This window comes from Strix uralensis, chromosome 2 (assembly GCF_047716275.1).
Source record: "Strix uralensis isolate ZFMK-TIS-50842 chromosome 2, bStrUra1, whole genome shotgun sequence".
NCBI lineage: Eukaryota > Metazoa > Chordata > Aves > Strigiformes > Strigidae > Strix > Strix uralensis.
Window position 1 is genome coordinate 68,531,286 of NC_133973.1, and position 288,358 is coordinate 68,819,643.

At 40.5% G+C, this 288,358-nt stretch overlaps 2 protein-coding genes across 2 annotated transcripts; one reads left to right on the forward strand and one right to left on the reverse strand.

Moving 5' to 3' along the window:
• Nucleotides 1-27,563: 27,563 nt before the first annotated feature.
• LOC141939431 (pinopsin-like) lies at nucleotides 27,564-115,814 on the forward strand. Its single transcript, XM_074859135.1, has 4 exons — nucleotides 27,564-27,900; nucleotides 54,027-54,352; nucleotides 89,829-90,062; nucleotides 115,587-115,814. Exons 1-4 carry the CDS (start codon nucleotides 27,564-27,566, stop codon nucleotides 115,812-115,814), a joined length of 1,125 nt encoding a protein of 374 aa, XP_074715236.1.
• ST6GAL2 (ST6 beta-galactoside alpha-2,6-sialyltransferase 2) lies at nucleotides 108,195-164,349 on the reverse strand. The gene is made up of 6 exons (XM_074859134.1): nucleotides 164,290-164,349; nucleotides 136,880-137,882; nucleotides 132,179-132,276; nucleotides 128,913-129,014; nucleotides 127,620-127,794; nucleotides 108,195-113,225 (listed from the first exon to the last, which is right to left on the reverse strand). Exons 2-6 carry the CDS (start codon nucleotides 137,823-137,825, stop codon nucleotides 112,957-112,959), a joined length of 1,590 nt encoding a protein of 529 aa, XP_074715235.1. The 5' UTR covers nucleotides 137,826-137,882; nucleotides 164,290-164,349; the 3' UTR covers nucleotides 108,195-112,956.
• Nucleotides 164,350-288,358: the final 124,009 nt, after the last annotated feature.

A 288,358-nucleotide genomic window follows, 5' to 3' on the forward strand; every position in this document is an offset into this window, starting at 1 on the left:
TGGAATGTTAAATAAATGGCTACTGAATAAAAATATGAAAACTGAACAGACACACCAGCAGCCAAAAGTCCCTCATAGTCAGATAGTGTAGGATGATGGCTGACTGTGCATTGTTTCATTTAGATCTGCTGAGGAGTTTTCCATCAGAACAATTTTCTGGAAGAAAAATAAAATTTACCTGGGGGGATTTTCTATTTGCAGTTTGAAAACAACAGAAACAAAACTAATTTTCCAAGAAAATATTCTACAAAAAATAGCAAAATCTTTCCAATCATGCAGCTCACATACCCCAAGAGTTCCAGTTCAGAGCTGAGCCATGCTTTTTAAATGTGCAGACTTTCAACAGGATGAATTTCCATTTTTACAGAAGCTCTAGAAAGAACAAAGCATTATCAACACTTTGCAGAATAGCAAAGCAATTGTCACATCAGCTGAACCTGCAGACTTCACTGATGCTACCATCTCTAAACTGCTTCTGATACTTCTGTGGTGCTGTAGCACACATTGCAAGGTACAGAGAATTATCTTGCCATTTAAATATGTGAGAAAGCCAAAGATCTCAAAGCTTTTTTAAAAAACTGAGTGGCACTTACAGTAACTTTGAAAAGTACTTCTTGTTTTTCAAATAAAATTTTTAACGTAGCAAAAGTGATTAAATCTACTTATTAGCAGCCTTGTCTGCAGTGAAAAAGTATGCATTGATCCAAACATGGTTGCTTACTCAGCTGTTTCACGTAATTAGAAACCAGGAGGCTGACTTTCACTTTAATTGGGTTTAATTTGGTTTAATAAATTGGCTCACATTCACCCTGATATAAGTCAATAGTACCTTCATAACTATTAGATGGAAACCCATATAGACCACCAGTATGAGTTCTCCAAGGCTGGTGGCTGAAGCTACAGCAGAATTCATATTAGTCTAACAAACCAAAGGATATGTGAGATCAAATCTAAAATAAGGACAAGACAGTTCCAGAAGAAAATTAGCAACAGTGATCAGATGTCTTAGACAAAAGAGATAAGGACTGAAGATATTAGATTGGAGAGGAGTTGGTACACATATGGGATGAGACTCACCTTAGCTCATGTTAGGTATCTGTGGTATTGATGTCCTCACCTGACCATATTCTCCATGATAAATGGAGACAAATAGACTTTTCTGGAACATAATTTTTCTACTGTAGATAAATCTCAGATTGAAATGAATAATTATCTACAACTACATCTGTTGCTACTGCTTTTATTGCAGATGTGTAAAGTGAGATGAGATATACCCTACCCTGAGTACTCACATTAGAGTAAAGGTAATTTATAGAAGTAAGAGAAAACACTTTTCATTCAAATACTACAGAGAGTACCAGGCTACTTACTGGTACAGGATTTTCTCAAGATACTTTTCTGAGTTTGACAGGATTACTTGTAAAACATTTTCTTAGACTTCCCTGTAAAAGTTTTCCTCAGATGAGGTGCGCTACCATATCTGGGTACTCTGGTGTAGATTATTGTGTTGATAACCCTAAACTTCCTAGTTTGGGGTGGGTTTTAGGTGTTGCAAGCAAGGTAGCCAGAGTAGGGGACACCACAGTGGAAGCTAAGCATAAATAGCCAATATACTTATGTTCAATCTGAGCCTCATTTGGCCCCAGATACACTATAAAGAAACCAAGGAAGATATACTTGAAGGAGAAGTAAAGGATACAAACAGCCTTCAGACTATGTGCTCTTCATGCCAGTTTTTACCTGTGAGTTAACATCTGTTTTTCTTTATTTCAGCTGAACATAGATCCCTTACGGTATGAGCATCCAGATGAATTACAAAGTATGACTTCTCTGATGTTTGATACAAAGAACAGCCTGAATTTAAGAATGCTTTATTAGCTTTTACTTTCTATTTTACGTTTCTGTACTTGTCTCTACATGTTATTTTTCTCCCTGCTCTCTCTTTCTTCTGTGTTCCTCTTAATTTAGTATCAGAAAGCAAAACTTTGCAGAAGGTTCGTTGCAACAGGTGACACCAATGGATGATCTTACCTTTCATGAGATTTCATACACTGACTTTGCTTTGACAGATGACAAAGTCTGAATATCCACTAGCTTTTGATTGCTCTAATGAACCTTCCTAATGAGCTCATCCTGAGAAAAGAGGACTGGAGAGGAAAACCAAATAAAATAATAAAAAAAATGGAGTGAAAAGGAAAGAAGACAAGATATGATTAAAAATGGTAAAGTATTTTAAAATTATTCCTGAATTTATTCTGAATTATTTTGGCCTGAAAATTTCCTCTTTCCTTTTTTTGCCTATGCCACTTTGCATTTTTTGTGGCTTCTTGCACATTTGACCAAAGTTCTGCAAAAGGTAATCTCATGGGACGGAGCTCCAAGGAGCTTCCCAAGTTTGTTTCTATAATAAAGCTACCCAAAGCTCCAGCCTCACACAGGTCCCTCTTAACTGGGGTTATATTGCTAACATAAGATCCTGAATAACGACTGATGCACATTTGTGCCAAACTCCGCAATCTACCTCAAATGGGTTCATGGCTTTACTTATTGCTGGTCAAAGCCAGATCAATATGCAGCTTACAGCTGTTAGATAACAAGATATGCACTATGTCCTCCTCTCTCTTTCCTGACTCCAGACTTTTATAACTCTCATAAAAATGACTTTCAAGCAATCTCTTCTCCAGTCACCATTTGCTATATTCTCAAGCGTATACAGTCCTGTTAGAGCCTATAAGCTACAGTTTCATGAGTCCCATGTGCCTTTCTACTAAGGAAAGACAGTTTTTTCTCTGTTCCTTTCCCTGCTTCCCCACGGAGACAAAAACCTGAATATTTTAGTCTCTCACCTCATGCAAGGTCATATCTACAGACTCTCTTCTACAATGCTTCATTGCTGAAAAAAGACAAAAAATGCAAAACCTGGCCACAAATGATGCTGGGACAAAGAAGCAATGACTGTTTTTCTGTATTTATGGCTTTTTCTCACTTTTGTACAATCTGAGAACTGTTCTCTTTGGTATGTTTATTGGAGTTACAACTTGTGGTGTTACATTTGCATGTTTAATTAAGTTGTCTTGAGGGAAGCTACCTAATACTCTGAACAGAGACTGCTAATTGAAGAAATACACTCAATTTCATGTGTGTGTATTCACCTGAGACAAATAGAAAAGACATGGTACAGAGAGATGGGTTTTTTGGTAAAAACAGCTGACAATCAGAAGGGCACTTGCTGTGAATTTCAGGCATCAACTCCCTGCTGCCGGTAAGCATGTGGACAGACCCTGCCCTCTCAAGAACCACCTCACACCACACATCTCAGTGCAAAGCAGCTGACTTTGTAATAACGCTGAGAGCCCAAGTCTGCTCTCCAAGATGGCAATTTTCTAATTCACATCAATAACAAGGCAAATTTGAACCAGACAGATTTATTTGTACGGGTTAGTAAAGACTTCTTATGTGTGATAACTTTCCCACAGGAACAGCTTTTGAGATAGCTGCCAAAGGAAAATTGAATGCCATGATACCATGTTTATTTATGCATGTTATCACTGCTCTTATTTACATGATCCTGGTAATTTTCTATGTGTTTTACAGTGCAGACACATTTTTATTGCACATTTGAAGCATTAAGTTCATATTGTTGCAGATGAGTGGTAAAAAAGCCTTCTGTTCAGCCTTTCTGAACAGAAAATGCGTTTTCACACATTTCCCACTAGAGATGAGAGTTCACACAACTTCAGAAGCTCTGGGTGCTCTCCTAGTCACATTTCAGAGATCATTTTCATGAAAGCCCATCCGGAGACACACCCATATCTGCAGCCATATTCCACCTCGGGATGGTGCCAGAAAGGTGAACAGGAGCGAGATATCAAAGCCATCATGTCAATACTGCAAATTGTTTATGATGAAAATTTAAAAACTCTTTGAAAGATGTTATGTCATAAGAACATGGCAGAAATTAATCTGACAAGGGCAATAGTGCCATCTGAGAGACTTAGTAGGTCAGGCACAGCAATCCATGAACGCATCTATACTGCTCTTAGGTTCCAGCAGTTCAATCTTCATCCTAAACAGTTTGTGTGTTTACTTGCTGCAATCAGCACTAGAAGTTATCCATGATAAACTTCACTGAAGGGATTGATATGCTTTAAATATCCACAGTTTATGTAGTCTAACAAAGCAAAGGCTGAGGAAGAATACAATTGCTCTGTTAAACTACTTCAGTGGGGTAAATATCACGGGAAGATGAAATATTTATGTAAAAGAGGAAAGCTGGCATAAGATCAAATGCACAGATGCCTAGTCATGAAGTGGATTTCTATTCAGCCTTCTGAAAGGGGCAAAAGAATTAGTTTGAAGATAGAGTTATACCAGATTATGAGAGAGGCTAAAATAATAGTTTTTTTGAGGAAAGCAGGAAATAGAGTCAACAACCTAATAGGTTCCTTCTAGAATGATGTTTTTAGATGGTTTTGGTGCTGGTAATTTGTTTTCTCTGTCTCTCCAGCATTATTTGTCGTCTTGTGTTCTAAATGGTTTCCCATGGTTTAGTGGGAAAATATAATGACTCAATTAAGGGAGGCTTATTTTAGACAAATAAAATTAATAGCAATATTGCATTGGTTAAAAAAAAACCACAACAAAACAAAACAAATCCTTTTGGCTACTACATAGAAGACAGAGAAAAAATTATCTACAGTCTATCAGATTTTCAATTATGCATTTTTTTCCTGTATTTTAGAGTGCATATTATTTCAACAAGTAGCTATGAGATTGGCTATTTAGATTAAAAAAACCCCTCTAACAGTAAAGACCAAACAGGGTTCCTAAACAGGTGTTTGTCTTTTCTGTACAAAACCAGAAAATCTCATTACTTAGCTTATGGATAAAATTTTGGCTGCTAAAGTATTGCATGCAGCAGATGATTTCTTCCTATACAAATTGTAACCCATACAGAGCTCCTTCCTGATTTGGGAATTTTCCAGAATTTTTCAGGATGAACAAGTTTGTAACATTCATTTTAATTGTATTTTTAAAGGCTGTAAATGGTCCTCATGCAGGGCTAGCTCCAGCAGAATCCACATGTGAAATCCCCATCCAGTACCTGTTTCACACACAGAAAGGGGCAGAGCTGGCTGGTGGGAGAGGCTGAGCGCAGGGTTGGATGAGGACTCCCGTCCCCAGGTCAGGGCTGGGAGCAGGCATGTTAGCAAGGACAGTCTGTGGCACAACGAGAAGAGTCCTGCAGAATGAAACAGCTGGATTTGAGTATCTCATATTCACAACACTTGCAATTTGCAGGCTACCATGGACTAGGCATGCTAGGTGTGCTCTGGCTGTGTGTCTTTTGTTTTGCATCATCTGCAAGAGTTCGTTTTGAGAGATCCCTCTGCAGTGCAAACTGAAGTGCAGTTAAAGTAGTGGTGATTGAGATATTTCCTCGAAAAGTGCTCCCCTGACATGAAATGAAACACAAACATAGACCTCCTGTAGGCTGGCACCCATTGCTATCATTTGAAGGAACTGAGGAATGTGTAAAGTTTTCTTTTCAAATTCAGAAAAGAGAAAATGTTGGTATCCCATTTCTCTTTGCCCAATATTCTGCGAGTTGCCCATGTTCTGAAAGCCCATATTATGCCAGAGTGGAGGTTTACAAGCAGTAGCACATGTTTCTCTGCTGTGTCTTGGAGTCAGCATCAAGCATATAGGAGAGCACCTGGCAGGAGCTGCTTTTTCACAGTGGCAGGATGCTGTCAAATAGGTGACACTGCCAGCAGGGTGGGAAGTGGCATGAAAGCAGGCCAGTGTGCCTCTGCCTGAAGCAATAGCTCCAGCTTATGCAAGAAAAAGTAGTGGTACAGACTTAGGAACCATTTGCCCTTTTTCACCTGCTTCAGGCATGACCTCATTCAGTCATGGATGGTCATGAGGTCAAAAAGGAATCACAGGGAAGAAGGTGTGAGAAACTCCAGCTTAACACAACACCTGGAGTTGAGCCCTCCACCACCAAGGAAGGTGGCAACAACTACCACACCATGCACCTGCACCTTCCCACTGAAGCTCTGTCTCTGCACCTAGGGAATACAAGAGAGCACCCTCTCTTCACGGCATATGAAGAGAGGGTGCTCAAAGGATGCACATTTCATAGAGGAGGGGTTTGAGATTCTGCTTTTGTTTTAAACCATACTCCATTCAATGTAAAAGGCAAAGATGTCCTTAAGGATGAATCCAGGAATCCAAGGCTGGATCCAGCATGGATGAAGACTCCTCCTGTTGAGTTTGTTCAGGTGGGAACCACTATCTTGTACCAAGGCAAACAGGATTTGGCTTCTGTGTGAGTGTCTCCACTGCAGTGAGGAATTAACATGTCTAACTCAGCAGTGCTAATATGGCTATAATAGCGCTGCTGGTGTGAGAACTAGCTCAGATATCTCTGCTTGGCTCTTCACTGCACTGTGTAAAGTGACTACTAGCTTCTGAGACATTGGCCAGCGTGAGCCACTCACTGATTGGCACCGTTCCAGATGGATGCAGAAACAGAGCCACAGACAGCTTGAGAAACTTCCCATCAAACACAGGCGTCTGAGATCCTGTTTGGAAATCTGATTTTGGTCAATATGGAGCAAAGGTCTCAGATTCACACATTTGGATGTTGCAGCTGAAGTCCTGTCAAGCCTTTATTTGGATGGCAACCTTATTTTTTAAAGCATACTCAACTGCCCCCATCCAGTTCAATGGAAGTGGTAGCACTGACTCCAACAGAGTCTTGGAGCGGCACAGTGCTTCTAGAGGAGAATAACAATTGTACAGGTGATGTGAGCTCACCCTGCTCTGCTGGCCAGCACTAGCAGCTGGAGTCACACAAAATCATCAAGTCTACATCTGACTAATTTATAGAAAATTTTTCTTAATAGAAATGTATGACTGAAACATGTAATTTGTTTTAGTGCCCATTTTAGCTGTACTGCTAATGAAAGCACTGGGAGGAAAGCTATATGCAGAGTGTCAGCAAAAGAAAATGTTATCTTCTGCTAATCAGATGGGATTTAGCAATCTATGGTAGGTATTTACTTCTCAGCCACTTAACTGGAACAGGATTCTTTCCCCTTTTTATTAGGAACTGCAGACATCTTTCTGACGGTCCTCTTGAGAAGACCAAGAGAAAGCAACTATTATTCTTTATGATAAATGGAAGTCTTGGAAATATTATCCTGGATGGATAAACAAGTCTGTGAATGAAGTCAGTAGGACTTTCAGGTGGAATTTTAACACTTTTTTTTTTGGTAGCCCAATATAATTAGGGGTGAAGTAATGGAGAAATGAGCACAAACAGTGAAGTTCTGTTATGCAATGACACCCTGTACACTAATTTTCACATGAATAAAAAATGGTTTTCCTTCTGTTCTAGTGGTGAAAACACTCTAGGTACAATAGGCTGCGAATGAGGAATGAACTCTGCGAGCACTGAAAATCTTAAACTAAATCTACTGAACTTCATGAACTTTCAAAACTTTCACTTTTCTCCAGTAGTTCTGAGACTGTATATATAAAATAGAAATGCTTGTGACAAAATGACCAGTTGGAACATATGCTATAAAGCTTTGGGAATGAGAAAAACTGCATCAACCTAGTTTCTTTTTTCAGATGGAAGAAAATCAGGGTCTTAAATCAACACCTCAGTGACACAAAAACTAGGAAAGGAGAAGTTCATTTATTCATTTTTCTGCCCAGTTGCCTTGGTGGCAGACTTGGAATTTCATTTAAAAATACCAAGTTTTTTGGATAAATGACATTTCTTAGGACTTTGGGTCCCAATCAAAGTGATACAACTCTGTAGAAATATACAGGCACAAAACTGTGGCATACAAAATTGTTTCAGAATAATTGTATTTCCCATTTTTTAGCTTCTCAGACTGCTGCCCGGCCAATGGATCCTAGGGGAAGGCTCCCAATAACTATGGTGTAGGAACATGGAGGCAAGTTGCATCCAGTGTGTTCTCCATCAACTCTGGTGTGATCCCTATTCAGGACAGGATGGAATTAGGTTACAAATAGAAGAAAAAATACGTTGAGAAGAACAGTTCTGCAGTCTTCAGAAACAATAATGTGTGTTTTCAAACCAGCTTTGCAGAAAGAGGTGGATCCACAGCTTTGCATTCTTTCCAACTATTTGCAGCTGGAGATGTAATGATCCTAATCCACACCTTCATTTCCATTCTCAGTGGTGACTGTGACTGGCAGAATGGACAGACTCTATACATTCACTGGCCATAAACTAATCTCTAAACAATAATTTCTGTGTTGAGAATTATTTTCAAATGGATTAACTCACTCTGTGTACCAAGACCTTATTTTGTGAGATTGCAATTTCAATGTAACTAACAGACACAGCTACTCTCATCTTTACTTGGACAGTTAAAAATAACCAAATTAAAGCAATGGATGGCTTAGAAAACTGCCTAACATCTGTTTTTTGAGTTTGATTTATTAACCCTTTTGGAACTCATAACCTTGCTTATTTTCCCTGGTATCCTCTCAGTAGTCCACAGCTTGACTACTTAACCTCACATGGCCAAAGCTACGTACACCAATGACGTTATTTGCCATTGCCTCAAAGATAAGTGAGGGTGCAGCCAGGCCCCCGAGGAGTGAAGAGCACATGGTTATCTCATCTTGGGTGGGTCACAAGGTAAGGGATGAGGACCTCCAGATCTCCCTCATTTCTTCTGCCTACAGGGCAGCGATTGCTCACACTATTGATCTCATCTGCCTTGACAATAGCTCTTTTCAATTTCCCTATAGCAAAGATGTAAAGATCATGTAAACTTGAGCAAGTTTTACCAGATTATAGTGACACACAATACTAATTTTTAATGAGGCTCAGCTATAGATAAAGTATGAAGAACCTTTTTGGTAGTGTGATCTGTCTTTGTAGCATCTTGTGAAATGATTTCCTGAAAAGCTTGAAACCCATTGCTAGTTAGTGTCAGCAATTTATCTTCTCTCTCACACTCAGGCTGGATTACCTGACCATCTTTAAATTTCCATGCAGTAATTTTGTCCTACACTGCAGAACAGCCTGCCGTTTGTTTAAAGCTGAAAACATTTTTCCCAGCTACAGTGTTAAAAGATGATGAAAACTAGCAAACAAAAAGACTTACTGCATGGTGCTGGTGACAGCCTTTTACCCACAGTCTCTGTGGGGAGTCTGTAACGATAGTGATGGATAACCTATGGCTCCCTTGAACAGTTTTCATCCAAGTGCTGTTGCTGCAAGTACAGACACAGGTTCCAATATGCTGAGAGCAGGCACTGGTGCATTGATCCAACAGCAGTTAGTGTGGACATCTACCAGGCTTCAGGGATGAAGTATTCAGCACACATCGCCCAGCCTGCATTTACAAATTGAAATTTCAGCCCTTCTAATTAGGCTGATAGGCCTCAAAATGTCAACCAGTACCCAGGAGGCTTTTTGAGCCTAAAGACAGACAACAGATTTAAGAAGGCCATTTTCTGTCCCTTCATCAGAATTAGCTGAGTGACTGGGAAAGGTTTTAAGACAAAGTGTCAGTAATGTACTGCTATTGCACACTGATACCCTTAAATCCAGTGTATGTATTTACTTAATCAAGTGTATGTATGCCAGGCACTGATTAGCTGTTTTACCTACATGAGTTTGCAAGATATCATCTGGAAATTAACTGCAAGCACTTTAGCAAATCCATTTCCGTTCATGAACTTGGGGGAAAAAAAACCAAAGCAAAACAAAAAATTCATAATGTTTAAAAAAATAAATATATAAATAACCTGATGTTTTTAATAGTGTCAGCTAAGCTACCTTTTTTTAAAGCTACTTGCAAGGTTTTGAGAGAGCTTCCTTTATAATGTGAGCCAGCAGCAAAGGCAATTATGTACATAAACTTTTAGTATAGCATCATGAGTCACTTCAGGATGGGTTTTAAAATGTGTTTCTCACCTACAGATGCAGAGGTCTTTGTGACATTTGTAAAAACGTCTGCAGATACCCAAGAAGGCACTTGTTAAGAAGTCAGAAAACTCTATTTGCCTCACTTTCTACACACCTGTGACTGAAATAATGCTGATCTACATCTCACAGGAGTGGAAAGTTAGCTGGAAGTGATAATTATTAAAAAATCTTTATAGGTTTCACTACAGAGAAAGCTATGGACTTGTTAAGATTTCCCACGTCTCTCCTTTCACATGTCCAAAATTAACTGAATTTCAGGTCTGACTACAGCTGTGACTTGGTGGGAAACACAAAGGTACGCAGAAAATAAATCTGACCACACTAAAAAAAAAAAAAAAAAAAAAAAAAAAAATAAATTCAACAGTTTTACATAAAATTATTGAACAAACACATTTCCAGGATAGTCATTATTCTTACTTATGGTATAAAGGCATTTTGGTATAGTTTATATTTAGCAAGGATTATAACGAAATACTGACTACTCCATTGGAAGTCGCATTTTTTGCTTCATCTCAGAGAAGGTGTTGAGTTGCAGCCTGTAAACAGTTGCAAGGCTCACACATCGATGCAGAGTTGAAATGCTGCCATCTTTTGGCTGTACTTGACAGAAACAGGTAGAAAAGACCAAGATTTTACCTTCAGAATGACAAGCAGCCGTTGCTACCTTCACAATAGCTGCTCCTAAGAGCCAAAGATAACCCTGTTATCTTTGTCCTCGGTCATGGACTGTAACTCCATAAGTGCTGTGCAAACCCTGAATAAAAAGTGGCCCTGTTCCCAAACAATGAAAAAAAACCCATCCCAAAACCCCAACAACAAAACCAAAAAACAAGAGAGAGAAATAGGGACAGATAGATACAGAAGCACAGCAAACCAGTGAAGGAAACACACAGGGATAACAGGCAGTGGTTTCAGTATACCTGCAGGGTTGAGGAAAGATTTGTAGACACTAAATGGGTTCTATCAGCTCTAAAAATAATCTTCATGGAGTTTACTTTTTCATGGCCTTTAAAAAAATAATTGCCCACGTTAAATAAGTGGTGGAAGGAGCATAACTCATTTTGATAGGAATCATTTTGAGGAAAGCATACCTTGAAATTCTAAATACCACCACTGTTAGATTAATTCCTCCCCCCAGCTTCTTACTGGTTGCTTTACAGGTAAAGTAAGACTAGCACAGACATGTGCCTTGCCTCTGAAAAGAGTATTTTTTTCCCTTCCTGAAGCGATCAGGAAGACGGAGCAGTGGAGCTGCTAAAGAGAGCTCCCTGCCTAGGTGCTCCCTGGGGGCTGCCTCTGCAGGTGAAGTCACTCATGCACTTGCCCTTGAAGAATAAATCATTTACAGTTTAACACCTTTCCTCTTTCAGGAAATTACCTTCTGTTTCTTTAATTTAAATGACATGATACAGGAGAAGCCATGCAACAACACAAAATCCTAGGTTACAAGTAAAAATGCAAGGGTGTTTTTTTCTCTCCTTCAACATTTTTGTCTTTTATGTTAAGTATAGCCCCAGGCTCTTCCCCTTTCCTACTGTACACAAATGACACCGATCACATGCAGAGTTCTGCAGCATGCTACAGCAAAAATACATGTTTTCATAACACAATAATCCATAAATCCAGCTTGTGACAAAGAACTACCATTCAAATATTTGTTACCCTTTTGCACAGTAATGAATAGAAAAAAATTTAATTGCCTGTTCTGTTGTTAAAATGTAATTGCCAGTTGTACACCCAGCAGCAGTTAGCATCTGCCCAGCACATAAATATTTCTCAACCCTCCTTTCACATTCTAATACTGTCCAGGGACTCACTCTGTCAGAAAAAAATAATGTCTATGCTTTGCCAGGATTATTGCTTATTAGGTTGAGGATTATTCCTGCATGCATACACTTGTATTTGCTTTTGTAGAATTTAGCTTGCTACAGGTTGGGTTATATGCATTAGGCATTGGAAAATAACTGCTCATTGGCTTCCTGAAAGCATTCAGGGATCCTGTAGGCTGGTGTTTTATGAGAGAGACTCAAAATAATATCCACCTAGAAAATGTATTCATATCAAATGTACATAGCTCAGATTAAATATATGAATTGTTAACGCAGGTATTATTCTACAGATATATATTTGTCTTGTCCATATTTTTACCAAGCTGAGCCTAATCTTAATCATAATGGCTAAAGCTAAACTTTACCACCACTGAAGCTGTAAATCAGAGACAGATGTGCCCTCTCAGCTCATGGAAGCAGTTGCATCTGAGGAAAGACCTATTCCAGGGGGAAATAGCTACTGTGCTGTGCTTCCACGTTCCTGGCAGAAACCTGGGTAAGAGAAGCTATTCGTCCTTCGAACCCTGGAGCCTGATCCCATTTGCCTCCCTGAGCACAGCTGTTTCTAGGGTAACAGCAAAAAGAAAATAAACTCGGTTCTGGGAGAATGATTCTAAATCAAACCCCAAAGATGTCTCTTCTCTTTGACTCCCAAAACCCAAAGACCCCAACATTTTATTGCTCTGCTGCACTGAAGTAATGTCATTGAAATGGATCACAGAAGCAGTAGTGTTTTGTATAGTAGTAATACCTTCCCTTGCATAGTCCTGTTCTCTCAGTCTCTATAACCCATCGACTGAGAGGAGTTGACACGCTTATTTCCATCATAGGTGGAACAAAAGAAAGCAATATAAGCAAAGCTGACTTTCAAAAACATCTGAGTCCCAAATCCAGGTGCTCCTGGATCATTAGGAGAGGAACCAGTGTCTGAGGACACATCCTGAAACGTCAGAGCGATCCTGCTGTCATGTCTTCCAGCAGATCCCAGTGCAAGGAAAGCATGTCCCAGCATCACACTGATTCATTGAGGTGAGAAGGAAGGAAGGAAACACTGGGCATTTACAATTTTTACACATACACCCCTAAAACAAACTTTTGCATAATGAAAGTAAACACCTCAGTAGCCCTTGCTCTATTGTTCACCTTGGTCATTGCATTTGGCACTGAACTCTTCACCCGGTGTTTACCACATGGGTATTCATGTGGCTGGTTTCCCACCAGCCAGCCAATTCTACTGCTGGTTGCTGTTAAAGTTACAACATGTGCCCAGCAGCCATTTGACTGAGTTGTCTGTTCTTGTTTTCAGAAGGTGGTAATGCTAACTATGGAACATGACAAGTATTCGGCAAACTGGTTTTTGTGGAATGTGAATGTTGATCTCCTCATTCAATTACATTTTTGGCCAGGATTGTCATAAAGCCTTCAAAGTGTTCTCTTAGGGGTTTGTAATCACTAATGCCAAGACAAAACAGCTGTCATCTTGCTAAAAAATCTACTGAATTTTGTAAGAAACCTTGCTCTTGTATAACATGGCTGCTCTTGTTGGCAGCACATATTACATCTGCTGCAAAATCTTGTTCTACAACTAGATCTAAAATGGGAAATAGAAAGCAAATATATATTTTACAAATGATTCCTGGTTAAAACATGCTTTTGAATGTGTAACACTCTGAAATCCCTGTAATAACTGAACATGGTTATTCAAAATTTTTTTCTTCTAATTTAAACACAAATCATGCCTTGGGTACATCTGAGTGCAGATGTGAATTGTATGGGCAAATGTTGATGGGCAATTCATGTCAAAAGATGACCTCAATGCATGGATGTATTGTTCATGAAGAACGTTAGTGAAAGACAATGTTAGTTTCTGTAGGTATTTAATGAAATTGGGGGAGAATATATATTCCTAATTTTGGAATCAAAGAAATGATAGCTCTCTCAATTTCTCATAGAACAAAATGCATGATTAACATTGACTTTTAATTTAATTAAAATAAAGAGAACATCAGTTTCACAGCTCAGCATGTGTCCACAGACCAGCTGCAAAGCCATCATCTACTACAGGTTCACAAACGAGTAATTCAGAAGTATGACAAACATTCTAGAGTGGTGAAAAATGTCAGGGAGCTGATATTTTTGTGGAACATCATCTGACTTATATTTCTCAGCGAAACATTCTGAGAATGAAACCATCTTCCTCCTCCATTTGCATAAACTTTATTTTTTAACCACTAAATTCTCAAAGAATAAACTTCAAAAGATTTATTTTTAATTAAGCTTAATTGAAATTTTACCCTGAAAATTGAAAGTCAGATTTTAGTCCCACTCCATCATGATAGGATTAGAAGATTTGAGATTTTACCTGAGGAAGATTTACACAGGAAGACTAAGAAAATGGAAGCTTGGGAGAGACCCTAGGAGAAAAAAAAGAGGAGCTAAAGCAACAGAAAGACATACGAGAGACGCATTATCCATCTTTCACTTATATTTTTGACAAGAATGGAATCTGTCTCCAACTAGGATACAACATTTTTCTAGCAGAGTAGCATTTTGCTTGTAAGCAAGGAAGAAAGATGGCCTTCTTTTTCCATAAGGATAGACTGGAGTGTTAAGTACATGGGTTGGAAGTAATCCCAATAATTATAATTGTGGAGTTGAAAATATTCTTTCTCCTGCTCTTAAGGAGTTCAGTTTGTGTTGCATGGGAAATCTTGTTACTATGCTTTGACAGACTGTGCTGTGCTTTAAATGGATGGAAATCATTTTCATCCTCCAGAAAACAGAATATGTTGATGGTAAAACTACCCCTCCAGGACCAATTGCTAAGAAAGAGGCAAGAATAGGACAGCACTTTAGAAATATAGATTCTGCTCCAGACTTATATAGACACAAAAATTCACTAGTTAGTAATTTTGAGTCCCTAGACAGATTCTTTGAATATTAATGAAACTATCAGAATGACACAAAATGTGTCTTTTTTTATGTGTGTATAAATCAAATGAGTTGCAGATTATTCCATTTTAAAATCAACAGTTACTTCAACTTCATTTAACTTCTGAGTCTTCCAGATTTACTTACATTATTTGACTTTTTTTAGTTACCTTTTTAGAAAAAAAAAGCGTAGCATATAAAACCAGTAACTCTGAAGTTCTTTTCCTGTACTTTATATGGGTCAGTTTTAACTGGGGTCATGTTTGAACCATCTTTAAATAAGTGAAAGCTTTTATAAATGAAATTTTTAATTCTCATAGAACCAAATTAATCTAGATACTAGAGACTTAGGTAAGGAAAAAAAAAAAGCCCAACAATAACCTTCTCCTCTTACTAAGGAGATCATTATAAAAAATATGGTACTCATCGTCAAGGATATAAGGAACATAAGGGAAAAGTTGTACCTTTACTCCAATTCAAGTCCTGATCATGGACTTTATATCACCCAGAACATAAGCAGTAACAGCAGCTGGTAAATTCTTAGGGACAGCTCCCAAAACCCTTGTGCCCTTGTTCCCACCATCTCTATTACAAAAGTTCTACTCAGTCATAGTGCTGACATGCATCAGCCTGCATCTCAGCTGATCATCGCTTGCCTTCTGGCTCCTGGTTGTCCAGCTCAGGGGTGTGTATGGGGTAATTCAGGACAAGCAACTGATTTATATGTTCAGTTCTCCTCTTAAACCAAGGTACAGGAGAAGTCAGAACAGCTGTGGGCTGAGTCGCAGCCTTGAATGGATCTGGGACTTCAACAAGGTATACTCTTGGACCTGACATAGTGGAAGGTCTCTGTGGCTCTGTAGCTTAGACAGACCCAGAGAGCCCTGTCCAATGTTGAGAAATAATGGACTTGGCTTTAAGCGCATTAGCACAGGTACCTTTATCAGTGAAACCATAGCAGCAAATATTTCAGGGCTTGTGCAGAACCAGCCAGGCCCAGATAGTTGAAGCTCATGTCAGTGTCACTTACAAAAAGCTGTTACCCAGAACAGCTAGGATGACAGGAACAAAAGCAAGTGTCCACAGGGTACGACTACATTTCCCAGTGTAGTATAAAAATAACCTTCTAGCTACCAGCCATTCTCCATGCTGCAAAACAAATATAAGACTTGTGCCAATCTTTTAAGACATAAGTTCATCCTCCTCTGATCCTTTTCTTCACCCCAGTTCATTCTTCTTCTGTAGATCTAATTCTGATCTTGGTTGGCTCCACAGCTGCCTCTTTCCTTCTGCTGAAAACAGATTGTTGGTTGAAGGAAGCATAAGTCTCACATCCAGTATGAAATGTAACTGCTGGAAAAAAAAAAAAATCACCTTTGATTCAAAGGAACTGCTAAGTGGTTGCTAAGAAAAGTAAGATGTAGCACTTTGGCAAGAGCACGTTCAGAAATATGAAAAAGCTCAGTGCCCTACCTTTTCCCTGTGGCAGATCTGACATTTGTGTGCATTGTTAGGTTGGACTGACAAATTACCCAGTATTTTCCATTAACATTTGTGCTGACAGGTCTTGTAATAAGTAGGGAGCTACTAGATTTCACCTGAGCTGAAGATAATGTTAGAAAGCACACTACCCCAGTCATCTATCAAACTACAGTCAAGCCCTGACTGTTACCCAGTTGTCTCAGCCACTGGTGAGGGGCAGGATGGCCAGACAGGGCAAAGCTAGAGAAAAATAACGCTTCCCCTTCATCATCTTAAGAGATGGTCTCCGAATAGCAATCAGGAGACTCTCAAGTTTTGTTCTCTTTCTATTGTCCAGAAGAAAATCTTTCCTCAAAGAAAAATCAGATCAGAAAATGGTGCAAGGTTGAAGAGCTCTGGGTCTATGTCTTAATCTCCTGTAGCCCCTAGTACTTTGATAAGGTGGATCCAAAACTCCTTACGGTGCAAGAGGGACTGACGTGAGAATTTAGGAAGCAGAGGTGGTTGATGAGAACTGTTGGGTTGTAGGATGTCTCTGAAGAAGCAGTTGTAGCAGAGTCTGTTAGGGAGGCTGTTTAGGGATAGCATTAATTCCTGGGTACACAGTGAACAGATGTGCTTGCAGCAGCTAAATATGGAGCAGTGAGCATCACAAATATTCCTCTCTCTCTCTCTGTCACTTACATGCATACACAGGCACACACCTATCTCCAGGAGGGTAACGCAAGCTGAGGGCTCAAATAAGCAAGCCTTTGTTTAAAAAGTCCTTTTTGTCAGAGGGAGTCTGATGTGATTTTTGAGCCTTTATTATTTGGCATACTGCAAAATAACTATCCAAAATCCTGTTTGTCTCTGAGCCACCTTTGTTGTGGCTAGACAATGAGGGAAACAGAAGGTGCCTCTGGGTGAGGCTGTGGCCCATCTGATTTCCAGTGGGACCACTGGGACCGGTGGAGTTGACAGAGTGTGGAAGGAAAGAGAAATGCCTTTAATCTGTTTTTCTAGGGTACACCCTGGCAATGAGGCAGGATGGAGAACATCTCTGAGGTACTTCTGCTGAGGAAAGGCTCTGCCAGCCAAATGCAAATATGTGAAGTGCCTCTCCTGTCTTCTATAGTCCTTTGATCTCTTTTTCTCTGATGTTTTTTGTCTTCAATTGGCAGATGCACTGAACATCTGTCTTCCTGAGACCAGTGTCAGCAATGCATGCAGTGACCTCCCTTGGCTACCCAAGGAAAAGAGAGAGATGCCACTAGTGGTTTGGAGGATGAAACTTGTGCCGTACACTCTGGACAGTCCGTGCAGCTTTCCCACCCGTAGTTTGGCTCTGGTCAGCCCTGTTCTTCCTGAGTGACAGCAGGCCAGAGAAACACACGATCCCCAGAGGGAACAAGAATATAAGCTAACTCCCATCTTGCATAAAAGTAAGGGAAGTAGGATAAAGCTCAAATAACAACCTGAGCTTCCTCCATAGTTCCCACTCTGTCTTTTTGAACAAAAAGTTCCTTCTGCTGCCTTGGTTTCCCCTTTACTAAAGCAAATAAAAGCATTCCTCATATATCCCCCATTACCAACAGTGATGTGAGTCACAGAGGTTTGTGTTACCTGAAGTCTCATGCCTTCTGAGGGCAGTTCTAGCTTTGTGCCTAATTTTCTGAAAGCTTTCCTGTTGCCTTCCCCTCAGCTACTGATGGCAGAAGACTCTGGGCATGAGTTGGGAATAGAAAAGGCACAGGATCTTCTTTGGCATAGGATCTTCTTTTGGCTGTCTAGATCCAGACCCTGGGAAAAGCTTTACTGTCTCACAGCTTAGATGTGTCTTTAGAATCTGTAGGTAAATTAAGTACCAGCTGACTACGATTTAGAAATTCAGATGAAGTACGAAAATGGGAAAGAAGTTCATGCAGGCTTTTCAGAGCCTTGCAGAAGCCTAAGCAAAAACTTCCCTCAGAAACAAGACACCAACTGAAAGAACTGGGTTACTGAATGGTCATGTTGCTCTTGCTGTGATAGTCAAAGAGCAGAAAAGACAAAGCTTCTAGACAGAGCTGGCGTCTTTTATTAGGCCGGATAGTATACTTGGAAAATTAGATAAGCCTTATGCACACAAGTTCTTGTCTCCAATACGGATAATGTCTTTTATTAGACCACCTTTTGGGGACCCACACTCCTCTGGTTTAGCAGAAAAGGGTTGGACAGGATTCTCAAGGATGTCTCAAAACACATTAGATACCTCTGTGTGGGTAACTGAACCCAACGATTGTTTCTAGGTAAAGAAAATCATGTTTGACTCACAAATTCTCTCTTAGTTTACAAGAAATAATCTTCCTCCACACTGTTCAGAAGGCATTTCAAAATCTTCTGATGGTGGTTTTATTATGACACAATATACTCCTATCTCTTAATTCCAAAACAGGAATGACTTAATTTTTGTATCTAACCCTAAATTTTCATAGCTGCTTTCAGAGTCTTTGTGCAGAATAAGGAGACTGTGAGCAATTTCAGGCCTGGACTCACATCAACTGTTCTATCTCCAGACTCACAAACTGTGAAATCTGTGCCATCCAAAACACCGACATGGAATCGAGGTCAATGCATTTGTTATCTGCTGCCATTTTTCATAAGTAATCAAGTAGTTGGATTTCAAGGTATAGGCTATGAGATGTTGTGATAAATCTGATGGTACTTTGGTTTTGCTTCCAGTATTCGTTGGTAAATACCATTGCAGTAAGGATTTCAAGAATTGTAAATGTTTGCAGCTGTGGACAGGCAGGAGGGAAGAGTTTCCCTCCCTTTCCATTATGGTTTCTCCTTATTTTATCACTGTCATGCAAAACAAAATGGTTCCACTGTTAACGAAACAACTACTTGGCAAAACTGTGTAATGTGCCACTATTCTTTCATATCTCAGGGTATGCACAGTATGTCACTGAGCTAAGCAATCACTCAACATCATATGTTAAACCAATGAAATTATGATGACTGATGCAAATTTGAAGTCTTTTTAGTAAAACCAGGGAAAGAGTCAGGAAAGTTGTTTTTTTTTTTTCTTTTGAGAACATCAGAACAGATGTTATCCCTAGTGCTAAGCTAGACTAACAGTGTCTTTCTCAAAGAGCAATGGGAAAGTTAGAGATATTATAAATGAGGACACTAAAAGTAGTTCCCATGGGAACATGACAAAGTAGCTTAAAGATCTCTTATGTTCTTTCAAATTTAAGGGCAGCTTCTCAAAGCAGGATATAACTAGCAGATGGACACAATTTCAACTTCACACATGAATCCTCATCCCTCATCTGTCCAGCTGGCTTACATGTTGGTGTACACCCAATTTTCCACCTTGCTATGCATCTTCAGCTGCTGCAGCCAGGGAACGGGGGTGGTGAGCTGTTGGGCATTGCTGTGAAGGGACTACAGATGCAGCTATTGACTGCTGCACTGGGGGAACACAACAGCAGGTGTTCTCGGTATTGCTCCCCACTTGATTCATTTACCATCCCTTCTTCTGTATGCTATTAGAGACTTCACTAAAACTCACATTTGGAGTGTTTGGAAGCAAGACATAAGCAGGAAATTCATGGGAGATGCTGGAATTCCCTAGAAACTTTTAATTTTTATTAAATGAAACAAGGAATTAAAACCAAATGGCCCAGTTTCGTTTCTGAAGCACCACCAGGACCTCAGAATGACAAACCCAAATGGATGCCATCCAGAGCATGGCAGCCTGCCTGCTCTTCACTGACACACACTGGCAGTTAGGAATGGTACCAAACTGCTCTGAATCATAACCTGTGCAACAAAAGGAGATTCATTGCACCAGGTGTGTAAACTGCCTGACAATTTGTTTGTGTTGACAAGTTTTTTTGCTGATACAACCCACTTCTTGAAAACTTCTAAGTTCATAACAGGTAAATGAATTTCAAACCATTTTTTAATCCAACTATCTTTAGTAAGCAGTTTCATCCGACTTCACACCAGGTAATGAAGTATAATTTAACACCTACAGAAGCACATTTTCATGCTGCTGAAAAATTATTAGAAGTATGTGAATTTGGTAACTGTGGTTGTTTTTGTAACTAGATGCCATAATGGAGAATTTTGGAGGTTCACATTTTATAAGTGACACTGAAAAAATGACCCTTTATATTTTTATTTCTAGTTAGGCATCTCTGAAGGAGGTACACTCCTGCTCTCTGAATGTGACATCAGCACACTATTTTTGGGTTTGTTTTTATATTCTGGGAGAAGAAGTTCTTTGTTTACAGTGGAGGTCTAATCAGCAAAATTGTGATATCGTGTATTTTTTGAAGATGATGGTATTAGGGGTATTCCTGATTTATTTCTTCAGAAAATTCTTACTTTGTTTAATGAAATAGTTTTGCTTAAGCTGAATTTTGAAACAAAATCTTGTTATTAGACCTAGACAATTCTGTGATTCTGTGAAATAATACGTAGGAGGTCTGCCTTTAGGCTTCCACTGGGGAAGAGATTTTATGAAGAGACTCCACTGCATCTTTTTTTGCTGGGCTGTTTTTCTATAGTAATAGGTGCATTGGTTTGTCTGTCTTTAAGCCAGAGAAGATGAAAAAGCTGACAAGTGTGATCAGATAAAAGGTTAAATCTAGCTGAGGCAGAATAATATGACTATTATGATCACTTTACAGGCTTTAACTGTGAGCTACACATTTAAAAGAGGTTCTTTTTAGAGGTTCGGTAAAAAACAGAGCTAAGAGGTGTTCAACAGAGCAAGGTATACTCCTGAATATTTTTCCTCTAGTCTTTTTATCTACCAATTCATTCTCCATGGGCTTTTTCTCTCCTGTAGAAAAGACCAGAGCAGAAGTCTAAAAGAGTAGTAGGTAGTAGTAATAACAGAAAGACACAGCGTTACACAGTTTTCAAGCCATACACTATTTCTGTGACACACGTTATTTCTGAAAACACAGATTTCAGCAGACAGTAACCACCGTGCTTGTTTGATCTGTAAATACTTAAAATGTAAAGGTACATGTGGAAAATACAAAGCGGACGACCGATAGATTACGCACGAGACATGTCTGTGGCGTTTTTGACACATTTTGACACATTGCATTCCCGATCCGCTGCTGAACAGGTATTTACACCTGCTAGCTTACAAAAAATAAAAAAGTCTTTCAGCGCAGATGCCCTGGCAGACCCTGGGAGGGGTGCAGGAGGGGAGCACCCCTGCAGCAGGGAGGGGGCAGCCGCGGGAGGGGAGGCGGATAGGGGGGGGCTCCCAAAGTGGGGGGCGCTGAGTGCACCCCTCCGTCCCCCGCCCCCGGTGCCCCCTGTGCCCCCGGAGCAGGGCGGGGGGCGGCCCGGGCTGCAGCAACGCCCCGGCGCGGGCGGAGCGCGGCGGCTCCGCGGGCTGCGGAGGGAGACGCCGGGCGGGAGCGGTGCAAGCCGTGCCTCGGCATTCTTATGATTATTTATTTTTTTAATTTATTTTTTAAAAAAATTTATTTGTTCTCCCCCGCCATCCCGAAGTTGGACGTTTTCTCAGCCCGCCTGGGAGGGGAGAAGGAGAAGGCAGCGGGCGGGCAGGGCGAGCTCACCGCATCCCTCCCGCGGAAAGTAAGCGCCCTGCCGGCAGGCAGCCCCGGCTCCGCGGGCGCGGAGCATCCCGCGGGGGGGGCCCGGGGCACTGCCCCGCGGCTGCCGGCACTGGGGCTCCTGCGCGGCTGCCGGAGGCTGGGGGGGCTTTTTGCCCTTGGGTTGCTCCGGATGATAGATGCAGGTGGGTTTTTCTTCCAGTTTTCTACGCCCCACCCCCCCCTCCCAAAAAAGTGGAAAAAAGTTTGCGAAGGAGAAATCATAAACTGAAATTGGCCGAAGGGGCTTTGGCTTGATGCAGCGTTTACACCACTGGGGAGAGCCGGGGCGCCGAGGAGGTGCTGGCTTCCCTCGGATGCAGCCACCCCGGCTGAGGCTCTGGAGAGACGAAGGGGTCCGGCTCCTTCACTATTAGCACAGACATTTCTGTGCAAAAAATTTCTCTTCACACGCAGGAGGGGTTGGCTTAACTTTTAAAATACTATATAAAAGTAGCTTTTATTTCATAAAGCAGTGGTTCAGGGTTTTCTCATGCTGTTTTACCACACTCTTAGAATTTTCCCTGGAGAAAATAGCATGGCTTCAAATGTGTCAAATGGTGGTGGACTTCATCGCGTGTATTCTGCGCTTATGCTGCTCTCGTTTTCATGTTTGTCTTTTTCATGAATGTGAATTCCAATAGGTAAGTCTGTAAGTCTGCATGCAAGGGGTTCTCCCACAGTTTTGGGAGCTAGGAGATACCTAAACATCTGGAGCGTCCGCCCAGTCTTCTGAATTACTTCTAAAGACTTACCTCTGGGTGTCTTGTCATTTCATGGTGTGACTTAGGGCATGGAAAAATAGTCCAAGAATTGTGTCTTTGGTGTTGCAAAGTCCCAGGCAGTCCCCCATCTTTCAACTGTGTTTGAAAAAATTATTTCAGGTAATACCTCTGGTTGTGGTTGGTTGTTGTTAAGAATAATTCAGTTTCTCATCTGGAAAACAAGGTTTAGTGTATAAAAACTTAAAAATAGAGTATTCCTGCCATAAATCTGGAATCAGGTAAAAAAATTGATTCCTCCCTCATAAAGTTTCAGGTGGGAATGTCTTTGAAATTTTATGAATATTTAAAATTTTAACTTTTTGGTAGAAGGCTGAGTTCATAAATGAAGGAAAATCACCATTTTAAAATTGATTTTCATATGAACTCAACAACAGGCTGATTAAGGCTGTGTGCATATGTAAATATAAGGGGTTTTTATAGCTTCTCTATATCATGAGAGAATAAGTACAATGTAAGAGTAATGTAAATTTTTTAGCAAAATTATTTTGAAGTTTGATCTTATTTATGTCATTTTATCAGCTGTTAAATATTTAAAGTGAATTAAGCATCAGCTTTGGCATGTTGCACAACTTTGCAAGGGAAGGCTGTGAAGAGTCTGCCAATTAGAAATAATGAATTATTTCATTTAAGAAAAAACCCAAACCAATCCTAAACCCTTAAAGCTAATATGTTCAATAAGTTAGTACTTATTTTGGGGTAAAGTGAGAAAGAAAAAACAACTTCACTGGTGTAGGATGCTGCTCAAACTAATGTGTGGTGGCAAGTGCAAAAAGAAGCCTTACGCTCTCAGTATTAATGCCCGTGTCTCCAGAAGCTGATATAACATCTTTTGAAACCTTTTTTTCCAACAGACTGCATCAGAGAAAAATGCAAGCAGTGATAGCTGTCTGTTTTGCTGTATCTTTAGGTTACTACTGTCAGAACCAGTTAACAGATGAAGCATTTAATAATTGGTGACATTAAATTAACTTTTGGCTTGTTTCACCTGGCCATATGTTTTGTATCATTTTGGGTATGTTTTCCATTCCATGTCAACTCAAACAAATTCAAGGAGATGAACTGGATGCGTATTTATTTGTCTTAAATGCAATTGTAGGCTTTATTGTAGTTTTGTTTTTTCACATTTTTTGAGAAACAGAATTGTCAGAATTAGATAGAGTTCAGTCCTGCAAGCTCCTGAGTTTGCTAGAAATTGGTAGGGTTCAAGGGTGTCCTGCTAGATCACGGAGACCTGGGGAGCACAGAGTGTCACCTGTAAGACAGGGTTGTCAGAGTTGCAAAGTAACTTCTATTAAATCAAGCTGTCTGTCTGGAGAAAAAAATCAAGCGAACCTTCAAGCACACAAGCCCATCTTCAGGTGTTTTTCAGCAATAATGTATATTATTCAGTTAAATGCTAACATTAGGTAAGAATTAGACCCATTTTTTAATGGATATATATGGGAGTTTAGAATCTTTATTGAAATCTGAATTTGGCTTGTACTTCATCCAAAGATGTAAAAAACTTAGCACTTTATACATGAGCTACTAATAAGAGACTTACTCCTACAGCCCAGATCTTCAGACATTTTCCTCTGCAGACCCCTGGCTCTTAAGTTCACCCCAAAATTCTCAAAGCGTGTCTTCATTCATCCTTTTGTCATCTTTTGATTTCAAGTGGCTGCATGGCTTGAACTAACTTTTTAAAATGTATCTTACACTGAATTGCCAGGGCCTGCTCCTCTTGCCTGGGCACTGGGGCATCCTTGTCCGATGCCACTGAAGCTGGGTGGGTTGCGGCCAGTGAAAAAACAACCTGGTCACTGGCATGTGCCTGCACACCTAGTGTCGGACTGCTAAATTTTAGTCAGCTGAATCCCATCCAGGGAGTAAATATACTTTTATAAATGTGAACTCTTAGTATATCTTTAAGAATGCTGGATATATGTGACTGTGTATAAAATATCTGTATTTTATTATTTATATTTTGAGCTTAAAAGAGATATGTAAATAAAGTTAGTCATATTTTCTAAGGGGATTACAAACTTTGGCTTTGTCTAACACCAAAGCTATGATGCTTTAACGATAATATTATTCACACCTTCTGTCTGTGATTATTCTGGTGAAGTTAATACCCACATAGAAACATTTATGATTGCATACTATAATCTGTGCTACAATTATCTAGGTGTAACCAGTTCATCTTGGAAAAAAAATTTGCATCTGTAACTGGAATTAATTTGCATGTAAATCAGACTTAAGTCTCTTCAGATTTTGAAGCCGGATTCTGCAATTTGCTTTTGCAGAAGGGCGGAACAGATAGAACTGAACTTAGTTGCATTCCTCAATCAACAGACACGTGTGAACAGATTAGACAAAACTGTCTTTGAAGAGATGGAAAAAGAATAAATTAGTTTGATAGAAGCTAGGGTGTAAGCAGAATTATTAAAAAAAATCTACAAAAGATTACTTATTGAGTTTATTTCACTGTACATCTTGTTTTCCTGTGAATTCTTCCTGTTTAAGGTCTCCTTCAGCACACTACCATGCTTTTTTCCTACCAAAAAAAAGTGCAGCTATTTGCCTTTTCAGTTATACAATTAGTGACTGAGAAACGCTCAGCATCACATTTTTTTTAATCGTTATTTTGTGTTTTGTTCCACTGAACTTAAACTCTGTTCCTTTAAACACAACTATGAGTAAATTGAAAGTATATTGACTGTTAGTCCCAGTTAGTTTCCTTCCATAACCTGCAGCCAGAATTGGACAGGGGATAATTTTTGTTCCAAATGGTAAAAAGAGGATTTCAAATGTTCTTTTTCTTAGATACCTGAGACCTTTACCAATCTAAATTACCACGTACCTCCTAAATGGGGGGAAAAAAGCAGAAAGCATCAGTGTTTCAGATTGTCAGTGACCAAACAGTAGAAGGTCTGCAAAGTGTACATAATTTACTCATCAGAAGGGAAAGTAAATACAGGCTGTACACATTAGAGTTCAAAATCACTGCAATAATGAGACATATTTAGCACAGTGGGTTTGTGAAATTAGGGAAATAGCAAGAAGAAATACTTGCCATAAACATTCACCATGACACAAAGATATGATAAAAGAAAAAAAAAAAAATAAACAACCTGTGCATCTTCAGTAAAGTCTGAACTCTCATTTTTCAATTGGCTAACACATCTTCTCCTACAAGATAATTTCCAAAAAGCAGTGGTTAGGAGTAATACAGAAGATGCTCCATTTTAAAATGTGTGTAATCATTCTAGGAGCACATGACTCATGAAAGAAAAGTTTTCATATTTTGTAGGTAAGCAAGCTACAGGTATCATGCATTTTGCGCTGAGGAGTGGAAATTCTTACATATATACGTGTATATATATATACACATTATATATATTCATCTCCATTTTTATAGACGTGTCTGTGTAGAATTTGCCTCCAACCATGCAGAAGGCTGGCTAAGCAGTTGCGCATCCACATTAAGCACTCTGCTGTTAGCTTCACAACATAAACACAGAGTGTATTTACTGCATGCAGGTATATAAATTCATGTCTGTGGTGGGATAGAGATGTGAAGCTTTCAGTGTTTGTCTGCTTTATAAATAACGAAGGAAAACTTCTGTCCACTGGTAAATGTGCGAGAAGTGAAATTGATACCGCAGCTCTGCCAACCTTTGTAAGCACATGAGAGCTTCAGGGACTGTACTTGAAATTATTCTTTCCGGCTAAAGAGATACTTTCTCCTTCTCCTAAAATTTTCATTTTAATTAAGGTGTAGCCAAGACTGAAGCTTCACTTGGTGTGGATTGACCTCATGTGGAGGAAGATACAGTTCTTCCTCTAGAAAGCTGCTGCAAAAGATAGGTCTTAACCATGCATTTTCTCACCTGAGGAACTTTGCTAAGAAGGTGCAAATAACCTTCTCCATGATAAACTGTAAGGTAGGGAAAAACTGTTTAGAACAGCCAAGGAAATGTCAACAAACTGATTTTTTTGTTGAAAATCAGAGAGGAAACTGAAAAGACTGAGAAATACAGTTCAGAAAGGGAGGAACTGTTTGCAGTTATGTGTACCTACTTTTTGGTCTTGTTATGGAAAGAGTTGTTTTGTTTTTACCATTTGTTTTCTTCTGTATTTTCAGAAAGACACCCATTGTCAGAGGAAACAATGGTAGCTGCCCTTTTGCTCTGGAGGAAGAGACCATGCTGAAGCACCTTTTTAATGTACCTTCCATTCTGAGCCTCAAAAAAGATCATCTAACATGATCCTGGGTTTATATAACAAAGATGAATTTGAGGTGATTGTTTGCTTGGTTTTGCTGCCCTGGAGTTAGCTGCAGAGCTGACTACTGGAAAGGCACAGTGCAGGGAAATATTCCTGTGCTGCAGTGTGGGGATTCGGAAGGAGTCCCTGCGAGAAAATGGACGTGTGAGCAATCCTGCATATGAGCAAGACTGGCAAAGCCTCAGCTTCGGCGAGGATGTGACGAGGAGATGACCCTGGAAGAATGAGGAAGAACCCAGGAAGGTAAACAACTTCAGGGTGTTGGTCTGGGCAGAGAAGAAGTTTGTACAATGTCGATGTGGCAGTTCTCATCCAATCAGAAGAGAGCTTAAGGAGCATGTGCAAAGCTAACTGTCCAATCAGAAAGAATTGTACCATGTGATTGTATCTTGTGATTTTCACCTGCATTATAAAAGGCTTGTCCACCATATTAAAGTAGGCATTGCTTAATCACAGTGTGATCGTTCACATGTCTGTATCTCCCACACGGCAATACAGTATTTCACACCTGAATAACCATCTAAGAGGTGTCTCAGCTGAGTGAAGATCACAAGGCTCCTGAGATGATTTGACCTGTGATGGAGGGATGCTTCTGGAAAGCTGCTGGAGGACTTCAGCGCAAGGCACCTGGCATCTCTGCCCTCACCGATCTGTGTGAAAGTCCAGAATGAACCACACTTGGACATACAACGTGAGCTTTGGTGCACCTACAGATCCTGTTGAGGCAAGGGCTGGACTCTCACGATACGGGCACACAGTAGTGGCTGTTTTTCTTGGATTTATTTTTTTTTTTGGTTTCTTGAATAACTTGATTGTCCTCATCCTCTTCTGCAAGTTTAAAACCCTCCGTAACCCAGTCAACATGCTCCTCCTGAACATTAGTATCAGTGACATGTTAGTGTGCATCTCGGGCACTACCCTCAGTTTTGCATCCAACATCCATGGAAAATGGATTGGAGGAAAGCATGGTTGTAGGTGGTATGGCTTTGTCAATTCTTGCTTTGGTAAGAATTCAATGACAATTCTCTTATCTTATTCTTTTTAACACTGGTGCATGAAGCAACTTGATCAGTGAGCTCACTGCTGCTCTATGGTAAACAGAAAGATGCTTTGATTGCCTTGTTATGATCAAACACAAGTGAAATGCATGTTTAAAACATTTTGACAAAAGACTTTATGAAAGAGTAGTAAAGATCTGATAAATATTTCCTAACATCCCATTTTTTGAAATTACTTGTTTCTAAGAGCTAGAAATGGCATCTAGAAAGAGGCAAGCCACTGGAAGGAGTTTGACTAGTGTATGAAAACATATAATACCCTTTTTCAGGAAAATACTTACTAATGCTGAACTGCAGGCCCCTCAGTGCTGCTTCTATCATGAAAAAAACCTCCTGAAAGTACTCCATTTACCATTTGTAATTATCTATCAATCTATAATATGAATTCTCTTATTTCCCAGATAATGACAGTTTTCATCATAAGATTCTTTGAGTTCTCCCTCAAGGCAAAACCTTATTTTAATATTACTGCTTGCAAATTCAATAGCAAATTAAGTCATAGGAATAGATTTGTTGGAAATAGTCAAAGTGTGCATCAAAGCCGTGGTAAAACAGTGTTCAGCATTCTTCTCCTGTCCAAACAGAACTTTTCTTGCAACCAGATTTTGTACTGCTAGATTTAAGTGTTTTAACTGAAAATTATTTTCATTATTAAAAAAAGTTAAAAGCACAGTCAAGAGAGCAGCCTTCAACCCTCCAAGGTGGCCCATCACTTTAAGAATTATATCACCAGATAGTGACGCTCTCTGCATTTATTCCTACGTTCAAAAAAACCATCCGCTAAAGCATAAACTGGCCTGTGGGTGCACATCTAGACACGATCCTTATCTCACCCAGACTGGGAGACCTGGCACAGCTCCCCACTGCTGTACATCCTTGCTTTGGTGCCTCCAGGCCACCAGGACAGGGTTGAGTACATCCCTAGCTCTTCTCCCACCCTGGAGTTGTGGTATGTCTCGTGCAGGTAGGCTCCCACAGCCCTTGATGTAGAGTCAAGCTGTGGATGGATGTGGATGAAAATCCACATTTTCTACCTGAAGTATAAGCTCTTGCTGTTTCCAGTGGTGTGGTCTCTGGTACCCTTCCCTTCCTCAAATGTGTGCTCCACTACTGAGAGTTATCTCAGGCTGGCAGCTTCCCCTGGAAAACTGCTGCTTTGCTCAGAGTGAGCTCTCAGGAGTTACTAGTGTTGTATAGTATAAAAGCACCGACTTCGGCCAGCCAAAAATATACCCCATTACCAACAATACATTGGCTTGTTTTGGCAGGGTGTTTTTGTTTTCATCTGTGCAGAGCAGAATGACATGTCATCTTCCATGTTTCATTTCCATCTTTGTGAACGGTATTAATTCAAGTATTTCAGTAACTAGTTTTCTCAGGGAGGAAAAAATTAGGACTGGTTTTTCTCCATCCTTTGATTTAGCCTTTTTTTTTATTATTATTTAGGGATGGGAGAAACATTTGAACATTTTAAGGGAGGGGAAAAAAGGTATGTGTTTAAGGGATTATAAAAAAAAAGTATGTTGAAGGTGCCCTTCAAGCCTGATGGCTTCTGTCAGGATACCTGTGTGTTACCACTCTGGTAACTGTGGAATCAAACCAGCAAATGGGTAAGTTTCTCCTGGGGTGACTTGCTTGTTGAATAATTCTTCTAAGTCAGATCTTCCGTATAAATCAGATAGATGGCAGGAGTGCAGATTTCTGTGCTATTGTGATAACTGTGTTAATGTGAGAGTTTCTGGTATAATTCTTAAAACTGATAAGATCATCAAGGAACAAGCAAGCAAACAAAAACACAAAACCCAGAATGCCAAAGGTGACGTCAGCTCCTCCGAGTGGTGTTGGTGCTATTAGCAGGGTGTCCAGGGTGGCTGAGGCAGCCTAAATGCAGGTAGTTATTGAACTGTGCACATCGAAACTTCTCATGACAGTGTTGAACAAATTCTTTTGCAATTCTCTTCTTGAGGTCTTGCAGTGATGACAACATTTTTTTCGTTCACTAGTGTGTATAAAGAGCATACTGAAGAGTTTGCTTGCTGAGTTAAAAAACGTTTGCTGAAAAATAATATGAGTAAAAGCAAATAATGGTAGCATGTTGCCTAGCATTTATATATCTCTATGGACAGATTATGTCTGCCGATATATACCATTATTCATCAGGTTTTTTTAATTTTTGTACTCCAGAGTGTGCTAAAAAGAGAGCTACTGTAGGTGTGCAGCATGTTGACGGCTTTTCCAGGTCTTCATAGCACTTGAAAACAAAATGCTTAGGTATATGTTTTTGGGGTTTTTTTTGCATTCAGTGTGTGCTGTAATTATCATAGACTGAACAATGGAATGGTTATTTTTTTTAACGGCTATTGGAAACTGACATGAGAGAGTTGTGGGCTTTTTATTGAGATTTGCAGGTGTTACTGCTAAAAGAAGAAACAGATATCATCTCATTCATTGTAGGACTATTTTCCTTGTCTTCTGTCGACTTTGGAAAACATATATAAAACTTATGAAAGTGATTCAGAAAGTCAGGAGGCAGAAAATCAAGTATATTTTCTGTCATAAACTGGTGGCTTAAGACCTCACTGATTGGTGCAGTGTAGTTACTGAGGGTAAGGAAGCTTTTTGTCAGCAAGAGGATTTTTTGACACCTAAGTAGTCCAGTTGAGATCATAGCCTTTGGCCTGATAACAGTGACTACCTTGTGAGTGGCAAAGCTGATTAGATTTATAAACATAAATGCAAAAGCTGCAGAGACTACAAAATACTATATGAGGCTATGGTATAAAAGGAACATGTAAGAACATGGAAATGGCAAAACTGCATAGGCTGGAAGGAGAACATTTCTTTGTTATTTACATTATCTTGCAATCCCTTAGCTATTCGGAAAAAAAAAAAATTATATACTTCCTATTTGCTTAAAAATTAGCTTCCCCTCCTTTGTGCCTCATGTCTGATTTTGGTCCGTCAAGATTAAAAGGAAAGGTCCTAATGCTCAGGGTCCAGAATAGAGATGTGTAGTAGGAGAGGTGATTAAGGAGAACTGAAGTTCAACATCAAGCTTTGTAAGAATAAACACTTCAATATTCTTATTTGTTCCTTTTTTTCTCGTGAGATAGATCCTATCCTACTAGGAAAAACATCAGTATAGGGCCAGGATTTCAGGTGAGGTTACAGTAAGTAAACTGGCTTTAGTAGAATTGCACTTTCTTGTACCAAATGAAGAGATGTACAATGATGTACATTTTTTTTTTTAAACTGCAGTATTTTCCTAAATCATGAAGAAATTTTAAGTGGGCAACTAATCTTCATGTCTTGGTGAGTATTTGATGATGTGTAAAGCACACCTAAGGGAACTTCAAACTGTTAAAATATTTTTAAATGCAATTCATTCTTAAAAGGCTTCTGACAAGGACTGTATTTTAGTGATTATTTTTTTCCCCTCCCACTTAATTTTGTGATGCTGTGAAAGCCTCCTTCTTCCTGTTTAAAACCAAATTGAGAGTGAAGGTATTATCCCCCAGGTCTGTGGCCTGGATGAAGGGTGAGCCAGTGAAAGTAGGAAGCTGAGATTTGTTTCAAATGTAAAGGAATGGTGAGAGATAACTTTTTTTTTCTCTGAAGTGTCTTACCTTTTTTAAAATCATGTAATTGTTGCCCTGGGAGGTGATTTGGAAAGCAGTTCTAATTCTCCTCCCAGCAATATTGACAGTGCAATGCACATTTGTTGTTGCTTACTGTGGAATCGAGCTGTAAATTCTTTACTGGGCAATCCATTGCCTGCCTCAGGCACTTAAAAACCATGACCCAAGAACCAGCAACAGTGGGTTGGCATGGGCACAATGGAAAAAAATACTGACAATGTGTAGGTGTTTGGTTTATTTACCTGCTGCTTTTCACACGTCTGCTTTGTGATTTCAAACTATTCACAGAAAGCAGAAGTTGTAGAAGCTAATGGGAAGTGCAGGTGCTGATCAATAAGCATGTAATGGGGATTTAAACGAGAACATTAAATATCACGAGACCTGCTGTGGAAGCATAAGAGCTGTTTGGTATTGATGTGGGGGAGTATTAGGGATGGAGCTAGAGGAGGAACAGCATGGGCTGCTCCCAGCATAAATGGTTTTACCCTGGTGCTTGTGCATGTTTGCAGCTCTGTCAAGTAGGTCACTGCAGTGGAAAGTGCACGTGTCAGTGAGCTGGGGAGATTGATGGATTTGCTAAATTTGCTCCCATTACCCACCACTTAGCCATGGTTCGGCAGGCTCATGGTTATACATTTAAGCAAATGTGGAAAGGGACACAGGGACAAGGCACATTTTCTCATCTGAACTCTGAGTAAACTTTGCAAGAAAGCTGAAATAAGAACTGTTGAATATATCATGAAATGATTAAGCATTAGATTTTCATTTAGGAAAAAAACATTATTTAGTAACATACTCCCATAGAGACCATATATACCCAAAGTGATAGGCCATCCTAAAATGAAGTTTGTCATGCAGTTTTGACCATCTCACATGTAGTCTCTTCAGTGTCTTATTAAACATTTCAAATCTCTGAACAGATGAAAACTTTCAGTAATATTTCGTCTTTTCCCAAGATACTTGCACTAATGCGGACTTCCAAAACATGTAGGACAGGCAGAATTTGGGCTCAGATTAAGTTCTGGAGTTCATTTTCAGAATTGCTACTTTATACCATGCCATATCAGGATTAAATATGAAATAGATTAATAGATAAGGGAAAGACGAAGATTTCCCTGCCTCAGGAAATCCAACAGTAGATTCTAATGCTGAAAAAGTTTCAAGGCATATCACTAGCAAGGATATTTTTGTGACCGTTGAACTCTTAGCTCATGTTTTCAGGTGTCTGTTGGTTGTGCTGGTTTTCTCTTCCTCAACCTTCATGGTAGTTAAAATACCTGGCATTTTGCCTGAGAAGTTGATTACAATATTTCATTTTAAAAAATGAATTCAGATTAATGTTGTGTAAGTGAACATCACCATGCAAGAGGACAGAGAGATGCCTATGCAATGGGAAAGCTGTGTCTTTGTGTCTTTATTGATGAACCAAGGTCCTATCTAAATGAGGACTTTAAAAATAATCTTTTTAGAAATCCCATAGTACTCAGCTTTATGGGGAGATAATCTTTTCAGTCACATTAAAGCAGTTATTGATTTATTCCCTTGTAAACTGCCAGAGAACACACTGAATGAGAAATGGAGCTGCTCATTATTTTGGTTTAAAGTTCAGCTGCCTTGTGACCTTAAACAAATAATTTTCTTCTTAATCCTTTACCTTGATTTTATATGCTATGGCTTAGACTCACTGCAGTAAACTAACGTATTTAGCGTACAGACTTCTGACATACTGGAAATGCTCTGCTTATGAGATGCAGTTGAGACCTCAGGTGAAATGAACTCCCAGACATAAGCCTCAGGGTAGATTACCACAGTTTGTGGGCTGTTGTGCCAGCGATGACCCTTACCCTGCCATCTCAGTGGAGGCAAGGGATGGAGACATGCAGCGCAACAAAGATGCAAGGGATATTGATGGATCAGTAACTGGGGTGGCATTGTATGTTAGGGACTATTATGATTGCTTTGAGCAGAAGTATAGTGAAGGTGGAGTGTCTTTGTGTTAGAATCAGGGGGAAGCCCAACAGCGCTGATGTTGTAGTAGGAGTCTACTATAGGCCACCCAACCAGGACAGAGAGGTGGATGAAATATTCTATAGGCACTCAGGAGAAATCTCACGATTGCTTGCCCTTGTTCTTGTGGGAGACTTTAACTTCCCAGACATCTGCTGGAAATACAACACAGCAGAGCGGGACCAGTCCCGGAGAGTCCTGGAATGTGTGGGAGATAACTTCCTGAAACAGCTGGTGAGTGAACCGACCAGAGAAGGTGCCCTGCTGGATCTCATCTTTGTGAACAGAGAAGGACTGGTGGATGATGTGGTGTTTGGAGGCCAACCAGGGCACAGTGATCATGAAATAATAGAGTTCTCTATTCTGAGAGAGGCCAGGAGAGGGGGAATCAGAACTGCCATACTGGACTTCTAAAGCACTGACTTTGACTTGTTTAGGCACCTGCTTGACAGGATCCCTTGGGAGATGGTCCTGAAGGGTATAGGGGTTCAGGAAGGCTGGGCACTCTTTAAGAAGGAAGTCTTAATGGCACAGGAGCTGGCTGTCCCCAGGTGCTGTAAGAGAAGTCAGTGGCAGAGAAGACCACCCTGGCTAAACAGGGAGCTTTGGCTGCAACTCGGGGAGAAAAGGAGAGTTTAAGGCCTTTGGAAGAAGGGGCTAGCCACTCACAATGATTACAAAGATGCTGTGAGGCTATGCAGGGTGGAAATCAGGAGGTCTAAAGCCCATCTAGAAATTAATCTGGCTTCAGCAGTTAAGGATAACAAGAAATATTTCTATAAGTATGTCAACAGCAAAAGAAAGACCAAGGAGAGCCTCCATCTCCTGCTAGACGCAGGAGGAAACATGGTAACGAGTGATGAAGAAAAGGCTGAGGTGCTTAATGCCTTCTTCGCCTCAGTCTTTAATAACAAGACTAGTTGTACTGAGGGAATTCAGCCTCCTCAGCCAGAAGACAGAGACTGGGAGAACGACGCCCCCAGCAATCTGGGAGGAGATAGTCAGTGACCTACTGCATCACATAGACACACACAAGTCTATGGGACCTGATGGGATACACCCGAGGGTGCTGAAGGAGCTGGCTGGGGTGCTCGCCAAGCCGCTTTCCATCATTTACCAGCAGTCCTGGCTGACCGGGGAGGTCCCAACAGATTGGAAATTGGCCTGTCAGCTTGACTTCGGTGCTCGGGAAGCTGATAGAGCAGCTCATCCTGAGTACCATCACACAACACATGCGGGACAACCAGATGATCAGGCCCAGTCAGCACGGGTTTATGAAAGGCAGGTCCTGCTTGACAAACCTGATCTCCTTCTACGACAGGGCGACCTGTTTATTGGATGAGGGAAAGGCTGTGGATATTTAGTAAGGCCTTTGACACTGTTTCCCACAGCATACTCCTGGGAAAACTGGCTGCTCAAGGCTTGGATGAGCGCATGCTTTGCTGGGTAAAAAACTGGCTGGATGGCCGGGCCCAAAGAGTTGTGGTTAATGGAGTTAAGTCCGGTTGGCAGCCAGTCACGAGTGGTGTCCCGCAGGGCTCTGTTTTGGGGCCACTCCTGTTTAACATCTTTATTGATGATCTAGACGAGGGGATCGAGTGCACCCTCAGTAAGTTTGCAGATGACACCAAGTTGGGTGGGAGTGTTGATCTGCTCGAGGGTAGGGAGGCTCTGCAGAGAGATCTGGACAGGCTGGAGCGATGGTCTAAGGCCAGCTGTAGGAGTTTCAGTAAGGCCAAATGCCGGGTGCCGCACTTGGGCCACAACAACCCCCAGCAGCGCTACAGGCTTGGGGAGGAGTGGCTGGAGAGCTGCCAGTCAGAGAGGGACCTGGGGGTGTTGATTGACAGCCGGCTGAACATGAGCCAGCAGTGTGCCCAGGTGGCCAAGAAGGCCAATGGCATCCTGGCTTGTATCAGAAATATCGTGGCCAGCAGGGACAGGGAAGTGATCTTACCCCTGTACTCGGCACTGGTGAGGCCGCACCTTGATTACTGTGTTCAGTTTTGGGCCCCTCACTACAAAAAGGACATTGAATTACTCGAGTGTGTCCAAAGAAGGGCAACGAGGCTGGTGAAGGGTCTGGAGCACATGTCGTACGAGGAGCGGCTGAGGGAACTGGGGGTGTTTAGTCTGGAGAAGAGGAGGCTGAGGGGAGACCTCATCACCCTCTACAACTACCTGAAAGGAGGTTGCAGAGAGCTGGGGATGAGTCTCTTTAACCAAGTAACAAGCAATAGGACAAGAGGTAATGGCCTCAAGTTGCACCAGGGAAGGTTTAGACTGGATATTAGGAAGTATTTCTTTACAGAACGGGTTGTTAGGCATTGGAATGGGCTGCCCAGTGCAGTGGTGGAGTCCCCATCCCTGGAGGTGTTTAAGAGTCGGGTTGACATAGCTGCTTAGGGATATGGTGTAGTTGAGAACAGTCAGTGTTAGGTTAATGGTTGGACTGGATGATCTTCAAGGTCTTTTCCAACCTAGATGATTCTGTGATTCTGTGAATGGCTCTTCTATGAGAAGACACATTTATTTCCAGAAGTAAAGATATATTCTCCCTTGGCTTGGTCCTGCAACAGCTCAAGCCTGAAGTTTTCTAAGCCCTTATAGAGCAAGTACTCATCTCCCAGTGCAAAACCACTCTTAGCAGCTCCTCACCTGCTCACTGAACAGGGATGACTCCTTTTACAGTGGGCTTGGGATGGGATTAAAAGAGATATTTCTATAAATAAAGCTGATAGCAAGCACAACTACTCAGTAATGTTTAGGAAGACATAGTTCTGCATCAGCCCCCAAAATGTTCTCTGTTTGAAGTGTATAGACTCTGTTATGCCTGCAGTCAACATGACCCATGCAAGCTTTCCTGGGTAGTTGTTCAGTATCAGAAGTAATCTGCTGGTTCAAAGAGAGGGGGAAAAAAAAAAAGGGGGGGTCTAACTAACGGGAATTGGTCAAATTGTGCTTACAGTTCCTTTATCTAAAAAAGGAGAAATTATGTTATTATCTAGAGGGCTTTGCTTATTTTAATACAGTGTTACAACTCATGGTTTGTCCTGAATTTTTATGCTCAATTTCAAGCACCTGATATGCTTGAAAGTATACCTGATATATACCATATATATATATATACACACACCTGAATTTATACCTGATAGTATACTAAATGGAAACACAAAAGTACTTATTTAGGAGATATGTAATCTGAATTCCTCTTTGGCATCCCCCCTCTAGGGAAACTGAAGTTAGCGTGCTATTCTTTTTATTTAAATAATTAATCAATGAGATAGGTGGTATATTATTAAATACACTTCTGAGGGCCATATTTACATGGGAAAATGAAATGCTGAACCCCTTAGAGACAGAGGGGAATCATCTGAGTAAAACCAGGCATTTTCCAATCTTCCAGGCTTCTTTTATAATCATTAGAAAAACAAATTTGTACTGCCAGCATGCAAATTGTTTGACATATTTGAGATGTTCTGTTTGGGGTGAGATGATCTGTGCCCTACAAGCACCCCTTTATCTCCACCAGCTATAAAGGGAGCCCAAGCTCAGAGGTAGATGTTCGCTCTGTACCTCTCTGGAGTCATGAAATGACCCTCACAAATAGGGTGCGTATTGCTCCTTCTGTCTTTCTGTCATTTTCTTACTTTTGCTTATCATTAGGTTAATGGTTGGACTAGATGATCTTCAAGGTCTTTTCCAACCTACATGATTCTGTGGTTCGCTCTCCATTTCAGTGTCCTCTTCCCCGATGTTGTGTTTATTTCTTAGTTTATTTCTAGTTCCTATAGGCATTAAACACTGTACAATGTTGAAATCACTTGGAATAGTTGTCCAACAGTGAGTATTTGGAAGACTTCTGTTGAGTTTCCATGAAGAGGTGCCCAAGTTCTCTTTCAGAGCTTGAGATCCCACATTCATCATGTAGGGAAAATGCTGTCTGCTCTTCCTACAGATAATTTGTAGAACACAAGTATTGGGCTTCTGTGTTCAATTTAAGTGCCTGAAACTGAGAATTGTCTTGGGCAATAATTTTGGAAAACCTGATAAAGAAGGAATCATGCCATGCAGAGAAAGTCACAATGGAAGACCTAGTGTAGTGCTTTGAACATTATTCCTGAAATCAGAGACTTCTCTCTGGTAGGCGCTTTAACACTGGTTCAGGGTAAGGGAAGGTTTTGCCTTCATGATGGCAGAGCATCGCCTGAGGTCTCATTCAATTTGCCCATGTCTTTAAGTCGCTGCAGACCATGAGTGTTGGTGTTAACAGTATTAGGTCAGATTCTGTGGTGTGCAGAGGCATGGTTGCTTCTCCCTCCCCTAGTCTGAGCAGCTCCAGCTGAGCCCACTCTCAACACCGTACTGCAGTGGGACTGCAGGGTGCACCAGAACCCCCCACTTCCCTCTTCCTCCCAGCTTTCAGCACAGCAGAAATTCAAGCACATGGCTGAAACGGGAGCTGGGGCTTGCTCTGAACAGGTCGCTGATCCCCAAGTGCCCTCAGCTTACACCAACATGTAGGTTGAGTCATTGTATTTTCCTTTGGCTGCCATCCTTATAATTTTCTGCTGTGTTTTGTTCTATTTTCCTACTGCCTGACCAAAAGGAAACCTCAAAAAACATGCAGAGATATCAGCAGTGAGGGGTGGACAGCAGCTTGTGTACATGTCCCTGGAAAGAGGGACAGAAGAACAGCAGAATTCTGTAAGGAAATTGATAACTTTGGCATTTTTTGTGTATAGGTAGCTGCCCATGTATTGCCAGTTTATGTTCTGTAAAAATGTTCTGTCCGTGCCTAAAGTCTGTTTCTGTGCATGTGCAAGTGACTACAAATTTCTGCCAATGTTTGATGCTTCTTTTTTGAGCAGCCATGCATACTTTTGGTTCTGGGACATCACTCTACGTTATGGCCATGTGTTGCAGAATGCTGAGGACTTTATGCAAGGAAGTACACAAATAACATCACTTTACACAGAGATCTGGAATGTGAGCTTAAAGGCAAAGACCACATCAGATTTCTTGCAAAATTACCCTGATGGTGAATTGAGTCTAAAAGGTCAGGGCTGTAAGCTGTGTTTGAGGTGGTGGAACAGCATTTCTGTCAGAGTTAAATTTAATTATTTGCATTTTCAGGTCCTGTTCCCTAATCCTGGGTCATGGCATTAACCCAGGCAATGCTATGCCTGATGTTGGTTTTCTATTACTTTAGGAAAAAGCAGAAACCAGCTGTGCTGGTAGTCAGGCCACACAATGTGAAGAAGTATGTTATTAAAATGTAACTGGCTTTCTGGTCCTCAGTGGGTAAAATGAAATAAACTAGAGCTCAGTAAATAAGCAATACTCAATCCAAAAAAGTATATTAGAGGGCAATGGTCTTTGCTTATGAAAGGCTATTAATCATACTCTATTTAACTATTTGTTTAATAATCTCTAGTAACTCTTAAGGCCATCTGTGTGCTGACATACCTGAACAGAATTCAGTAGTTTTTTGAAAAAAATTAAAATTTCCTTGTAGCACCTGCTGTCTACCAGAGACAGATTTTCTCTGGCTATTTAAATCAAAGTTATATACCTAGTGGCTTTTTCTTAACTGATGACATTCATTTTCTGTGACTGTTTCTTTTTAGGAAGCATTTAAGCAGAATGCTACATCTTCCAGTCTAGTAAGCAAATTAATACTTACAGGCTTTTCAGTAATAAAAGGGGTACAGGACCATTGGCATAGTTCCAACTAATGACACAATAATAGGTAATAACTATCAATTTCATTTTTCCCCTTTTTCTCAGCAGTGGCCAATACTTCACACTTAAAGTTTTTTTTTTTTTTTTCTGGTAGTGTGTCTGCCACTTTCTCATTAGAAATTAAGATGAGAAAATAATTTGCAAGTTTGTTAAGAAAGTGTGCTGACATGGAAAAATAAGTTTCTTTAAAAGCTAGAGCTATCCTGTTCACATCTGCATTTTTCTAGGTATTAACACTAGCTGAGAAACCGTTTCTGAAACTGGAGATTCGGTAAATGTCTCATAAGTTAATAAACCACAGCCTCTATTGATTTGCACACCACATTGTTTTGGTTGATTTCACAGCTAACATGATGCACTATGTAAATAATTAAAATGCCTCCTATTACTGGAAGGTTTGTGGGTTTGGTTTGGCTGTGGGTTGTGTTTTCTTTTTTTTAATGCTAACTCAAAATGACCTCTGGTTGCTGTAAATTTTTCCATCACTGATACAGGTAGGAGGAACATTTGGTATCTGCAGACAGCAAATGCAAGGGAGCACCACTCCAGGTAGCTGCTTCCTCCCCTTGAAATCCCACCATTACTTTTCTGTGAAATGTCCCTGTGCTTTGACTCCTGAGTGGTTTGGGACCTGGTTATCCCCCTCTCTACCTGTGCTGTGATGGCCCAGTGTGGATCAGCAGGGCAGCTCAGCGAGCGATCACCCCATACAAGGATGAAGCCTCAAGTTCCCTGGGGCTGCTTGACTCCCCTCTCATCTGTTGGTGGTCCAGGTGATAACGCTTCTAATCAAGGTCACCTGGGCACCATCTTTAAAACTGCTGTTTTATAACAGTGCCAGACTTCATGTGCTTCAGCTGAAGGTTTCTTATGCTAGCTATCAGCATCAGGCTCAATCACTCTCAGCAATTTCAGCCAAGAAGTCTTCTCAAAATGTGATAAAATTAACACTACTTCTCCTGTTTGTGGTTTCTTAAACCTATCTCATAGATGGATGCTAATATGTTGGAAGTACAATCTCATCCTATAGCTAGATACAAACTTCTACTGTTCCTTATGAAAGTATACCAGCCACAATGTAGAAGGCTAGTGACTCACTGGGGTAAGCTGTAAACTTTTATATATATTTTGCAGTGTTTTATTAGAGGCAGTTATTCACTATATGCTTTCTAGTGTTGTTTATCAGTTGTATTTTCAATAGTTTCTCCCCCCGCCCCCCCCCCCCCCCTTGTTCTACTGTTTCTATTGGTTTCACTACTGTAATCCAGAGCAGAAATAATTGATAACTATGGGAAGAAGGGATCAAAGTGAACAGGCTTCAGGTGAGTCAATAGATGGAAATTGGTTTATGCTGAATTTTTTTTAGAGATTTATAACAGTAGAAATTTGTTCAGGACCAAATAGCTATTGGAAGAAAAGGGCAGAAGAAAGCAGACTTGATCGTGAGAATTTTTCATAAGGAATAGTTTGATCATCTCTAAAAATCAACAGCAATGTAAAACTGCTTAGATTAGGACTCTAACAATTTCTAAGATTCAAAACCATTAGTTAATTCACATATGTGGTGTTCTATTGCTTGATATCTAAGTGTTGTCTGAGTCTAGTACAGACCTCTGAGATAATACTGAAATAGTACACTAACATCTGGCAAGATTTGCATATGGATAATCCCTTTTAGTTTGTCCTTATGAAACTTTTAGAACACGCAATGGTTGAATAGGGCTGGGTCTGCATTAAGCTTAATGCTTACGTGCATATGCACACTGAAGCATTATTGTTTGCCAAATTTATAGTTTGTGGGTAATTTCTGTTCTGTGTTCAGGCTGTTTATGAACTTACCGGGGGACCTCTTTACACTGACACATTTAATCACCCTAATGAAATTATGTGAGCTGTTAGCATGCTTGTGCAGCAGGCAGCACCAGGCAGAGTATTCTGGAGCGGGGATCTCATGCGGTGGTCGGGAATGCTGCCTTCCTCTCCACCTCTGGCGGCAGAGCAAGCACTGCACAGGAGGCTAATGGCCATCCCCATGGCTGAGCCATCTGCGTGAGTTCAGCAGGAGCTAATTAGAAACTGTTCTAGGGTAGGAAGTAATACTGCAGGCATGAGGAGTTACAAGTTCTGCCTCTTAGTGAAAGGGTGGAGTATCTACATGGTATTTGGGTGTGTATTATGTTCTGTACACTGACTACAATATACAAAGCAGCTCATCTCCATGAAAGTCACTGTAACAAATTCCAGCAGTTTGCCTTAATTTATCCAAACTGCCAAATTTTGCTCTGTTTTTGGTCTGCTCAGTTTTCAGAGAAAGAGCGTGTTGTAGTGCAAGAGGGCTGAGGTCCAGCAATGGCTGTATGAGGATGTTGAGGATTGCTTTATTGTGTGTACTTCTTAAAATGGAAAGTGTATGTCTATTTAATATTCTTGTGACAGGCAAGAACTGTATCAGAGGAGTAGGATGAAAGGCTGCCAGATAAATATGCCAGTCAGGATTTAAATGGGCTTTTTCTAATGGGTAGAAAGCAGGTTATGAGGCAAGACAGAGCCCTAGCTTAATATTCTTTGTGGTAAGAGCAGTAGACGTACAGCCATCTGGTTTGCTCCATATAACAGTTTTTCTCTGTTGGTCAGTGCATCAAGGGCTGTTTAACAAGGAATTTGAGGATGAGCATGAGTAGGAGTTTTACAAGTGTTAATCTCTTTTCTGGGGTTGGGGGCACTCAGACCTTTGGGAAAGTAATATTAATAGTAGAAGCAGGTAATGGCCTCTTACTTTGCTGTAATTGTTTCTTCTTATCGTTTCAACGACTAAATAATAGTTGTGCCTTGAAAACCATTGTGTATATACATACTAAGTATTTGCCATTCAAAAATATGTTGCCCAGCTATGCTTCTAGAACTCTAAAAGTTAGGATGACTTTCAGCATCCAGTGGTATTTATCCAGTTTGTGATCCCAGCAGCTTGTCATTTGTGGTGTAGGGACTTCAGCACTGAAGTAGTACTTTTAAGTCTAACATATCTTCCTGGATTTATCTCTCAGGCCGCTTGGTCTTGGGAACCTTGCAAAATTTCAGTATGCACAATACAATATGTCAAGGAATTCTACTTATTAACTATGTACTATGAAAAGTACCTTCTCCTGTTTGTTAATTCTGAGTCTGCAACCTGACAATTTCAGTTGAAAACCCAGTTCTTGTATTATGAGAAACACTAAATAATTTTCCCCCACCCACCTTTTCATGTTTTCTCTTTTCTAATAAGCCTTGATGTTTGGCTTTCTAAATGCTGCTGAGCATTGCTGCTTAGTGGAAGCGGTTTGCATGAAGCTATCTATCATAACTCTCTTTGCAGAGCAGTAAGTCAGTCAGAAACAATCACTGTGTATTTAAAGCTAGGACTGTTTTTCTCTACATATGGCAGTTTACATCAATATTGCATTTCATCTGCTCAGTGACTCAGTTTTCATGCGGTTGTTCTGCAGTACTTCACAGTCAGCTTTTGTTGATTTTGAGTTATTCAGCATAGTATAATCAGTAAACTTCACTCTTTACAATCTTTTCCAGATCATTTATTAATGTGATGAATAACCCAGGGCCTAGCACAGATTCATAGGGGACTCTGCTGGCCACAGTTTCCACTGAGAAAACTAATTATTTTCTCCTGTTCTTTATTTCCTGCTTCTAATCAATTATTTATCCATGTGGAGATTTCTTTTACTGCAAGGCAGCTCACTATCCTTAAGAGCCTTTGGGCTTGTCAAAGTTGTTTGGAAATCCAAGTAGGTTTTATTGAATGTATCATCACCCCTGTCTGCATAGCACTGCCAAGGACCAATAATGAATTAGTATGGCATGGCTTCCCCTTATGCTAGCCATGCTGGCTTGTCCCAATATGTCATACCTCCTTATACATCACTACTATATTCTCTAGTGCAATTTCCACTGATCTATCCAGTGTTGCAGATTAGATTTATTGGTTGGATGAAATGTACTGCAAAGAATTTCTGTCTACATCGGTTACAAACCAGTTCTTAATGGATGTAGCAAAAGATCTCTTCTGAGGTCCTTCTGGCGGGTTAAGTAATGCAGAATACCACTTCTCCTCACTGCACATCCTTCAGCCAGGAAAGTCACCTTGGACAGAGATAGGAACAGCCTTCTCTAGTGTTTCATCCCACCTCCATAGTATGTGAGGTTGATGGGTTGCAAAACTGCGCAAGAAACTCTTGGCCCAAGGGCAGTGTAAACTTATCTACATATTTTGAGACTGCATTTGTATTATCAGATATGACTAGTTATTGACCCATTGATAGCTAGTTATTATAAAAACCAACTCGACCACTAGACCTTATGACAGAAACTTGACTCAGAAGAGTAAATATTTGCAGCACATTCCATCTCTAGCAATGGTAACTGCCGAAAAAAGCAGGCTTAAATCTCTAGAAATATACCTTTATTATTAAAAATGCGCAGTTGCATTCAGTGGAAAAGCGGAGGCTCATAGGAGGGAAGTTAGCTTGGTGTGCTCTGGTGGAAGTTCAGCTCCATAGCTGGCAGATGATAATACAACTGTAATTTCACTTCTTAGCTTGGTGCTATATCCCCTATGTAGAAAAACCCTGAGACCACATGCTACCTGTTACATCTGTGCAGATGCTCAGCATGAGGGAAGGTTCTGGGGATCTCCGCCCGTTTGGGAAGCAAAGGAGCAGTCTTGGCAAGAGATAGGAGTCCCGCAGGACAGCGTGGGCATGGACATGGAGATGCTGCAGTGAACCTGGCCACCCTGAGAGCATCCTCCTGCTACACCAGCACTGTACATCCATCTCTGCTTCCACATGCACACAAGCCCCGAAGACTTCTCGAGATGTTGCTGTACAGGAGCTCCATCTAGTGCTGACATTGTTTCTGATTCCCTAGGGCGGGTGGATAAATACACTGATGGATGCAGCCAATTTAGGAAGCTGAATTTGCAAGTGCTAGCCTGCTTTCCAGATTGCAGAGGGATCCTCCCTAACATATGGAAAGTGAGACTGAAATTAATATTCGGGTTTTTATATTGTGCTGGTATCAAGATACAAAAGGGAATTCTTTGCTATATTTATGCCACTAGAAGTAGTTGTTTGTTGTTTAGTTGGTTGATGGATAGACATATTAATATCATAGCAGAAAAGCATAGTACTACTCAGTGATGCACATTAAGTCACAAGATACAGCTAAGAAGCCCACCCTTAAAGCACAATGTATACACATTTAAAAATTCAGCAAGGGGGAAAGAAAGAAAAAAAATTAATTCTTTACTATTAAAAGGGATACATACTGTCTGTATTGAAGATATCACCAAACACAAAAGGAAGGGTATGTTGTACAAAGGAGGAAACAGAGAAATGACTGTTGAGAAAAGAGCAGGAAAGATTTACTGAACAGGATCGGTAACGCTTGCTGTCAGATTTGTCCCAGCAGGTTTGGACGCAACAGTGATTTTGCAGTGATTTCTTTCAAGCGCAGAGTTAAACTGTGACTCCCATTAGAGTTAAGCAGTCAGAAAACTCTTTAGGGAAAGGAATGATTGCTTGCTCTAACAGACTGAGGACTACAATCATCTAATCAAAAGAAAACAAATAATTACAGACATTTGATAAATAGCAATTGGTTCATTTATTTCTATTCCAGGTGAATTGTTGATATTTGAAGTAGCCTGTATTTTGAAAGTCGAGATTGCCAGCATTAAAAAACTGGTTGTAACTGCTAATGTGTAACAAATGATTGTGGGAAATATTTTTCTCAATTTCAAATCAGTAGAAGTGCTTTTAATGCCTTAAAAATCAGATGGAAATGGTGATCTGATCACTAACACATGGGAGCCTTCAACTAGAATAAAGGTCACCAAATGCGAGAATATTTGACTGCTTTGACTGTTTATTTTATGTTTTAATATATAAATACTTAATAGGCATATCCAAATACAACCAATAGTGTTTTGGAAACTGCTTCTGTCAGTTATTGAGGCATCCATGCACTCCTCTGCAGTTCATATCATTTATATTAACACTGAACTTATTAGGAGTTGTTATATTCACATTGTGACTTTGCTATATCATAAAAAGATTTTTTGTGACTTGTTTATTTGCTGAAGTGTAGATACTGATCTGTAAAGTTCAAGCAAGTCAGGCTAGCTGGTTGGTTGTCCACCAAAGCCAGTGCTCACTTTGAGTCTATTCACCTTAACTCTGGAAAATCTTCTAGGTTCAGTGGGCTTTCTTTCTAACTCTGGAAATGTTTGGGGTCTTCTGCCAAAATCTGTTGACAGCTGAATTGTGGCCCATAAAATATGTATTTCATTTTTGTTTGGGAGGGAAAAGGAAAAAGTGGATAATATTCTGGGGCCTAGTGAGGAAGGAACAGCAGCCACATATGGCTGCCACTCTCCAGACCTGTTTGCATCCTTTCTGAATATTCATTTGTGCTTCTTGTCTCAAAAAATGAAAAAGAAACCCCACCAAAACATCTTGATAAAAATGATTTTGTGAAATTCCATATTCACAATCTCTCACTTGTTTCTCTCTCAGATTTGCTTATTTGATACTACTTTCCCACTAGCACCAGCGGCTGTGGAAGTTAACTAACTTAACTGTGTTCTGTTAGTTTAGCTGAGTTTCATTCTGGGCTGCCTATCTGAGATTTTGCAGGCTGATCAGCATTCTCATTGCCACTTGTGGCAATTCTGGTATCACAGAAGAAGAGGAGATGTAACCTACAGAACCTCACTGGAGACTCTATATGAGAGAGGTTTTTCCCTATCTTGGCCACAGGAGTGAAGTGTGTGTTGTAAGACTCAGAGCTAGAAAGCAAAATGGAGTAAGTTTGGGTTTTTTAAACAATTAACAATTTTGTTCTTTCTTCCCCTGTGATGCTGTGCCTCAGTAGTTTTTGATTTTTTTACAAAAGTGCATGTGCTCTGAGAAGGTTAGAGGTCAGGTCAACAAATCATAGAAGTGCTCCCCTCTTTCTGCTCAGTGAGTCAGCTTTTGAAAATTTCTGCTTTTAGCATTATAATATTCTTACCTCCTCACCTGCAAGGAAGTCCCTGACAGCAGCAGCTACTGTGGTAGAAATTATTTTGTGGAAGAAATGTTTTGACTTTAAGGTAAGCAGAGCCCAGTAGTTTGGCATATTAGTATTAACTAGTACATAAAAGATGGAAACAAAGCTGATGATAGAATGGATTGCCCCATGTGCATTCTCATAACATCTCTGATGTTGTGGCAGGTGTTAGGTAAGGTACTTTGGCCCAGAGCTGACAAAATTTTGCCTGAAGATTAAGCTAAGAAAGAGAGCTTGTTGCTTTTTTTTTCCCCTCTTGCTGCTTCCAAACCTCTCTTGTGAATACTAGACCTACAAATTGTTTCATGCATAGTCCCTGAGGGATGATACTAGGATATGTTTTCAGAAAGGCTTCTAAGGAAATACAGAAGTGCAAATATGTAGAAAAGGTCATGTCTTTTAAGTTGCTTAAATTGTTTATGTTTCATTTCCATGTGTGGAGCGTTTTATTTCTGTAGAGAACTAATAGAAATACTCTCATGTAAATTCAGGAAAGGTAGTTCCCTTGAAAACAGCACTGAGTCACTGATCAAACTAGTTTTGTATAACTCAATAACATATTAATGTACTACCATTCAGTAGCACAACTTGGAATTAAACTTGAAACCTTAAAATTGAGGTAGTAAGAGCCTTCATTTGAAGAAGGGTGTTTCTTACTGTTGTTGTTCTGTGTTTACCTCTAAGTCCTTGGGCACGCATGATGAAAGATGTCAGCCAGAAGAAACAGCAGAAGAATCCCTCAGCACAGGATTCCCTGATAATCCCAATTTGGGGTGCATTTAGTCACAAAACTCTTTTCTTCCTTTTACATCTTATCTCCATCTCATAGTGCTACAGAGCATTTTAGCATATTCTCCAGCTAACGGAGGAGCAGATTTAGCAGCTAAAACCTGAGGGACTAGAGGGAAGGGAACATCGCTCTGTTAGAACACACAACATTTCTGAGGAACCTACCTGTTCCTCATGTTAGGTATTTACCAACACAACATTTCTAAGTGGAGACCAGAGCATGCTTCTTCCATCCCTGCAAATGTCCTTACAGCACTGTGCGCTTTCTTGCTTGCTGTCTCTCTGAATTCGCTGTTCACCATTGCACAGTGGCCTGGCTTCAAAAGGCCTTTTGCACCTCTAAAGATAACTTTTGGTGAGTCCCAGCCCACCAGCTGCTGGTTCATGCTCCTCTTCCACTTCCAGGTGCATGATGTCCTTACCAGGATATTAGGTTAAAGCTGCCTTATAGGAATAGATATTATGTATACACATGTATATGTATGGAGTCTTGTAAATGTATGAAACGATACTGTTTTCTCTTCCTTCAGCAACACGTTTAAGCAGCAGAGGCCGGAGTTGTTGTTGGTTATCCTCTGCTGCTGGCAGGTCTCTCTGGGGTTAGCATAGGGTCTGTAGGTGGCATGTGGGAACCCCAGCACTTACTATGCCCTTGATTTCCCCTCTGCATTTTGTATGTGGCTGGCAGAGGTCTGATGCACGCCCAGAGGTGCTCAGCTGTCTCTGTCATGCCTCGGGTCTCAGCAGCAACACAGCCAGGCAGACTCTGGTTCCCTGCCTCGTACCAGCCTTGCAGCTGGGTCTCGCCCTGGCTCAGTCTTGGCAGCTGGGTTTGGCCTGGCCATGGGCTGCAGTGGCGTCAGGAAGTGCAGGGACCTGCTGTGGAGTTACTGAGGTTACTATGGCTGATGTGTGAGGGGAAAGGGGTGTAAATGCTTGAAGAAACCATAAAAGAATGAGAACAGCCTGCGCAGGTAATGAAGAATGCTTCTCCCAGCAGTAAAACTAAGCACATGTTGGCTTGGGATGGCCTGAAGGACTGTGTACTAAGAGCAGAGCACAACAACTCATTGTCAGAGGACCCTGCACCCAACTGAGAGGAGCATGGCATCAAGGTACAGCACATCACACCTGCCATTTCCTTCTGTGGTAGCTCACCATGAAAGAGACTGTGCCTGTGCAGGTGAGTATGTTCCAGGCAGACTTACTTTCCCAACAAGAAAATGAAAATGGGGAGCTGCAGCCTTGCCTGAGACATACCAAAGTTCATGTGGGCAGGATTCATAAGCAATGGACTACTTCATAACAACAGTGGACTCCTAAAGTGTATGAAAGCTCTAACCAAAACCCATTTTTTTGCCAGGGAGGTACCCATAAACAAGAGGTTTGACAAATTTATAACCAGAGTCCCTTGTTCTCCCTCTTTCACAAAAGACATCCTGCACAGACCTCTTGAACGCAGACCTTTGTGCTTGTGGCTGTGAGAGTGTGAGAGGATGAAAGCTATGACAGAATGAGTATTGGTGGGTAATATCAACCTGCATGGAGGTTGGGTGTGATAAAATCATCTTGGCCTTTTGTGACATCTTGCATTTAGTTTTAATCCATTACTGTCTTGTTGAAGAAGGTGCTATTGCATTCCTCCAAGCTCAGGGGCTTCTTTTCATTGCCCCTGGTCCTTGATAACCAGAATACAGTGCAGAATATACATTACATCATGCAACTGTGATGCTCCAGGACTCTAAGCATGATGTAGGATAATGACCTTCAGGAGCTTTAAGAGGGCAAATATACATGTTAGTTGTCAAAACATTTACCCAGTGTAGACTGAATCTCTAAGATTCTCAGTTTTTTCATGACCTAGAGACCATCAGCAAGCTGCATCCCATTTGCAATTACTACATCGGTGAGCAGTGTAAACCAGCAAAAACTAATACGAAAATGTAACACTTTTAGTTGAGACTTGCAGGAACAAAACAGTGATTTGCTGTGTCCTTCGCTTAGAGCCATATGCTGTGCTGTTCTGCCAGGAAGAAATGTACAAATCTTTACATAAAAGTAAATAATAGATAATATGGCAAGATGTAGTCCTATAAATGGATGCCTGTCCTGGTTTATGACTTGAAATTGAATTTCTTGTGCTCACTGCAGCTAATTGCTCTGTAGAAAAGGCTCATGCCTCAGACCCAGCTTATCTCAAAGTCACTTATTTCCATGGTTAATTTCTGCATAATTTTTTGCAGAATTAATGCAATCTGCAGTGGATTTTTATGTTGTCTTTCAGTACTGTTCAGTGAGAATCTCAGTTTTGTTCCTGTATATGCATCAAATGTTGGGGGAACAAATTACATTTCTCACTGTGATTGACTCCTGTGGAGTTATTTGGCTAGGTACCAGCTTGAGGCCCTAAACATTTGTTGGAGGCAAATTCTGTTTAGATATAAAAGTCCTGAACTTCATTTTGTTGCAATTTTAGAAAACATTACTCATTTGAAATTAAGATATGCAGTCTACACAGACATAAATGTTACTGCAAAATAAGAATGAAATGTTGGCATAAGGCATTGTGATTAGCTTTAATTATAATTATTTTCTTCTTTTTATAACTTACATTATTTTTTTTAAATTTGTTTTCTGGTTCTTAAGACTATGGAGATTACATTCAAGTCTTTTTCTCAGACATAACTTAAAAATATTTAATTGCTTTTTGTTTTAAAGCCAAGATTCTTGCTAATTCCTATGACTGCAATAGATAGGGCATGAAATAGAGTACCAGATAACAGGCCACAATGGTTAAGTGCATGACATTAAGAAAACTCTGATATACAAAACCAAGAGGCACAATGAAAAGTGAGGAACTTTATTGTACGTTATCTAATTACAAGAAGGTCATGAAGGAAGACCAAGGAGACTACAGACCTGTTAGTCAAACCTCAGTACCTGGAAAAATTACAGAGAAGATCATACCGGATGCTACTGAAAAGCATGTAAAGGGCAAGGCAATCATCAGTTTTCTGCTGGAAGCTCATCCACTAACTCCTGCTCCCTGTTTTTCACTTCCACCTAGTGTCAAACTAGGTACTGATGCAAAACCTGGTTTTGCCTTTGTTATGAAATTGTGCTGTTTCAGTCCAACAAATTAGGCCTGTGTATCTGCTATAATTGACCATATGATAGTGGTACCTTCCTGGGATTCAGCTATTGAACTGATAAATGAGTGAGATGAAAAAAAAGTTACTATTTTAAATCAAAAAGCTGAGGATATTCCTAACAGAGACATTTGAGCTGTTAATCTACCATAATATCAGAATAGGGATATTTCTTGATGTGCACCCTATGCTGATTTTGTCTAGTCTTGGGTTCTGTGTTAAGGTGAAGGCCCTTTCATCAGCAAAGTTGAATGGAGCTCCAGTGTTGGGGCATAGAGGGTCCGGGCACATCTTGTGACTTTGTGTACAGTGCTCAAGGTCATACTAAGTATACTGAGAGAGGGTTGCTATGGCCTCTCTTGGTTTTTTCTTCCTCGCCTGGCTAATAGGTGTTTTCATTACTCGCAGCCAATTCAATGGAATGTATCTGTTGGAAAAACATTTAATTTTTTTTTAATGTCTCAGTTTCATCATTTTCTGTCTTTCAAAGCACCAGTTTTATTCTTTCAAAGTATTTGTAATTTTTCTAAATAGTTAGCCTGGTTTAGTGTATTTTAACCACATGAGCCACACTGAATTCTTTTAACTTTTAATATCTCTTATGAACTATTCCTTCCCCTTTTCCTCTTTTTCCCTTGTTGCTTGAAAGCATCTGAAGTCAATGCACAGTGATGTTAGTTTCAGTGATATTAAATAGTTCAGGTACAGCACAGACCTTAAAGTCTTACTGTGACAAAAAGAAAAAGATAAATATTGATTTTCTTTTTCCCGAACTTCTGTGGTTTGGGATTCCATATATCATAGTTCTTGTCCTCCAGAGAAAAATGTATCTTGTGTCATGTCAGTGGAACTCAATAATAAAAGGTGAGTAAAGATGAAATGGCCCCTGCCAAGGTGTGTAATTAAGAGTCTCCAATCTTCTTCTGTGTAGAGAAGAAAAATGATTTGCTATAATTTAAAGGAAACTTTTGTAGTTTTGTCTGATTGCTAATATTTGATTTATTTTTTACTGACATCGCCATGGTCCTAATTTAGTAACTGAGCATTAATTTTGTGCCAGTTAAAAGACAGGACTCTTCTCTGGCTCAAAGCAAACAATACTGCACTCATGGACAGTTATTTTCACATCCCATCCATAAAGCTGTCCATCATAAATACCAGCGGGAGAAAAGCTGATCATCTTTCTCATATTAGTCAGTAGGCAAAAATGTGAAGTGTAAACAAATGCTGTAAATTGTGACAATATAAACCATGAGAAGCTGCTGGGCGGTGGCAAAAGGACGAGCAGACAGATCTGGCAGCCAGACTGGACCTGAGAGCCCAATGGCTAAAGCAGACAGCCAGGAAGCAGAGCCCTGAGCTAGGGCAGTTTGAATACCCTGTTTGGGTTTTCTAGGCAACACTGCACTGACAAGACTGTAGGATATTCTCAACAAAAGTACGTCTCACTTGCCATCTTGTCAGAATACAAACATTGTTCCCTCCATTGCCATCAGAGGTACAGCAAGAATAATACAAACTTGCTGTAGAGCACTCAGCTGGGAGGGGAGAGATTTCTTGTTCCCAAGACTGTTTCTGTTAGTCCGTGATGGTCTAATCTGAAATGTATTAATGATCTATATCATCTTACTGAGGCCTAAGTTTCAAATATAAAAATCTGGATTTTTGCCATCTGTACCTACATGAGCTAAATGTTTTTGATAGCAAGAAGCTCTTTAGTCAAGCAGATAAAAGCACGGAAAAAAGCGATGCTATGAAAGTGAAGATAAATAAGTGTGGGCTGGAAGCAAGAAGAGAGTAGTAGATTCTTTGTTCTTGAGTCTGTAATTCAGAACCCACTATTTTTTTTCTATATTGAGATATGTGTTTAATGCAGGAATTATGGCCAAGGGCTTTCAAGAGCTGTGTTACATAGCAAATCAAGTTGGATGAGGGATGATCAGAAAGCCTCCACTGCCTCTAAAACAGTCTAGCCTTAAAATAGGTTTAAAGTTAAACTCTTAAACTGTATAATTCAGTTGAATTTAGTGGAGCTGTGTCATTTTACAGCTGTAAGTGTATCTACTTTTTAGGTCTGACTTCCCAGTAATATAAAGGAAATAATTTAGTAGGCTCTTGTAGCAAGAAAGATGTTTTCTTCATCAAAAGTTGTCTTCTCACACCCTTTTGCCTGCTCTTCCCCTGAGAAATAAGGCATCTGATTGCAACAAACAGTGCTTGCTTTCTCTCTGGGTCCTTTGCCATATCCAGCTCTGCACACAGTAACTACAAATTGTTGTTGGGATGGCAGGAATAGCTGTGCCTGCATCCAGCTAACTAGGAAATGAGTGACTGAGTTGTGGGGGAAAGAGAAGCAAAATGCTGTGCCTGGGGAGAGAATCTTGCTGTGCCCTGTGTGGGTATGTGTAGGGGTTTTGCCCTGGTATGGGATAGAGTAGTGCTATCCTCAGGGGAGTCTCTGACTTAGCTCCATCCCACACCTGTGAAGGAGCACTAGGAGAAACTCCTAGTTAAACTGGGGGGAAAAAAGGATTACAGCTGTGGATTCCCCTGAAGATCATCTTTTTTGTTAACAAATTTGCTGGAAGTAGGTACCACTCAAATCCGGAGAATTTTGACAGACTAGTTCTCAGTGCTGCTGTGTAGTTGGCTGTTACTACTGGCAAGGATCAAGAAAAAAAAATCCTGGAAAGACCTGGACTGACATAGGTCTATTCAGGTTTTTCATCTTACAGGACTAAAAGGAGGCCTGTAACCCATGGGAAAAGATAGAAATTTCTTCCAAGAAGTTCCTTTGGTCATAAATCCTGGAAAGTGGTATCCAGTGTTGTGTCACCAAGAAGTGTAAAGGAAGCTGCAAGTAGAACAAAACCATAGGAAATAACTAAAAACCCCACAGAGTCATGACTAAGAACCTGCCATGCAATCCATAAAGATTTGTGAAGGGGGTTAGGACCCTGAACCTTGAAAGAGAGAAATGTCCTACAAGCCAGATTTTTTTTTTTTTATCTTTCACTGGAGGATATAACTGGTCTCTGACACCTAGATCTCAGTATTAACCTAAATCACTTTTTGACTGATTATGTGACGTATACATAAATAAAGATAAGACCTGCCACATCACACTCATGCCAAGGCTTGTCTGGTGTTCCCATATACAAGTGGTCAGAACTGAAGATATATCTAGCTGATGGGGCAGAAGTGCAAAAAGTTCTGTCATTTTTGGGCTCCCAATCTTGAATATAAAGCCTTCTGCATGTATAAAAGTCAGTGAAATATTTGACAATGTTCGTGGATGTTAGAAGTTGAATCCTTCAACATTTTATTAGTTCTTGTAGAAAATGGATTTCCCCTGGGTAATACTAAAACAGCTAAATCTGAAAACCTGCCTAGAAGAGGAATAGCTCTCAACTATGAAAATCTTCCATTATAAGATAAATACAAGTTAAACAAAATTTGACATGATGGACAGAGCAGCTAGGTCCAGTGGGGTTTTAAGCGTAGAGAATAGTGGAAATAGTTTTCACTGTTGCTTCAAATATGTAATAGTGAGAAGAGCATCTTATTTCGTGGGGTTTAAAATGGATACTGCACAAAATAATGAAAGTAAACATTTAAATGGTTTGGTTCATTGCAGGCATTGTGTCCCTGATCTCCCTGGCTGTCCTGTCCTATGAACGCTACAGCACTCTCACCCTGTGCAACAAGCGCAGCGCTGACTACCGGAAGGCGTTGCTGGCAGTCAGTGGTTCATGGATTTATTCCCTGGTCTGGACTGTGCCACCTCTGATCGGTTGGAGCAGTTATGGGGTAGAAGGTGCGGGTACAAGCTGTTCAGTACGCTGGTCCTCGAAGTCAGCTGAGTCCACATCCTATATCATCTGTCTCTTTATATTCTGCTTGGCCATCCCTGTGATGGTCATGATGTACTGCTATGGCCGCCTCCTTTACGCTGTTAAACAGGTAAGCTGGTCTATGCTATTGATAGTGCGAACTGCTCTGAGTTATATGTTGCATTTCTCTTCTATCGAGTTTGGAAGCACTGATGATAGAGAGCAAAACAACAAAGCAGAACCAAGTGGAAAAGACCACAGAAAGCCTGAAGGAAGGGACAGGAGGTCTTCAGCAAGCTTTTTCATACTCCAGAGCTCCAAACAGTTAGAACAACCAGATAACATCCATATAGATACTGACTTTATGGTTTGTAAATATTATATTCTAGGAAAACCAGCATATCTGGGTGAAGGTCACATTTGTAATGAAGCCAACACACATGTTTACCTGTCTATAAATAAGACATCTGTGCAAAGATTTCTTCCTCATTTTTGATCATGACATTTTAATAATTTCTGCTTCTTAATCTGTGGAGACCTAACTCTACAGTAATGCAGTTCTATTGCAATTTGCAGAGTTATCACAGGGATCAGCTTCTCTTTGTAATTGTAGGCCACATTTAAAAGTTTCCTTAAGTAGTACTACCACCACTACTACTGTGACTGCTACTATGCCGACACTCCTCTGACTGGTTTAAGGGGTACTGCAGATACTACATAATGAATGTTTAAAAAGACTCTGCCAGAGGCTGTGATATTGTGAAGTTTGAATACTCTTGGGACAGTAACGAAATAGTTTAGCAATGAATAATGAGAAGAGAATGAGTGTATATGTGTTCTCTAAAATGTTTGGATGAATTAACTAAAGTTGTTAATGGGGGGGGGGGGGGAGAGCAGTATCCCTGAATAGGGGCTCTCATACAGAATTAAAGTGGATATAGTTTTCATTAGTCATAAGGAATTAAACTCCTGCCTTTTACATGATTTGTCAAGAATTTCAGAACACTTGAAGGCCAAATCGGAAATATTTTCTTGGTTGAGTGTGCCGGGGGGCCAGTAAAATCCCTTTGATTAATCACACATTAGTATTCCTCTTAATGCTGTGCAATAGTAATATGGGAAAAAATTCTCCTGATTGTAAACTTACAGTGAAGTTGCAGATCATATCTGATCCCTGGGCAGCAGTATACTTTACCATCACCTTAAAGAAAGGAGCAGGATCTTGGAACATGTGTTACTACTAATATGTAAAAGATACAACATTCTTAAGCTTTTGTCTCTTCTTTCCTTCAGCCCTCACTGTCATTCCTGACAACAGACATCACCCACAGCATACAAATACTTGTATGGATGAAGCTTCTGTAGCATGTGCTTTAGCTTCTAGTTCTAAATGTAGACTTATGTTGTTATAGTCACCTTTTTTTTAAATTCAGTTATATTAAAAATAGTAGTAGACCTGGGTCTACTGTTGTGGCAAACATGCTGAGGGAACAAAGTACCATAGCAAAGGTATGTGCAATCTATAGCCATTTTGTATTTAGTCATGAAGACTGAGTAGACTGGGTGGAAGACTAGGTTGATTGAAAAAATAGGAGAAGGAATAGCATTTTCCACAATCCTCTCTTGTCTGTCCTCCATGTGCTTTCAAGAGTGATCAGGAAGCCCCTGGGATGCTGAGGTTAGAGAGCCCTGAGAAGTTTTGTAAGTGGTGGAAGTGAAAAAGAATTGAAGCAGATCTTACATAACCTGTTGGAGGACAGGTCTTAGGGAACTAATGCTTGTGAAATGCAAAGGAAATCCAATGAGTTTGTTTCTCCTCTCTAAAGTTGTTATGACTCAGGGTCATAACAGCTGCTGAGCATTTGTGAAGTCTTGACTAGCTAAACCCTAAATTTTTACACAAAACATCTAATGCTTTCCTGGCGTTTGTAAAAGATTTCCTTTATAAGTTATATTTCAGCAAAAAGAATGCCAGTCAGAAAACTCATCAGTCCTTTCTGTGATGTATATACCTCCAGTACCATAATCCTGAAATTTTGCATTTCATAAATTTCCTGTGACATATATATAAATTTCCAAAGACTGTATCATGACACAGTCACTGAAATACAGACTTTTTTCCTTTGGTTTGAGGTCCTCTAATTATTCTGTAACAAACAGGGTAGATTATGAAATTCTAAAGCATGTCATGTTTCAAACTGGAGGAAGAGATGAGCAATATGCAAATAAAAGTATGGTAGTTCTTGCATAAAACTACAAAGAGTAGGTAGGGTAATACAAAAAAAAAAAGTTGAGAGGTTACTGCATCAATTGTAATGCTTTTACTTTCTGGTGTGGGCAAAAAATTCATTGTCTTGAAATATTCTGGCCTCATAGATTAAAGTCCTTCTATGACCCTCTCTGTAATATATTAGAAGAAATGTGGGAGTATTGCAGACATAAGTGCATTATCCCAGCTTCAGCTGCTTGGTAAATTTTCTAAAATATGCATTTCATATTTTTGTAAGACACATAGAAGATTTTATGTTAGAGCATTGTAGCATTAATGGTATTGAATCCTGAGATAAAGAGTGTAGAAGTTACACCGTTATTAATACTGAAATGTAAGTTAATTGAGGTGGGAGAAATATTTTAATAGATTTGGGACAGTTAATGCAAGAATTGGTGCAGTGCCTGCATTTTCTCTTTGCAGGGACAGTAATTATAGGTCTGTTTTTCTCTTTTTCTTCCCTAAATTTAGTCAGGTGCTGTACCATTCTGTTGTTCGAGGCATTAATAGATCCTATGAATTCATCTGCAATCTGTGCAATGGTAAAAGGCACGAGGGTTTCAGTAAGACAGGTTTTATGAAGAATCGTCTTTTCAAGGAATTACAAGTCAATAGCATTGCTGTATGAATAATGTTACCAGTAGATGCCATTAAACAGTATTGCAACATGACTGTACTATTATCTCAGAGCTTTTGCCGTTTATCAAGTGCGAAGACCCTTAGGAAGGGAATTGTTTAAGTTATTTTCTTTAAAGGTATGGGTTTTTTTCCAGAATGGCTTTATCTGGACAGTTGAGTTTGGTTCTGTGGATGGTCTTTGCTGTCATCCTTGTGCGACTCGCTTGGAGGAGGAAATACTAGCTCTGAATAGTGAGAGCATTTCAGAGATGCTGAACAAAATAATGCTCAAAATGAAGAGCTGATAAAAAACCTGTGACTTCAGAAGCCATTAGGGAACTTGGCAATGCATCAGATTTTAAGGCATAGAGAAACAGAAATATTTTATTAGACTTTTCTTCCCTCTGAGTCTGCATTTTCACTCATGCTGATCTTGTTTCCTGTTTTTATGAAACCTGTTTTTCTGTTCCTGCAGACGCAGAAATTCAGTTTCTTCTTTAAGTTTTCCTTTAGAGATGATGTGTCTGGTACCTGTAAGTAGAAAGGGGCAAAGGTTTCTCCCTCACAAAAATTATTTACATATATTTTATTCATGTACTTTATACAGAACAAGGGAAGGAAACTGAGAATGGTTTATTTCTTCTAGTGTAATTAGATATTTTTTTTTTTTCAGTTTTTGGCGCATGATGCTTCCCTATGACTCTACCATTGCATTCCCTCTGGAAAAATGTTCTTTATAAAGTCAGTGTCAGTTGTTTACACTTTGAAAAGCAGGCTCCCAAATGTGGAATTACAGAGATTAGCATTGTGATCACTGTAGCACAGAAGGCAAAATATGATTAAAATCCTCCACTGAGGGGCCCAGAGAACTCGTATGAACCAGCCTAATGAAAATCAGTAAAACTTTTAAGAGATCTCTTCAGTCTCCATTATCTCCCACTTGCACACAGAAATCCTGTTCAAGGACAAGAAGAGTCCCAGAACATTATTTCAGGAAAAGTTTTCAGATTGATTTTGTGGAGACTCTCACCTTGGCTCATCTTATTGCCAATCTTCTTTCTTCGAAAGCTGTGCCTGAACAAAGCTCAGCAGCTCTTTATGGAATGTAGCTAGGACACGGAAAACAATAAAAAGGATTGTAAGCAGAGCACGAAGACTTAAACACATAGTGTAATACACCTCTGACCATGTAATTCTTCCTCAGTGCAACAGACTGTGTGTGAAAGTGGGCAAAGGGCCAATGGTTACAGTGGCTCATGGGGTTCTGGAGTAGATGGATTTGTGACCTGGCCTGATAGTACTACCGTGTTAATTTTTAATGTTTTACTTGAGAACAGCAAGGAAAAAGTAGAGATGGAAAACATTCATTACATTCTTTCACATCATTACCTCTGTTCTACTTTGACTTGTTTTTTGACCAAAAAAAAGCCAAGAAAAAATATTCAATTAATATTTTAAGACTAGCCCATATGAGATAGAAGCTGGCCTTACCAGTATGCCTTGTCCTCCACCCTGTAGTGCACCTGTTAATGCTTAATTCCTCATAAACTGCAGTTTAACTAGTGACCAAAATGTGGGTTCAGGTAGTGGAATTACCTGACTGTTTCCCTTTACAGCAACTTTTGTTATTTCTTTTGAAAAGTGTGACATGATTTCTGACTTCCATGTGTCATAGGAGAACCAGATAACCCTTTTTTATTCCATCCCTTGAACCTTTCTGAGTCTTGTCACCTTGTAGGGGAATGGGGACAGTCAGGGATATGCTGCAGAGAGCTGCCTGATCGTCTCTTTTACTCCTCTTCCAGACTTCAAATTAGCAAATTTAGTGGAGAAAAAGTGCTTCTGTCTCTTATTTAAGAAGTAATGCCCCAGAGTGAAATTGTGACTCGATTATAAACCTGAAGAAACTAATTTTGAATTCTGTGTGGTGAGATTTCAACTCCAGCATATTTTTTAAAACATTGGAAGTAGTGGTTTTGAAATCTCCTGTGACCACAAAGAAAGTCTGAGATGTAAATTTTTATGACTTCTGATTCCTTAATCCTGCTTTATGTCTGTACTGTTTGAAACAGCTAAAAATATCTGTAAAAGAATTATTGCATCATTGTTCATTAAAGTAGTCAGGAAAGGATTATAAAGTAGAAGGATCACTCCTGTGACTTTCCAGTTCTCCAGATCATTTGGAAATGATTGTTTGTAGGAAGACAACACATTAAAGCAGAATGCTCAATTATTTAAACTGAGAAGAAATTATCTTCACATAATACAATGAGTAGAATGGAAAAGTAATAATTGTTCCATCATTCCTTCATATGCTTCATATGTCTATTTACAGAGAAACTTAATTTTCTGAAAATTTCATCTTTGATGATACTGAAGTTATGACTTATGATGAGAAAACTGATAAAGCAATTATTACCATTAACTATCTTATAAAAGCCCTAAATAAAATCAGGTTTATAGCCATAGGCTTTGTTTAGAAGCAAAGCTCAAAATATTTCTAGTTATTTAATGAAACAAAGAAGTCCTAAGAAATGTAATTCAGGTGAAGATGATGCAGACACCTTTGGTTCCTGTATCTCATCTCTTTCAAATGTGATTAAGTACATTTGGGATTTGACTTAATTTCACATATGTTTGACCCTAAGGCCATCTATGCTCACACAGTCAGCTATACTCATTGGACAACCATACCTTGTTATTTTTTTTTTTTGTTCATAAAATTTTATTTCTTGTTCATAAATTTTATTTCTTCCCATTGGGTTTTCACATATACCTTCTCTCCTAGCTTCTGGTGGTATAGAGGAAGAATGATAAATAACTTTGCCTTTTCTTTTTAAACCTTGCTGTAAAGATATAGTAATTACATATAATTCACGAGCAAAAAGAGATTCAATTTGCATATGAATGGATAGATGTTTTCTGTCACATCATCATGAGGATATGGGAACTTAATTGAAATATGTCTCAGGCTGAGAACTGGAATAAATCTTAGAAAACTGATGAAAGGGGTCTGCTGGATTATCAACTGTTACAAAGTAATGTGATCATATAGCTTATAACCAGCACTGTGAAAAAAACCATCAAAATCAGTATTTCCAAGTTTTCTGTACAGCCTTCAACTGGCACACAGGAGTCAATATTCAACATCTCTTTACTGGAGAGTTGTTTGACCTTTGCCGAATTCTGCATGTGCAAGCCACTGCACAGCTAAAACACAAAGCTGGTAACAGGCCATTTTTTGGATTCTGTGATAACACCACTCAGGACATGTGGTTTTACTGTTTGATTTGGGATTTTTGGTACAAGAATGGGTTTTAAATCATGAGAGCAATTGGCATTTCTATATGTTTTCGAATTTCTAGATTGTTTCTCAAGTAGAAAAGCAAAGCAGCTGACATTTTTGTTGTTTCAAAGAACACTAATCCATTGAGCTGCATTTAGTATGTATCAGTGATCAGTTCTTTGAAGATCTGGTTATTCTCAAGTCTTCTTTAAGGCTTCTGTCATGATGAAATTTCTCAGAATCCTGTAGGTGAGGTGATGTCTGGGACAGCTATTTTGAAAATTATTAATAAAAAAGTAATGGAATCCTTGGGAAAAAAAGGCAATAAATAATTGCTCTTGCCATTTTGTGAGAAATTAATTAATTCTGATGAATATATAATTTGTTTAAAATCAGGTCACAATCTGTAAATGGGCTTACATAAGTATAAACTTAGCATTTCAACTCTGTTTAACATTTTTCTGATCATTTCTGTAACCACTCTTGTCTTTCACAGACCATGAGTCCCATTGCTTCCTTTTCTCCTTCACTGTAATGCTGGCTTTTGTATACATAGATCTCCTTCTTCCTTTTTTCAGTGAAAAGGTTTCCATAAATTTTTTCCTTTGATGGTTTGAAAATGCTGTGAATGTACAGAGGTTTTCCAGTGCATTGTAAAGATAATGCTGCTATTCCTACTCTACAGGAAGAAAGCATGTAGTATTGAGATCTGTGAGAATTTAAAACATTTTCAGCATCTGTGTAGTCTAATTTTTTTGTCTACATTCCCTATGTAGTGAATAGAGAAAGAAAGTCACATCCAAGGAGGTTTTTCCCAAAGTAGACAACTTTTGTCAGCTGCAGACATGGAAGTCCCACTAAAAGAAGTAAGTTACTGTATTACACCAAAACAAGGAAACACTTTAATCTTGAAAAGAGGATACAGTGTATCCATCATTTCTTTTTAAAAAAATAGTTTTCAAAAAACCCCCTGTTTTCAATTATTTTCAAAAAAATGATAGTTAAATGATTATGCCATTATGTCATTGTTATTTAATGCCAGGTCATAATATAAAATACAAGCACAACATCTGTAGCATTTTGACACTGATTTTTGGCATTCATTTCATGAAGACTTTAAAAATATTTGTTTTCACTTTCATCAGCAATTCTCAGATGTCAGCATTTCACATTTAAAGCAGTTCTATCGTTACATTTCTGTTCAATAATATTATAATGAAGCAAGCACTGATTATTCCTGTTAGCTGATTGGTTTGGGGTTGGTTTTTTTTGAATGGGAAGCCTGTTGGAATAAAAAGTTGCTTTCATTAGCTCAGAGGAAGATTTATGAGCATGCTTAATTTTTAAAGAGCTAACTTATTGTTGTACTCTTTCATAACTATTAGGGTTTGCCCAGGAGGTGAAAAGATTGTTATGTAGCTATCATGAAGACAATATAAATATAGCATTGATTTTTGGGGTTCACTGCTTTGAACTGTAAAAAGATTTCAGTTTTGTGCACTACATTAATACCAGTTTTTATTGAAGGAGTCTGTCCCAAGGGCACTAAATCCAGTGTTTTCTGTAACAGTGGAGAAAAATGTGAAACCCTGAGAAATGAAGGAGATAATAGCTAACATTTTTTCTTTGTGTATAGCTGCAAGGCTTGTCATTTCAGCATCTCAGCTTTTAGGATAGTAAAGGTGTGGTGAGTCAATCCAATGTAAAATACATTTCAAAGCGTTTAGAGACTTCAGATGCCATCAGGTCTTGCACAGACCCATGTCTAGCTTATGGGTGATGGGTATGTTCACTCAGGGTTGTTCTCTGTATTTCTAATTAAAAAGTGTTGACCGACTGTTGAAGCACATACAACCAGATTAGTCTTCATTTTTTTAAGGTCTGAGCATCCTGGAAGGGAAACAGGCATGAGAAAATATTATGATCTTCTTTCCCCTGTGCTTACATAAGCATAAATCATTAGTTAATTGTTTGCATTTTGCAGAGAAGCAGTAATACAACATTGGCATAAATCAGGCACTGTACAAATTCATTGTAAATCAAGTTAATGGCTGGACAGAAAATAGGATTTCATTGGGTATGCCATTTTTCATTCTTTAGATAAACTAGGGAGGAAATAAGGCTGTCACAATCTTTAATAACAAGCTAATAGAAATTTAAGATCTGATCCTTTAATCTCTGGATGCATTATGTCCATAAAATATAGGCTGTGGTCTCACAAGTCTTCCAGTTTACAGCAAATGGTGTACATCAATACTGAGCACTCACGATGGGTGAATTCAGGGGGTGGTTTAGTAAAGAATTTTTCTGATAAGTAAAAGCATAAGATTTTTTGTTTGCTTACCAGTTATAATACTGGAAAGGTTAAATATACAGAAGGGTGTTCTGCAGGATAAAGAATGTGTTTTTGTGTACTTACATTTCAGCACCGAGAGCTGAGCCATGCTTACTTTCCTGTAGTTTGACTCCACTTAAGTGACCAACTTGTGACCTCAGACAGATTCTCTGGCAGAAAGCTTGGGGCAAAATAAATTGTCCTACACGTAGCACTGTGGAATTGTCCCCAGAGAAACACTCTGGGTATCTGCAAAGGGATGCTGCTGTGCAGTAAAAAAAGAACAAATGTGCAGTGCCAAAGGGCTTCCTTCTCTGGTGAACACCACATGCTTGATATCACATTAACTGTGCCATTGTGTGAAAGTACTTATGCCAGTCCCCAGCCAGCGCTGTCCAGATGGAAAGTCAAAGCAGAGGGCCTTGGTTCACTGCATGTAAACCATAATGTATATAGCAAAGTTTTCAGTTGCAGTCTAAAATATAGTTCTGTTTTTTTCCCTGGTGGAGCAGAGGGTTAACAAGGATGTTTGCTTTTACTATTTTCCACCCTTACTCCACCTCCACATTAGTCCTGTGTTATTTGCAACTACAGGATTTGGCCATGGACATTTGTAATAGCTATTACCCTTCATTAGTTCCTTTCTTTAGCCCCGCTTCCACTGCTGAAAATCCTGAGAGCTCGAGCTATAGTGCCTGAGACAGTATATGCTGGCAGTAATAGAGGAAAACGAATTTTACCTGAGAACTTAATCATGTACTGAAGAATGATGGCATGACAGTATGACATGAGAAATCCACATGCTACAGAGGTATGAAATGAATGCAAATGATGATTACCTGCTTATAGAATGAAAATCAAAAACATGTAAAAGAAGAAAGGTAAATACATAAAATCTAGAACATTGTTTCAAATTTTCTAATCTGTTGTTTCATTAGTTTCTAATTCTACCGGGTAAGTAGGATTTTTTGGGCAGCTCAGTTGAATATCTGTATGAGAACCTCTGCATAAACACGGATTCAAAGTTTGTGGCCAGAAGAGTGCAACTGAGCTGTCAGACTTTTATTATCTTAATAATAGAAATATATTAAACTATATAAAAGTATGAGATTGATCGTCCTTTTTTACCACAATTAAAATGAGGTAAAATTTCCCTAACTACTTGGCACTAAAGCTCTTTCATCCACAAACAAAAGGTGAGAAAGACCAGTTCATCTCCATTTTACATCTCCAGTGTTTTCTGATCCTGTAGCTTCAGCTTAACCTGACTAAAGCTAAGGTGATATAACCTACCTGTAATAGATGCTAATTTTGCTCAACTACTACTCATATTCTAATATTTTTATCACCTACTATATCCTATATTTTTTTTATGGTGAATATTATACCCAGCTAAGGAGTTAGACTTAAACGGTACATATATACTTCCTCTATGAAACCTATATTTATTTTCAGTGGAGGCAAACCCATGTGTAATGTGACTAAAACAGATCAAACAAGAATAAGTGCAACATTTTGGTAGTGATGCGAGGTTATGTTGTCTCCACAGTATATACCTTAATACTTAACATTTATGTTAAGTAAGAAGTGGGCAGGTCACTCTTTCAAATTGTACACACACTAGAAGCAGAAGGAGGTTTTTTTTCTGTGCTTGTGTGGACTCTGCACCCAGGAGCATGCATACAGATAACTGCGTATTCAATATTGACATGTCTTTAAATGGTCAGGGACCTTCCTTGGCCTTGAAGCAAAAGCTACGAGCTGCCTACACGCATACTACACAGTGTTTGGCTTTGAGCATCCTCTGGACCTTACATAGTGTCCCTGTGGACCTCAAACATGGTAGTTTATATTTCCTTTATTTGTCCAAATCGAAGTGTCTGAAATGATGAGGGCTGCCTTCCAGTCCTTACAGCATGGAGCTCTTACAGCGTGGAGCTCAGAGTTGATATGCTATGCCCTGATCTATATAGCAGAGGTGTTGGTGAGTGCAGGTCTGTGACACAAGTCAGAGGACTATGTAGAAAGGAGGGAGTCAAACCTGGTGCAGCCTTGTCCATGCCACCTACTGGGAGTTGTCCCTGATGTTTTCTGTCTTTCACATAGTGGCTTGAGGGCATCATCTTAGAGAGTGCTAAGGCAACTCTGTGCTGGGGAGCCAAGGATGCCAACAGTTAAGCAGGATGCATGATTGGGGACAAGAGCTTTATCTCACTTTGTGGAGTGGTTTTGTTGAGTAGGCTTTTAAAAATATGCACCTATTCCATGTCTGTCTTTTCCATGGAGGTTTAATTTTAATTTTGATGTTAAGAAAACTGGAATTTTCTTCCTTAAAGGCAGCCTGTTGTATAAAAAAGCTCATTGTGTGCACACAGATCTAAGTTTCTGGCTTTTTTCATTGACTTCTGACAATTGTGGGTAGTATTTTAAATAGATCTGGTTGGGAAGTAGACTTTCTGGTCTTTTCCCAGTTTGAGATTTTTGATGGAGAGATTTCTTGTCTTGAATAAGGCGGGGACACACTCAAGTCTTAACCTCACTATTTTTCGCAAATCAGGAAATCTGCAGTATTTCGTTTTGACGTAATCCTCCACTGGGCCACTTAGATGTTAAATAAAACATTCTCCTCTTGACCCTGAAACCACTCAGGGTCCTGGTGCCCTTGTACAGCAGTTGCTTAGTCAAAACAATGTGGAACAAAAGGCCCTGGAAATCCTTGGAGCTGATGAGCTAAAATGCCTGTGAGATCCAGAGTCCTGAATAAAATAGCTCTGTGAGGTAACTAGCCACTAAAAGCCCAGGCCTTTTAGATCTCTGTCAGACATATTGTCAAGGAACAAGAGAAAATCCCCGAGAAACTTGAGTACCACCAGAAATGTCCCAAATTTGCATGTTCCCACAGGACGTTTTCATTTTTGTGATTTAGTTTCCCAGTGCAAAAATGTCACACTAGGAATAATTGTGACTTTAATTGATCTATAATTTGTGTCTTTGCAAATGAAACACTTCTGTTGTTGCAGTACAGCTGGCTTAAAAAATGCCAAGATGGTTTCTGTGATTCTACCTAAACCTTTTACCACCTTCTCCATCTTCACCGCCTTGTTCAGTATGCATGATGTGATGTGGTAATAAACGTGCAGCTCTCACATTCACATAATAGTTCATTGCCCTTGGGGTTTTCCAAGGGTAAGTGTGCAAATACTGGTATTCAATTTACTAAGCTTCATCAGTATGACAAAAAGTGTTGAAAAGTCACACCAGTTTTCATGTTCTAATTATGCATTCTGTCACATTCATACAGTCAATCCAAATCATTATTATTACAGGGGTTTGGTTTTTTTGGTCTGTACTTGTTTTTTCCTTTGTCATTAAAATAGCCAGGTTATTTTACGGATATTTTCCCCTTTACTAAATTGTTGCAGCTTTGCGCACTACTTGGCTCTGTCTCACAGTGGGTCAGTGGCAATTATCTTCTGTGTTCTGTAGTAGATTAAAACTGGTGTCATACTTCAATTAACAAGCATCTTTCTATGCAGCTGGCTCTAGTTATTTCAGCGGGCCTGATGGTAAAGTGAGGACCATGATGACAAGTGAAAAATGATGGCAGAAATCGGGCCAATAATATTTTAAACACACAGATTATATTTCAGGCATTTTATTAATCTGAGTCAATGAAATAGATTGGCAATACTCTTGAGTCTCTTTAATTACTAGCCTTGATAGAATATAATCCTACAGGACTCAATACCCAGTGTAACTCTGATGGATTAAACCCTGGGGCAATCAGTATTTTTATTTTGCATGCAGGGGGATAAGATGGGAAGGCAAGGCTGGAGTGGGAGGAAGGGAGCGGTGCCTTGACAGCAGCCAAGACTCAGAGCAGCTTGTGCGGGCCAGGCAGCTGTGCCCGGGCAGGTCTGGGGTGAACATGCTGCACCACAACGGAGGGCAGCTTCCAGCAGAGTGAGAACAGTCCTTCTAAAGTAGTTAGAGTAGAGGATTCTGAGGCCTTTTTTTTAATTAAGTACTAACATATGGCTCTTCAAAACATTTGGTCCTGCTGGAAGAAAAGAGATAGCATTCAGGCACTTTCCAGTTTGTACCTGACACTTCAGTTTTGCAGGGAGCCTCCTTCACTGAAGGAGCACTTGTCTGAACCTTCCCAGGAGAAATGATGCCAATCTATCACACCATATACAGACTTCTACATCTCTTCTTATCAGGCACATGTTTCATTTGAATTTCTCTTCACTAGTAATGCAGTTGCCAGATGAACTCTTTGGTTGCTTTGTTATAGAGATCTTCAACTTAAAAATCTCAGGAATTCTTGTGCAGTAAATCAATCTTCAAGGTCTTTTCCAACCTAGACAATTCTGTGATTCTGTGAATAACTCTCTAGACAGGTGAGTGATAGGAAAGAAAAAGGTATGATCGTAAGTAGCCAGTGTTTCCTTTGGACAAATATTCATAAAATATATTACTCTATTTCTCAAGTTATTTTTAAGATGATGTCACTTAATCCATTGTCTGTCCAACTTTTCTATTTCATACAGTTTTCATTCAATTTTTTCTTTCAAGTCAATTCTTTTTCATTCAATTCATTCTTCCTCTGTTATTACAAGATATAACAGTAAAAAGAATGATCATTCATTCTTCTAAGATTTACAGGTCCAAGGTTTCACCTTCCTGTTTGTTAAGCATCTTTTTTCCATGGTTCTTTTAAAACGTCTACAATGTATCCATCTTAAAACTATGAACAACCATCTCTGGTTTGAGGTAGTCATCTGAGTTTACAATGGATGGGTGATTGTTTGACTTTTAGTACTGCAACTGACATCTGTTAAACAGCTAGATTTATCACAGCTAAGTATGTGCTAGTGCTGCATTTAGGGTATACTCCAGACCTTCTGCTGTACTTAGGAGTAGTAATCTAAATTCAAATGGGAGATCTGTCAACTAAACAACATCTCAGATGATAAAAGGCATGTAAGGTGTTTACTAAGGGGGTCTCAGTAATACTGGACTGTTTTATTTCTACTCACTTACAAGGCAGAAGAGGCATAACATTGCAGTGTTTCAGTTTTATCTGGTAATGTAACACTTTGCCTGAAACTGCCCCAAACATGGAAAGAGAAATTTCCATTTAGCTGAGATCTTGCTACTTATATCTGACCTATTAAAGATTAAATATAAACAAAGTGTGAATAAAACCAACCTGCACAGAAGTAGAAAAGAAAATATTTCATAAATATTCTGAACCTAATTTAAAAAAATAAATAATTGACCAAACACTCCTATGATGAATGGAGCTTTCCCTACCCAGCAAACGCTGAAGTATATGCATTATTTTATTCCAATTAGCAATTCCATTGAATATGCTTAAAGATTTGTTGGTTATAAGTCTGTATGGTTGGTTATAAGTCTGTAAAATACTGCATACAAGCCACTGCCTTGCACGGAAAATAGAATGAGTATTGCCACTAGTTTCTGATGGTAGCTGTCCCTATTTAAACACCAGTGGCACTCTCCTCTGATGCCTTTGGTAGGAGCTGGGCCTTTAAAACCACCTATCTCTGGGGAAATGCACTCAACTAATTCACCTGGATATTGCTTTCTAGTTTCTCTATCAGTATGGCTTGGAAGCACTCACTAAAAGCCTCTAAAGGCCTTACCTGATACTTTTCTCTCTCTTGCTTGCTGAGCAAGTTCAGGATATTAATTCAGTCTAAATGTCAAGTTGAAAGAACTGACTTTCACATCATTTCAACCTGGCCTTTCTGCATCAATCTTTAGGCTCTTTATGAAAAAAATTTTTAACTGTGGTTGGCAATCTGGCCTTGGCCTTTTATTAATTGCATGTTACTCCTGGGAGCCTTTTCTTTTTGCATGTTTTCTTTCACTATTCAGTAGTGAAAAAGCTCTTCTGCCCTGCTCATGCTTCCGTGCTTCAGGATGGTCAAGGCTCAGTAGGTGCTTAGTTGTGTCAGCCTGGCACATTTTGGATTTTCTCAATATAAAACTAAATGGATTTGCTTTGAGCTCCATTGCTTGCTGAGCAAGTTCAGGATGTTAATTCAGCCTAAATGTCAAGTTAAAAGAAATACAATTTCAGCTTGCTGAATCATCTTGTTAACTCAGTATTCTTTTTACTTTGACCTTTCCTTAGGGAGGTACAGGTATTGCTTGATTAGTTTTGGTCTTTCCAGAAGAATGGTGGAATTCTATAAGACTACATCATCCTTTTCTCTCTGAGGTGATACAATTCACACTGGACAGGCTTCATACTGGCTCTGACTACATCCATCCCTACTTACTCATTGCACTCTGAAGGATTCTTCTGTCACAAAACTCAGAAATGAAAGTGTTGCTCAAAAGTGAGCTGAATTTGCATTATCCATATTTAACAAATACTGACTTTAAGGGGCCTGGGCTTATTAGTGAATCATTGCTAGAGTAGTTTGTATCTTGGTACTAACTGTCCTGAACATGTGTTGGACCCCTTGAAATTGGAATTAGAAGGAAATCTAGAGAATTATTTAATTTTCTAGATTTTGCTTTTCCTGGATGTGATTGTCAAAACCAGCATATCCGGAACAAAATTAGGCTGTAAAGGATTATTATACTAGTGTCAACCTCTTCCTTGGAAGATAAAGGACATGTTTTGCAATTGGGAGTAGTATTAATTTGCAGATTGAGAGAGTGAAACAAGGATCTGACCACTTGCCGTGTGCAGGGATGCAGAATCTCCATCCTCAGTGTGTGACATCCCCAGGAGCTCTGTTACAGCCCCCTTTAGCAGATGTGAAACCAAACAGTTATTATAGTAAATATCCATGGAGATCATCATCTGGGAAATGAGTGCAGTTGATTAGGAAAGCAAGGGATGATGGCCAACAATGATTGTCTGAAGCAGGAGACCTGGGAATAAGAGAAGCAAGTAACTTTGGCAGTAGTGTCACAGATCAAAGGTGGGGTGGGCAACACCAGCCGTGGTACTGCTGGAGGACCGGTACAGAGTTTGCAAGGCCTACGGGGCCAGTAGTAGAAAGTACTAGGAAAGGGATTGAGAGAAACAGCCCCTATGTTGTTATATCATTGTATATGCTTGAATATTGCAAGGAATTCTGGTCATCTATTTGGAAAGGATATAGGAGAAACAGAAAAGGCACAAAAAGGGATAACAAGTGCAATCAGAAGTAGCTTTCAAGGAGACATTAAACAGTGAAACATCCTTAGAAACCAGCGTTCAAACATTATCATTTTTCAATTGTGGTATTACATTTCAGAGTAGTTCCACATTTTGACTCTCTGTCCTTCATTCTGGTGCTTGTGACATAGCTGTACACATAAAGAGGAATTGCTAGGAAATACAAGAAGAAAAGGTTGTTCATTAAGCTAAAATAGCCACTATGAAAATCTTGAGGTTTTTAGGAGCTGTGGTATGCTGATAGTCCTCCTAGACAGGCTATGTGTGAAACTCTGCCATACAAGTAAATAAAGGCATTGCCACGTACATAGATTTTTGGTGACAGCATTCACTGGTCTTGCTCACCTTCTAGGTTAAATCATAGCAATTAACCAGTATTTATAATTAGCTGTATTTGTGATTCTAAACATAATCACTTTTTTTCACTGAAGCTGTCTCCAGTTTCTGAAAAGTAACCAGTAAAGGAAAACAAAGCTCAAGAAAGTCTGTTTCTTTAAAATGGGTTTTCTATGTTATTTTTGTTGGTTTTGTTTTCTTATTGTTCACGTTATACTCACAGATCTTATTTACTTTAACAATCTTATTTCCAGATTTATAAGAATTCAACTCCAGAAAGGATTCTTAGATTATCTAGTCTTCCAACCTGTGGCCAAGATGTTTCTCTGAGTTTCTTCACATTCAAACTAGTACGTGTTTGACAAAACTTAAGTCCATCATCCAGAAATGCATCTGTCCTTGATGTAAGGAGATTAAGTAAATTTCTACAACTTTCCTGGAAAGCCTGGTTCAGAGGTTAATCAATCCAGTTGATAAAAAGGACAACCTCTATTTTGAAATTTTTTTTTCTCACTTCAGTTTCATGGCATTGGATACCAAGTACTGTATGAAATCCTTTAGTCTTGGCATTTTCTATGGTCAACTAGAAAATTACAACACTGTTAAGTAGCAATGTGATTCCAGATTAAATATAATAGAAAACAGTGTTTATTTAGTCAAACTTAGTATTTATTTTATAATTGGTTCTTTGTGACCAAGACTATTTATTAAAATATTTAAGAAAACATATTTGTCTGCAAAGGATTTAATTCACTGACCCTTTCATCTCAGCAGAGAAAATTCATTTCAAAATTAATTTAGACATCTGATTAGGAAAATGGCAGCATTTCCTTTATCTTTAAAGTAAAACTTGTGATTGATTTTTCAGACCTTTTAAATAAAAAAAAAATCAACAAGCAAAAAAGATAGAGACTCATACTGCTACACTGATTCTTTTTCAGTATGCCCTTTGTAGAGAAAAAGATAACAGCCATAACTGCTGTTGAGAAACTGATCTCTGAGCTGGCCAGTCACTTAATCACTGAGAATAACTAGTTGGGACCAAAAAGAAATATTTTTTTGGAAAGGGAGAAGCCTAGGAAGAGACACTCAACTTCTTCAAGCTGAAATTCCAGACTCTATGATCCAAGCTGGAAAGCAGTCTGGCACATATACAGTCCCACTGCATTCCCTGATAATGTTTCAGAAGCAGGGCATCAGCTCTGAATTTCCATGTATACCTCTATAGGTGAGCAAGAGCTGACTGTGTCACAGTGAGTCCTTCCTTCCCCTTCCCCACCCCATTTTCCCCTTCTCTTCCATCCTCTTCTATCCTTTTCCCTTCTTCTCTTTCCTGTTCATGTTACTGAAGCTTGTCAACAGAAAGCTTGCTGATAACAGTTGTTTTCATCTAAATTAATGCACACATTAAGCATAGCTGCCTGATCATGTTTGCTGACTGAATCATTCTAATGGAACTATATCTTTAATCCCTATTTTAGATTATTCTTAGATCGCTCCTGAACAAAAACTTGCAGCAGCATGAACTGATACCTTCTTAGATAGTCAGTGGTCTCATTGGCAGAAGACAAATTTATCTGCTAAACTGCCACTTCACTCTTACAGGATTCTAACCACAACACACAAATATTAAAATATGCTAAAGAGCAGCCATCATCTAGTTTTAATTCATTAAAGTCTGCTACTGCACCTTTATGTCTGTCCCCTTGGGGTATGTGAGAATGCGTGGCAAATAGCTCAAATGAACCATTACAGTGTGGTAACAATTTTTCTGCTTGGATTCAAAATTTAGAATCTGTATTGATTGTTTTCAGTTGCCATCAGTATTGTGTTATTCTTCTTGTTCCTCTGTAACCCACAAATTTGTGTTACCTGCAGAAATAATTTATAAAAGTGCTACCTTTTGTACAGCAGCAGAGTAACAACAATATAGTAATGCACTTGCTATATTCCTCCCCCTCCACAAACTAGAAACAAATTTGAGGGAAAACCAATATTATTTAGAACTAAAGTTCCAATAACAGCTATCTTATATCCTCTTATCTTCTCAGAAGTTACTTTAGTCTTTTTCTTACTGAAATTGTTTATTTGCCATAATAATGCTAATTTACAAACTCAGAGCACTTGGAGCTGTCAAGATTCAGAAGAATGAATAGCAGCAGAGCTCATACAACGTGATGGGCTATTGGTATTTTTTCACTGTTCTCTTCCAAAGCGAATATGCCTATCAGAAACCAGTCATCTCCTATGTTTTACTTTACATATTATTACAGTTCACAGATAAAACTGAAATGGAGTTTGCCAACTAACCAATTTCTGCAAAGTTGCACATTTTACTTTTAATGTATAATGTATTTCTCTTCCCTGACAACACCATAATTCAGCATCAGTGTACTTTACAGTTGTGCTTCAGCACTATCTGTATTGTGCTCTTTCTGCAGAGAAATGACAAGGATTTATCTAAGTGTGGTGAAGTTAACACAGCTCATCACTTTTACAAATGCTTGGCTCTCTCCTAGAAATGCCAGTAGGTCTCTAGCTGGGCTATTAGTGCTATAAAACTGCCACTTCTTCCCTAAGTGATGCTGGTGTCTCTATAGAAATCACTGACCTGCCTTAAAGCGAAGTGAATGTTGTTTCAGTGAAGACCAGTGGCAGCCTGCTGCAAAGTCAGGTGCAAATATTCTGTAGGTACCCCTTCTTGGATGAATGCTCTGTGCTATCGGCAATTTTAATGATTACCTGGCATTGATAGGCTTAGTAGCTGCCTAACCTCATGTTCAAGTTAGTTCACAAAAATATCTTTGAGAGGAGAAAAAAAAAATCTTTCAAAAGTCTTGTTTTGTCTGTCCTCTTCATTATGTGTCCACAAGACAAAATAATTGTGACTGTTGACCTCAGAGGAGGATTCATTTATTTCCTCGATGACAATAGCATACACATACGATATGTCATTCTAGGAACAAGTATATATAGATGGTGAAGTGAATTGTGAAGTCAGCAGTGTCTCTTCAGCATGAAGTGACTTATGTAACATCTGTTATTCTGGAATACAGTTAGATCGTGGAAGGGGATTAGTCTTAAAGATCCAGAAAAATCTTAGACAGCAATAGCTGAAGTGTTTATAATTTCTAGCTTAATTTTTTCATATAAACATAGTAAGGCAAAGTCTGCAATGAGACCATTGTTCTCTGTGATGAATTCTGTATGCAGTTCCCCTGGTGGTCCCCCTGGAGCATAGGGGTGCCTCACCAGTGGCCCTTCACCCTGGTATTCCACTCCTGACAGCCACTATGACAGATGCTGTCTAGAAGGTGTGCACAAACCTGGCCCCTCTCTGCAGCCCATTTCCCTCTTGTTCCCCAACATCTACTAACATTTAATTGGTCTAATACTTCTTGCATTTTTGCTGCAAATTGATCTAGGTCTTCTAATATATCTGCTACAAACAATTCACAGGATCTTCCCAACATCTTCGACAGTGAAGACTGATGGAAGAAATTAATGACACTTCCGTCCTAGAGCCTTCTCAGCTCTGAGTACATCTTTTATAACTTGATCATCACAGGATCTCACCAGTTTTCTACCTGGCTTCTTGTTTTTCTCACATTCAGGAACTTCTTAATGCTTAGGCTGTTGACATCATTTTTAAAAAGATGATATCCACTCATGACACGAAAAAGCAATCTTACCAGTTATGGAAAATAAGGATTTATAAGAGAAGACCATCTTTCCTATCCAGCAGTCTGAGCATTTACGGCAGACATGTCAGCCAAGGAGTTTTGTTTCCCAAAGATCCGTTACCTGCACCATTTCAAGTACTTCCTTTTCATAGATACCCCATTAAGTCACAGTTGAGTCACACCAAACAGGAGGTAGATGTGGTTTTTTTTCCTTTTTAAAACTACTTTGTAGAGCTCTTTTTCTCACTACTCTAAAAAAGGTTTTGGTCCCTTTACAGTTGAATGTTCTGGGTCAGAACTGCCAACATGGGATGGTCTAAAGTTGGCCAAAACTGTACTTGTTTTCGTTTTGACAGGTAACCTGGTCTAGTGGATAGAAGGGGAAATGTAGTTGTGGTAAAACTGAAGTTCTTGATACATGGCATGCTCTTAGCAACTAGGGAAATACAGTCTTAAAAGAGTCCCTGTAAGGTACCATTTTATGGAGATCTGTCAAGTGCTTTCAGCATTTTCATTACCAATTTGGATGATGGAGTGGAAATCTATGTCTAAAATTGTCAGTGAACATCAGGATTGGTCAAGGCAAGTGCAGAGTTTTGCTTACATGGGAGAAATCATACAGGATGGATAAACACAGGTTGGGAATCGATACAGTCTAAAGGATCTAATTTGAAAAGCGAGTCACAAACAATATGTGAGTTTGGGAACACAATAACTTTGCAAACAGAATAGATCTTATGGTGGGACAGGTGAGCAGAGGTGTGGAACACCCAACTTCGGGTGTGCTCTGTTCTATGTACTGGTTTTGTTAAACCAAGATACGTAAATATTGAGAACAGACATGTGAACAGTTTTCAAATGTAGAAACACTGCTAGTAAAGAAAAGCAGTTGTGACCACTTGCGCTTGCACACCTTTACACTATTGAAAGACAGAAGGAAACTATTTCTAAAAATGAAGGTTTAGATCAGATGCTACTGAAAAAGGTTTGTAATGATATAAGCATCGAAATCATGGAGCAGGTTGTTGAGGGATATGAAATATCTTTCTATTAGACAGTAACTTCGAGGCTAGTTGAGGAATACTTGTCCTGCATTTAATGCATACTGGGGAAGGGGGGGTGATGGACACTGCCGAATCTCTTAAGAATCCTTCCAGTCCTCGGGCTGTGTGATTTTAAATGCATTAAAATTCATGGCATTCCCAACATTTATTTGCAAAGATTATAAAACAAATTCATCAAGGTAACAGGAAATTTACAGTGCTAGAGTAGTTTATGGCAATATGAAAATCAAATGGTGGAAAAGCAGAGAAATTCAGTCTTTCGCCTCCACCAGCTGCTATGTATTTTAATGTGCATCTGACAAAATAAAATAAACTTTCAGAATGCCAGATTTGTGAACATGTAACAAGAAGTATAACCAAAAATTTTGCAGAAAAAGCTGACTCTGTCACGTTTGGCATTTGTTTTCAGTTAGAGAATACTTTATGACATGTTTTTATACTTTGTGATGCATATTTCAGTGTTTCTGTTGCATTAGAAAACGTGTATTTCCTTTTCTTTTCAAATAATATATTCAACTTTAGAAGACAGACAAAGGACAAAATTTGGAGTTGAAAAATCATGTCCACTGGTAAAAATATAATTCAGAGACTTTTTACTAAAAAACCCCATACATGCATATGTTTTGTCATACTCCTTTACCCTATTTTGTAATGATGTTTCCAAGCCTGCAGGGCTCCACTTTAAGTCATGATTTGGTGTAAAACTGAAACAAAGTAAAAAATGGCATTTATATCCCACCTCACCCATATGTATCTATACCTTAAAAGTTTTTATGCATCGTTTCCATAGACTTCATCAGAGAGGATACATGGGGTAGAAATTGAATGTCTGTCAGCAAGCCCATCCTTTTAAGTTGTAAGCATTTGGAAAACTAGATTGTTTTGACCCATGCAGGAAAGCAGCTTATTTTTGTTGGTCTTGTTCATAATTCTAACAAGAAATAGAGTTTAAAATCCAGCTTCCCATCTCTTCTATATTTTGTAGGAGCCATAGTCTATTTTTACCTGTGTCATACTGTATATCACAATCCTATGTTAAGAACATATAAATGCTGGATCTCACATGTCTCCAAGTCAGCTTGGCATGGATAGACTCCAGTCACTGCTTTTAGATTTGGTACCTCAGGACTTGTATTTCTGATCCCTTTCTTTCCATGTTGTAATGCTGCCCTCCATCTGCCTTATGCTCTGACACCTTCAAAATCCTTCCCATCATTTACACTTGTTTTTCTGGTGGCCTGTTGTCCTTTTTGCAGACAGCATGTCTTAAAAATCCTGTAAAAGCTGTTGAAGTTTAGGGATCTCTGCAAATAGTGAAGCTTGCCTTTCTGAAGGTATGATGGTCATCAGTGTTACAGGCTTAGACAAGTCACTCCTACCTACAATTTCCTACAACTTGTTTTCATGTGGAGCGATGGCTGACTGCCTTCAGTGAACAGGATACTCCCCTCTTAGAGAAGGGGTGTGTTTATTCAGACTGAGAGGTTTAACAGGCCCACTACCTTCCCTTTTTGGTGGGCCAGGATGTGAAGAAGAATGCTGCTTCATGGAGGTGATCCTCCAGGTAGTGTTAGAGGGATAGTCAGAGTAGATGTTCCCAAACTGAAGCCATGATGGTCCTCCTACAAGGGTGCAAATGCCATTAGGAAGAGCAGCGTTACAAAGGCAGAGTCTGTAGCACAAGACTAGGGAAACCTCTATGAAGGAATCACTATAAGAGGCCACGTAATATGCACTAGAGAATGGATGTTACTGCGTCCCTGTCTAATCATATATTCTTTGCTCACCTATTCCTTGATCTGTTCCTCACAGGTTTTTTTGCTATCTTCCCCTTGTAACAGCAAATCTTTGGTCTAGTATTATGAATATCCCAATTCCAGTATGAGTTTTTTATTCTGTGGAGACAGACATTAAACTTTTAACTAGGAATTGATTGGTTTGTTGTTTTTTGTTTTTTTTTTTTTTTTTTTTTTTTTTGTGTTGTTGTTTGTTTGTTTGTTTGTTTGTTTTTTAATAACTGTGTTTATGTAGATCTAAAAATCAGTCAGTACCTCATACTCATACTCTGGTTATTTAGACTAGCCACTGAAGATACAGCTTCTGAACTCACAAGGCAAGAACAATTAGTTAGTAGTTCATTGAACAAGGTTTTTCCATAAAGTAGACTTGTTTTACTTGTATAGGAGCCTCTTCATGAATAATAAATCAAGAACTGAAAGCTACTTTTCCATATTTGTTATACCTGTACCATCTTTATTAATAACAAACAGGTCTGGGGTCATCTCTGTCTGTGCAATTCTGTCATACCTATACATATTTCCAATATAGCATCAGCTTGTGCAAACTGACCAGACACAGAGAAATATTTGTAATATGTACTGCATAACCTTAACTCTTAAAAATCGAGTGCCTCCTCATCATGCTCTCCATGTGCTTGCAGTTTAGGTATGCCTGGCAGGCAGTGGGTCCATTTTGTATTCGTGTGCACACTGTGTTCTGGAGACACTCTGCCCTTCTCACCCATCTAATGGGTAAGAGGTCTGGGGAGAGGATTACAGAATATTTAGTATGGGCTTCAGTCTTGTTTAGTCCTGGATTATTTTGTGTTTAATCACAAGCACAAATTGCTGTGAAGTCAAAGACTGCCATATAGGGTAATGTATTGAACTCATAAAATTGTAACAGTTTCGTTCTGTTTATCTTGCCTTTTTAGTAATCTAAAACAAATATGAAACTTTATGAGAGTTTAAGTTTCCTAACTGGAAGCCTTAAAACAATACATAATTTATAGAGGACTGTCTGTAACACACAAGCTACAGTAAAGGTATTTATCTTCATTTTCTGTGAGCTAAGATAGATGTTTATAAACACCCAGGCTGGGTACAACTCACTAAGCCTATTGCCCCTTGATTACCCTCCCTGGCACATCAGAGTGAAGGCTAGAGAGACCTAACTTCTTCAGGTACAACACAATCCTGGTTACCTAATCTCCCGAGGAAAACAAAATGTGTATGCCCGAGCTTCAGGCTTATTGCTTAAACTTAGTTCATCTAACGTAGCAGTTTACATGAATTTCTCCCTCCTACTTGTCATTCTGTGTTGAAAAAAGGATGATGTGCTGTAGAGTGAGATTAAAATTCAAGAGGGCATCAAGGCTCTTGCTGAGTGGAGAGGGATTGAAAACTTCCAGATTTTGCAGTGTTGGATTTGGTTTGGTTTTTATTGAATACACCTGTGCCATGATAAGTGTATAATAATTCAAAGGAAAGGGTCTGTCATGACTGTGGAGGAGAATGCTTTCAGGCCAGTTTCAGCATAATTGCTATATTTTTAAACCTGCCAATGAGACGAGAGCTTTGAAACCACTTTGGATTTATGTTCTGTGTAGAGTCTACAGAATTTGACAGGCAGATCCGAGCACATACATTAGGCTTATTTAAATCTAAGTAGTTACATGTCAGAGGCATACCTGCATGATTTTAACGATGCCTTGCTTTATCTTATATGTCGGTAGAAATTTTCAGGGGGGTGGGAGGGCATCCCTTGGTAAAGTGTGGGAAAACTTGACTTCTTCCCAGGAAAAGAGGTTATTGTGGTTAAGTGCTGAAAGACTGCTGATGTCTGAGAGATTTTAGCATCTAATTTCACTGCAAGGAGAGCAGCTACCGATCCAAAGTAAAGCAAAGCTTAAGCTCTCACCCACATGTGCTAGCCTGGTGAAAAGTGGTGTTAAATGCTAGTGAGAGCTTTATACATGCATGCAAAAATGGATCTAGGGGAATACCCAAGCTCCATTTTTAGGGAAGACATTATCCTGACACTTTTTTTTGAAATTCATACCCCAGATTCAGGGAAAGTATTGGCATTTAGTGTAGTAAATGTTGTTGTTAATGTAATTCAAGAGGTGAAGAGGGCAGTGAGTGATACTTGCATCATAACTTTCTTCTCCAACCTTGGATAACTTCTGTGTAAGACTTCACACAATTATGGACGTATGTATGGGGGTGCGTGTGTATATTATATAATGTATAGTGTTTGTGTATACATCATGTATAGTATACATATACATAGTATATACAGTAAGTGGTGTGTATGTATTTTTTGCATATATACAAATATATATATATACATTCAAACATACACTGCTTTTTTCAGTGAGAAGGGAGAGGTCATAAACCAAACTGCAGACGCACCTGAAGGATGGGGAGAAGGTTTTAATGTGTTCGAATTCCAGCTGAATATGTCTTCCAATCTCCACTGACATTTACTCTGACTCTTGTATTTATTGTCCTTGCCAGTTACAACACACAGGCTGTTATTTCCTGCTTTAGCTATATCAGAGTTACGGTCTTTCAAAGCATTACAGTGTTACGGTCTTTCAAAGCATTATTTTTTGTCACCTTTGATTGAAAACACTTTTTCTTTAGATACAGGCCAATGTGCACTCCATTTCCTATTTAGATGGTAGCATTTTATTGCTTAGCATCAAGTAGTAACCTTGAAACCTTGAAAGAAATTTTACACCTGTCAATTCATCTCTTTTTGAGGAGTTCAACCATATTAGTGATTTTGCAGATATACATTCTGTGTGGTGCTGTCTCTGGAACAAAGTATACGGAAACCAAGAAAGAATTAATGTCTGATATTTTCCCCTTCCGCTCCAGAAATTCTTCAATGCAAAATACACTGAAGTCAGCTTTAAAAAACAGAAATATGTTTTCATTTTTCCTTTACCTTAACTTCAGCTGGGTTGTTAGGTCTGTCAAAGTCATTGCAAAAGTTATTAAAAAAACCACCCAAAACCAGAAGTTGGTTATTGGAAAAGTAAATCTGTTAAAGATATAATTTGTTGGCAAGCTTTTCAAAAAGATGAGTCTTAAACTAAATTACTGGCTTGATTTTCTGAAAGTGATCTCAACGCCTTTGACCTTTATAATAACAAGTTGTGTTGCTAAGCAGCAACACATGTAATAATATTCTTACATATTATCTTTACAAAACTAGCTGCAGTTTTATTCTGTTATTGGAGAGTATCCTTCAGACCTTCAGTTTTTCCCTCCCCAAGGTGGAATCCCTCAGTTTTGCCCTCACAGATGAACCCAGGATTACACACCATGAGTATAGGGGTCATTCTCAGTCCTGACTTGGTTCAACAACTACTGAATCTCCTTCAGAAGTCTGTGCTGTATTTGTTGATAAAACATCCCTTCTATCACCTAACTCTGATTTAATTCAGCCATGCAACAAAACCTACTGTTTTGTGAAATACCTACTCCACCCCGTTACAATAAAAGCAGCCTGCACTCCTGTTAATATATCTTACCATGAAAGTCCTCTAACCATAGGATAGATAAATCTGGACACCAAGAAGCTTAGTTCCCCAGAGCCTGTCCAGTGTCAGTCTTTTGCCAAGTCTCCAATTTTCCTCCTGTCCCCCTGAAAAACACATATTTTTCTCTTTTTTAATACTTGTTTTGACAATGTTATAATTTTCTAGACATACACTAGTGTAAAATCCCAGGTTTACAGAATACTATGCAATGGGAATAGGAGTAGCTGCCTCTCTGTCCCCTTCCTGCTCTTTTCTGGGTGAGGTTCAGTTGACATAACCTTAGCCACCAAAAGATTAGGCCAAATTAGTCTTCTAGGCTTCTTCTGCAGTCAGAAGGAGGACAGTGGGTCTGCTCAGGCCTTGTAGTTCTTGTTGCCAGGTGTCTGATGGTGGCAGTCTGGATGCTCAGTATCAGGTCAGAAAGGATTCTGGCTTTTGGCTATCAGAGTATGTACCAAAACCTCCTTCTTCCCCGAAAAAGGTGCGGCTAGACCTACATCCAGGTAACTGCAACACTACCTATGGTCTTGGACTGACTTTCAGCTACTTTGAATGAAAGGACCAGAAAAAACAACTGGTATTTGCTATCAGAGAGGGGCCGTCAACATTCAGTTCTTCCAGAGCTCTAAACTTTTAATGTTAACCCCTACATAGGGGTCATTGCACCTTTCACAATCCCTAGAACCAGAGACAGCTTTGACAATGGTTTTTCCGGCCAAAATAGGTGTCTTCCTTGATCAAGGAGGACTCATCCCCTTTGCAGCACATGCTGGAACAGAGTAGTGAATCCAGCCTTTAAAGCTCTGAATTTTCTTTATCATCCATAGGATATAATTGTTTTACGCTAATTCAGTCCGACATGTTTTTCCTGAGCCCATTGATAGGGATGTCAGTTGATGTGAGTCAAGGCCAGTTATAACATGCTCACTAGAACTGGACTTGGACAAGCAATCAAATACAAGCAAGTAATATAGTTTGTGATTGCTATCAGTTTGGAAAAATTAGATCTGATGTCTTCAAGGGAATGGCTTACTATCTATTACAGTCTCCCAAACTATCTAGGGAATTTGTAAAATAGGGTGAGACATGTTAGACACACAAAATTCCACCAACCTTAATATTTTATAGCAGATGGTTTCATTTGATCATCTTTTTGATAGAAAATTAATTAGAGTTTAATAACTTTGGACATAACATTTGATGATTCTTGCATCTCCAGGTTTTTTCAACTAGCTATATCTTCCAGACAGCAACCACGCTTCACTGCCCTTTCATTTTCCATTTTCCACGTATCTTATTTTCTACACATCTTTGATTTGTTTCAGACAGGTAAGTGCCATAGAAGTGTCACTGCCAATATCAGAGATAGCAGTTCTGTGCAGTCTCACAATTACTGAAGGACATACATACAAATAACATTTTTGAGAAGTGCATATCATCATATACAATATGTCTGCTTAAAATGAGCTGCCAAGGCTGGTGGCTCTTCAGTGTTATGGTGATTCTATTTTCACCTCGCAAGCATTTTTTTTTTATTTATTTGGCGTAGGTTATAACATTTTGGAATTGCTTTACTTGTTGCTGTCATACCTTTGGACCGTTTAATGAGTCAGTCCCTTTGCAGGAGCCAGTTGTTTGGTGTGGGCTCCTTACAGTGTGCCAAGGCAAACCACTTCTCCTGGCCATACCAGCAACAGCAGCCACTTGGGTCTGTCTGTCCCAGCTGCTGCAGGGGTACACACACTGTGCCTGTACTCCAGGCTGGTGAGATGCCAGGCAGCTGCAGACCTCCCATGTCTGTGCTAGGCCGGTGCTGAGCCCAGGGCACAGGCTGACTCACAGGCAGGCTGAGCTTGTTACTTATGGCCAAGTGCTGTTCGTGCTCAGCTCTTGAGCTGGAATTCACCTGTTGTGCTAACTCAGTGCATGGGAAGCCCACACTCATGTTTTTGCAGCCATTGTCCTTGCTAGGTATGTCTAGTTCTAGAGAAAAAAGAGATAGCCCCCCCTTGGGGAAGATATGAGTATCTAATGTACTTCTCTTTCTGTTAATACGAAACCAAATGATAGATGTGTGTAATATACCTTTAATTCTCTCATGCACACTGATGCTGGAAAATCCACAAAGAAGGTCAGGATAAAACATGAGTTGTGTATGATGGAAGTGACACCATGAGCTGCTGGTTTAGTGCATGGAAATGTGTTTACTGTGTAAGTCAAGTTGCTGCTAAAAGCCCTTTAGCTAGTGAAAGAATTCCTGCAACTAAGAGGATTATAATGTTCCTTAAGTCCACAACAGAGCTTCACTGATATTAGCAGCAATAACAGTTATGCTTCAAGGGCAGTGTACAAAGCCATAAGTTTTGTATTTAAAGCGCAACTTCACTTCACCTTGAGGCATTAAGATGACTATTCCCATTTCAGTAACAAAAATTCCCAGTAAAGCCAGATTTCAGCTGATAAAATATCATTCCTATGGACTTCAATTCCTAAACTTAATAGGGACATTGAAATACTTAACTATAAAGCCCCGTGTGTGATTTTATGGCTTCTTCCTTCTATATTTGTTGCTATTAACTCCTTATGTGTCCCCAACTGAGTGAAGTGCTCATGTGCATACTTAAATCTCAGTTCAGTCAGTGAACATATAAGTGTGAATGCTTTGTAGAGTCAGGGCCCATTGGATTCTAAGATGACCTGAAGCAGATGTTTCTCTTTAGACGCTGTTTCCACAGAGACTATACATCTCTTCAGTGTTCACTCTTATTTTGAACTTAGCCACGTAAATGCTGATAAAGAAGGCATTTAATTTTAAGCTAGTGAGCCCTCTTTTACCATGATTGTCTATCTTAAACAACAAACAAAGTAGTTCATCTATCTTTGTGTTAATTCATAAAGTATCAGTTCTGGGGTAGCCCACACTGAAGAGCTCTGATTCAGAGCTGCTGATTCCTACAGCTTTTTAGAGCTTTTCATGCTTCAGAGTGGCTTTTCTTGGCTTTTTTCCTTGTTTTTGCTTGAGGACAGAATCCATAGAGATGGGAGAGGAGAAAGCTCATCATAACTCACATTTGCATCACTGCTTAGTTTGAGACACTCCTGGATTTGGTAGAGGGTTATTTTGTACCAATAAATGGAGAGCATTTCTTTTTTTTTTTTTTTGTTAGAAACATAACAGAGAAGACTGTCTTACTTGACTGCTTCCTGAAGGAAGAAGAAAGATCTTTTTCCAGCCTTTTCCTCTACTGCAGCATTTGTTTTAAAAAGTCTAGCTCCCTTCTGTTCATTTCAAGAAGCTGTAGTAGGCTAAATGTTCAAAGATTGGCAGACTTCCCTCAGATGATTATGAATATTTCATTTGTCTCTGGTTTTGGTAGTACTGTTGAATATTTGATCATGTCAAAACAGGCACTTATAACTGACACTTAAAGAGGTTGGCAACAAACACTGCTGTTCATAAATAGCCTTCTCTTTACTGTGCAGTTCTGAAGTAGTGAAGAAAACATGGTTATTTGAGTGTAAAATGTACAAAGACAGATCCAGGAATAATGCATCGTCCATGCTAAAAAAAGCACTTTGCACCCTGTTTCTATATTGCTTGTTTAGAGTGGGCTAGCTAAAGAACGATTACAGCATCTGCTATTTAGATGCACAGAGTATAATAATTGACATTATTTTCTATCTTAATAAATAGTTGGAGAAAGATAAACTGACTTGAAGGACAAAATGCATTAAAAAGCCCCACTGATTTTTAAGATGCTATGATGTACATTTTCCCCTACTTGAACTAGCTTGTTGACATAGCGCTGAGGGATATGGTGTAGTTGAGAACTGTCAATGATAGGTTAATGGTTGGACTAGATGATCTACAAGGTCTTCTCCAACCTAGATGATTCTGTGGCTCTGGATGCTGGATTCTTACTGTATAGTCTCTCCCATCTAGTGGTTAGATGGATGGGATATCATATATTCTTCATAACCCTTCAAAATGTTCACAGCTGAAAATGACTGGGAGCTGTTAAAATATGAAGGAAATGGTTTATGAGAGAAAGCACATAGCTACATTGAGTAAGGAGGAGAGACTAGGGTAAATGCATTTGCTATGTCTTGTCAGCTGAGAGGAGAGGGGACGCAGCTTTTGAGGTCAACAAAGCAATGTGTCACTCAGGCCCCTTTTGAGGACATTTCTACTGCTGCCATCCTCCTCACTGAATACCACCATGGCATCTCCCATGCTCTGTGGCCTCTCACATCTAACGTACCTGCTCATCGCACTGCTGTAGTCATCCAGCTAGTGGTGTCTTTGTTATGGAGGCTCTCAAATAAACAACCAACTACCAAAAATTAAAAATTTATTATCAACACAATTAACTAGCCCTCCGCAAATTACAGGTTCAAATGTCTGAGAGGAGAACAGAACAACTTCCTAGGGTTTAATGACAACCTGCAACACATAACAAAGCACAACTCCTTAGGGTTTAACAACAACCCAAAACACTCTATCACTCACCTAAGAAATGAGGGCTCTCAATCTCAAGGACCTGCTCAGGGCAGCTTCCTGACCCAAGGCACCTCGAGGAGTTTCCTTGGGCAGCTTCCCAACCCAAGGGGAGAGTCCTCAACCTCAGCGTGCTGCTCCAGGGAACAAGCTCAGAATGGCTTCCCCAGGGGACTCCATTTATACCCAGGCCGAATCTGACCTGTAGGCAATAGCGGCTCCCATTGGCCGAAGGCCCCAACTACTGTGAATACCCGAGAACAAAGGCAATCAGAAGCTGCTACACTTCAGCAGTCAAGAAGCCCTATTTTCATTGGGTGGGCGCACCTGCCACAGTCTTGCATGTCAGGTTGAGTGGAAAAGGGAGTATTGGGTATGTACATGAGATGCAGCTTGGCTACAGGGCAAATCCAGATGAGAGCTAATTGTGCCAGTTTTATGCTCAGTGCCTGAGATTAGACAAGCTTGCCTGTCACTGCCTCTGGCTGAGTTCTGAAAAACCAAAACACTTCTGCTACTTCCCAGGACAAAAGTAGGGGAGACACACATTTTCTCATTAAAAAAGCTTAAACACTGCCCTCCCCCCCCCCCCCCCCCCCCTTTTCTTTCACTATAGTGCTTTCCCTACATTTAGACTACCAAATTTGTCAGGAGATGATCTTTGTCCCAGAGAAAACAGCTGAGTTTACAGCAAAGACATGTATAATAAATACCTAATAAATACCTTTGAATCCCAATGGGCCAGTATTTCTTGTGCCATTTTAAAGATGTGGTTTAGATCTTCTATGTATTTTAAACATAGAAAGATAACACCTTCTAAAGGTAGGCTGCAAAGCTGCAATGGCAATGAAACCAAGAATGTGTAGATAAATACAGTACATGGTTTCAAAAACAAAACTCTGGGGGAAATTCCTACAGAGTATTCTAACACTTCTTGAAGTCCTCTGGCATTTCTTGCATTGTTAACATATCCCAGAATGTATCACAGTAATACCACAACCAGCCTGAGATCTGCTGCTTGTCTTCACCACTATCAAAACAACCATGTTTGTGCTGAAGTGGCTCGGCGAGACAGAAGGAGCATAGCAAGCAGGATCACACAGTTTAGCTACCTCCCAAGATGTGGCACAAAGCTAGGGGAAGGACAGTCACACAACAGACTGGCAGCATGCTCAGGGGCATCAAGCAATATGACTCTTCTCTTACCCCTTCAGTTGTGTAAGCACAACTCCAGCACCTCACATGTTCTGCAATTTATTGGTGGCCAGAATGCCTAGAAAAAGTGATATTACTGACATCAAGGAAGCAGATGAGTTACTTAAGTATAAAACATGGTTAACAGCTACAGCAACTCTGGACATCAAATAAAAATCAAGAGAAGCATCAAGTACATTTGAGCTTTGTTGCAAGGGATGCCTAGAGGTCATTTGTCCTTTGGACTCATCTTACTATCTTTGTCCCCTCTGAAAAGGTGGGACCTCCAGGTCACCTGCGGTTTAGAACCATTAAGAAAGGACATTATGATCCTTCCTCACTTCTGGTCCATTGCTTGCATTTGTTACTGCAATTCCATACTTTTAATCTCCTCTCTGCAACAGTGAGAGTAGAAAGGTATTTCTGGGGAAAAAAAAAAAAAAGTAGTTTCAAAAAACCTTAAAGTTCTAACATGTTCATTCCCAGGATCTGGACTGTAAATAAATCATATTATAGAATTATAACATGAGGCACATAAAAATCAAAACAGTTGGCTACGTTGGTGTAAACATGGAGGTGAAAGACTCTGTGAGCATGACAGCTAGGCTTGCTTTCCACAGGTTTGACAAATGTCTTTAAACTTAATTATAGAAGACTGCAGTGGAAGGTCACCCTTAACAGATACTGGGGACACATTAAGACTATTTCAGGAACAGCTGTGTTCAGAGCTTTCTACTTTTTAATTATCAGAAGAGCAAGACAAATGGAAAAAAATACAAACAAAATCAAAACAGAACCTAGAGTGGCTTGTCTGGTGTCTGAGTTCATTTCACATTGCATTTTTCTTCTTAATGGGAACATTAATAAGGATGCTTTGGCTCTAGTGACACGTGAAGAACTCGGTGTCAAAGACCTCTGTCCCCCTAATAAGTTTCAAAACTTAATAGCACTTGCTATTTCGCATAATTTCAATCAAATTTACAAGGAAGATATTGAGACCAACAGGCAGGCAGATTTAGTAACATTGACACAGACACAGTGGCAGGGTAGGCTTCCCTTCCTAAGGAAACAAGCTAACGATGTGAAAATAACATACATACCAAAATCACACTCATAGTCACTTCACTTTTACACATCTTTCCTTCCCTTACTTCTGATCTATATTTTATCTGTGCAGAGGGTAGACTCTTGCAAACTCTTCAAGACAGAGATATTATCTAGACACAGAGGGAAAATGTGCTGACTGATGCCTCTGCCTTGAAGATCTTTACCTGTGGATCCCATGGCTAGCTATGGCTTTGCATTCTTGGTTAATATTAAACTTGTAACACAGCTGCAGCTAACATGAGATCCTGGATTCTTCAGTCAGAGAAAATTCCGATTAGTCATGAAAAATTTAGTTCAAATAAGCAATACAGGATCGGACCATTATTAATCCTTTTTTCAAGCTAAACTAATTATGAGATAAATAAATTGTGTTATTGAAAAAAAACTATTCCCCAGTGTTTTCAGAAAGGATGGATTTTATTTTGTAATTGCCTTTTTGCAGAAAATCATTAAAAGACTAGACAGGAAAAATACTTGTTATTTTTGGCAAACTAAGTTTGCATGTGTTTTATTTACTTTGAACAGGAACATTTTTACTGAAACCAGATAGAATCAACCATTCTAGAAGGCTAGAATCATAATTAACTAAAAACAAACAGCGTCACCATATTATTTTGCCTTCCATATGTACTTACACAGTTACTATATATGTTTTTAACTCACAGTCTGATACATAAACACATATGTTATGCAAAAGCACCCACAACACAAACAGGTATGTAAAACTCTATTTCCACTGCATTAGCATGTGTAAGTTGTGCACCAGACAACAGATGACATTTGACTCGGGTGATTAGTGGCTTCCACCTTTCACCTTTAACTGTGTTCTATTGCTTTACAGAGTTGTGCACATCAGTGATCTCCTGCATCAGCTTAAACCCATTCGTTTCAACCTTTTTTTTTTTTTGGTTAAGTAAAGTTTGGATGCATTGCATTCCAGGGAGCTGCCTTTTTGCTTATTTGTGTTTGTAGCTTTACAGGGGCTTAGTTCCCTTGGGTGTAGTTTACTCTCAAGTACTGCATTCAAGAGGCAAAAGGACATTAAAGTGGACATAAATTACATTGGGCTGAGTACAAGACTCAATTGATGTAGTTTAAGCATTTGAATACTTCCTGAAATCCTACTGGCACATCTGGGTTTGCTAAACACAGGCTGGGGGGTAGTTGAGGAATTAACCATAACCTTGGGAGACCAGTGTGCTGAGGCTCCATCTAGAGTCTGTGGGAAGACACTGGTTCCAAAATTAGCCTCCTTGCAGAGTTTGCTTTTCTTTGTTGGCTGCAAAGATGGTTATGGAGACCAGCTTTGCTATTCTGGAGTTAATCTTTCTGAATGTTTCCTGAGAACTTTTTCATAATCCCTTTAAAATTACGCTAAGCACCCAATACTGATCTGCGCCCCACCCAATCTTATGTTGACTTCCATAAGCTTTGGATCAAACTTAATGTCCATCTCACAGAGCTACTGCATGGGAAGCTTGCTTTTAAGTAATGCTTGTGCATGGCACTGCATGTGCATTATGTGTAGGGAATGAAGCTTTCTCCTCACAGTTATCACCAATGCACTCAACAGTATGACCATACTTGAAAAACATTCTGTAGCTGTCTGCAGAAAAATGCATTCACACCAGAGCTCAAAAATAGAAATTGGTGGTTATTTTAATGTTTAACCTCCATTTTAGAGTTCTAGACTCCAAAAACTCATGATGTTTCAGTTCAGACCAGATCAAAGGAGAGTACATTTGGAAGCACAGACTATAAATACTTCCACAGCAGAGTTGGGTTTGCCCACAGACTGTAGTTACTGGTAAACTCATGATAGCAAGATGGGTTGTTGTACCATCACTTTGAAACTAATCATTTAAATCTGCACTTCCTGTTTACCCAGTTCTACTCCATTTCCCCCCAAAACCCAATACAATAGCTGAACTATGTCAGTATTTGGCACACTTTTTTAAGAGCACAAAAACCTGGTTTTGATAATTAATCAGGAGTGACGCTCTTTTTTCAAAATGGTAAACTACCTGGAAGAAATAGTCTGGAAAGGGTGAATCTTACCACTTAAAACTTCATGAAGTGTTGTTTGCAAGGCTTCTCTACTGTGCCACATAGAGTAAGACCATTGCCACCACTGCACCAGGCCAGCTGAGGGTTTATCTAGCCAAGCCTTGAAAACATCCAAGGACAGAGGTACTGAGCACAGTCTTAGCATTGCTCTGCTCTTTCTACACCACTAACAGAAAATGCTTCTGTTGGTTCACTTGTGCTTCATAATGCTTCTCCGTCTCAAGCAAGTCCTGTGTACTGGAATAGATTGAGTAAAATCATTGTACAGTTATACAAAATGCTACACCTGAAAAGCAAGTGGAGATGACCTCCCAGCTATTAAGGACTAGATGCTAATTTTGTCACCTTTCTGCTTTTGCTCCAACCTCCGCTGGGACTCTGGTTTGTGCTGGCATGTAGCATGATGTCTGCAGGGCTTCCCCTAGTACCTGGTGGAGACAATGAAAGCCTTCCTACTCCATTTGCTCACTTTTGGGTTTGTGTTTGGTTTGCTTCTGGAACTACAATGTTGATTGTCATTGCTGATCCAAGACCAATAGTCCCAGGTTGTTAAAGTAATCAATACAACAGCTCAGCTTCTTAAATTCTATCTTTTTTCACCTTCCCTTAGGTTGGAAAAATTCACAAGAACACTGCCCGCAAAAGAGAATACCATGTACTGTTCATGGTGATCACTACAGTTATCTGTTATCTCGTGTGCTGGATTCCCTATGGAGTTATAGCATTACTTGCAACATTTGGTAAGCCGGGTGTGGTGACTCCAGTTGCAAGTGTCATACCTTCCATCCTAGCAAAAAGCAGCACTGTTTGCAATCCCATTATCTACATACTTATGAATAAACAGGTAAGACATACTATTTTAAAATTTTATTTTCTTCAGGATCTGTCAGGCATTCTTGACCACTGTGACTACCAGTCCCGTAGATGTGTCTTTATGAGAAGGACATTCAAGACTTGGCCAAATGATATTACTGGAGTCTTGGGGTGGAAGTCTTTACAATCAACAATATATTGCTAGGTAGGAAGAACAGATAAACATTTACTTACTGAAATTGCTTGTGTTCTTTGAAGGCACACTGGGTGTTAATTTGTATGCTGCAGAGTTAGTTGCCAAAGGTATTGGCATCTATTTACAAGAAGAATGTTCAAACATTTGAGGGTTGAGGGGCTGAGGAAATAGGGACAAGAAGAGGAAGGAAATTCATGACCTTGAAAACGATGTAAAGGAGGAGACCATTTGCAAATATCATTTTCGTGACAGATTCTTGAAAAAATTAGTCATTGCAATTACAGTTTTTGTGGACTTCTGCATCCTTCCTGTTAAATTCCCAGTTCAGCTACATGCGAAAATAGATAATGAATTTTGTCCCATGAGGACCAATACCAATTCTAGCACTTCTAAAATGCCTAGATCTAGTTCAGGTCCCTCGTTCCCGTAAATGGCATTTTCAGAAAACAGAAATGAACTTCCTAAAGTTTCTGTGTTGACAACATTGTTTCTAGAGTTTGGTAATGCAGATCTGGAAATCTTGCAGTAAGAAATTTGGCAAATATGCATAGTTTATGAAAACACCTTATTTTTTTATGTTAGAGGTTGTTCTCAATTTCCTTTCTTCGTTATGTCCATTACACTATTATAAGCACATAAACTCCCTTTATCCTTTCTTGCTCAGTGTATGCTGGAGCCTACCCTTTGTATTTATCAACAGCAGCAGTATATTATTATGGGGCCTAGACAAGGGAAAAGTTGAATGTAACAGCCAATTATATTCCAATTTTGCCTTAGCCAGAGATCGTTCTTGGTCTGATTCATCATCTAACCTAAAATTCTTAAACAAGGATTGAATCTACTCCTGGAGTCTGAGAGAAAGATCTCATACAAGCCATGAAACCACCCTTAAATGAGAAGGAAAAAGTATTATTGCCTTCCCCAAGACCAGAACTTAATTTCCAAAGTCTAGCTGATGTTGAAAAAGTGGGAGAGCTCCACTTGAAAAGTGCTAATGCTGAAACAAAATAGTAACTTTTTCTCTTTCCCCTTACCTTTTACAATTCCTATGGAAACTTCTCAACAGCAGCATCTGTCTTGCTTCTTTATTCTCTGAGCACTTTGACTGAGGTCCTTGACTTCATGAGATCATCTGACTGTACTGTGATCCCTGGAGCAATCTATAACATAATAGTGATCGCAAGTACATTTTGGCATTGTCTTTACACATGGAGCACATCCCAAATAGCAAGAGTATGGAAGCTGGGGGAAAGATTTGCATTCTAAAACACATGAACCCAGTACAGAGCCTTGGGTCCCTCCATATGACTTGAGAACAGAATCACATGCACAATTACCTGTGCTGACAACCTGACATCCACAGATATACACACAATTAAGTCTGGTTTTATGTTCTCAAAGTGCTCCAAGCAGTTATTGAGAACTGTGTATTCTGCATCATCAGGAGCTTATGAGACAGTCACGCTGCTGTGGATGTGCTGAGGCAAAAAGCAAAGGCTCACTGTTGAGAAAAAGTTGATTAGCAAGAATAAAACCAGGGTGCTTGCACATCACAGCATGTAGCAAGCTGTCTGAAATCACTCTTTCCTTGCAGTAACTGCCTCTTTCAGCTACAAAGGAAATATTTCTGAATGCTTAATTGTTTCTCAATATGGAGTTTACTTTTGATCCAGTTTATCATCTCTTATAAGGAAAGATTGGTGTGGGATGATCTGTCTACAAGGGCAAGATCTGTTAGGACAGTTCTGAGGCAAAGCAGGCTGTTTCTTCTCAGCAGGAACTGAAAAGGCTGTGCAACAATTCAGGGGCACCATGGCAGGGAACTGGAAACAATTTCTTAAATATCCTTCCTTAGTCTCCAGTCACATGCGAGACTGATGTATTAGATTTCTCTCTTTGAACACTGAGAATGTTTCATTTGTTTCCCACTGCCTACTGTTCCACAGCTGCCTCCATTTAACAAAAAAACGCAAGGGGGCAAAGTCAAATCAGTCTTGGAGGGTGGGTCATTAGTTGCCAGCTGGAAGTCACTGTATGGGTTGGGTTTTTTTCATAGTTAGCTTCCTTATTGTTGCAGAAATCAAGACAAAAATCACTCCTGAAAAGGAGCTCGGTCAGATTTGGGGTAAATACTTTTCACTGTAATAAAACCAAAATAATGGCTAATGCCTAGCATTAATCTGCAGCTCTCATCTCCTGTGCCACTGTGTATTAGCGGTAAAAAGAATTGGTTTTATCTGACACTGAGGAATGAGATTCACTCAAAAATGGTGAAACAGATCCCTCTGTGTGTTCGCCTTCCTTTCAGAACAGGAACAACAGTAAGACCCTCATCTGACGCCTCACCAGTGTTCATGTCACCTCAGCTACCCTGTAGTTGTTCCCATCCTTTTTCTGTAAATTTAACACCTCAGGAAAAGCTGTCTTCTTCCTGGCACTCAGCTTTTCTGGGCTTCTTGCTTAGCTGAGAATTGTCCCAGGAGTCTGGTGCCTCCCAACACAGAAATTATCTGGCCTGCATTTTTCACAGTCCCCTCTTTTGGGATGTGAGATGTTATTTACTCCTGCATCTTATAAATACACTGAGAACACATGGCTTAATTTTTAGTTCTCTGTGCATCAGCTAACTTTTTTGCTTTGGAACATGCCCTGAAGATCGCAAAACGGCATTGGTTGACTGCAGCTGTGATGTTAGCTTCTGTCTATCATAAATCAATGTGGAATATCATGGAATGATCAGACTCTGAGTCAGCCTTAAAACTTATCCTGCAGAGCACCCCTTTAAATTAACTCTCAAGCAGGTCCTGAGTCACTTCTGTGGTCCAGGAACCCCAGAGAAAAAGTTTTATCTTTCCTGTTGCCTTCTGCACTGACCTGAGGTGATAAAACAATGAGGAAAATGGTGAATTTCTTTCCAGCTGCAGGGATTCCCTCAGGTGTGATGGCTTGGGGCTCGCTGCTCTCCTTACTCTACTCTCCTCCAGGAGGAGAGAGATGCACCACTTAAGCTGGACTGTTACTGGAATGATAACATCACCCCAGGCAGACATTAAGCTTCCTTGACAAAGCTGTGAAGTACTGCCTGAGACCAAGTGATGTTTGGAGGGAAACTGGAGGAAACAGTAAAGAAGGAGACTCTGGTTTCCCTGATCTCTCACTATGGATGGCTCTTTTGCCCCTTGGCAACATGGCTGTGTGTGCCTGGGGCAACCCTCTCAGAAGGGCAAGCCCCCAAAAATGCATCACACAGCTAAGTACCATGCCAGCTGGGCTGGCACTAGCCCCCAGTTGCCAGAGCAAGCTGGGCAGCGTCAGCATGCTTAGGCTTTCAGTGCATCAGTCCTTTATAGTTATAGAGTTAATGTAATTGTGCAGATTTTCTGTTTCATCTTCTCTTACCTCTCTCTGTCTTTTATTCCTGTCACAGCTCCCTGTCAAGTCCACATTGTCTCTTTCCAAACTTCCACCCATGCAGCCACTCCAAACAGATTTTTTATGACAGCTTCAACTACCTTCCTTTTACCATGGTAATGCTGACAGAAACCTGCTCTTTCACATGTAACATGCAAGCAGGCTTTAAGCACCAAGAGATGTGGAGCTTCCCTGTAGACATGGGCTTGCTATTGAGGAGGTGATTGCTGTGGGCATCTTGCTTTCATGTATTCCATAGAACAGCACAGGAACCCCAACACAGAAGAGCTTTCTGGCTGGTCTAACTGTACATGAGGACATACCGCACTGAGAACCAGGGATCATTAGCTGGATAACATAATCGTGTGGCAGCTTTTGAGGTTAACTTCATCTTATGAATCAGAAGTTCATTTTTTATCAATACAGAAGTCAAGATACGAATAATGAGTATTTGAGAGGTTATGGTTATGGATGAGACAACAGTGAGATTGAGTGAATCTGCACTTGCTATTTCACATAATTTCAAGTTAGCACTCAGAGAAAATAGGAATTTGCTGCATTGCTACCAACAGCCAAATTTAAGTCAAGTTAAACCTGCATCACTCAAAGATCCATAGAACAAATTGCTTAGAAGCCACTCATCAGATTATAAATCACAACCTTTGTTGGTGTGAAATAGCCTTGTTTAACTGCGGCTCATGGGCTTTCAACTAATTACCTCTACACATTTAGTCACTCACATAGCTCACCTAAGGCTCCCTGGACTACTGAAACTCAGACTAGCACATCTAATACTGTTTTGCATATTACAATTGGAAAAAAAGTCCACCCAAACCCTGTGATCAGCAATGTGCTATTTCTGGTGTCAGAAAGTCCTCTGAGCCAAAGTAAGGAAGGAGAGTGTGAGGGAAGGGATGTATTAGATGTGAGTAAAAGTCCCTGATTAGCGTTTTGATTTCTAGTCTCTGTCTTCTTGTGTTAAAATCATTCCACTTTTAAAAATAGAAGCTGACCCTGTGATTTTCCCCAAGGATTTGGAGAAGTGATGCTGAAAAGAATACACACATTTACTTGAAAATAATTAATACTTTCCAAATTTATCATGTATGGGGTGGGGGGCAGGGCAGGCTGGGTGAGGGAGAAATTAAATAGAGAGAATGAACAAACTAAGACAACTACGAAGATTTTTTTTTTTTTCCTGGTGAACAATGAGATTGGAATAATAATAATGTACTTAGAGAATGTTCCTCTATGAGACCTAGACCAAGTGTGTGCAAGTGTGCTTCTCAGAAGTGAGCGCTTACTCAGGCACACAGCCCTGTTGCTGCAATGGGACTACTCACACATTGAATTGTCTTCAGATTTATCTTCATTGTTCATGCACAGAAGGTAAAATAGCCACCTGGGCCCAAGCTGAGAGCCTCTACAGAGAGGCTGTGAAGAAGCAGGGGAACAGTGTTGGAGCCTGATGTGTGATAAACAGGAGTCAAGCCATCAGGGATGTGGAATTCCCCCAGAAGGTTAGAACTGTGAGCAAAACAAAAGGTGTTTTCATATTGTTTTGCTGCATTAGGATGCCTGATAATGCACCATCCAGATAACTGGTGCTGCTTCAGATCGCATGTCAGACACCTCCCAGGCACGCTGTGGCTACGGTGGTCCCTGGGAAGCTGTACCACCACCACCCGTCTTCCACTTAGTGGGTCACTGCCTGGGCCAGCCCCCTCTTCCTGGGCCTTCATGGAACTTCCCGGCTGCCAGGCAAGGAACAAGGAGTCCTTCTTTCTTTAATGATAATCTGTCTGCATAGCAGTTTTCTAGCAACCCTTTTCATCCTTCCTGATCCTATGTTATGCACTGAGCAGGGAGAAGTGCATATGCATGCTGGGAAACAGAGCTACGCTTGATAATCATAAAAGAAACTCAAAGCCTTAACATTTCCCAAGTGGCTGTATAACAGCTGTATTTTCACAGTCAATTTTCATGTGGTATTGTGCAGTTTTCAGTATTTCTAACAAAAGGTCATGTTTCATTTTTAAAGCTGCAAGAATATGTGGATAAGTTAACACTGGGGTTTGATTTTAAGCTGCACAGTTTCCCACTTGGAAAACTAAGATATTTTTAGCTGCATGAGGACACAAAACTACAGATCTGGAGAGATAGCGTACAATTGTGCCAAGCCTCATTTTATACATAAATTAGAACACACCTAGTAAGTCCTGAAAAGAGACCTTGTTTGTTTACTTCATGACCCTCTAGAGGTTTGTGGGCTTACCATAAGATTTATTATCATAAGTTGTAATAATTTTTCATTAAAATTCATGTAGATGTTAATACTCATGATCTATTTTTTCATCTCTTCACTGGCAGCTGGGCTGACTTTGAGTAAATAATAGTCAACATAAAGAAGTGATGCTGCATTACCTTCTCAGTCATCTGGAAATGGCGAGATTTTTTGTCCAAATAGAATTGCTTAAGCTGAAAACGGGCCAAGTCAAAATGATCTCTTAGAAAAGAATACTCTAATACAATACTATAGTACAGTTCAGAAATGTTTTGACTTTACTTGTCTCCCAGCATGCAGTGTTATGACTTTTTAAAGTTGAGGGGCAAAGAGAAGAAAGGTCTCAAGGGCACCTTTACTGCTGTCATAATGTATAACTGCATTTCACACAGTGAGTTCAAAATTACATTAGGAATTTCTCTTGCAGCTCATGACAAAAAGTTCAGTTCAAGTAAATAACATGGGCATTTAAGTAGGATCCCAAGCAGCCCCTGCCAGCCTTCATGATGCCCCAGGCTTCATCCTTGGTATAACCTGTCTGGGTATGGTGACATAAGCTCAGCTTTGTCCTGCCTGCTGTGTGTATACTTTCTGGGGGCTGGACTGGCTTCAACATCAGAGAAGGGTTTAGGACTCGCTTCTTTAGACCAAGGGCAAAAGTAGGAAGGAGGCAGCCAGGCCACCTCTTATGCAAGCAAAATACTAAATAAAGTTGGAAACTAATACACATGAATGAACACAAACACAGGATAAGCACATGTGTTTTAGACTGTATAATGACTTGCAACTTATGGCTAGGGAATGCAGTAATGGAAATGACATCTGATTAAAAGATCCTCCTTTCTGGAAGACAGAGAAAATGAAGGTCAGCAATATCTCTTTATATAGGATTTTAAACAGTGTGAAGGTCAGCAATATATCTTTATATATGATTTTAAACAGCATCTAATATTTTGATGTCTCTTCGCATACTGCTTTTTCCATAGTACTGGAGAAACATGAGGCTTCACAGAAGTGGGAAGAGACTGCCACATTAGACCAGGGAAATGAACAGGTCAGAACACCTAGGGGAAAATGCAATGAGTAAGGTTTGTAGCAAAGACAATGGGATTCTTTTGTAGTCCATATCCATTCCGCAAAATAAAACAGGCCTTTCTGAAAGAAGGACAAAAGAGGAGACTCCAAAGAGTGTGAAGCTGAGGTCAAATTTGAAGTGACAAGTAGTGCAAAAAGAGAGAGGGAGGTTCCCTCAAGGGTCTGTATTGGGACCAATACTATTTGATATCTTCATCAAAGACATAGGGGGATCGAGTGCACCCTCAGATGACACCAAACTGAGTGGTGCCATTGATATGCTTGAGGGAAGGGTTGCTGTCCAGAGGAACCTTGACAGGCTTGAGGAGTGGGTGTGTGCAAATGTTATGAAGTTCAACAAGGCCGTGTGGAAGGTTCTGCACATGGGTCAGGACAATCACCAGTATCAATATAGAATGGGGAATAAATGGATTGAGAGCAGCCCTGCAGAGAAGGACTTGGGGGTGCTGGTGGGTGAAAAGCTGGACAAGAACTGGCAATGTGAGCTTGCAGCCCAGAAAGCCAACTGTGTCCTGGGCTGCATAACAAGAAGTGTGGCCAGCAGGTTGAGAGAGGTGATTCTGCCCCTCTACTCTGCTCTGATGAGACCCCACCTGGAGTACTGTGTTCAATTCTGGGGCCCCCAGTACAAGAAAGACATGGACATGTTAGAGCAGGTCCAGAAGAGGGCCATGAAAATGTTCAGAGGGCTGGAAGACTCCTCTGCTGAAGAAAGGCTGAGAGAGTTGGTGTTCAGCCTGGAGAAGAGAAGGCTCTGGGGAAACCTTGTTGTGGCCTTTCAATATATAAAGGGGGCTTATAAGAAAGACAGATAGAGACTTTTTACCAGGGCCTGTGGTGACTGGAAAAGGGGCAATGATTTTAAACTGAAATAAGTTAGATTTATACTGGATGTAAAGAAGAAATTTTTTACAACGAGGGTGGTGAGACACTGGAACAGGTTGCCCAGAGAAGTTGTGGATGCCCTATCATTGGAATTGTTTAATGGCAGGTTGGACGGGACTTTGAGCAACCTGACCTAGTGAAAGATGTCCCTGCATATGGCAGAGGGATTGGGCTAGATGATCTTCAAAGGTCCCTTCCAACCCAACTCATTCTATCATTCTATGATATAGAAAGTGATCTTGTCATGTAACACACTTATTAGGTCTTTTCTTGTCTCTTCCACATATTCTGTAAAACTGAATGACTAACCTATTTCTTTAGAGGTTTAAGTGATCAGTGTCATTTAGCATAAGCCTCTCGGCATGATGCAGGTAAACATTTTGATCTATTTGGACGAGTCAACTTTCAAAACAAAAATATAGTTGAATCTCAACTTAAGAGGTTACATCCACCCTAGTGCATTTTCATTGAGATTAGTTTAGAAAAGAGGGACCACTGCCTCAACTGTTTCCTGACAACCTTGCAGGTGATGCTGGTCAATAGAAATGGTCATAATCACATTTACCCTAGCAGAGACAAAGAAATCTGAGTTAACTGCAGCGATTGAATGACAGGAGATTAACATTCCTGCCTGTTTGAAGGCTAGCAGGGAAGGCTGTAGGAAACAGACCTGAGTTCTAAAATCGTTATCACTATCCAAAAGGCAATAAAACAACAAACTGTTTAAGGATTCAAAGAATTTGTAGGGTTACAAATCTCAACTTTTCTCTAGTACAGGGAAAACAACTTCAGTCAAATTGTTTGCACTTGCCTGTTGTGATCAGCCTATAGTTGTGCTGGGAGACTCAGGACACCATTTACAATCAGCTGTTTTTCATACATGACCACCTGTAACATTAAACCTGCAGAGTAGATTGAGAGTTAAATGGAAATTTCCAGTACCCAGAGCTTACTACAGAAGCATGGATGCTATTCACAGCTGAAAAAAAAAAGGTGTTAGGATTCTTATAAGCAAGGCCCCTTGGTATTCCTGTTTGTTATTGCAAGTATACACCACCAGAAACTCAACCAAAGCAGTATTTCTTTGCTGTCTTCACATGTACATCTGTCCTTAAGGGAGAGTCTTGATGATCAAGAGCTCAGTCAGTGCTAAGAGAAATACAGGAAAAACAGGATAAAGCATTAATGACTGTGCTGTTTCTCACTTGCCATTGCTGTAGTGTGATCTAGAAGTTGGGTGAAAGCACTTGGCATTGTGGTATCTTTTTCTGAACTGATTTCCAAGTTTGGTGTGGACAGTTAAGGTCCTGCAAAGATGTACAGGATCTACAGGTAGACTGAACTTGTTCTGCTCTTCAGAATAGCGTTGCCAAGCCACACTGAATGGATGTTTTGGGATCTTCTGTTGCAGTGATCTCAGCTGCAATGCCAGGTCAGGGATCAGACTGAAGTGTAGCGCACACCTTGGTCTGGCTAAGGTCAAGCATTAATTTGGCCTCAGAATTCCCCATTTTAATTCTAATGCTTCCGCTTCTCTGTAATGTGTCCACATGCTACAGATAGGACTCCAGCTATGTATTCACTGCAACTCACCATTTCAAAGCTGAATGTAGGCATAGGTCAGCTGAAGAAAACAAAATCTCTAATGCAATGCAACAGATTATATAAACTAATTTAATTGCTTTATGAGGAAAATCGAATTCAACAGATGAAAAAGATTTGAAAAAGGAAGTGTAACCCTGGAGGTAATGGAACCTCTCATCTTCCTCTTCTGTCAATCACTGAATAATCTCTAGTGATGTGGCAGTGGCACAATACTAGAATTTTATCCAGAGCATGATATTTTTGTACATTTAGTGTCAGTTGACGTTACTTCTCAGAGTTTTATTGTGTCTACCAGGTATATCTTTGCAGTCATGTATCCAACTAACAATTCAAGCAACAATCATTTCAGATTAGGTGGATGGAGAGAAAAACAAAATGAGATTTCCTAGTCAGAGAATATTTTTCATCATTTATGTAACCTCCTCTAAACAAATATTGTTAATTGATTTAATCTTCAGTATCCATCTAAGGCACATCATTAACATCATCCTAGTTTTACAGCAGGAGAAATTTGAGGATCAAAGGTTAGATTACTGCCCAAAACCTCATGATTTTGCATGGCAAGTCTAATCCAAATCTGTAGAACTTTATGATTTAATCATTATGTCCTTCTTCCTTCAGGGCAAAAAAGCTGCTGTACTCAAGGAAATAATGTTTGCCACAGTATGGAAAATACAACATAAAACTATACTGGGCCTGTAATTCATTAGAATAAATCCCTTTTCATTATAAACTGCATCATTTAATGCAATTCAGAAATTTGACAGTGTCCAAATGAAAACAAATTTGAGGTTCTTTGTCCTTTGAACTAGAAGCTGTTGCAGAGCTTTATTCCTCTGGTGTTTAGTATAGTAACTGCTTTCAAACTAAATTTATTTGTAGCCAGTTTATAAACCTTTATTCCTGATTTACTCAAAGAGCCCTTCTTTGGTAGTTGTATTTTCTTCATACTGGGACATAAGAAACAGATCACCTTCTGTCTCCATATTGCTAGGCTGACTACTTTAGTTCTTTTATTTCCTCCAGTGACCTCGTCTCTTTATCTTTGCTGAACTCCCTGTTATTCAGTGACAGGACGTGTGGGAATGGTTCAAAACCATGTGAGGGGAGGATGAAACTAGATATTAGGAAACAATTCTTTACTGAGACGGTGGTCAAACACTGGAACAGGCTACCTAGAGAGGTGGTTAATGCGCCAAGCCTGTCAGTGTTTAAAAGGCATTTGGACAATGCCCTTAATAATATGCTTTAAATTTTGGTCAGCCCTGAAGTGGTCAGGCAGTTGGACTAGATGATCGTTGTAGGTCCCTTCCAACTAGAATATTCAGTTCTAGCCTATCTTATCCTATCCTACTGATGTCAAATCTAAACACAAACGTGTTTAATACTACTGTTTGCTATACATAATCTCAAACTCAAATATAGTCAGTGCTGTTGATACTGTGCAAATGGCTGTGACCAAGATATGCCCAGCTGACATCACTAATGTGTAGTCATAGCAAAATCAGTCCTGCAAAGGTCCTATCTTTCATTAGTTGCATTTCCTTACTTTGTAGGCAACAGGCCACTCTGGTGGCATGGGCATGTGGTAGCAAAAGCAACACTCTGGTGAATGACACGTTGGCTTCATAATGCTTTCCTCTTCTGTTTTCTCCATGTAGTAACTCTTTTAGATTTCTGAAATGATGAAAAATTCAAATAAAGAAGCAACTATTCAAATTATAACCCATACTTGGGACTGCGTATTTCATCTGGGAGACAACTCAGGCGTTCACTGGATGTTAGTAGAGGATCAATACTTCAAAGCATTAGGAGTTATTTCTTGTTTCTGTCTTGTTTGCAATGCTTAACTCTCTTGATTATTGTTACCTTCAGAATGTGAATGGAAAACCAAGACCATCAACTCTACACTGACTTCTTAAATCCCTTAGGACCAGGTTTTCAGAAACGGGTGTATAGAAATATGCAGGGGTCCATTATATAAGGTACAACTATTGTATACTGAGTACTTTATGGATGATCCTGCTTCAGATGTAATATTTTATCCCTTCAGGGGAAATACTTACTCAAGACATTACAACACACCCAGGGCTTTATAAGACTTCTGTGTATGATGGATTTAGGCTAGTAGGAATATACTACAAGTACAGTTCAAAGGTTAACCAAAAATGTATATAACTTGTCTTCCTTTTCACCTTCAGTCCATTCTCTCTCAGTGATGAGCAACATCAAAATCAAGGGATTTCTACAAAAACCAGGCAATTTTGTAACTTGTCCCAGTAGAGCATTTTCTCAGTGCAAAATGTGGTTTATGCAGAATTAGAAGCTGTTAATTTTTCCAATTTTATTTTCAGCAGGGAAAATAATAAAGATAAAATGTCCCATTTCAGGCCAGATCTCCATGCCTAAGCCTCTACACCTTGATTCCTGTAAAATATATCCTCAATGAAAAACACTGTCCTTCACCCAGGCAGATCAAGCTCCCTTACCAGATTGCATTCCCCATGCATCAGTGCAGGAACAGTGGTGGCTCAGCTAGGGGAGGACATGCAGTGAAATGTAGCCCAGCCCAGAGATCTAGTTTATGGGGGCACAGGCAGAATGAAGCTGAACTATAATTCTGTGAAGGCTTCTACCTGTAATTGGACATTCTGACAGTCCAAGATTTTGTCTGGATTTTTTTGATAATTTGTTTTGGTTTGTCTGAGATAAGAAAGAAATTGTAGAAGAATTAAAAATTCCATCACAGCAGAAATTCCTATTTCTCAACCCAATTGGTTCTGTTGTTGCATTATTTACGCATAAAACCAAACAACTGCTACCAAAACAAAGTCACAAATCAAACCACCTCTGGTAATTTCTAATTCTGTCTTGGGTAAAATCAATACCTAATTGGCTGCAAACCAAGATAAAGATAAAAAACTGGAAAGATGGTTCCCAAGACTTGGTCTGTAACAAGAGCCCTCTTCCAGCAGCAGGATGTGTATCTGGTAATTAAAAGATTCTTCCAGCATTCCCATATCAGAGCACCTCCCATTTGTCATTAATAGCAACTGATGGAAAGATCATTTTGGACAACAGAAGCTGTAGCAACAGGGTAGGTGCTATGGGAATGTGGGGGAAGGAAGGGCTTGTAAGAACCTGTGTTTTAGCCAGAGGCAGAATGGAAGATAGTGCCAAGGAAGACTCAGCAGGTAAAATGCCCAAGAACTACTGAAGTTTTTGTGTGTGTAAGTGTTAGTAGAATGTAAGACAATGACCCACCCTCAAGCAAAAAGACCCTAAGTAATTCACAAGGGAAGATAACCAGTGGAGTTGTACTACAAAAATAACCTAATGAAAATAAGGCTTTGGATTTCTTTGCGCAGTGTTCTTGGTCTCAGCCTAAGTGAAACTCTGTAAGGAACATCTGGAAGAACTGTTTTCCCTAAACATGCATTACACACATAGCCAAGGATAGGCAGCTCATAACCCACAGCAAAAAAGAACACAGTAAGATCACATTTCTGCAAGTGTTTATTAATGTAATTCAGTCATAGCAGAATTGAGGTAGAAATATATCAGCATAAACCCATCACAGTCACCTGGAGGCTTTCTTTTAATCCTTGTGGGCTGATCCAGCATCCATGGGTGAAGAACTGAAAATACAAGGCAGAACAGCATATTGACTATGACTAAATAAACACATTTTTCAAGTGTCAAAATAGTTCTCGTTGTTATGCTTTGAACTTTCAGCAAAATGGGAGTTATTTCAAAATGATCTGGAATCACTCATCCCATATTACAGTAGCAATAGACCCTTCATTTCCCCTTATGAAGTAAAATGTTACTGTAGGGACTGGTAAATCTGCTGCTGCCTCTGTCAGTCAGGATCCATCAATCACACTGCAATGTCTCAAACAATTCTGACTTAATGAAATGGGAATAGGAAGTAGAGGCAGGATCCATTTTGTTGCTATTCACTGAAGTTCTTTGCCTGTTCTTGTTCCTCACATTGCTTTAGGAAACTCTTCTTAAGTTTCTTTTAGGTAGGAGGAATTAACTGCTACCTCTTTTGTATACTGTATGGGTTTTAGTAGCTCTATTTAAGGCCAGGGAAGAGCATGTGCAAGATAAATATGACAATTGGTCTTTATTTCCTGCAATGATAAACCCCATTGAAAACAACAGTGCTGTCTTAAACCAATGTGCATTGAAGACATAGTAGCATTGTTAATACTGTGCTTTCATGTACACAGCCAATCCCTTTGAAGGTCAGCAGCAATGCTGGTTACATTGAAGTGTGAGTAAAGAAAAGTTCCTCTCTGTTTCCTCTAACAAAATAACTGTCCCCACTTTATGATCCCTGCAGCTTTGATATCTCACTTTGTTCACTTTATGAGAACATATTTCATGAGGGCTTATCTGAAAAGAGTACTTTTATATGATCAAGGATTATCTGAATAGTATGCTATATCCATGAAAGTAAGGTACTATTTCTCAGACACTGGTATCTGCTCTTTTGTTTCTGCCCTCCCTGCTCTTCTACCATGGAACAACTTCATTAGTATTATTCTGGTAACAGCTTATTGATTTGTTTTCTTCTCATCTCTACTGTTCTTGGGATGCTCCAGCTGCTCATTAAAATGCCTAATGGCCTGATAGCTACATTCAACCCCATGCATTTGTAAAGTCTAAATCAGGTCCATCAGATGGCCTATAATTTCATTCGTATAGAACAAAACAAGCACTGAAAGTAACTGAAAAGCAACCCAACACCTCCAGAGAGGAATATTGCTAGGGAAAAAAAATTATGTCGCTAGATCCTGTAGGAAGCTTCAACAAATCCTCCTGTCCTCTTTTCTGAAAAAACAGGCTCAGGAACAGGCCCAGAGCAGAATTTTCCCTACCTTTCCTTCCTAGTCATCTGCCCATACAACTGTCCTTGTTATGCTCAGGATATAGCACCTTATATGCGCCTCCTGGCTCACATGCCTCATAGGCAGCAAGGCTGTGCCTAGGGGTAGACCTCAGGCAATGTTAGCTTTCACAAGAGACACATCTCATGTTTCTTGCCTTGCCAAAAATTCTTCCTGCTGTCCCTGTCTTAATCCAAGGTGTAGATACTTTGGATCAGGAATGCTACCTAGTCTACAAAACATTAGACAACTGACAAATTTATCTAGCTTCCTGAGGCATGTTCATGTTATGCTTCCTTTAATTGATGTAAGAATGACTAAACTACGCTTAAAAGACAAAAAGTCTTCTAGTTTTATAGAAAACAATCCAGAAACCTCCAAACCTCTTCCATTCCCCCCTCCCTGAGGACCTCACCTACACGGGAGACATACTTGCTTGCACATGGTAGCAACAGTGCAAGATGTAACCAGTATACCGCATGCCTCAGCACTCCAGGACTGAGGGTGGAAAAACCTTACCTGTTTAGAAGGTGAGCCAGCAAAATATTTGTTAGGAAGTTCAGTTGCAGTCAGATTGTCTGGGAGTGAGGCAATTAACAGTAGCTGACACAGCCTGGAGTCAGCACTGGTAGCAATTTTCCCCTCTGGCTGCTTCCATAAAATCAAGGCAGCTGTGATGTCTATTTGCTGTCCTCCTGAACCCCTCGGGGTTTCTGGAGTCCTCTCGAAAACATATAAGGAGTTTTTGCTACAGTAATTATCCCTTATCTGTCAGCATCCTGTAACCAAGAGGGTATTCGATTTGTATTTGTCTATGTGCAGAAACAGGTCACCAGAGAAAATGGGTTTTCTTATTTCAGTTATCATACAGATGACTATAAGCACATGGAGGAGGTTGTTCAGAGTGTAGCAATGTAACCCCATTAGTCTTTTCTCAGTTTAATTTGTGGGACTCATGTGTTTACAAAGAAGCTGAGCCTCAGCAGAAGTCAATTACTGTTCTTTATCTTAGTTCTTCATTTTAAGATCACATCCCAGCACACTAAACATGACAGCAGCAAGATGAGCACCAGCAGATGAGTTGGGTTCCTCTCTAAATGTGCATGAAAAAAACCAAAAAACCAAACAGCCAAAACTTTTAAGTGGCTATGAGGAAAAAGCAGCAGTTCTTCCTTTCCATCTGGTAGGGTACATGTTTCTAGCTGTTTCCTTCTCCTTTCCTGCTGTGCATCATCATTCCTTTTCTCTTCCCCTTCCTTCCCCTGGACCCCCCTTGGACCTTTCTTTAATTTTGTAATTTTTAAGAATCCAGCAATCACTCCAGCAATGGCTCCTGTGATTTGTCACAACCTACTTGTGCTGTCAGTTTTCTGGTGGCTACTCTGCCTCCAGTGGAAAAAACCCACTATATTACTGCATTACAGTTAGTTACCTGACATTTTAATATATTCAGTTAGCATTCCATCAAACTTAATAAGCATTTACTTGAACATTAGTGTATTTTTAGGAAAAAGAAATAATAGGGCATGCATATCTAACTTGCCTTGGGTGTCAAGGCATGAAGCTCAGGGGTCAGGCTGTACTTCCACAAAAGTGCAGTAATTTCTTTGAAGTGCTCTATCTGAAGTAACTTACCACTGTAAGAAAGTAGAATCTAAATATTAAAAATAAGGGAAAATGTATGGAGTGGACATTGGTAGGTTTTGGGGTGCAGCAGGTAAATCCATGCTATTCTGATGAAGCAATCAAATTATCCACTTGTCACCCTGGAAAGATCGAGATGCTAGGAGAGCTAGAATAGAAATCCAACGGAACCACAAGTATTAGTGGACTGTTCGTACTGATTGATGAAGTAGTCCCGCAGTAAGCAAGTCACTACTTAGTCATTGCTGCAGGTGCAGTTTCCTGCAGAAGAAGTTAGCGGGTGTGATTATAGCAAAACACTGGCTCCTCCCTCACTTGTCTAGCTGTTCTTATTGTAGAATCATATTAGTTTGGGGTGGAAGGGACCTTTAAAGGTCACCTAGTCCAACCCCCTTGCAATGGACAGGGACATCTTCAACTCTTACCAGGTTGCTCAGAGCCCCGTCCAGCCTGACCTTGAATGTTTCCAGGGATGGGGCATCTACCACCACTCTGGGCAACCTGTTCCAGTGTTTCATCACCTTCATCGTAAGAAATTTCTTCATTATATCTAGTCTAAATCTACCATCTTTTAGTTTAAAACCATTACCAGGTCCATGTCTTTCTTGTACTGAGGACTCCGGAGATGGATGCAGCACTCCAGGTGGGGGTCTCGCCAGAACAGAGGGGCAGAATCACTTCAACAGGTTCATGCTGAAGTCAAGACAGCAAGTTGGAGCAATCATCCTGAGACATATCTTTCAGCCAGATTACAATGGGCGAGCTAATAATGCAGATAAACAGACCAAAATGCCTGTATGAAGTTTGACCTGCCAGAGAATTATGCCCCTGAAAGCTGCTCAGGTGAAACACAGCTGTGAAACACAGCTGACTACTATGAATAAAAAGATAAAAGATACCTCCTTCAGATACCTACCTTGTTCAGAAAAGGGCAGTTCAGTTTTGGGAATAAACCTGAAAATGAGTTGCCTCCAAGGTTCCCTGAGATACTATCAGAAAGGTAACGTCGCACCTCCTATAGCTGTCACTGCTAAAGAACAGGGAGTACAGCAAGATGCTCTCTGTACCTCACACAATATAGTTCATGGGTTTCAACCTCCTACTGAGATACTGGTTTGTATGCAGTGAGACAAGAATGTCCTCTCTCATGTCATAGACAATGAAGTTGATTGAGCATTTTATCAGTTGGAGTACAGTGATCATGTTTTGTTGTTGTTTTTTTAAATGAAAAATCTCACAGTTAAAAGCAAAGTTGATGGATTTGAAAAGCATCCATTAGTTGCTTTGTTCATGCATCCCAGCATTCAGTTTATCCCCTTGGGTAGCATATTGTTCTGAGTTTTTCTGAGAGGTGTTGCATGTCATGACATATAGTAATTAGCCCCTCAACACTGCCTGCCAGAAGGTGGTGTAATACACAGGATGAGCTGCATGATTACTGGCTCCCAGGAGTTTATGCAATAGCAATCCAACTTCTATCATTCCACTAATGTGTAACTAGCTTTACTGTTGGCATGGATTCATAGTGACTCCCTGGGATGAAAACAGTGACTGTTCGCTCCATTGGCCCAACTCCAGCCACTGCATAGTTCAAAAACTACCAAAAGCAGCAGAATGCCTAACATTTATTGGATGTAAGCAGACTTGTGGTGGTTAAATTATATGGTATTTCATCACAGACTGAATGACTTTACGTTTTCCCTTTGGTAAGTTGTTTTTCATTTTAATTAATAATTGATAAAAAAGACTGTTCTTATTCTTTAAAACATGCTGCTGGATTCCTCGAATGGGTGGCACAGCCATTTAGCTGAAGTTCACCAGCCTTTTGAGTACAGCATCAAGTCATCAGAGCATGACCTCCTTAGAGGGCTTGACTATCCCAAGAAATTTACTGCCAAACATAGAGCAGTATGGTATATTCTCCCAGGGGAATCCTAGAGCAGCTGCTCAGGTAGACATGTTCATTTTAGAATAAAACTGGCTTTACAATATTTGCCTCTTTTCTGTAGTTTACTGTGAAAGCCTATCTGTCCATTTTCATTTCGTTGCAACTGTGGGCAGAACTGACAGGCACCTTCCCTGTTTTGTTCCATCTGCAGTTCAGTGTGATTCACTCAAGGCAATATGAAAAGACCAGCACTCCTAAACAAATGAAAACAAACATTTTATTTACAGGAAAAAATCTGTACACTGTGCATACATAAAAATATACAAAATCATAATAGAAAATATAAAAAGTGTTAAAATGTATACAAACACTGCTTAAAAATGTGACTCCTGTAAAATCTTAAGCTTTGTTATTAGAGTACACATTCATTTAAAAAAATCATCATACAAAATAATTCTCAAAGCTATTAAAAAAGTACACAGTCTATATTTGAATAGCTCAATGACTACATATTATAAGAGTGATGAGATGGTATGAATAAATGTAAGGCTTTTACACACAACTCTTATTTGAAGAACAAAACTCTGAATCTGATCACTAAGCCAGAGGGAAGAAATTTTCAGTGTCAAAATTCATTCAGTGATGCAGATATGCCCAGACATGGGCTACTTTAAATTTCAAACAGTTAGATCAGGTATCCTGTGTGTGAGAGGACAACTCCCAGGAAAGATTCAGATGCTTTCTAATGACAGTCTTCTCAATTACGTACTTCAAAAAACAATTTCATTTATTGAATATGCATCAACTTTAGAGAGCATGAAGGGAAAAATAGTAGCCATTTATTTTTGCTGTCAATGCATTTAATATTCCTTTCATGGTGCATCTGCATCACTGTCCAAATGGTATTTTCCATCCTTAAAAACTGTTGAAGAAAAAGGAAATGAAAAAGAAAAGCCCCACTATGGATTGGATTGGTCTACATGTGTTTTGAATTCCTGTTTAATTCAATCCATCTCTAAAATGACTGTGTTCTGCCTGTGCAACCACTGAGTGTAGACACATGTCTTCATTTAAATGAACTCTCTCAGTTTTCCTGATTTTGGCAAGAGATCTACAGCAACAAGTTCAGAATTTGGATGTTTTCACCAAAGAAAGTGTCCTGACCAAAGACATGCAGTGATTTAGCTAAATTAGACTGTGTAAATCACCCCTCTCTCTCCCCAAAGGTACGAATTTCTTATATCTTGGTAATTTCACTGACTTTATCAGTTTCAACAGCATAAAACTGCATAGCAAGGTAAAAAAAGAAGATGTAGTATTTTAATCCAAGGAATGACTGACTGAGCTGTGAGTTTATGCTCAGGTAACCTTTAGAATTATAAAGGAATGGAACAATTAGTATTTTTCTTCTAGCAAAAAATTTTGGCTCAAAATGAGGCAAAATCTTTTGTATTTTTTTCTTGAGTAAACAGAAGAATACCTTGATTTAACCATCCAAAAGCTGAATGCATAAAATGATAGAGCACCACAAAAAAGGGAAAGGCAAAAAAGCTACAGAATTCACAGTGGAAAAGAGAGCATAATGAAATTCAGCATAAACTCAGCACATTTCCTTAAGCTGCTGCTGTGTTTCTGGTTTGTTTCAGCTAAGTGCAACTGTTGTCCACAGCACCAGGGCACAGGAATGAGGCTTGATAGCTTTTGACGGTAACTTACACCTACTTGTCAGTAAAACCCATAAATTTAAAACCTGCACTGTTGCAATAAGTGTGAAGGGAGCTCAAGGGTCCACTAGTAGAGGCATTTGCTTGGTTGATGATGCACCTCAAGAGCCAGGTTTGGGCAAACCTCTCTTGTCTATGGTGCTGTTCCACTCTGTTAGTGTGTAACAGCCGCACGAGAGAGCTGTGAAGCTATGCCTGTATCTTCTTCCCCCAAAACCCATTATCTGGGTGGGAAAATGCATTTCCTTTTACGCTGTCTGCATTTTATATATGTATCTTAAACCAGCACTCTCACATGTTAGTACTATTGAAAGATACATCGTTCAGTGTTACTACATACTCACTGTTTTAAATTTACTGAATGTGATTCTTTGTAAAGAGCTCTGCCCTCACCAGGGATGGGGAAATGCCCATAAATGCAAAAATACTTGGTGGGCTCTTAGAAAAGCCAGCAATGCCAATGCCACGGAGTGTAAGCAATGGTGAGGGGAGCACCTCTGCAGGTCCTTTATGTTCCCCCTTTATTTTTGCCCCTTCCCCTCTTGCAGCAAGTGGAAGTGAACCCTCAGTTAGCAGATCAGGTACACTCGCCCTTGTGCCAAAAACCGAAGGAGGACAAGACAAAGTAGGGGAGTAAAATCTCTTTAAGCAGCCACAAGGTATCTGAGCAGGCAGACCAGTGAAACATCACAGTGAAAACCAGTGTTGGGAAGCCATGCCAGAGATGCTTATTTTTTTCAAGATGGGCATCACAAGTTGGTCTTCCACCTCTGTTAGCAAGCAAGCATTTGCAGCACAGCTCTGCAGCATCTTCTGAGGTGACGGTGCTACAGCACCCAAATTTGCACTTGTGGACTGCTGTATAAATCAGGATACAGCAAAGAAAAAATTTCTGCTGGAGGGCTTGAATGTGTACAGTCCAGTTAATTAAAAATACACAGTTCATTTTATAACATCTCAGACCTTGTTCTGCATTGTTGTTTAAATGATGTGTTAAGTAGGTATGCTTAGCACTTGTTACATGAAATTTTATCATTTGCCGTGTTCTGTACAACAGCTATGTTGATTATTCTGACAAATTACCGAGGGAATAATACAATATAATTCTGGTGTGGGTAGTTGAGTAATGCAGTTAGTATTTTTCTTCTTCATGAAAACAAAGGTAAAGGTTAGTGGTTGCAAATCAAAGTGATATACTTTTTTTTTCTTTTCAGAACTTGAGAATTTCCAGTTTATGGAAAAATAACATATTCACTAGTCCTAGAAAGCTAACCAATTCCCTTTACAAACATGTGGTAGCTCACCCAGTATACAGGAAAGAGACATGTTTGATTGCACTGTTCCAACTTCATATGTTTTGTAAACAGGGTACCAAACATATGGAAAAATAGATTCTATGTAGTTTATCTATTCTCCACAAGATTAAGTAACAGTGTTATTAACTTGTTGCCGCCATACATAACATTAAAAAGAAATCAGTATGTAATATATCCAGAGCCTAAGGCTAATATGAATAAAATCTATTCATTTTGACATGTACCAAAATGATTTATGGACATAACTATCCACACAATACAGAAGTACAGTTTTTAGATCATCTGGACATACTTTCTGTCAGCAAAACGAATCTTAAGAGGATCATAAAGCCCAAATTAAGAGACTACATGGGAAAAAGAAGGCTAAGTCCTATGTAAGACACATATTCTTCACTTTTGAGGAAGGAAAATCATCAGACCCAAAGAGCAGAGTGAGAGAAAAAGGATTCTGTGATTATACTTACACTACTACTGAGGAGTAAAGAGTCATTAATATTGTGTGCACTCTTCAATTGTGTTTCTGTTGCTTAAGACAAAACACAAAAAATACTTTCCACCACAATCACTCAGCTATTCTTTTCAGTGCCTCTTTGAGCTGTCTGCCTTTTTACTGAATGGACATGAGTGGGATATAGCTGTGCTTTTGTGTACATACGTTCCCGCTGAACTTGCCCTAAGAGAAAGGGTACAGCTGTGTGGAAAAAAAAAAAACCACCAAAACATTAACCTCCTGCCACTCGGAAAATCTGAAAGTCTTGCCATGAAAAATAATGCTTTAAATACATTAGCAACCAGGCAGATTTTCAGAAGTGCCTTAGAGAATATTCTCATTGTGTGTTATGATGAAAAATATAAAATTATCTCCATATTCAATCCATAGTCAGGTTTTTGCAGGCATTACAGCTTCTCTGGGGTATAGTCTTTCAAATGTTAAATAAAAAATGCTGATAGCCTCTTCTTTTCTCAGAAAACTCCCTATACTTTCCTAACAGCAGTAACTTGTGAACAAGTGACTTTGATACAGATCCCAATGAAATACTTAACAAAGGATGTCCGTAATCCTGAATGCTATCTTTGCTGCAGAAAGGTGAGCTCCCTCTACTCTTGCTTTCAGTGTGATGTGTAAGTGCTGCATAGCCTCCCCTGGCTTTCTCTGGATTGGCTTTATCTGTGCAGACCAGGGGAAGGCATCATTTCCATCTCACTTACATCCTCTTGCCAGGCCTCCCAGTAAGAGTTTTTTCCTGAATGAGTTACAAATATGTTTGGTGCTCTCTAGAGAAATGAGACATTTCTCTTTTTCCTCTGCCCCATGCAGTCAGTGTGAGTACGGGGGGTCTGGCATCAAAAGTACAACCAGTAGTTTAACTGGTTTAGCTATGTGTACAGCCATCTCCATCTGCACTGACTTCATAGCCACCGTAAGGCCCTCTATACAGTTGGAGGTCTGTAACTGAGCCTGCTTATGAACCAGAATTAAAGTCTACTCTAGTCAATGACTGCACAGCTCGTAGTAGCAATTACTTCATTCCTGGAGAGTGTGAAAATCCCATGATGCCATGAGAAACACTGCATTGTTCAACTGGCCACTCTGTACATGAACAATAGAGGCTGTTTCACAATGCCAGGTTTAACAGTTAAATAAGTTCATTTTTTAAAAAAGTTACAGTCTAGCATATGTGGCATAAGAGACCACCAACAAATTCTGACAGTCACACCCACAACAATACATTATATTTCTGCCTAAGTATGTCCTTTGCACCTTTCATGAGCTAAGCCTTTTTTTTTTTTCTTTAACTATTTGCAAAGCAGTAATAAATATTCAGGCTCTGAAAAGAAGTATTTTTCATGCCTGCTACTTAATTACAATTTATAGACTCAAGACTAGATTGGTCTAAGATACATTTTTCAAGTATTCTCTTCTTGTTTATAGTACGACAGTAGTACCTTATTGCACATTGTTTCTGAAGGACTCTCTTCTACAAGTGTGGGAAATTATTTCGTTTGGGACACTTGACAGCTTTGAACCCTGGCAAAATGACTTTCCCCTTCCGATACAGATCATCCTGCAAACCTTTGTTCATCCTCTGCACCAACAGCTTCTCGTAGAGCAGTGGGTGGTAGGCCCCTAACGTACAAGCTGCATCATAGTAGAGTTCATGGTAGTGACATAGGTCGGTCTGTCGGACTGAAGGGATGTATTCATACACATGCACTTCGTTACACATGGACATCATGATGAGGATACCTGGAGCAGAAAGTGAAAAGAAAAGTGAACCCCAGATTTCATCTTTCTCACAGAAATTTCCCTGCAGGCATCCAATCTGGTTTTCTTTCCTGCTTTCCTTTGCTGTTGCACACCTTAAGTATTACTTCTGTAAAATCATTAAGTGAAGTAATAGTTCCTTTTATTAGAGCAGCTTTCACTTGTCCCTGATACATAAAGATTGTGATTCCAGTAGAGTAGATGGGGTAGGACAACAATCATAAGGAAAGAATAAAAAACCTGTGAAGGGCTTGCATACCACCATCAGCCTCCTCGAGTGAGAAGACCGCTCTCTCTCACCTCTCCCCATTTACCCTATCCTGTTCACAAAACATCCCCCAAGAATCAGAGACCTCATGCAGCTGCAGGCTAATTTTTTTGAGTCAACTGATCACTTTTCTTGGTTTTCTTGTATATTATCAATTCCTGAAGCTATTTAGCAAGACAGACCAGGTCTTTACAGTCACTTGCAGAATACAGAACACACACATATATTCAGAGCAGTTGTCTGGTGTTTTTAAGGAGATCTTCTTGGTACTTCTACCACTTCCACAGCTAAACTCTGACCTCCCATGTACAGGAGATATAAAAAAATTCCAGGTATGCCCAATCTATCCTCCTCTGTGCTTTTGGATGTCTGTGTCTTGCAAATATTTACATACATACTAATCTTTAAGGCTATGAAGAATCTGACTGATTTCCCTTTGCTTTTTTGTACACCATGGCAAGGGGCAAGAATAGAAAGATGGGCCATTATCACCCATGTTTCTTGCCTTGACAACTTTTGGATGGTTCATGCAGATTTTTGGCAACATTAGGGTATCAATGTACTCCTTGAAACATCTCCACCTTATTACAATGTTGTTGTTACAATGTTATTACTTTCTTAGTCTGGAATTGAAGCAATTGTTTCTCTCCAGGCAGGAAGACATGACCAAGTAGGCATCCTAAACACATGGAGAAGGGCATATAAGGAAACATCAGCCATGTAGTTGTGGCACAGAATCCCACAGCTTCTGACAACTGTATGAAGAGTCATGTGGAGAGAGGCTGAGGAAGGTAAATCCCTTCTTAGAGCAGTGCTGTCACAACGAAAAGCCCCTGACCACCTCGTGGTCAGCGAGGAAGAATCCACAAAATGCCAACCCATATCTTCCTGCCACATGTCAATGGCAGACCATCATCAGCACTGTCAATAGCAGCTAAGAAAGGCCATATGGAAATTAATTTGTTTAAAGCCAACCAAAGGTTTGCTTTGACCTTAGGTGCAGCCCTAAGATGCTGTTACTCTCCTTATCCCATGCTCAAGATCAAAACTAGACCAGGACAAATTAATGAGGAAGATAGGTGGGCTTATGCAAACTTTGTTTTCCTACAGCACAATTGTAAATCCGTACTAACAGAAGGTCTTTATAGCTTAAACGAGAGGAATCTTACTGTTGCAGCTGCACATTTTCAAAGGGACTAGTATCAGATATTGATCAAGAGCACTGTCTAAACTGCAATACTTTCACATCAATCACAGCTTCTGGGAGCCTTTTCCATTTCACAAAGCCATGTGAAAGAAGAATGACGAAGTAAGCCTTGAACAGAACTTTTTTTTAAAGATTTCACTTAAAAATAAAATTATATAGAAAGTGTATTGAAGCACTTGTTGCATTACTGGTATCCCCATCCGTTGAATACAACTGTCAACTCTCAGAGAAGACAGCTGTATAAATCTACACACTTTGCACTTATAAATGAGTACTGATGTAATTGTTGTTTTTTTCTGTACAACAGTTTTGGAATCATAAAGCATCAAAGGTGTTTTGGATAGATCTCAAGTGAAGTGAATTAACGTAAAAATTATTTTGATTCATTAATTAAGCAAAGCCATTTTCTGAAGTTTAGTTTGCAGTTTGGGAACACAGATTTCAATGGCTTGCTAATGAAAAGAACCTTATGTTCTCCCTGCTGTGTATCATTAGATTATCAAAATGATTTTTTCCCTGCCTGATGTGTGAAGTGACTGAAAACCAATTACTTCTGTGATTAAATCTTCTTTTATCATGAATGAAAGGTTCTGAAAATGTTTTAGATTGTTCTACAGCTTTACACTGTACAGAGTCTATGGTCTTAGAAAAGCTAAGCATATCAATTTCAAAGGAAAAGTCCACAAATTTAAATGAACTTTAGTCTTGAGCAGCAAGAAACACAGATTCACAGTAAAAAAATATTTAATCCCTATTTGAGCAAAAAATATGAGCTGAATAAACTGTTTCCTTGCCTCCAAGCTGTTACAGAGATGCTCTGAATTGTAGCCTGCCTAGCAACTCTCTAGAATTATGTTTGTTGTTTCAGTTTTACAAATGCTTTCGTCAGCTTTTCCACTGCCGACTGTATTCCTCCACTGATGGAGAGCCCACCTGCCACTCCAAGGTAAGCGTTATCCAGCTGAATCAGAGGATGGATGGTGGAAACATGTGCGATAACAAACCACGTCCAGAAACAGACAATAAAGTGACTTCTTTCCTGCACCCAGAGCCAAGCCTGGAGCCAGTTTTAAAGGCTGTACCACCAATATCTTAGGAAAATTGGCTCTGATGGAAAGTACAAGCCTTAACCAGAGTATGCTTGATTAATAAAGGAAGTTGCGATTTGTGGGATAGGAAAACTGTCAAGAACAAAAATTGGGACTGCCTTATAATTTCCTTAATAACAGTAAAGATGGCCACATCACTCCAGGTATGGCTCAATGGCAAAATTTTAAGCAATAGCATCGACTTTCCTGTAAATTAGTTAATGGAGCACTTAGAAGTGGTAGAGTTTTAGTTCTTAGTGATGTGTGGATCAGTGTCCTCCAGAATCAATCTAAAAGGCATGCTGGGGTATCTAGTTTAGCTCCTTGCCTTTCTTGCCGTGTTTCATCCAGTCCATGTCTTGGGATTTCAGATTAAATTGCTCAAAAATAACCATAATTTCTGACAGTCCACTCAAGTTTTTGCTCATGCTGGACAATGATGTTTTGAAGGAGGAAAGACAGTGAATCAAGAGGCTAGTTTCTGAGTGGTTACAGCTAATTTACAACACATCTTTGTGTTGAAGTCTAGGTCAACAAACTGAAAGATGAGCTAAGACAATGAGTAGAAATTACCACATACAGAGGTGTCCCTGGGCTACAGAGGCTTATCTGTCCTGGTGGAAATGGGAGCACTCCTGAGACTTCCAGACCTGGTGCACATTTCAAATGCCCAAACCCTACTCTGGGGAAGAATGGTGGTCAGCACCAGACTTTTTTTCTCCTTTAGCAGCTCTAACACCACAGATCCCCAGTCAAAGAGACCAACAGTGTGGTACAATCAACACTCCCATCCCAACCACCTATGGGTGAGATCCCAGGGCATGTAGTATTGCACACTCAATCTACATGAACCCAAGGAGGTGAGTTCTTCCACTGAGCTGTCACAGACCCCAAATTCTCCCTTGGAATGATCTGCTCCTGCTGTTTTGTTCAAAAACAGAAGCTGGGATAGTACTATATTAAAGATGAAAGGGAAGAAATGAAAACAAAAAATTTTGAAAAAAAGCTGTTTTCTTTGTATGAATAGAGTCCTCGCTAAAATAGGGAATAAATGGGTTCAGTTCTGTCCCATGCCTTAGAGGATGTGAACACCCTTCTCCACAGGGAACAGCCCTAGTGTTGGAGAGCCATTACTGTGTTACAGAAATCTAAATTTACAAAAAACATGAATCAGCTGTCTTTAAAAGAACAGCAGCAGTTTAAACCATGAGGACATTCATACCATTCCATGTACTAGGATATAATCAGTTTTTATTCTCTTTACCTTCTAATGCCATTTCTGGCTTGTTTTCCTTAAGTCTCTAAAACAGGGCTGCCAACAGAGCTCCCTGGGCTACAGGTCTCACATTCCAGCCCATGTTTTTTAGTACCACTCTAACTCAGTTTCTCTCTTTGCTTGCGGTTAACGACATTGCAGTGAGTTACTGACATCTGTATCCAGCAGGTGTAAGTGTGCCAAGCTGTCTATATTTTCATCTACCTCACAACTCAGTTTCCCCATCTTCCCTTCCCTCCCCCAGTTACCTTCAGTGATTGTATAATATTTTTTTAAATTACTAATAGCTTTTTGGCACTTACATGATCCCCAAAATATTTTTTACCTTACGTTTGAACTTTCATATTTTGGATGCAATCACAAAGATAAAGAAGAGGTGTGCACCTTGCTGACTTGACCTTCCTTCTGTTAACCTGTTTTGCTTGCCAGTCTGCTCTGCGAAGTCCTACCTCGCTTCCCATTTGTTATGCCATTTACACATCTCTTTCTGTATTACTGCTTCCTAGGTTTCTCTTCTGTGGCTGAATCTCTTCACTTCATACAGTATTAACCTGTAGTTTCCAAGTTTACTTCCTTTCCCTATATTGCCCCCAGAGTACATGCCTATCTACTTAGTTCTTTTGTTTGTGTACTTTTCACATCACTGCCTGATTCAGTATCATCTGCAAGTTTGATTCGTATCTCAGAACTCCTCTGTGATCATCAGCATCAGTATGAATGAAAACCAAATTGTTTGATAGCCTGTAGGGTGAAGAATTTCCATATGCTACATTTCAATATTTGTCTTTGCTCACAGTCCTTAGGTTAGTTTTCAGTCAATGCACAATTACTACATATAAAGCAGCACAGACTGGCTTACACATGACCTAAGGAGATGTTAATGATCACTGTGTGACAGTCATTGTCCCAACACTTTATAGTCTGGTCCGAATTAATCTCGCTGAGATGTTCATGCCCATTTCTGACCTAGCTGTTCTAAAGCACTCTTTATAGACAACGCAGGAGACAGGCATTTTTAGGGCACAATTCATCTGACTTATTTTAGATGTCTACTTCAGGATGGGATGAGTTGTTCCCTGTAAGTGTTGTTCCTCTCCAGTGACTAGGCAGAAACTGAAAATAAGTTTGGCTCTTGCTATCAAGCACCTTCTCCTCCACTCTCTTAGGTCAGAATCTTTTGGTGCTTTGTGAAAAATAATGTAATTGGCTTTTCCAGAAGCATAGTGAGAAGAAATGAAAACAAGGTGTGATTCATCTGACCGAATGTGCCCACTGGTGCAGTTTCCCACAGCTGAGATAGGTATCACAGGCTCCTTTGCTGTCAGTAGAATACAGTGTGCACTTTTAGTAAGCAGCGCATGTCTACTCATCCCAGAGCAGACATTTAAAAATGGATCATACGAGTCATGCCCCAGAAGTTCCCATTTCTTTCTGCTGATTGTATGGGAAGCCTAAGTGGCAGCACAGGTACCTGTACTGCATGAGTTTACCTGCAGTACAGGATAAAAATTTCACATGTAGAGGGGAACACAGGTCTCATAGCCATATTTAAGAGGTGCCTGGTTTTTGTTCTAATAAGTCCGAGGCTAACACAAATACAGAACTGCACTGGAGACATCTAAAGCTAGGTGGCATGAGTCCTGCTCTCTGACTGACCTAGCCATGGACCATAAAGAGAAGTCAATTTTATGTGCAAGGATTACGCTGAGAGGAGGTGGCTTTTTTTACACTCAAAAGGATTAAGGTACAGGAATAGGAGTGGAAGCAGAGAATTACAAAGTATTTAGGGAAGACCAGAGGACATGCACAACTTAAGAAAAAGTAAAACCTGAAAAGGAAAGCCTATAGGCTATCTATAGCATCCAAACATCAAAAAAGGTGAAGTACTCCTTTGAATGCTGAGAGAAGTCCGTGGGGCACAACGCAAAGTCTGCTTTTCATCAGCAGGCCCTAACAAAACTCAGTAAAAACAAGGTTAATTGGATTAATCTAGTAGTAGCAGTATTACTATCCTGCTTAGGGGATTTGGTCAAGGATCTGTTAAACTCCAGTACAAACCAGCAGAAATATTGCCAGTCTAAGCGATGATGTTGCCATGAAATCTACAGAGGGGTCTAGAGGGAACTATGCGGGCAGGTCAGAGGCCCCTCACAGCGCAGAGACAACCTTGAAGCTAGATCAGATGGCTTGGGGTCCTGTCCAGCCCAGTACTGAATATTTCCAAGGATGGAAATGGAGCTGCTGAATCTTTTCAGTTTACTGGAGCATTCAAAAGTAATATTGGAAGCATGACTGTGAAACCAGCAAGCACATGGGAAAGTGACTTCTAGATCTCTTCCAGGTCTGAAGTTTAAGCTTTAAAACTTTTAGATCTTAAATATCCAATCTAATTTTCATAGTAAAGAAAAAGTGAGGGTATCTGGTATGATTTTAACTTTGGCAAACTTGGTGCAACCATACATTCACAGTCACAACTGAAGATACTTCTCTGTAGGCCATTCTAATCTATGCTAATACCCTCGATGGATTTTCAAAAGTCCCATTTGGATTACAACTGTGAAAATGGAAAAATGAAGAAAAATTCTGCCTGTGTGGAGAAAAGTTGTTTTATAGTAGATCATTCAAAGGTGTGCTTTATGAATATTTTATAGTTGAATGACAATGTTCCTGAATGCTGTATTGGGAAAAAAAAAAAAAAAGATTGTGAGCATAGAATATTCTTTTAAAAGTATTTTAAAATATAGTTCCAAAGAAATGATGTGGCTGTCAGAGAAACTGTCAATTTGCAAGTTTGTTACAACAGTACAATGTTAGATGCTAAAAAAGTATTAAGTATTTCAAAATATTTTATATTAATATTTAAAAATCCTCAAAAAGATGTGTTGTTAGTTTTTTCCCTATCTGGCAGATATCTGTGGTGTCAGGAAGTGTTGGGTGTAGTTTAGACTCAGTCCAGTTGGCACAAATAAATTCCTGAGCTTTTACAATCTGCGCTGAAAACATGCAAACCAGAATTAAATTAAAATTAAATTCCTTGCATGGATGGTTTATACAAATGAACACACACTATGGATTCTAATCAAAAGGAGAAAATGCTTTTCAATTTGTTCTTGGCAATTTTAATGACTCAAGAGGTTTTGGATTTTCAACATACATCTTTTGTACAGTACAATTAGGCTTTGTGGTTAGCACACTGATTTAAAAAGAATGTTCTCTAGTTTAAAAGTAAATAAAATATAGTTTAATATACCTGAATACAACAGATGCTGTATGAAAGCATCTAGAAATAAGTGCAATTCAAACATTCAGCAAGAACTCAGCATCATTTTAACAAAATGTAAGAGATGCTGAAAACATTTAAATACGCATAATCTGATTATTATACTCATAATGTGTCTCATTTCACACACACCACAAATTTAGTTACAGAATATAATTTAGCTAGACACACCAGTAAGTTTATGTTTGATAATATGTGCACTTGAAACCATTACAAATAAACATAAAGCATTTAGAACATATAGTTTTCTATATGTTAGTCTATTTCTATAGTCTCTCTTGATGGGATTTCAGCTACCACAGGAAAATCTGTCACTCCTTGAAACTGGGCCAAATGTGCCTCAGTTATTCTTTGGAACCTATAGTAAAAGTAGCTTCTGGCTTTTTAAAATACTATGTTTCTAAAAAAGGGTTCTTTTACTTCTGTTTAGTTCATCAACTATGACAAATACTACCCACAAGAAGACCAAATATTTATTAAGGAATTTAATTGTCACCAAATGGCCCTGTGCCTAAGCTTAATAAATTGTGCAATACCTGTCACCTTTGATGTATAGATACTAGCATTATATAGTAGACCTAGAAAATGATATATTTATCTCTTAATGCTGAATGCAAAAGGCATACATTAATCACAATAATATATTCTGTAATATGAGCATAGACTGGAAAATGCTGACCAGTAATATATAATTTTAAATGTATTATTCAAATTTGGGTCATACACTAGAATAGTAAAGATTTTTTTATGTGATTTGGGGCACTGTAAGAGGAGAGTTTGCTCTTTTACCTCTGTATTTCAGGAAGTAGGAGATGCTCAAATTTCAGAGTGCTTTTTATTAGAATAAGAATTTAAAGCTTATGTATTTGGAGGTATTTATTTGTGTGATAATGCTTAAACAAAACTGAGCTGGAAAGAGTAAGCACTGTTCTGTTCCTTCAACTGCTGGCAAACAGCTGAGTAAGTAACAGTAATAAAGGCAACTCTTAATATGTCGAATTGTTTCTTTCAGTTCATGCAAGCGTTATTTTTTTCTAAGCAGAGCTGGAGATCAGCTGCATTCTTCTATTCAACGTGCTCTCTGAAGCCATTTTAAATTTAAGTTCTTAGTCATACAATGGTCTGCTAATGTTGCAATGTAATGATAGTCTTGCTTGTACTATTGTCTCAATGCATGCAAATGAAAATTAAAATAATGTTATCAACTATTAATGACGCATAACTGTTAAATCTGTAATGTCAACTGTAAAGCCTCAAACAAGCCTTTCTTTCTCTCAACAATAAAGTAATCTGGGCTTAGCTATTGTGTTCAGTGGTTCATATGTTATGCTAAAAGCTACAACAGATAGTAAAAACTACTGCCTACAAAGACAACCTAAAATGTAAGTCTACACAGACCATGTTTTGATTTGGGAGTAAAAAAATAATACCACAGTCAGAGCTTTCAACCAGCTTTTTAAAAAGACAAAAGCTGCTGGGTATATAAGGGTATATAAATGTGAATTTCAAGTAAAATCACCTCTGAAGAGGTAAGAGCAAAGTGTACTGGTGGACTATGGTAAGTAGTAATTCACAGAAAATCCAGTTAGTAAACAACAGACAGGAGCAAAATCTTCATAGAAAAGCCTGTATATAATCTAGACATTATTAAAAAGCCCCCAAACTTTCCGAATGCTAATATACCATCCCATCCAATGCACACAAAATGCTGCTTTTGAGAAACTCATGGAAGCAGCTTTAGTCTTGGTCTTCAGATGACAAAAATGAAGGTCAGAACTAGGTTATTTACATAGGGTACCAAGGAGGGTATAGTAACAGTTTTCTTACAGCAGAATGGTAAAAATAGAGACTGCCGATTTATACACCATCAGCCTCAGTTAAAAACTGAGCTTTGATATGTTCAGAAAGAGGGGAGGAAGACCAAGTTCGTATTTCACAGTGAAAAATGTATTAATAGGAAGTGAAGAGGCAACACTTATTTCTGCTGCCAAAAGACAGGGCAAATCCTTTCCTAATAACAGTGACGTTTTTCTCCAGTGTCAATTTAGGATTTGACAGTGGAATCCAAATCCGAAATTTGGTGGTTGAATGCTTACAGTTCTTCTGAGTAAAATGGAGTAGATCAAAGTCCAAGATGAGGTGTAAACAAACCAATACTCATTTAGCAAACCCAGTTTTCAGCCAAATGTGAGCCAACAAATTTAACTGCAAAAAGCCACCATGGCAATTGCCTAATGTTAATGCAAGATGATGAGAATACTGTGCAGAGTTTTCTTTAAAAGCACACAGGTGGCAGCTGTAAAAACGATGCAAAAATATGCAAGAATGGGTTCTCAAAGCTCACCTTGTTACCGTAATCTAAGGATTAGAGTAGGAAGACAAAGAGTAAATAATTTATAATAAGGAGTGACATTAGCTAAACTATGATATGCCACATAAGGCAAAGTTACAAGCCATGGAAAGTCCACACTGGTGTCTCAGAAAACAAGCCAAAAAAGGACTCCCAGATTAAAATAAAAAGTTTGTTTTACCCTGGTGAACCTTTCCCCACAAAAAAACAGATTCTGTGTTTTCTTGGTCATTATTCATAGCCTTTGAGCTGGAAAATACCCCACTAAAGGGCGACTTGTCTGTACCAAGTTAATCCTTCCTAGACATGCTATACCCTCAGAAGTAACACCTAGAAATGGGCTTGCAATCTGACAGGCAATGAGTTTAGCCTACTTTCAATGATGTCCTGAACTTACACCCATCACTAGGTTAGGTAGAAAACAATGTTAAAGTAATAACAAATTTAGTGGAAAAGACCGCAGTCAGACATGGGTCTGGATGTAGCGTTGTTAAGATGCAGCCCAGCACTGGTGACAGATGGGCTGCCGTAAGCTGACATGCTGCTTAGAAGAAAATCAAACACAGAACATCTCCAGGTTAGAACCTGATGGAGAGGAGCAGAGAAAACTCTGTTCTTGAAGGAAGCTGATCTGTGTTGGGTAGTATTCATCTCACCTGGTTTTAGACCTCCGTAGTGTCTATGTGTTGTATGTTACCATTTCAGAAGGAGCTGGAAGCAGTGACAGATTTTAAAAGGCTTAAAACAGTAAGTGAATGTACACAAAATGCTGTATTACTACACCATTCTAGACTTGTGCCTTGTTTTGTACATAACCTGTAGAGCATGACCAATCCTGCTCTGTGCCACAGTTCTCTCCCCATCCTCTCCTCTCCCTTCCTCTACAGCTGGGACATGTGCTGCACTTCCCTCACCCCGACCACTGGCTATTGCAGCAACTAGTGCCTCTCCTCAGCAACATGCCGGCACAGAGCTAATGTGGCTCCAGGAGGGAGTTATGCCGAGATAGGGCATCCCATATGCCAAAGGAAGCACAAAAACCGTTCTTCTCCCTAGCTCCCACGCAGTGGAGAAAACAGGGAAAAAAGATCCTACCTCTTCTCACTCTCTCATTCCCCTAAAGTCACAACATGCAAGAGACTACCTCTTCCCCACAAATGACTCGTGGGCCCCTTTTCCAAGAGACTTAATAATATTGTGACTTAAGGACTTTAATACAGCTATTAACTATGTTAAAAGATTCCCCTGAGATCAATCACTGCTGAAGGATAGTGGCTCTCTGCTGCAGAACACCGTGGAAACACATGCCACAAAGCATCTTCCCTTTGGGAAGACTCGTTTTCTTATAAATAGTGCTACCCAGCAGAAATAGATACAATTATCAGGTGAAAAATGTAATTAGTGAAGAAACACGTCTAAGACCACCCTGAAACATTCCTGACATTCCTGAAAGGAAATAGTCTGATGTTTCCATGTTTTAATTTATATGTTTGTCCAATTTTGTAAACTGGGGCTAAAGAGAGTTAAAAAGCTTGAAACAAAGTGTTTCACTTGATCCAGAACCATTTTTTTTTTACCTTTTCCATGTTACTGGCAGCAACAGCAATGTGAGGAACTGTTGCGCTTGCTCTGCAAGTAACCGCAGCTCACAGATGGCTGTCTGACTTTCTGCTGGTGTAAGTATGGACAAACCAGATCCTTGAGCAGTCTGTAATTGTTCCAATTGCAGAGCATTGCACAGAGACTTACAATAAGTTATTCTAATAAAGTGATTAGAATCACTATGGTCCATGCTATAAATAGCTTAGATTCAGGGTCACAGGTCCCTCTGCCTGTGAAAATTCAGACCCTCTATTTAACAATAGCCTATCTTCCTTCATACAGCTGTTTTGAGCATAATGGTATTAGCAGTGCAGCCATTTAATAAACTATTTTCCCATATCTTCTTGAAATTAAGACACTCATATTTTATGATAGCCATCACTTACCCATTCTTTCTATTAATTTTACAGGATATAATTTTATAGATTTTGTAAGAATCAGGTAGAAGCTCAATATTCAGGATACATCTTTCATACAGGTGCACTCAGTTGTGTCTGCCAGCTTCAGTTCCAACTAGATTATTTGCTGCATGAGTTGTTGAGAGATACCTGATCTGAAGACCAACATGACTTTTCAGATTTCTGCCAAGCTGTGTTACATTTTTTATGCTTTGACCTTTACGTCCACCTTTGACAATATGCAGTTGCCATTTCTGTGCTGTCGCCCAATTTATATTACGTTACATGTGCAACGCATAGACATCCATTCAATAAGGTTACTAAAATAGGAAGCCTCTCCCTAATAAAATATTTAAAATGCATCTATCAGAACAGTAGCTAGTTATCAAATGAGGTGGATATGACTCCAAATAAGCTTGTCTTACTGTCTGGTTCTCTTAAAGCTAATAATAGCATTACCAAAATGTCTAAGCATATCCTTTGGCAAAAGAACAATATAAATAAAATTCTCAGTAGAGGAGAAGGTGGCAAATTTGCATCTGTACACACAGAGTGTATTTATCTGTACAGCTTTTGTTGTTAATGTTTTTGCTTGTTTAATGATTGATATTTTCAAAGCTTTCTCTGCTTGAAGGGTATTTTTTGTCAGGAACATTTAGATTTGGGGTTGAAGATTACTGTTCTATTCTTACAGTGAAATTAATGCCATTTCTTCAAAGAAAGCTTTTGAAGTGTTTCTTATATATGGTGGAAGTACAGATTGACAGCACAATGATCCTCTTCACTGTTCTTAAGATCAGCAGCTGTTAACCTATTTTTATCAACAACTTCATTACTCCAAGAAATGCTTTTGCAAAATGTGAATGCAGCTGGTGAGATCATTCCACACGAGCAGTCTTCCCCTTATGAATTTTTACTAGCAGGTTCCAAAAATCTCACTTCAAGAAGTAACCAACTGCCAAGCCATCCTCCTCCAACACACAAGGCCTCCTCTTCTTTCCACTCATGCTCCAGGTAAGCACAACCCATTCAGGTCATAGATGGGCATCTCCGAGACACCTTTATGACATACCTCTGGGAGCTTCAGCACCCTCCCTAAGGCCTTTGGTGGGCTCCACAATATGCTGGGATGCCCCTACTGTATACAGAGCCCAAGATAAGTGCTCAGAACTGGTTCTCCCATGTTGCATGCAATCTCAGGTATCTTTGCTTTCAGATTCAGATGGAAAGAATAAAAAGAGCACTTTCTGACTGCAGCAAATACATAGACCGATATCACAATGTCAAGGAGGAAAGTATGGAGTTTCCAAAGCTGAAGATGGTATTTGGAGCTCTGTTGACCTCTGTGTCTCTAGAAACATGAGCAAGGAAGACCCTGCCCCAGCCTTGCTACTCTGACTACCTGCATCCTTTGGACATTCACAATGTGGACCTGCTATGCATCAGGTAAGTTGTTATGCTGTATGAACTGTGGGCACGGTGCCAAATTATCCCCCAAGAAATACTAAGGAAGGACCAAAAAATACAATGAAACTCTATTCCTCGAAGTGTCTAAGAAGAGGGCACTTTCAGACTGAGCACTGGAAGCCGTGACAGGGCATGGGAAATCCCATTCCTTGACCTGTGTAGGGAATAGTTGAATGGGAGTGTTGATCTGCTTGAGGGTAGGGAGGCTCTGCAGAGAGATCTGGACAGGCTGGAGCGATGGGCTAAGGCCAACTGTAGGAGTTTCAATAAGGCCAAAGGCCGGGTGCTGCACTTGGGCCACAACAATCCCCAGCAGCGCTACAGGCTTGGGGAGGAGTGGCTGGAGAGCTGCCAGTCAGAGAGGGACCTGGGGGTGTTGATTGACAGCCGGCTGAACATGAGCCAGCAGTGTGCCCAGGTGGCCAAGAAGGCCAATGGCATCCTGGCTTGTATCAGAAATAGCGTGGCCAGCAGGGACAGGGAAGTGATCTTGCCCCTGTACTCGGCACTGGTGAGGCTGCACCTTGATTACTGTGTTCAGTTTTGGGCCCCTCACTACAAAAAGGACATTGAATTACTCGAGTGTGTCCAAAGGAGGGCAATGAAGCTGGTGAAGGGTCTGGAGCACATGTCATATGAGGAGCGGCTGAGGGAACTGGGGGTGTTTAGCCTGGAGAAGAGGAGGCTGAGGGGAGACCTCATCGCCCTCTACAACTACCTGAAAGGAGGTTGCAGAGAGCTGGGGATGAGTCTCTTTAACCAAGCAACAAGCAATAGGACAAGAGGTAATGGCCTCAAGTTGCGCCAGGGAAGGTTTAGACTGGATATTAGGAAGTATTTCTTTACAGAACAGATTGTTAGGTGTTGGAATGGGCTGCCCAGGGAGGTGGTGGATTCCCCATCCCTGGAGGTGTTTAAGAATCGGGTCAACATAGCGCTGAGGGATATGGTGTAGTTGAGAACAGTCAGTGTTAGGTTAATGGTTGGACTGGATGATCTTCAAGGTCTTTTCCAACCTTGATGATTCTGTGATTCTGTGAATACAGCTTGGCCTGTCAGTGATTTCATCCTCTCTGAATGATCTGCCATATGCTTTCACTTGTTATCTGGTGCATTGCTGCTCTATGACACCAACTCAGAACTGAGTAGGTTCTCAACAGATAATTAATATAGAATAACACAAATTTCTCATAGGTATATGTATTATACATATGGCATGCATATTATGGATGTGAAAGACAAGGAAGCAAAACATTAAGTTCACCAACTATTTTCTAGTTCTCATACTGTGTGTTTTAGCTGCGTCATTGTTTCTGTATAGACCACCAAGAACAAACAGTACATGTGTAAGGACTTGATCCTCATGCAATGCAGACATTTACAATTTTTAAATTTGTTTGAATCTAACATGTCTACTGGGCACACCTTTGATACACCTACCTATAAAACCTGAAGAAGGAGGGTTGGGCTGTATCTTCTCTTTAGTGTTCTCCTGAATGATGTCCCAGAGCTGCCATATAAACTTTGGATGAAGAATGTAAAACGGCTGGTTTGGATTCTTCCTGCGGTGCTGTACGTAGGGAGTGAACAGATTGTAGTCCGGCTTCTTATACCACTGGGAGGAAAAAAGTAAGAATTTTTTTATTCTTACAGTATCAAATGGGTTTTAAACACTACATGTACAATAACGTGAACTACATTCATTTGGGTTCTTCAGAGCAGAAGCAAAGGTAGCAAAGCAGCTTGCACTGGTGGATGCTTCTCCTAGAAAGTCAGTCCTCACTTTGGGCTATTCTGTTTCCCTTCTTCACACAGAGACTCCCAATAAGCAATTCACTGCAGCAGGATGAGCCAACCCCATCTCCTCCTCACAGGCCCATGTTAAACCAGTGGTTCAAAGAACCTTGACACAAGATGCAGGCGTGGGGGTGAACCTTCCTCTGAAAGTGTTGCTGTCCCAGACGGAGGCAGCAGTAGCACGTGAAGCAGGCTGATGGCAGCCTGCGTAGGAGGCAGGCAGCCTCTGGCATCTGTTGCTAAGGGAGTTCAGCAGATGAAGGTTTACTTTCTACTTTGCAGCCTGCTCAGCTCCGAGCTCCCCCTGCCAAGAACCATCAGATCAACTGGTCCACTGGAGCTGCAGCACCAGCCAAGGCAGAGACTACCCCAGTGACAACCAGATGGACGTCTGCTGCTCTCAGCGAGGGGGCAGACGGTGGGCACAGATGGCTGTGGGGGAGTGGACAGAAAAGGGAGACTGGTGGGGAGGAGGCTTGAGAAATGGGGAAGGCGCCAAGAGATTTTCATTAGGGTGTTGCCTTTGTCTAGGGAGGAAGAAGGGAAGGTGGGAAAAAATGGATGCAATCCTTCACCTTTCCTGATAAAACCTCCTTCTGAAATCTAGTGACATTCCCTCCTTGGCAAACACACAGAAAACTCACTGTTATGTGAAAATAACATGATTTTATAAAAAAAAAAAACAAAACAAAACATCACCCATCTATCCTAGCATCTCAGAGCAGTCCATTCCAGTACAAGTGCTGGCTACTAAAAGGCTTTTGACCAATAAACCACTTTTGACCAGTTCATGCAGAAATAGCATTCCCCACTCCTTAGATGAAGACAAACTTCAGGGTTCATTGTGACAAGTGAGAACCAGGAGACTGCAGTACTAAACATTTTCTCTAGTGCTTTCAGACTGATTGGGAAGAAAGGTCCAAGCAGACATCTTACCACATTCAGATTTGCAGAGTAGGGGGCAGGATCCCAGGCTACTAAAATAACATCTTTGTACAACGAGCTGTCGACAAAGTGATGGTTTGGATTGGTGAGAATCTGCATAAAAGAATTGCACAGCATTAAAAGCAGGTGGGATCCAGAAAAATGACAAAATCCTTCTCTAAAATGAACAGTCCTCCCCACGCTACTGTTTGTTCTGCTTTAATTCTGGTCGATTTTAAGCATCTTGTTTTGTTAAAAAAATATATATAAAAAAGAGCCATAAACAGCACTCATGACAGTTTGAAGTAGCAGTATGCTGAATTACTCTCCATCTGTGAGGGATGTGATGGGACCACTTGAGATGCTGCATAATTGTATATCAACATTACTGTGTATTCTGGAACTTGAAAATGAAAGCTATGGTATTTCAGACTGCCTGCAGGATCCTCTTCTTAGACACAGAGCAGCTTTCTTTGAAGGGCTACAGCCCCCAAGGATAATGTCTTTCCTTGTCCCCCTGCCCTCAGCCTTTTTGGTTGCTTTCTCATTTCAATAACATGACAGTCTCATTTCAAGTAACTCCAGAAAGGCAAATCAGACCATGACTGTAAAAGCTGGTACACCTAGAAAAGTAATTCCAGGAACAGGCACATGATAGAGCTATTTTTTGAAGTAACTGTCATATTGCTCTGATCTACTGCTCTCATATAACTCCCTCCCGCATCTCCTGGTACTCTGCCTGATCCTCCTGCCCTACTGGAAGTTCACTCTTTGCTCCTGCTGGCTCATTCCTTCCTGGACCCTCCATGCCTAACCAGATCCCTCTGATCCCTGGTGCATCCAATCTCAGGCAGGATTTTGTTGAATGATTTCAGCATTGGTTGAAACAGTGTGAATTTGGCTCCAGCTGTTAAACTAATCAACATTCCAGACAAATAAATTCATACTAATTTTCATTTCCCTTTAGGATCCAATGAGCCATATTTGATTATGCATATTTTTCTTCAGAAAAATAATACGGTTGCCATGGCAATATTCTTCCTACCATAAACTTTGAGCTTAATGACTTTCCATCAGCATTCTACAACAAGAACAGAATTAGTCGTGCTGCCATCAGCACCCCCAACTCCATTTCTCAGAGCAGTTTTCGCCTGAGAACATAAACTCCTTTTTTGAGAGTACAGAGTAAACAGACCAAAAGGTCAAGCTTTTAAAAGCTCGGTTCCACAGTTATCACACAAAGGAGCTCTTACTTGCCCTCCAGTAAGCAGGAGTCCTTTGGAGGTGTTGTCCACACAGAGTTTGCTCTTAGTGAGCATGCATTCATATGTATGAGATGAATTTCTTCTTGACTAACAGTATCTGTTGTGGCTGCACTGGCTTCCTTCACATCCTTCAGGCTTTCCCAGTGGAGAACATGAGGGAATAAGAGGGCCAGAGCAGCCTTTTAATCAACTGAATGCAGGAATTTCCAACAGCAAGGAGGGAAGGAGGGTCAGTAAACCTGTATGGGCAAGCCATCTTCAGTACTGGTAGGGAAAGCAGCTTTTATCAAGTGGCCTGTGCAGATTTCACTCCCAGAGAGGGGAAGGCCAGTTTCTCAGCAGGTGGCCAGAGCATCACGGGTGGCTTCTGACCTCTCTGAAGAAGCAGAAAAGTGGTGGGAATATGAATACTTGTGAGGAAGCTGAGTGAGCTGACCTGGCCTGAACTTTAGCCATGCCCTGTGTTTTCCTGAGAGGCCTTGTGGAGAGCAAGCAATGTACAACACAGCAAAGAAGACCATGGGACCCTCCATTACCACCCCAGTGGGAGCATACCGCAGCAGCTCTGGCAGCCAGGAGGAACTCAACCTGCTACGAGCAATGGAGAACAGCTAATTTAGCCATTTAGTCTCTCTGAATTTGCTGGGAGCTAACAAAGCTCAGATCACTCCCAGGAGGCATTTCGCTCTTCTCCTATAGGGAGCCTACTGAGACTAGTCAACTAAATAAAGTTTCTAAACCCCTCTCCTTGCCTGGCACAGGAATTCAGGCATGGTCAGCACCAGGACGTTTTGGCTAACAGTAAAAAGGAGAACCATCAAAGAAAAGGGAAAAAAACCCAACAAAAACTAAAAAGTAAAATAGATTACATGACAATCAATGTTCTCTCATACACTGATTTCAGCACTAAAGCCAGAGTAAGGTATTTCTGTTTTCTTTCCCCCGAGCAAAAGAAAGGGGACATATTTAACACAGATCACTTCAAAGATCTAGTCTGTCCTGCGGCCTCACAAAGAGCTACAAAACAACTGTGAAGGGAATGACAGTGAACTGTCCTCTCTGCTGTGTCAAAGAATATGAACTTATACACACAAAGAGCACACCCACCAAGGATGGACTTTGTATGGACGGTCTCTCAAAGAAGAAGAAGAAAACATGAATGCATAAGAATTGCAGTAAATGAAAAGTTTGCTCTCATTCATCAAGAATCAGTATGTATAGAACATGCTACATGGCCAACCATACTACTGGTGTTAACTAAGTAAATACACCATCTCACCATGTCATAAAATTTCACAGTAATTCTGTTACTGCTTTTTGGCTGCATTTCATAAAGAGGAAAGAGGCTTGGTTTGCCCAAGACCAGAGTTCAGGCAATAGTTTTTTCAAAACTGAAAAACTACTTAACAACCATAAGGTGTCACTGTAGCTCAAAGAACAATTATTTGTTGACACCCATATGCAGAAAATCCCATTTTCTGTTTCCATTCAGATGACAAACTCACCTTATATGTAAGATCCAGAGTACATTAAAGTTTTTACTAGTTTGTTCCAAATTTTTAAAGAATGATGACTTGCCTAAAGTTACGTATTAAGACAACTCAGTTCCCATTTCTTTCACCTTCCAGCGAGGAAATAATTAGGAAACTGGAGAATACAAGAAAAGAGCTTTGGGATTCCCACAGCCTGGGCTTTGTGAAGACCCCGGAGGCAGTGTGCTGATGGTCTTGAGTACTGACGGCTCTGGCATCTTGCAGAGTCTTTACAAATGTAGGACAAATGAGAAACTTTACAAACCAATTCTTTGAAACGAGGATATCAACTACTGCAATCACTCTACACTGACAGCAGTGTGAACATCCCTGTAAGGGAGAACTTTTGCCTGCTCTACATCATGACTATTAAATCACGAGCTGTTTTCCAGATTACTCAACACTTTCTCAGAAGTTACTAATTTAATGTCATATTGTAGACAAGTGACATTGACTTGAATTCACAAAAGGAAGATTTTACCTGAGAGTTAATGATCCGCATGGTTGTTTTATTTCCAACATCTTTTTCATAGCCACGTGTTGGAGCAGAATTAAATCGTAGAACAGCATCGTGAGAATCTAGGAGCATAAATGAGGGGGTAATTTGTTTTTCTTAGAAATACGGAGCAGTAAAATAAAACAAATGATCTAAACTAACAAAAAACTTACACATTTCTCCTAATCTTGATATTCTAAGGATGATAAACATTCTACTTTGTGCAAACAAAAATCCTCTTTTATCTGCCATACGTTATTAACATTACTAAAATCCACTAGAAAAGAAGTTCAGAATCGTCTATTAATTTAGCTTGCCATACTTAAATATTTCTCTTAACTGGATAAACTTAGTGTGGGAAGGTTATTAGTATACCCAATACACATAACTGCTCACTATTTCTATTGCAAAATTTACAAAGAAATACTTCATGCAAAAGCATGTTAATTGCAAGGACATCTAATTGCACATTTGAATGAATAACAACACTTAACTATGAGCTTGTACTTCACAGTATTTTATAATACCTGAAAATCTCAGACTAACCCAAACCTATTAATCATACCATGTACAATATTATTCTCAAGGTCAGTACAAGTCTTAAAGAGTCTCTGTAGGGAAGTCAGCCCACAAACCTGCTCACACACAGAAACCTGATGATCCCTTCGTAGCAAAGATCTAACAGAGCTGAGCTGTCAAAGTTTTCCCACAAGCTGTTGACCTCGGAGTCATGCAGAATAGAAAGCAGCTATAGGTCAAGTATGGGTCAAGGGTAGACACTATGTGCAAATCTTCTCTGGATAAAAGATAATCACCCTCCCAGTGCTTCTTTTAAGGGGATCTCAAAGCCCAAAAGGTGTGAGGGAGAGTAAAACATTATATCCATTGTCCAGAAACACACTGTCTCTGTCAATAGCCCCCTGTTTGCTCTACTTTTATCCCTTCTATTGACGGGAGCAGAGAATATGATTCAGACCAAAATGAGTGTGTAATGCCTTAACCCATAATAGGTAGCTTATACAGCTGTTTTTCTGTAGTCACCATAAGTTTCCAAAGATAACCAACATGCTGCAATGGAGTTCAAGCCTGATCCTATCAAACTGGGATCTTCCATCCTTTTACAACTTTACTCCACACTTCTTGTACTCCAGACATGAAGGCAGCAGTCCAATCTCAGACATACTCACTTGCTTTAACACGCTGTATCTGAAAAGAGAGATTTTTACCAAATGTCCACCAAGCCCAACTCCTCAGAAGCTAAAAAGTGGAGGCTTTTTCTATGTCCCTATGCAGAGACAACCCTAGCCTCAACACTTAGCCTTCATCTGCCTAAAGGTAAGTCTCCTGATTGTGTAGGAGCTAGAGGACATGAAGTGAACAGAAGCTGCAGGTACTCCACATTTTTGGAGAAGGAAAAGAAAAACAAAGGTCCTTTATACTTGGAACCTGCTTATGAATTTAAGAACATAAATTTGGACTTGCAATTGACAACTTCTTGACAATCTGCTGACTGAGAACTGGGAATTGGGTCGGGAAATGGAAATTGTATGGTTAGCAACTTAAATGAGAGACGGTGTGCTGCATTTCCAACGTTACCCATGCTGGGTCTTCATATCAAGACCAAAATCCTTTCCTTCAACATAAAATATATGATAAGGATGCATCTTAATGCTGATAATAGCTGGTTTTAAGCCAACTGATTTTAACCTTATTAAGTATTTGGAGATAAACATTTTAAAGATATAAAAAGTTTGGGGTTTGATCACAGATCCCTCTTACTTCCTGATGATGACAAAATAATTGGGTTTCTCATTAAATACCATGATCACACTGGGAGTGTTTTGCTGTACTTGCACAGTATTTCCATACCTACTTTCATTCAAAAACAATCGGAAGGATGAGGGGGAGAAGGGCAAAAGGCAGAACACAAATTAACATTTCTGCCTGAGTTTCTAATAGGAACACGGAAGAGGGAGCTCAAGGCCTATGAAGAGAAAGGTCCTCCGCTGCTGCTTTCTTAACGCCTTTTTTTCTTTCGGGAGGATAAATAGTAAAAGCCTTTTCCCTGCAGCAACTTCATCAACCAAGGCTGTACAGCCCACAGCCCAAAAACCAGAACTCGTGCATGGGGTGTTTCTCCCCACTCCCCAGTGATGCTGACTTTGCCGTGCCTCTGTGGGCACAGAGGTGCTCAGCACGAGTGCCAAGCTGACTCCACAGAGCCACACAGACCACTGTGCCTCCAACCAGGCAGGTTTGCTTGCATTTTCAATCAAGAGCTGGTAGACCTGGTGGCAGCTCTGGGAGAGGACAGTCTTCTCCTACAGCTGTGCATGCACAGGGAAAAAGAGCATCTGATCGTTCTCTTCCTGGTCAGACCCTTCTCACTGTTTCAGGGGCTACAGGGGAGGTAGAAAGGCATGGCCAAGAGCTCAGCTGTAACACACACTACCCGGCTCTGCAGGGGCATAACTTCTTCCCCATGGGAATAATAATACAAACACATGCTGGAGCTTCTATTTTCCATTTTAAGTGGTGTCCTGGTTTAGCTAGGATAGGGTTAAGTTTCCCCAGCAGTGGGGGGAAGCTCTAGCTGGGTTATTCAATACCATGCTGACGTCACCTCCGGGCACCCAAGCGCGGGAGCGCGGGAGAATAGGTGATCGCATGTGGTGTTGTGTGATCTCTCCCTCACACTGCTGTATTGGTACATATCGCTCTGTTCATTGTTATTACTGTTATTGTTATTGTTGTTGTTTGTTGTGTTGCTGTTGCATTGTTGTATTAAACCTTTCCTTATTTCAGTCTTGGGGCTTTGTATTTCACTCCCTTTGTGGGGGAGGGGCAGCGGCCGCATGGTCTCAGACCCCGGCAGGGACTAAACCACCACAAGTGGGAAACACTGGCACAATGTCTACAGTATATTAGCACTTCCCAGGAGTCGCACTGATCTCTAAGACCCATAGTTGCACCAGGCCCTTCTGGGTTGGCTGTAAGCAGCCAGTTGCGCCCCCCCCCCCCCCCCCCAGTTCTGCACCAAATTCTCTGCTCAGTCACAAGTACCTGCCTGGCAGACACTTAGAAAAAACCTTCTGTGACTTCTGCTGCCCCACACACTTTCCTGTACAGGTAGAAGAAGATCTGAAACTTCTGCGTAGGCCTTACCAAATAGCATCTCCTCCCTTTAGGTGGCATCAGATGACAATTTCCCAAGTAAATCAAAAGCACTTCTTCAGAGAATAGCATAAGCTTTCTGTGGCCAGTGTTTCTGAGCAAATGGGTACACACAGGAGCATATGGGCCTCAGGTACCATGTCAGGCACCAAGGTTCACACCTGGGCTGCACTTGAGTGTGCAAATATGTCATGATTCATGCTGTAATATGTAATTACATAAATATGTCAAAATGTGCTCTGGATTCTCCAGTACAGGACTAATCCATACTGGTGTAAACTGGGTGTACTGGGGAACACTGACAGAAGGTTTTGCTTCTGTCAAGGATAACACATTGGAGAAGGGAGGAACTTTTAATCTTTTGCACTCCAAAGATTTCTAAATCAGTGGGGCTTCCTGTGAAATCAGGGGTTACCCTGGTGTGATTTAACTGCAGGCTGGCCAGGCACTCGTGCTGTGCTGGAAGCCTATTACAATACTTTGATAATGACAGCAGCTGTAATATATCTCAGATTTAAAGGAAACCCATCCGTGTCAAAGAGATGATACAGTGCCATGAAGCAAGTATTGGGATGTGAAGTCCTGGAAGTCAGGACGATTAATGAGTTGAACATCAAAAGGGTTTTAGAGAGCTAACGGAGATAACTCTTCTTGCTCCATAAGCAAGTTTGAGACACACATTCCATCCTTCTTTCAGTGCTCTTAGCATACTGCACATGTACTACTAAAATGAAGAACATATGTAGTAGCACTCATTTTCGACAAACAATTAAAACTGATCTACATTAGTTTTATGGTTCCATAATCCATTTCTGAATAGCTACCACAAAACTCCCACCTTGAAGTGGGGAATTGTGGGTGACCTTGACATCTCAGCACACCTGTAACCTCACTGACTCAGTACAGCAATGGAAAAGCAGTGGGTGGAGATACTTGAACTCGTTGAAATTCACTCTTGTAAAATAGGTCAGGGGACTTGACCTCAGCGCATGAAGCTATTCAAGGGTCTGAATTCTGTATGTCTGTGAACTCTGAACATGAAAGAGATGAAGAGGATGCTCTACTGTTTCTTGGCATGGAGACAAAGTTCAGTCTGGGATAGCAATACAGCAAGCAGTTTCTCTATGAGCCACCACAAAATACAAACAGGTACAACACAGTTTTGCAGAATAAAACCTGAACATGGCTGTAATCTGCTGAAGAAATAAAGACATGTTGCAACAAAATGTCAAATATGGCAGACCTGATGAAACCAGTGTCTCCTCTATACTACAAGCTATATAAGAAGGCATCATTGCTTTCTTTAAATCAAACTATGACTTCAGGCCTGATTTTCCTTTCAGTTATATTGTCCTGAAAGGGAACAGCTTCACTAAGGTCTATAAGCTCACATTCATGTAACACTGGTGAGAACAACCAGACCTGTGCTTGAAAAGAATAAATCTTTTGCAAGACAAACATGAACACACACCTGTACATATATATGCACATGAACAGATGCATTTCACCCACCTATTTCATCCCCTAGAGAGGAGTTCAGTATAGCACCAGCAGACATAACTACAGCACAGCTCCCAAAGCCATGTGTATACAATTTGCCCAGTGGAATTTGGGGAACGTGCTTTTCCCATCCAAGAGTGGAGAAGGGAGCCTCCTTGCCATCTATTGTTTTCACATTCACCCTTTCTTTTAGCTCACAGAATAGCTGGTCTCCTGTCAACTTGGAGTTTCGTTTCCCCTTGAACCGCACCCCATGCTTATTGGTGCTCAAGTAATCTTTCATCGCCTTCTGTAGTCGAGGGTTTAGCATCTTGGAAGAGACATCCCCTTTCCAAAGCTTATAAAGAAAGGATTTTGACATTGTGGAATATAGCCCATCCCAGTCATCAGATTCATCAAGCATCTGGCTTCTCCTGTGCTTTGTACTCCTTCTCCTCATTCTTCTCTGATGGCTCCAGTTGTTGTGTAAAATATTTACTTTTGGATTATCTTCATGGGCTGAGATGAATTTTGCTATCTCTGGAAGGCGGTTGTGTGACCGAGGCTGACGAGCAGCAAATAAATAATCATCATTCACTTGGTAAAAAGCACTTTTTGATTTTCTTCCTATCTGGGATGGAAAAAACTCATCTTCATTTCTAAAGGCATCTTCCAAATCAGTCCATTTCTTAATACTGCCAGTCCCCGATTTAAATGTACCTAGGAGATCTTCATTAAGAAGGACCTCATTCCCATCGATGGTTTCAGAGAATGATGGATCATGAATGGCTCCCATGATGACTCTCTGTTTGCCCTGAAGGGGCAGAAGCCTCTTAGTTTCAATGTAAGAAAAGGAACTTGGAACTGGTTCAGCAGTGTTGCTATCTGTAAAATAGATGAATATCACCAGAAAAAGCAGACCCCATGCAAAGATCCCAAACAGCATGAGTTGTTTCCATTGCTTCAAGTTAGGTTTCATGGCAATGCCTTTACTAGCTCCTCTGTGCCTTGAAGTATTGGTGAAGGAAAATGAAACCTGGAAAGAACATCAAATATTAATCAAGAATGGTTCTAAAAATAGATACAATTCAGAAATATCTTAACAGGCATTGATAAAAGGTGCAGAATTAATCTCCAAGCTGTAGCACAGAGGATTCAGAAGCAGAAACAAACTCCAGAGCCTGCAGACACTGTAGGAGTGACACGCTTTGGCTGTAACCACACAGTGACAGCTGCTAGCTACAAAAGAAGCTGGTGGCCAGTTTCTACAGTAACACTGGATCCTGCCTTCAGGGAGATCATGTGCCTGCCTGCTTCTGCTATAACGAGCATAGCATTAAGAGAGCAAAAGCAAAACCCATGCCTGGCTGTATGCACAGCAGGCACAATATTAGCTGTCTTCTCTTTTGCCACTGAAAGTCCTTATGCAGTGGGAATGTGAGCAAGCCTGTCCCCAAAGGGACCAGGCAGGGAGCACAAACTCTCAGCTAGACAGCCCTCCTGTGCCCACAGCCTGGGAAGGATGGTGCTCTGTGGATATCATCAAGGGGTAGTAGGGGAGAGCATCACACCAGTGGGTCGGAGGGGAACCTTTTCCTCAGCAGGTATGAACTGGCATAGCATCAGTGGGCTACACCACTGGACCTGCTGGAGTGGGTCCAGAGGAGTGTCATGAAAATGATCAGAGGGCTGGAGCACCTCTCTTATGAAGACAGGCTGAGTTGGGGTTATTCAGCATGGAGAAGGGAAAGCTCCAGGGAGACCTTATAGCGGCCTTCCAGTACTTAAAGGGGGCCTACGAGAAAGGTGGAGAGGGACTCTTTATCAGGGACTGTAGTGATAGGACAAGGGTAATGGCTTTAAACTGAAAGAGGGTAGATTTAGATTAGATACAAGGGAGAAATTCTTTACTGTGAGGGTGGTGAGACACTGGAACAGGTTGCCCAGAGAAGCTGTGGATGCCCCCTCCCTGGCAGTGTTCAAGGCCAGGTTAGGTGGGGTTTTGAGCAATCTGGTCTAGTGGAAGGTGTCCCTGCCCATGGCAGGGGGGTTGGAACTAGATGATCTTTAAGGTCCCTTCCAACCCAAACCATTCTATGATTCTGTGACTTGTCATTCAGGATCAGACCCGAATAAGAGCGACTGTTGTACCTCTGCTATGGATGCTGCATGCACACTGAGGTGGCATGAAGGAGTTCCGTGTGAAGGCTTTGCAGTTTCCAAAAATGGGGATGGATGGCACTACTAACCAAATACATGCCTTTAGGATAATGATAGAGATTTACATAAAGGGGGTGAGTAGGGAATGTCAGACTTAAAAACTTGGAAATTTGTGCTCTACTAATACCTGGGGATTTTAGACAGCTTGTGCATTAGTGGAGGGATGTATGGCACAAAATGAAATAAGGTCTGACCGAGGAGGCTGTGTTCCAAGGAAAATACTCTTAACACATTGCTGGACTGTAATGCACACTATGCCCTTACAGGAACGCACTCTCTTAATCAAGTGCTGTGGGCATCAGTGGCAAAGCTGGCTGAAGAAAGTCTGGTCCTCCCCTATCATTCACCTCCCTGCACCATAGTCATCGTCAGTCTCAGTTGCTACACACAGTGTAACTCAGTGTACTACTTAGTGACAGATCACTTATCTGGATTAAAAATAAGCCCCTTCTTCTGGAGTTTTCTTTCTAACCCCATTTGTTTCAATGACTGCTTAATGGTGAGACTTAAGAGCCGCTTGTACCAGCCAGCTGTGATCAGAAAAGGGGAACAGGACTGGGGCAGGCTTGGATTTCATTAACAGCCTGCACCTCAGGAGTCACCATCTCACCACACCGCATCCAAACAGCACACACAGCTTACACACCTCTTTTAACACCCTGCCTGCTTATACCTGACCATCAGGAGGGGCCAAAAACACAGTCACCATACACTATCACCTCTCTGCAAGCTGCTAAAATACATCAAAGCTGAGTGCAAAGCTTAGACCAAAGCTGTAACTAAGGCTGTCTTTTCAAATCGAAAAAAACCCAGCAATAACACTAGCGTAAAGCATTCTCCAGTCAGTCCCTCATTCCTGCACTGTGCCTCTGCCGCTGCCAACACCCCTGTGTATGTGGCTGGCATATTTACAAACTGGACCAGTAAACTGTGGGAGGTAAGCATGAGGAAATATATGCTAGAGGGTTTTTTTGTTTTGGTTTGTTGTTTTTTGTTTTTTTTGTTTTTTTTTTTTTTTTAAACTGGGTCAGCCCCTTTATCCACTCCAGTGTGGTCACACATCCAGTTGTTTCAGCACAAACGAGGAGATTGCCTACCACAGTGCAGAGGTGAGAACAAACTGCAGGTGGTATTAGCAGGGATACTTCAGGCTAGCATTTCTGCTGACCTTCTGGGAATGTGAGGCCACTGCAGTACACTTCCAAACTCAGCCTATTTTAATGATCTAGACAAAGCCTAGAACATTAAAAAAGCAAGCTGACTTTGGGACTCAAGGCAGTGTCCAAACAGAGAGAGGATTCATAATGTCACACTTGGATGACCAAATTTCATTGCAAACACATTCATTTCTAATACACTGGAAAAAAAAAAAAATTGTAAGTGAGATAACCTTGTGCTCCACACACATTTGGCTTGGCTCACACAAACCACGTGGAAAAAAGCTATTACCCCGACTGACCCATTTCCTGCTTGCGCTCTGCTGCTGCAAGATTGCTCTCTGCAGCACCTCGACGCTCCCCCCTCCCCTTCCAATTTTGAATCACTGCAGGCAATGTCCTGTGGGAGTCGACTTACAGTATATGACTGTTGTGCAACTTAGGTCTGTCCTGAAGTTATTGCAACCTGCCCATTCATCAGCGTTCAGATGGTTTGCATTTTTAAACCAGCATTCTTCGACCGTCTGAACTGCTTTCATCCCTTTTTATCATTTTCCCTGCTGTGTTTCCCCAGCACTTCTCAACACGTGGCTTCCAAACCACTGTGTAAGTTAGTCTATGCTCAGTCAGATGTTTCTCCTGCTGAATATACATTTCTTACAGGATCCACAAAGGAAGCATCTTGCAGAATCTTTTTAACAGACAAGCTTGCAGAAGTCGAAGCTGTAAAGAGGTTACTAATATTTTCCACTGAGTCATGTAACAAGTCCAAACACAATTTAAACATAATCCATAATAAAATCTCACGTTTTGCTCAATTTTTTCCAAGTTTTGTTGTATCTTATAACCAGAGGTTGATAAGAAATAGAAAGGGTTTAGTCTTAATTCAGGTGTGAGACTATGAAAGTCTGATTTCATGTGCTTGGTGCAGCAGACTGCCTCAGCGTGAAGAATTAGTCTGGACTCCTAAATTTGATATTCAGTTTACAATCTCAAAAAGGAATGAGTTGCATTATTAATTATTTTTAAATTAAAGTGAATGAATTTTTTTTTCCTCTAGCACTTACAAGGTCATAAAAGCACACTTGTCTTGGTCAGTGTGCACATATGAGCATGCACATGATTACCTTTTTCATGCAGAAAAAATTACCTGTGTAAAACAAAAAAACCAGCACACAGCAGTGTATTTGTCAACACTGCAAGCAAAAGGAAAGGCACCAGTGAGAATAAATCCAAAAACTTTACACATTAACTACTGCAGAAGCTTATCTACAATCCCTCGTTGCAAGCGGGGCCTCATAAAGGATACTCAAATCTCTTGAAGACTGGAGCTACGCAGGCAAATCTCTGTGCTGCTTTAATGTTTTTTGCTCACAAGAAAAGCCTTGTCCTCCAGCAGTACAGCTGAGCTGGAAGGGAATTCAAGGTCATTACTGTATTAGTTGCAAGAGGACCCCTACAACCTCACAGGATCTTGAAGGCTGTGCGTGGAAAGCTGCAGTAAGTCCACAGAAATATCAGTTTACCTTATCTCCCCCTGCACTAAACATCCAGTCCTCTCCCCCGCAGTCTCTGAGGCTTCTCACACCTCACAGTCCCCAGCTTTGGGAATATCTGGAAGGGGAGGGCAGGCCCCTGCTGCTCACAGGGGAATCTCTCTCTGGACCTTCTGTGTGTGTTGCTGGAGGCAGCATATCTCAATTGCAAAGAGAAAAACATTTGTTTAGGAAACTAGAAATGATGATCATAATGAATTACGCTGTCTAAATAAAGAAAAACAGGTGGTTTCCTGGGTGTAATTATTGAAGTCCACTGGATGCTTCAGGAAGAAAGCTCCATCTCTCTCATTTGTGCTCATCATACAGCTTTCAAGCAATTCTACACAAATGTTAAAATTATCATTAACATTGCTCATTGTCTCCAACTTCACCACCCCTGCTGTAATAATCCTTCCTGTTTACTTGATTCTGTGATTCTGTGATACTGGAGTCAAAGCTCCTGCTAAGGAGGACCAGAGGAATAAATTTGCATTTGGGGAAAACACCCAATCCAGCTTCATCTTCAGTAGAAGTAATAAACCTGTTTGCCCCAGAGGCTGAAGATCTCATTTTCGTACATATCTCCTTTCTGATCAGCTCTTTCAATCATTAACTGATTTAAGCTCCAACTACCATATGGAGAGAGGCTTTTTTCTTACCTAGTCTGGTTGTTTGCATAAAAGCCATGGAACAGGAGGCAAGGTACAAACCATTGAAGTGGGCAGGAAGGGGAGACATTTATTTGCTTAATAGAAGTACTAGCAGCAGCTATGAAAAAGGCAAACCCCAAGGGTATCTTTGAAGCATCCCAGGAAATAAAGCCAATTCCCCAGTGGAAATTAAAGGCAAATTTTCCAAAAGCAGCACCCATTTATGGGAAATTTCATTTCGCTGTGCTAAGATGCAAGAAACCAATGTGTTCCCCCTCCCCTTATATAGCCCATTGTTTTGCAACAAGAAGCACTTTTAATTTTTCTAAAGAAGGCCTCCTGACTATTTCTTAAATGAGAAGAGATGGATGAGGGAGATTTTTTTTATTCCTTTGAAACATTCCTCCCTTTCAACACTGTCTATTGTTAAATTAATTTGTACAGACCCCAGCAGCTCAGAGGTCAGGATGGTTCAAGTTGATGTTCTAAGCTGTGCACTGTTATGTTAAATAGGGTTTTTCTTGGCTGCAGCTTTGCATCGAGAAGGTCACCTCGGGGTTATTTGGGGTAGCAAATGTTAGCTGTGGGCAACCGTTCCCAGAGGGCTGAGAATCAGACCAGAGTTTATTTGATGGAAAGCTTAGGCAGCCTGAACAGATAGCAAATGCTCCTTTAGTTTGCTTCATCTCTTAGTCAGCTAATTCCAGCGTATTAAGAAACCTCTGGCATAGGGCAAGACAGCTGGAAGCTGCATTTCCAGGGTGGGGAAACACACTCATCCTCTCATGCGGGCACTGCCAAATTGGTTTTAGCATTATCACATCGTTTCTGCGGTGCAAGCCATACAGTAGGAAGCAACAGACAGGCAAGCCTGTGGGGAGTGGTGACTGCCAAAAGATGTATATTAGTCTGTTGATGGCCTGGGCACTTGCCTTATTGGCTGTGATTTAGGCCTCCTAATTAATGAATCTCTTTTGGACAACTTCCTTGTTAGTCCCGATAAATCTGGCTCCTTTCTTCAATGTTATTTTCAGAGGAATCAAGCTGCATTCAGTATTATTTGCGGCAACATAAGAAAATGTCTTCTGAAACAAAGAAGAAACATCCAAACAACTCAAAAGTAGGATTCTTTTTCTTCTTCTTTTTTCACTATTTCTCAGTGTCTTTTTAACTTGTATTTAGTTATCTACATAGGCAAGATACCTTGGGAGGTATACAGATGATGGTATTGCTAACCTGAATCACCCATTAAATGTGATCCAAGCCAGGGGCATTTGGAAAGTGGAGTCTCCTGGTCCTGTTTGCTTCTGGGGATGCAGGGAGGCAGTGTGCCTGTTCTCAGGTTCTCTGATAAAACCTAGGATTTCAAGTTAAAGGGGGTGGGGGTAGAGTGGCTTTTTTTTATTATTATTTTTACTAATGACCCATTTCCAGGAGCTCAGGCTGTAAGAAAATTACCAAATATAGTGAGACTTGCAGTAAAACTCACTTGAGCTGGCAACCCGGCAGCTGGAGAAAATCTCAGTGGGGCTTCTGCCAAGGAACGTGTCCTAGATTATTCTGTAGGAGCATGGGGTCTTAGATGCATAAATCTCCGGGTTTTAGTGGGAGGTCAAAGCTATCTCCTATGCATCTGATACCCACTCTCCATGCTTCATCATCAAGTTCAAGCTGCCTGGCATTGAAGCCAGCTATCACTTTCCTACAGCCCACAGTGCTGCCTGCACAGCCAAGAGACCGCATACAGGTTATGTGAGTGTGGGCTGACAGGAGGGAAGTAAAAATAGCCATACTAGTTCTTAGCCTTCACATACAGACCTTCCCACTGCCAATGGAAATGCTCATCACAGCATCACGGGCCAGGGAAAATCTGGCTTTGCAGTGACTGACTGCACCTCTCGGGTCAACCTCCATCTACCCAACTTGCAGCACCTTTTCTCACAAGCCATGACAGTGGCTCTCACTCTGACACACACTGAGATTCAACACTCTGGCCAGAATTTCCTCCCAAATTTCAGATCAGGGAAGACAACACAACCTCTTTGTCTTTTACAGACTGGTTATGAGCCAACCACTGTCTTGTTATCATACCTGAGGTTTTCTATAGAAATGTATTACATATCATTACATGTGAAATTCAGAACAACTTCAGTGTAAATCATTTTCAGGCTCTTCAGTCAAAACTACAAAGGGGCAGAAGCGTCACATAGTTGTGCTGAAAATAAGCAATTTTTATAACATAACTCAAATCAGCCCCTACAGCCTCTCAAAGAGCCCCTCACATAGCCATGTACTACCTGCACTCAGCCTTACCTACTTTGGACCTCTTTTTTTGCCATTTGCTCTTGCCATACCTTTGCTGTGCCCTGGCCTTGTTCACAGTGAGATGCAAAGGTTCAAGGCTGCTTCAAGTTGGAGCAAATGTCAGCAGTGCTTGGTTCCATCATGGGGCGTGGGTGCAGAAACCACCACTTTGGCCATAATCCCTACCATGCCCTCACACACAAACAGTAGAGAAGCAACTAAGGTTATCTTTTCTGCCCTTGCAGAACTACTGGTTTGGACAGGGTTTAGTCATATTTCAGCTGCTACAGCACTGCCTCTTGATCCAAGCACCAGGAAAAAAAAATTCTTATCTACATCAGTATAAAACCACTGCAAAGATACAAAGACATTGCAAGTCACTTTTCCAAAGTGAAATTCAGTATGCCACTGGATAATCATGGATAATCATGTAGGGATCCAGCTTTGTACGAACATCATCCCAGCTGGCTACTCTTACACTTCAGTAGTTCTTCTACACAGGCAAAGCCTTGCGGATCAGGCCACAGAGCAGCCTGTGGTTTTTTTCTGCACTATATTTGTGCATCTCTGCTCCCTGTCATAAACTGCAAGTTGTAGAGGAAATGCAGTTGTTTCCCTAATCATCATTAGGGTCCTGGGAAGCCAAATGCTGTACCTTTGCACAAGGCATGCAGGCTGAAACGGCAAGCTGGCTGCAGATAAAAGCCAGGTGTGGAAACAAGGTGTCCTGGTTTCAGCTGGGACAGAGTTAATTTTCTTCCTAGTAGCTGGTACAGTTCTGTGTTTTGGATTTAGTATGAGGATAATGTTGATAACGCACTGATGTTTTAGCTGTTGCTAGGTGGTCCTTATCCTGTACAAGTCTTATCCTTGTCAAGGATTTTTCAGTTTCCCATACTCTGCTAGTGAGGAGGTGCGCAAGAAGCTGGGAGGGAGCCTGACCAGAACAGCTGACCAGAAGTAGACAAAGGGATATTCCATACCATAGGACTTCATGCTCAGTATATAAACTGGGGGGAGTTGGCCCGGGGGTGCTGACTGCTGCTCAGGACTGGCTGGGCATCAGTCAGTGAGTGGTGAGCAATTAAATTGTGTATCACTTGTCTTTTTTGGGTTTTGTTACTTACCTTTTTGTTACCTTCCTTTTCATTACAATTATTTTATTTCAATTATTAAACTGTTCTTATGTCATCCCACAAGTTTTCCTTTTCTCTTTCCAATTCTCCTCCCCATCCCACGGGTGGGGCGGGAAGGAGTGAGTGAGTGGCTGCATGGTGCCCAGTTGCCAGTTGGGGTTAAACCATGACATAGGGCAATCAAACCAATGTCCATCACTTACTTGCACATCCTCCATTCATACATAACCCTGTTATTACTGCATTTACTTTTATTGCCGAGGTGAGGTCAGTGAGGAGGAAGCAAGTACACTGATGACAGGGAGGAAGAAGAAAGGGCTGGGGGAGGCTGGTGGAGGCTGGAAGGAAACCTGGCTGCAGAGTAGCGCGGAGGGGAGGAAGGCAGGGGTGAGCAGCACAGAGACTGAAATTATGCCTGCAGTGCTAGTGAAAGAGCAAAACACCACCTGCCAGATGCAGGGACACCTCAGCACTGAGGGAGTGAGAACTGGAAGCAAAAACTTCCTCCCACGAGAACAGTCACATCCTTTCCTCCAGGGAAGCACAGGGTGAGCTATTGCTGGGGGCAGGCCATAGCACAGAGCATCCAACCCTATTTCTCCCAAGCAACCGATGGGAAAGAGGCCACCACTCTTCTGCAACAGACAGGACGTCTGCGTGAGCAGCACGACCCATGCAGTGTCTTTCCAACTTATTCTGGGCAGCCCTTCCCAGGTCAGTGTGCTGCTTCCCGCCAGCCCCATGCAAAGAGGACCCTGGGGCACCGACTACGCTCCTCACAGATGGAGTATGGCCCTTGCTCCCCTCCCACCCTATGCACCAGCGCACCCTCGGACTGAGCTTTGCAATGGATTAGCACCTGAAATAGCTGCATGTATTTTCCCCTCTTCTACCCTGGGATTGTCGCATCACACCCCATGCAGAGCTGCTCCAAACTGCAGGCATGGCTGGTGCTGGAGGACTCACAACACGAGCAGGCGTTACTGTCCATCTTCAGTACAGCCTGGCTTTCTGTGGGACTGATCTTTCCCTGACCACTGATTAAGGTTTAATCCCTTTTCCCCTGCAAAAGCACGGTTCAGGAGCAGCCCATACCTATGTTCTGATGTCATGTGTAACTGAACATGATGGCAGGAATCTCTCAGTGCCCTGAAACAAGACAGAGAGGCGCAGAGAAATGGATAGTCTACTCAGTGTCTAATAAAACATAAGAAAAAAAATAATCCAGCCAACATACATAACTGTATTTGGTTCCCCTCTCTCTTTTTAAGGGACAGCTTTTGATACCGTACTTGCAAAAACACATAATTCAAAAAAGGAAGGAAGTGCTTTGAGGGTTTTTTATTTAAAGCTTGACAGGATAAACGAATCACAGTCTCATTAAATCACACAAATCTCAGGCTGCACACAAGACTTAACCACGAGAAATAGGACGTTACAAATCCTCATGCAGTTCTACACTTCCAGCACAACAGCTCATTTTATTTCTGCTCTTGGCAAGGTTAGAATAAAAGGCTTCTTTTCTTTGCTCCATAAATGTTTTTAGATGCTATATTACTTGAACTTAACACAGCAGTAATTGCACTGAAAAAGGGCAATCTGAATTGCTTCCTGAAAGAAGGAAACGTTTATACTAACACACGCATGAACAGAGAGGGCAGTCACAAAAGGTCTGTTTCAATCCTATCACAAAAAACTTGACCAAACATACAAACTCTTCCAGGCAGAAATGGTTGGAGAATTTTGATTTTCCACTCTAAAGCAACAATGTTTCTGAGATACAATGATTATCCATATCTCAATATAACAGTAAATTTTACATCCACAGAATATGTTTCTCCTGTATGTTCCAATAAAGCAAATCCTATAGGCGCTGTGTTTTGTTTTGCTTTTTATTACTAACTTTTTTATTAGACTCTAGTTTGTCTTTTTAGATTTGTTCCAGAAAGTAAGCAAGCCCTTGTTTTAAAACTCTAAAAGCAAACAATGGTAAATAAATTATTCCCTATTTCTCAGCTCTATTTCAGTGCCAACTCCTATTTGTTTATGTTAACAACATAATTGTAAAAGAGCATTTAGAAAATGATCATTGTTAATGTTTCATTTCTATATACTCATATACATACATACAAACAACATGGCTTCTACAGGCTTATTTGCTCTAGGCTAAAAGCTTGAATGAAAAGTTTCACCCTGGAAGAAGGTCTGCCAAACTGAAGGATGAAGTCAGTTTAGCCCTTGTTATTACAAATACAATCCAAAATTGAAGTTTCCTGGACTGTAACAATTTTTTCCCCCTTTTTTGTGTATTTTAATACTTAACATGACTATGCTGATGATAAGCCAACCTACACTAGCTGGGATGTTTTGTTTGGCTCCATAAAGCAAAATAAAGTGGTGTTAGTATTTAAGTTCCTTTTTTTTTTTTTCTTTCTCTCCTACATTCTGGCACTGTTTTATGCATGGCTCAGGGCAATATTAGATTAAACTATGACTAGATCAACAGAAAACTCTTTTGTGGGGGATACAGCTGTTTGTAACCTGACACGAACCACTGGAACCTGAATCCTACCTGTCTGGAATTTTTGCGGAGAAACAGGATCTCTAAGAACTACCATCACGAAACCAGTATGAGGAATGGTGACAATTAAATCAAGGCTGTTCGTTGAATTCTTCATAGCTTTCCCCTTTGTGCAGTCATTAATGCCCATGTGCAGCGCACAAGAAGTCTTCTCTCCTAGCACTTGCCATTCATTCCCTACAAGTACCTATGAATTTATAAGGTGGAAGGTAGCAGAAAAAAAATTAAGGTTTCTGAAAGCTCTGACACCATTAGAACAGTGAGAAACTGAGATAAGTGACAGGCAAGACAGAACTGGGTAAATTGCAAGATTATTTGCATTAGTTGTTTTTGTTATAAAAGATGATATGATGGGATAAGATGCTGAGCCCATCCTCTCTTGATACAACTGTGGAATTACCATTTGATGCTAATTTTCACCATCATAAGAGACAACAGAATCTAAAACCTTGTATTTTGAGATCTATAGGCTACTAGAGATGAATCTGTGAAAGAGTAAATGCTTTTCTTACCAAGATACTTGGAAGAGGTTGTTGACATGCCTTTACCTCTAGAGGAAAGTCTTCATTTAAATACTGACTTTGAAGTCTGAAGCTCATCAGTATACATGTAATATATTCCCTTCCTTCAATTCTTCAACAGGTGGGATTCTCAAAATTTGCATTAAAATATTTGTTAGTATTTCAAATGCTGGCTATGCTTTTTTCTTTTGGTTTTCAGCCAACAGGCAGGCCTTTGAAATATCACTGATTTCATTAAAAAGCCCTCCTTGTAAGACTGCCTTTAAGTAGCCAAGACATGCAAACCCCCTGCCTATCTTTTGCACGCTCTGCTTAGAAGATGCAGATGCCTCTTCTTAGAAGATGCAGATGAAGTGCATCCTCTTGCCCAGCACAGGGCATAGCTGTCCTCTCAGCAAGATGTCAGAAATGTCTGAAATTCTCCCTCTCCTCTTCTCTCTGGCTGCACACAGGCAACTCAGCACCCAAGCAAGCAGACCCCATCTCAGCTGTGGCAAGTAGCAGCTGGGGTCTGCCCATGCTCCCCTACCACACCCACATGCTTGCTTTCCCTTATGAGACAGTGCTTGCTTTTCTTCAGTTTCGTGGCCTTCCCAGAAAACGTGTTTTCCCTCACCGTGGCACCATCTGCCATTTAGGAAGGCTATCAGCAACACTCAAGCCAACCATTTGAAGAATCAGGAAAAAAGTTCGCAAGGATGGAGACGAACTTTTATGTGGTTTTGCCCCTTGCCTAGCATAATACAGCCCCAATCCATGCCTGCAAGCTTTTAAGTGCTAAAGGCAGAGAGTAAGTAATAAAGTGAAGCCAATTCACTGCCCTAAATCAATCAGAAGAAGGTTTTCTCTGCCAAAATAAAGAGACTGTTCTGAAAAAGAAATTTTTGTTTTAACATAGATTGATTCCTTAGCAACACCCAATCCTGTCAAACCTATTCTGTTAATGGGGTTTAGTCCTGCTTCAATTCCGTTCAGACACTAAATAAATGAAAAAAACCCAAACATTTAGTCTGATCTAAAAACTAGTGCTTAACATTTCTAACATTTTCATGATTCTTGCTCTTCGTTCCTGATTTGCATCTATATTTCTAGTCAGCATATGTTAGTAGAGATGTTTTACTAACAGTTAAAACTGCTATAGCAGGTATAGTCTACCTACATAGGATAACTGCAAGCAAAGCAAAATTTTCCTACTTTCATCAGGTTGGGTTTTTTTTTACTGTTGGAGAAAAACACATTGACATTCATGCTAAATATGGGTATAAAAATGCAAAAGATATACTGGCAGCAATCATAAATTATGCCAAATAGCGATGAGAGTCTTGTTCTGGTGTTCAGCTGTGTTCAATCTACTCCAAACTTCTCAGATTTTTCAGTATTTGTGCAAAACGTTATGTGGTGCCTGCTCTGCTGTGGTAAAAGAGTAAAAATCTAGTGAATCTGTATTTGGACACGAGGTAGTATAGCAAAGTGCTGGTAATCCACACTCACTGGTAGGAAACCTGCTATTAGTAGTAAACCTACCAATCACCAAACCCAGAAATAATCACCAAACCCAGCTTGGTGAATTGATTAAACAAAATTTATCAGTAAAATAAAGCAGAAGGAACTCTATACAGGAATAGTATATTTCCTTAATTCATTGTAAATTGTACTTTATTTTAATGCATTGTAGAGTTTCATAGTACTTCTAGTAACTATAGTGAATTGTATGATATAAAACCCCCAGATATGAAATCTGGTAGTACCTCTAAACAGACCCTGGAGGGTTGTGAGAGCCACCAGGTTATTCCCAGGGAGGAATGGCACAGCTCTGTGAGCTCCATTACCCCACCCCTGCACTGATAGAAATCTACAGCAGAATCCTGTAGCATTGCCCAATCCTGAAGTGACATTTAAGTAGAGGAATACAAAGATTTTAAGATGAATTTATGAGCAATGATAGACTGGTCTACCTACAAACCACATTTATTCAAACATATCTTGTATCTCACATTCTGCTTAAGAGCCCAATTCTATGAAGACTAGCAGCCACACAAGCTGGGTTTTTTTGACTTCAGCATAGGAAAATGAGCACCACTGAGCTTTTCTTAAACAAGCAGACAGACTTGTTGTCCCCCAGAAGAACCAAGAGAAATACTATTTAAAGTTAGTTGGGGAGGAGGGAGTACCCATACCCACAGACCTGAGGTCCGGCTCTGGACGCAGAACCCCACTGACTGCATTTGCACACAAGCACTGACTGCCAGTACACCCCAAGTTCACATTGCAAAGAAGGTAGCTGGATACTGCCACATTTTAGTCTAAAGATGCTGTACTTCTACAGATTTTCTCTTTCTTCTATTTTAACTGCTTTTCGTGATTGCTAAATCTCTTCAGATTGCTCAGAATGAGGCAGAAGTTATTAACAGTGAACTCATTTATGATGAAATGGACTTATCATACTAACTACTGATAATTTTTTTAAGCTTTAATTGTTTGAATTTGATACAGCTCTTTAAGAATCCTATCCAGTTGTGCTTTCACAATTCTCAATGGATAGTATTTATCTGACTTATTTACTAATTACTTCCAAATTACAAGTGTCCCTCAGGTCTGAATCATTTTTGGTGAAAGAATGAGCAGACTTACATAGTTTTATTCCACAAGAGAAAAGAAATTAAAGGAAAAGAATTTGTATGGCTCAGATCAAGCAAATTGAAAGCTTGATTTTTTAAAAATGTTTTCTAACTTTATTACCACATACAGGTAACAATTTGTGTCTGCTAAACATTCCGTGCCATCATCATGCCAAGGACTCTGTTTTGGGTTTTTTTTTTAGTAAACAGAGATAATGATTAAAAGCTACAGCAAAAGCAGTATTCCAGACTGCAGATACTGTAAATGTCACTGTCTCCATCAAGAAACTAAGTATGGACAAGCACATGAGGAATAATCACATATTTTCAAGCAACTTAAATAGAACATGCCCAAGGACATGCTGTAGAGGAGCCCACGTTTCCGTTGGTGGGTAACATATACAGTTTCCTTTCCAGGAGTTGGGGAATCCAAGTTTATGTGAATTCTAATATATCACTTTTGCCAAGCACAGTCTTGTAAGAAACAGGCACACTGGTGTCTTTAGTTAAAATCAATTTCACTTAGGTTGGGCATCAGAGAATTGGGGAAAACCCAGACTTTTAGTACATGACATTTGATTTCTAAAAGCACTGTCTTTCTTGGAAACTGTAACATTGTTAATATAATACTTACTTTATGTACTCTGTGTACCCTCTCTACAGCTACTGCTTCTCCAGCATTTCAGCCAGTGACTGATGACTCCAGATTACAGCTGTGTGTTTCCTCCAGCATCACCATGTCATTATCACCACCTCTCGAATTCCAAAACCTCAGGAGAACTAGCATTCCTATTCTGAACCGTCTCCAAGACCTATGAACCAGTAACCATTGCTGCAAGTCTTGGCCCAATCTAGTTTTTTCCTGATGACACTTTTTATTCAGCATGCCTGTTTCCAAGTCACTTGACATTTTCCCAAGCACTTCTCATAAATGGGACTTGCAATTTTCTTCTTTTGTTACCTCACTTCAGATGGATAGAAAACGAGGGGAACCTTTTGCTTAAGAAGATATTGCATTTCAAAGAACAAAAATATGTTCTGTTTAGCGAATCTGAATGAAAAATACAGTTTCAGTTTATATCCCAAAACCACAGTGGAACTGATGTGGTATCAGATATTACTTTCTGAGAAACGTGGGCAGTGGGGAAATGAGCAACGCTCCTGTTGCTCTGCTGTTACTGACCACACTTCTGCTTTATAGCTGTTTCCAAACAGTTCTGGGGGGGTGGGGGCAGAAATCACATATAAAGAGGCTGACTTCAATCCAGGTAAGGAAGACTTCATAGTCTATCACATATACTTACTGGGTGCATTCTGCACTTCTAATACAGTTTTGAGTCATGAAACTCCAGTAGCATCCTTCTAACAGCTTTATTGTCTTTGCACAGCTGTATCATTGTCTGGCTGTTAATGTTCCTGCCTCATTTACTTAAAATGTTAAAAGTGAGTAAATAAGGAAATAATATAAATGTTTTAACGGGGGATATTTTAAAGTCTCATACCTTTAACTACTCTTTAGAAAATAAGTAAGCAAATTCAGAAACAGGGTTAAAGTGGCACTATCAAAAAGCAAACTACTGTAGAATGAGGCCTTTACTTTCTTGAGCTTCTTTCTTGAGCTGGATCAGATATCTATCTTAGCCACGCTGAATTTCTCAGCAGTCAAGGCTATGAATTACTATTGGCTGCTTGACTGATTAGACATGGTACTGGTATGCCTGAGACCTTCCAAACACAGCAGGGGTTATTGCAGCAGTAGACAATACTATAATATTGCAGTATTACAGGCTATGTAGTTTTCTGTCCCTTCTCTCAGCTTGTGCAACGAGTTTATGAGACTCCTTGGAAACTTTCATCTGCAAGCACGGGATGGAGTAGCACCAGTAGTAACTCAAAGCTTTCCAGCTCTGCATTCTGAAGAGCATAGACATACTATTTCTAGAAATGCCAAGAAGATAAAAATTCATTGAGGTGATCTCCTCCACTGGGGCCCTGCTGACTGGAGAAACCATTCAGGGAGTCTCTATGCAGAGCACTACAGTGCCGTGCAATGATGCCTGAACTAGCTCAGGAATCAAAAGATGCCTCCTCATATCTATATATTTTGCTTTGCATTTCCTCTTTGATGGCTGTGGATTTGGAGCTATCACCACCTGAAGAATCCTCAGGGTGCTTTCAACTCTTTTATTTATTGTTTTAAAAAAATAAAGAGCCTCTGCATCACATACGACAAAAGCAAAGTTCCAGCTGTGCCCTTATTTATCTCACGACAACCTTGCAAGAGCAATGTATATTCCAGTGACTGCAAGGCTTAATTATTTTAATTCCGTGGTCCAGGAGTTTTCAGCAGGGTTTCTCTACTGCTTCCAGCTTTCGCAGACTGTAGCAGTATATATGATCACTGGTTTAAGTAGCTGTGATCACATTACACCCACCCCACACTCTTCTCATTGGCTGCCTATATAGTGGCAGATTGATTTTTAGCTGGCTCCGTTGGTCTTTTTAGGCTCCTAATAATAAAACGCCTGAGCAAAGAGAAAACCTTCTGATAGTTATTTTATGCAGACACCCTTTTTCAGGAGTTAACCCATGATAATCTACTACATCTTGACAGACAATTGTATGTTAGGTGTGGGGTGTGTTAGGGGAGAAGCAGTAACCTCCCTCTGCTACAGCTGCTAACACCAGTACAGATGGCAAACAGGACAAAGACTGTGCCTTGCACAGACATGGAGCACCTCCTGGCCTCATGGGCTGCAGAGCTCAGCAGGTGCTGGGTGATCCTGCCTGAAAGAGTCCTACCAAACACTGATCAACACCACCTTGTCTCTTCCAGGAGCAGCAGCACCTCCTAACTTCTGCTGAGTTTCTCCTGGAGCTTTTAAACTCAGGCCCGGGAAAGAAAAAGACAGTTGAGCATCGACTTCAAACACTCTCAGCCCCTGCCTCGGGGTGAGGGCTCATTCCATTTTGACATCTGTTCCTGCCCTGCTAGCTTTGTCTATAAAGTGACTCAGTCAAATTAATTCAGTGCCTTTAAATACAGCATATTTAGAGACTTTTGCTCATTTGGCTCCATCTAACCATAGCCAGTATCTGCAATGGTATGCTTTGGTCTTCACATCATTCAGAAAACAGTACCCAGAGCAGAGAACAGGGCTGGTGCACAACCAGGTGTCACTCCTATACCAAATTAAGTCACAGCTAAGGTGCCCTTAAATAGCACTTCTACGTCCACAAACGTTTTCTCTGGTTTTTTTCTACTGCCTATCTGAAATTTTGCAATTTTGGCAGCTAGACATTTCAGGCTACAGATGTTTAGACACAATGAAGAGCAGCTCAAGAGCACACCTGGAGAACACTGATCCCAGTCTTCAGCTATTGCCATCTTCATGGCTTTCCACAGCAGGAGCTGCCTCTAGGGAAACCCTGAATGACAAGATGGCCATCAACCAGAAACATTTTTTGCCCAGAGGTGAGAGTATAACTAGGCCAACAGAGACATTGTCTTCTACCAAGTAGAGAGGGGGAAAAGCTGTATTAAGCAGTGAGCTCTCAAACCAGACACTCCAAAAAGTTCCCCAGTAATAGTCAGGTGGGATTAGGACTTCAATTATGACTCTTTCTCCCATGGAGAAATGCTCCATGGCTAATGCTTCTGCCTTACCACATATGCCTATACACAGCCATGCACAGTTTGGCTCCAAGCTATACTGCTCTGAATTTATCCTTAAAAAAAAAAAATCTAAAATAAATAGCAAAAATACAATCAGCCGGAACAAGACATAACAGTGAACAATTACAATGGAATGAATATCAACTATGCAGAAATATTTCTAATGGAGAGATTAGCTTTCTATAACAAACTCCAGTTTTAACCTTCATAACTTCAACAGAGTAAAACCCAGTTACATGAAATTTCACAGTCATGGTCTTGTGCCAAGGAAAGCTTCTCTGGAAAGTTTGAGGTAGATCGGCCAAGGCATCTTGGAGATATGAGAGTTCCAGAAAAGTGAGGTGTTCTCCATTTCTTGGACTGTTTCCTAATTTTTTTTGGCTCATCATAACTTAAAAATGGTTGGCTTAGACATTCCAAATTTGCTTGGCTACTATTGGTGCCTTTGACTAGTTGCAGGCTATTTTATTACTAAATGTGGGTTTGTGCAAATTCTGAGCACTGCAGTTGTTAACACCACATGTTGGCTTGTACATACCGTAGGCAAGCCAGCCTGGCCCACTGCAGGCTCCTCACTCACCTCATCAACTGTGCTCAGGAGGCAAGCACCAAAGCTCAGGACTCTTCCGTCAGGTCCAACTGGGTGTAAGAACTTGGCCGGACTTTACAGTCTTCATGGGGGAGGTACATTTCATCAGGCTGAAGAGAAATAGTCTCAGGGTGCTTCTAAGCCTTGCCAGTACCAAAGTGCCCCTCTTGGAAAGGTAAGCACACACCAGGCACAGATGGTTTCCTCCCCAGACTTATTGTCATCCTCCCACTATTCCTACAATTCATACATTGCCTTCCTCTGATGTGCCCAAAAGTTTTCCCAGGGAACGTTCACATAACTCCCAAGCACCCCCTCCTTCATGGACTACTGATCCAACCTATTTTCTTTTTCCATTTCCATTTCCACAATAATTGCAAGCTCTGTGTTGGGGTCTGGGTGCTTCTGCTGAAGCTTATTCCCTCTCTCTGGTCCACCCCCTTGGTCTCCAAGGCCCTATTCTAGACTGGGAGCCTCATACACATAGACACAACATACCTATTACACTTCTGGGCAGGAAAACCCAGGGGGAAGATCTCAGCCCTCAAGAAGCAAATTTCCCCTGAGCAAACTAAAAGCTTTGATGAACCCTGGAAAGACTGCGGCTAAGGAATTCGCTCCTGGTGGGGACTACTCTGTTCACAATCTTGATTTTGATAACGGATACTATGGCAACCTCATGTATCTCTTGACACAGCCTTCAGCATGGTCAACTACTTTAAACAATTCTCCTTAATCTTTGATATTTCCTTTAACAATGACTGTCACCTGCCCAGCTGCCAGGAAAACAAGCAGTGCACAGCTGATCAGTGGTGGAAAACATGAGGACATTAAAAACACTTCTCAGTGAAGTATGTTTCTACACAGAAAGTGCCTCAGTTAAAGAGACCTATTCTTTTTGAGATGCACACATGCATGACTCCCATTCACAGGAGCTATGCGAGTGCATCCAAAGTAGAATAGGCTTGAAAGTGTCTGCATTAACCAAACATTGATCCCACACAGAAGTGACTTTTAATAATGACACATCCTTCGACCTACTGCCTCTTACTTTTGCTCTTCAGACACAAAAGACTTTGCAATGACGACCTCACCTACATTTAAAAAACAAAAATGGTGATACGAGCACAAAAAAAATCTATAAAATATAAATTATCTACCTATTAGATAGTACGAACTGCAGTTTTTCCACATCTTTTACCCAACTGCATATTTATCAGAGCTCTTTTATTTGTACCGGCTTCAGATATCTGTTTTGTCACCTTTTAAATGCAGATAATCTGCCTCAGAAGTTTGCTCTTCTCAGGAGACACCATGCAAAGATCAGCCAGGTTTTACAAAAATATACAGTCCTGTGCTGGGTCAGCACAAACCTGCAGAGCGCCAAGGAAAGCTGCAGGAGGACTTCCCATGGTCTCCCACAGAGCTCCTGCCTTCACTGCCCTTTGGGAAGGGATGCTACTCCGATGCACCCCGCTCCATCTCGCCAGCCTCCGTGTGAGCTAATGAAAAGAGCATGAGAAGGATCTGCATGCACTTTCCTCCCCCTCTCAATCCACAGAGGGCCAGTCACAGTCTGACCCTAACTTAACACTCAGGCTGTAAACTTACTTAACACTTGTAGAAGAATTTATTTTTTTCATACATACTGATGGCAGCATATGGCCCATCGACAGGTTTATTATTGTAAGACACTTTTTCCACCAGGTTATAGTCTTTTTTATAAACATATGTTTCAGCACATAATAAAACCCCCAAGAACTATTTCTGAAACATAATCGCTATGCAGGCACTGAAACTACTTTTCAAGGTTTGTCAAGATAATGAAAGAAACAATCTTTTAAGGGACTTCGAGTTTTCTAAATGTCTTTTAAATGTAAGGGTACTGAGTTATGCATGTTAAACAAAACCAAAAAAAAAAAAAAAAAAGAAAAAGTGAGTTCTCTTTGTTAATGCCACATTATTCTCCATTTTGTCAAAGCAATCATTTTTATACTTAGTAAAACTTCTCCTTACGCTAAGTAGACCTTTTAACTGCGCTTTAAATCAGAACATGTGTTTTATGGGTGAATGATAAGTTTCTAAAAAAAAGGTCGCATATTGTAAAGAAAATGTCAACACCACACCTCTAGTCATGTGAACTCATCAGTGTAAAACCACCTCTTGATATTTTGTGCCCTTCAGCTGTGCTAATAAAAGGTCTGTGTGTGGAGTCGAGGTAGTTAGATTGTAGCCTTGCATCCATCTGCAAGACTATACCCAAGTTAAATGTCTCAAAACATGTCACTGCTTGATTTTCCTATAAACCACACTTGTGCTCTTAAGAAATAAGGTTTCTTGTCTGTGCAGCTATAATGCAATTTCTATGCTTGCACCACAGTCTTTAGAAAAAAAATAAATCACATAGCATACACTGCTTTCTTCAAAAAAATCCTGCACTCCTCTCAATGCTTCCTCTATAAAGCCTCATGATATATTTAGCCCAAGCAGTCTTTGTTTTAAAACCAGCTTCTTCAATACATCAAAATATGACCCAATCCATGTATGTTTGCTAGGAGCTTTGTTTCCTACCACCAAAGTTTATTGTTTCCTGTTGCAAGGAGCCTGCAGCTGGAATACAAACTAGGACTCACAGGGGTCTAGACCAAAGCCCACTTAAAGGCAGTACAAGACCTTTCACTGATTTTACAGGACTAGGCCTCAGGTCTGTAGTTCACTGAAGACACTAGAGGCCTTCCAGACTGTATGATACAATGCATTAAATACTCCTGAACTGCTAGAAAATAATTCTGCAACTGCCACTTTGAACATTTCGTTGGTATTTAGGGTATTTTGGGGGAGAAAAAGCACTTCTCTGTGTGTGTCCCCATGACACTCCCTGCAACACATAGATGTTTTAAGACACTGGAAAAAATAATCACTTACCAGCAGATTTGAAGCTTAAAGAAAAAAAAAATCCCTAAGTTTATCATAGGCATACTGTTATAATTGGCATGCATGGGCTTGCATTTAAAGAAAACTCATTTGTTAAAATTAATCACCGACTTCTTGGCCAATTTGTCAGTAACTAGCTATCAAGTCTGGACATGATTAGCTTCACTGGGAGATAGAGGGTGCCCTCTGTAATGCTTCCACAGGATGGAATCCTAAACTCAGTGAAGCCTTTGAACATTTTGCAAGCAACTTATTCACATGGAGCCAGGACCTCATGGATGCTGCTGTAAGCTCCATTTTTTTCTGCTTTTACAGATGAAGCCTTTCTAAGAAAGACAGGCCAACAGCTCCAACAATAAAACGCGCTCTTTCTCCACCAGCAGACAGAGCACGATTAGCAATCACGGATCCCTAGACTGTGTTTGGAAACACTTAACTGGCAGGATCGGTTTGAGGCTAAGATGAGGCGTGATGTGCTTGTTAGCCACTCTAACGAGTCTTTTCGACAAGGGGGCTGGCTCCGCTCATCTAATTGCAGCGGCTGCTCCTATGATGTGGAAACCTATCTATTAGAAACCACATTTCACAGGTGACAAAACAGCTATCAGATGGTAACAGCTTTCATTTGTTACTGACCTCCATTCCCCGCTGCAGTGTACGGGTGAACAGCCCGATACCCCATTACCGGTCCCGAGCCAAACACCCCTGCTCTGTGTAGTGAATTATAAAATACCTACAACATTTTTCAGATTTGAAATGCATTGTGTTGAAAGAGCACTTTGAACTAGCATCTTCTTATCTAGGAATCAGCCTCATAAAAGAATGTCAAATTCTGCACTACTCGGTTATGCAAAGACTGAGGGCATTTTGGACCACGATTGTAGAGCACATCACTACATTTTTATACACAGAAGGTATTTACTTAGGTCCCTGTGCCTCAAACAAAGCATCATGGGCAGAAGAGACTTGGTATTTTGTAGAGACAGGGTCAGAGCTTCTGCTGAGGGCCAGACATGACAGTGACCAGACCAAAACTAGTCCTTCCAGTGATGGACTGAAATGCAGCTCCACTACCAAAATTAAATACAGAACTTGGCATAGCAGAGCTACTTCAAACTGAGAATCCTATAAAGATCCCTCATCAAATTTTACACCCCCTGGACATTTGGCTCCATCGATGACATAATGGATGCACAAAGCTGCAGAACGAATCACCCCATCTCACCGAGTCCTCTTCATCTGGTGGGCCACATATCTTCCACCCAGACAGATACGTATCACAAGGAAAGAAGAATCTTTCCACAGTTAACAGTTCACATGATCTTGTGTCAGTCCTCAGAGAGCACTTGCAGTCATTTCACAACCCTAGCTATAAACTGCCCTAATCTCAGTATTTATACAATTTAATACAATAAACAGTGGACTGTACAAAACCTGCGGTGAATCCTACTCTGAGGACAACCGCAGACCTATGCAATGAATAACATTTACTTTACATTTACATTTAGATTTCTGAAGAGCAGTCTTCCAGAAAGCACAATGCAGTAACACACACAACCAGCCGTACGTTCGCATCCCAATGAAATGTAACAGCAACCCAGGCCACCATATCCCAGAGCCCAGCTCTGCTCTACTTCCTCAGCTCCCACCAAACCTCTGGCTGTCTTCAGCAGCGTGGCCTCTCCAAAGCGACTGGTGTCAAAGAGGGCTTTGAAGGCCTGTAGACCAACAGGCTCTGTCAGAGCATCTGTCAGTAGGAAGTTCCCAAGGTCAAGGACCCTCATCAAGAACACTGGCAACAGCTCCCTGACATTTAACCCTTCAAACATTTATCCTTATGGAAAGAGCCAACCTCTGAAAAATGCATACAACAAACATTTAATGATTTTGGCATACTTTGCTCTCAAGGACAACTACTGAAGCACTGTTTCTAGTCTGTGTAAAATTTTCAGACCAAATAAAAATAAATCTGAATTTCTTTACAAAATTGCTTTTCTCAGAAGTGCTACTGATCAAGGAAATAATTTTTCTATGGTTGCACCATAGAATGCATCTAAAATATAAAATGTTCATAAACCCAGTAAAAATATCAGGTATTTTTACATTATTCTCAGGTATAATATGGTAGTTGCAGTCAGCTTTTCATATGATCTTGCACCCTAAATATGACACCATGAGTTCTACTGTCTGAAGATTTATTTATTACAGAATTTATTTTTATATATAAATTTATATATGCTAATTTATTACAGCATTTATTACAGAATTAATATATGTGATTAAGCACATGAAGAAGAGGTTTGCTGTATCTGAACCTTTTATTGTAAATTCTTTGTGGAGCATCCCATGCCACTACTTACATTCTTAGAATCATTTTCAAGACACACAATGTCACTGCAATAAACACTCTTAACTTCAGTAATCATTTAAAAAATTTCAGATAAAAAATAATTGCAGCTTTCCAATTTGTGTCATGGTTTGGTGGATACCTAAATATGAATGATAGTTTTAAGGACGTTCAAAACATATTACCACATGATGGCTCACAGAACAATTGCTCTGAATTACTACCAGCAAAATCACAATGCAACTGCTTTTAGTTATGCAAATTTGAAATGCAGTGGCAGGACTGCAAATGAGAGCCTAAAAAGTGCAAAGTTCAGGGAAAAGCCATGCATGCAGCTGGTCCAAAAATAACCATGGTCAGATAAAAGTCTGAAAGCAATTATTTGGGCTGAATATTGTACACAGACCACTGCACTAAGCTTCTATAATTAAACAAGACAAAAGTTCAGATGGTGCCTAATAAACCATTTACTACATTAATTATATTCAAGTGTGGCAGTCTAATGCTTGGTAATAACTAACAACAAGGGAAATAATTTAAAGAAAAGTATCTGATGTTGTAAATTTCTTTCTTTTTCAATCATCAGTACCAATGTTACTAGCCAGTCTTTCTAACACACTTCAAACGCATGAAAGGGATACTGCTTAGTGTCAGGAAGAGCTATTTAAGGGTTGTAAAGCTTTAATGTGAGGAAACCAGCAGTCTTACTCGACAAAAATTATTTCTGCACTATGAAAGTAGCAGCCAAGACAGATTTTCCGTTCCTTGAATCAAGTCCCTACGCCTTTGTTCCAAAGTTACGGTGTCATGGGGGCACCCATTTTTTTTGTAGCAGCAACAGCATCTCAACAGATCTTCGCAGATCAACAGATTTCCCACTGACCCTGTTCCCTGGATTTGCCTTCAAACCAATCACACAGCATTTGTATACATCTGCAATTTTAATAGTGTTTACAGCAATGACTTATCAAGATAATTAATATTAGAGAGGTATTTAATATATTTTGGCTTCTTTTAATGCCATTAGTAGCTAAATACACGGAAAATGAGCCAACACCATATGCCCAAGTACTTCTCTGCAGACCGTCAGCCAATTGCTTAGAAAATACAGGGAAGTACCCAAAACACAATCTGAAAATTACTGCAGAGGGATTTGCATACAATTTCTGATGGACCAGTAGCATTCCAACAACTTAGGTAAAATCCAGCATGTTCCACTAGTATATGCAGTAACTAACATACACAGCATCAACTCACAATGCAAGCGTTAGGATGCTACCAATAGGATGCTGTTTTATCTCATTTCACTAATCTGAAATAGAAACAAAAAATCAAATTCTGTAGGATTGCAATTATTTTCTATTTTGGTTTCTTAATTTTAAATCTGGAAATGCTATCTGCAGATTTTATTTATGCACAACTCTAAGAATCTAAGAAGACATATAACAATCATTTTGCAGATTTCAAAGAAGGACAGAGATAAGGTGAACGTATAACTTTACCCATATGTCTTTCCACTGGGACGTTTACATATGCAATCCTTACATTCCTTTAAGCTCCTTTTATAAAGTTTTTATAACACTTTCCCTATTGTTTGCCCTTTCTTTTCCTTTCCCCAGTAGAAAACATCACAAAACATAGATGTAGAGGTCTGCAACTTCACAACAAACCTCTAACACTTTGTATACATCCTTCAACTCTGAGTGTGCAGTGTGGACAATGCTGGGAAATCCTGTCCTCTGCCTAGATGAACCGTACAAGAAAAAAAGGAGTTCTCTGACTACCACATCAGGAGTTGTGGAGGTCCTAAACTCCATCACAGACGACTTCTGCCTACAAAGAGTTCAAAGTCTTCACTTACAGGATCTCAAATCCAGAACTTTCACAGCAAATGGCAAGCAGAGCCCTCCCTGCTTCAGCAGAGGTGTCTGCCAAGATGTCCCTTTGTTATCAGCTGTAGAATCAGTGCCGAATATCCTTGGGTTTGAAATACACAAGCAGGACCTCACTTCCAGACCCTTTATCACAGCTTCTCATTCAGCAACAAACAGCACATCTTTTCCCAGTAGCGCAGCTTTTGGTCTTAGCAAGACACACACAAGAACAGTGGGTAACCAGGATTTCCAATCAAACCGTATTTTAATCGGAAAGCGCATATGAAGGAAAAATACCTCTAAACTATACTTCAGCTTTAAAATAGTAACAAAAACCCCTGTCAAAAAACAAAACAAAACAAAACAAAAAACAAAAACCCAACCTGCAAGAGCTTCATCTTTAAATGGAAAAAATGTAGTAATTCTTTCCCCATATTCAAAAGCCCCACACTATCAAAACCAGCTGAATCACTTTTGCATGAGTTTTCCAAACAAAAAAAGATATAGACGTATATATGTATTACAATTACCTGGATGCAGACACCACGCCTGGCAAGTTTCATTGCAAAGGGTTAAAGTTCAGAAAGTTTCTAAGACTGAAAAAGGAAAATCAGATTGAGAAACGAGCAAAAACCTTAACCTTGAGGTTTGCTGCTGCCTCCTGCCTACCAACATTTCTCTCCACATGAAGAAACGAGATGACTAAATCTTACTCCAACAGTTATCAACTAAATTACTTGAACGACTAACCTAAAGTTTTTTTCTAGTACCAACTGAAACACATTACCATGACAGAATAAACTACAAATGGTAGTTGAGTATTAGAGATTATAATGTTCCTGATGTAATACATAAGCAGACCACAAAAGTGATCTACACTGCTTGTTAAATTCGCAGACCTTTTTTTTTTCCCTTGAGAATATCGATTTTTATACGCTAATGCGACTGCCTAACTATTTATAAGCGCAATCTGCAAAAACAAATACAGAACTAATAGAATAGCCTTGAAAACCAACCACAAAAAAAGGTCTCATTTAAATTCCTGGAAAGCACTGCTTCTCTAAACATATCTATTCAAGCTCTCTTGAGCAGGCGAGCCCTCCTAAAAACACACACTGCATGCTCCCCGCCTGAAAACTGTTAAGCCAAGAAGCCACTAAGCTATGCCACTGAGAATCCATATGGCTTCACGTATAGGATTCTCCTTCCAGCAAACGCTGCACAGGAGAAACCCTCCCCCTCATCCCCCCCAAACCAAACCCAAAAGCGCTTTCCGCCCGGGGCTGCCCCCCACCTACCGCCGGGGCGCTCAGGGCTCTGCGGGGCGCCTGCCCCCCGAGGTGCGGCAGCCGGGCCGGGGCGGGCGCTCCGCCTCGCCGCTTCCCACGAGGCGCCTCTCCCCACGCATGGTGGTGGGCTGGCGGGGCTGGCGGGGCTGGTGCCGCCGCCGCCGCACGCACAAAGCGCAGGGCGCGGGCAGCCGCCGCCGCCGGGTGGGAGGCACCCCGGATCCCGCCGGGCGGGCGGCACCCCAGATCCCGCCGGATCGCCGCGCCACCACGCCGGGTGGGTGACACGGGCAGCGGCGCGGCGCGGCACCGCCCCCCGCCCCCCCGGGGGCGCTGCCCACGCCCCCCCCCCGCCGCTGCCTGCACACGGCCGAGCGCCCCCTGCGCCGCCGCCCGGCCCCTCCCGGGATGGGGGGGGGGTGGGGGGTGAAGGGAAGGGAAAGGGGGGGGTGCCCCCGCCCCCGTTACCTCGCGGGCGGAGCCGGGCGCTACGGCGGCGGGGCGGGAGGCTGCGCTGGCTGCCGGGCGGAGGGGGCCGCCTGCCTGGGGCCGGGGCCGGGGCCGGGGCCGCGGCGGGGCGGACATGGCGGGGCTGCCCCGGGGCCGTGCCGCGCCGTCCCGGCTCATTGTTCGGGAAGGGCAGCGGCGGGCGGGGCGGCCCCGGCGGGAGGGGCGGGCGCTGCGGCGGGAGGGGGCCACCCCGGCGGCGGGGGCAGCGCCGCACCGTCCTCCGCATGGGCAGAGGGGGCTGGGGGCAGCGCCGCATCTTTCTTGCGCGGGGGGGAGTGCGGGGCCGGCGGCAGCGGAGGCGGCGGCAGCGGGGCACCTTCCCCCGGAGCTGGCCGGGGACTGGGGGGATGCACCGGGATGGGGAGGCGGTTCGCCTTCCCCCGCATTGGCGTGGCGGGGCCGGGGGTCTGTGGTGCTCCCTCGGGGGGCCGCGCCGCACCCTCGGGGGGCTGTGCTGGAGAAGTTGAAAGCGGGAGGTGGCGGGCGGGGGCCGGGCCGGCAGCCCCCTCGCCTCGCCTCGCCTCCCCCGGCCTGCCGAGCGCGGGAAGCGCCTCCGGGCTCCGGCACCGCGGCGGCTGCCGGGCTCCGGCACCGGGAGGTCCCTGGGGCCGGTCCGCAAAGTTGGAAGTATGGTCCGTCCTCAGCCCTCCCCCCTGAGCCGGGTGGTGGGGCTCTGGCACCCACGCGGCGTGGAAGCGCCGCAGCCAGCTTTGGCTCTTTTAAGATTAGGCTCCGTTAATTAAGGAAATATTTTAAGCTTAAAGGTCTCCTGAGAAGAAACACATTAACTCGCTTGGGGAGCGGGTAGGCAGGCGGTGCGGTGCGGGGCTGGGCTGTTGGATCAGGCAGCACAAAGGAGAGGAGCGAGCAGATAGGTGCTAAAGCAACTACGGTAAATACTCCCGCACACCGCTGGACCCAAACGACACCCATCGCCCCTGTGTCTATCCAGCGGCACCGAGAAAGAGAAGTGTTTGCAGTGCAATCGTTGCTATCCTTTCTCAGCTTGCCGAACAGCTAAAAATACCTTGAAGTGTATTTTACTGCCTTTGTTCAGATTGAATAGTAGTTTACTTCGCAAATAGTCTAAGTAAGTCTTCACTTACAAAGAATCAGTACCATGATAGAAAACCTTTATTGTGCTGGATCAATGCCCAGAGTTAAGCATCTTGTGTAAATGCACCTGAGACTGTATCTTCTTTGTGCCCGTATTTGTAAGGTGTAAGATGATGGGAAGAACATGCCTGCAAAAGGCATGCCGTCAAAGCTGTGGAACCCGTGTCGAAATCAAAACAATTAGTACTGAAGTAAAAAGATGCCATTTGCTAAATTAAGAGGTAACATCACAAGGATGTGGAAGACAAAGTACAATCAAGAATAGGTTAACAGTTTGAAAAATATGATTGTTGAAGTAACACTCCATGCCAAAAGCAAATGATGATTGTAAATGCCAGAGAAGTTCATCCACTTACTTATTCCATTTAACTGAGAAGTTTCATGAATTGCAAAGCAATTAATGAATAAAAATAATATTTTCCCCGTCAGCCTAGGACATTGTGAAAACAAATTTCAAACCTAGAGCTAATTTCTTAAAAAATACACCAATTCGTAATTTATCAAAGTGATATGATGTGATGCAAATGAGTTTTCCTACATACCTGTGATAAAGGCAACAAAAAATGCGATTGAAAGGGACTGCCATGTAGATATATCCACAGATTGGTTCTGCAGGCACACTGCTGCTTGAGGGATAGTCCTGTAGAGCATTCTTTCAAATACCTAAATTTATAAACTCAATTAGCAATGAAGGTATGGATATTTTCCCACTAATTTTTTGCCCAGGTTTGCTGCATCTGTCTATAAAATGATGTTCTGGCTCATACAATAAACCAGCACATGTCTTCAGAAACAAAGTGAAAGGTAGATATTGCTTATTCAATTTTTGAATTTATTTAATTAAAGTAGGAATCTAAATTTGTAGAACTCTACAGACTTTTCCATCTGTTACTATTTTAAAATGTGCTGTTCTTTAGTATGCTCATTTTTAATATACTAGTGAAATAGAATTTCAATTTGGAATAGAATATAAATGAATAGCATAAATTAAGTGAATATTACAGGGAAGTTGGTAGCACTAAGATATTCTACATGGGAAGCTGAGATAGTTTAAACACAGTGTCGGGAGAGCTTGTCACATGAAGACTCCCCTCTCTTTCAGCAAAAGAATTCCAGAATGGATTGGTGACAAATAATGCTGGTTGAGCACAATTTTTATGGATTGCAGTGGGAGTCGTCCCTACACACACATCTAAATGTAAAATTTATCTGCAGAAGGCAGGTAGAGTTAGGCTGCAATCCAGTAAGGTTTGCTTCTGCCTTTGACATTCTGCTTTTGGCTTAGACTCTGAACTCCAAATGGAAAGAGCTCTGCATCCTGTATTTCTGACTATTGGCCTGATTCTGTCTTCAATTTCAGCAGTGTAATAAAGAACAGCTTTCCTGGAAACCAGGAAAGTGAATTAGGATAAGGTCTGTGAGATCAGCATCAGGCCCCCATGATGTCAGAGCAGCCCTGGGGAAGGGTTTGAGATCAGAGGACAAAGTAATTGCTGGCAAGTCCAGAACGGTAAAAGAATTTACTTTCACACGTTCACAGCTTGTCTTTTATATAAATTGATAACAATAGGGTAAAGTTACACACAGTTGCTGTTGCTTTGTTATTGAGTTTGATGACTGGTATAGGTGCATCTATCACTTTGTTTTGTTACAGTGTTAGAGCAGTGCATATAAAGGGGATAAATAACCTAATTTACTATGAGCAAGAGTCACAGTATATTAAAAATGGCGACACAAAGAAAGCTTTTGCCTCTCCTGGAAAAAGTTACATAACAGACCTTTGTAGTCATCATTTAAAATGGCAGGGTACAGTACACACAGATCCTTAAAACCTGGGCACAAACTCATTCAACCTTTTCAAAATATAACCTTGGCTAATATGGTTCCACTGATGTAAAAGGGATTTTTACCATTGACTTTACCAAAGCTGAGTTTCAGCCAACTAATTGCAATTTTCTTTCAGAACTATTCTGGTTTGGAACAAAAGAGGTGCTCTTAAGGTTACGTTAAGGAGTAAGCCCTGGGTACTAGCAGATTGTGCATCTCCCACTTCTCATGATTCCCGAAGATAGTTTTCTGCCATTAGTCCTGGAAGAGGCATGTTACGTGGGTTACGTACGGCTCTCTTTCTGCAAACCCTCAGACAGCTTGAGGGTGCATGCTGTCCCTGTTTGGGGCAGGGAAGGAAGGAGCATGCTGCAGCCTGTTGCCTGCAGCACTCAGAGGCAATGAATCTCCTAGGTCTTCAGCAGCGCTGCCTCCAGGTACGGCTCCTCTGGCCGGGCATTCCTGTCCTGCTGCACCCAGAGGGACCTGCAGTCATCACATGCCGTGTTCCTCGTTAGTGCTGAACTGCCTTTTGCTTCTAATCATCAAGCAGGTTTTTAATAAGTTGGAGTTACTGCTGTTGGCTACTGCACAAGTCAGATGCATTTTGGTGGTGTAGTTGTTCAGATGCAAACATGGATTTAGGATCGGAGCCTACAGAGCTCAATTAACAATTCTCCCTTAGGAGAGAGTGTGGCCTGGTTTCTTTTTCTCATATCATCTTGTGGCAGGTGCTTGGTAGAATTGCCTCCCCTCCAAAGCAAGCTGTTTCTTTGCCCTTCAGAAACATCCTGATGAAATTCTCCCTGACTCAGTGACGAGGTGGGTTAGTTTCAGATGCGTACGTGCATTTGGCTGGGCTCTCCGGGCTTGTCGCATTCTGGCTGATGTGTACGCCTGTGCAGGTACAAGGTGTTTCTAAGATCTCCTTTTGCACAGAACAGATGGAAAAAAAAGAAGGGGGGGGTGTTGGCCAGCATGACCTAGATCATCTCTGAGTATCCAGCTGCATGTGTGTCTGAAGAGCCAGGCCAGTTGTATATTAGTTGCATGTCTCGATAAGGTGCAGTAGGATATGCAATGGGTGTGAATTTGGAGCCTGCCACCAAGTATAAGCGGCACCATCTCTGAAGCAGCCCTGGGACTCAAAGATATAAGGGACACAATTTCTTTCTAGTTTTCTCTCCTCTTGAGGAAAAGTGCTAACTTACTGCTGACTTGACCTGTATTAATAATTCTTATCCTTCAGTGCTGTCTCAGGTGTGGAAGCTGGTAAGCAGACACAGCCTATTCTTTGCTTTCCTCCCGCTCATATTCACCTTAGGAAGGAAGCACGGACTTCCATGTCCAAAGCATGGACTTTCAACCAGACCAGGGTCACCTCTCCATTTACTCCCTTGCATATGCAAAGCCACTCTGGCCGAGTCACGTCCCATCTCTATGACTTCTCATCAGGGAGCCAGATTCATAAGAAATGGTAAAAGGCTGAAATGAAAAGACAAAGGCACCTGGGCTATCTTCAGCTTGGATTTTTCTGCCAGTTGTCACATCAGGCAGAAATCATGCCCAAGCTTCAAAAAAGGTGAACTTCAGCTGCATCTGTAAAACAAGCGGGTAAGATGGTGAGGACTTCAGTGTGAGCAGGTCGAGGAGCTCCCTTCTGTCCCCTCTGGTGCTCTGTCCCACCAACCTCTGTTGACGTCCTCCTACCTGTGTTTCTGTGGCACTGCATGAACATTATTAGCAGAGTCACACTGTTAAAGTCATAAACGTTGTAAATCTCGATCCTTCACATTAACAAGGTCACAAAGCCTTCACAAGCAAAAGACTGTAGCATCCTAAGGACATGGGCAATAAAACGTTCCTAAAGGCTAGTTGCTTTGATGAACTCAATGATCTCATCCACTTTTCTGCTGAAGTTCTGGGAGCTTCTGTCCTTTTCCCCCCAGTATTTATTACTATTAGTGGCATTCATTGGGTGCTATGTGCCTTGACTCCCTGTCAATTTCCTTTCAAAGTTGAGGACGCTAAAAAAATTTGCAGCCTTCAGGCAATTTTTATTAGAAATCAGTCAGTGCAAAACTTCACTGGAATTCAAAACCTGGATATTCTGTATATGTAAATAAGATGTGTTTTGGAGCAAATTTTATACACAAACTTACTTAGAATTAATCTCTGCCTTCACTCTGTGCGGTTGTGATTTATGGAGGCATTATTGATGAGCTGCAGTGGGCTGGCTCTTTGATTGGAAAGGTTAACTGAAATAAACATGTTTTTATGTAGCAGGTTTTCAGAGAAAAAAATGTGCCACATCTGCTGAATCATCAAGACAGGAGAATGGAGAAAAAATTTGGTTTTGGAACGACAGCTTTCTCAATGTACAGTTGGGTACTTTCCAAAGAAGAAATATGTATTTGCTGGCATGGCATTATTAGTAGGGAGGCAACTCCCTGAAACCCTTGCGGGCAGATGATAGCCCTTTCTGCCCAGCCTGCCTGTGCCTGCTTAGAGGCAGCCCGACCTGTGCAGAGAGAGGTCAGGGCGGCGTGCAAAACCAGAATTAATTATTTCAGGCCAGGCAGCATGTGGTGCCGCAGCAAGTTGTGCACCTGCATGGATGAGGAGAGGCATCTTCTGTTTTGCTGTCGCTTCCCCTTGTCTGACCTCCTGCCGACCACTGGGGAGTTTTGATTTAGGGCCCCTGTACCTGTAGGGACCCTGAAGATACTTCAGGCTGTCCTGATTGCCACGGCCAGCCTCCACCTTCATAGATCAAAGGTTTATTGGATGTAACTGAAAGGTCCAAAAATGGTGACCCTATACTATTTGATTGAAAAGCTATCAAAAATTCATCCTCAGTGCCTGTTCCTACTGCAAGTGTCCCTCCTAGTGTTGTCTGGCCACTAAACACAGGCACTTGCTGTTCAAGGGCAACGTGCAATGTTCCCGCAGGCAGAGAAGTGTCTCTCCAATCAGATGCAATTGAGGGCAGGATTCATAGCCTGAAGTGGGATTGCAGCTTCGCAGAAGTCACGTACACTGGTTTCACCTGGTTAGGAACCACCGAAGAAAGTTAGTTTTCTGACAGGAATTACTTTATACTTCGAAAATGGGTCATCATTTTCTTGTTGATTTAAAATGCAAGGGAGCTTTCCCAGGAGTAGCTCCGTTGCTGGTTATTCATTGCTTCAGAGCTAGTTTTTGCTAGTACACTGTTTCATGTAACTTTGTAGCTGGACTGGGAAATGCTGCCTTGCTTTCTGCTGTACATAGCCTAAAAAAACCCCCACAACTCGATCTCTGCTGCAGGGGAGTGCAGATAGATCAGTGTAACAAAGCTGTTCTCATCATGCATACTTTCCAACTGCTTTAAGACAAAGAAATATGAACAGTGCTGTGGTTTAATGGCTACATTGCATACATACAGGCTATATATCGTGCTTTGAATATGCAAATACATTTTTAAAAGACAGTTAAAAACACTGTACATGGGTTTTAGCCAATTACTGTCACAAAGCAAGTCAGCAATTTTTACCCTTCACTGTTAATAGGAGGAGTTGGCAAAACCTGTTCCTATTTTGCTTTGGTATTTTCGGATCAGAACTTTACAGAGCAAACATTGCCTGGTTTGTTTAAATAATAAAGGCAGGAGTTCTGACGTTAATCTGGGAAAACAGCTTTAAGGCTGGTTGATTTTGTGTTCCCCACCTTTTTGGAGACACGGAAGATGCCGTACAACTTTATTCTACTTTGCAAGGCTCTTGATTGTGTTGCAGTTACATCTGCAAAGATGTTAAATATGTTGTTGAAATTGGTTAAATAGAAGCTGTTATATGAAAAATGGGAAAGTAAATAAAGGCATACAAGAAAAGCTGTGTTTTGAAATGGTGTCACTTTTCTGCAAGGAATAGGCATTGAAAAGACAACTTTAATTAAAGTCTTTATTTTCCAGCACATTTCACAGTTTAAAGATAGTAAACAGTAAGCAGTGTTTCCCACTTGGTGATAAAATTTACTATTTCTCTGAAAAAAAAAACATTAAGACCATTTTGTGCAGGGAACATTCTGCTCCTGTGTATAGCACTGGGTATACACAGGAGCAGGATTGTCCTGTTGTCAGGAGGTAGGTGGCATTTGGGCATCTCTCACCACACCTGTAAGCACATATCCCTTTTCCTGATTCTCTTGCCCCAGCTGAAGTTGCCCCAGTCCCCGTATTGTCTTCCTGAACAGAAGTGGACTTTACTGTTTCTCAGTTTTCTATGCTCTTGTTGAAGGAAATGGATGCCTGTCTCTCTCTTCCCCCCTGCCCCGAAACCTGCCCCTTTTATCTTCCAAACTTTTCTGCAGCTTTCTTGCTGTGCCAGTACCCTTCTCAAATTTGCAGTTTGCTCTGAGACAGAAATCTCTCTGTTTATGGCAAGGGTTGGGAAAAAGTGTTAAAATGTCATTGAAAAATGTGGAGGCCAATGTTTGAGAAGCATTGTTTTATTTTTCCTGTTGTTTATAAGGAAATGGCTCAGGTGGAAACAGTTGTGGTTCCAGTGTACAGGGCAGCTTCCACCTCCCGAACATTTATTTTAGCCACCCAGGAAAGGTGGTAGAGAGTTGGGAAAAGGGAATTAATGTTAGCCTTGGCTGAAAAATAGAGTTCTGGTTTGAAAAAAGAGAAGAAAAAAAAAAGAAAATGTCAAGACTTTGTTCTTCATTGAAGTGAAACAGAAGCCTTTTGAATAAGTTCAAGGGAAAACATGCTTCCAGAAGAGCCAGTCATCGGCATACTTCTCTGGGATGTGGAAGATTTCAGGTGTATGTTCTTACTCTTTTTCAAGGAGCAGACACTTGAAACCCATATCCCAGTTGGACATGCCGTGACTTCTGGCTTGCCTCTAGTAAATGCTTGTCTTTCCCTCTGGATTTTGAACACGTCTTGAACTGCGAATGGAAATTTCATTGAAACTAATGTGTTTCTATTTTCATTAAATTGTAATTTTCTGGAAAAAATAACAGTTTGAAAAATTGTTGGCAAGATCAACCAAGCATATATATCTCTCAGAATAGAGGGGATGCTAAAGACAAATATTTGGGTCCAAACTCTGTCCTCAGCTTCAGTGGCAAAATAGGGGTGTGACTGAGAGCAACATGCCCTTTGATTTGCCAGGGAAGTAAAGCATTTCTCCAACAACTGAATTGAATATCGCGTCCCTTTTAATACAGTGATGATTACACAACACTGTTTATTCTTCGTTTTTTTTTTTTTCATCTCATCCATCATTCACAGCTCAGATTTCTACAGTGATTTCACCAAGTTGGTTTACTGTACAATGTAAAATGAAAGTCAAATTAATTTCGCGCTCTACCCACCTCAGTCTGATTAACGCAAATTAAATTTTGTGCTAATAAGACTGAGTGTGTGACCATAATTGGAAAGCCTTGAGTTCCTCTAACTGCAGGGAAAGTGCTGTTTTCCCCTGCATCCTGAAAACATTTGAATCATAACGTCTGGGAAATTTGCAACAATTGATGGTATCAATTTTGGGCCTCCATATAAAGTTTATGCTGTTTCTCATCAGGGACCATGAATGCTTATCTATATCAAATTGCAGACCTTGGAACATTTGGCCCATCTGCCCGCCAGAGGAAGACTAAAGGAGCAGTGACACGCACCTAATAAGGGGGAACTGCTGAACATCTGTGTCTCTCCATTACTTAGAAATCCTCTTGGGTCAATAACTGGCTGCTATACCTTAAATAACTGGACAATTATTTGAGTCTATTACCGACATCTGAACAGGTCAAGTTAGTGGGAGGTGTTCCTAAGGCAGGGATCGTTCACCAGCCATTTGGAGAAAGAGTCAAAAACCCTGGAAGTGAGAGCTGAAAGTCTGGTTAGAAGGGAAGGCAAGGCAAGACAAGGCAAGGCTTGGCTTTGATCTAAAGATAAAGAAAGCTTCAGAGTGGTAAGGAAAAAGTACGGTGAATGTGAGTTTGAGTTTGTAGTCCTATTCCATTTAGATCTACATATTTCTTGTATTTGCTAAAGCAAAGAGTGATTGTTTTCTTCAACTCCAGCAATGTCCTCTTGCTCCAACTATCACCTGCTACTAGGATAAGAAAGTCTTAAACCCAAAGTAAAACTACCGCAGGCAGAGTTTGGGAAAAGGGTGACTTAAATTCTGGGACTATGGGTGAGCCTGGTATCAGTGAAGTCATGCACCTGTGTAAGACCAAGCTGCATTTATAAGACCAAGGAGATGTGCCCAAGTACCTGGCACCAGAGATGCTGCAGGAGGACACTGAGATTTAAATAATGTACAAGCACATCAATCCTGTTGGAATACAAACAAAAGGCCTAGTGAGTGTCAAACAGGATGGGAGTAGTTGTAAATATACCAGCATTATAATGGAGCCTCTACAGTTCCTGACGGGAATTCATGGGGATGTATATCATCCATGGGCTACCTTTCTAGGCAGCAGGAACATTATGATTGCACAGCAAGTTTATTAAGTATGAAACAAGCCAGCACTTTAAAAAGCAAAGTCTCTTACAGCATACCATCCTAATGAAGGATTTGAGAGTCAGAAATGTCACCACTCACCAGAGAGCTGTTCAGCTGATGCTTTGAAGTCAAGCCCCACTCTCTAGCCCCGGGATCAATGGGAATTTGCTATTATTTTCTACAGAGGCAGGACCAAACTCAGAGGAGGCAGGATGAAACGCCTAACTGGAAGAACTGTGGCACCACTTTTGTGTGTCTATCAGGTCTGAATTTAGTTTTAGCAATATAAAATGGGCTTCTCCTATTTGTCCTCTGTCTCTCTGACAAACAGCCTTATAAAGTAAACATTCAGAAAGCAGAAAGAACAGATTGTACATGGCTCTAACAACAACATGTTTTTGGTCTGACTGCCCCATAATATATGAAAATAAGACTACAAAAGAACTGCAAATAAGACAAGGGTCTGAGCACAAGCTAGCTTACTTGTACATCATTTCTATTGCAAAATAAAGCAATGGGACCTGGGCTTGTGTAGCAAATAGCCCTAAATTTCTTCCCTCCTTGATGCCGTGGGAGTATAATTTAGCCAGGGAGTACTGTCTGTATGTGACATCATCTTGAAACAACAGCTTTAAAAATGGGGACAGGTAATATTCCCCATTAATTATATTCCACATCTGTAAAGCATATACACTGCACTGTGGATAAATAGAGCAACCTTTGGCAGGGGGCTTCCTGAAGCCAGGTTTCTCGGTTACAGTTTTCTCATAATTTTGTACAATGGGAGCAGATTGGTCTCTAGCAGTGGATGGAGAAAGGTAGAATTTTAATGAGGTATGAGTGTGAAACAAAAGAAGGGGGTTCCATCTCCCAGTACTGTGCATTGTCACACGCCTTTGTGGAAGTCAGCTTTAAAACCTGGTGTCTGAACACGTAACATACATCCAATGTGCCAACACCAATGGATGCATCTTTTTTTTTTCTTTTTTTTACTCTGGGTATGGGGAGTATTTCTGTTTTTGCAAGTAAAACACGTGCATCCAGGTACCAAGGATGGAGTTGCAATACCGGTAGTTGTGGATTGACATGCATATGGTTATTTATGATTTGATTTTGGTGTCTGCTGAGCTCTTGCTTTAAGACTTATGTTTGGCTGCAGCAGAACAAAGGCACAGGGAAATGTCTTCCAGAGCTAAAGATCTCACCTGAACCATGGCAGACCCTTAGAGCATAGAGAGTTTTTTCCGGCACACAGGATAAAATAGGTCCCAAGCATGGGGCAATGTCCTTCTATTGATCTTAGTGGTTGCTGTTATTCAGCAGGCTGCTACAAGCCAGTGGTGCTGTCTCAGAGCCTGTCAACCTGTGGCAAGGTTGCTCTTTCCCACAGCCACACTGGCTAGAGAGGAGGCTCCAAGTCACATTGTTCTTTTCCAACCTCACACTCTTCACGCTAAAGCTGGAGCATGAGGCAAGGATAGACTTCAACCCACTTAGGCTGTGGTGTGCTTTGGAGTGGTTTGTTTGGCCTCAGTAGATAAGTCACAAATTTTCTTGTCATTGTGGCTGGCTCTTGCTATATTTTCAGCCTGAATGTTACTGAAGGGTTTTTTGAACTGGGGATGTGACTGGGCTTTTAACAGCCTGTGGCATAAGGGAATATGCATTAAGCCATTGAGAATATTTCATCACAAAGAAGCTTTTGAAAGAACGCGTCATATACACCTGCCGAGAAGCATCTCAAATAATTGAGTTGATGATAGTGGAACGAGTAAAGTGTTTGTGAGAGAGTGACACCACATCCAGCACACAGAGGACTAGCATTATAATTAATTAATGCTCACAGACGATTCCTTAGCACAGATGCTATGCTTTTCTGTTCTTCATCCTTTGACAGGGGAATGCAGGGGAGGTGAAAATAAACAGTCAAATGCTCTGTCTTTTTTGTCGTGTCTTCCCTCTTTTTAATGCCTCACACAATTGGTGGTTTCAAGGTCACTTCATTTACCGATGTTTCTCTATCACCAGCAATACCAATTTTGTACTGATATGAATCAAAATACACTTATTGTAGCACCTCCTCTGGATCCCTTACATCCTCTTCTTTCCTAACAGTGGTAAAATAATAATAATAAGATATATTAAATGAATATAAAATTAAAATTTGCTTAGAGTATGTATTTTAGAGCCCTGATATTTAATGAGAAGCCATATTATTCAAATAGGAATAAAAATATTTATAGATTGTTTTTTTTCAGATGGTTTTGCAATACAGCCAGCATGGGTAACATATGATGAGATTCCACAATCACTTCTCCCACACACATATTGATGGAAGCCCTCACAGCCAAACACGATTGCATACATCTCTTTTTCAATCTGTGCGTAGGTTATTACTGTAGAGGTGGAAGAGCTGCATACATAAAACACTCACTGCCCTACCCGCAGTAACAGAGCCACAAGTCATTGCTTGGATGCATCCATCTGAATTTTTATTAGTCACTTCATTTCAATGAAAGTGAATTCCTGCCAGTATCCCACTGAAACCCAGTCTTCAACAGATCTTAGTGTTACCAAGACTTCTGAAAGGTAAGGTAAAAACCTGGGGAGATGAAGTGCCAACCCTAATATCTTTCTAAGTTGAACATGCAACAACAGTAGCACATCTTGCTGCCAATTTCTTAGGGTTATCCTAAACTGAAAGAACAGGATGTTAATATTTTACTGTGATGATGCACTTGTTCCTTTCTCAGCTGTCTGGAGCATGATGCAGATTTGCATCATGTTGTATCCTGGCAGCCTGAAGTTCTCAGGTTTTTAGTACAAGAATGGCAGTTTTATACATCCTGAATATTGGGTCCATATGTGTTTGTGCATGCAGTGTGCTTGTGGACACACTTAACATCATGATTAGCAGTTCTGTCCTTTATCAAAAAATCTCTGGTTGACATCTATGCAAGGTTTAAGAGCTCTGACGGCTTATGGACTTTTGCAAGCGTTATTTTGACTGCTGCATCGGAATTCTGCTTGCGCTTTGCAGTGGCACTTCGTCCTAGGAATAATCTCTACCAGCAACACCTGGTCTCTTACTGACAAGGTGACACAAGTTCTGATGCAGTCTTTACTTTCCTTAACTTTCTTCTTCACTAAAGCACCATCTCTTGTTTCTTTGCTACCTATGCATTCTTTTGCATTGCTCTCATTTTGCAGAGTAATTTTTCTTTTACTCTGGCAGCATAACTTCTTGTGACAGCCACCCACTGGGTTTATGGGTTCTCATTCATTTGCCACAGACTCTCCCTTCATTTAGGTGTACAACCTCCACATAAGATGCATACACTGCCAGCTATATTTTGATTAGAAATGGATTTTAACAGCACTTGCATCATCCCAATAGTTTTAGCAATGCTTTTTGCCTAATTTCAGTAAACCTGAATTAATTCTTATTGAATTTGTCTCAAAGATAGCCTACTATTGGATTGATTTCATCCCTATCAATAAACACAGAATCCTCTATTAACAAACCTGTCATAAGCCATTCTGTTAGTTCATTTTGGATCTTGTACTGAGTCATTAAATTCATGGCTTGCCAATACTGGATTAGCTTTTTGGAGAGAAAAATTTAGATATTCAGCTAACATCCAGCCAAGTACTATCCATGTTGCTCTTTCTCCTTCCTACTCAGGTTAACAAATAAATTTGTAGTTCCTTCTTGATTGTGACCTCCAGTGAAATGCAAGTTAAGCTTTGTCTGTTGCTTGAAGTCCTACTGCTTGTCAGAAGGGCTGCCTTTCTGTCCTCCACCTACAGTAGGCATGGACTCCAGAATACTCTATCCTCTCATCAGCCCTGTCCTTTGGCTCTTGTTAAGCCCTATCACAGATAGCACCAGATTTGGGAATTATGACTCTGCAAAATGGAGATTATGGCAGCATGAAGTGCTCTGAAATGTGTTGTTGGAAAGTGCATATATAAGACCGGTGTCAGAACTATTTTGCTATTATTATATGTAGGTGTAGTAAAAAAGGGCAGTGAAGTCACAACAGAGCAGTGACACTTACAGTCTAACAAGAGATGATATTTTAAAGTTCTTTCCCAATTGTACAGCTCATTCTTGTGAAAAAGTACTGTCTCAGCATCATTAATGAATTTTGCTTCTGGGTATATCCTGTAGGCAGCAGCTGTGCCTTTAAAAAAAAAGATCCAGTGAGAGGAACAGCACCATTTTCCCGCTGATCTGCTCAGCTTCCAAGCATAACAATTGAAAATAAGCATATTAGGAAGAGCTGAACAGACCTCGTGAAGTGATTTACAATAGTGTCATGGGGTGACTCCCAATAATGTCACAAATTGAGCATATGGTAATCATTCACCTCTTACTGTAAGATTTCAGATGTAAACTAAAAAAGAAACAAAAAAAAGTGGTTTTGTTCTGGCCAATAATTATAAGTTCAGCAGTGTATGAGAACATTAGCATATTAATTACATGGTAATCAACATAACAACAACACAAATCATAATGTGTTGCTAATTACTAACCTTGGATAACATTTTAAAAAGGGCCTTCATGCTTTTGAAACCAAAGCCAGGATAATGTGGGTGCCTAAATCTCACTGAAAGTTGCTTAAGAAATTTTGAGAATGCTATTCCATGCTTCCCTTGCCTTAAAAGAACCCTTGGTCCTTATGTTATCTTTTTATTTATTTATTATTGCTAATGCTTTAGGTTTAACTGAGATTATTAGTTGGTTTCTCCTGAGCTTCTGAATGTGTATGGGTGTCTATCACAGACTGCAAAGCCCTACAGAAGTTCCCAGGGGTGGCACTGTGCTGTGGCATGGTCCATCCAAGTCCATATCGCCTGGGAAAACTCAGGTCGATGCCCGATATGTCTAAGCCATTGGGTACAGTTTCACCACTAGATGGAAGCATCGGTTATTTAGCCTTTGCTTTTGAAGGGGTGTTCTTCCAGCCTTGGAAAATCATATTCCCTCTTGGTTCTTGTTACAAACTTGCAGGAGGCCTGAACCTCCCCCCATCACTGTGCAGCACACTCAAGAAACACTGGCTAGCGCTGGTCCCTAGAGGACATCCCTCTCGGCTGATGCCCTGCATGACCAGCATTCAAAGTGATACCTGCTGTTTAGGATGGAAGCACTCAGTTACTACCCAAGTCTTGAGGGACACGCTGGGAATTGCAAGAATGTTCCAGCAAGCTTGTTTTATGGCCTCTTGTTTCACTGGGAAATGGACCATCTGTAGTTTGCTGGCTGTCCTAAAATCACTCTGGTCACCAGAGAAAAGTGAAGGTAAAAGGCAAGACGGACTTGACTTGTGTGGTCCAAAACCAATGGTGGAGTTGCTATGTTTCCAGACAGATGCACAGAAATAAAGAGAAACCTTACAAGCACCCCAGCTCCAGGACATCCTTTCTGACCCCTGCAGCTGCCAAGATGGTTCTGCAGCTCTTTTAGGTGAGATCAAATGCTTAAACAAGGCCCTGGTCCAGTGCATGTCCCTCACCTAAAGGATCTCCACCTAGGGGCATGTCTCTCCTCCCGTGCCTCTGAATCCAGGGGGTCTGCTCAGTTAAAATATCCCCTTCCTCCCCCAAGGCATGTTTGCAATGCTTGAACTGGATAAAGATATGCTTTAACACCTTTTCCACTGAGTGATTACCTGCCCTCACCTTGATGCTGCTTGAATAGAAAGATGGCAGACAATAAACCTGACTAAAGGCTGTCCCTGTGCTCAGTTTAATTATAAACAAGCTGTTCATCCATTATGAGGGAAATGCTTCCTACAGAAGCAGGATGGAGTACAGACCTCAATGCACAACCTCTTTTTTCAGTTGAGAACTGCAATGTCTTCACATGTATATAACTGATCACCACGCTTCACAGAAACTTAACCAAGAAATAATGCACAGGGACCATTACCAATTTGGGACTGACACTTGGTATAGATGCAGCCAAAGAGCTGCTGGGTGATAAAGGGTTCTGTTGCATGCATCCTGCTCTGGGATTGTGAGAGTTATGAAGAAACAAGGTCTGTGGCACTTAGGCCATCAGTTCCCTCCCAAGCAGCCATTCTTTTCCAAGAAGAGAATCTGGCAAAGCTCATGTGGCCAAGATCTTCCTAGGAAAGGCACGGATTCAGTTCAGCGCTTACATGAGACAGCCCAGAGATTTCAGCAAGTGGGAGGAGACCCCAAACTGAGGAGGCATGAGGGTTCAGGATCAGGCTCTGAGCCTGCCGGCCAAGTGAGGAAGAGCAGCGGAGGGAATGCAGCAGCTGGAGGGCTGCAGTGTGGAGGTAGGCAACTGAATGTTGCAAATCAGAGGGGAGAGTGGGTTGCTGCAGGTGGAAGGACACAGGGATAATGAAGAGCCCTGGAGCAGCCTCTGACTGTCAGCATTGAGCTTTGGCAGGAGAGATGGGCCAGCCAGGAAATAGCTGGTGGCATTGGACTGCTGGGTCAATGTAAGCATGAGGCATGGGCTGCACTTAGGAGGCATGACTCATGGCTGCACCAGGGGAATTTCACTTTTCTCACCCCTCACTTCTAGCTTCACAAAAAGAAGACAGTCTTAGCCTCTGTGGCTAGGAAGAACCTCTTGAAAGGAGGGAGGCTGCTATTCCTTCAAGATCCTGAAACAGAGAACTTGGGAAAAAAATGTACTTTTAACACAATTGTGATTTTCTCTGGACATGACATTTTTTCATGTCTAAAGCTGACATTACCACAGGTACACTTCTACTGGGCTGTGCCAGAGGCCCTAGCTAGAAACGTCTCATCATCTTTAAGTGTAATGATTTGAGTCTCCTAGCTGTGTCCTGACACCCTGCTTTTCCAAGTCATAATTCAGAGCCATGTTCCTCACCGGCAGCCAGCAGCAGAGATGAAGACACCCTCTGAAGCCTAGGATGTGTGAGGAATTGTATTTCCTCTTCATTAGCACTCAGGGGGGCTCAGGGCACCTCCCAGGCTGTGGTGCACATTGCACAAGCTTGCTAGTCCTGCAGGAGCCCATAGCCCTGCTCAGGAATACATGGGTACGAGCTACACAAACAGTAAAATGGCATCACTGTTTATTGCTGGGTGAAGCCTACCTGATTAAAGCATGACAAACTGCTGAGCCCAAAGCACACAGATTTGCTGTAATGCACAGATACTATCTTGAAACCAACTATGTTTTTTCTGAAAATCATTCAACTTGTTTGCAGCCTCCAGGGAGATTACAGTTTATTGACCAAGTGAGTAGCAAAGTGACTGGGTTTTACATTCCATCAGACTTATGTAGATTCAGCTAGGAGTAAAATGTGTCTTCAGGTTAGTTCCTCCACAAGACTTTGTGATGTGACTAACATTGAGATCAGATTTCATTGGCAAATCAAGTAGAAAGCAAAGTGTGGTGCAGAGAAGTCATTTAAAATCACAGCTGAAATAATACCAAACACGCAAGTGAAAAAATTACTGACAAAGTTAATCACTTTTCTTCCATATTAAAATAGTTCCAAGTTTGTTCCAGTGTGAAAGTCACTTGCAAAGACTCTAGGGCATTAAAATTAAGCTTTCTTCTTTTGATTTAGTCCAGGAATTAGCTGCATGAGAAACTCAGGCAGGGATACCAGCTAGAAGAAAATCAGAACATTCAAAGATAGGGAATCTGTCAAAGCTCTCAAAGGCAGTACACTGACAATTAAGTTTCTGACTAATCCCCATGATGCATGTGGCTTATAAGCCTATGAAAATTGTGTTTGATTCATTTTTTCTCTAAATTAGGAGTATATTTATCCAGATTTTCATTAGGCTCTTTTCTCTTTTCTCTTTTCCTTTCCTTTCCTTTCCTTTCCTTTCCTTTCCTTTCCTTTCCTTTCCTTTCCTTTCCTTTCCTTTCCTTTCCTTTCCTTTCCTTTCCTTTCCTTTCCTTTCCTTTCCTTTCCTTTCCTTTCCTTTCCTTTCCTTTCCTTTCCTTTCCTTTCCTTTCCTTTCCTTTCCTTTCCTTTCCTTTCCTTTCCTTTCCTTTCCTTCTCAACAGTTAACCTGCTATGTTTGAATTCAGTTTTTCTAAAAGGTGAACAGCAGCTTAAGCAGCTATGTTCAGGACTCTGAAAATGTTTGAGCATGCAGAATTTGGGACTCTAAATCTTTTGTACCAGGATTTGCTTTCAGCATCTGGATGGATCTTTATGAATATCACGACTAAATGACAAGTTATAGCACATGGACTAAATTCTACCTTATTTATAAATATGCAAGTCCACTCAAATCAATAAGGTTGCATAGTTAATATAGCTACTTCTTTATAACTAAGGGCCCAGTCTGGATCCTGTTTATCCAAGAACTCCCTAAAACACATTGTTTTGTTTTAAAGCAGTCAAATCTCTAACTGCTTAAAATGCAAGTCATGGGATTGATAAATATGCTTGGCTCAGGAGGAAAAGTATCACTTCTACAAAGATGCATATCAGCATTAAGTACAGAATTTAAAAGCCCATAGAAATGTTGCCTTGACAGAGGAAGATGGAGCATCCACTCTCTTCCTCTCAGGCTAGGTAACTTCATTAGTGTTCAACTTATGTGTAAATTGCCTCTTTCACCACTCACACTTTTATTCTTTGAAAGGGCACAGTCTTCCTTTATAAGCAAAGGCTCAAATGTGGGATGCAGTGCTTCTGGCCAGCAAGGGCTCCATAGGAGCATTTAAAGAAACAACAATTGTATCTTTTTAACATGTACTGATCTTCTGCTGATTACTCTGCTAAGTCAGTATTCATAGTTCAGTGGCTTGGAAATATTTCAGAAAAGTATCTTGGTCCAGCATTGGAAAATGGTATTGTCTGATGCTTAAAAAGTTCACAGGGGAGGGTCAGCTTTGCCAAATCACCTGATTCACACTGCAATAGCTGAAATCACCTATAGAAATTTGTTGCTTCAAGAATAAGTTTTCCTTTCCTATGCAGAAAGGTGAAGACATGCTTGAAAAAAATGTAATAAAGGCAGGATATCAAAGCTGAAAACAAACAGTACAATTAACTCATAGCTTAATGCTTCAGGATAATTTGCTTGGGTTATTGTTTCAAACAAATAGTTGAAGTAATGTTTTTTTAAACCTGATTTGGGATAGAAAAAGTGTGCTTTCTGTTAAAACCCCTCTTAAGGCCAAATGCAAATGGAGATGTGTCTCCATCCCAGAGCAAACAAACCAGCTACAGGGAATTCAAAGGAACATGGCCAGACCTTGTGCTGGAGAGTTATTCCTTTGGATCTTAGAAAGCAAAATTCACCTGTCCTTCAAAAAGGAACAAATGAAATTTGAAAGGTGTTTGCTCAGGTAATCTTAAAAAGAAAGCTAATTAAGAGAACTGTATAAAAAGAAATGTAGGGATATGCTGGTCTCCTGCAATAGAAGTAAATAAGAATCATCTGTGTATGAAAGAAGTTATCTAAGTGACCTTGCCAAGTATCATCTGGAAGGGACCTCTGGTCCAGCCTTGTGCTGAAAGCAGGGCCTCTGATTATGAGGTTACCCAGGGTCCTGTCAGGCCAAGTCTTGAGTCTTTCCAGTGAGGGAGATTCCACCACTTCTCTGGACAGCCTAGTCCAGTGTTTAATTTTCTCACAGTGAAACTTTTTTTTTTTTTAAATATCCAGACAGAATTTCCCTTGAAGCAACTCTGTGCATCCTTGTGAAGGGCATATTTCCATCTGCTCTGTAACTACATTTCAGGTATTGGAAGACTATGACTACATCCTCCTGGAGCCTTTCCTTCTCTAGGGCAAACAAACCTAATTTCTTCAACTTTTCTTCATGTCAGGTTCTGCAATCCTCTCATCATCTTCATGACCCCTGTCTGGATCCTCTCCAGTTTTTTAATGTTTCTCTGGAACTGGGGAGACCAAACCAGGGCACAGTGTTCCAGCTGTGGAGTACAGCTGGAGTACAAGTGCCAGGTACTGTGGGATAATCACTTTCCTTGACTTGCTGGCTGTGCTCTTGGTGATACAGCCCAGGATATGGCTTGCTGCAAGGACAGACTCCTGGCTCATGTTTGGTTTGCTCCCCATTAGGACCCCCAGCTCCTTTTCAGCAGAGCAGAACATCCCCAGCCTGTATCCTCAAACTTGAACAACAATTGTTGATATTGAGGAAGGAAGTTGTAGTTAGTAATTTCATAACATACCCTAAAATGATAACACAAGTTCTGTTTATTTCAGTTTGGACTCCTTCACCACAATGAAGGGCACTTTCCCTTTTTGCATCTTTCTGCACCAGCTGTCTTTCCAGTTGATCAGGGTTACTTGAGTACCACATGAGGTAAAAAAAGAAAGGGTACAAGTGGCTGCTGGACAGGATGGGATTCATCCTCCTACATAGTTCCTGTCTGAGATATGAACTGCTAGGACTGGCATTAATCCCAGTAGCAGAAATCTGCTTGGGTAGAGCAGCTGGTTGGTATACAATCAACAAGTCTGAAAGGTTTTGTCTCATGGCCACTCACACCTGGATCAGCCAGAGGGTGGTGGGCCCCTGATACTCTGAAGACATGCCAAAGGGACTTCTCTCAGGTAGGAAAGGGAGGAAATATGACACACCAAGGCAGATGCTGAAGCCTCAGGTAGAGAAGGATAATGAAGGAAGCGTATCGTCTGAGTCGAACTGCTCAGTTCCTGGTGCAGCATGTGGAGAGAGCCCTTGCAGTCTTCACTGCACTGCTGTTACACAGGAGCAGCCTGTGTAACTAGTGGTGTGTTCTTACCTCTTAAAAAAGATGCATATTTTTCCCTATGACTTTATTCATTTTGTCCATTCCCAATTCATACTGGAGACTTTGCCCAGTCTTTTTTAAAATAGTTTTTTTAAAACAAGGGGAGTTCTGTCATTTCCTAGAATTTGGTGATCCAATCGATGTTACAAAAAACTTCCGAGAATTTCATCTACATTTCCTTTGATCAGTGCCATTTTTTTGTTACTAGCTATTCCTAAATCATTTTAAACAAGGTTTCTCAATATCTTTGCACCTGCAGATGGTTGTATGGAGTTATCCAATTCCCTCTTAGTCAGTTAGTGATACTGAGCTAAGCATATTTATTTCTTTTAATCTTTTCTAGAATGAATCCCTCAAGTCCTTTAATCATTTTTGTTGCCCTTTTCTGAATTTCCTGTAGTTTTTTGGAGCCTTTATGTCAGAGATGTACATGCTAGATCAGGGAGCAGTAGTCTACCTACAGCTTCCCTGTTTGTTCCTTTTTGAACCTTGTCTCTGGATTCTCACCTCTCCAGCTGAGGAATCAGTGGTGAGGCCCTCAGCAGTCTTTAGAAAATGGAGTAGTAGCCTGAAATCAGCTCCATCAGCTCTAATGATGGTGTTGGAGCTGAGCCCTCTGTATGTTGTTTGGCTGAGGCAGGGGAATACAGATACTGCCAGTCCTGAGAAAGCTGCCACTCTCCTGAATCTGCACATATAACTGAGATGTGTTCCTGAAGCTTTGCATCTTTACATAGGATATAAATCAGAGTGCTTTGTAACTGAAAGCACATGCATGTGGAGCAGGCTGATGGAGGGAGTGATCACATGCCGAAATATAGTTTTGTGCAGAAAAAGAATTAAAGAAAATGGTATACCACAGTGCACATTCTCAGCCAAAGTGAAATCTTGCTTAATATAGGAACACTGGCTGCGAGCTAGGGAACATAAAGATTGCTTTACAGCTTTCACTTCCTGAAGAAGATTATATAAAAATTCAAATCCCAGCATGAATTTTAACACACAGCTTCCAACAGCTGTTGGGTATCACATAAGGAATTGGCAAGTCTGTGGCAGCAGCTGTGTCTTGCCACATCCCTGGCAGTACCACAGAGCTGCAAGAGATGGAGGTGACACAGGTACTTTTATGAGGTATTTTCCACTTGCGTTGCATTGAAACAGAGCAGCTGTGGTGACAGCAGACATTCAAGACCCCATCACGTTACTTTCTTCAATAGAGTTAAAAGAATATGATAATTGGGGGTTTTTTCAGACTATGAAAAACAGTTACCAACCTATGATACTATATATACTAAATCAAAATACAGGGTTTTGATCTTCAGAAAAGAAAATATGTTTTGAAGTCAGACATCCTATTTTATGCATTGTCACATGATTTCAGAGGCAGAGCTATGAATTACACTTGCAGTCTTGCTTTCTATTGCACCAACATCGTTTCAGGTGTTTTGTCTGCATTTGTTCCCAAAACAAGAGGATGAACACCTTAATCTGAAGAAACTGATGCCCATTCTGACATCTCTGAAAAACTCACATGTTGTTTCCATCCCTGTTAGCGGGGAAAGGATGCAGCTACAATGCAGCAGTCCTCTAGGTGGCTCTTTATTGAAAGTTGGATTAAAGAATAACAATTAAATGTAGCTGTCCATGACATTAATTTCTGACATACTTCAGGGCATTTCAGCATTATTGTTGCTTTGTAATAGACAAACAGCACAGAGTAGCTACCCCTCAGATGAGAGGAGTAACATCTAGCCAAAATATCATCAGTGTCCTAACACAAGAGAATTAAATCCCTTGCAAACATCTTACCCTATCCCTTAGAACAGTAGGTGGTTTGTTTTTCTCTGCCCAAAAAACCAAAAAAGAAACAGTTTGTGTAGATGTTTTATTTTTTTCATAATAACAGCTAAGCTTGCTTTTCAAATAGTGAAATGTCTGAAGGGGTTAAGTCTGGATGTGGGCTATGCAGAGCTTTCAGTGGTTAAGGGTCAGGGCAAAGAAGGGAATACTTTTTTTTCCCCTGCTTTTAGAGCACAAACTACTGAATGTCCAAGATTCGATATGAGGTAGTAAACATTTCTATAGACCTAGTCAGTACTTGCAGCAAATTCAGTGGCACCACATACGTTCCATAGGGAATATGTGTGTATTCCATAGGGAATAGGATTTCAGGGAGTGTGGAGTGCAGTCTGTTGGGAGTGTGTTCTCTCTACTCACTTCATCTATTGTTTCTGATTATTTTCAGAGTCCTCAGAGATGCCTTCATATAATAATGTCTCTAGGAAAAATTCTTAATACGTTCAAGAGAGCTGGACTGGGAAATGAAATGTATTTACAAATGTATTTTCATACAGGAGTTGAGTATCCATTTTAATGAAACAAAACCTGTACTAATGAATAACATTAAGTAAAGCAAGACAATTCATCTTCTTTCATTCTGGGAGGTCTATCCCCAGATTTTCAGGGTGTCATGCAGAGTATTACAGATTTGGACTTCATCTCCAAATACTCCAGACACAGCACCTTCTCCTCCTCCACCCAACTCTGAAAATTTCACTATTCATTTAAACACTGCATGGCTTGCAAATCGGTTGGTTACTGCTGGGAACAGGTCTCTGACACTTTGGGGAAAGATCTATGAGAGTATACTTGAAAAGCTTGAGGGAAAAACAATGTTCATGTCTATAGAACCGAACTTCTCAGTCCTGGAACTTGCTTTCTTTTCTCAGATGTCTTAAAACTGTGCCCACACCAAACAGTTTGAGTTGGCCCACAGAAATGTTGGTTTCTTAGTTCTTGCAGTAATTTTGCACCCCTCTGGCATCCACAAGATTATGGTAAGCCTAGCAAATTAATGCTGTCTCTGATGAGAGTCAAGAAAAATGTCTCTATAGCTATTGTATTCAGTACAATTTGACCATGTTCTTTTCGCCTTCTCTAACTCTGTGCACTCAATGGAGTCTGGAAAGTTATTCAGCTGACCAGCTAATAATTTCAGGATGAGAGAAATCTCTTCTCATGCTCCATCAATGTATTGACTAGCTCTCCACTGAGTAGGGTGGGAGCTTACAGATCTAATTTACATGTAAACACCTGCATGTAGATATCAGAATTTGACCGCCCGTAGTTTGGCGCTGGAGCTCCATTTAACAATATCTCCATAGGCAGAAAGTTTTGGAACAGGATAGTTTTTAAATGCTTTGAAGAGATGGATCAAGAAAAAAGTAGTTCACAGATTTAAAAGTGGACAGGCTGATGAGAATGAGAGTGTCCTGGCAAACTCAAGAGCCCAGGTCTTCTATGAGAAGTAACAGTGAAAGGAAGGCAGGTGTTGCAGTGGTTTGTTCATACACATTTGGCCTATAGGATGGACCTCAACATGACCACAGGATGTCTTAGGGATGCTCCTCTTCAAACATGTGCCCAAAAGCCTGGGGTGAGTGCCCAGAACTGAAACCCTCGAACTCAAGCTCTGAGAAAGTGAAAGAGATGTCAAAGCATGGCTTAGGCTGGCCGAGTACATGTGGCACTGACCTGTCCCGAGCCAAGCCCTCAGGCACCACACACATATTTAAAAGGAATGTAAAAATAAATTGAGCAAAAAAGAATCCCGGAAGCAGAAAAAGCCACAAGAAATGCATCATTCTCCCTGAGAAAAGTTCTCCTCCTTGTGTAATTAAGTTTGCTCAATTTAAAGTAAATCCTCTCCTGTCTGTTCTCTTTATGCTGAGGCACTGTGCACTTGGCAAGGCTTTAGCTGAAACAGTGTCCTTCAGAACGTGGGCAGACAATTTTCCAGTGGTAATAAGGCAGCAGGAGAGTGTATGCAGTGGTCTTGGGGAGTGTGGTGGGAGCTGTGTGCTGGGGGAGGGCTGGCAAGCTCAGGCCATGCTTGCAGAACAAGCTTATCTCCAGGCAGAACCCAGCGGCCTTATTTACAAATGAAATTTCAGCAGTGTTCATCACCATAATCAAGCTGGTGAAAAAAAACAATATTGTTACATAGCCTGGCCACTCTGTCAGAAAGAAAGCAAGGGTAATTCTGAAGTTTTGGATCCAAAGAAGTCCTTGCATGTGAACATATGCAGTTTATGACCCCTTGAGTTTCAGTCCCATCTCTCTCACTGCACTCCAGATTGCAGTGAAGGACCTGGGAAAGCTGGAAGTGTGTTGGATGGAAACAGCCAGAGTGGGAAAAATGCATCTAAAGACTTGTTTACACTAGCAAGTCTTGCAGTTTTAACTGCACCAGTAAAGAAGCCATTCTTACTTCCCTGAGTCCCAGTGCAATTATACCAGTTAAATGTGCTTCTAGTGGTAGAGCTTGTTCTGCTTCAGACTGCAAAATGAGTTCCTCTAGTCCAAATGATACTTTCATACCGATATAACTACACCTAAACTGCAGCTTCCAGAAATAGATGTAAAACAAACAATCCACACAAAAAAAATGTGTGTTTCATTGTGTGCTAGTGTAGCTGTGGCAGGATGAAGTCTCTTTAACACAGGCCAGGCCTAAATGGCAGGCGAACCTGGTATTCTGAGTGGAAGTGACACAGTAGAGAGACTTTGTAAACTGCAAACTCTAGTCCAGGTATACAAAAGTATCTCTGCCCCAAAGATATAAAAGTATCCCTTCTGTATTTAGCAATGTAAAAATTCTTTCCCTATCATGTTCATCAGTAGGAAAAGGCAATGACTGCATAATTTATGCTGAAACCCGTTCGCTGCATTCATTTAGATAACTATGTTAAAGCTTTCAGAAGGTTTTTCATAACACATAATGCAGTGCTACTGATTTATTTCCCCCAGATTCGTCTTTCTGCATACCTCAGTACTGCTTCTGAGCATCCACGACTGTGAGTCCTGTGCAGCACAAGCTACGCACTTCTGACCTCCATCCCACGTTAAGTAAAAAATTCCCTACAGTGGTACTCAAGGAGTTTTTATTGTTCTGATGGATCCAAGTGTTCCTTTGCATGGAGCTTCCCCAGACTCTTCAGGGCATACTGCTCTCCGCTCACTTAACCTGTTCACCAGAGAAGAACTGATGCTATGAACCAGACTTCGGAACTGGCAGAGCTGTCCCTGTGTGGGACAGTCTTCCAGATGTCTTCCTCTTCCCTAAGCCACAGCAAAAATGAGCCTGTAATAACACGCCACCTGAGTGTCTGAGGCAAGCAGAGATAAATGCAGATAAAGTGAATTTTCCTGCTTCTACTATAGACAGCGTAGGCTACATCTGTGCTGTCTTAGCATAGCCCTCTGTGGCCCCAGCACTAGGGAGTGTGGCCTGCCTTGCATGTGTGCTGCCTGTGACTCTGCAGTATCTAGAATTTGGCTCGCTCTAAACCTTAGACCACTCTTGACTCCCTTCTGCCCCCAGAGTGGTGGGAATCAAGTGTACATACAACATCGACAAACTGAGGATTTAGATGATTCAAGACAGGGTGCTAATAACAATGGCACTTCTGAGTTTGTCCAGGTCTTATATGCAGCAGACAAGGAAGTTTGCTCACCTTTTAATATATTATTGAACAACAAAACTACCTGTAACACAGGCTCATTTTCCTCAACCCCCCAAAACAGGATTGGAAAATACATACTCGGTGGTGGTGGGGGTCATAGCTTCCCCTAGTGACAGGGTAGAATATTAGGAGGGCCCAGGGAGATTGCTGCCTGGGGGTATGACAATTGCCGTACACAAATCTCCTTGCCACAGTAGGTCAAAGCAAACAAGCATGAGAGCATTGATCTGCACGTGGAGCCTATGCAATCACAAAATTTTATCTACTCTTGAGCTAAAGTGTTGGTCATGACCTCCCGGGAGAAGTTCTTCCTTGCAGCAGTTACCATTTCAGCACATCCTATGGACATGTTTCAGGTCAACCAGGGAGGTCCTTCTAATTCTAAATATATGTCTTTAGCTCTATAGCTGAAGCCTACATTTAAGGCAGATCAAAGTTCCACCCTGTGGAATGCTAGCTGGCATCTGATTTTAAAAGCACAAGCATGCTCTTTAAAAAAACAACCAAATGAGACCAACAGACACTATAATTTAAATAGGAATGGTGTTTAGTCCCCTTTTTCCTGTGTCACTTATAAAAATAGATGCTGCATACACTCTCTGTATTTACATACATATGTGCATACATATAGTGACTGCCAATCACTTTGTACAAAGTGTACAGGCCGAAATGGCAACTGTTTGCAACTTAGGAAATGCTAGAAATAAGATCGCTTAAGCAACTTGAAGGTGAGTCTGTCTGAATGATCATGTGGTATTTTTTTTCCTCACACAGTATATGCCTCTTTCAGGGCACTGACCAGCCCTGGGTGGTGATGAATCAGTACTGTGCAGTGGGGGAATCAGCTAGCTGTAGGACATCTGTCTCATGTACCAAAATTCACCCCCAGCATGAAAAATTTTAGCCCAGATGGTTGTGATTTCTGCTATCTAATGATCAGATGATTCTGAGTTTTACAATAGAGAGTATTAAGAATTCTTTTTGTAAGCCATGAAGCTGCTGGTCTTTCTTATAAAAAAATAAAGCCTATTCTTTCAGGATTTGTGGTTCTTACACTTCTTTCTCCTATTCAGCGGAACTGAATGGAGGCAAACTTTGTTGGTTAGCTTTTCTTCCCATTCTGCAACAGGTCTCATCTCAGACTTTTCAAAATTTTTCACACAGCCACCCTACAACCAGAACAAATGTTCACGGACCCAAGCCACAACGAGCAGCAGTTAAGGATTCCAACAACTATTAACAAAAAGGGGAAAAGAAAGTACATTTGAGAACCATTCAAGATGCTTTACCATTCTTCCTTACAGATCCTGTCCTCCCACATCTGTTACTTAATTTTTCCCACAAGAAATAAACCGGAGCACAACCAGTAAATTTCAAAGAAAAACATTTATAGCTCTCTCATATCTCCACTAGTAATTTTGAAGTCTGACATAAGAAGACCAGCTGCAAAGGATATGTTTACAAATGTGAATTTTTTGAACGATTGATGACCACATGCCAAACCATAAATGCTGAGTAATTAATTATGCAGAGTGCCTTATGAATCATAAAGACAATTCATCTTTTCATTTGGCTGAGCCCTGCTGCAGGACGTTATCAAAGCTGTATAAGCTAAGTAAGCAAGAAGGAAAATATGTTCCAAAGCAATCTTAAGTAGTAAGATAGCTAAAAGAAAAAACCCAGAGCAAATGCATATAAATCTATTTAATCAAACTAAAAGTTATTCCTCCATTTATTAATTCATTCCTCAATTATATATCTGTTATTATACCTAGATGTGCATGTGATTTTCTACTTCTAACACCCTTCTGCACACATAATTCCTCTTGCAATCAGTGAGATTTTAACATACAGGTGTAGGAAAGCTTCTCTTCTTTATTATCTGGAAATGTTTGGTATCAGAAAGGCTGTGTGCATAGGAACTAAGCCCTGAAATGAAGAGAGCTCCAACCAAGACTTCTCATTTAACATTTGTGCAAAGGTCTCCAAGTTACCAGCCGCCTTTACATCAAAGTTGCCATTAAAACCTTCCTATGTCCCACTTCTCTTGTGAGGATAAAGTCACTAGTAAAAACTAGTTTACAGATCTAAGGGTGGTGAGGGTAATATAAGTACAGACTGCATCTCATACACACAAACAGGTCAAAACCTCTGTCTTGGATTTACAGATACATTTCAATGGGGATGAAATTGCCTTAACAGAAATCAGGCTAAGTTCACTGAAGATTTCACCAATATAATTGGCAGCAGCTTCCTAGTGAGAGGAACTGCCGGAGGGATTGGGTACTGGGGGCAAAAGGACATTAAACACACTCTATCAGCTGCAGACTGCAGACGGTGCAGTAGCACTCCCACTGAGAGGTAATGGATGATGAAGAGACACAGCCAAAATGTCTCTGCAATGCTCATGAGCCCCGGCTGTGCTCAGGAAGAGATTTCTTCCTTCTGATCCAAAATCTTGGACCCTCCTCCCCCAGAGCAGAGCAAGAAGAGAGAGCAGAGGAGGAAACTGCTTTGAATGAAAACCATGTGCACAGTGTGTGCAAGGGGGACATGGCCAAGGCAGGTATGTTTTATACTTTACGGAAGCGGCCCCTGGGAAAATTCTTTTTGGATGGTTTATGAATATTATATTTGTTCCGCCATGTGCTCAGCCATTTAGTCTCTAAGGTCTCTGTGCTACAAAATATAGTCATGAACAGAGCGGTGTGCTCTTGCAAAGCTTCACTGACTCAACGGGATTTTCACTGGTGAGCAGCCTGCATGCAGCCTAGAAAAAACTCCAAAGGAGCCAGCGCCTTGTGCACACAAGACTTTGCATGCCACCCTACTGAATCTGTCTGTAGGTGGTGTTAAACTTGGAGTGTGGTCTGTCATTCGGAATGCCAGTGCACTAAAAAGAGATTGGCAGGAAGATATTGTCTAGGAATATAAATGCCGTGTGTTAAGTGGGGTTTTTATTTGAAAGCTAGGTGAAAAACTGATTTTGTTATTGCACTGGTTTTTGTTTGCTTGTGTTAGTTCAAAGATGTGGCATTTGGTGTTAATGCACTCCAGCAAGTTTGGAGCTATTTGGTAGAAATCCTGGAAGCTCTGTTATCACAGTAGACCACTGCACATTCAGAAAATCTGTCTATCATTTGGGTGTTGCTATAGCAACAACCTAGTTCCAGCTGGAAAAAACTGGTTCACTTCTGCCTGCATACTCTGAACTAGAAGCTTGCTTTCTTCCATTGAGCAGCAGCAAAATGTCTTTAAGTATTTGAGGCATAAAATAGCACCTGAGAAAGGGAACTCCATGGAAAGGACACCACCCTACCCTCCTGGCATGCACTAGTAAGCAACTTATTTACTTCCAGATGAATAAAATTTTGTATTTCTAAAACAAATTTCTGATAATTATTTCCAATTTTGATGCTGAACTCAAGTCTATATTAAGAAAAGCAGTTTTGCAGCTTTTTAACCAATTAAGCACTTTCTTAGCATTGCTATAAATAAAGACTCTCTTTTCATGGTAGTTATCATCAGTTCTCCTCCAGCTATTGGAAGGGATGTACACTAACCCACGAAATACAGGAATTACAAATGATCTCCAGATGGTACCATGGCAGGGCAAACTGATGATATATTTAGGTCCAAATGCTTATCTTCCCAGTCACAAGTGAGGAAGTCTTTCAAAATGTGCCTGAGGTTTCCCAGGAGGGAAGAAGGGGTGTCCCTTCTGTTCCATTTGGACTCAGGAAGGGCCTCTCCTGCATTGGTCCCAAAGTCAGGTCACTGACAGTGTTGATGACACGGAGCACGAGTGCTTTGGCAGCATGGGCTGTTTCCTTAGGACAATATGGTTGACATTGCCCCAGCTGTCACAACTATCCAGGTATGAGGGCGGTGTGCTGGTAATGTGCCAGCTTTCCACCGCAAAGTGAAAGAGAGTGATTTAGCTAGTCCATCATTTTTTTCAGCAGCAAAATTTCTGCAGGGCAAGTGGTGCCCTCGTGGGCAACCCCACTGCTTGTAGGCTCTGCCACTACAGGCCCCAGGGCAGACCCCTGTGTCCTTAATGCAATTGTTCAGGTGGAAAAGGATAGTGCTGAGACTTTTGATCACCTTTTCCTTTCCCTGCCTTCTGATAAAACAGTTGCTAGTTCCTTTCCAGCAGACCAAGCCCACAGAAAGCAGCAGGGTTTGTGTCCACTTCCCCGAGGAGAAGGAAAAAGCACAGTGCCAATGGGTTGCTACAAACACAGATGATCAGGCCGTTAGTGTGTGATCTGGGCTTTAAAATACAACTATCTCCATGCAAAAAGCCTCCTGGAGGAAAAAAGAAACTCTCACAAGTTGATCAAGTCAGATGCTGACTGGGCTTGGTGTTTCTCAGCCTTTTCTGATCTGACTTCCTCAAAGGACAGTCATGGACCAGTCCATGCAACCCTCTCACAACTCCGCTCATTTACAGGCTAATTTCAATAGGATTCACTCTGAGCGTTCTTTTATTACCTCTGGCTTCCTTCCCCCCCCCCCCCCCCCCATTCCCTGGCATACTTACCTGCATAAGTGGTTTAGAGGAAATTATTTTATTTTTGAAATGTAAGTAGTTAGAATCTTTCTGAGGATCATCTCTGAATATCTGATAGATCGTTGGTATTCTACAGACCAAGGCAGAGAAATGCTGCTCTAAATGACCTCAGCTGCCACATATATCCTTTTAATCTTGCACCCTGAACCCAGCAGAGACACCGCTTTTCTGTGATGTCTGTGTCTCTGCCAGCCTTTTTTATCACAACAGCAAATAGCACAATTGCAGTTGTAACAATGGAGAAGTTTCTCTTCTGCTTCCTTCAGCTCAGGCTGGTAGAGTGTTGATGCTCAAACGATTGAACCACCTCATTATTATCATGATGCAGAGATATTGGCTTATCAAATCTTATCCCCAAATGATGCACCAAGGAATACAGGGAGTATTACTGCAATTGGTTTTGCAGCCCCTATTTGAACGGAGCAGGCTTCACTCCTCCCTCCTTTGTGCATTGGTTCTTTCCTGAGATCTCTCTCCTGCAAACAGCCCTGTGCAGCTGGATGGGGAGGCTGTGGGGGCAGCCAAATCAACAGGCTACAATGGGAAGATCTCGCATGGACCAGAGAGGCTGAAGCTGGTCAAAAAATCTGGAGCAGCAACTGTTTGTGGGATCCTGTTCTCTTCACAAAATGTTCCTCATATTTAGGATGGAAAAAGCCTGAAGTTTCAGTGTTCTTCTCAGGACATCATTCTGCTTTCAGCAGTGCATCCATTTTATGCTTGGAATCCTTAAACTGTTATGCACTTTAACATCTTTTATCTCCGCTAGTTCCCTCATGCACTTCACCCATAGCAGAATTATTAGGGACATTTATGAAGTTAATACAACGCACAATAAGCTTAGTTACTTTGTAATTTTTCTCTTTCTTGTGTCATTTATCCACCTATGCATGTGGTCTTTAGACATGGGTAGGCTCCCTGGACAGAGAAGGCCAGGAAATACACCTTCTAGTAATGGCACAAAGTACTACTTAATTTGGTTTTTAATGTGATTTGTGATGCAGCATGACCAAGAACTTAACTTTCTGGCTGACAGAAACAGCCACTCTTTCACACCTGTTAGGATCTTTTCTAAATTCATTTAAGTAGCCACATTGTTAAGAACATCTCCTATTGAAGGCTGCCTCGTTGTTCCACCGTGGGTATAGGGTTTATTCTTCTGACATGCTGTTTTCCCATACACTCATCCCTTTCTGAGCCTGGCTAGCCTGAGAATCCAACCTGTCTCTTGCATGTTACATTGTGAAGCTCTAACTATAGCCCAAGGGATCAGTGTTGAACAACATGGTTTTTTAATGAGCACACTCAGTATAGGTTGCTCTTGTTTAACATAAAAGAAAAACATAATCCCTGCTCCAAGCCATTTGCAGTCTAAGGGCTGGATTGTGGCTCTAAACCACAGCAGTGGGGGGAAGGTGCAGAGGGAGCTGCTCTTGAAGGCATTTTTACCAAGGCTGTGAGAGTTCAAAGAGCAGCAACTGCCGCTACTCTCATGTATAAACATGTGGAACATGACTGGCATGAATTGGTGGCCCCGCTCTCACTCAGGGGGGTGGCATGAAACTTTCCTTTATGTCTAAATCGCATCAATGATGCAGAGCGAAGGGTCCTTTCCCCCACTCTTTTTGTGCAGGGTTACAGCAGAAGAGTTGTTATAGGAGGTTGCAGCAGAGCAGACACTATCATCTTCCTCCACAGCTTTTTGCCGCAGACATTGATAGGGCAACCAAAGCAATTGTCTTCCTGGGCAAACAGGTTACAATTGTTTAAATAGGAAGGGCATTTGTGTTCAACCAAACAACTGAAGGGAAGCCAAGAAAAGCCAGGGTCAAGAAAGATACTTCCCAGCCATGGCTGCTTACCCATCATGATCCATGCATCCTGTCAGGCTGTGACTCAGAGATTGCTTCCTCTTCATCACCTGCTTTTGAAGCTAGTAATTCACAAAGGACCCTGACCTGAAACTTTTACAGAAGTGTGCTTCTTGAGTCAGTACTGTTCCAGTCCTTCAGAGGAAAAAGAACTTGCTCAGCCAAGGAAGAAAAACTCTTACTACTACATAGGAAAAGCATCTGTTCCTAAACAACCAGCTGTTTCTTAACAACCATTTTCTGCAGGATATAGCATTAAAAACAGAAAATAAAATCTTTTCTAGTCCTCAGTCTGGCAAAGAAAACCTTCTAGGTAAGAACTGATACTATAGACGCAGAGATTTTATTTTCTTCTTGACATCTGAGAGGCATTTTACCAAGAAAGAGACAATAAGAAGTAGGGTAGTAAGGAAATAGTTGGGGAAGACATTGTAAAATGGTAGAAGTAAATTCTGACTAGAGACCTGGGAATCTGCCTGGTGGCAAAGGAATCACTATCTAGGGAATGAGAACAGGAAGAAAGAAATAGAGAATGGAAAGAAAAGGAGTCAGGAAGACCCAGGACACTCCTGCACTTCCACATCCATATGCAATGAAAACAAAATGGTAGAAAGAAGATTCATGGAGACAACAGTAGATGAAATGAAGCTGACTGTAAACTGAAACGTTTTTAGCCTGTAGGAAGAAACCAGTGGAAAACGGATGTAGACTAGTCAAGTTAGCAAACTTGACCTTTTGCAACCACATATGACTTTAAAGAGTCCAGTTCTAGCAGTAGAAATGTGCATTTGTCCTTCAGAAATGCAACACACTACACATCAGAGTGTCAGACACAAAAACTGGACTGTTGCATTCTGGCATCTATAAAAGATGTCAGAAATGCATTGTTTTGATAAGTCTGATATAGTCAAAGAGGTACAATATCCCAGCATGGACAAAATTCCCAATACCTTTTCCTTTGTACATGGAAGATATACAATTATTAAGAAATATTTAGCCTAACATAATTGTGCATATAGTAAGAATTACACCAGTATTACTATCTTAAAAAAAAAATGAAGCCAATGTAAAACTTGTGTTCAGATCAGGTTACATCAGGACTTATAGACAGCTCAGGCAGCCCTAATTTTCCAGTGTACTCATGATTTGGCAAAACAACCACAGTACCTGCAATAGCACCTAAAATAAGACCAGAAATTGCATCACTGAAATCCATCCACAGCCCAGCAGTCCCCAGCCTGGGATGTGCTTGCAAAAAGCCAGAAAAATCTAGTAGATGCCTAAATACGAACATCAGTGTATATATGGACCAAAGACTGGTGAGCTGGTTACCTTGTCACTACCCAAAGGCAGAGCCTTCTCTTTAAGAACTCTGGTCAGACATGGCCAGTAGGCATGTTTGGTATGTGCCTAGTGAGCATGGACAGCAGTGGGTCCAGGCTTATTTCACAACACCTTTGAGAAAGGCAAGACCCTCTTTTCTGGTACAGTGGTTAAAGTCTGTATATGAGGTATGAGGGAGTTGCTTCAGTCACCTCATGGAGCCCAAAAATATGCTAAGCCACATGTCTGCCTCCATAAGTGCCACACAGAATGGACTAAAGATGAGGATGAATGGGGCACTGTCCCACTCTCCTGTTGAACTGGAGGGACAGTGTAGCCAGAGAAGTACAAGTCACAGGTACATGAACAGAATAGGGCAAGGGGTGCCTGACCTAGCCCTGGCCTAGGGCAGAATTGCCTTCCCATATGGACATTTTTATCATCAAATGCAACCTCCTCGAAGCCTGTATGGACAGTACAAGAATGTAACCTTTTGATGAGAAGCATATGCACCATGGATAACCTTATCAGACCTGAACACAGGCACACACAGGTTGAAAAAACATTTGGCATGGCAACACAGATTCCTCTTGCAGCCTTGCCAAGCATATGTGTGCCAATTCAATCAAACACAATAATGTATTGTTAAGTAATGAATTTCCTAAAAAAGGGCCAAACTCTGTGTTATGCCTCATAGGAACAACTGTGTGAGTGGTCCTTTTGTGCACAAAGCTCTACAAGTTAATATGATTTGAAACCAACATCACTTTCATTTGGCTGTAGTTTCTTTCCAAGGGAAAGCTGGTTATGGTTTTGCAAGAGTAAGTGGGGAACTGTGCTGACTTTTAGGCTTGATTATTTTTATTTATTGGTGCAGACATACAGGCACATGAAATATCTGATGAGGGATGGGAACCACACTTCCAAAAACTCTGGCTCCAGCTCCCTGCTGTCACAGTCAGTCACATTTCACCCAATTATTAAAACATTTTTGTCCAAACACAATTATGCCTACATTCAGAATTATGGTGGCATTACTATATATTAAAAAGGAAAAAAAAAAAAAGTAAATCTTTGACCTACTTAAATCTACTTCAGAAATTAAGCTCAGTCTAACCTTCTCCCTGCTGGAGTACTGAGGTTCCCCTTGCAAATCTGGCAGGGGAGCCATTGATGACTCTGCACATTGGGCCATATAGACATGACTTGTGGGGGACATTCTGCTGCTGGATTTCATGCATTATCCTGCCAGTACAGACAAATATTCTCAACACCTCATCGCTGCCACTGGTCCCTTCTATAGAGACAGTGCAAGGGTTGTTTGTCCATACTATCCCACCTGGAATTCTTCTATGGGGCTTTCCTGTTATTTAAACAGTGGCTGGAAGTTTTGTTCTTGATTCTGGCCTGCCTTTAATCACCAGGGAGTTGACCTCAGAGAAGTCTCCTGCTGCCCCTGTTCCTGCCATTCTCAGCATTCCTCTCCCCTGAGAACCAGGGCAGCTTCCCTGTTGGTCCTGTTGCAGTGAGCTCAGGGCATAGTTACCATGTAAATAAATTAGTCATTTCAAAACTCAGACATACAATGAGAGGCATAATGCCAGGTTCATATACAAACCATAGGCCAGATGAAGTCTGCAGAGATATGCCATTTTACATTGTCAGGGAAAATGGTCCCATCATTTGTTATTTCATTTTTAAGGCTATGAATGCTTGCTCTATTTCCTTTCATCCTCCCACCTAAGTTTTGTTTCTTGCAGGAATGTAGTCATAGGAGAACAAGGAACGTAGGAGAAGGGGTAGAAGTGACACATGGGAACACTTTATAAGGCTTGTCTGCACAGTGGGTGCAACCAGTGTCCTGATACACACACTAATCAGGGATGTGCAAGAAGCTAGAGACCTCTAATGCTTATGAACAATGAAGCCCTCAGGACAGGCAAGCAGTTGTCCAATACTATCTTTGTGGTCTTCTCCAAGAGAGAATGGAGCCTCAGGAACTCTTTTGTCCATCTTTGTTGAGGCTTCTGGACTCACCAGCAATACTTCATGGTCAATGATATCAATCAGCAACTACAAAGAATCAGTGAAGACTCTTGATACTCATCTGAAGAGAAGGAAACTAGATACAATCCCTACTTTTGCAGTCTCTGAAACTCACTCATGTGTGGCCTAGACAGCTGCAGGTCAAGATATTGTCATCACTGACATGCTGTTACACCTAACCCTGCACTTTGATGAAGTTGCCTGATTGACAGTGTTGTTATTATTATCACCTGTTCATTGCATAATAAAACACACAAAAAAACAAAAGAAAAGCACAAGCAAACAGAAGACATACAAGAGTGTATTCACAGATAATGGAAACCTTTACCATGCCAATTATACTGCATACAGCATAAGTGTGACAGTTCAGTGTAGGATCTGGTTCATAGTGCTGTGGGATTCTGAACACACATTTAACAGCCATAATCCTAACTTCTCCCCCAACCCTGTCCCAAAACATTTAATTTCTAGTATGCCCTAGTTTAGTAACACAGAAGCTGGGTTTTTTGCAACTGGGGGCTCAAAACCATCATTTTCTACCATGGATAAAGTCCCTAAACTAGAAGATTACACTTGATAAACTAATAGCTACCAGACACATGGCCATTAGCACTCAAACACACCTCACTTTGCATGTCAGGTCACCCATACAGCAAATGTTGTGACCCAGTTTCCTAGTGCTACCCAGTTTTCTTGTTGTGATCCAGTTTTCTTTCACCTGGAAACACTGAGAACTCCATTTCATGCTTTCAAGCATTAAGTAAGTGGGAGTCTGCATGCCATAGGTAGGAGTTTTGACTGAGCTAAAGCCCCTGAATGTAAGACATGGGTACTCTTTTTGTTTAAAAAACTCCTAAACCAAACCTTTTCATTATCTTAGAACAATAATTTGCAGGCTTTCTGGTAACTTTTAGGAATTTCTTCCTGTTTTTTCCAAAACAGAACAATGACCCCTCCCTAACAGCAATTTCAGATTTTTCTTGGAGGGGAAACAGTTAGTTTCAGCTAGAAGTTCTGAGAACATACCTGTTGATTTCACAACACAGGTGAACTTCTTAGGTCTGGTAGAACCATCCTTAGAGCCATGCCAAGTGTTAGTGTGGCCAGAATCCCACAGTAAGGGAACAGAAATGTCATAAAAGTACCTGAGGTGAGATCTTCAGGTGATGGAAATCAATCTAGCCCAAACATGTTCAGTGGTTGCTTGTTGCCTTTCAGATGTTAGTCCGTGAATCTGCTGAGGCACTGATGAACTCCAGATTTCCACTCTACAAAATCCAGCTGCCCTGATTGCAAAGAGGTGTTTATGTCTCTAAATAAAACCATGGGAGAATACATGTAGTACCACAATGGGAGAAGAGATAAGCTTAGTGGAATCAAAGTGTGATACAGGGAGGACACAAATCCACAAGACTGAGATGCTTCTTTCAGCCAGATATTACTTGCAGTAAACACTAAATAAAACCTATGGGCTACTCTTCTCAGAAATCTCTCCTCTGAAGTCATGGGCTGATTAAAAACTAACTGCCATGGTGTTCTAGGACAATGTATGAAGTCCACATTTGCAATTAAATTCAAGAGAGCAGTGAATGACTTGAATAATCTATAATCCAGGGCTACCACATCCTGGCTATCTATTCCACATATAGAGACAAGTAATTATGGTTTGTTCAGGGGTTATGTCAATGAGGTATCAAGAACACTTCTCCCAGCTAATTCTTTAAAGATTTCATGTCTGGTGGCCCTGGAATAATAGTGCATGGGAATCAATCCCCTTTCTCCTTGATCCTTGTGTCCCAAATTTCAATGGAAAAAATTGAAATTATTTTTATTCAAATGAGATACTTTTTCAGCCATCAAGAAAATAATTTTATGAATGTTACTCTTTTTGTTATAGACATGCAACTACTGCCTTTCACAGGAAATAATTCTTAGACATTTACATTTGAAAAACAGTAATGTAAATAATGAGATCAGATACCTCAGGGAGTGAAAATGTAAAATCATAGCTTTCAAAATTAAGTAATTTTTCAAGATAAGCATGGTCACAACCTCTTTCAGTAGGTGTGAAGGTTTCCTAAAAAAATAACATTTTTCCACATCTCTATTCTGAAGTGTGATTGATTGTATTTCAGAAAAATTCAGAAGAAAATTTTTTTCTGTGCTGTGGTTATGAATGGCAAGTTTCATCCCTGAAAGTTGTAAAATGACTGAGACATAAATCTTGCAAAAGCAGTGTTTAGAATAAGCACAATAATTCAGACCTAACTATGTGGTCATAAATAGGATTCTTTAATATATAATAGGGTCCAAAGTTTAATAACTCTCATAATAAATCTTGTTTTGGTCTGGAGAAAATGACAGGGTTCATGCTCAGATGTGCTCATTTAGATTTATAATTTCTTTTAAACTGGTTCATAAGACCCTAGCCTCAGTATCATTAGTGAGTTTTGCAGGCAATATAAATCTTGGTTGGAGTTTTTGCAGAAGGCTAATAATTTGTCCTAAAATCTCATGGCTATATTGAATCACTTTCTGACGTCATTAAATTAATTCTGTTTTCTCTCAAAATCTATAAAATCCCTCTTGCAACATTCTAGGCGTTTCAGCCCTGCAAGGAAAATAGCCATATAGAGGGATTTCACATTAAGTGACACTAGCATTAATACCAAAACAAGAAAAACAAAACAAAACAAGCCCGAGGCTCCAGTCCCATATTCAGTATGTATCATTAGTAAAAATCAGATGTACTGATCAGTGAAGCAATTTGCAGTCAGGACTTTGGGACTGAGAAAGTGCTGGGATTTCCTGCCAGCTGTATCACAGAGTTCCTGCGAGATGCTGGCCTCATCATTCAGCTCTTGCAAAGCTGCCAAGCCCCAGTATGCAAATTAATTAAAGAGTTCTTCCCTTCACCTACTTCTGAGATTAAAAAAAATTACTATAGGTACTTCTTGTTTCTTTGCTTTCTAGTCTGGAGAAAGTCCTATTTTTCAGGTTACCACCACCTCCTTCCAGAACCACACACGTACACCATTTTATTCCTGAATAGAATTTATATTTTCATGCAATCTCTTGGCTCCAGGAACTGAAGCATTCACAAGAAATGTATCACGAGGTCTGCAGTGGAACTAAGAATTGGTAACTATTGTCCTTGGTGGGTCCTACTTGCAATGAGAATGCTCTTCCACTGATTATATCTGCTTCACATGGATTTACAAAGATTTAGTTCATGTTTGCAGGTCTCTGAAAGGCTCAGGAGAAAGATGCGATATGCGTGCTGTGCACAAAATGCTGTAATGTCTAGCTTTGAGGTCAGCTCAACTGTTGGCCAGGCAGTTGATGAGACTTATCCAATTTCTAGAGCCCTTCATCTGCTCTATGAAATGAAAACTAGCTGTATTTATGTAAATAATAGATAAAATGCCAGTAGGTGGCACTTGGAAATATTTACTATGTTTCCTGTGCTTTACTAGGCCAATAAAAATATGTTACTGTGCACTACAAATGGTTTCCTCTATGCAGCTCTTCACATCAGCTTGTAACAAGAGGGGGGTCAGTTCCTGTGCTCTGTTACACTGGCGCATGTCAGTGTAACTCCACCTCACCTGCTGGAGTTGTGGTTGTGCGAAAGAAGACTCACATTCAGCACTGCATATCTGCCCTCTGCATGTGACTGCTTCTGGTCTCCAACACATTTTACTTAAGCTTCACATAGACCAAGCACCAGACATTGTGAGTACTGGCTTGCAGAGACACATTTTGTGTAACATTGACTTTCTGGAATTGTATTTTTGTAAGATTTAACTGCATACGAAACAACTGTTAAGAAGGTCGTCTTTGATCTTTGCACAGACTTCCATGCTTATTTTATTTCACTGCACTTTGAAGTAATTGTAAACAATGGTATGGAAATATAGAAGGAAATCTCTCTAGAGAAGGATGGGCAAATTACTGCAGCTGGAGAACCATAGAAAACAGAGCTACAAGGGACCATGAGAGGTTGTATACTTAAAGCATTTGATTTAGCATGGATTTTGGAAGATTATCACAGTATAGTAATATCAAATAAATTTAAAATCATTCTTTGCAGCAGTATTGTGTTAAAAATGAAGGATACTTGTTTCTGAATGTCTGATCAGATAAAGAAAGTTGAACATTTTCTATTCCAAAATAGGTTTCAACACATGGACTCTGCCTTTCTTCCACTCATTCCATTCCATGACAGTGTAACTTCGAAGAGTTATTGTATTTGTAGTTAGTGATTTCTTCTCAGAAATGCCAGAGAGAGTAGAATCAGACATGACATACCACAAAATTTTATGCGGTGGTTTTGTAATGAGAGAAACAATATTGCTTGAAGTAGAAGGGGAAAATGGTCCTCTGGTGTGCTTTTCTACAGCAGATGGGGAAAACTAGCAACATGGTGGAAAGTAATTTTATGTTTTGACCTCTCAAATTCTTTCTAAAGCACTTTCATGTGCTACAAGAATTGAGCTGTCACCCCTGTACCAATTATTTGAATTCTCTAATCTCTTTCCATTACTCTGCCAAATCTGAGTTTCTTAATCCCTTCCCTTATTGGAGAGGAAAATCTGTCCTGCACCCATAGAGATTCCAGTGATATTAAAAAGCTGAAGAGAGAACCCCTGCACTCGTTTGCCTTTCAGCAAGGAATAAATCGTAAAAGCAAGAAACTGCCTCTGAGTGTTAAGGAAAAGAATAAGATGTAGCATAGGGGGTGAGCCTGATTTTGTGCACCCTGGTGTAGACCATAAGTAATTCTGCTGAAGTGGCAGTGGTGCAGGGGCCAGTGCCACTGAAACCAGAGTCAGACCCCTTCAGTATGTCTCACCTCTATCACAATAGACATATGTGAGGACAATTTACATTTTATTGCCACTGTAGATATGCTAGCCTTCCTACACTACTTAGAATCAGACAGTAAATATCTTACAAGGCAGCAAGAAAACAAGAGAAGCAAGCAATAACTTAGCCATTAAAGCATAGATCCCATTTGTAAGATGCCGCAGAGTTTTTAACTCTTTTCTTGCTTTTCTGAAATGCTCTTTGTGCACTCAGGAGGTGTCATGACAGACTATAGCACCCAGGACCTCTCATAATTCTGGGAGCCCAGAAAAGCTTTCTGCCTTGGTGAACAAATGAACAAAAAATCTGGCCTTTCATCTGGAGGAAAAGATCAGGGCAAACCAAATCTTGTAGCCAGGAGGGGCCCCTCTGTGATCATCAGGTCTTCTGATTCACTGGCAAGTTTAAGAGGGGCCTCCCTGCACTTTTTCTAGGAAAAGACAGGTAAGCAGGAAGTAACTTCTGTGAACAAGCAGAGTCTATCAAGTCCTGAAAATGGGAAAGCTAATCATTGCAGACATAGCTGTATTGTAGACTGCCTAAGAGTTGCAGAGAATAGCTCCCTCCCATCCCACCCTTCCAAGAGTCTTGGGCTAAATAAGGCACATTACCTCTGGTTTATAGAAAACAAGCACAAGATATTGGTTTTAGTGACAACACACAAGTTGAAAGAAATAATGCCTAGATCTCCATAGTGGACAAGAGCCTCTCAGGGATAAAAATTTGACTATTTCCTCTAGCAAGGGCTTTCAGACCACAGTACATCAGCCACTTCAAACTGGTCCATGCCTGGGCAGAGACAGGACTTGCCTCCGTTAGTGGTGATTTGGCTGTCAGAGTTGCTCTCTGACTCTCACTGCCAATGGCTCCTGACCAAGGCAGAGTTGACTCTGAGTTCTACATCCACCCAGAGACAGGCTCTGCCAGGACATCTTCCGCTCTGAAGCTGAAAATGCAGATGCTAGCTCTGTTCCTCTCCTTCCCTCATTTCCACTGTATTGTCCTGCTTTCTGTTACTGTAAGCACAGAAAAAGCCTGCAGTGGGACCCAAGATCTGGGCTAACATACTCACACTGGTCTGAGCAAGATCAGAGGTACAGGATGAAACTGTGAAGCACTCTGGAGCTTTTTTGGAAGCTGGATTGGATGCTTTAATATGCACAATATAAAGTCAGAGTTGCACTGATGTTTACATTACAGTCGTAAGTTACGTGATTCCTAATTTTTGTGATATTAAATTTGCAATTGCAGTGTCTCAGTCATTTTATACGGTAACAGATACAGTCATTCCAACTGTAAAAAAGGGACTATTTTGTTGCATTTTTCAGCACATGGAAAAGAGAATCCAACCCCACAACTTTCACTGACTGACATGCCAAATTGTCATTCATATGGGCAAAATCCCTTTCAAGGTTACTCATAGATGAATGGTTGTAGGATCAGGACCACAGAAAACACTTGTGGGTTTAACTTGCTTGTCTGTCCTGGTATCCCTGCTGAAGCAGCTAGGCATTAAACTAAAGCATATGTATTTTTGTCTCCACAGCTGTGATAGGACAAATCACAAGACCATTTTGCTGCCGATAAAGCAGAATCTTCTCAGTGAGTAGTCTGCCAGTGGCAATACACTGAAATGTTGAAACTGGGAGTGCAGCAGGTATATAGATTTTGACAGAAAATTAAATCATAGGAGACAGTTCTATCTCCTTGCCCCCTCAATTACTTCTGTTAATGATATATTCAAATCAATAAAACTATGTTAGGTAAAACAGAAAAAGAAATTGCATCAGCTGTGTTTGGAATGGATTCCTGAATCTTCCAAATTGCTTTCCTTACACGAAGAAATAAGTTTTTTCCAGCTCTCTTGAGGGTGAAATTTTCCTCTTTCAGATGAAAATGTAACTTGTACCTAAGAAAAAAATCAAATGAACAATGTGATAGGGTGCTCCTTCTTTCAGGGACCTTTTGTTCCACCTATATGCATGTAAATACTGCTATGACAGCCACATTCTTGTTTTAACCACATTTTCCTCAGCAGCAATCCTCCCTTTCCTTTCATATCTATCAATCATTGGTGACCCGTCTTTACCCTCAAAACCCTTCACTCCCTGGCAATACCTGGCCTATGATAGCCACCAATTTTCCTGTTCTTGATAATTACATCACTGTTGTCCTCCACCACTTTGTTGCATTCAGGTTGTGTTTCTGAGCTTATCATAGAGCAAAATGTTGCTCAGTGGAGGACTATGCACCTGAGAAGTGCTTGAACAACACCTAGAACAACACACCCTTAGATTGGGAGAATGGCAAAGAGATATCCCCTGCACTAGCAATACTGCCATGGAAGCTAATGCTACTGCAACGCAAACACTGTTCATCCCAACTGTCATTTGAGTTTCACTCAAATTTACTACACAGATTGCTCCTGCGAGAGTACATCTCAGGGTCCCTAAGGATCTTGTCGCTTAAATAACGAGAGCACCTGCTGCAGGTAGGAGTGACTCTCTGAGCAATCCTCTCTGTGCGGGATTTGGAGCTGTGTGAACAATAGCATAGCAATTCCAGATGCGGGTTTCAAAAGTTGCAGGTTTAACAATGCTTTAATTACCTAGTGTTCAGAGTTTTATTACGAACATGTGTTTCCATTTCTACAGGATATTTTCAACATGATTTGATATGTTTATTATTTGCCTAGTAATCTTCAAGCAGATGTGAATTTACTGATGTGGATTTACCAGTGACAGGGAAGTGAGATGGGACAAAAGGAGGTGAAAGGCTAAGGGGGTTGTTGCTCATCCATGAACACCAGTTGTTTCAAGGCAGGTAATCTGGCCACAGGGTCACAAAGCAGTGCTGTCCTTCCCTTCAGGCTCCTTCTGGAGCTGAATTTATCTCTGTGGAAAGAGAAGACATGCATTGCTGTGGTCCAGACTCAGCACTGAAGATAGTTTCTTCAGGAAGTGTTGCAGTCCTGCAGAGCACATTGATTGTGAATGTCCTCACACAATTTCATTGCAAAGTTTTTGTCCTGTAGCCAACATCCCTCCTCATGCTGTGTTATAACATTGATCTGCATTCAGTGGCAGGGTCTTGAGGTTGTACAGAAATTTTGCATATTTACTGGCAAAGCTCAGATAGAGCTCAAAAGAGGCAGATAATATTCATTAGCACATCAATTCAGTAAAATAGTGCCTGTATTCATTCTGGGCCATGAAAATTAGATGGATGTTTCTCTTCTGACACTTAGCAGTACAAAGCTTAGTGCTTTCAGACTCAAGTTGCTCTGAAGTTACAATGTTTTATATCCACACCAATTTTTTTAACTGACCCAGTCTTCCAAGCACTTATTTGGAGTGACCTAACCTGACCTGATCTGCTTTTCCTTTCCAAAGCAATCTGATATTTTTGCAAATCTAAACTCTTGGTTTCCAATTCTCTGTTACCCCAATGTGAAATTAGATGTACCTCCTTCAGTGCTTCCAAGAAGAGTAAAATTCACTTAATTATGATTCAGTTCTGAAATCTTGCAATAAGCAGATGACCCTGTCCAGACAGTGTAACAACTCTGTCCCTGGCCCTTGTGAGGAAGGAATAGAAAAGAGATGTTAGACTATCTTCTTATCTGATTCCCTTTCCCATCATGGTTACCAAAACTGCAGAGAGGAAAGAAGGGGGGGATGGAGGGTCAAGGCAGAGCTCTGCCTGTCTTTGTTCTGCTTTTCTGCACCAGAGGGAGATTTTTCTGAGAAGTCTGAGAAGATCGAAAAGAAGTTGAGCCCTTAGTATTTCACAACTTTAGCTATGTTGCTGTAAAAAAAGCCTATTTTTAGTGACAGTATCAGAATGATGCAGTTCACTTCCTTTAGTGCCACTTCCTGACATTTGTCCACTTAATTTAGGTGTCTTATTTATCCATAGGCACCTGGTGAAAAAGTCCTCTGATGTAAGTGCTTCAGTTAGCTGCATTGTCAATGGAGAGATGTAAGAGTCTTTGAAAGCCTCCAGAGAAAGACCCTACTCAAACACATTCATTTAGGTGGAACTGATTCTACTTGGCCAATTTCCACTTCTGACACATGGGAAAAAAACAGCCTCAGATGGAATTTTTTAAACTGTTTTTTTTTCCAATGAAAAGTTAGAATATATTCCTTGCTGCCCACTCTTCACTTCCCTCTTTGTCATAGATCCACCTAATTTTCTAATTCATTCCCATTTTGCCACAAGCCACTTCATTTCTTGGTCTGTCCTGTGTTCATTCTGTCTCTCTCTCCTGTTTTTCTTATTCACCTGACACTTTCCTCTGTCTCCTTCCCCTCAGTGCAAAATGTGTTTGCACTCCTCCCTTGTCCCAGGATCCACCCGTGACTAGCTGAAGTCTCCTCTCACAGTCCCTTCACCTCCAACAGCTTGTTAAAACGTTGGGGTTTTTTGCAGCCTGAGTTCCTCTCCACTGGCCCTGTGTGATGCCCATCTCCAACCTCAGTGCCACCCTTTGCATGTTGCTCAGACATGTTCAGAGTCAGTGTCTCTTGGTGTACCCTCAGTAACACTGGCCATGTCCTTAAAACATTGCTTCTTGGAGTCTGAGACTCTCATTTCCTCCTTAGTTCCCCTTTTTGTCCTAGCTTGTGCTGCCAAACTAACACCAGCTAACTCCTGTAGGCAGGGCAAGTGGTAGGAGACAGCTCTTGTGACAGGGAGTGGAGTTTGCCGAAAGATTAACTTCACCAGCTGGATTCATTGAATGGGACTGAGCAGCCTGAACATGGACCCATCCCTTTCCCCCTTCTGTCCTTAGAAGTGCTGCAGCTATGGAAGAGGAAGGAAAGACACTTGTATCTAGAGCCACTGCAGGGAACGGTGGTGTCCACCCAGCCGATTCCCAGTTGGACCCCTGGAGAGCAGCTGTGCACAGAGTCCTGCGTGCTGCATCCTACCAGCCTGGGCAGCACCAAGCTGCTGCTTTGGAATAGTGTGGTTTTTCCCTTGTCTCAGTAATATTTGTGACTGTATTCATCTCCTTGCTTTGAATAGTATCTTCTTGAGTCAGGTCAATCACAGCACATCATGTCATGCAAACATGAAGTGTGGAATGTGAGAATATTAATGGAACTTTTTTTTATGGGCTCTAGGGAGAAGACAATAATTCTAAAAACTAAAAACTAAAACTAAAACTAAGTGAGTGTTTCATGTCCTCTGAGTGGACCCAGTTGAAAGTCTGGTTGCTGTTTATTATAGATGAAATAATTCAGTCTGCAGCTTTCAAACAGGATGAAGTTAAATGAGCAGGTTTTCTCTCTGTCTTACAATACCCAGGACCACTTCACATCTTCAGTTTAAGATAAGATCTGTCCTGACAAAGACAAATGCCTACATTGTCAATATAGGATTAAGCCTGTGTCAGTGGTGTCTGCATATATGAATTTTACTCCATATTTAGGTATTACACCTATCTCCTGACATCAAATGTCTTTGCATCTCAATATTTTTTCTTGGACGGGTCTAAAGTTTTGGGGTCACAATCAATAACTAAAACAAATAACACTGTAAGCACCAGTCAATAACAAACCCACAAAAGAATTTCCATCACACATCTGACAGCTACTCTATGGATTACAATAGTCTTACTTTATACAGCTTAAACCATTTGTTTGCAAAGCCTCTGAACACTGCCTAGAATGAAGTCTCAACAGTCTTAAATTTTTAATTCCTCATCTTTTACATAACACACAATTGCAGTTATTTGATAATGATAGTTTTGGATACACTAGTTAGTGATAACTTCTTATTTAAAAATAATTACAGAGCTTTTGAATTATATGTATTGGCACCTGTCTAACAGGGTTTTTTTGGACAAAAAACATTCCTCCTCTTGTATTCAAAAATGTCTAATGAACAGTGGGTATTGCCAGAACAAAATAACAAACTATCATAAAAAAAGGATTTAATAGTAGTGCTGGAAAAACATGATAACAATGAGAAAATTTCTGTGACAAACTAGCTGCACTGTTGGTGCAAACTGGAGTAGTCCTTTGGGCTGTATAGAGTTATGATGAATGACTTCAACTGACAATCTAGGCACACTAAATCCCCCTCTCTCCCCCCATTTTTATGTAAGATAGGAAAAAGAAGAAAGAAATAAGAAACAAAAAACATTGTCTTGAAAGATGAAAATGAGCAAAACTCTGAGGCTCTGGTTAGTCCAAACATAGATTTTCTCCTTTTGCCTAGAAGACAAGGAATTGGACAACAGAAAATGGAAGTACCACATTTTCCTGACTGTACAGCCAACATTTTATAATTTATATAAGGGGAGAAAACATTGCTAAGAAAATGGACTTTAATACTCTGAAAGCAACAGGAAAAAACTTGTCCCTGGAGATCAAGAATAAATTAAACTTATTTTTTAAGAGAAAAAATAGAAGCCAACAATATGTGGGTACAGTAGATTTATCTATCTGACCCAGCACATGTATAGTAACCACAGCTGCTTGGGATTGAAAGGTTACTATCCTAAAGTCATTTCAGAGAAAAAAAAAAAAGCCCAAACAAGCTTGCAATTCTTCTCTGTGCTGTCCTGGTTTGACAAACTTTTAACACAACATTTTTCTGATCTATTACTTTTGGCACAAAAGCAGGACAGTAGACAGTATTGCTTCTCATGAAGGAACAGGGAGCTATCCTTGTAGAAGGTTAGATATACAACCACATATAGCTGAAACACAAATGGCATCTCCGTCCCACTGTCCTACAGTCCTGATGCTGACAAATGGTACAGATGTCCTCAGACAAAGGAGACAAAGGATGAAGTTCTGGTCTAGTTTAACTTTGACTTACACCACGGAGCAAGCTCAATGAAACCTTTCACTGTGAACATAAAACAATCTCAGTTTAGAGTAATTTTTTTTATTATGTCAGGTGGGTCTGGGTGGAAAAAGTCAAACCATATCAGTCACATATGTAAAAAAATGCAAGCAGAACATTTGGTCCATTTGTTCATTTGTGTTCAACTACAGCGGGATGCCTGATATTCTTGATGGAATCCAAAGGATCTCCAGCAGATAATGATCTCCCCCAAAACCAAACCCAAAGGATCCCAAGGCCAGAGGATCATCCACTGTCTGACTTTGCAACAAAACAGTCTGGGAGAGCTCACTCTCACCAGAACAATGTCTTGGCTGCGCGAATAGTAACAAAGAGCTGAAGGCAGTAGCAGCTCCAGCTAGATCTGCATAAGCATTTCTGCCCCTGAGATAAAGAAGCGCAACATCTGTGAATAATCTAGATTTAAGATGTCATTACTCATAATATCTTTTCCTGAGAAAAGGATAAGAGGAAAATGGAAAAAGGTGAAGAACGAGGTGAGAACCACAGAATGCAACTCTACATACAGATCCTGGGAAGGGGGCAGGGTTAAACAAGAGACAAAAGATTTGAATTTATGGATCTCTTGAATTAAGACCCATAGAGTGGATCCTATCCTAGGTGGAGGAGATCTACTTTGCCTGGCTTTGCAAAACCTTGTGAGCCAAAATAGCTAAGGCTAGTCTGGTACTGGGTCTATAGCTCAACCAAATGTGGGTCTCTGATTTCTCAGGAAGCTCCCCTCCCATGCCCCTTAATTAATTTAAAGTTAAGTGGAGCTCTTCCACAGGCATTCTGTAGGTTGGGTGGTCCTGAGATTACAGCCATTTTTGAGCACTTACCAGGGCATTCAGACAATGCCTAGCCCTACTGGAACCCCAGTTTTTGCAGTGTCACTGACAGATTTGCAGTTTGCAGTATTATCATGAACAGCCCTCGGGAGATGACCAGGAGAGAACAGATGCAGGAAGGGTATTTTACCCTTGACATCAAATTCAGTAGCCTTTTTCTAAATTGTTTCCCTCTTTTCTTAGTAGCAAATGGGAATAGAATGAATGTATGTTGTTGGGCATGAAATAATTACTTTGTATGCTTTAAAGAGGTGGGTTTTTTTCTTTGGTTTAAATTTATCATTTTGTTTTGACCAGTGTCTGCTTGATATCTGCAGTTTTAAGAAAGGCTGTTCAAGTTTGGAGAATTTGTTTGCCCAGCTGTACTATGTATCTTCATAAAGCCAGCAATGTAGCTGCAACTCAAGGCTCATTTTTCTTCCTTTCTTTGAAATATCTAGTTAGAAGAGAAATCACTCAGGAAGGAGTGCAACAAAAAGATTAATTATAACAGAGCACTTATAATGCAATGGTAAGAATTGTGCTGGCCCTGTTGGATATTGATATGATTGGGAAGAATAATGATCAGGAGGCCCACACTGTTTCTTTGAGATGAGAGACAGTGCTCATCAAAGAAGGACCTCATCTGTACAGAGATCCCCTATGTGCTTTATCGCTGGCTCTTCTATGAAGACCCCAAACCTCACTGAGTGAAATGATCTCGTTATATTGGAGGGTGCTAATACTTGTAAGTGAGATTAACACAAAGGCTTAGCTAGATTGTAGCACACCACAGAGATCGGACTAGAAGGATGATACAAAGGCATTGTAAAAATCATTATATATTCCTGAGTACCTTACTCTGTAAATGGCAACAGAGAGTAACATCAATTCCCACCCATTAATTAACTGGGTCTGTGGTGGGAGAGGGAGGGGAGAGGAATGTGGGACAGTGAGGAGGATGTGGTATAGTGATCGTCAAGGACTTGAATAAACTTGAGCTCTGCTTAAAGACAAGTTAAGTCCTGTTCAATACCAGATCGATAAAATATTCTGGAGAAAAAAAAAAAAAAAGTCCTAATTTTTTATAGATACCTGAAAGCTGAGCAGAGAAACTGGTAGAACAAGTAGTAGAATATACTCTTACCAGAGCAAAATGCATTCATAGGATACAAAAAGAAAATTTAATAGATGGATTTTCCTGTGTTTCTTCTATCTATATATTGGTTTATAGTCTGGAGTGCCATTTTTCTCAAAGCCAAACTTCACTTCAAAATGGGATAATGTGCTTTTCACAGTCCTGGACATTTGGGATTTCAGAGTAAAAGCAGTACCCCTGAAATGCCAGCAAAAACTGTGTGAAGAGTTTCACAGTGTGCGAGGAGATTAGGCAGCCTTTATCCACACAGGTGAAATATCAAAACATCTCTTTCAGGTCTACAGTACAGGTGTGACAACCAAAGAATCTGAATTATGCTGTCCTCCAGTCTCTTCTGTCACGCTCTTTTTGGCACTTTGCACAAAGTAGAGGATCAGAGTTCACAGTTGTGAAGAGCTCTGCTGAAATTGCAGAAACAAAGGTATTTGTTGGAATTCAGGTCCCCAAATAATATGTAGCATTCCTTATCTCAGAGGGCATGTACTAGATGCTAACATACTATCCTGCAAGCAACTAGACACTGCCAGCAGCCATTGAGACAATGCAGTGGTTGATTTTATTTCTCTGATAGCAATTTGGTTGTCTGAAGTAGCTCATTTCTGCCAAAGGTAGACCATGGTGTAAAAATGGGGGGAAACTGGTAATTACCGGTAATTTTCTTTGATCTTTATGAGTATAGAATAGGAGTGGGAGGTGTGTGCACTTTAACTGCCTTCTAGCTTCGCCAAGGCAGACTAATATTGACTAATATTGATTAAGTGAGATGAAATCCTCTTCTAATTTTTTCTCCGAAGGAGAAAGAAAATTTGTTCATTCATTAGATAACACACAGAAAGAGGTCTGTTCCCAGAACACCTACTGCTCAGATATTGATAGCTCCCCCTATTGGAAACTCTTGTTTGTGTTTGTCTCATTTTAGTGAAATGGCTTCCCAAAAGAAACACACTAACAGGGAGGTTTTTAGAACCCCACTTGCAATATTTCTAAAATGAGCTGGTTATGTTGGGCTGTTCATTACAATCAGCTGTTCAATGACCTAATGTAGACTCTATAAACCCATTCTCCTTGTGCAAGAAAGTCACATGGTCATGGACCCAAGGAAAGAAAATCATCTAAGACACTGTCTTGCTAATTAGCAAATTCTACTTCAGGTTTATTGGCTTGAAATGAAGAGTAGTTAAAGTCAATTTAAACAAACCTTCAGATCACTTTTTTTTTGTTTGTTTCTAGGTAGTAAGCTCATGTAATCCTCTAAGGTCTTCGTCTCTAGTATATTAAAATTCAGCCTTCTAAAACAGGTCCTTTAACTGTGAGCAAATCTGAGAATGGTGACCTTGTTGCCTTATTGATGATTGTGATGTGGGAGGCCAAAAGAAGTAGAATGGGTCTAATGAGTTCAAAATAATATTTATCCAGATTCCTAGCTCATCAGAGGATGGCCCAGCTCAAAACTGCCTGATATATATATGAAGAGTAACAACCTTTAGATCTTGTTTTCAAGAGAAGACTGCTTTGTTCTTCCAAAATGATGCTTCTGATGTGGCCACATTAACAGTATCAGGAGTAATTCCAAATTACTCTTCTTTGTGTCCCAGAATATGGTTGTTTTGTTCTAGGATTTATTTTTTTTTATTCAGGAAAATTCTAGGGTAGAGTGGATATTTCAGAATATCGTGATTTATTTTGGAATAAAGTGTTCACTTACTCTGGGAAGGCAATGCCATGCGATTTCTGTGCACTGACAATCCTATTTATTTTTATTTTAACAAGGAGATATCAGTTCAAGAGGAAAGATTTCCAAGTCTTCACTACGTTTTATGTGAACTTTAATTTTACTCCTCGGCAGTTCAGTGTGAAGAAATGCCTGTTTCTGAAGCTGAAAAATTGTGTGAACAGTTATATTTGAAAACTGTTAACAGAAGGTTGGGGGTCACACATCAGTCTGAAAAAGTAAGAACGTCTTCAGTGGATAAAGTGCAGGAACCCTCAGGGAACCAAATACACTCAAAATCTATACTCCAATGGAGCCTGTCTCACCACTTTCTTATTAATTCCAGGAGGACTGAGGTTGCAGGACTGTACAACATGGATTTATGGAGGGCCTTCTGGGTGCTACCACTGTTCAATGGAAGAAATTTAGGTTACTTTGTATAGGAGTTTGTTTAATCCTACATATGACTGTAAGTGGATTAAAAAAACCCCCAAAAAACCCCAACCAAACCAAAACCAAACAACATAACCCAACACTTTTTGCTTATGAATCAAATTAAAATCTAGATAAACATATTGCTTGATTTTTTCTGTCAAATGCATCTTGGGATATATACTTCTGCAAAGTATGCATCTAGTATCCATTTAGATTGCCACAAGTATCAGAGAGTTACCAGAATGTGGAATTATAGGGAGCATTTGTCATACTGTGTCATTATAGTATATTTCTATATTCACTTTTGTCTGTCTGTCTCACTGTAATATCCGGACCCTTCTTGCTCTTATATATATTCTTAGAAAGACATGCAATTCTCAGTAAGAGTAATGGAAGTGACAGCAACAGAAGAAAATGCAAAGATAAACAAAAACCCTGCACAGGAAGATTGTGATAGCGAGTTAGGCATATTATCTGCTATCATTAAAATAACTATACTTTATCCATTTATAATGTGACCGAAACCAAGCTAACTTAAAAGTAAAGTATGATGACACACAGAAAACAGGATTTTCTGAAGTGCTCTCTGTGGTCAGAGTGAGGAGTTTTGATAATTCCAAATAATTTCTAATGGATGCTGAAATAAACCTAAAAGCAGGTAAAAGGAGGTTTTTTCTCACTGGGATCCCTTCCAACCACGTTTACATCTGTGTTTTTAAAAGTGATCAGTGATTTTGAGTACCCACCAAAAGACAGCTGGGTTTTTTTGCTTTTGGATAGTGAATGCTAAATGCCTGCCTGATACCAGCAGAAAAAGTGAGTAGGACAAAGGATGGCATCCAAAATTCCCTCTTGTTTCTGAAAACATGTCTCTGAATGAACAACTACAGTTTGTTGCTTAGCCTGCACCCAAGTGGTTTTGCCTAAGGATTTCTCCCACCAAGATGTGTGCAAGATCACCATAAATTCCTTTTAAATTCCTCCTGAAAATCCATTTCCCCAAGGAAAACCCATGGATTACCCTTCAGGACCTCCAGTACCTGTTTTGCTTTAAATTTTGCTTTTAAACTTTTTCTTCAATCCTTCTTCCTACCAGCCCAAAGGAACTTTTCCTGTTTACCTGTTGCATGCACCCTCACACCTCTGAGACGCGCCGTGGCTCCCATCAAACCTGCTGGGCAGTAACTGGCACAAAACAGCCCTCACTCCTGAGTGGGGCTCAGAGCACTACAAAACTTGTTCACTGTTGTAAGTGGCTGCCAGACCCTTCTGTGAAGGTTGGGAGTTGGTTTTGTGCATTGGAAGTGCGCTGGTTCTGCCTTGCTGTCCATTTCCATGCTTGTGAGTTGGTGTTTGTCTGGAGAGTTGGTTGGTCTGAGAATTGATTACTCTTTTCACTGATTCGTTATAATGTTTACATTTAAATAACTTTTCTGGTTTTTTTACTCTGGCGCAGTAAGTCCAGTCCCCACTCCCCATTAGCACCAGCCATCCACCAGCTTTGTCCCCTGGCATTCCCTTTCCTCTCTGCTCCACAGGTGGGGGAATGCAAGCAGAGCTAGGCAAGGGAGCAAACCTGATAAAAGAGAGGGGCACCCAACAAGTGTAGGTGGAATTAAGGCAGCTGGCCCAAAACATTGACCCAGGTATGTATCTCCTGGGGCATATCAAACACATGAGCTTCCTCCAGTGTTTACATTCACCACTCAACCAGGCTCTGGGCAAAATGTGGTTATGGCTGACACTTTCCCTCCAAATGTAACAGGAAAATGAGAAGCCTCCACCTCTTCCCTCTTCTGTAATATCCCACTAGGTTGGACTGCCCACCCAGAAGTGACAGAATCAGGCCAGTTATCACCTCTACCCAAGAGTATCGAAATTCAGAGCCTACTTCTGTTAGTGAGGTCCACCAGCAGGGAAAAGGGCAAACTGTTTCCCAGGGCCTGCTCTGAAACCCTCTTCTCTGTTTTGTATTGCACAGGCACAGGGGCAGAGGCAGTGGTTTTCCCATGCAAGTAGCTCGTTGCTCCATGTGCTATGTCGGCAGGTGCCCAGTGTATGTCCCTGCCCAGTTCAGCAGCCTCATACTCCCACAGCACATCACAGACTGTCCAGGTGCTCAGCATGGTGCTTCACAGGGCAGGCTGTCCTAGACCTGGGCATTGCAATGCCTGTTTTAAGATGCACAAAGCCTTTATAGGCAAAAAGAAGTGACCTGCAGAGGACCAACTGTCTGACCCCCTTTCACACTGATGCCCGATGAGCTGAACCACCAGAAGCTAATTCTTGCTGTTGGGTGAAGTTAATCAAGAGTGAATAGGTTAAATTGAGCCAACTAAATTCAAGATTTGACAGTAGCACTGGCAAATGCCAGTATTACCTATGTTCTCTGCATGCTGGTTACCCCGTGGGACTATGGCATGGGGGGAATCCTGCTTCTCCTCATTCCCCAGCTGTTGTCCTTCTGTGAATATTACATGAAGACACACTTCTGTCATGTTTTTATAATCATTGCTTTATTTAAAAAGGAAAAAACTCCTCCTCCCACTAAGTATGGCTGCAGGATTTTTTTCCCCACCTCTTCTAACATGAAATCTACACAGGGCTCTGAATTTAGGAAAAAAAATGCTGTAGTAAATTAAAAATGACCTTTTGTTCTTCTCATTAAAAAACACATTGGACACCTGTGTTCAGAGTCCCTTGTGATCCCAGGAAGAGCAGGAGTCTTGAGTGGGGCCTCACAGCCACGGGGAAGCAGTTGGTGAGGCTGAAACAGGGATAAAGGAGTCCGTTCGTGACATGCTCTTAATGTGACTGTATCTAATTTTCCCATAGTGGTATTTTCCTGTCCAGGTACTGAGGGGTCCCCAAGGCAGAAGTGCCATGATCCTGCCTTTGCCCCACATGCCCATTGCCTCTCATCGGAGGCAGTCTTTGCTCTTTTTTCCTCCTGCTTCCTCTAGTGCAGACACAAAGCCTGCTGGATTGGTGGAAGCTTCGGGGAGCTTAGGTCTGTCTCTGTGCAGGTGGAGGCAGAATTCCCTGCCGTGACTTTTATTACTGTTATTGTTATGAAACACTGGTTATTTAGTTTATTTTTCTGGCAGAGCTCTGCTGGGGTGGCAGAGGTCTGCCGATCATCCCTGATTTCTGTGATCAGCAGAAACCCTTACTGCATGACCTAGCTACTGCTATTCTTTCTGTCATTGTTTATTTATGTACTTTTTTTTTTAGTCACAGGATGGAGATGTGTAAGAATAATCAAACATTCTCTAATGATCGAAGCTGTTCCTGCAGGAAGGCAAACCGCTTTCTAAGAAGAAAAAGAAGGTCAATTGCCAGTCATCAAAGAGTTTGTATGCTGGAAGAGGGACTAGCAATGAGATCAAGATGTTCCCCATCTCCATTTCATCCAGCTTTGTGTGTGTGTGTATGAGAGAGGCAGGCTGAAGCCAGCTTCCTCCTCTGTGCTGGTGCAACTGAGAGCAGCAGAGGGTCAGCCCAGCTTTTTCATTTGCTGAAATGGGCTCTGCCACAGCATTAAGCAAGGTGGAGCTGGGTTTGACCTCTCTCCTGTTTCCTTCAGCATCACCGAGTTGAAGGTTACTCTCAGCCTGCAGAGAAGCCAGGGAAGGAACCCAAACCGTGTGGGGAGGCAGGGGTGACAGAGCAGGGCTTTCCTGCAGATTCCCCTCCCTCTCTCCCCACAGACTGAAATAATTCACAAGGACCCATCTGATTTCATATATTTGCCTACCCATGAAGCGTTCTCCAGAAATCCAGTTCTGATTAAAAAATACAAAGAGCTACTTTTATTAAGTGCTAGAGAAATACTTTATTATTGCTGACACCCAGATAATTGAAGCCATCTGAAATGTATACTGCATTTTAAGTAAAAGCACCATTACTTACAAGAAATATCTCACGTTCCCCCTACTCCCTTCTCCATACCTGAGATGACATTGTGATTGTCTTCAGAAGCATGTCTCTGTCTTGTGCTATCATGAGAAAAACTGAACACAGACGTTTTTCCTTTTCATGAACGGACACAGTCAGATTGCTTCTTGGCTACTCACATTCTCTACTAACACAGATCAGAGTCCAGAAAGTATATCTGCACTCAGAAGAATCCTACATCTTGAACAGTCCCACCCTATTTTAAAATGATCTAAATTTTTACTTTGTTTTGAGCAAAATGGCAAAAGATTTTACTTGGCTGTCACCTGCTAAAGAGTCCAGTTCTCTTTCTGATGCTCAGACTGCTCTGTGACATCACCTTCAAAGCAAATAGGAAAAAAGGTTGCTCCCTTGAGCAGGTGGTGCAAGCAACATGAAGTAAAGAAGACAAGTTAATCAGGTCTTTATTTACTAAGCTATAAGAAGAGAAAATCTGTCTGTCCGTCTATCTGTTCATTCATCTCATTCTCTCAGTGTTTTGAGGCACTTTGATTTTACCTTGCTAAACCAAACCCAGATCAGTGTTAAAAGATTAAATATAAGGAAAGAAATACAAGGAACTTAAATGCAGGGAAAGCTACACAGTTTGAGCTGCAAACAAAGAAGATGAAAAACTGCAAGGTTAAGTGCGAAAAAAGTATCTAAAACTATTTCAAAGCAGATGTTTTAAAATTGCCATGACAGCAGCCTTTCAACTGTGTGCTGAAGAAACAGGAAAGTTACTAATGATGCTCCTGATATTTCTGCTGTCAGAGTCTAGAGTTCTGGCTTCAACTTCAAAGGGAATGATGCTCACACCTTCTATTTTCAATATAAAGCTCTCTTCATGCTCAGTCTACAGAGCAACAGGTAATGATTCTCTTTCATGTGGACCGGAAGATATGCAAAGGAAAACTTCCCGCTGCGATGAGCTCAGCTCTGATTCCTCTGCCCAGGCAGGGAAAGGCTCTTTTCTGGATCTCTGAGCAGCTGCTGCATACAAAGCTGCTCATTGAAGCTGTGGCTGGGAGCACTCTGATGTACTCTCAGCAGGATGGCTGTTTAGCTGGTGTGAATGGCTTCGTCTCCCTGACATCAGTGGAGATTCAGCCATTTATCCCAGCAGAGGATTTGAGCTAACACGTTCAATCTTCCCCAACAAGGGTGTAGGGTGGATGGTCCAGCCAAATCTGAACTGACCTTAAGCTCCCTCATCACAGAGGTGAAACTCTTAATATTTTGCTCAGCTATTTGGTACGTAGCATTTGTGGGACTGGCATGAGCAATGGTGGCCATGTAACATGGCCATCAGCACCAGCTGCAAAGCTGATGTGTGGTCCCTTCCTGGGTGCTGTGCTGTGATGATTACACCTCTGTCATGACTGAGCTTGAAGCTGGCTCGGGGCTACAAGACAGGAGACTGGGCCGGCCTCCAACTGCTCGGTGATCCCAGGGTTGTGGTGATCTCTGTGAGAGCATTTGGCCATCAGGTAGCAGGGCTGTATGACACACCTGTCCATTTTAAACCTGGAAGACTGTATTTATGCAGTCAGTGGAGATGAGGTAATGAGTGAAATTTGTGAAAAAACATTTTTTTTTGCTGAATTTCTTTTTTTGCATGAGCAAAATTACTGTAAAATTGTGGTATTTTTTGAAAATTGTCTTCCACTCAAAAAACTCAATACATTTTTTTTCAGTTTTTGTGAGATGTTTTCATGAAAACTTTTGAAGCAGATAGTAATTTTTTCTGGCTTTATTTTTATTCCACTTTGACAATTATTGATCACATGGTCTAGCTTACAGTTCTCTGATTATCTTGCATTAAGAAAGGGAGGAGAAACTATGCTGACTTTCTTTTTTGCACGGTAAGTTATATTATGAATCTTTCTGCCAGATAACAAGGTGGTAATTTTTTAATAGTCAAAGGAAAAGTGGTACCTGACTGATGTTGTTCACAATTGACAGTATATTTTCTTTTCATTATTAATACACACTATGCTAGATGAATGTTTGCTGTGTCACATTTACATAACATAAACCTTTTCATAGTCTATAGCTATCTGACTACATTTTCCCATCTGAGATGTGTGTGCTGCACACTTAAATATTTTTAGCGTCCCTTAGCTTTGATCTGACAAAGCTGCCTTTCACTGAGAGTGCTTTCATTACCTTTTTTCTGCTTTGTGTGCTGATTTCCTTACACTCAGTACCAAGGGCAACTTTTCACTGAGCACAGGCACCTTCTCATGCGACCCAGAGTTGTATTTGCTGCCCCAGAATTTGCTACATTTTCAGGACAGGAGAGAGATCCTGCATTTTCAGACAGTTACAGATATCAAAGGATGCACAGGCAGGTGCAGAGGAAGCAGATGTAACATCAGAGGCCTACCTTTCTGCTAAAATGTCCCAGAAATGCCAAAAGCTGTAGGGTGTAGGCACATGTTGCAGAGAAATCCTTGGTTACATCTGACTATGAATAGCAAACTGTTAGGGACTGTGGGTTCCTGTTGAGTTCACAGGTTGCAAAGCACCACTTCCTTGCAAAACTGCTGCTACAAAAGGTCTTTCAGGTCTCCAGTAGATGTTCCATGCAAAGCAAGAGGTATTTCATATTGATCTTTTGTGACAGCACGCCTATGGGTTTTGTGAGAAGCAGGTGTGAACTGCTTCCCTGGGATGCACCAGTCTTGCACATCCTTGCTGGAAACAGTGGGCCGTTGTACTTTTTTTTTTTGTGACTGTGAGCATATTGAAGACAGGCCACTGTGCAAAAGCACTAAAACATGCAGGAATGAACCTGGACCATTAGGCTTATACTTGGTGAGTGCTGGAAGTGTGAAGCTAGGAGACTGTTCTTCTCTTCAATGATAATGAATGTTGAGTACAGCCTACATCAGTGGGGAATGAAAGAAGTCTACAACAGCATAGCTAATAGCCCTGTGGTCAGGATGCTCATGTGGGAGATAGAAAGTTCATCTGTGGTCTAAATCAGACAGCAGAGGGATCCCACGTACTCACTGATGGTTTAGACTACCAGGTTACTATTGAGCATCTTCCTTGTTCCTAAACAGAAACTTTTCCAGTTCCTTATGCCAAGATACTCCCACTCACATAAGAATAAAACACACACACACACACACACACACACACACAAAGTGCTTAAGGCATTAAAGGTGACACAAAATATGGAAGAAAAGCATTCAGCATCTGTCAGCCAGTCAGCATCCTTCATTTGACCAGTAGCATCAGATTTTGTAAAAAGCAGGCTGTTGAGTACGTAGGATGGAGGCTGCTGGACCTCCTTTGGCCTAACTCATCAGCATGCTAACAAGGAGAGGCTTGCTCACACCCTAGACTGTTGAATACACTGACTGATGAGACTGAATGGTGCTGCTTTTTCTTTTCATGCGCTTGATCTTCAGACTCCAAATGCATGGCTTTCCATACTAAAGAAAAATGCCTTCACATCCAACTCATGTTGACTAATTTCCAATCATACCTAATATTGTATTACACACTAGATTTTCCTGGAATAGAAGTTTATTTAATCATCTTCTTTTGCAGAGGTTGAATTTTTACTCTCCCTCTTCTTTGTTGAAAGAATATTGTCTGTTTCCGGCTTGTCCCTATTCTTCTTCATAGATGTGGAGACAAAGGACACATTTCTGGAGATAGTGCACTGTCTAGAAAATACTTTCTTGTCAATAAATTACTCTTTCCTTCTCAAAGAACATTTCTATATCCCTTACTGACCTCTTGCTCCTGGTGTGCTTGAAACATTTATTGGTTCTCTCACCATCCCCCTTCCCTATGATCTTTGTGATTTTCCACTTGATTTCTCATGTTCTTTTTTCATTTTATTCTTACCATCTTTGTATTCTATGGCCAGACATTGCTGCTGTCTGTGGCCAATAGGTGAGGCCACCAGCTCAATGTCTATATTTGGCAGAATTGATATATATGTGTCTATTTTTGCTACAGTAGTATTAGTCAGAGATCAGAGCTCCAGTCCTTGCCCCGAAGAGTGTAGGGTCTGAACAAATGAAGAACGGCACCATATGCACAATACTTGTCTTTGCTGGAGTGATTTTCAGTCTAAGCATGAAGGAAAGTCAGATAAATATTTATCATCTTGATTCTTATCTGAACCAAACTGTACACTTGTGGATTGGTTATCAGGAGGACAGTAATATAAATAGCATGATGTCACACATGCTACAGATGCAGCTCAGGAAATGTTTGATTTCATATATTTATGGAAGAATACTATTGGATTTTGGCAAATACGGCATGTCTTAATTCCTAACTCTACTTTAAAGTAAAGCTGCAAAACTAGAAAGTCTGCCTTAGCTGTTCTCAGGGGCAGTAAGTACAAATATTCACACAAGAATGAGCCTTCAAAAGGAAGAAAATGCACATAACTTCATCAGATGTTTGAAATGAAAAATCTGACATTTTCTGACGTGGCCTGCAATAAAGAGAAGCTAATAGTAATTTTGCAGATGGACTGGTGCTAATGGTTTCAGTACTATTAGATTTGTTATATGCAATTCATTAGCACTGCCTTTTCTCATATAATCATAAGCTTTCTGACAAGGAAATACCTGGATGTTTCTCATTGCAAGAGGGAAGAAAAAAGATAATTTGTCAAAGGTTATCATGGTGTTTAAATAAGTAAAAAAAAAAAAGCTCTGCTTTTAATATAATGAAATTACTTACATTTTGCTTGTTTTAGTGTTCCCCTCTGGAATGCCTCGACAGGCATAACAGCCAAACATTGCCAATGCCAACAAGACTGGTAGGGTCAATGTCTATATTTGGGAGGCTTTGTGGAAAAAACAGGAAGATTTGGAGGTCCTGATAAAACTGTGCCAGAGCCCAGCACCCACTCCTTGGTTTTGCTGCCAGGATCCTGAAACACTCCATTGGCTTCAGTGACATTTTTCCAGTTTGGAGGAGACAACAAGGCCAAGTTCACCCTTCCAGCAGACCCGACTCGGCTCTGCATGTGCTGCTGCTCTAGTCTGGCAGAACACTTTCAGCACAGTTTGCACACTGAAACATTCCATCATGTTTCTTATTCACTACACTGTGGGCTTAGTTTAACATTAGTAGCCAAAATGCGTGGTTATACAGCCACCCACTCATCATTTTCCTCTGGGTTCTGGGAAGCCAAGATGCCCTGTAATGTTTTAAAGGTAACTGGAACCTGAACTGGGAGGAAATGATAAAAAATGCAGTTGGAGCACTGTGCAAATTCATGCAAATATAGAAAGAATATCACTTGTCTGGCTATAATTTTAATGAAATACAAAATGGGGTTTTGTGCAGCTATTTTCAGGTGAGTGGAAAATAGTTTTTTATTATTTTCAAGTGTTAGTGTTTCACAAGGGAAAAATACAAGTATTCATGAATTGTGAAAGAAAAATAATTCCAGAGGGATTTTGATTGAGTGGTACACTGGAAAGAAGAAGCATGATGGATAATGTTGGTAAATAATAATCTGCTAGGATAATAAATTGCATAAATAACAGAATACATCTGAGAAGCCACATGAAGGGTTATGAGTAGAATAGTTATGTACAGTTTAGAGAAAAGATTATTTAGGATTTAGAGAGAAAGAGGATGGATAATAATTTGAAAACACCATTTATCTTATAATAACAATGAGGAGAAATAAAAGAACTGCCTGTCTAGATTAGTTTAGCCTTTTTCTCCACAACATCTGAGTAAGTCTATCATTAAAAATAGTGAAGATTTCACTGCAGTTTTCTGGTGCACATACAACTGAACATACAAAGATCTGCAGCAAGAAGTTATCTGCTCTATTATTCTGCAAAGGGGAATAAGATAAAGAAATGGAATATATACAATAAAAGAGGAGTGGATATCTAAGAGGATTTTCTTCCTGTTTTTCTAAGGAAACTGGACTTATCTGACTATGCTGCCTGTGTCCTTTTGTGTCTCTTAGCCTGACTCATAACTTTAGAATGCGTTGACTAATTTCAACTGAATGGGCAGAAAGGTAGAATTACCAAGATATTGTGTTATAAAGAGAGATAAAGTATGTGAACTCTCACCGAGCATGACTCTATTACTAGACACCAAGAACGCAGACCTGACCGGAAGAGTACGGATGAAAGCCAGAGGTAACCTGTGCAAGTTGTTTTGCTCACAGTGCTTCTGGAAAGTGGGACAAGACTTTCCTGAACTTGAGGCAAAAAGATGGCTCTACTTCAAAATGAAATCCAAAATGGATGTGTGCTCACTGGTTAGGAAGAAAACTATAGAGAAGATGGTTGGAGGTTAATACTTTCCGTTTACAATGTCTGAGTTGGTCTTTTAGGATGCCCAATTTTTCTTCTCCAGGAAATCCTTGGGATAAATTAATGATGGAAAAATAGAGAAAATACATAGTTCTATATTCTGGCAAAAAACAGGGTCGTGGAAATAGTGGAAATAGCGTGAAATTGTGACATATGCCTTTTTCACAGAGACATGCCTGAAGGGCCTACAACAAAGCTAATCATACTTAATGGGGCACCAGTCAGCAGAATAAAATGGTCAGTAGTGAAATTTAAGAATTCAATCACTTTGCCACAATATTTTAAAATGTTTTTATGCCTACTCTTTGTTTCCCTATGAAGAGAGAAAGTAGTAACATTGATCCTGAGACTCAGCTGCAAAGATTTATAGAAATAACAAGTTTTAAAAGAATAAAAATCTTTGCTTGGGGTTTTGCTAGTAGATAGCAGAAAGGGACTTCTCTTGGCAAACTTCCCACGTCTTTCCTACTCCACACTGATGGGAACTGTGTTTTGACAGGATCAGAATTCAGAAGAACAAGTTGAGGAGTACATGACCAGATGACAGTGGCAATCCAAGCAAAGCAGTGTGAAAGCAAAATTTAGCGGTGGCCATTAGCAGAGGAGAAATAGCTCTTGTATTGCCATAAGAAGACCTCCCTACAGCAGCTCAGTTGATGTGTGTCACTGCTCAACAGAAGGTCATTGGACTTTCAAAATTTGTCCCAGCCACAGAGTTAAAAGAAGACATCCAGCATGAAGGTCGGTGTACCTGAGGTACACATGGGAACTCCAGAGAGCTGGACTTCTCCCAAGCTGTGAAGGATAAGATTAAATTTTCTATGGCAATTGTAAAGGAAGTAAAGGACAACTCAGCTGAACTATACATATTTCAAAGTCATTATCAAAAAAAGGGGAAATGACTGATTCATTTTTGTAAATAAAAGTTGAGCTTCATTGTTTTTCTTACCCTCAGGAGCTCATTAGTTGCTATGGAGAGCTTCTACACAAGCACAGTATTGTATATATGGGAAGTGAGCATCTAGCTGACAGAAAAGTCTAGGAGAACACAAACATATATTTCACATGAGGTCAGAAGGTATTGTTAATTTAGGTGAATAATGACTGCTATAAATACGTAGTGCAACTTTAAAAAATTAAAGTGCAAGATTTATTAAAATGTGACAGTTGCAGATAATAGATTTGGCTTGGAAGATAAGGCTGCCATTCATTTTCATTTATCACAGCTGCATTAAAGCAATGTATCACACAAATAACATTTGAAAAAAAAATGCATCAGCTTCAGTAAAAGTATTAATTACTATTTTGTGCCTAACACCAGAACAATTTAATTATCCATTTTTCAAAAGTCTAAGATCTGTTTTTTATGCATCATCAAAAATCACATTCTTAGTTTAAAAATATAACTCTCCCAAGCATAAAAGTATCCAGGGTCTTTCTTTACCTTCCTTTACCATAGTGCTCTTTCTGATTTCCATCCTGAATACTATGAGCCAAGATTATTATTGTGAAGTATTTTCATCCTTTCCTGGAAGGCAAGTGTTTCCCTGTGTGGAATATTATATTCCCATCAACTTGCAGTAAAACCTGTGGATAACTCAGGTCTGAAACTTCAAGAGAACAATTATGTTTTTAAGTAAAGAATTGCTCAAGATTTAGCAGATAAATCAAATAGTGACTGGACAAGAGCTCTTTATGGAATGTTAATCATTTTCATAGTCACTAATAAGACAAAGAGATGAGTGGTAAAGCTTTCACAAGTAACTAATATTAGTTCCTTATGACTGAGAAACAGTTTAGTTTAAAAAGATCAGAATAAAGATGACAATGTTTTTCTTAACCAGAATAATATAGCAATCATCTGGCTTTTCTCAAGATCGTCTGCAGAGAGCAACAGGCAGAAATGCAGAAACAAGCTGGTACAGGTGGCACATAGTTCAAGTGTAGTCGCTCCACTCGGAATCAAATTATCAAAGTATTTCTTGCTGGTGAATTTGTTTCCAGCCACAACCTGAACAACCCTACAAAGATTATCTTTCTCCATCAGTCAGTCTGGTGGGCAGTATTGTAACCAAAATATTTCCTAAACTGGAACTGTGTGACACTGACATTTTTCATGATGGGCATATTCTGCCTGTTTTCAAATTTCTACAAACACTGATTTTCATCTTCTCAGTTTTGCTTTGCAGTTCAAATTCAGCACATCTGAAATCCTGAGTAAGACCTAAGCTCATAGCTAGTTTTGGTGAGATGGCCTTATGTTTTCTATACGCCTGTGCACACAAGCACTTGCTGCTGAATAACAGCTTCACCATTTAGTTTAACAAACAGCCTTTTGGATGTTCATACTCTCAGGGTCTCACCTACTTTATGGGGTGGAAGATTTAATAACTGAGGATAATGGTGATGATGGGTGACTGTAAGAAGAGCTGCACTTGTTAGACAAAAGGTCTCTTTAGCCTGATATTTCAACGGCAGCCAGGAGTGGATGCTTAGAAAGAATATAAAAGTAAGTATAACCTGATACTTCTTCAACCGCCAGGACCCTGAGGTGCTGATATTTGCATAGTACTCAAAATAATTTAAATTAGTCAAGACTAGAGACAAGTTTGAAGAATTTTAGAAGGACCTTGGGAAAGGAGGGTGACGAGGAAGTGTGATGATAAATAACATGCTGCTGTTCTCAAGTGCCAGGCAGCGAGCACTGAAGGGGATGACTTGTCACTTGAACCATCTAGACATGTTTCTGGGTTATGCACTAGGTATAACTGCATAAGTAACAGACATGGACATCATCACGGAAAAACTAGCAAATCTCAAAAGGTTTACTCTATCATAAAGGAAAACCAAGTGGCAAGGTGTGGATAAATGGGAAAAGAGACCCAAATCCATTGAGCTCTCTTTAGAGATGGCTTTAATTTAGATAGTAATCAATATAATCCTTTCTGCCTTTGGGCATGTACTGGCTATGGAGGAGAGAGGATATTATGAAGATGCCTCCTTTCATAAAGATCTTTTCCAGGGCTTCTTCCAACCCTTTCTGAAATATCTGCTACTGGCCACTGGTAGGCAGACAGACTTGTGGAAACTAAGAGCATAGGGAAGTTTATTTAGTTTAACAGAATAACAAATCAGTATCTAGTGAATATGAATTGGTAAAGTCATCTGACTTTTGAGTTTATTGAGAATTCTGAAATCTATCCATTCCTCATATTTCTATGCTTGTTTCAAATACTTTTCATAGTAGTAGCACAAACTTTAAATTTATTCTATAATGAAATCCACTAAAGTTACAATGGCACCAACATGTTCAAGGGGATCCTGACAGTCCAGTAGTCAAGGACTTGGTTTTGAATATTTGGGAAAAGAAGTCAGAAAAACCATAATGAAGTTCTATATCACTTTAAAAATATTCAGATACCATATATTTTCAAAAGGCAAGTAAAAGAGAAAAGACAACTGATTAATCTGAAATGAAGGGGGAATTTTTTCTGATACACTTGTCAAAATAACTGTCTGAATACTGCCAAATATTACTTTAATATAAATATACAGAGTGACACTAAGTGACCTGTCTTATTGGCCTCTACTCCATGCCACATTTCTCCAAATATAATTTGCACTATGGATTGTACTTTATAACACAAGAGCACTTGCAGTGATATTAAAGATGTTATTTTCAACAAAACCGTGTCATTTCCTAAATTACAACTCATATTTGTGGGAATGACAATAGAAATACTTATTTGAAACTTTGTTGTTTGTATCTTACTCCTTTCTAGGTGTAGGGGGGGGAGGCATTTTGAACTACAGTATCAAAACAGGAGGCAAAATACATCACATACCAAGAGCTTAGAATAAAACAACATAATGAGGACTACACAGTCAGGCTGCTCTGCACTCCAGATCCCTGTCAGATCTGTCTACATATCTTCTTAATTTTTACTGATGCAGTACATATCAATGTTGGAAAACGATTATTTAGATAGCACTGCAAGCACTTCCAGTTACTTGAGCAGTGTGTCATCTGTCATCGTGACTACTTGCTTGAAACTTCTGACATTTACATCATTATCCTTAGGGGGGACTTTGTTGTTGTTTTTAGAGATATTTTCTCTGTCTCTAGCACATCATTAACCTGATTAGGGATTCTCATACCTCTGCTCTTGCTGCAAAACTGAATTCATAAATGCTGTGGTGCCTCACACAGGAGATGATTAGGGATTCTCTTTGAGTTTGCCCACCTAAACTTCCTAATACGACTAAAAAGAAGGATAAAAATAGGATTTCAAGTTCTCAAAATTAATTTAAAAGAATATGAATATCTGCAGTGGTGATTCGGGCCTTGGTTAGTTCCAAACAGTGTGTGTGTGTACCATGTAATGGAAATAATTCAGTTTCTCTAGGATGGGCATAGGTACAATGATACAAAAGTTGTCTTGCATCAGAGCAAATATTTCCACGTGGAAAAGGCAGAAAAAGAAGCTAGTAAATGATAATCTTAATACCGATACAACAGCATCTGAACAAAAAGGTTTATCAGTTCAAAAAAGAATAATAGAGAAGAAAAATCAGATATTTTTTTTTTCTGTCAGACCTATATATCTATACAACTGAAAGGCATAACAAAGTTAGGTCATATTTTAATTTCTTGAAACTCACAGATACTCTTCATTTTGGAGGTCTAAGTGATTTAGTCTTTAGTCCTCTGGCCAGCTAGAAGATACTTCCAGCGTGTGAGTGTTTGTCATTCACATCCTTTATTCCTGGTGCCTGGAACAGAACTCTTGTGCCATGATTTCAGGGCTGCTTACCTTTAGTTTATTTAGCTCAGGAAGTGAAGGTGAAGATTATTTCCTTTTCCCTCTCACTTCTCAAACTGATTCACTTAGAAAAAAATGTTGTTAGACTCCGTTACTATGGATTCAATTACTCAGGATAGGAAGCTTTTAATTCAGACTGTGCCATCCGTGGCCTCAGGGTAATCAGGAATTAAACATGGTGTCACTGGCTATCTGACATGTTTTCCCTGAATGTACTATAGATTTCGCACCTGGATACCTTATCTCCAGCAGTGCTGTTAGTGCTTGGACAGACTTCTGTTCAGGCTCCATTCTGTGACCAGCACCAGATACCATGAGCTCTGATCTATTCAACATCCCAAGTGGATTTTGCACCAAATTACTGACCTTTTATAATATCCTATTTGACAATTTTTTTTCTAATAAAAAATCCCATTACACAGAGCTATTTCATCTCCATAATCCCAATGCCTTTTGTATAGTTGGTGGTGTTCAGACTATTTCTTGTTAGCCTCAGTCTAAGATAACTCTCTCAAACTGCTGTGAGGTTGGGTCATTTTACATTTCTTGCTCAAACTTGTCAAATTTTGTGTCAGTAATAGGTAGCACTTAAATCATATTTACTTCAAAATCTTTTTTTCCTGCAGCTTCTTGCTTTCAGTGTTTATCAGTATTCTTGAAAGCATGCCTGATATAAGAAGCTCTTTATTGGGACAATATTTCAATTTAATGAGGATTTTTGCAATTTCATGATAATTTTCAGAAGTCTACGTAGTACTTTGCACAATGATTTCTGTAATATGGCTTCTGAAGTTTTATGAGCTGCATATCCTCTGACCTATTTTTCTCTATAAACATATTTATGCAACTGCTCATAAACAAGAACAGTTGCTGCTGTCTATTTTCCAGGCTGAGAATTGCACTTTTGTGTTACAGCTAGTGTTTCAGAAGAACACAGAGCCATGCAGAAGGGCAAGATAGTTGGGCTGGCTACAGGCTGGATTTGGATTTTTTTGTCTCCATACAGGTGGGAAGGGACATCTGCCACTTCCTTCAGCTGGTTGTTTCACCTTCTGGCTAGTTCCTAAAGACTTCTCCCACTTCCTACCTTACCCATCACCCCTGTGTTTTCTAGATGACTTTTTGCAGAGCCAAGCTTTTTCAAGGTTTCAGATATTCAAGATGGGGCTGTCTTGCTCAGTTTGACTCAGTATCGAGCTGCTGCATTTTGTAATTACAAAAAAGGAAACTGCTGTAAGTTTAATAAAATTCTTTATGCTCAAGCCTCCATAATCATTCTTGTAGTCTATTTTATTCATTCCCCCTCAGTCACTGAGACTCAGTTTAGTCCTGTTGTTTGGTCTGTTCATGAAATTCCCTTTTGTTCCCTCTGGGCAACAGCAAAGCTTGCTCCAGGAAAGGCTTCTGCAGAAGCCGGACCTGACGGCTATGAGTAGTCAAGACCTAACTTAGCTGTTAATTACACAAACTTGGTAACTGGGATTGCTGTGAGTGGCAGAGGTACCCAGGCTTGGCCTCTGCCCTCATATAGGATGGTGAGCAGGCAGAGTGGGCACTCTGCTTACAAATGTCCTTGGAGTCATGAGGGAGGAGTACATGGGGACCAGCCAGGTCTGGGGTGGGATCCTGCCTGATGCCTGACCTGCAGATTGCTGAAGGTGGGATAAAATCAGAAGCTCCTCCTGGGCCTCCCCAGTATTTCCAACACTCCTTATGCAGCCCAGCCCACACTGAGTCCCTCAGGCCACTCGAGTCCCTCCGACAACTGCCCAGCTACCTGGACCCAGAAGACATTTCGCTAGCATAGCCCATAACCAGTTTATAAGCCATACCTCTGTGTGCACTAGATTCCAGCCCACAGAGCCTATAATAAATATGTGATAATTAGAAGCTGACACTGCAGCTAATATCCATTAATTCATGAGGGAACTAAAAAAGCTAATGTTAATATATATTAACTGTCACATTCATACCTCACATTCCCATGACAGGGTTTTAATTGGCTTCACCTGTAACTCCTGCAGTGCCACATTTGACTTGGATGTCATGTATGATTTGGAGGAGTGTGATCTCTGCAGAGAGTAGCAAACACAGTTTGTCTGCAGAATGCTTTGGGATGCAAAAGACAGACACTAAGAAATGCATGAGATTTTGAATGTCAGGTATTAAACTGGTTTGGGTGCTTCTCAGCAGGTAAAGACTACTTAACAGAATTTCAGAGCATGAATCTGGGGAGATACCTCTTCATATGGTAGATTGATTTGCTTATCAAATTATATCAAACTGTATATTTAACATCTCTTACTTTTCTCTGCTTAATTGTCTTGAACCATAAATTCATTTTGCTTCTGCACAAGAATTTCCAAATACCTGTACTGTATCAGACTAGAAATAAATATTTCAAATCCAGGAAATACTAAAAAGAGGTTTGCAAATTGCCTAATGCAGATGATGATAAGTCAAGCCAGCTGCTTTAGTCATAAGAACAAAATTGTTCCCCCCTCCCTGAGTTCGACAGTGAAAATAAAGTTTTCAGTAGAAGACGACTTGCAGTTCACACAACATTAGGTACATTCAGAGTAAATTTCATTTGCACAGCTACTTTACATTGGCACAAACCAGTGTGAAACCTGTCGATCATATTAATAATCAAAGGAAATGCAGATATGTTCAGAGCAATTTAGGCTTGAAAGTTTCTTGCAGCAGCAAAGCCTCTATGAGTCAGCCAGATGTTCCAGAATGAATTATTCAGAAAAGGATTTTCAAGTTAATTCTGTGAAATTAGTTTTTCGTATTTTGTGTGAAACAAAAAAGTTGTTAAGCTTGTGAAGGCAACAAGAAATCATCTGTGCTGGGTTGACCTTCTGTCTTGGTTTGAGTGAGAGGCAGGGGGTTTTTTGTGGCAGGGGAGGGGGCTACAGCAGCAGCCCCCTGTGAGAAGCTTCTTGAAGCTCCCCCAGCTCCAAGTTGGGGAAGGGGGGAGTGAGCAACTGCTTGGTGTTCAGTTGCCCTCTGAGCTCAAACCGCAACACCTTGGCTGGATGCCAGGTAACCACCAAGGCTGCTCGATCACTCCCCTTCCTCAGCTGGACAGAGAAGAGAGAATATAATGAAAGGCTTGTGGGTTGAGATAAGGACAGGGAGAGATCACTCACCAGTTAACATCACAGGCAAAACAGACTCAGCTTGGGAAATGTAACTTAATTTGTTGCCAATCAAATCAGAGTAGGGTAATGAGAAATAAAAACTGAATCTTAAAACACCTTCCCCCCACCCCTCCCTTCTTAACTTCAGTCCCAATTTCTCTACTTCCTCCCCCCCAGCAGCACAGGGGGACAGGGAATGGGGGCTGCTGTTAGTTCATCACACGTTGCCCCTGTCACTCCTTCCTCCTCAGCAGGATGACTCCTCACACTCTCCTCTGCTCCAGTGTGGGGTTCCTGCCACGGGAGACAGTCTTCCACAAACTTCTCTGATGTGAGTCCTCCCCACAGGCTGCAGCTCTTCACAAACTGCTTGAGCGCAGGTCACTTCCACAGGGTCACAAGTCCTGCCATCAAACCTGCTCCAGCATGGGCACCTCTCTCCCCAGGTCCACAGTTCCTGGCAGGAGTCTGCTCCAGCATGGGCTTCCCACGGGGTCACAACCTCCTTTGGGCATCCAGCTGCTCTGGTGTGGGGTCCTCCCTGGGCTGCAGGTAGATATCTGCTTCACCATTAACCTCCATGGGCTGCAGGGACACAGCCTGCCTCACCAGGGGCTTCGCCACAGGCTGCAGGGGAACCTCTGCTCCAACCCCTGGAGCACCTCCTCCCCCTCCTTCTTCACTGACCTTGGTGTCTGCAAGGCTGTTTTGCTCACATATTCTCACTCCTCTCCCTGTCTGAAGTTGATGTTGCACAGCAACTTCTTCCCTTTCTTAAATATGTTATCACAGAGGTGCTACCACTGCCACTGATGGGCTTGTCATTGGCCAGTGGTGGGTCCATCTTGGAGCCAGCTGGCATTAGCTCTATCAGACATGGGGGAAGCTTCTAGCAGCTTCTCACAGAAGCCACCCCTGTATCTCCCCTGTTACCAAAACCTTGACACTCAAACCCAATATACCATCCAAACTTTTTATTCTTGGTACATAGAGGTAATTAAGTCTGTATTTTCAATTCAAAACTTACAGATGGGTAGGATAATATTATAACTTATTAATGTGCCACCAGCATGCTAAAAGCCACAGCAAATATTTTAAAATGTTGGTGATGCTAGAGAAATGGAACACAACCCCTGTGACTGGAATGTCCAGTAACAGTCCTTCAAGAACATCATAGAATCAAAGAATTGTTTAGCTTGGAAAAGACCTTTAAGATCAAGTCCAACTGTTAACCTAACACTGCCAAGTCCACCATGAAACCATGTCCCTAAGCACCACAGCTACTCATCTTTTAAATAACTCCAGGGATGGTGACTCAACCAGTTCCCTGGGCAACCTGTTGCAGTGCTTGATAACTCTTTCAGTGAAGAAATTTTTCCCAATATCCAAATTAAACTTCCCCTGGTGCCACTTGAGGCTGTTTCCTCTTATCCCATCACTTGTTACTTGGGAGAAGAAACTGACACCCACCTCGCTACAACCTCCTTTCAGGCAGTTGCAGAGAACAATAAGGTTTCCCTGAGCCTCCTTTTCTCCTGGCCAAACAACCCCAGTTCCCTCAGCTGCTCCTCATAAGGCTTGTTCTCTAGACCCTTCACCAGCTTTGTTGCCCTTCTTTGGATGTGCTCCAGCACCTCAATGTCTTTCTTGTAGTGAGGGGCCCAAAAGTGAACACAGTATTCGAGGTGTGGCTTCACCAATGCCGAGTACAGGAGGATGATCAATTCCCTAGTGCTGCTGGCCACACTATTTCTCATACAAACCAGGATACCGTTGGCCTTCTTGGCCACCTGGACACACTGCCAGCTCATATTCAGCCGGCTGTCGACCAGCACTCCCAGGTCCTTTTCTGCCAGGCAGCTTTCCAGCCACTCTTCCCCAGGCTTGTAGCATTGCATGGGGTTGTTGTGACCCAAGTGCAGGACCCAGCACTTGGCCTTGTTGAACCTCATACAAGTTACACTACCTCATACCAGTTACAGTACACATAAAGAAATGTAATGCCTCTGTGCTACCCATACAAATTTAAGACCAGAGACTCAGTTTGATGGCAGGGTTTTTTTCATCCGTATTTTGAAGGAATTTTGTACACAATCTCTAATACAGAGTGGGATTGTGGATTAAAAATCCACAGTGATCAATGTATTAACATTAGATATAAAGTAAACATTTGGCTTTCACTAGACTGATTTGCCTTGAAAAGGCATTGACTATTTCAGACTCTTGCATCCTTGATAAATTTTCTGCTCCTTCAAAGTTCTGGATTAGTGTCCTTGATGAAAAAAAATGCTTTTTTTTTTTTTTCCCCAAGGAAAACTGCAGGCATTACCTGATATAAAATATGTAGAAAATGATGTATGTTTGCAATTTTAAAATGTTTAATTGTTCCCACCACACATTTTACAATAAATCCAACATTAGAACTCACTGAGAACAAATTGCTGACTATTAAAATGTCAACTAAACAAATAATTGGAATAAAATAAATTATTTTGGGGGGTGGGGGGTGGGGGGGGAGGTATAATTAATAGATTCCCTTCAATGAATAGAGGAAAAACTCAAAATTTGGAGCATAAAAAACCAAGAGAAAAGAGTGCCACTACTTCAGAAGAAATTTGGAAGGGTTTTTTAGATAGAGCAATGTGGATCAGGTCTCCTAAAAACCAGGAGGAGTGAAAGGAAGAGAGCAGAAAAGAATCCAAGAAACATTAACTGGCAGGGTTATGGAGGATAGGCTAAAGAGTCAAAAAGACCTGTTCTGTGGAAGCTCAAGATCCTGTGATAACTCTGCAACAATATTTAAGAGTAGCTTTTCCTTTCATACAGGCACAAGATACCAGAAAATAAAGGGAAAGTAGTGAAGAGGTTGCCAGGACAAGCAGAGAGGTACTTGGTCATGGTTCATAAAGGAGATCAACCAGTTCTGGAGATGGTATGGACCGAAACATGGAAAGCTCATGAGTTTCTGTTTTACAAGAGACAGAACAGTTTCACAAATTTATAGTCCAAGTATATAGTATTTGTATAATTAAAGCAGAGGGCATATTGTCACCTCTGTGTTTTCTTTCATGTCACTTTTACGTACAGTACAAACTTTCTGAGTTTGTCTGCAAAGTTTCCACCCAATCCACATTTATATCTTCCTTGAAGCCCTAATTCTGCTCGCTTCCCTAAATCTAGTTGGCTTTTACTTAAAACTACATCTTCATCCTTTTCTTTTGGCTTCCCTTAATCTTTGACTGACCTTGGTGTAGGGACATCTCAGGTCCAAGACCCTACACTGTAATGTCATGCTATGGAAGCAGTAACAATGGCAAAGAGCATTTCCCATGAAAATCAAGAATACGAGGAACGTCCCAATAACTCAGAAAGAGAACTGGGAAAAGAGGGCTAGTTAGCCCAAAGTCTGCATTCCTAAAAGACTCCCTTTGCCTCCACAGAAGATAAAACTTCCAAGGTTGGTATCCAGGGGATTTCTAAGCTGGACCCTACCACAAGCAAAGAAAAGTGGGAACCATGCTAAACCTGACTGGGGTTCCACCAGCCTAGAGTGGCTCTTGTCCTGAAGTTCAAATGGAATTGAAAATGTATAGGTTGATCAAAGGTGATTATGTCGAGTAAAATCTGTTTATCTCAGAGCAGATGGATTAAATAAATACTGAACTGCATCAGCACCAGCCCATTGCTACCTCTATTTTACCCTGTAGTTAACGCTGTGTTTCTTGTGTGTTTTCAATTAACAACATAGGCAGTTTAGGCTTTACTCTGCAGCCAGTGCAAACCACTATGTTCCATGGATTTAAATTTGAATTATGCTGATTTGCTCCTGCTGGCCCTGGGGATATGGTGCAGCTGAGTTCTGGCAGCGGTTCTCCAACCAGCTGAGATCGGTTGCAGGCAAATAGTGCTACTTCAAAATGCCATCAGTGTTACTTCTCCCATTGCTTTATCTTTCAGCTGCACAATAAAACTTTAAGACAGACTCTGAGATTGATCCAGTGGAAACACAGAGATTAGACAGCACCAAGGATAGCTATAAATTTATTCACTAGAAGGCCGTGATCTTTCATATGGTATCTTGACAACAGACCAGGCATATGATGCTAACTCACGACTGGGATTTGTCACTGGTTTTACTTCCCTACAAACTGCAGGTGCACAGCATGGAATGACAAATGAAAGAAACATGAAAAGAAAGACATTTTCACCCCCTCACAAGTAGAGAGAGAATCTTAATTCCCTAGGCCAGGTCCCTTCCCACACAATCCCTTCAGATCAATAGCAAAACAGGAATAGGATGATACCTATTCTGCTAATTGCTAAAATGTTAGGAAAGAGAAAATCTGTTCTTCCCGATTCTGTCTCCTGAGATGTGTCATGGTATCAAAACATTAGTAACTAATTATGGTATTATATTATCTCTTTTAAAAGTTGTCAGTTAGAAATCAATAACTAAAATGAATACAGCTACAGAAAGACCCATGTAAATACCTATTACTTGCTTTCCCAACAAATGGGTATTATTCTTTTACAGGTATTCCTTAATTATTACCCTAAGCATTGACACCTTATTGATTATGTGGCTGTTTCACTCTTGGTCTGTAACACTGCTTTAAATTGTCTCAAGTATAATGGTATAATGTCTAGAGTCTAGAGTCTAAACCTCTTAGACATTTCTGATAGTCTCAACTCAGCTCTTTGTCAGTATTCCCTGAATAAATATCCCTTTCTTTGTCTTTTATCTGTCACAAAAGACTGGGTCAAAGCTATAGCAAAATATTATCTCTTTCTTCTATGACAGAAGATAATGCTACACTTTCTCTTACTGAAGGGTGTCAAAAGGTTTTTGATTAACTTCAGTGGGAGCAGGGTCAGATCAAGGATCTCACAGTATCCGTTCTTTTGCTTGCTAAGTTATAGCTACTTTGCATTGTTTAGCTATGTACAGACAATATTCATTAGTAATTTTCATACATGACAAGGATGAATTCATTAATTTCTGATGCTGATTTAGATTCATAACTGCTACTTATAATTAATTGCTAATGGAGGCTATTAGAGCCTAGCTGGCATTTCTCCCTTCTCTGCTAAATGCTAACAAGTTCTAGTACAGGAAAAGAGACTTGACTTAAGACAGAAATGGATTCATTTTAACAAATAAGCCTAAACAGTGCTATTAGCCTTCTGGAGCATGAGATCTTTTCTACTACAAGTGCTGAGCACTGCCTCAAAGAAAGTATAATCAAGGTTACAAAGAAAGCTTTTTTGTTTTTCACAGCTGTTTGCAAATACAGTCTCATTCATCCTTCCCCTTAATCTTCCTCCCATACAGACATACGTGAGCCACAGAGAAGTATCTTTAGTGGGTTTATGCAGTGATAAGGAGAGGCGGTGAGGGATCAAGCTAAATTCTGCCCTCTCCATTGCTTTAAAGACAAAGTCTTCCACTGATGTCAGAGGAGCTACTCCAGTTTTGAGCTGGAGTAGGCCAGTTTTCCCCATCTCCCTCATACAGCAGGATAACTGCAAAGAGCAGTTGCAGATAGGCACCATGGGTCAGAAAGCAATGTGGTGTGCAGATGAAAGGGACCCTTATGCCCCATGTCAACATTTTGGAAGGCAATTCTCCCCCATATAATATATTGTTTGAACAGATGAGACAGAAAGCAAATAACATAAATGAATACATTTCAACTGGGGCATGGTAGTTCCATTTTTCTTTCACCTTTACATTTACCTTGCCACCCTCAACAGAAGAAACAGAGAGGCATTTTTGTCATTACCCCTGAAACCTAATGTCCTCTTCTTTCAGCCCTATAACAAGAATTTATTTCTAGACCTTATCAGGTAACTGCTTCATGGGACCTGCTCTTGCCTTGATTTTGAAGACTAGAGAGCACACAGAGGTGTGATCAGAGAGATGTGAGGGAAAAAAAAAAAAAAAAAAAAAAAAAAGAAGCAATGGCCAGGTACCTGTTCTCTCAATTGCCTGAGTACAAGATGGAAGCTGGTCATATAAAGTGGAGCTTGTGGATCCTGCAGAAATGCTCACTGTGTCCTCTCGACCTTGTTAGGAGTCCTCAGCAGGATGAAGCAAGAAGAGAGAAAGCCAAAATACTAAGTATTTTCCCACAAAACCCAGGGCTACTTCTGGTGATTTTTCCACTTTTTTTTGTGGGACCACTCTCAAAAGGGGTTCAAGAAGAGGCACATGCTAAGGAGTCCAGTGGGGTATTGGGAAGAGAACAGGCAAAAAAGTTGAAAAGCCAGTATAGTGTGAGGTATGATTGGGCAGATGCTGTGAGTTTGGCATCTCATGATCTTGGTTAGTAGTGAAGCGCTTATTATTTATTCATGTATTTCACAAATTTGAGAATAATCAGAGCAATCTATTCATTCCAATACTTTATAAAAGATCCTTTCAAATGCAGAAACCAAGGGATAATATGTAATAAATGCTATATGCTTGTTAACATTAAATACTGACTAATGCTTTAAACTGAGATATCAACACTCCTAAAAACATTCAGGGAAATCTTAAAGCAAAAAATGATTACAGCAAATCTGAAGCATGTTAATGCAATGGTAAATGACCTGCAAAAGGTAGTTTCTCAAACCAGTGGGAAGTCACAATGATTATCTTTTACAGCATATATGTACTTGGCATCTATATTTTTATATTACATCTTCCCAGTTCTTCTAATCATACATACCCTCATGGGCTCAGATCTTTTATTTCTGCTTAGCTCAAGTGTGTACAGAACCTCAGCAAACCTAGTCCCAATGTATGCTATTTCTTGATACCTTTCTCAAACTTGTTATTCATAAAAGCTCACTGGTATAGTCACTGATAATAGCCAGACTTCAAGAGTGATGTGTAACTGTTGTTACCCATTCTTTCTCCCTCAGTATCCCCAGATTTCATTCTGTTTGTCACCATGCCTGGACTGTTCTGTTTCAAGATCATCAACTCAACAATTAATTAAAAGTTTAAAATGGAAAGGTAAAGGGAAAATGGAAATGCAAGGGGAAAAGAAGAAGATCCAGGACTGAATGATGGGGTGTGCATTCCCAGTAAACACAAAAGACACTTGGCTGTGGATAATGCACTCTGCTGCTGAGGATCAATGTGCAGCTGAATACTATTATCTGTAACTGACAGCTCATCTTGGATGTATGGATGGGTTATGCAGATCATCAGGTTGAGAGGTCTGGAGCCTCCACCTGGAGCCTGAAACAAAATCTTTTTTTCAGTATTCCAATGGGACATATTATATGAAAGTTGTTTATACAGTGAATAAATAAGACTCACACATGGAGAGCAAACTGGTCAAACAGAAACCATAGAGAAGAACTACATGTCCAATATTCACCATTCAGTGCCCTGCTTTGCTATGTCTTTTTCCAAAATTAGCTGTGGAAGGTTAGATGACAGGGCAGGAAGTCCTAAACTGGGTCTGAATCTTAATATGATCTATAAATCACATTCTCCATGAGTGCTGGAAGATCTGGGGTTAGACCTTTACTAATAATGTGACCATGAACCAAAACTCAGTGAAATTCAGTGGAAAAGTTTGCACTGATGTCAACAAACTTTGTATCAAGCGCCGTACAAACTTAAGAAAAGAAGTATAAACATGTAGTGGGGTCCACCCATAATTTTACAATGCCTCAGCACTGGACAATTTAATCTACTAGGCTATTTCACTATTTAAAAGTACTGCTAAAACAACAACAGATTTCCCTCCTCCTCTGATGCATTCTTACCATGGGTTAATAACACATATTCATTGTCAAAAGAAAAATAACAAAATTCTGTTTCAGCAACAGCGAGAGTGACAAAACATAAACGAGAAGCAGAAAATAATCACAGCAATGGATATTTCTTCATAGCAATTTTGTAGGAAGAAACATCAACATTGCTTAGGATTCATGGATTATAAATTAACATAGTATTAATATTCAGTACAATTTAAAAAAATGAATGCATTCAGAAGCTGGTACATTAAGAAAAAACACTGGATTTCATAATATGGTGGCAATTCTGCTGTATGTCAAATATATAAAATAAAAATGAAAGCAACTTATTCATGGAGTGCACTCCATTCACCAGTGAACCAAAATTGCCTCAAGATTTATAAATATCTAGTTAGCTACAACACTAATTGATTCAATGTGATCGGTGATTAAAGGCCATCCTTGTAAATGTGGCTTCTAGTTAACGTCCTTCCCAGCTGTTTGCTTGACAGATTCTACTCTTGAAATGATTACAATCTAAATTATTGAAGTTCTTTCTGATTTTAATTATTAAATTTTATGTTATTATATTTATAATATTAAATTATATTGTTATAAATATAAATTTAATTAATTTGTATCTATTCTCTATACTTCTTTCTCTTTTTTTCTTTTTAATATTTGAAGTCAGTTCTGAAGGTGATTTCTCCCTGAAAAATTCAATGCCAAAGTCAGGTGAAATTGGACTTCTTTCACAGAAGAGGTGCTCTCATTCCGCACTCTAATTTGCAGTATCTTATAACTTTCTCTCTTCTAAATTACCTCTGTGCTTACAGTTTTAATACTTGTGGGTTTTGCTCATAGGTAATTTGGGGACGTAAGTTTGAAGGAAATCTACTTAGCCAGTTCAGATCTCCACATACATTTTAACATATTTTACTAATTTTTTGGATGCTAGCACATGCACACACACACATACCTGTACACTTCTATACACTCTAATGGATGCACACATGTCCAGATACAAATATACACCAACTCTCAGTGAAATGGTTTGTGCTAAAGTACTCAAACATGTCATTATGGAGGAAATCTCCAGATGGGCTAAATCATGGTAGTTAATTGCTGTTAATAATGCTATTTTGGTGCTTTCTTACAGAGGCATAGCCCTGTGTTTGCTTCAGTAAGGAACATATGCCTTCCTGGGGTAGGAGAAAAAAAGAACTTAAGAATATGTGAAAATAGCACATTGTAAATGTTCTGGACAGTGGTTTTCAGCAGTAACTTAAATATACCCTGTCAAATTTTGTTCTGTCTTCCATACTCTGAGAAGGAATACAGCAGACCCAAAATCTGCTTCCAGAGCCAGGATTTACAAAACCCCTGAACAGTTAAAGCAGTGATTGTGGCCTATGACCGTGTTGCTCAACCGGCAGCTGATAACCCACCAGTTGGCTGTATAAGAATCACAGAATCACAGAATCATCTCGGTTGGAAAACACCTCGAAGATCACCTAGTCCAACCATTAACCTAACACTGACAGTTCTCAACTACACCATATCTCTCAGCGCTATGTCGACCCTACTCTTAAACACCTCCAGGGATGGGGACTCCACCACCTCCCTGGGCAGCCCATTCCAACGCCTGACTACCCGTTCTGTAAAGAAATGCTTCCTAATATCTAGTCTAAACCTTCCCTGGCACAACTTGAGGCCATTACCTCTTGTCCTATCGCTTGTTACTTGGTTAAAGAGGCTCATCCCCAGCTCTCTGCAACCTCCTTTCAGGTAGCTGTAGAGGGCGATGAGGTCTCCCCTCAACCTCCTCTTCTCCAGACTAAACACCCCCAGTTCCCTCAGCCGCTCCTCGTACGACATGTGCTCCAGACCCTTCACCAGCTTCGTTGCCCTTCTTTGGACACGCTCGAGTAATTCAATGTCCTTTTTGTAGTGAGGGGCCCAAAACTGAACACAGTCATCGAGGTGCGGCCTCACCAGTGCCGAGTACAGGGGTAAGATCACTTCCCTGTCCCTGCTGGCCACGCTATTTCTGATACAAGCCAGGATGCCATTGGCCTTCTTGGCCACCTGGGCACACTGCTGGCTCATGTTCAGCCGGCTGTCAATCAACACCCCCAGGTCCCTCTCTGACTGGCAGTTCTCCAGCCACTCCTCCCCAAGCCTGTAGCGCTGCTGGGGGTTGTTGTGGCCCAAGTGCAGCACCCGGCATTTGGCCTTATTGAAACTCCTACAGTTGGCCTTAGCCCATCGCTCCAGCTTGTCCAGATCTCTCTGCAGAGCCTCCCTACCCTCAAGATGAAGTTGATCTGCCAGATAATGGCATTTAATAACAAATCATTATGTGACACACACAGAGAATATTTTGCTTTCAGAGAAGGAAATATATAAAATGGGGGAGAAAAGAAGTAATATTCAAAGTAACCCACCTTCTGTTTGTAAATATGAAAAATTGCGGCCACACCTCATGAGACTGTACATAGAGTTTTTTCCAAAACATTAGTTAATCTTTGGTGGGGTTTTTTTGAGGAAGTTGGATAGTCCTTTGTTAATGATAGACTAAGAAACATATCTTAACTAGACTCAGTATTACTGGAACAGATCAGATCTCTTAGTCTGATGACTTTGAAGACAACCAGGTGGATGGAGGAGGGAGATGAGGAGGGAGATGAGGAATTTTCAGTCACTTTCCCCAAACTTTTCTGAAGTATGCTACTCCTTAGCATATATACTTCAAAAGTTGATATTCTTGTGTGATTAAAGCACTCCACCCTTGTCTGTTATGGGAAGCTATTTCAAAGAACGCTGCTTCATGGCTGCCTTTTCCCCCCAAAGAACCTAGAGAGCCCAGAAAATGAATTTGTCATGGTTCGTAAGAACAACTGCTTACTGAGACAGAACAGATGTCTCTGGGTATGATAGGAAAATGTAACAGTATCTCTTCTGTTTTCTAACCACAGCAGAAGTTTAATGGGTACATCTAAGACAAAACATTAAATGAAATATCTTTCAAAGAGTGGATACAGATTTCTGGTGACAGAGGCTCTAGAAAAGATTTGGTAGGCAATCAAGTAAATGTGATATCTCAGCATAATGCAGTAAACAAAGGTGATTTAGACTGAAGACTAAACTGTTATCACTACTGTTTTGGACTCTAGTGGGGAAATAGCAGTAGTATATTGTGGGTGGTTGTCATACTTGCAGTTCAAAGGCAAAATCAGTAGTCGTAGTTTGAGAAAAGAGCCAAAATTATTAAAAGATTGGAAGTTGTCCTGTAGTGTAGAACACAAGAGGAGCAAAATCTATCTCCTCTCTCAAAAAGAAGTTGAAGGAGGCTTGATTACAATCTAGCAGAAGGTGGATTACCAGGAGCCAAGGGCTAGAACCTGAAGGTCAGCAAACTCAGAACTCAATCAGGTTGCACATTTCAAATTTTGATGATGATTAGTCTTTGGGACAACTGAACAACTATTGAAAAGATTTTAAAATCAAGACAGAATTTTTCCTTTTTTTGTTTTTTCCTAGAAGATAGGTTCACTCAAAACCAGAAAAGAGTTCAGATGAACTCTTTGACCTATTCCATGTTCAAGATCAAGCTTAATGGTTGCAACTGTCTGGCAAACTAATACTGTCCTCTGCCCCATCAATCCTCCTAACTAACCTGTCAGTATAACTGAACCTGTGGCAGGTGTGTTGCTTCTGTAAAATCCTCAACATATCTCTGAGGTTGCTAGTAGCCTGCTGGGAAGGTCTCTTTCTCCTGCAGCTACATTCTCAATTTCTCTTAATTTCAAAATGTCTTTACTCCTGCTCTGAGCCAGAAATCCCCTGTGTCTGGTGCATTAGTTCGGTGCAGGTACTTGTGTGTTTTTATGCACACACCACCAGCCTGCATCTTCTCCAAATGGTAGGAAGCAATGTTATTCCAGAAGGTCACCTTCAGTTCTCTGACTCCACTAGAGCAGCTTTCTGTTTCATCAGGGTCACAATGCAATAGTGGTTGATACAAAAATCAAATAATTTTATTCACCTCTATATGAAAAATATTTTTAAAAGGACAATAAACATCAAAGAAATATGTCACTGCAGTAGTTGTACCTTACTAAACACAAACAGGAAAACCCTTAAGACAAGGAAGAACTCTAAATAATATTGATGTGGATGAATATAGAATATATGTGACCCACTGCTGTGTTTTCAAAGTAGCTCCATCCATAAGGTGCTGAATGTTCTCTGCTTCAAATGAAAAAGCAAAATACTGCACAGGATGTGTTCTCCAGTCTCAGAGTGAGACGCAGGACTCCATATTTAAACACATTGGCCAGATTCCTCCCATCTGTAACTTTAGGCACTCACATAACCTAAATAATCTATATAGTCATGAGAGAGAAAAGAAAGATCATCTGATTAAGTGGCTAAAGAACCTTAGACTGTAAATAGAATCCAAAGTAACTATGCTCTCAGTTGTGAGCCTCATATGTCTTAAATGAGGAAAGAAGAAAAGAATTTGAATCTTAGCATTGTACAATAATATTTATTGAAGAGGATACAAAGTATTACTGAAATCTGATCACAGACCCAATTCTTACTGTTCCTTATTGCTGTTCTCTTCATCCTTCTCCTTCCTCTTTTTCCTTTTCATTCTATCCTTTTACTTAAACTGGCTACTTGGTTCACCTTTGCCTTCCGTGCCATGTAAGAAAATATCTTTCACCATAAAAACATGTACCATGAAATATTTGCATATTCTGTCACAATCTCACACTCTTATCTGCTCTGCTTGCCAGCTGGGCAAGGCTGACCTTCCGCATAATTTTCTACGTATGGCCAAATATTTGATGTCAGGTTTTGATGTCAGCCATTGAGTTCACAGGAAAAAATGTGACAAAGATATCTGTCACTGCTGTATATCCACTTTGGACTGCCTCATCACTGGATGAACCCCAGAGACATGCTGTTGCAAGAGGGAAACCCAGCTGTGAATGCAAGTGGAAGAAAAGATGATGTAGAAATTAAGAGTCATGTTTCTACACGTGCTCTTTCATCATAATGCTGCATTAACAGAGGCTTTGCTCTTAATGATCATTAGCATGGACTGATCTCCATACAAATTATAGTAAGGGTGAATCTGATCTGTCACTGAATTCTTTATGTGTTATACTGTATAAAACAACGCTGCAAGCACATTCAGGTTACTTGAGTTCCTATACGAATTTTTAAGAAAATCTACACTGATAGCATCTCTACATACATTTGGCACTCCTGCAGTCTTCATGCTTGGATCAGTTCTGCTCTGGTTTAAAAAATAAAAAAGGCTACTGCTTTGGAAAATTGCAGAGGTTTTGATAATGCCAGAGCAGTGTGGTTATAAGGGTTTCCATCAGATGAGGTACAGCTGGTGCCTTCTCCCTAACACCATCAATTAACCGGAGGAAGGATCTTCAGTAAGGTTTCTATGCTATAAAACTGAAGAGTAAAGCAAGGACACTTGTCATAACTGTTTGACAGCAGCAGTGGGAGGCATAAATCATCATCAGTTGAATGTTGTATATATGTGATAATGGGTATGTCACAAAATTGCTGTATATATTATTACAATGGAGCTAAAATCCTGATCATGTAGCCTTAATACATACTCTTATGCTCTGAAAAGAACAGACTGCTTCATGATTAAATATTGTTTGAAAGAGTAAATTTTACAGAAGTTGACTTGAAGTCTGGAAGGTGGATGAATATGAAGTTAGTCTGGAAGCATTTTTTTTTTTTTTTGCCTGGAAAACTAATTCTGGATCTCTGGTCAGGTGTTATCTGTGGCTATCTCACACTTCTTTATTGTCAGATCAGTACCAAGAATTTCATTAATATTTGTTCTGAGTCATATGGATGAGCTCAGAGTTGGGCCTTGAGACTTCACTGGTCTTCCACACATTTCTTGACAGATTTCAGCTGATTCTTCCCCAGCTTTTCTGCTGCAAGACCTGTTTCTTCTTTCCAAAATCATATTTTCAGAAAGGAGATTTAGGCTCTTCTCTGCTGGAATAGTCACTGTGGCCACATCTGTATGAGCAAACTAAAAAGAATTGAAGCATAGGCCAACGTAATGTCCCTTGACTGTCCATACTGTTGAACGGTTGGTAAAGCTGTAGGAACAGTTTTGGCCTGGGTCAGAAACTATGGTATGAAACAAAATGCTGTTTGTTTACATGCAGTTGCTCAGTTTTGAAGGGCAATACCAGTTAGCAGTATGTCCCTGAGTTGTGCTACACCCTCTAGTCTCAGAGTCCAAAACCCTTTTGTTACAGTTCTCAACAATTTTATTAATTCATACAGGTAGATCCCAGTGGTATGTCCCTGTGAAGAAGGGCTTGGGGGTACTAGTGGATGAAAAATTGAATATGACCTGGCAATGTGCACTCACAGCCCAGAGAGCCAACCATATCCTGGGCTGCATCAAGAGAAGTGTGGCCAGCAGATCGAGGGAGGTGATGCTTCCCGTCTACTCCCCTCTTGTGAGATCCCACCTGGAGTACTGTGTTCAACTCTGGGGCCCCCAACATTAGAAGGACACGGACCTGTTGGAGCGAGTCTAGAGGAGGGCCATGAAGACGATCAGAGGGCTGCAGCACCTCTACGATGAGGACAGGCTGAGAGAGTTGGGGTTGCTCAACCTAGAGAAGAGAAGGCTTCTGGGAGACCTTATAGCGTCCTTCCAGTACTTAAAGAGGGCCTACAGGAAAAATGGGGAGGGACCCTTTATCAGGAACTGTAGTGATAAGACAAGGGTAATGGTTTTAAACTGAAAGAGGGTAGATTCAGATTAGATATGAGGGAGAAATTCTTTACTGTGAGGGTGGTGAGGCACTGGAACAGTCCCTTCTCAACAGAGAAGCTGTGGCTGCCCCCTCCCTGGAAGTGTTCAAGACCAGGTTGGATGGGGCTTTGAGCAATCTGGTCTAGTGGAAGGTGTCCCTGCCCATGGCAGGGGAGTTGGAACTAGATGATATTTAAGATCTCTTCCAACACAAACCATTCTATGATTCTATGATTCTATAATTCTATATTAATGTTAAAAATCACGTGAAAAAAATGATGGCATTTGTGGCAGTTTAAAGACAGCGTTTTAGAAAACACGATAGCTGGCAGAGTGTATGTAAAGATGTATTTATGTGTTTGTTTACATTGTGTATTTATTTGCATGTAGTTTATATTATGTGTTTAGATTTCTTTTTTAATACCATTCATCTATTCATGCTTTTGACTACATTTAAAGTTTTTTATCAAATAAGGAACCGAAACAAAATGACTAGAAGTATTTAAGTCAAATAAAAACTCTGAACTCTACAAAATTAAAATGTTTTGATTCCACAAGGTATGTTTTCAGACTATTTTCATTTTAGAGAAGTCATATTGTTAGTGTCTTGTTCTTATTATGAATTGCATTTTCCTCTTTGAAATGCCAGCATTTCCAAAGAAACAGCAATTTTCATTTCTGGCTAGCTGCACACAACGAATTTATCAGCTTCTCTGGTTTGCAGAACTTGATGTGTCATGAAGTTGAATGAATTATAGCTATTCCATTTGGACACACCTCCTATTCAGGATTTTCTTCAGAACAGTGATGATCTTCACTGTATTTGAACAGTGATACAAGATGAAAGGAAAATCCAGACTTTTGGAAGAAAAGAGAGCCTCTCAGGAAGCCTTTGTCAAAACCCATAACCATGACCTTTCCTCTGCCAAGACAATCCTGCTGTGAAAGGCTTTGAGAGTTACTCATTGCTGTAGAGATTTGCTATCCCCTGCACTGTTTGGGATAAATCTGAAATAAAGACATGTAAGTATTTTCTTCATGTGTACAGACACCATCTGGATTTTTCTATTAAACCCATCCTCCTATTACTAGCCTCTTCAAGAATCTATAAATTGAAAACCTGTGTAAGAACAGAGAATACTCAGAAAACATAGATGACCCTTTACCTTCTTCTTGTAAAAAAAGGAAAAGAAAATCTTGCTGAAAATTAGTTTTCTAACCCATTCCTTTTTTTTTCCCAGCTGGAGGAGAAAAGAGCTTAAGGAGTAAAATAAACTAAAACTGTCCTCTGTAAGCAGCACAGACTGAGAACTTCTACTACAGAATTAATATTCATAAGGAAAATTACAGGCTTTGGATGACAAGTTCCAAATCTTCAACATGCAGCAGTCAGAAGAAATCCTCCCATAAGTCAGAGCAACCTCGAGGCCAACAACCTGAAATTTTACCTCCAGGAATGTAACCTGTAAAAGTTCTGTTAAACAGGCTGTACGCACCAACATAAAAACTGGCATTTATTTAAAGCCAGGACAAGAATATAATGATACCAAAGACTTTTTTTTTTTTTTTTTTTTTTTTTGGTTTGTACCTTGAATGCAAATGAATGCACACCCTATTCATTAGAAATGGTATCTGTAAGAACTCTGTACCCTGAATTTATAGAGATTTATAAATCCAGTATAAATCCAGGGGTGATCCAGTGTCACATAAATTCAAAGCAATATTCTGATATTTAGGGTAAAAACCTGGATTTGGTGCAGACAGTGAAGTTTTGACAACATCAAATGCTTTGCATGTTTTTCAGAAGTATGTAAGTTCTTAAAACCTCACTATGCTTTCTCTGAACATACCTATGAACTTCTACAATTTTCATTCTACTTAGTAAGCAGCAACAGGACAGATTATTAAAACAGTAATAAACAATTTCTAGGACTAATTGTATTCATTTTTCTAGGTCCAACCCTTTTCTGACCCCAAAGTTTGATTCAATACTTTCTTAATTTTGAAAAGCGCCTAATGAATCACTGGTTAATATTAACAGTAATGAACTTCATTCTTTTGGAAGGGAACCATTACCATGCCAGCTGCCAGCTTTGTGATTCCAAAGAGGTTTCTGCTAGGAAAGGCATCCATACATTGGCCTGACTGATTCTCATTCATATTGAATCTTTTTTGCAGCACACCAAAAGAGGAAGATGAAATAGGATGCTCTGAGGCCTAAGAAGAAAAGGATGAACTCATGAACTATGAAACAAAAATAAAAAGAATAAAGAAAGGAGAAACTGCTGAAGAGAAGTGTGGCCAGGTAGAATATTGCCATGAAGTCTCAGGGAAAGAGTTTACACAGCTGTGATCATCTCAGTTCCCCTTTCCATACATGGCTAGCCCTTTTTTCATAAACCACATCTTCTCATAGGGGATTCTTCAGATGAACTGTCTTAAAATAGAGGTCTCCCTGACTTAGCACTGTAAATTAGCTTTGAGACTTACTTGTATGGCCTCTGAAGTGATGACTGAGCTTGCAATAAGTAAAAGGGCATGGAAACATGATTTATGAGGAGCCTACAAGCCCTTTGGTGCCTATGTTGGTTCCTCAATCAGGAAAACCATGTAAAAAGTGAGAAGATAATATAGCAAAACTTCTGCACTTTACAAGGCCACCAACTTAGAGGCAGAAACAGAAGAAATAAATAAGACAAGGAAGCCAAACTCTTCTGTAAAGGCAAGAAGAAGGAATTCTTCACAAAATGTGACTGACCACGCTCCAAGGTAAAAGCTATTCCACCTACACTAGGGTCATGTGTCACGATCACCCATGCCTGTCGGTGCTCCAGGAGGAAGAGAGACATTAAACGAAGCCCAGGAGGACGGGACCTCTCTGCTCCTTGGACTGCTGACACTGCTTGTGTGCTGAGAGAAGTAACACACACCAACCCATCACCTGGGACAGCAAACACACACATCACAAAACTTGCTTTCAACTCAACTGGCAAAAAAGACAGAAGGAGTTGCTGCTGGTGTGAAGGGGGAAAGTTTTGGAAAATTGAAACACTGTTGAATTAAGGACATAATAGTTATGGACAAATGCCAAATGACAAGCTGAATGCACCTTTCATTACCAGGAGGTCATGTCTACCTATCTATCTCCTAGAGTTCTCTAATCATTCTGATAATCACCTGCATTAGTGTGTTGCCGATTTTTGCCGATATTATGATTACAAAGGAATCAAATAAAAAGGTAAAACTTCTTTCACTCCGCAGCATGTTGTACTACTGCAGAAATGTTAAAGAGCTTCAAAGTTCCCCAAAGCTATGCTACTGCTGAAAACCTGACTACCTATTGAGTATTTTATAAATTCAGAAGCATACAATGGATGATGTATTTCTGTTGCAAAACAAAATGAAAAGGGGCAGAAATTGGAGAGCAGCTTTAGTTTGGTGGAGGAGACTGAGTGCCAAAAAAAGCCTGTAGAATCAGTGATGAAGCTGAGTCTCTTAAACACTCATTTACAGTCATTCATCTCTGGCAGAAGATGTGAGCTATTATTCTAGGTGTCAGGAGTAAACCAAAATACAGGGTCTGTATACATCTTATGTGAGCAGAATACATGTGCTGGTGAGTAACTCCTTGCATCTGCACAAATCTAGTTCCATAAACCATGTAGCTCAGGGTGGATACAGAATAACACAAATTCTACATCATTATTTGTATTTCAGTTGAAGCCAAGGCACAGAGAATTTATGGGTTTTTAATTCCAGAGAGAGAGCTTTGGTGGGTTTGGACTTAATATTTTTCTGTTAACATTTCTGAAAGAACAAAGATCAATTCTTTGTTTTGTTCCCATCAGAATCTGACACACACACACACACACAGTCCCCACCCCTTTAATCTTGGGAGCTTTGTTTTTTGGTTTCTTTCTGAATGTAAACTTAAATATCTTTTAACAAAGTTGCCATACTGACAACAAAGGTTTCTAATACCACCAGAAGTTAATTTTCCTAAAGAAAAAAAAATCAATGGTCAGTTTTTGAAGAGTTTTTCTGGAATGAAGATCACTTATTATCAGCAAAGGTGGTATCACTTAAGCAATGAAACTTCATGGTCATATTGTAGCTTTCTGTCACTCAAATCAGATCACCATCTTTTTCTGCTTTGCACAGGGATAAAGCTATTTTGCTGCTTAAGCCAACTATTTTTATAGGCCTCAAGTAAAGGATTGAGAAAAGAAAGTAAATTATTGTTATGGACTCAAAATAAGCATTTAGACATTAAGACCTGAAATACTGATTGAACCATATACTTGACTCCTGTTCAAAACACTGTATTCTTTTTCTTTCAAACATACTATGAACTGTTTTGCTGCAGATAAATTATTGTTTATATTCTATTGTAAGCATTGTTCATATAAAAAAAAAAAAAAAGCCTGTTGTTTTACTGATAGCTGGCATATCAGAAAATCACTAGAAACAACAGTCCTGTATATGTCTCCAGTATTGATGCTGTAATGACTGGTGGGGACTGGATGGAGGATCCAGGTGATCCTTTCCCATCCTCTGTTCCAGTTCTGCTATTTCTCTGTGCTGATCCACATGGCAAGTAAAAGTCTCCAAAAGAAGTAGGAAGACAGAATTTTATATAACTCAAATATGCTTCTGGAGATGCATTAAAATATTTCTGTGATGTACATAATTCTACATGAGAAAACTCAACACTGGATAGGAGCTCTCTCTCTGGTAAACTTCCATGTTTCATTGCTATTACCACCTCTAAGAGCTTTATTGCATGAACAGAAGTGTACGATTGACCAACAAGAGGAAAGTTATGCCTATAGGAGACAAAACCCTTCATGGATCTATCACAGATGAAGTCAGACCAACAATTACACTGCTTTCACATCTAAACATAACCATTTGCTTTTCTGACATCTATTCTTGTAAGTCCATCTACATTTTCTCCATCCCAAAGCCAAATCATCTCCTTTCCAAGAGGAAACAGAACCATCATACTTTGACTTAAAAAGATACTCAGGCACCTGACCTGAAGTACTCGGAAAAAAAGATAACCCAAGAATGAGAATTTGGTTGTATGAATGAGACTTAAAAATTCACATTTCTGCAGGACAACTTTTAGATAAATAAATCAACCTCTTACAGCTGTTCAAAGAGATCTTGGAATCAAAATGGCAGGATGTTTTGATTATGAAATTCAGTAGAGGGAAAAAGAACAAAAATACATGAGGGATAATTATGCTTTTCATGGTCACCTCCAAAACATGTGTTATAACTCGTGTTGAGATTTGTTTCCATAGAGCTTTATACACGCTTTGAAGCAGATCCTTGTCTGGTGTAAGCCATTAAAGCTCTATTGACTTTGGTGGCATTACAGCTGCATGCAATAGGATATGTATCTGAGTATTCATGAGTTTGCCTTTTCACATATATACAGATATAAAGAGTCTGATTTATTTAATCAGATTCATGTAAAAGTATTTTCTTGTGGAGCAGAGGGTTAGTGACACATCATGCAATGATAGGATATCCAGTATTTTAGATTTCAGAATGTATCTTCTGTGTATCTTTATCAAATAAAAGGAATATTGTGACAAACAGTATTTTAATAAAAAAAATTATTGTGGTGCAAAATCAAGGGAAAATAACTTATAGTAGCTCTTTGAGAAGTTGCTCACTTTTTATTGAGGATTGCCTCTCTGCAGCTATAGGTATGAAGCATTTATCATCTGTTATCTCAGACACTCTGCCTGCAATCCGTGCTTTAGAAATGTATTTCATCACAGAACTGTCCAGATAAATGGATGGCATTTCTCAATGTTAAATTTATGGCTCAATTACAATCAATCTTACCCTATCAGCTTCCAAAGTATGTATACAATTAATACAAATAAAATGGAAACCCATCATTTTTGATGTCAGTGTTCAAAAGAGAAAAAAAATTAAATCAGTACTCTCTTTACAGGTAATGGAATTTAGCATATGTCTGTAGGCTGTGCTACTTTCACCCGAGTTGATAAAATGCAGGCAGCACTTTTCTTTCCTGCAAATGAGTAATTTATTCTTGTTTTGTAGGTTTACAGCTGACATCCACACAAAAGCTTGCACAAATTAAAGATTTAGGAGTGGTATTATTGGGATATTGTTTGCTTTACCCTCCAAATCATGCTTATGAAGCACATCCAAGTTAAGGCTATTCAAAACCAACAGAATTCTGCTTGTTGTTGCTGTGCTTTACACGAGGCAATGAAATGGTCAGGACATCAAACAGTAGAGTCCCTGCTCTGTCTCAGTACTGAAGGATGGAGGAGTCCAGTCATTGCCTCCGAGGATGGTCCAGCTACCAAATGGACTGTAGCCTGCCCAATGCAAGAACAGCTAGTTTTCTGAGGATGCTCTTACGCAAGACTCAAAAACATTTTAAAATTATTTTCTTTTTTGTGGAAAAAAAAATAAACCATTGCACCATGGATGTTATCAGAATATGGATTAGGTATAATTCTATTTTGCAAAGGTTTTCATCAAGGTTTAGGGAGAAGCCATAACAAAGTTTATAACCTAAATGCTCCAGTTAATGAGTCAGTGGCCCGACCTTTAGCCCTTCTATTTTTATACTGAACTGTGTCAGGGAAGAAATGTGTAGCTGTAAATAAATCCTGTCAACATATTTAGCTGCTTTAAAAAAAAAAAATCTGAATATGCAACTGCAGGATTATAAAGGATTTATAATCTGTGGAGGATATTATTATGTCTGTTCTTTTCCTGGACCTTCAAATATCTGAGTAGCATAGCAAAACATTGTCTTTTTTCTTTGCATTTTTAGGGGTTTTTTAAGAACAATGGTGTGTCAGTTTATCTTGGCAGCATTTCACATTATTCAGTGATAGATGTCACCTCAATACCTCGCCACAAGCTCATTTCCAAATGTGGTTGCTCCTAATCTATACAGTTTTACAGAGCTGGCATCAATACGAGGTCCTATTTATAATTACATTGATAAACCTTTTTACCATTCAGCCAATTGATTCTCCATATTTGTGCCTGCTGCTTTGTTTAACATGGTTTTCTCAATGAAATGTTAATATGCTTCTCTAAAACACTGACACTCGTAAGTCATAGATGAGGTCATTGAAAATGCAGTCCAACATGCAGCATGTATGCCGGAGTAGAATAACCTAATTAAATCCTTCCTCTGAGGATTAAGAGGGTTATTCTGACAGGCATTTACAAGCCTGGATGTGCTTGCATGGCGCAAGGGAGTGTGGTGCAGAGGCAGGGAGGCAGCAGAGTGGCTTGGGGCAGCATCAATGCGGTGCCCCCAGCTGTTCTTGCTGGGAGAGAGCCAGGACCTGCCAGCTGCACCACTCCAGGCTGTGCCCAAGGACTCGCTCAGGGTGACCCTTGCACATGAGCTGGGCATAACAAGCAGGTTTGGGAAGCTGGGGCTGGAGGGGTGGCCATGGGGGAGGAGGCCCAGGACTGATCATACAGAGCAGGGACATCAACAAAGTGACTGCAACCATGGGCGACCCATGTTGGGGCAGGGACACACCAAAGCAAACAGCAGCAGAGGAAAATCAGCAAGAAGCAGATATCAGCAGAAAAAAAACCCAATGCACATGGAACAACAGACAGAAACCATCATGCCCACAACCCCAAACCTCCTGTGCCTCACGGGCGGAATTGGGATGGACTGAGTGTAAACTGTAGTGAAAATAAGGGAAACTGAGAATAGGGAAGGGGAAGGAGAGGTGCTTAATAAAGAGTTTGCTTAAGTGTTCATGTTCTCTTTTTTTTTTTTTCTCTCAATATCCAAATCAATGATCATAAGCTTGTGTTGTCAATAAATTAAATTATACACAAAAAAAAAATAGGTGAAGATTGCCCAACTTAAGACTGCTTCAACTGTAACGGCACCCTGATAGTTGCTCATTTTCCTCACTTCTTAGCTCAGACTGCATGACTGTATTGGGTTTGCGTAACAAGGTTTAGGTAGTGGGGGGACTACAGGGGTGGCTTCAGTGAGAAGCTGATGGAAGCTTCCCCCATGTCCGATAGAGCCAATGCCAGCCGGCTCCAAGACAGACCCACCACCGGCCAAGGCTGAGATCATCAGTGATGGTGATAGCACCTCTGTGATAACATATTTATGAAGGGGAAAAAAAAAAACCAAACTGGACAATGACAACTTCAGCCAGGGAGAGGAGTGAGAGTATGGAAGAGAGACAGCCCTGCAGACCCCAAGGTCAGTGAAGAAGGTGGGGGAGGAGGTGTTCCAGGCACTGGAGCAGAGGTTCCCCTGCAGCCCGCGGTGAAGCCCCTAGTGAGGCAGGCTGTGCCCTGCAGCCCATGGAGGTTAACGGTGGAGCAGATATACACCTGCAGTCTGGGGACGACCCCACACCAGAGCAGGTGGATGTGCCCAAAGGAGGCTGTGACCTAGTGGGAAACCCACACTGGAGCAGGCTCCTGGCAAGACCTGTGGCCCCATGGAGAGAGATGAGCCCACGCTGGAGCAGGTTTTCTGGCAGGACTTGTGACCCCATGGGAAACCCACACTGGAGCAGTCTGTTCCTGAAGGACTGCACACCCTGGAAGTGATCTGCGCTGGAGCAGTTTGTGAAGACCTGCAACCCTGTGGAAAGGACTCATGCTGGAGAAGTTTTTGGAGGACTGTCTCCCATGGGAGAGACCCCACGCTGGAGCAGGGGAAGAGTGTGAGAAGTCCTCCTGCTAAGGAGGAAGGAGTGGCAGAGACAATGGGTGATGAACTGACTGCACCCACTATTCCCTGTTCTGTTGTGCTGCTGTGGGGGAGGAGGGAGAAAAAATCAAGAGTGAAGTTAAACCCAGGAAGAAGGGAGGGGTAGGGGAAGGTGCTTTAAGATTTGGTTTTATTTCTCATTTATTTCTCATTTCTCTGATTTAATTGGTAATAAATTAAGCTAATTTCCCCATATTGAGTCTTTCTTTTCCATGACAGTAATTGCTGAGTGATCTCTCCCTGTCCTTATCTCATTCCACAAGTTTTTCATTATATTGTCTCTCCCCTGTCCAGCTGAGGAGGGAGAGTGATGGAGCAGCTTTGGTGGGCACCTGGCACCTAGCCAGGGTCAACCCACCACAGTGATCAAAATATTCTTTTACTTCTCTAACATATTCATAAAATCTTCCTCTTGTAGCCTTCCGTTTAGTCACAGTCTCTTCTCTCTTGCTCTTGCCATGATACTTTTTGCACTGGTTTCTTCCCATACCATTTCTCCCTTTTCCAACTCCATTTGAGGCTTTCTTCTCACCACCAGGTTACTGCTTAGGCCCAGGCATCTACACATCTGTGGCAGTTCAGCATCAGCTGGGCTTCCCAGTTTCTCTTTCCAGGATATTGCCTCTCAACATGGGCCTGACCGTATTCAGTGTTTATGTTTCTTTCACCTACCGTGACCATCCTGCAGCTTAGAACATCTTCCCAGTCACATGCTGGTCTGGCAGTAGGAAGAAACCTTGACACAGGTAAAGACACGTGTAGATAACTGGATGATGAATGGATTGAGGGCAGCCCCTCAAATGCAGACTTGATGTGGCTCACAGTAAGAGGGTTAAAAGTTGATAGTTCACCAACATCTGAGTGCAATGGCAGGTGAGAATGCCTCTGAAGTAGCCAGGTGTAAGTTGATTTCAGTATGATTCATACCAACAAACCCACAAATACAGAATCATCACTGGTAAAAGTTTCTGTACAACAAGCAGCTGAGAGAAAGGTTAAAGAATGAAAATGACGGTTAACAACTAGTACAGAGTTGTCTGAATTGACTGGTAAATACAATGACGTATTTCCATGTAGATAAATATAAAAAAAATAGATGGATAAAGAGGAACAGTTGGGCAGTTCTGGGAAGCAGACATGTTGCAAAAATCTTTGCATTATCTAAGATAATCAGTTGAATATAATTTTTTTGGTAGTTTGATGACCCTGAACATCCTACTAAGGATTTAGCTCATGTGAAACATGTTAAACACAGAAAGAGGACAGCTGAAAGGATTAATGCTGTTCTTCCATGTGTAAACAGAAGAATATTAATCAACAATAGAAAGGTCATATTACCTCTGTAAGTGCACTGAAAGGATTGCTGATATAACACCATTGTCTGTTCTGAAATTCAATGAATCTCTGAATCTATAAATCTGAGTGATTTTCCTTCTCTAGTCTTGTTACACAGAATCTACATAGATTGCATATAGCTATTTCTCTAGGACCTAGCCATCCTTCTTTTTCACTACATCAGTCCTCATGTTGTTGCCTGGCAGTGAGTGCACTAGAGCCATGCCTGATCCCTGCACACTGAAGTGAGAGAATGATCAGATTCATTGTGCTTAGATCAGTAGTTAAGACAGACATTTGTTTCTTGTGTTTATTTATTTAGAATAACTGAAATTATTTGAGAATAGATTCTAAGCTGACTAACACAAAACCAATCTGATCTGTATCACAACAGCGATCAAGGCTTATAATTTTCAGCATTGGCAGGACTAAGAACTAGAAGAGGACTAATTTGTTTAATTTAGTGCCAATGAGGATCATTTCTTTCCACTTCTTGTTGCCAAGATTTACAGAATCATATTGTGCATACAGCTGTCTTCATAGGGATCATTGTTTATTATAGTGTTAAGGAATACTTGGAGACAAAATTTTAGATCCTGACAACTGATTTGTACGTAAAGCAATGTGTATTACGTTTGTGTGTTCAAAGTCCTACCTGATGGCTTGGTAATTGCATGTTAATACAAAGAAGGCCCTGTAGTTCTCAATTCTTCCTGTGCAGATATGAGTGTGCAAGATTATTACCTGCAGACCTCAGGTTGGTCCTCAGGTTCTGGAAACATACTTGATAAATTAGTACCTTTTCCCCAGAAAAACTCTCTCTTCTCAGGGAGTAATACTTTTCTTACTTCTTGTTCTCACCTTGGGGACAGTCCATTGTTAAAATGAATTCCATTCTAGAAATCCTGCGATGTAATTTCACCCTGTCCTGGTTTAACCAGGATAGGGTTAAGTTTCCCCAGCAGTGGGGGGGAGCTCTAGCCGGATTATTCAGATACCATGCGGACGTCACATCCTGGCAGGTCACATTTTTCCTGGCGCGGGAGCGCGGGGCACTCGTGGTTTTGTACATCGTGCTTCCCACTGCTGTATTTGGTAGCTATTTTGCTCTGTTCATTGCTATCACTATTACTGTTATTGTTATTGCTGTTGTTTGTTGTGTTGCTATTGCATTGTTGTATTAAACCTTTCCTTATTTCAGTCTTGGGGCTTTGTATTTCACTCCCTTTGTGGGGGAGGGGCAGCGGCCGCGTGGTCTCAGACCCCGGCAGAGGCTAAACCATTACACACCCATTCTTTGGGAAAGAAACATAATAAAAACCTTGTGTAGTGTCTCAAGGTTCTACTAAGATCACATTGATAAGCACCTGTCCCAATGATAGGGATGTAAATGGTCCACATTCATCTTCGTCCAAGAGTGGAGTTCATTCATTTACCCATCCAAAAATACATGTAAGAAATTGAAAAGAGTCTTCCAAGTGGAAACTAACAACATGTTTTGAGTCAGATACAAAGCATCTAAAATGGTATTTCACCTCCCGCTTCCCTAAGTGCAGAGTTATCACTAGCATAAAATGAAGATCTTTTAAATATCAGCAATACATTGCATTGTAAGTGTTGGAATAGAATGGGAATTGTGAATTCAGCAGCTGCAACCAAGAAGCATCTCAAGATATAGAGAATCACAGACTCTTACAAGAAGGGTGAGAAGCAAAGAAAGACAAAGGAAGCAGAGACAGAAGTCCCTGCAGTTGTATGGGTAGTCTCAATGGGGATGATGCAGATAATCATGGTAAAGTCCTGAAGATTTGAAATTTTGAACAGTGCTTTGAAGACTCAGTTTTCCCTGTATCTTTGTGCAAACTCCATGGAGATGTCTAGTCCTTGGAGGTGACCAGGAGTCTACCTTTGTACTTCAACCATCATTAAAATTCCAAATCACAAAATGGTTTCACAACCTTGCTATATGTAAACGTGTGTGTAAATGTGTGTTTATAAACATGAACTACCTTGAGCAAGTCCTACCACTACTCATGTATAGAAGAATTAATAGCAACTCCATTTTCATTCATGACATCCTACCAAGAGTGGCGTTGAGAAATGCTTTTCTAAATGTCACTTCTAATTTCTCAGTCTCCTAAAATAGCAGCAATGCTATCATGTACTTTAGCATTCTGTTAAGTAATCCCACTGTTAAAAAAATCTCTCAAAACAAACAGAATAAAGCCCCTATCTCAACCTCTAATTGAATGTTTCCTGCAATAGGAAAAAACCCCATGCATTTCATCATATTTCTCTTTGGGATAGGAAGAGTGGTTGTTAATGATTCGAATTACCAAATTATAAATCCATTGCAAGAGTAATACTTATTTCTGTGGGAAAACAAGAAAACACTAATAATTTATTTTAGTGATAGCTACTTGAGGTAAGAATAGTCTACCACGTTTCTCTAAGACTTACGGTGATTAGGACTGTCACAGACACTAATACGGGGATAAAAAAATGATATTAAAATAGGAGAGATGGTCAAGAAAAATCTAAATGTATCCTCACATCAGGAGCAACCATTATTTATTCAGACATGCCCTGTATGCCTTCTCTCTCATAGATTCACCATAAAGAATATGGGCAAGCTAATTAGGGAGTATTTATTGTCTTCCTTTAATTGGTTAGTAGTTGCTAGCACACTGAATCAAACACATAGCACTTGCTTCTTTTCCTTTTCTTTCTTTCTTTTTTTTTTTTTTTTTTTTTTGACTCTCTGAAGGGCTAATTAATCCACTGTAATCAAGCTTGCAGATATCTGAATGTTCTAAGAATTTACTATGGAAATAGCCAAAGAAACAGATTTGAACAGTAACAGGACAGCTCGAGCAAACATTTGCCAGTGAATGCATTAAGATTACGCATGGCTACATGAATATATGTTTATGGGTTATTTCTATACTAACTGTAGTGGTGAATACATCTGCATTTTGATGAAGACAAACATTTTCACGAGCAGCTAATCTCACCTGGGTAAACAAAAGAGATTATCCAAGTAAGCTACTATAGAACATTGGATTGCTCTGTACTGCATTTGTTGGTCTGAATAGTCTTGTGGTTGTATTTAGTTCTGCCTGTTAAAGAAATGAGTGATTTAATCGATAATATTCTGTACCTTCAAAATGAAATGGAAAAAAAAAAAGGCATAATTTCTAACACAGCTTTCAACATCAAAGAGTTCTTTATTTATACAAAGATGCAAAGTACCTGCCTTTTGAAGGTCTTGCTAATTGTATGTCTCCAGTCTCACAAGACTTCGATTATAATTTCTCAAGTAAACGTCCCTTACATATGGACTTTTCATATTATTTCTACCTTCCCACATGCTATTCAGGATCATTTAGTTCTCTTCTCCACCACTTCTTTCTCCCTGATCCACAACACCTGGTTTCATCTACACTCCTTTCCTGTCCCTATCTCACATAGCTCCACACCTTTCTCTTCCCCTTATGACCAAACACTTGCTATTTGCTCTCTCTCTTTTTATCCCCTTTTTGCAGATTTTCATAATTGTGTATTTTCCCTTTTACATCCTTTCCTCCAAGTTCCCATCTCCTCTCATTTTACTGGGCATAGAGAGCATATAATTTGCTCATGACCCAAGCAACCAAAACCAACACATGCTTCCTTCCTCACAGCATTCCCAGTGACATCTCAAGGATGGTCCTCCATCAGCTATGGGAATAAGATTTATTCTATTAAACTCAGCTAAGAAATCTTTTAATGGCCTGAAACACATCACAGTCCTTTTGTGTTAGTATGTTTGCCAGGAGCATTTATCAATGAAAATTTTCATAATATAACTATGTCCTGGAGAAGTGTTCTCCTTCAATTCTTGTCAGCAAAAATCCCATCAGACAAGAGCTCTCCACAAGTAAAAAACTCTGGTAGGACCTTAGGAGTGATTCTAAGGAGAAGTCAACAGCTTTCAGTTGAAAAGCTTGAATTTAAACTATAACTGGTAGTCTCTGCTCTCTGGCAACAAAAGTAAAAAAATGAGAAAGAGAAAATGCTCTGTAAAATATTGAAATCTTCACTTGGTAAGATTCAGCCCATCTCATCTTGGGCATGAAAGCAGTTAACTCACTGGTACACTCACTGGTAGGCCCCCCCTCATCCAGTAGTTATATTTTGCCCTCCATTTTATGAGTATTCTATTACTTCAAAAGTAGGTCAGACCCCAATAGAGAATGTGGGAAAGTTGTCTGTTGGAAACTGAAGCATTTGCACACAGTAGAATTAATTTACTGATGTTCAGTGCCTTAGTAGTGATCTAGTGGTGCTATCTAAGGCTAGAGGGGCTACATTCAGTTGAAAAGGACCATTGGAAATGAGGGTTTGATACGAATTAAACGTTCAGTTTGAATGAGCTCTCAATATTGAGAACAATTGCATCAAGTGGAAAGATGACTCTTCACTTTGACCCTGCCATTCTCTAGGGAATGCCGATTAACACTGCTGCACTGTCATCTGTCTACACAAGCTAATTACTTGTATGTCAGAACCCCCCTGGAAAACTGTGTTGAAGTGCTGTTTAGGGCCTGATTTGATCTCTACAGACAGGTAAACCTCTGTACAGTGCCATGTTACCTTACTTGACTGAAGAATAAGGCAGTAATCACAAGATAAGCTGTCAATTTTGAAAGACTTCTGAAATTCTGAAGCAAAATGGGATGATTTAAGAAAGGAAATGTAGGCTTAACTCTGAATTTCTCTGGCTTTTGTGGATATAAATCAAACTCTATTATTTTAACTGTTTCGGGTGTGCTAGTCTCCTGATCTTTCAGACCTCTCTACTTTTAGTTTTTTTATTGTACTTACAATCATGTAAAAATACATTATTGTTATACAGGATCATTGATAACACTAGGATATATTGATTCTGCAAGACAATATTAGTGAACCTTTTTCGACTCAACCATGTTTTTCACACTGTGCTGAAGGATTCATTCAGAATTTATGCCTGCAATGGTTTTGTAAAGTACTCTCAGCATTACAGATCAAAAATGTTCAGATTTTACCACAAGCCAGATTTTTTAGAGGTGCAGAGTACCCATGCTCCAAAGGAGTCTTCAGGTGCTGCAAGTCCTTATCAGCTCTGCAAATTGCACTAAATTTGAAATAAACAGCTATATCTTTGACAGTTAAAATCTGAGTTACAGTCCCTGATGGCATGAAACAAGCAAAGTGAGATAGATTGTCAACTACTACTTTCAATTATTTACACTCCAGGATTGGGGGCATCAAATGAAGTCAGCAGGAAATCAGTTCAAATGAAGCAGAAGGAGGTTGTTCTTCAAACATGGGTGGTTAATCTGAGAAACTTCTTGAAACAGTTTGTTGTGTACTCCAGAGGTTTGCATGGTTTCAAGGGGATAAATACCTGGAGCAGAAATCCATCGAGAGATATAGTTAAAGAAAAAGGGTGACTCACTCACTCAGGAAGTCCTACAGCCTCAAGTGTCTGGGCACTGAGAGAGTGCTTGTGCAAAGCATCACACGTGCTTGCCCTGCTCCTGTACTTGGCGTGTCAAGTTGGGCCATGCTCGGAGACAGGACACTGGGATGTACGTAACTTCAGTCTGACCCAGTGCAGCTACTTTTATGTTACTGTGCCCTCCTCTATTTTTAAAGACTCTTCTTGAATTATTTTTGTAACTTTGTTTGTAACCCTTTCCTCTCCCCTCCACTTCTCTTGTCTCCCTTCTCTTTCATGTCAGTCATGTCTATGCAATATTTGGGGGGTGTGGTTTTTTATTTGTTTTGGTTTGGTTTGCTTGTTTTGACACTGAGATTTATCTTAGAGCTAATAGCATGTGCTGCAAATAAATTAGTTTTTTAAATTACAGAAGAATTTCTTCTGGCACTTCTCTTCTGGACCTGCCCATCTCATATGGCCAAGAAGACCTGTTTGCATCAGAAATCATATTTTTTCAGTAGGAGTGACATGTGGCTAGAGGTAAACATACTCTGCTTTTTAAGAGACTCCAAAACAAATCTCTAAATTGAAGTTCAGAGTGAATAACCATAGAAGTCCAAATCTGGAATTCCTTTCTTAATTGCTAATCAGTCAATGAAGTAAAAATTCAGGGAGAGCATTTCATCGAGGACAAAAGCATTGAGCTCCTCAGTGATGCCATCAGGATATGGTCCACAGATTTTACACTGAAATGCTGACACAATCTTACTACTGCAGTGCACACTGTGTTGCTATAATTATTCTTTGCTCATATTCAGCACTTAAGGTACTGCTTGGATGACTGCTCTTGTGTAACAAAGCTGGCAAGCTTTCCACTTTGAACACAACAATATAAGGTTTTCTTCGTGGTCACAATCACAAAATTACATTTCTCATCTGAGGAAGAAAAAATACATACAGCCCAGGGGCTCATTTGGTCCTTTTGCAGGAACATATGCCCAAGTAAAAATACTGGGTTGAAGGGCAGCAAGTGGTTTGTGCTGCTATTTATGAGGTCCACCAAGTCTGGATGTTTTCTTTTATCATAGCCATGTTATCTAGTTACAGTGATTGTGAAGTCAGAATAATTTGGGGCATTGTCACTGTAAAAGTTTCTGTTCATCTTTGTTTACCAGTTGCAGAGAGTTTACATAAAATCTCTGGAGCTCTCTTCCAACAGCATTTTGTAGTGTATTAATAATATACAATCTTCCTGACAGTGTTGTTGGCAGTTCCAGAAAGACAGAAATAAAAATAATCTCAGAACAATTTGAAAACAAAATTTCTGATTAAAAAAAGTTTGCTGAGTTGAAAAACAGTTTCTCATTTTTTAAACCATTAGCTAGTGAATTCAACTTGTCTTGAAACAGCTCTTTCCAGTTGCAATAGTTTTGAAACATAGACACCTTATTCCCCCCCAGAAAAAAAAGAGGTGAGAGAAAGGGAAATTAAAAATGAAAAGCTTGATTGAAAACTTGAATAATTTCATTTGGAAAATGTCACAACAAAACATCTATTTTTTTATCTTGTTTTCTTTTCATGAAAAGAGCAATTCAATGAAAAAGAAATTAATTCATTAAATCTCTCAGGAAGAACAAATCTGCATTTCTGGTCCTCAAAAAATCTAACTGACAAATGTTGCCCAGCTCTACCATATAAAATTTCTCCCCTTGCTTCAAAAGCTATGCTTTTCTATGCAACACCTAGAATATAGGCGTGATTCTTCATTTGTTAGGTTCAAAGAAATAGTACAGAGATTCTTAAAAGATATGTCCCCTTTTCTACCCTTGACCACGATGTCTTTCCCCATTTCACTTATGTTTTCCATCAGCTGATTTTGTAATCCTTATTTTGCAGGCTTTGCACATTCTGCCACACCTGTTTCTTACCTTTTTTCCTCATTCATGAACCCAATGAGAGAATTCTGCCCTGCTGTCCCATTTTCTCTGAAGACCTGATCTAAAGTCTACTGAAGGTTGCAGAAGAGCTCCTCTTGATTTCAGAGGGCTTTGGATATCAGTCTAGTGACATCCAGTTTTCACCTTAACCTTACTAAAATCAATTTCCATGTCTGAAATGGCATGAATTTATTTGTTTTTATACAGTGCATGCTTAAACAACACTATTTTTTTGTTTTTTTTTTTTTCTCATGAAGCATTTCTTGTGAAGATCACTAGGGTAGATTGAAACATTAGGAATCCTATTGGATTAAAGGCACTTTCCAGGTCTAATATTCCAGATGCAGCTACTCCATTTCTGTTCTCATCACACTTTCAGCAGACTCCCAGCAGGTTTCATTTATATATTACAGTGTAGAATATTTTTGTGGCTGCATTAGTAACTGTGGAAATTTGTAGTAGTGTACAATTATGTTCCAGCACAAGAAACATGGAAAAAGAAAACCAAAAGTGATAAAAATATGATACAATATCAAACTTGCCCCTAAACCCTTGCAGCAGCTTCAAGTTAGTAAATCCATTTAAGTTTATTGGCTCCACTTTGCTAACAGTATCAGAAGAAGGGGATGGCTGAGAAACAACTTTGGATTCAGGGCAAGACTAGATAGTGGTGTCCCCTTGGAAAACATATAAAAATGTCTTCACTGAGTTTGCAAGGCTTGTGCTTTGAGCATTGCAATACAGAGCTGTGAAATCCACAGCAAAACCTGTCTTGATGCTTCTTTGGAGTCAGGTACCTGGTGGTGAAAGAGCTAGCATTGTGGGGATTTTGGGCAACCTGTATTCTGCATTAAAAGGAATAGAAACAAACCAACCCAGGTCTGAAGCTGGCTGTCAGGAGAAGCCCTGGTTCATGTATCAGCAAATCTTATCTAATATTAGGGTTTGAAGGGATCAGTTGTTAACCTCTTGCAGAAAAAGAAGAAAAAAGAAAGAAGGAAGAAAAATTATTTTTAGTTGATGCAGCTGGTATAAACATCATGAGAACACAGGCACAGGACACAAAGGCTGCCACCTGCCAGAGAAATGCCTCATCCTTGACGGGGGAGGCAGATGAAAGTATGCAAATGCAGCATGGAGGAACACACCATGGAGTTTGCTGCAGGAGAGGTGAGGATGGTGTGAACTCATTGCTGGGTCAGGGCACCCTGGGGAGGCTGACTTGAGCCTGTGCTGAATAAAAAAAGGAGGTTTAGAGCATATCAGAGCTCAAAAGAATGAAGATTAACACCTGCTGATATTATGGACAAGTTTCCCAAATTCATCTCAGATTTGTACCTGCACAATTCAGGGACATGTCTTGCCCATATATTTTGGGGGAAATTCCATCCAGTTTCTTAATCAGGACTGCAGATTAAAAATTTCAGAGGATGATGGTTGTATATACATGGACCAAGTTCAATTTCATTACACTCTCTGACTGTATTTTACAGTGATTACAATGTTTTCTGGTGTAATTTTAATTTTCTATTCTTGATGGTTAGACTATTATATAATAAAATGCTATTAGTGTTTATCGTCTTTAAGCCACTGATACATATTAAAAACTTTAACTCAAGCATAACAAGCATTTTTCATATCCGGGAATGCAGAAAGTGATTCACTGTGGTATTTTTCATGACAACACTGTATTTGCATTGGCACAGCCAATTACTGCAGTAGGCTTACTGTAGGAGTGTGGGCCGCGCTGGGAGAAAGTTAGTGCAGGCAGAAGAATGCAAGGACGAAGACAAGGCCAGCAAAATAAGGCTGGTAAAAACACACAAGATAGCATATAAGTGAGAAACACCTGTGGTCAGCAAAAGCACACAAGTCTGAGCAAAACAGGGTATGAGATAAGGGAGTTTTGGCAAGTTTTGGGCTTTACGTGTTAATTGCAATTAACCCATGCAAATGCTTGTAGAGGTGCATGAACAGCGCGTGTAGATGACCTGTAGCCTATTAGAAGATAGATGAGTGCGTGTACGGAACTTAGTAGAATATAAATGTAACCAGAAAAGGAATAAAAAAAAAGATGGACGACCTGATCATCACATTGGTGTTGCGTTGTTTCTGTTCCCGCACAGAGAAATAAGGACCCCGGCTAATGGTGACCCCAATAGCTTACTTTAGACCTTTTTTTGCTTGAGAAGGAAACAAGGATACTAGCACTTGTGAAAATATACATCTATTACTTTTAATTTATGTATTATTGATAGTGATAAAGAAAATCTCAGCAGAATTTAACAGTTTCCACCTCTGAGAGAACAATGTTCATAGGGTTTGTAAGTAAAAAATACTTGTCTCTTTTCCATATTTTCTAATAAATTATTCAGTGTTTCACGTTATGATTCCTGAGTTTGCTCTCAGATCTATTAAATCCCTGTATATGTAAGTTTTATGAACACTGTTTGTAAAGATCATGTGGAGCCTAAGTGCGTTAGTGACAGGGGTCATGAAATATTGAGAGATTTAACCACATCTGTGAGATAAATAAGTATTTCTCCCAGAGGCCTAAAAGTTGGCCTGCTCACATACAACACAAAGCCCTGTGCAATATTGACACGTTATATCCTATTATTTGGAATTAATCCATAAAATAACACTAGCTCCCATATCAGAGTATTAGGGTACTAGAACCATCCCAGAATCTTAGGGTGATCCAGGGGGGTGTTTTGTCATGATAGGAATCATAGAGAGAGGGGGAGGAAATTAAAGTGAAAAATGAAATATTCTTAAATCTACAAAAGCTTTTTTTTGATTAAAGTCAGTTGACTGGTAAAATCTCCTTTTGTGTTCTTTTTCTAACCCCCCCCTCCCCCCCGCCCCCAGTCAAGTTCACAGCAGAATATCAATGAGGTTTGTTGAAATGGAAACTTTTCACTGTGCATAATTAGAGTAAATGAAACGTGCATCTATTCTCAATGTGCTGCTTTTATTTCTGTAAAATTTAATTTCTCCAAGAATGGAGGCAGGAAAAAAATGGGGTTAATGTCAACTTACATGAGAAGGGATTGAAAATTTCAAGGCCAGCTCAAGAACAATGACTGTGATCAGAAATATTCCTCTGTGATACGGGCATACACTTCTCAGTCTGATTTGTGTGCCTTGGCTTTACCTGTGAAAAGCGGGCACTGCTAACAAGAATTAAGCACGTGGAGGCACAGACAAGCAGAGCGAATTTCCCCTCAGTGTGCTGCTGGAGCAGCCTGTTCTGAAACCTACCGTTGCTCCTGTGCCTTGAATTTGCTAAGTATCGAGTACCATTAATACAGCTAGAGCCAAACTGTATGCTGTCATGACCTTCCTGAGAGGAGAGCCCATGAGGGATTAAGCTAAGCCTGCCAAAGTCGCCTTGCTCGTGATGTGTGTCGGATCTGAAAGAGAGCTACGTTCACTCCACATCAGTCTGTACCAGAGATGGGAAGTGTAAAGTACAGGATTTTGGTGAGTCTGACCCCGGGAAGTGGGGACCAGTCAGATTAAAGCACTTGGGGCTGTAATGAACTGTAACTCTTTCCATTTCAGCAGTGGCCCCATCAATGCTGAACTGCACCTGGTGTTGTGCATGCTGTCGGGAAGAGAAGAGACCCCCAAGGCAGACAGAGAAAACAGGCAGGGAAGGAAGAAAAAAAAAGATGTCATCCTCTTTTGCAGGTGGGGAGATGGGGCAAGTGAACGTTGTCCAAGGACGTGCAGGAAGACTGGGCAGAGGTTGATGCTTTGTTCTGAATGTCACCCCGTCACCCTCATGGTTGTTCTTAAAAGCAGGAGCAGTCTGCCCACTCCACTTGCCAGCTGATCCTTTGCCACCTGCTGCCGTGCCTGAGCTCCTCTTCCACTCCAGCTGCAGAGTAACATGTCTTTGCTGAAGCCACCATCCTGGTGGTTTCTGTGAGCAGGTCTTCCTTGTGCTCTTGTGACAAGCTGGGAATGTGCATGCAGTTACAGGTACCAGCTGATACATGGCAGCCTCCACTGGCCACCCTTTCTCAGATGGGGTGCTATGGGTCAGCCATGCTCCTGGGAACACAGCCCTTGTCTCAGACCAGTCTTTTCCTGGCTTAAATACCCACAGGGCTCAGCAGTACGGTGGGTTGGAGAAGGAGAAACAGTTAAATGCAAAGATAAATTTCTGTTTAATTAAACCACTCCTGTGGGACTTTTCAGTGTGATTGAGCAGGACATGAAAGCCCTCTGGATGTGCTCAGGCACACTGTACTCCTGGTGTGCTTTCATGGATGCCATCAGGATCAATGGAGAAACCAGCATAACAGAAGTCTGGAAAACCTTACCTTGTCAGATACATCACTCTGGGCTTCCAACCATGAAAGGTGAAAAAAAAAAACAGAGGACAATGCATATTTCACTCAGTGGGGCCAGTTTTCCTGTTTTTATTGTCACCGGTTTTTCTAAATGACAGAAGTTAAGACACAAAACAATAGAGGATGCTCTGTTAGAATGGCTGTTCACACCACAGTTCTCTGAATTGAGACACCTTCTGCTATAATACTTGAAGTTTACCAAGCCCGAAGCAATTCTCTGCTGCTATTATTCACTTATTACTGCAGAACTGCTTAGTGGTCTCACAGGACATCCAGGGCCCTGTTACACCTGGTGCTATATGAGCATGCTGCTAGAGACAGAGTCTGTCCTGAGGAGCTGCCAGCCTGAGCAGACAGTCCTGTCCCAGGCAGGATGGAGGGCTGGACGGCTTCTTGCTCAGCACAGGCAGACTGCAGCAGGAGTTAGCCAGACACTAGGCTGCAGCTGCCAGATTGTCTGCTGGGCAGATCATCACGACTTCAGGAGGTGTCTCAGATCAGTGGAATTAATTGCTTATTGGACATGCCCATCTCTCTCCCTTTTAAGTAGTTTAAAGGAGATGACTAACTTTTACGTGGCTGAAGACAGCTGGGATGAGTCTTTCCCAAAGTGACATGCTCAGTATCACACAGGAAACCTGCCAAGGATTGAGCGTGGGGGTTTTTTTGAGTCCTAGTTTACAATCTATTCCACAAAAGTACCTTTCTTCTCCAGTTCATGAGAGGCTAATATGTCACCAGTCTTTGCCTTAAACCAGACATAAATGTTCACACCTCACTTTAGGGGGAAGAGACCTGGTACACAGCATCCCTATTCCTATCTCCCAGCTCTTCCACTTCCTTGTACAAAACACAACCTTATTTTCTCGAAACACCATCCTCTTTCTTTCATCCCCTGAAAAATGTTATTCTTGCACTTTTATTTTTCGCATTCTATGAATAAAGACATCAATTGATGAGATACACATAGCAGTCAAACCAGGAAATGTGAAACATATTGTTATTAATTTGGGTCCACATAAAACTTTGTTTGTCACAGAAAAAACAGATCAACTATTTTTAGAAAACATTCATTTCTTTATTTTGTCTGCCAAGCATTTCCAATCTGAATCTCAGAGAAAAAGCAATCTGTTACACTCAGACATTTGTGTGATGAGGGGGTCTATCAGGTGCCATGGCAAACAAGTGTGTTTTCTGTGCAGCATATTCAAATTCCTCCAGTACCACTTCGCTTCCCTCCCCAAAGCACAAACAGTGGTAGTTATGCTGTAAACAAAGACTGAGCCTAGACCTGACTTAGCTGTGCTTGAGGAGAAACTCTGTCCTTATTTTTGCATTTTTTTTTTCTTTATAATTCCTCTGTCAGACTTTTTACCCTGCTGACCCTGAGCAAATTTGTCAGAGCAAGATGGTCATCTAGTTTTACAGGCTTGGACAAAATAAGCAACACAAGACTAGAAACAGAAAAGCAGAACACTGGACTATAAATTGCAAAATCCCAGAAGCTAAACTCAAGGAGGGGCAGAAGTTGAAACACTAATGCAATATGAAAAGAGACATGCCATTTAAATCAGCAATGTAAAGGGTCAGTCTGCTATGGAAGCATGGGAATTTTTTCCAGCTACTCTCTTTTTTACCTTGTCATGTCTTTAAAGGGTTTTGTTTCTCTGAATATGAGGAAATTACATGCTTTCTTGAATAGGATTCCCTGATAAAATGGTATTCCAGTTACTGCTCTGAAAGTAAAGTTTCTACTACAAGGTAAGCAAATTAAGGTATAGAAACTGAAGCAATCTGGGCTGTATAGGAACCATTTTCTCCTATTTAATAATATTTTTCATCCAAGACACATTCCAAAGCTTATGTCCACAGTAAGATGAAAAAGCTGCAAATGTAGGAGGTCTCATATCTAATCTCCAGCTGAAGTGAAAACCATAAACAGTAAAAACTTATCCCTGACAACAGGCTGACACTACTGACACATCAGTCACCTCTGATATGCTGAACACAGGGTCTGCTGATTGGTTTCAATACCCTGCAAGAAGCTGAGGTATTTGTACTAAAACATTCAAATATGTTACCTTCTCTCTGTACAGAGTGAATGTTGTTAGGCAGCAGCTTCTCTTCCCCACTCCCCCTTCTCCTTGAGAAGTATCTGATATGAAGAGGTGCACAATGCCTGGTCTGGTTGTCACTTCTACTTAACATCCTGGTGTTAGGGCCATCATGATAGGAACTCAGCTGGAAGAGGGATAGGGGCTACTGAAAGGGATTTCTGGGTCTTGCATTGTCTTGAATTACTAAGGTAATAATACTTGGATAACGCAGTTCCTGTGGTCTCTCTGAGCTCCATTTATCTTATTTCAGGTACCATGAACAGCACTGGATAAGTAAGCACGAAGTGCAGCATCTGCTTCATTCTCTGGAGAGATGTAGCACTGAACAGGCTCCCCATCCACAGCAGAAAGCATTAGGGGAAGCTGGGGTTGCCTGAGATGAGACTCCTCCTGGAGTTGTCTGAGGCAATTGCCACTCCAGCACCTTCGCTGGTGAGCACTCACACTGGAGTAGCTTGGTAGCTCTCTATACCTAGTTCGTATCGGTTAAGAAAGATTCTTGCCCTGACAGCACACACCAAGGTGCTTAATATTAATGGCACAAGTATATAGATTTGAAATGATCGTTTTAAAGGACAATGAGCAGCTTGAGTATCCAAATCTGGGCAGCTTGTATAGCCAAGTCAATGTGTTTCAGATTACTTTTGATAAGAAGCACAGAAGATATAAGAAACCATCAGGAACCTTTTTTTTAAAGTTTTTGTGAGGATTAAGGAGTGAACAAGTGTAGTCCATTTGTTTAAAAAAAAATGAACTACATGGAGGAACAAACTGGGTAACAGAAAACCTGCAACTTTAGCAAGTGTCACATAAAACTACACAAAATATTCTCATCAAAGATAATGTGATCTCCTGTATGTTGTACAGAAGCCCAACATGACTACTTTGATTTGGACGCTCTATTCAGCACAGCGCTGGGAGAAAATCATTCTGTCCCCCTGGGTTCATTTTATATCCAGCTTGTTCCTTTCCTCACACTTTCCATTCTCTCCACCTTATATTTTCATTTTCACCTCGGTTGTCACCCTTCCTTCATGCTTCAGGAGTTCAAATAATCTCTGTTCAAAAAAAGTTAAGAGGAAAACTCTTTGATAAGTTGATTACATCACCAGTTTTCAATAGATGATTTTCATGCACCATCTTCTGAAGCACCTAATCCTGGTTTTTAGCAGAAACAAGATGTTAAGCACAAAGGTCAGTGGCACAGATCTGGTATGAGAATTTTTATATTGGTTGTGCCCTCTTCATTTTGTATTGCCCATTCCCTTGAATTCCTGTCTCCTCTGATTCACCCATTCTTCTGTAATTCCTCTCCATTTTCAACCTCCCTCAACTCATTTCACTTTAATTTCTTACTTTCATTTTCTCTTCCTTTGACCCATCTTTCAAATACATACAATGTTTATATTTTTGTTGTTATGGCCAATAGCGTAATGATGATTAATTTGGCTCCAGCAGTATCATTGGATGTAATTTTCATAGTGTTGTGGTTTAAACCCAGTCAGCAACTAAACACCACGCAGCCACTCGCTCACTCCTCCCCCCCCCAACAGGGGGATGGGGAGGAGAATTGGGAAAAAAAAGTAAAACTTGCATATTGATATAAGAACAGTTTAATAACTAAACTAAAATAATAGATAATAATTAGAATAATAAAAATATAATCATAATAATAGTAATTAAAAGGAATATAACAAAAAGAGAGAGAAATAAAACCCAAGAAAAGACAAGTGATGCACAATGCAGCTGCTCACTGCCTGCTGTCAGAGCAGCAGTCAACCTCTCCTGGCCAACTCCCCCCAGTTTATATACTGAACATGACATCCTATGGTATGGAATATCCCTTTGGCTAGCTCGGGTGAGCTGTCCTGGCCATGCTCCCTCCCAGCTTCTTGCTTCTGGCAGAGCATGAGAAACTGAAAAATCCTTAACTTAGGATAATCACTACTTAACAACAACTAAAACATCAGTGTGTTATCAACATTATGGCCACACTAAATCCAAAACACAACACTGTACCAGTTATTAGGAAGAAAATTAACTCTATCCCAGCTGAAATCAGGACACATAGCCTTTCACATGTTGTTGAGAGAAATGAATGCATTTAGACTCATAATCTCTGTCCGTGAACAGAGCAGAGCATTTCAGGAGTCAGTGCTTATCCCAGGCGTGTATTTCTCCACATATCCATTTCCTGACAGAACCCATGTTTCTCAACTTTCAGGGCATAAGTCTCTTCAAGCCTCCAATTACCTGACATAACAGTGATGGTATATCTTCAAAGTTCAGTATTTCCTTAGTGCTGATAACATACTATATTCTCAGTTACCTCTGTGTTTTAATGGTGTTTCAGCATATCTCCTCAGACTGCCACTGAGTGAGTTAATCTGACCAAATTCAGACACTTAAAGCATAGCTGTTTACGTCTAAGCAGGTCACCGAAGGCTCCTGCTGCAAAAATTTTAGCATACAAGTCATCCCATCCCAAGGTAGACATCTGAATAATCAGATGGCTTGCACCCTAAAAGTGTTTTTCTGAGCTGAGATACAAACAAGAGGAATCCCACCCACTGAAATGGAAGGGGACAAGGAAGCTGATGCCTTTTACTTAAGGTAGGCATAAAAACCAGGTACTGTCCTTTGTGAAGAAAGGGGACCTTCACCCCATATTCAGCTACTATTCAGAATGAAGTGACATGCAAGGCACATGGTGGATGAGCTGATTTCTGTCAGTTATTATTTTGGATGTTAATAGTAGGAGGCAAAGAGAAGTTGGAAGGATGCATGAGACTCAGTCTGGGTAGGCACTGAGAGCATGGTCTAAGGGACGGGCATGATGGGGAGGTACTTTGGACTTAATTGTAGATAAAAAATCTTGGGAATTTGGTCACATTTTTTGGTTGTTCTACCTCTGCTTTTCTGAAGGAAGCAGGACTTTCTGTGATAAACACATGAGCTCACATCAAAGAACAGCTTGATTCTACCTAAATTTTCTCCACAAATGAAACATCACCCAGGGTTTTGACTAGCATTTTGAGTCATCAGGGTCATCACTGAGACTGTGTAGTTCCCTTCAGTACTGATCTTTCAGGTCCTCAACCATCAATGAGCCCTGCTGTTTCTCTGATACCATGGAGGTGGGTTATCCTTTACTGAAAAACTTATTAGCATGTTTAATTTCAGTTTGCAAGCATCAAATATTCCAGTATTTCATTATTACCAGTATTTCTTTACACATCTTCTATACCAGTTACTGACAAGCAACTGAGTCCCCCTAACGATAATTACTCTGGGACACAAACTCATTGTCTTCTAAACTACATTTTTTCAGCCATTATCAGCATTTGGAAAGTTGGAAATCATACTGATTTTAATAAATGGACACCCAATTTCCCTTGTATGTTGATGTATGTGAAGGATCCACAAGTTCTTTCTTATGCCTTCTGCTACCCAGGCTACAGTGGAGCTGGACCTGATGGTCCAGATTATGGATGGAAAATAACACATGACTGGAAGGAAAATAGCACAAAGATAGGATCAGAAGAAAGCTTTCCAGCTTATTTTTTGTTACGCCCTGGATGTCTCCAATAAATAGGAGCAGCACAGTGGCAGACAGCTCAGGTTCATTCTGGTCAGCCAGGAGTGATGCACTACATAAGAACAAAAATTAATGGGAAATGCTTTATGGAGTAAAGATATTGAGAAAATCACCCTGTGCATGTAGGAACTGCACAACCAAGAGAAAGGCAGGTCATAGGTCCTGGATTAATCAGGTAAATTACATATGAATCAGTCAAGGCAGAGCACACAGAGGACGTTCAAGCAGGAGGACAATGTGTCTGAGGAGATGGAGTTGAAAGTGGTCTACTGGTAGACCACAGCTGAGAGAAACAGGAATATCTTGGGAATGATCCCCAGTACACAGGCCTCAAATGTGCAGCACAGGCACACAGGGACACAAGCCAAGACAGATACTTCCAAGGATCCAAATGGTGCTCAAACATCACTGTACCTCTCAGGGATAAAGTCTGTATGTCACATAACTACAAGCTCCTACCTGAGGTGACTTCCTAGGCTCTACGTGCATTCAGATGGAGAATTCTCCTGCAAAAGACAACATAGCCTAAAAAGGATACTCTGAACTTTTCCATGGGCTGTCTAGGAAGAGCAGGGAAACTTACCTCCAAATGTGGACATCTATATAACTACAATTAGTTTTAATATACTCTATTCCTTACTAGGTGTCATTTGGGGGAGCATATGGACACAACTCTCTGGCCTCTGGCTGCCCTACTTGCTGCTTCATAAGCCAGGAGACATTGTTCTGTAGCTGCCCCAGTGTCTTCTGGGGGAAGCCAGAGCTGCTCTGCTGCTGTTCCACATTACACAAGGCTGTTTGCCATTTTTTTTCCCAGAACCTGGCTCATCTTGTGCCATTTTCCTTCCAATCTAAAGAACGATGTCCAGATCCAGCCAGGGTTTTTTTGTCAGATGGATATATGTGATGGCCTGCCTTCTGCTGGCAAGTTTTATGGGTCTCTCTCAGAAACACACAGAGAAAAAAAATGTTTGTAGGTATAGTGCAATAGGATATATCAATGGATTTAGGATTGTTTTTTTTCTTCTTTACAAAAGAGAACAGGTCTCTCGATTCTAAAATACATATAAGTGAAAGAAGCCCCAGGTGGCTGATGATTAAATTTGGTTGCTAAAACATGTCTAAGACTTTAATATCTGAAAATTCACAATTTCCAGGCACACTTACACTGCCTAAAGACCTGTGATAGGTTTGTTTGTGGCAACACGGAAAATGAAAGACATGCATAAAAATATATAAAACTCTGATGTGACTGCACTATCAATTGTTCCATGGTATTCTTTGGAAACTTATGCTTTCAAAACACAAGGATCATATAACATAAGCATTTTTTTGGCTGTAGCTTATCAGAAAACCTGTTACTATAACATGTCCAGCAGTTTGCTTTTATGCAGCGTAAATATACACTGCATGGTTGAAGAATGTGGGGTCCTAACATGTAAGAATGCTCTTCTTTGGATGAAAGAAAAAAGGTCACCTTATGATGACTTTACTTACTAAAAACATTTTTGCACTTCATAGTTCTTACATATTCAGTACTTCAGCTAAAAACTGCAATGACAAAGTGTGGCATCTTTTTCTGTAATTAGTTTACATGGAAATTCTTTTCTTACAGTTCAAGGTCAAGAAAGGCATTCCAGACAGTGACTGAAAAATAATAGCATAAAAATGCACATTGATTTAGATTTTCAAAATTGATTAGCAGTTTAAGACCGTGACAGCAATTTGTGTGGTGTTTCCAGTTTACTAGAAGCTAAAATTGATTAGCACTTTTTGAAAAGTACCATGCTAATCAAGGTAAATTAAGTCATGAAATGGCTTGATTACTAGACAATTTGCCCTTTCAGACACTCTTTAAATAAGACTAGTTTGGGAAACATTTTCTGACAGCAGATCTGCTAAAACTATTACTTGCACTGGGAGAAGGTAATAATTATTTTTTTTACATGCTTTTTCTTTTCATGCTTTTTTCTCATATCTTTTCAGTAAATAACAATCCTAGTCTGTATTGCTCTACTGGATTTTTTTTCCTTTCTTTCACTTTTCACTTCAAGACAATTATTTTCATCCTGATAAATATTCTATGTGTGTTACCCCTGTATGGTACAGTGGAATAATGCGTGGACTACAAGTGGGAAACCTAGGCCTGCCACCCCAATTAGAAATAGTTCCAGCAGGACAGATACTCCAAAAAATCTATCTTCAGACTCCCTTCAGAATGTGTATTTTATGTTCTAGAGATATGTGTATAATTTTAATGGGAAAGACTACTGAACGTTGTTTTCACTTAAGGGTGAAATTCAGATACACATAAAAAATATATTAAGCCAAACTAAATGGATTTTTAAATTATTCCACAAGAGGTGGTGGAAACAAAATCGAATCATCTTCATTGTCTGTGAGAGTGCTTCAACTCTGTTACTGGTGAGTGAGGTCTACCTTAAGCACTGGCCCTTTGGCCCTTTTGCCAGCTTTTTCTCCCAATCAGCTCATATTCATTTGGTGAGGGGGCCATCACAGGTCAAGGTACCTCTGAGGACAGGCACTTGCATGTATTAAGGTATCACCTCTTATGTATGCACACACACTGGAGATGCTGACCTGAAGTCTGCTTCCTCTTTTGCTCAGTTCCTTGCCCCCTGAAAAAAATTCTGCATAAATAAAGGTATATAATGGAGAATTGCTCAAACTCACTGTATGCCAGGCCAGAGCTCTTTACATGACAACATAAATCCTTGTCTGCAGCCCATGGCATCTCCAAGAACAGAGACCACAGTCCCTGCCAAACCCCTCCTAGCGATGCTGGCACCAGTGCTTCATGCTGTTTAAGCCAGATGCTTCTTATTTAAGAAAGCAATTGGAAACATATAGCACTAAGAAACTAATGTTATCTGTGTTCACATCTGGCCAAGATGTACAGAGCTTAAGGCTGGTTTACTTTAGGAGTGGGCTGGAATTCCTGATTTTCTGTGGGAAATGGTGTAGTGAACTTAAGAGAGCATAGTTAGCTTAGGGGAGAAGATGTGGCTGTGGGGTTGTTCAAGTGAAACATTTTAGGGTGATGTGATACTAGAGTGAAAGTCTCCTACTGGAAGGGAGGAAAGAGAATACACAGGCATAAGGAAGAATATGCAGAAGAAATTAATTGAAATCCTGAAGTATTTCTGTATTTCCATTTTCCCCTTTGTATATGATCAGATATGCTTTTGCACAATGGTTCATATATCACTAAACATATGTATATCTACGCAAAACTGCAGACACCTGGCTTTTGTTCTGATGATATTGCCAATAATGCAGACAGCTTGGTTAAAAAAGTTAAAAACTAATAGCAATATCTCTGTGTATCCAAGATTCCTACACTTTGCTTTTCTTTCCTCTCTTCTCTTCTTTGTGAAAGGCTGCCTTGCCTGAGTTTCTTCAGACCTTTCCAGTAAGAAACTGTCTTGTGTGAGAATCCTACCTTTGCTTTCACATCCCCTCCACCCCCCACAATATTCAACAGTGCTGATCTGGTTTTGGCAAGTTATAAGATTTTTTATACCTTTTCAATCTTGTTTTCTCCAGACTGTCCCTCTTTCCCCTGAGAATCTTTCCAGCCTAAAAAAATATGTAGTCTTTAAAAAAAATCCTACAAACCAAACAACGAAACCTTGAGAATTACAGCACAGGAAAGTAAAAAATATGTTCAGAGTGATAACTAAGCATGGGCAGCCGTGCTGTGTGGCAGAGATTGCGAGCTGAATGTTTTGTTTGTGCTCATATTGATTGTAGCTATCTTTCCAGTTTCTCACATGCACCTCATAAATTATACACCTTTGCAAACTGTGCCAGCTGGCATTTAAAATTTGCCCCTTTACCACGGGGACAAATGGAACAATTAATGCAGTGGTGGCAACTGGTGCTTCCTTCTTTCCTGGGGAGAGAGGAGACAGGGACAAAACCCATCCAATGCAGATGACGTATTCAGTTACTAACACCACCATGTGAAGTTCCTTGAGCTTTGATTTGAAAGCAACACATTTTAATATTCCATTTCAAAACGTTTTTACAAAAAAGGGAGGAAAAATAGAATGGTGAGGAAGCCACCCACCTCCCCAGTTCCCCTGGGTGACAAATGTATCCAGGGCTTTTGCTGCTCTCTGGTTTTCATTGCAGCCACGCTTCAGAGCCACGTACTCCGCACTGGCGTAAATACACTGCTTCGAATGTCAGACCTGATTTACTCTGTCCCTTGAAGAAAGCAAGTCAGTTTTTGAACCCAATAATGACAATAAACAGCAGTTGTTCAAAAATAGCCCAGATCAGGAATTAAATAAAGAGGGCGCTATTTCTGCAGTTAACCATTATCCATACAATTCCTACTGGTATAAGAACTTTCATTGGCATTAACAGTACCACAGCTTGTCAAAAAGTAGTCATATGAGCCAAGTCTTGAAGGACAAAACACTCGTGCTTCCTAAATTTCTGTTGTAGTGATGATAAGAAATGTGACTGTCCTCACACATGGAAAAAACAAACGTTAGCTGCTAACTTGGATGTCACATTTTCAGGCTGGGCTTTTTTGGATGCATTTGTGTGGCATAACATAGGGCTATGTAAAGGTCTCCTGGCTAGTGTGTACCCTGGAAGCAGCATGGTACTTTTCAGGAGGTCTCCAAACAGGTGAACATACCCTCCTGATACAGCTATGTTACTTTCAGCAACTCAATATTGCACCCTATTGGTAAACCTAGAAAGCCATATTTAGACTTTAATAGTTTTATATATGTAGATGTCAATATAGACGCCTTTCAGAAGTCTGTGTTTGGATTCCTGTTTTTGAAAAACTTGCCCACAATAGTCATTTTGCACCAAAAATCTTATACCAAGCAAACTATCCTATTTAAATATGTTAAAACAGATTTACTCCTGTGTATTTACAGGACAAGACATCATGCAGCTTAATGTTTTCAAATAGATTACCATCCTGTTTAAAAGGGGTGACCTTACTCCAAAAAAACAAGAAGAAACTATAATAAATTAAAGTGAGAGTGAAATGTTGTCTAAATTCTTCTACATGGAGCTGTTTCACACTTCTGCTTGCTGCATCTCATTCCTCTGTGATTATTCAAAGCTTGTCCCTTCCCAACAATGAAAACATCAGCCCTGAAACTGGAAATTTCTTGAAAACAACATTAATCGTAGCATCTTCTGAGTGCCTTCTTGCCACCAACAGAATACATGTTTTTTCACATGGTGTGTACATAATTTTCTACAATGTCTAAACAAGGCAGCACTGTTGACAAACTTGTTTCTGTTAATTGCCAAATCCTCACTTTCAGGACTGCATAAATCTTCTCAATAAAAGATCACAGCTGATGCTGTCAGGTCAAGAATCTCACAGCATGTTTTTGGTGCCAAGTCAAACACAAATTCCCCAGGGCTCACACTGGTAACACCTTCTTATATTTATTTTTTTGTTCTGGATCTGTAGAATAACAGCTTCAAATTCATTCTGATGTGTTGGTATTTGCTGCATGTGTGGGGTTGCCAATTTCGGAACCACTTGGCTTGCGAAATTGTGCTGTGAGTAAAGTTCCTCTTCTTGGTTCAGGTCCTGCATCTCTGTCACCTGGACTCCAGGCACTGCACAGCAAAATATCATCAGGGACAACCACACGAAAAATTGTTTCTGTCTAGTTGCTCTTTCTTTGTTAAATGGCAATAGCTCTAACATCATTGTATTTCTTTTTCATAGATATGGTTTTATGCTTTCTACAAAAATTTCCTTTATTCAGAGATACCCCTGGCTGCTTGGTCTAAAGCACTGCATGTCTTGGGTTCAACTGCAGCCTGATTGTTCCAGGCAGGCATGGCAAGCCAAATCATCTCCATCCTCCATGTTTTTACCCCCAGGACCTTGAGCGCAAACTTTATGTGTGTCTTAGCAGATGTGGTAATCTCACTGGTAACATCTTGCTTGCTGCAGCTCTGGAGACAGTCTGCCACATAAGTTAATGTCGTAGCTCTCACATTATGCTTAATACAAACCCCAGCCTGTGAAAAGCAATACCTTGTTTCATCCACACTTCCAAGCCCCGTGGGATGAGGTGGGAGACAGAGAGAACAGTCACCACTCACTCTGCTCTACAGGGTGGTCTTGGCCCCACAGAGCTGCCAGCTGCTGGTGCTGCTGCTGCAGAAGGCAGCCTGCATATGGAGAGGGAACCCCACTGCCAGCCATGGGGAATACATTTCCCTTCAGATCCTCCTTAAGGCAATAAGAAAAATGGAGAAACCCCAGTCAAGACAAAGAGGTGTAGCTTAATGCTGCCTTCAGCATTCCTCTTGCTCAGACGTGTGGCTCGCTATGCCACAGAACTGAGGTCTTCTGACCCATGGCAGCTTGTGTTAGCATCACTCGTAGCTGGGCCAGTCCTCTCCCACTGCAAAGCCACCTGAGCCTCAGTGAGAGGCTCCCCTGGCTGTTGGTGTGGGTGTGCTGTCAGTCACACCCAGCCTTCACAGATTCTGGCTTCAGCAGCTTCTGGGGGCCTGATGTGTTTAAAACAGCACCAGGGACTTGGCAAGACATTGGACTGATGGTTCAACTGCACAAAGCTGATATCACCTTGCTGTGTGCCAGTCTGTGAAATGAACAGATGGTGCCAAAGGTACCTCATGATTTATCTTTTTTTGGTTTTGTTTTTAATGCTCAGACTTATCCCCTTGATCCTTTGAATTATAAAGCCACTGTGAAGCCCTCCTGAACTGTACCCATCATGAAGCCATTAATGGTCTCCTTCCAGGCACCCTCCATAGTAGTCTGTCTAGAGACAAAGCCCCACACCAAGATCCATTTTCAAGTAACAGGTATTCCCAGGCTTCCTACAAGGTCTATCAGGATGCTCCAGTGAACCTGGCTGGGCTTCTGCTGTTGGAGAAATCTGCCAAGGGAAAAATGGGCCTGAAGATGCTGTCACCCTTATTTACTGTTTTTTCATTTGGGGCAAGGGGGGAGAAATGGTGCTTGTGTGCACTTCTCTTTATCTCTGTGGAGCATATGTTCCCACAGATGATCTTGGCTAAGGATTTTTTGCAGTCGTTTTCCAAAGACTAACAAATTAGATAGACTTTGGTCCTTTCCCTCTGATAAATTCCATGTGAACATGGCTCAACTGTCTGATAGATTTTCCTCTGGAATATCTTTCCAAAGAGCATTGTTTTATTTTTTAATTATTTTTTTTTTTCAGCTCATCATTTGATTTCAGAATTGATCAAATCATGCTAGCTGCAGGCGTATCATAGGAAGTTTTTTTCTCACCTATACTGATAGGCAGATCTAACATTGTCTTGGTTGCTTGGACAGATTGAGCTGTGGATAGAGAGTGTCTGGGGATAGCCACAAATTAATGAAAGCGAATACATAGATTTGAACTGCTAGAACTAACAGTTTTGCAACCAACAGGGTATTACCTGTTCTCCATGTTCAAATGAATGGTGTTGGCACTGCAGGATGACAGATGAAGGTGGCATGGTTTTTCTCTTAAATTCCCTTAAAAATAATTACTTTTTTTTTTTTCCCCCTCAGAGTAGAAGGCTCTGATTTGCTTGCCCATGGATCTCTTCCAGTCTGATCTCTCATGCTATCATCACTGATGTGTTCATATGATGATATTGTAGCTGGACCAAGGTGAGTGGACAAAGCCTGTGGGTGTCATATACCAATGTGTCACTCTGGTTCTAAATGGATCCTGCACTAAATACAGAGGGATTGTTTGTTGTGGGAAAGAAAGTAAAAGAATAATTCCGTCACTACAAATAAATTGAAGGTTTCCGTTCATTGTTGTAGTCCAGGGTCACTTTCTGTCATGTGCTCATTATTTTCCAGTTGGACAATTTTCACCCTTCTTTGTTCATTCTAAGATGAACCTTCTCCAGCCTTCTTCAAACAACCAATAAGCAACCCAAAGTTTGGCTGAAAATCCAGATGGAAGATTACGGAATCTACATATCTTAAATGAGATGGATGAGTAATGCAGCTTACTTGTCTAAATCACTCAGAAATCCAAATTACATGCCACATGTTATTCCTTAAGCTAGTCAAGAGCAGTCTTCTTTTTTTTTTTTTTTAATTAATTCAGGCTAAATGTCTTTAATAACTGCAGAGCTGAGAAGAAAGAGCACTGCTGTAAACAGTGTTTTGATTTCATCTGACCGTTGCATTATGAGACCAGATCTTAAGATATATTATCTGGAAATGTAATGGTCCTTAATTTTTTTCTTTGAGTGTCACTGATTTAAGCAGACTTCACAAGGCTGGCAGTTCATGCAATCTCTAAGCAGTAGCTGGTCACTCTGGTATGCTCTCAGTTGCTACTTGTTAAAAATGAAAAATGAGAGCTGTACTGACATACAGGTGTTGTGTGTTTCTGGGGGAACAGCTTTGGAACACAGCTGTAGAGTGGGTACTTCCAGACATAGTAATATATATATATATGTGTGTGCGTGTGTTTATGCTGACACTTTGCCGAACAAAAATCACAACACTGAATATCTTAAGATAAGATTAAATCCAGGTTTAAACCAGCTAGGCTTAGCCAACTCTAATAAATAACATACTCATTGCAGAGATGTACAGTCCATGTATAGCTGGATGGATTAGTTGTGTATTAGAAGTAAATAAACCTTCTGCCTCCCAATAGCTGTGTTCATGCAAACTTGGGGACACATGCCTGCATCCATGACCACAACTGCAATGTATGTGATCTGTGCTTGAGGAGAGAGTGAATCCATTAGCTAAAATGAACACTGTCTTTATAGGCATTGTCCTTTCCTGGAAGCATTCCAAAAACTGAACAGATGGCAAAAGCCCGATGACTTTTCAGATATTTTATCTGGAGCACAATACAAATGACACACTACCATGATGCATGTTCTCCCCTCCCTCCATTAGCCTGTTCCCAACCCTGCTCATGTCCAGATATTCCACTGCTAGCCAAAGAAAATATCAGTTTTGTTTTAATATAGTCCCAACCCTTAGCCAAGAGAATCAAATCATAGCGAGGAAGGACATGCAAGTGCCCTTATTCTTTGCCTTTTAGCTTGCTTTTATTACAAGTCACTTCTGGGGACAGGCCAATTATGGCAGCTAGCTGGGTAACAGAGGTGCTGAGCTCTGACTTCAGACACACCTGGCAGCAGGATATTGAGCTAGAAAAATATGCTTAGGAAATTCAAAGGGGATCTGTGCTGAAAGGCAGTACCTCGCATTTGTATTACTCTCTGCAGTGCCTTGGAAAGCAAAATCCAATGGTGCTTCCCAACGAGCAAAGTGGAATGAGTGCTTGCCTGTTTTGCATGCCATTCTCATGAAGAAATCAATTTTTCATTTTTAAATATAGCATTGGACCTATTTACAATTTCTAAGGCTATGTACTGCAATTTGCTGGCGCAAACAACTGATCCTATAAACTCAACAACGTCAGGTAATGTCTGTGGATAGTTCAATCAATAAATAAGCTCTCTCTCCTCTGTTGCAAATGACTTTGTTTAATGCTGTAAAAATGGCCAACCATACTGTGTCACTCAAAAGAAAAAGAAATTTGGAATCTGAAAGCATGGGGAGTGGAGAACCACACTAATTATTTCCCTGGAGATCCATCAGTGGGTTTGTGGATAACCATAAAGGTAAGAACTGCTTCCTCCCAGGATCTAATCTCAGAGACACTGAACAGGGACATTTGGACTCTCCAACAGGAAGGAACTTGGCACCAGCGATGCCCCAAAAAGAGGGTCAGAGCTGCAAATCTGCCAGATTTGCCAACTGTATGGAAAAGACATGAGTGTCTTTTTCTGTGCCAGAGTCAGGGTGCTTGCTCTTATAATAAGCTCCAGGGAGTTGATTAAATCTCTAGAAAGAAGACAGCAGCTTGGAGGAAAAAACTCTTGGGAGTTTTCCTCTTCTGTGCTGACTCTTGCCTTGAGTCACCTTGTTGACCTCTGGTTGAATGTAGCTAAAGGACAACAGAGGTATATGAGATGGGTGAATCTGGCTTTATCTGAAGGCATATTACAACAATTCAGTTTGAACACAATGAAAAAGATTTTGCATGTAATTATTTGAGTTTTCTTTTTAAGACTGTTATCAGAATTTAGGTTTTAGTTGAGCTAGAGAGGTGGTCAGCTTTATTCTGTCTTTCTCAGGAAGAGCAGCATAAAAAATAATTTCAGTAAACTTTTTTTGTTATTTTTTAGACCAATATTTTTACTATTCTCCCTGTCCTGTGCTGGGCTGTTGTAACTTGTATTCTCCTCTCAGTGATTCCAGTGGAGCAATGAGACAGGCAAGGATGTAGAACGATTGCTCTGTACAGGCTTCTTGCCCCTGAAACAGCCCCCATCTGCTCTGTTCTGCCACTACAACCATTTTTAACCCACCTGAAGTGGATGAAATTAATCAAGGATTCATTCACTAAATGCTTTTACTTCAGCTGAGAGATGGTTTGTTGCTCTTTAAAGGTGGCAGAAAACACCCTTCAAATTTTATTAAAATATATTTTAATATAAACTATATTAAATAGAGAGATAAGAGCAGGCAGTTCTCCAAAATCTGCTCCTGTTTCATACAGCCTGTTCCAGTCAAATGCACCCAGTTAGGCTTGGGACATAGATGCATCAGTAAAATGGGCTGTTGTTGTTTTGATTGTTTTGTGCTGAATTTTACTGAAGGTGTCAGCTGTCAGTGATATGAGTGGGTTTATGGTCAGAAAGAAAATTCTGCAAGAATATACCTTGTTAGGACACCTATCAGCTCCCCACGGATTCACGTTATCTAGTCAATTGTCAGAAACAAACACTTACGGTAGTCAGTTCTGTGGAGCTGATATAACTGTCAAAGAAATTGGTATTTCTCAGTATCCTTGATATAACTGCCACGTCCATTCCCAGACACTGATTCCAAGAAATGGTATGCTAAGGCTCCTCTTCAAACACTTGGGTGAGGAGATTTTATTATTTGTTGAGAGGGCCAAAGTAGTAGATGGGGGAACTGAAACCCTCTGGAACTACAGCACCAGTCCTGGGAGGGGTTTGAAGCCCTCAGGTGCTTCTAGGCTCAGTACTCTGGAGGGAAATGTTCCCGGCATCATTGGCACCATCCAGTTGGCTGAGGTTGATACTAAGAATATCAGTTAGTGGTATGTGGGAAAAATTCTTTTACAGGAGCACCTACAGGCTGCAGCCAAGAACTGTGTAGGTGCTGAGTGTGTAGGTATTGTGCGTATAATAAGGCACAGTCTCTGTCTTCAGAATGCAAAGAAGACAGATGAAGGATGTAAACATGGTGGGGGAGGCAGAAATATTATCTCTCTTGCGGATAAGGAACCATACAATCAAGGTCTGAACACTAGCAACTGAACATCAGGGTCAGATTCCCATAAAAGGAATTGTTTACCAATGTTTTTCATTTGCAAGTAGCATCTTTTAAGACATTCAGGAAGAGAAAGGAACAGTGTTGCATCTGAATGAAAATCCTTAGGTGTTATGGCAATGTATTAAAACATATCACATCTGAGTGTTTGTCAAGTACAATATGCAAGTGGCTAATGCTGCAGTCAAATACATTTTTCCAAGGAATCAGCTGCTTTCTTATTGCATTTATCAAATATATCTCCATGGAATGATATTTTCTAAGACATGAATCAACACAACATATGTTATAGTGCTTCAGCTTTGTTTTCATAATGAAAAGAAGCTGCTTTAATAGCATCTGTTGT

What these genes read in the sequence shown, in the direction of transcription:
- LOC141939431 (XM_074859135.1), top strand. Translation starts at nt 27,564, where the DNA reads ATGAACCACACTTGGACATACAACGTGAGCTTTGGTGCACCTACAGAT. An exon ending in TCCTTTACGCTGTTAAACAG is followed by an intron (nt 54,353 to 89,828) that starts GTAAGCTGGTCT and finishes ACCTTCCCTTAG; the next exon opens with GTTGGAAAAATTCACAAGAA. An exon ending in ACATACTTATGAATAAACAG is followed by an intron (nt 90,063 to 115,586) that starts GTAAGACATACT and finishes TTGTTGTTTCAG; the next exon opens with TTTTACAAATGCTTTCGTCA.
- ST6GAL2 (XM_074859134.1), bottom strand. Translation starts at nt 137,825, where the DNA reads ATGAAACCTAACTTGAAGCAATGGAAACAACTCATGCTGTTTGGGATC. An exon ending in CTCTCTAGGGGATGAAATAG is followed by an intron (nt 132,277 to 136,879) that starts GTGGGTGAAATG and finishes TTATGCTCCTAG; the next exon opens with ATTCTCACGATGCTGTTCTA. An exon ending in TGCGGATCATTAACTCTCAG is followed by an intron (nt 129,015 to 132,178) that starts GTAAAATCTTCC and finishes TCTTTTATGCAG; the next exon opens with ATTCTCACCAATCCAAACCA.